The sequence below is a fragment of the Pleurodeles waltl genome, chromosome 11, assembly GCF_031143425.1.
Source record: "Pleurodeles waltl isolate 20211129_DDA chromosome 11, aPleWal1.hap1.20221129, whole genome shotgun sequence".
NCBI classification, from domain to species: Eukaryota; Metazoa; Chordata; class Amphibia; order Caudata; family Salamandridae; genus Pleurodeles; species Pleurodeles waltl.
Window position 1 is genome coordinate 967,810,855 of NC_090450.1, and position 243,793 is coordinate 968,054,647.

At 47.4% G+C, this 243,793-nt stretch overlaps 1 protein-coding gene across 2 annotated transcripts; it reads left to right on the forward strand.

The window, feature by feature from the left end:
- Window positions 1-71,681: 71,681 nt before the first annotated feature.
- Window positions 71,682-237,721, forward strand: LOC138266435 (tRNA (32-2'-O)-methyltransferase regulator THADA-like). 2 transcript variants are annotated; one of them, XM_069215199.1, is made up of 31 exons: window positions 71,682-73,486; window positions 76,465-76,642; window positions 77,713-77,799; window positions 83,256-83,283; window positions 84,247-84,395; window positions 90,116-90,238; window positions 92,571-92,691; window positions 93,117-93,265; window positions 93,474-93,558; window positions 94,192-94,328; window positions 95,730-95,927; window positions 102,515-103,220; window positions 115,488-115,640; window positions 120,274-120,383; window positions 124,210-124,370; window positions 127,456-127,622; window positions 133,117-133,302; window positions 137,444-137,607; window positions 143,311-143,454; window positions 144,119-144,223; window positions 152,204-152,404; window positions 158,387-158,537; window positions 160,357-160,603; window positions 165,490-165,726; window positions 180,248-180,452; window positions 188,974-189,183; window positions 204,914-205,152; window positions 207,764-207,946; window positions 209,588-209,848; window positions 231,864-232,069; window positions 234,146-237,721. In XM_069215199.1, exons 1-31 carry the CDS (start codon window positions 73,314-73,316, stop codon window positions 234,421-234,423), a joined length of 5,742 nt encoding a protein of 1,913 aa, XP_069071300.1. In that variant the 5' UTR covers window positions 71,682-73,313; the 3' UTR covers window positions 234,424-237,721. The 2 variants fall into 2 exon arrangements, with proteins under 2 accessions (XP_069071300.1, XP_069071301.1); XM_069215200.1 differs by having other exon boundaries at window positions 137,447-137,607.
- The last annotated feature ends 6,072 nt before the right edge of the window (window positions 237,722-243,793 follow it).

A 243,793-nucleotide genomic window follows, 5' to 3' on the forward strand; every position in this document is an offset into this window, starting at 1 on the left:
AGGACGAGGCGGCCAAAAAGCGAGTGGGAAAAACAGTCGAGGGAGAAAAAACGGCGAGTGGGGGCAGGTAGACACGGCGGACACAGTCACTCGGGGTACAAAAAGAAGAGGGGAGCGCGATCACACAGGGCAGCAGACACTCGGGGTACAGAAAGAAGAGGGGAGCGCGATCACACAGGGCAGCAGACACTCGGGTAACAATCAGGCAATCAGAACACAGTCAACGGGCAAACAGGCAGAAGGCACACAGGAGCTGGTGGCGCTGCGGGGGCAGGGGAGCGACCTACCCTGGGGTCAAAGGTCGGTACCTCTGCCTCGCAGCGGCCGCCATTTAAGGGGGTAGCCTGGGAGGAGGGGTCAGCTGGGAGACGGGAGGCGGGAGGGTAGGCGGAGCGGCGAAAGGCGGGAAAAAGCGGGAGAGGCGAGGAGCAGAAGGCGGGAAAAAACGGCGAGAAAAAGGCCTGAAAAAGGACGAGGCGGCCAAAAAGCGAGTGGGAAAAACAGTCGAGGGGGAAAAAACGGCGAGTGGGGGCAGGTAGACACGGCGGACACAGTCACTCGGGGTACAAAAAGAAGAGGGGAGCGCGATCACACAGGGCAGCAGACACTCGGGGTACAGAAAGAAGAGGGGAGCGCGATCACACAGGGCAGCAGACACTCGGGGAACAATCAGGCAATCAGAAAACAGTCAACGGGCAAACAGGCAGAAGGCACACAGGAGCTGGTGGCGCTGCGGGGGCAGGGGAGCGACCTACCCTGGGGTCAAAGGTCGATACCTCTGCCTCGCAGCGGCCGCCATTTAAGGGGGTAGCCTGGGAGGAGGGGTCAGCTGGGAGGCGGGAGGCGGGAGGGTAGGCGGAGCGGCGACAGGCGGGAAAAAGCGGGAGAGGCGAGGAGCAGAAGGCGGGAAAAAACGGCGAGAAAAAGGCCTGAAAAAGGACGAGGCGGCCAAAAAGCGAGTGGGAAAAACAGTCGAGGGGGAAAAAACGGCGAGTGGGGGCAGGTAGACACGGCGGACACAGTCACTCGGGGTACAAAAAGAAGAGGGGAGCGCGATCACACAGGGCAGCAGACACTCGGGGTACAGAAAGAAGAGGGGAGCGCGATCACACAGGGCAGCAGACACTCGGGGAACAATCAGGCAATCAGAAAACAGTCAACGGGCAAACAGGCAGAAGGCACACAGGAGCTGGTGGCGCTGCGGGGGCAGGGGAGCGACCTACCCTGGGGTCAAAGGTCGCTACCTGTGCCTCGCAGCGGCCGCCATTTAAGGGGGTAGCCTGGGAGGAGGGGTCAGCTGGGAGGCGGGAGGCGGGAGGGTAGGCAGAGCGGCGAAAGGCGGGAAAAAGCGGGAGAGGCGAGGAGCAGAAGGCGGGAAAAAACGGCGAGAAAAAGGCCTGAAAAAGGACTAGGCGGCCAAAAAGCGAGTGGGAAAAACAGTCGAGGGGGAAAAAACGGCGAGTGGGGGCAGGTAGACACGGCGGACACAGTCACTCGGGGTACAAAAAGAAGAGGGGAGCGCGATCACACAGTGCAGCAGACACTCGGGGTACAGAAAGAAGAGGGGAGCGCGATCACACAGGGCAGCAGACACTCGGGGAACAATCAGGCAATCAGAAAACAGTCAACGGGCAAACAGGCAGAAGGCACACAGGAGCTGGTGGCGCTGCGGGGGCAGGGGAGCGACCTACCCTGGGGTCAAAGGTCGCTACAACTGCCTCACAGCGGCCGCCATTTAAGGGGGTAGCCTGGGAGGAGGGGTCAGCTGGGAGGCGGGAGGGTAGGCGGAGCGGCGAAAGGCGGGAAAAAGCGGGAGAGGCGAGGAGCAGAAGGCGGGAAAAAACGGCGAGAAAAAGGCCTGAAAAAGGACGAGGCGGCCAAAAAGCGAGTGGGAAAAACAGTCGAGGGGGAAAAAACGGCGAGTGGGGGCAGGTAGACACGGCGGACACAGTCACTCGGAGTACAAAAAGAAGAGGGGAGCGCGATCACACAGGGCAGCAGACACTCGGGGTACAGAAAGAAGAGGGGAGCGCGATCACACAGGGCAGCAGACACTCGGGGAACAATCAGGCAATCAGAAAACAGTCAACGGGCAAACAGGCAGAAGGCACACAGGAGCTGGTGGCGCTGCGGGGGCAGGGGAGCGACCTACCCTGGGGTCAAAGGTCGCTACCTCTGCCTCGCAGCGGCCGCCATTTAAGGGGGTAGCCTGGGAGGAGGGGTCAGCTGGGAGGCGGGAGGGTAGGCGGAGCGGCGAAAGGCGGGAAAAAGCGGGAGAGGCGAGGAGCAGAAGGCGGGAAAAAACGGCGAGAAAAAGGCCTGAAAAAGGACGAGGCGGCCAAAAAGCGAGTGGGAAAAACAGTTGAGGGGGAAAAAACGGCGAGTGGGGGCAGGTAGACACGGCGGACACAGTCACTCGGGGTACAAAAAGAAGAGGGGAGCGCGATCACACAGGGCAGCAGACACTCGGGGAACAATCAGGCAATCAGAAAACAGTCAACGGGCAAACAGGCAGAAGGCACACAGGAGCTGGTGGCGCTGCGGGGGCAGGGGAGCAACCTACCCTGGGGTCAAAGGTCGCTACCTCTGCCTCGCAGCGGCCGCCATTTAAGGGGGTAGCCTGGGAGGAGGGGTCAGCTGGGAGGCGGGAGGCGGGAGGGTAGGCGGAGCGGCGAAAGGCGGGAAAAAGCGGGAGAGGCGAGGAGCAGAAGGTGGGAAAAAACGGCGAGAAAAAGGCCTGAAAAAGGACGAGGCGGCCAAAAAGCGAGTGGGAAAAACAGTCGAGGGGGAAAAAACGGCGAGTGGGGGCAGGTAGACACGGCAGACACAGTCACTCGGGGTACAAAAAGAAGAGGGGAGCGCGATCACACAGGGCAGCAGACACTCGGGGTACAGAAAGAAGAGGGGAGCGCGATCACACAGCGCAGCAGACACTCGGGGAACAATCAGGCAATCAGAAAACAGTCAACGGGCAAACAGGCAGAAGGCACACAGGAGCTGGTGGCGCTGCGGGGGCAGGGGAGCGACCTACCCTGGGGTCAAAGGTCGCTACCTCTGCCTCGCAGCGGCCGCCATTTAAGGGGGTAGCCTGGGAGGAGGGGTCAGCTGGGAGGCGGGAGGGTAGGCGGAGCGGCGAAAGGCGGGAAAAAGCGGGAGAGGCGAGGAGCAGAAGGAGGGAAAAAACGGTGAGAAAAAGGCCTGAAAAAGGACGAGGCGGCCAAAAAGCGAGTGGGAAAAACAGTCGAGGGGGAAAAAAACGGCGAGTGGGGGCAGGTAGACACGGCGGACCCAGTCACTCGGGGTACAAAAAGAAGAGGGGAGCGCGATCACACAGGGCAGCAGACACTCGGGGTACAGAAAGAAGAGGGGAGCGCGATCACACAGGGCAGCAGACACTCGGGGAACAATCAGGCAATCAGAAAACAGTCAACGGGCAAACAGGCAGAAGGCACACAGGAGCTGGTGGCGCTGCGGGGGCAGGGGAGCGACCTACCCTGGGGTCAAAGGTCGCTACCTCTGCCTCGCAGCGGCCGCCATTTAAGGGGGTAGCCTGGGAGGAGGGGTCAGCTGGGAGGCGGGAGGGTAGGCGGAGCGGCGAAAGGCGGGAAAAAGCGGGAGAGGCGAGGAGCAGAAGGCGGGAAAAAACGGCGAGAAAAAGGCCTGAAAAAGGACGAGGCGGCCAAAAAGCGAGTGGGAAAAACAGTCGAGGGGGAAAAAACGGCGAGTGGGGGCAGGTAGACACGGCGGACCCAGTCACTCGGGGTACAAAAAGAAGAGGGGAGCGCGATCACACAGGGCAGCAGACACTCGGGGTACAGAAAGAAGAGGGGAGCGCGATCACACAGGGCAGCAGACACTCGGGGAACAATCAGGCAATCAGAAAACAGTCAACGGGCAAACAGGCAGAAGGCACACAGGAGCTGGTGGTGCTGCGGGGGCAGGGGAGCGACCTACCCTGGGGTCAAAGGTCGCTACCTGTGCCTCGCAGCGGCCGCCATTTAAGGGGGTAGCCTGGGAGGAGGGGTCAGCTGGGAGGCGGGAGGCGGGAGGGTAGGCGGAGTGGCGAAAGGCGGGAAAAAGCGGGAGAGGCGAGGAGCAGAAGGCGGGAAAAAACGGCGAGAAAAAGGCCTGAAAAAGGACGAGGCGGCCAAAAAGCGAGTGGGAAAAACAGTCGAGGGGGAAAAAACGGCGAGTGGGGGCAGGTAGACACGGCGGACACAGTCACTTGGGGTACAAAAAGAAGAGGGGAGCGCGATCACACAGGGCAGCAGACACTCGGGGTACAGAAAGAAGAGGGGAGCGCGATCACACAGGGCAGCAGACACTCGGGGAACAATCAGGCAATCAGAAAACAGTCAACGGGCAAACAGGCAGAAGGCACACAGGAGCTGGTGGCGCTGCGGGGGCAGGGGAGCGACCTACCCTGGGGTCAAAGGTCGCTACCTCTGCCTCGCAGCGGCCGCCATTTAAGGGGGTAGCCTGGGAGGAGGGGTCAGCTGGGAGGCGGGAGGGTAGGCGGAGCGGCGAAAGGCGGGAAAAAGCGGGAGAGGCGAGGAGCAGAAGGCGGGAAAAAACGGTGAGAAAAAGGCCTGAAAAAGGACGAGGCGGCCAAAAAGCGAGTGGGAAAAACAGTTGAGGGGGAAAAAACGGCGAGTGGGGGCAGGTAGACACGGCGGACACAGTCACTCGGGGTACAAAAAGAAGAGGGGAGCGCGATCACACAGGGCAGCAGACACTCGGGGTACAGAAAGAAGAGGGGAGCGCGATCACACAGGGCAGCAGACACTCGGGGAACAATCAGGCAATCAGAAAACAGTCAACGGGCAAACAGGCAGAAGGCACACAGGAGCTGGTGGCGCTGCGGGGGCAGGGGAGCAACCTACCCTTGGGTCAAAGGTCGCTACCTCTGCCTCGCAGCGGCCGCCATTTAAGGGGGTAGCCTGGGAGGAGGGGTCAGCTGGGAGGCGGGAGGCGGGAGGGTAGGCGAAAGGCGAAAGGCAGGAAAAAGCGGGAGAGGCGAGGAGCAGAAGGCGGGAAAAAACGGCGAGAAAAAGGCCTGAAAAAGGACGAGGCGGCCAAAAAGCGGGTGGGAAAAACAGTCGAGGGGGAAAAAACGGCGAGTGGGGGCAGGTAGACACGGCGGACACAGTCACTCGGAGTACAAAAAGAAGAGGGGAGCGCAATCACACAGGGCAGCAGACACTCGGGGTACAGAAAGAAGAGGGGAGCGCGATCACACAGGGCAGCAGACACTCGGGGAACAATCAGGCAATCAGAAAACAGTCAACGGGCAAACAGGCAGAAGGCACACAGGAGCTGGTGGCGCTGCGGGGGCAGGGGAGCGACCTACCCTGGGGTCAAAGGTCGCTACCTCTGCCTCGCAGCGGCCGCCATTTAAGGGGGTAGCCTGGGAGGAGGGGTCAGCTGGGAGGCGGGAGGCGGGAGGGTAGGCGGAGCGGCGAAAGGCGGGAAAAAGCGGGAGAGGCGAGGAGCAGAAGGCGGGAAAAAACGGCGAGAAAAAGGCCTGAAAAAGGACGAGGCGGCCAAAAAGTGAGTGGGAAAAACAGTTGAGGGGGAAAAAACGGCGAGTGAGGGCAGGTAGATACGGCGGACACAGTCACTCGGGGTACAAAAAGAAGAGGGGAGCGCGATCACACAGGGCAGCAGACACTCGGGGTACAGAAAGAAGAGGGGAGCGCGATCATACAGGGCAGCAGACACTCGGGGAACAATCAGGCAATCAGAAAACAGTCAACGGGCAAACAGGCAGAAGGCACACAGGAGCTGGTGGCGCTGCGGGGGCAGGGGAGCGACCTACCCTGGGGTCAAAGGTCGCTACCTCTGCCTCGCAGCGGCCGCCATTTAAGGGGGTAGCCTGGGAGGAGGGGTCAGCTGGGAGGCGGGAGGCGGGAGGGTAGGCGGAGCGGCGAAAGGCGGGAAAAAGCGGGAGAGGCGAGGAGCAGAAGGCGGGAAAAAAATGGCGAGAAAAAGGCCTGAAAAAGGACGAGGCGGCCAAAAAGCGAGTGGGAAAAACAGTCGAGGGAGAAAAAACGGCGAGTGGGGGCAGGTAGACACGGCGGACACAGTCACTCGGGGTACAAAAAGAAGAGGGGAGCGCGATCACACAGGGCAGCAGACACTCGGGGTACAGAAAGAAGAGGGGAGCGCGATCACACAGGGCAGCAGACACTCGGGTAACAATCAGGCAATCAGAACACAGTCAACGGGCAAACAGGCAGAAGGCACACAGGAGCTGGTGGCGCTGCGGGGGCAGGGGAGCGACCTACCCTGGGGTCAAAGGTCGGTACCTCTGCCTCGCAGCGGCCGCCATTTAAGGGGGTAGCCTGGGAGGAGGGGTCAGCTGGGAGACGGGAGGCGGGAGGGTAGGCGGAGCGGCGAAAGGCGGGAAAAAGCGGGAGAGGCGAGGAGCAGAAGGCGGGAAAAAACGGCGAGAAAAAGGCCTGAAAAAGGACGAGGCGGCCAAAAAGCGAGTGGGAAAAACAGTCGAGGGGGAAAAAACGGCGAGTGGGGGCAGGTAGACACGGCGGACACAGTCACTCGGGGTACAAAAAGAAGAGGGGAGCGCGATCACACAGGGCAGCAGACACTCGGGGTACAGAAAGAAGAGGGGAGCGCGATCACACAGGGCAGCAGACACTCGGGGAACAATCAGGCAATCAGAAAACAGTCAACGGGCAAACAGGCAGAAGGCACACAGGAGCTGGTGGCGCTGCGGGGGCAGGGGAGCGACCTACCCTGGGGTCAAAGGTCGATACCTCTGCCTCGCAGCGGCCGCCATTTAAGGGGGTAGCCTGGGAGGAGGGGTCAGCTGGGAGGCGGGAGGCGGGAGGGTAGGCGGAGCGGCGACAGGCGGGAAAAAGCGGGAGAGGCGAGGAGCAGAAGGCGGGAAAAAACGGCGAGAAAAAGGCCTGAAAAAGGACGAGGCGGCCAAAAAGCGAGTGGGAAAAACAGTCGAGGGGGAAAAAACGGCGAGTGGGGGCAGGTAGACACGGCGGACACAGTCACTCGGGGTACAAAAAGAAGAGGGGAGCGCGATCACACAGGGCAGCAGACACTCGGGGTACAGAAAGAAGAGGGGAGCGCGATCACACAGGGCAGCAGACACTCGGGGAACAATCAGGCAATCAGAAAACAGTCAACGGGCAAACAGGCAGAAGGCACACAGGAGCTGGTGGCGCTGCGGGGGCAGGGGAGCGACCTACCCTGGGGTCAAAGGTCGCTACCTGTGCCTCGCAGCGGCCGCCATTTAAGGGGGTAGCCTGGGAGGAGGGGTCAGCTGGGAGGCGGGAGGCGGGAGGGTAGGCAGAGCGGCGAAAGGCGGGAAAAAGCGGGAGAGGCGAGGAGCAGAAGGCGGGAAAAAACGGCGAGAAAAAGGCCTGAAAAAGGACTAGGCGGCCAAAAAGCGAGTGGGAAAAACAGTCGAGGGGGAAAAAACGGCGAGTGGGGGCAGGTAGACACGGCGGACACAGTCACTCGGGGTACAAAAAGAAGAGGGGAGCGCGATCACACAGTGCAGCAGACACTCGGGGTACAGAAAGAAGAGGGGAGCGCGATCACACAGGGCAGCAGACACTCGGGGAACAATCAGGCAATCAGAAAACAGTCAACGGGCAAACAGGCAGAAGGCACACAGGAGCTGGTGGCGCTGCGGGGGCAGGGGAGCGACCTACCCTGGGGTCAAAGGTCGCTACAACTGCCTCACAGCGGCCGCCATTTAAGGGGGTAGCCTGGGAGGAGGGGTCAGCTGGGAGGCGGGAGGGTAGGCGGAGCGGCGAAAGGCGGGAAAAAGCGGGAGAGGCGAGGAGCAGAAGGCGGGAAAAAACGGCGAGAAAAAGGCCTGAAAAAGGACGAGGCGGCCAAAAAGCGAGTGGGAAAAACAGTCGAGGGGGAAAAAACGGCGAGTGGGGGCAGGTAGACACGGCGGACACAGTCACTCGGAGTACAAAAAGAAGAGGGGAGCGCGATCACACAGGGCAGCAGACACTCGGGGTACAGAAAGAAGAGGGGAGCGCGATCACACAGGGCAGCAGACACTCGGGGAACAATCAGGCAATCAGAAAACAGTCAACGGGCAAACAGGCAGAAGGCACACAGGAGCTGGTGGCGCTGCGGGGGCAGGGGAGCGACCTACCCTGGGGTCAAAGGTCGCTACCTCTGCCTCGCAGCGGCCGCCATTTAAGGGGGTAGCCTGGGAGGAGGGGTCAGCTGGGAGGCGGGAGGGTAGGCGGAGCGGCGAAAGGCGGGAAAAAGCGGGAGAGGCGAGGAGCAGAAGGCGGGAAAAAACGGCGAGAAAAAGGCCTGAAAAAGGACGAGGCGGCCAAAAAGCGAGTGGGAAAAACAGTTGAGGGGGAAAAAACGGCGAGTGGGGGCAGGTAGACACGGCGGACACAGTCACTCGGGGTACAAAAAGAAGAGGGGAGCGCGATCACACAGGGCAGCAGACACTCGGGGAACAATCAGGCAATCAGAAAACAGTCAACGGGCAAACAGGCAGAAGGCACACAGGAGCTGGTGGCGCTGCGGGGGCAGGGGAGCAACCTACCCTGGGGTCAAAGGTCGCTACCTCTGCCTCGCAGCGGCCGCCATTTAAGGGGGTAGCCTGGGAGGAGGGGTCAGCTGGGAGGCGGGAGGCGGGAGGGTAGGCGGAGCGGCGAAAGGCGGGAAAAAGCGGGAGAGGCGAGGAGCAGAAGGTGGGAAAAAACGGCGAGAAAAAGGCCTGAAAAAGGACGAGGCGGCCAAAAAGCGAGTGGGAAAAACAGTCGAGGGGGAAAAAACGGCGAGTGGGGGCAGGTAGACACGGCAGACACAGTCACTCGGGGTACAAAAAGAAGAGGGGAGCGCGATCACACAGGGCAGCAGACACTCGGGGTACAGAAAGAAGAGGGGAGCGCGATCACACAGCGCAGCAGACACTCGGGGAACAATCAGGCAATCAGAAAACAGTCAACGGGCAAACAGGCAGAAGGCACACAGGAGCTGGTGGCGCTGCGGGGGCAGGGGAGCGACCTACCCTGGGGTCAAAGGTCGCTACCTCTGCCTCGCAGCGGCCGCCATTTAAGGGGGTAGCCTGGGAGGAGGGGTCAGCTGGGAGGCGGGAGGGTAGGCGGAGCGGCGAAAGGCGGGAAAAAGCGGGAGAGGCGAGGAGCAGAAGGAGGGAAAAAACGGTGAGAAAAAGGCCTGAAAAAGGACGAGGCGGCCAAAAAGCGAGTGGGAAAAACAGTCGAGGGGGAAAAAAACGGCGAGTGGGGGCAGGTAGACACGGCGGACCCAGTCACTCGGGGTACAAAAAGAAGAGGGGAGCGCGATCACACAGGGCAGCAGACACTCGGGGTACAGAAAGAAGAGGGGAGCGCGATCACACAGGGCAGCAGACACTCGGGGAACAATCAGGCAATCAGAAAACAGTCAACGGGCAAACAGGCAGAAGGCACACAGGAGCTGGTGGCGCTGCGGGGGCAGGGGAGCGACCTACCCTGGGGTCAAAGGTCGCTACCTCTGCCTCGCAGCGGCCGCCATTTAAGGGGGTAGCCTGGGAGGAGGGGTCAGCTGGGAGGCGGGAGGGTAGGCGGAGCGGCGAAAGGCGGGAAAAAGCGGGAGAGGCGAGGAGCAGAAGGCGGGAAAAAACGGCGAGAAAAAGGCCTGAAAAAGGACGAGGCGGCCAAAAAGCGAGTGGGAAAAACAGTCGAGGGGGAAAAAACGGCGAGTGGGGGCAGGTAGACACGGCGGACCCAGTCACTCGGGGTACAAAAAGAAGAGGGGAGCGCGATCACACAGGGCAGCAGACACTCGGGGTACAGAAAGAAGAGGGGAGCGCGATCACACAGGGCAGCAGACACTCGGGGAACAATCAGGCAATCAGAAAACAGTCAACGGGCAAACAGGCAGAAGGCACACAGGAGCTGGTGGTGCTGCGGGGGCAGGGGAGCGACCTACCCTGGGGTCAAAGGTCGCTACCTGTGCCTCGCAGCGGCCGCCATTTAAGGGGGTAGCCTGGGAGGAGGGGTCAGCTGGGAGGCGGGAGGCGGGAGGGTAGGCGGAGTGGCGAAAGGCGGGAAAAAGCGGGAGAGGCGAGGAGCAGAAGGCGGGAAAAAACGGCGAGAAAAAGGCCTGAAAAAGGACGAGGCGGCCAAAAAGCGAGTGGGAAAAACAGTCGAGGGGGAAAAAACGGCGAGTGGGGGCAGGTAGACACGGCGGACACAGTCACTTGGGGTACAAAAAGAAGAGGGGAGCGCGATCACACAGGGCAGCAGACACTCGGGGTACAGAAAGAAGAGGGGAGCGCGATCACACAGGGCAGCAGACACTCGGGGAACAATCAGGCAATCAGAAAACAGTCAACGGGCAAACAGGCAGAAGGCACACAGGAGCTGGTGGCGCTGCGGGGGCAGGGGAGCGACCTACCCTGGGGTCAAAGGTCGCTACCTCTGCCTCGCAGCGGCCGCCATTTAAGGGGGTAGCCTGGGAGGAGGGGTCAGCTGGGAGGCGGGAGGGTAGGCGGAGCGGCGAAAGGCGGGAAAAAGCGGGAGAGGCGAGGAGCAGAAGGCGGGAAAAAACGGTGAGAAAAAGGCCTGAAAAAGGACGAGGCGGCCAAAAAGCGAGTGGGAAAAACAGTTGAGGGGGAAAAAACGGCGAGTGGGGGCAGGTAGACACGGCGGACACAGTCACTCGGGGTACAAAAAGAAGAGGGGAGCGCGATCACACAGGGCAGCAGACACTCGGGGTACAGAAAGAAGAGGGGAGCGCGATCACACAGGGCAGCAGACACTCGGGGAACAATCAGGCAATCAGAAAACAGTCAACGGGCAAACAGGCAGAAGGCACACAGGAGCTGGTGGCGCTGCGGGGGCAGGGGAGCAACCTACCCTTGGGTCAAAGGTCGCTACCTCTGCCTCGCAGCGGCCGCCATTTAAGGGGGTAGCCTGGGAGGAGGGGTCAGCTGGGAGGCGGGAGGCGGGAGGGTAGGCGAAAGGCGAAAGGCAGGAAAAAGCGGGAGAGGCGAGGAGCAGAAGGCGGGAAAAAACGGCGAGAAAAAGGCCTGAAAAAGGACGAGGCGGCCAAAAAGCGGGTGGGAAAAACAGTCGAGGGGGAAAAAACGGCGAGTGGGGGCAGGTAGACACGGCGGACACAGTCACTCGGAGTACAAAAAGAAGAGGGGAGCGCGATCACACAGGGCAGCAGACACTCGGGGTACAGAAAGAAGAGGGGAGCGCGATCACACAGGGCAGCAGACACTCGGGGAACAATCAGGCAATCAGAAAACAGTCAACGGGCAAACAGGCAGAAGGCACACAGGAGCTGGTGGCGCTGCGGGGGCAGGGGAGCGACCTACCCTGGGGTCAAAGGTCGCTACCTCTGCCTCGCAGCGGCCACAATTTAAGGGGGTAGCCTGGGAGGAGGGGTCAGCTGGGAGGGGGGAGGCGGGAGGGTAGGCGGAGCGGTGAAAGGCGGGAAAAAGCGGGAGAGGCGAGGAGCAGAAGGCGGGAAAAAACAACGAGAAAAAGGCCTGAAAAAGGACGAGGCAGCCAAAAAGCGAGTGGGAAAAACAGTCGAGGGGGAAAAAATGGCGAGTGGGGGCAGGTAGACACGGCGGACACAGTCACTCAGGGTACAAAAAGAAGAGGGGAGCGCGATCACACAGGGCAGCAGACACTCGGGGAACAATCAGGCAATCAGAAAACAGTCAACAGGCAAACAGCCAGAAGGCACACAGAAGCTGGTGGCACTGCGGGGGCAGGGGAGCGACCTACCCTGGGGTCAAAGGTCGCTACCTCTGCCTCGCAGCGGCTGCCATTTAAGGGGGTAGCCTGGGAGGAGGGGTCAGCTGGGAGGCGGGAGGGTAGGCGGAGCGGCGAAAGGCGGGAAAAAGCGGGAGAGGCGAGGAGCAGAAGGCGGGAAAAAACGGCGAGAAAAAGGCCTGAAAAAGGACGAGGCGGCCAAAAAGCGAGTGGGAAAAACAGTCGAGGGGGAAAAAACGGCGAGTGGGGGCAGGTAGACACGGCGGACACAGTCACTCGGGGTACAAAAAGAAGAGGGGAGCGCGATCACACAGGGCAGCAGACACTCGGGGTACAGAAAGAAGAGGGGAGCGCGATCACACAGGGCAGCAGACACTCGGGGAACAATCAGGCAATCAGAAAACAGTCAACGGGCAAACAGGCAGAAGGCACACAGGAGCTGGTGGCGCTGCGGGGGCAGGGGAGCGACCTACCCTGGGGTCAAAGGTCGATACCTCTGCCTCGCAGCGGCCGCCATTTAAGGGGGTAGCCTGGGAGGAGGGGTCAGCTGGGAGGCGGGAGGCGGGAGGGTAGGCGGAGCGGCGACAGGCGGGAAAAAGCGGGAGAGGCGAGGAGCAGAAGGCGGGAAAAAACGGCGAGAAAAAGGCCTGAAAAAGGACGAGGCGGCCAAAAAGCGAGTGGGAAAAACAGTCGAGGGGGAAAAAACGGCGAGTGGGGGCAGGTAGACACGGCGGACACAGTCACTCGGGGTACAAAAAGAAGAGGGGAGCGCGATCACACAGGGCAGCAGACACTCGGGGTACAGAAAGAAGAGGGGAGCGCGATCACACAGGGCAGCAGACACTCGGGGAACAATCAGGCAATCAGAAAACAGTCAACGGGCAAACAGGCAGAAGGCACACAGGAGCTGGTGGCGCTGCGGGGGCAGGGGAGCGACCTACCCTGGGGTCAAAGGTCGCTACCTGTGCCTCGCAGCGGCCGCCATTTAAGGGGGTAGCCTGGGAGGAGGGGTCAGCTGGGAGGCGGGAGGCGGGAGGGTAGGCAGAGCGGCGAAAGGCGGGAAAAAGCGGGAGAGGCGAGGAGCAGAAGGCGGGAAAAAACGGCGAGAAAAAGGCCTGAAAAAGGACTAGGCGGCCAAAAAGCGAGTGGGAAAAACAGTCGAGGGGGAAAAAACGGCGAGTGGGGGCAGGTAGACACGGCGGACACAGTCACTCGGGGTACAAAAAGAAGAGGGGAGCGCGATCACACAGTGCAGCAGACACTCGGGGTACAGAAAGAAGAGGGGAGCGCGATCACACAGGGCAGCAGACACTCGGGGAACAATCAGGCAATCAGAAAACAGTCAACGGGCAAACAGGCAGAAGGCACACAGGAGCTGGTGGCGCTGCGGGGGCAGGGGAGCGACCTACCCTGGGGTCAAAGGTCGCTACAACTGCCTCACAGCGGCCGCCATTTAAGGGGGTAGCCTGGGAGGAGGGGTCAGCTGGGAGGCGGGAGGGTAGGCGGAGCGGCGAAAGGCGGGAAAAAGCGGGAGAGGCGAGGAGCAGAAGGCGGGAAAAAACGGCGAGAAAAAGGCCTGAAAAAGGACGAGGCGGCCAAAAAGCGAGTGGGAAAAACAGTCGAGGGGGAAAAAACGGCGAGTGGGGGCAGGTAGACACGGCGGACACAGTCACTCGGAGTACAAAAAGAAGAGGGGAGCGCGATCACACAGGGCAGCAGACACTCGGGGTACAGAAAGAAGAGGGGAGCGCGATCACACAGGGCAGCAGACACTCGGGGAACAATCAGGCAATCAGAAAACAGTCAACGGGCAAACAGGCAGAAGGCACACAGGAGCTGGTGGCGCTGCGGGGGCAGGGGAGCGACCTACCCTGGGGTCAAAGGTCGCTACCTCTGCCTCGCAGCGGCCGCCATTTAAGGGGGTAGCCTGGGAGGAGGGGTCAGCTGGGAGGCGGGAGGGTAGGCGGAGCGGCGAAAGGCGGGAAAAAGCGGGAGAGGCGAGGAGCAGAAGGCGGGAAAAAACGGCGAGAAAAAGGCCTGAAAAAGGACGAGGCGGCCAAAAAGCGAGTGGGAAAAACAGTTGAGGGGGAAAAAACGGCGAGTGGGGGCAGGTAGACACGGCGGACACAGTCACTCGGGGTACAAAAAGAAGAGGGGAGCGCGATCACACAGGGCAGCAGACACTCGGGGAACAATCAGGCAATCAGAAAACAGTCAACGGGCAAACAGGCAGAAGGCACACAGGAGCTGGTGGCGCTGCGGGGGCAGGGGAGCAACCTACCCTGGGGTCAAAGGTCGCTACCTCTGCCTCGCAGCGGCCGCCATTTAAGGGGGTAGCCTGGGAGGAGGGGTCAGCTGGGAGGCGGGAGGCGGGAGGGTAGGCGGAGCGGCGAAAGGCGGGAAAAAGCGGGAGAGGCGAGGAGCAGAAGGTGGGAAAAAACGGCGAGAAAAAGGCCTGAAAAAGGACGAGGCGGCCAAAAAGCGAGTGGGAAAAACAGTCGAGGGGGAAAAAACGGCGAGTGGGGGCAGGTAGACACGGCAGACACAGTCACTCGGGGTACAAAAAGAAGAGGGGAGCGCGATCACACAGGGCAGCAGACACTCGGGGTACAGAAAGAAGAGGGGAGCGCGATCACACAGCGCAGCAGACACTCGGGGAACAATCAGGCAATCAGAAAACAGTCAACGGGCAAACAGGCAGAAGGCACACAGGAGCTGGTGGCGCTGCGGGGGCAGGGGAGCGACCTACCCTGGGGTCAAAGGTCGCTACCTCTGCCTCGCAGCGGCCGCCATTTAAGGGGGTAGCCTGGGAGGAGGGGTCAGCTGGGAGGCGGGAGGGTAGGCGGAGCGGCGAAAGGCGGGAAAAAGCGGGAGAGGCGAGGAGCAGAAGGAGGGAAAAAACGGTGAGAAAAAGGCCTGAAAAAGGACGAGGCGGCCAAAAAGCGAGTGGGAAAAACAGTCGAGGGGGAAAAAAACGGCGAGTGGGGGCAGGTAGACACGGCGGACCCAGTCACTCGGGGTACAAAAAGAAGAGGGGAGCGCGATCACACAGGGCAGCAGACACTCGGGGTACAGAAAGAAGAGGGGAGCGCGATCACACAGGGCAGCAGACACTCGGGGAACAATCAGGCAATCAGAAAACAGTCAACGGGCAAACAGGCAGAAGGCACACAGGAGCTGGTGGCGCTGCGGGGGCAGGGGAGCGACCTACCCTGGGGTCAAAGGTCGCTACCTCTGCCTCGCAGCGGCCGCCATTTAAGGGGGTAGCCTGGGAGGAGGGGTCAGCTGGGAGGCGGGAGGGTAGGCGGAGCGGCGAAAGGCGGGAAAAAGCGGGAGAGGCGAGGAGCAGAAGGCGGGAAAAAACGGCGAGAAAAAGGCCTGAAAAAGGACGAGGCGGCCAAAAAGCGAGTGGGAAAAACAGTCGAGGGGGAAAAAACGGCGAGTGGGGGCAGGTAGACACGGCGGACCCAGTCACTCGGGGTACAAAAAGAAGAGGGGAGCGCGATCACACAGGGCAGCAGACACTCGGGGTACAGAAAGAAGAGGGGAGCGCGATCACACAGGGCAGCAGACACTCGGGGAACAATCAGGCAATCAGAAAACAGTCAACGGGCAAACAGGCAGAAGGCACACAGGAGCTGGTGGTGCTGCGGGGGCAGGGGAGCGACCTACCCTGGGGTCAAAGGTCGCTACCTGTGCCTCGCAGCGGCCGCCATTTAAGGGGGTAGCCTGGGAGGAGGGGTCAGCTGGGAGGCGGGAGGCGGGAGGGTAGGCGGAGTGGCGAAAGGCGGGAAAAAGCGGGAGAGGCGAGGAGCAGAAGGCGGGAAAAAACGGCGAGAAAAAGGCCTGAAAAAGGACGAGGCGGCCAAAAAGCGAGTGGGAAAAACAGTCGAGGGGGAAAAAACGGCGAGTGGGGGCAGGTAGACACGGCGGACACAGTCACTTGGGGTACAAAAAGAAGAGGGGAGCGCGATCACACAGGGCAGCAGACACTCGGGGTACAGAAAGAAGAGGGGAGCGCGATCACACAGGGCAGCAGACACTCGGGGAACAATCAGGCAATCAGAAAACAGTCAACGGGCAAACAGGCAGAAGGCACACAGGAGCTGGTGGCGCTGCGGGGGCAGGGGAGCGACCTACCCTGGGGTCAAAGGTCGCTACCTCTGCCTCGCAGCGGCCGCCATTTAAGGGGGTAGCCTGGGAGGAGGGGTCAGCTGGGAGGCGGGAGGGTAGGCGGAGCGGCGAAAGGCGGGAAAAAGCGGGAGAGGCGAGGAGCAGAAGGCGGGAAAAAACGGTGAGAAAAAGGCCTGAAAAAGGACGAGGCGGCCAAAAAGTGAGTGGGAAAAACAGTTGAGGGGGAAAAAACGGCGAGTGGGGGCAGGTAGACACGGCGGACACAGTCACTCGGGGTACAAAAAGAAGAGGGGAGTGCGATCACACAGGGCAGCAGACACTCGGGGTACAGAAAGAATAGGGGAGCGCGATCACACAGGCTAGCAGACACTCGGGGAACAATCAGGCAATCAGAAAACAGTCAACGGGCAAACAGGCAGAAGGCACACAGGAGCTGGTGGCGCTGCGGGGGCAGGGGAGCAACCTACCCTTGGGTCAAAGGTCGCTACCTCTGCCTCGCAGCGGCCGCCATTTAAGGGGGTAGCCTGGGAGGAGGGGTCAGCTGGGAGGCGGGAGGCGGGAGGGTAGGCGAAAGGCGAAAGGCAGGAAAAAGCGGGAGAGGCGAGGAGCAGAAGGCGGGAAAAAACGGCGAGAAAAAGGCCTGAAAAAGGACGAGGCGGCCAAAAAGCGAGTGGGAAAAACAGTAGAGGGGGAAAAAACGGCGAGTGGGGGCAGGTAGACACGGCGGACACGGTCACTCGGGGTACAAAAAGAAGAGGGGAGCGCGATCACACAGGGCAGCAGACACTCGGGGTACAGAAAGAAGAGGGGAGCGCGATCACACAGGGCAGCAGACACTCGGGGAACAATCAGGCAATCAGAAAACAGTCAACGGGCAAACAGGCAGAAGGCACACAGGAGCTGGTGGCGCTGCGGGGGCAGGGGAGCGACCTACCCTGGGGTCAAAGGTCGCTACCTCTGCCTCGCAGCGGCCACAATTTAAGGGGGTAGCCTGGGAGGAGGGGTCAGCTGGGAGGGGGGAGGCGGGAGGGTAGGCGGAGCGGTGAAAGGCGGGAAAAAGCGGGAGAGGCGAGGAGCAGAAGGCGGGAAAAAACAACGAGAAAAAGGCCTGAAAAAGGACGAGGCAGCCAAAAAGCGAGTGGGAAAAACAGTCGAGGGGGAAAAAATGGCGAGTGGGGGCAGGTAGACACGGCGGACACAGTCACTCAGGGTACAAAAAGAAGAGGGGAGCGCGATCACACAGGGCAGCAGACACTCGGGGAACAATCAGGCAATCAGAAAACAGTCAACAGGCAAACAGCCAGAAGGCACACAGAAGCTGGTGGCACTGCGGGGGCAGGGGAGCGACCTACCCTGGGGTCAAAGGTCGCTACCTCTGCCTCGCAGCGGCTGCCATTTAAGGGGGTAGCCTGGGAGGAGGGGTCAGCTGGGAGGCGGGAGGGTAGGCGGAGCGGCGAAAGGCGGGAAAAAGCGGGAGAGGCGAGGAGCAGAAGGCGGGAAAAAACGGCGAGAAAAAGGCCTGAAAAAGGACGAGGCGGCCAAAAAGCGAGTGGGAAAAACAGTTGAGGGGGAAAAAACGGCGAGTGGGGGCAGGTAGACACGGCGGACACAGTCACTCGGGGTACAAAAAGAAGAGGGGAGCGCGATCACACAGGGCAGCAGACACTCGGGGTACAGAAAGAAGAGGGGAGCGCGATCACACAGGGCAGCAGACACTCGGGGAACAATCAGGCAATCAGAAAACAGTCAACGGGCAAACAGGCAGAAGGCACACAGGAGCTGGTGGCGCTGCGGGGGCAGGGGAGCGACCTACCCTGGGGTCAAAGGTCGCTACCTCTGCCTCGCAGCGGCCGCCATTTAAGGGGGTAGCCTGGGAGGAGGGGTCAGCTGGGAGGCGGGAGGGTAGGCGGAGCGGCGAAAGGCGGGAAAAAGCGGGAGAGGCGAGGAGCAGAAGGCGGGAAAAAACGGCGAGAAAAAGGCCTGAAAAAGGACGAGGCGGCCAAAAAGCGAGTGGGAAAAACAGTCGAGGGGGAAAAAACGGCGAGTGGGGGCAGGTAGACACGGCGGACACAGTCACTCGGGGTACAAAAAGAAGAGGGGAGCGCAATCACACAGGGCAGCAGACACTCGGGGTACAGAAAGAAGAGGGGAGCGCGATCACACAGGGCAGCAGACACTCGGGGAACAATCAGGCAATCAGAAAACAGTCAACGGGCAAACAGGCAGAAGGCACACAGGAGCTGGTGGTGCTGCGGGGGCAGGGGAGCGACCTACCCTGGGGTCAATCCGTCCCAAATGTAACGGATATACCACCTACCGTATTACGAGTCCATTATATCCTATGGAACTCGTAATACGGTAGGTGGTATATCCGTCACATTTGGGACGGATTAACACCGTCTTCCAAAGTTGTAATCAGGCCCTAAGTTTTTCTTGAAAAGTGCAGGTACTCTCCCTCTCAAAATAAAAAAGTGCTTGTACTCCGTACCGGACAGTACCAGCCCATTTAAAGCACTGTGATAGTGTGTATGGGTGAGAACACCCCCTCCCAAAACTCAGCCATCCTCGGACATTCCCATGGCAGGTGTACGAAGGAGGCCCGTGGCGAAGCGCACCTTCCGGCGGTGTGTATCCGCAGTGAGCCCCATTCTAAAAAACTGTTTTGGGGTGCGGTATAGTCGGTGTAAAAACTTGAAGTGGATCAATCGCAGTCTGTAATTGGGTGGGAGTCTCCGTCTGACCGCAGCAGTAAGACCACTGGGTGTCCGCGATAGGGGGGTCTGTGTCCGTCTCCCATGCTGTGCCTTGCACCGGGGTTGTGATCGGCGCGGAGGTCTGCATGATATAGAACCCGGAGGCCACCAGACGGCCCTATGTGCTCCAGAGCGGACACGCAAGAGTTTCGTCTCACTGAAGCGTGTGAGGCGATGTAGGAGTGAGACGCCATTGAAGTACGCGAGGCATGTGAGTGAGACTCCATTCAAGTGAATGAGGTGTGTGATGTGGGACATTCTTGGATTACTTACCGGTAATCTTCACTACTCCAAGTCATTGTTTGTAACTCGGGGCACCATTGAAAGGAGTGTCTCATAAAGACATCTGCAATGCTGCCTCCTAAACACCTGCACATATCTTTGTTTCTCACTATATATTGGTGTCGGGTGTCTTTTTATTGTCGTTTGAATTTTGAGTTTTGTCAACAATGCAACCTTAACATAATTCAGTGTGTCTGGTTGTTCTGTAATACTAAGGTCTGATTGCAATCACTGAAAAACACACTGGGTCTGCATTATTAGCCGACCATCATGAATATTATGTTTTATATTATATGCATGCAATAATAAATGTGTGTTATTTAGAGGAGCGTGGGTAAATCCTATATTATGATGACTCTGGCGACAGAAGGTGAGTTAATGCTCAGATACATATTGTAAGGAAATGGCTCTTTTTTCATGATCACCCCAAAGCTTTGGCCTGATGCTGCTAGTTTATCGACTCAGAGAGTTCCAGTGTTCTAACCCTTTACAAAGTGTATGTTGAATTGGATATCCCCAATTGGCATGAGTTAATGTGCTTATAAGTCCCTGGTGTATGGTGCACAGGGTCTGCAAATTAAGGTATCCACCCAGGGCCGCGGCAAAGATTGGGCCACCCGGAGTGTGACAAAGTACACCATGGCTTCCGGCCTGCAACTTCGGATTGGAAGATCACTCCTAAACTGCTAGTTCGTCTTTGCCACTTAAAGTTATGGCAAAGTCCAAACACCCCATAATGATATATATAAGTCACCCCTAGGGAAGACCTTGGAAGTTCTAAGGCAGGGTGCTGTATGTTATTAAGACTACTGCTTTCTTATGTCCTAATAGTAAAACACCCACATTTTTGTTTTTACTATGGAAAGGCTAGTAGCCCCATTGGCAAGTACAGAGTTACAGGCTTACATATCAGCCCTGCTAACTTCTGAATGGGACTACTAAAGTTGGAACTTCAGGGTATCAAATTAATCATGGCATTAAACCCGACGTGATGCCCAAGTTGGATTTAACATCACTTTTAGAGAAAAGCAACGTTTAGAAGTTGCCACTCTGTTGTCCAGTTTTTCCTGTGGCCATTGGCTGATGCTGGCCACCAGACAGCCCTCTTCCCTCTTTGTGAGGAGTGTGAACAGCTCTCAAGTACAGGAACAATAGAGGCCTGTCACAGAGAGAGATGTTACCTCTCCATCACAGGAAGCCACACAGAGAGTTTGCCGAAAAGGCTAGCTTCAAAGGGGAAGCTGCAGTTGATGGGCAAATAGCAACTATACTTGAGAGGGGCTGCATATTTTTTTCAGGTAGACAGGCTGGTGGGGGAACAGAGAGGGGAAACCAGTTGCTAAACCAGTGTTTCTATTGCTGTGTGGCCCTCAAGTAGCCAAAACTCTACGGCGGACCATCAAGCTCCCCACACCAAGAGAAGTGTTCAGACATATTGGGGGTGGGCAGAATAGTGTACTCTGAGGTAGATAGATGCCACATGACGATGCCAGTCCTAGTAGCCCTTTGGCTAGTGATCGCTTCATTCCCTCTGGGCACTTCCTGGACATAAATATGTCACTCTGCACTCCTGGCACTCAGAACCTCAGATCACATCTGGACTGGAGAAAGGCCCAAAGAAGGACTGCCCTGCTGACCCCTGGACAAGGCAAGAGAGGCTGCACAAACCACTGTACTGCACGTCCTGCTCCTTGGACTAGCAAAGTCAGGACTGTGCCTGTGGCTCCCGGTTCATGGAAAAGTGGCTTCAGAGACCCAGACAAAAAAGGTGAACTCCAAGAGCCAGTCACCAGACTCCCTGTTCCAGCACCAGGGCCATAAATGCTGAAGATGCCTGTTCTGGCCAGTCAGTAGCCACATTCATTAAATTGTTGCAGACATACAGCCAAGAAAACCACTCCTTGAACCTCAAAAGCTGCACCCGAGTCTGTCAGACCCGCAAGAGTCAACAGAGGTCAGATTGGTCGCCAAAGATAGACACTAGCCCAGGGTTCTTCAAACTGGGGGGCAGGCCCCCCTTGGGTCCTCAAGTGAACCCAAGGGGGGCCCCAGGCCCTGGCCAAAACAAGCATTATACTGATATTGTTTTAGTGAGCTGCAGTAAGACGCTCTGTGATGGGCTGTCACTAACGTCTTTTGTCATTGATGTCCTGGCTGGGAGAAGGTGTCATAAGGGAAGGGACTTGAAATATTGTTCAAACCCCTCACACCGATTTTTAATAATCACACTGTGGATACTTTTACACTTTAGTAAAGTCTGCCTGACCAGAATAGTATGTTTAGCAATCATGTATTTGATTGCAATTTAAAATCGCTAACAGAACTTAACTGCATTGTTTAAATAAATCTAGACATATTTAAACATTGCCAGTTTAATAAAGTTATTCTGTAAAATTTTAAGGGTGGCTCGATGATTTTTTTTTCTCCACAGGAGGGGTGTGTCATTAAATAGTTTCAAGACCACTGCTCTAGCCCTTGCCAAAGGAAACCGCTGGACCTGCTGTAACTGGAGACCAGTAGCCACGTTGTAACTGGACTTCTGCTAAACCAAAAAGGACTTCGAGGGACATCGATCCCTGTAGTCAAAGTCGCCTCACCTGGACCATGGACCAAGGAACAACCCCAGGGAGACCCTCTTCTAGCACAGCACCCAGAGCATCTTTCAGCATCCTCATCATCCTGTATCCCCAGCATCAGGACCACTGTGGTTCATTGAAGTCTGTGGTGCCCCTTGCAGAAAGTGTGGAACTGGACTTGAGACTACTTTGGTGACCAGGTAAGTGTCCAAATGCTCCTTATTGGCTTATTGATATTTACGTTTTACTTGAAAACCCATATCTCCGGAACCCTCTGGGGGATTTTGCTCATATTAGTGTCTAATAATTCATAAAATATATCCTATTTTAATAAATCGGTGTCAGATTCCTTTTGTGTTGTGTAACCTTCTTATTCTGTTGTTTGTGGGCGTCTAAACGCTTTACACTAGTTCAATTTTCTGTTGTTGCTCGAAGCCAGAGCTACCCTGTGTTGAGCTACAGGGTTTGCAAACGAGTCTGATTGGTCTCAGGACAGTTTTGTAAGTGCATGACACGGTGAGGTCGCTCAACCACAATATATAATACACTGCAATCCATACATATATACACACACATATATAGAGGTACCTGTTTAGCTTAAGTAATACAGGAAGTTACGTAATTAGGGACTATGGTTTATAGAACGTATGAGTGAGATGGAGTTTCGTAAGGGACTCTGGGTAAACTTATATGGAAATATAAAAAAATGGAAAGCGAACAGAGTCTCTTTGACAAGACAAATCCTTGAAAAAGAAACAAAAGGGTAGTAAGGGTGAAGAGTGCCGCACTTCTAGGCAGTAAAACAATAATTTTAAACAGGTATATAAGTTAAAGCAAAGACTGGTGCAACCTGGCCCAGTGCCCTACTACCCAGTAGGCACCAACGTCGGGTATCAAAGTACCCAAGGACAAAAATGGAACAAATTGGCCACAGCACACAGAATGTATTGTCCAATAATATGACAAGGATGAATATCCCTGATGGTGTGTTGTAGGTTGGAGGAAGTATGAGGTTGAAGAAGAGTCTCAAGTCTTGTTAGTAGATGATGCCTTTATTCGTGGGAATTAGAGATCAATGTGCCATCATAGATATACAGCCAACACGTGTTTCGTCACACAGGTGACTTCATCAAGGCTGCAAAATAGTAATGAAAGCAAAAATTGGCATATATATATGTTTGCAATCGATTGTTAACTCATCAGTGACCATATAGAAAAGATTCCAAAACCAGAAACCAGTGACCGGTGATTAGTGTAAGAGCTTAAGTAAGTGAGCATTGAGTGCACATGGCAAGCAAAAATAGGTGATAGGGACCCAAACTAAAGAGCATGCAAGACAAATGGAGTCAACTACCCTATGCGAATCATGGTGAGAACAAAAATCCCGGACAGTGTATATTTGAAATTGTAAATGGCGTGTACAGAGACTGTAGAGTGAAGTACGACAAGTAGAAGACTAAAGCGGGACTGAGAAAGACCAGGCATATGGGTGAGTAAGAACAAAAAAGGGGAGATACAGAGCCATAATAATAAAAAAGTGACCGAGAAGCAGTAGGTTGAGGGGGCCCTAGAGGGCCAAAGTCAGTAATTCCTACCTGGGCCGTCCGGCCAGAATGGTAGGTAATAATCATCTAAGTGGGTTAGGTGAAATGATCTAGGAAGGGAGAAGAAAGATTATATATGATATAGTTGGCTGTGAGTAGCCAATAGTGAAACAAGATCAGAGAATAGTCATAGGAATAATCAAAAAGAAAGTAGTCTGGAGGAGAAGTTAAAAGAATAAGTAGTGTGACTGAAGAGCAAAGTAAGTCACTGTGTACATACCTTATTAGATTAGTAGACCTGAGAGGAGTATGGCTGCCCAAGCAGCAGCAGGTGAACAGGGTATTGATCACGTAGGTTAAGACAGGTATAGAAAGCCCTGATAAGCTTTGAGTCACAACCTACAGAGGTGTCAGATAAAAAAATGGGAAAAGGAAAAATAGTGAATAGGTAAACCTGGATAAAGGGAACAAGGGGATGTATTAATGGATGGACAAGACCCAAGCTATGGGAAGTGTATCTGTAGTTACGTGATTAGAGACCAGTATGGGTTTAGTCCTATATGACGGCAAGGTGATCCTGACGTGGTGAGAAGTGTATTATAAACTAAATGGTAAAAATTCGCCAGAAAAGTTCAGGTAAAGTGTCACTGAATAGTGTGATTGGTAACACTGGTCTAAGTAAAACAAAACGCTAACGTGAAGGCCAATTAAAACTCAGTTGTTAACATGAATTAGTCTGCCAATTGCTATCGCGGTCGTAGTTCCAGTAAAGATAAAACCATGCGGCAAAAAGATTGTGTAGTCAGAACTAGCTGCGAGGCGAGAGGACTAAAAAGTGCTTCAGATGCAAGTCCGGAGAGACACTGCGGCCGCATGCGGCAAGTCAAAGAAGCAGCACGTAACTCTAATGGTAGTGTAAACTAAGAGTGGACGGGAGGCGAACGCGAGCGAAGGGTATAACTGTGAGCGCGAACGAAGATTCAGCAATAAGGATTAGTGGCACTATATATTGGCACCGACGGAATAGCCGTGAGGATTAGTGGTAAAAGAAGGGCAGAGGCGTGTGTCAAGTTTAAAAAGCAGCATGTAAATCTAATGGTAGTGTTAACCAAAAGTACACACCAGGCGAACGCGAGCGTGAGCGAAGACTCGGCAGTTAGAACTAGTAATACTAAGTACTAATCATGGACGGAATACCCGTGAGGGTAAACGGCAGACGTGTGGACTGGATGTAAGAAAACTATGACATACCTGAAAATCCGAGTAGAGGAGCGCGGCACGCAGTCTAGGAGCGTCTAATGGTCGATGAGGACCAGCGCTCATGTATTGATATAGAGAGTGGGAGTGTGATGGAAATAAAAGAGGGACTAGAAAGATTAGGTATAATGGGCAATGTGGCGGCCATCTTGAGTGTATAGAGGAGAACAAGAAACTGATTAGCTCACCAAGCAGGTGAGGAGCTTGAAAGGAAGCGGCCATCTTGTATTGGTGTAAGTCACAGGGTAAATGCCTAGACCATAGGCAAACGGCAAAAAGGCGTAAGTAGAGAAAAAGAGGAAAAAAGAGAGAAAAACAAAGGACACGGCCAGGATGGTAGACAGTTGAGAATGTAAAGTGAGATGAAGGCGCGTCCTAGTTAAAAGTAGGCTAGCGATTGTAACAGTGATACGGTGACCAGTGGTGTCATATACTCTAGACAGCAGTACAGTGAATCAAAATACTGGAAGAAACGGATAGAAGTGAAGTGAGAAGAACGGTTGGTACCGTGACAGATGTGACGAAGGAAAGTCATTGTATAGTTTGTCTAAGGAATGCGATGATACACCGTTTACTGAATACAACAGTAGAAACGTTACGTCCAGCATGTCAAAAGTAATGGTGCATATCAAAGCCGAGACCACGGAATACAGTAGGCCGAGACCACGGAGTACAGTAACCAAATGCAACTAAAACGTCTTTACATAAATGCATAAATACATTAGATGAATACAGAGATAAACACAACATTGTAAAAACAAAATGATGATATTGTGTACACTGTTGGGCTTAAACATAAAGTTGTCCATGAGTAAATAGGATGCAATGTGAGATTAACAGAACAGGACAGAAGAACAGAGCAGTCATGTCAGAAAAAAGTGTAACTCACGATCCGTGTTGAGGCCTAGCTCAACTGCGCGGAGTTTTGTGATCCATTTGGCCTCGCAACTACGCAAGTCCCTGGTTCTGTCTCCCCATCTTGGTGAGTTGGAGACTTGAGTGATGCCATGGAATCTAATGTTCAAAAGATCTTTTTCCCTGTGTACAGTATTGAAATGAACAGCAAGGGTATAGTTAATGTTGACATTTCTGATGGCTCTGACATGCTCCTGAATGCGTTCTTTCAGTGGGCGTATAGAGCTTCCAATGTAAATCAGACCACATACACAAATCAGGCAGTAAACAGTGTATTTCGTGTTGCAATTCATGAAAGTCCTGATGTGGTACGTATTCCCGGTGTTGTAGGAAAAGGATAAGGTTTTGTTAAGGGCTAACTGGCAGGATATACAGCAGCCACATTTATAAAAACCAATCGGTTTTTCTGGAATCCACCCCGGAGGGCGTGTAAGAGGGGAGGGGCAGAGAAAGCTAGGGCACCAAATGTTTCTAAGAGTCCGACCCCTGCTGTGAACGATGGTGGGTGACCTGCCTACTGAGTCTTTGAGACACGTGTCCAGCATTAGCAAGTGCCAGTGTTTCTTGAGAATGCGAAGTACTGCCTTGCTCGCAGGGCTGAATTGGGTAATAAAGGAGACCGGTCTCCTGCTGGAGGAACTCTTGGTACCAGGCTCTTTAGGACTTTTGATTAGTAAATCGTGTTGGTCCTTGTTAGAGATACGTTTACTTGCTCCCGAGATAAGTTTATTGGAGTAACCCCTAGCTCGGAAGCGCTGGGTCAGGTTCTTGAGTTCCTGCTTGAAAACAAGAGTATCAGTGCAGTTGCGTCGAATCCTGACCATTTCTCAATAGAATAGAATAGAATTGCAGGCAGTGGGTTTCCTGTAAAGTCTAGACGTGATCTTATTGTTGGTGATGTACAGCAGTAAGTCCAAGAACTCAATTCGATTAGTGTCCACCTTGTGAGTGAACGCTAAGTTGAATTCATTTGTGTTGAGGTGTTCTATAAGTAAACTGAGGTCAGGGATGTTGCCAGTCCAAATAGCAAGAATATCATCAATATACCTCCCCCAGTAAAGGATGTGTTGGGTGAGATGTGTCGGACAGTTGGACCATAGGTGTATTTTCTCGAATTGGCCCATGTATAGATTGGCATATGATGGAGAGAACTTAGCTCCCATGGCTACACCCTGACACTGCCGAAACCACTTGCCATCATGTAGAAAAACATTGTTCTCTAGCACTGTACATCACCAACAATAAGATCACGTCTAGACTTTACAGGAAACCCTCTGCCTGCAATTCTATTCTGCAATTCTATTCTGCATGCGCAGAGCGCTCATCCCCTCACACAGATCAGGGCCATCCCATACGGAGAAATGGTCAGGATTCGACGCAACTGCACTGATACTCTTGTTTTCAAGCAGGAACTCAAGAACCTGACCCAGCGCTTCCGAGCTAGGGGTTACTCCAACAAACTTATCTCGGGAGCAAGTAAACGTATCTCTAACAAGGACCAACACGATTTACTAATCAAAAGTCCTAAAGAGCCTGGTACCAAGAGTTCCTCCAGCAGGAGACCGGTCTCCTTTATTACCCAATACAGCCCTGCGAGCAAGGCAGTACTTCGCATTCTCAAGAAACACTGGCACTTGCTAATGCTGGACACGTGTCTCAAAGACTCAGTAGGCAGGTCACCCACCATCGTTCACAGCAGGGGTCGGACTCTTAGAAACATTTTGTTCCCCCATCTTTCTCTGCCCCTCCCCTCTTACACGCCCTCCGGGGTGGATTCCAGAAAAAACGATTGGTTTTTATAAATGTGGCTGCTGTATATCCTGCCAGTTAGCCCTTAACAAAACCTTATCCTTTTCCTACAACACCGGGAATACGTACCACATCAGGACTTTCATGAATTACAACACGAAATACACTGTTTACTGCCTGATTTGTGTATGTGGTCTGATTTACATTGGAAGCTCTATACGCCCACTGAAAGAACGCATTCAGGAGCATGTCAGAGCCATCAGAAATGTCAACATTAACTATCCCCTTGCTGTTCATTTCAATACTGTACACAGGGAAAAATATCTTTTGAACATTAGATTCCATGGCATCACTCAAGTCTCCAACCCACCAAGATGGGGAGACAGAACCAGGGACTTGCGTAGATGCGAGGCCAAATGGATCATAAAACTCCGCGCAGTTGAGCTAGGCCTCAACACGGATCGTGAGTTACACTTTTTTCTGACATGACTGCTCTGTTCTTCTGTCCTGTTCTGTTAATCTCACATTGCATCCTATTTACTCATGGACAACTTTATGTTTAAGCCCAACAGTGTACACAATATCATCATTTTGTATTTACAATGTTGTGTTTATCTCTGTATTCATCTAATGTATTTATGCATTTATGTAAAGATGTTTTAGTTGCATTTGGTTACTGTACTCCGTGGTCTCGGCCTACTGTATTCTGTGGTCTCGGCTTTGATATGCACCATTACTTTTGACATGCTGGACGTAACGTTTCTACTGTTGTATTCAGTAAACGGTGTATCATCGCATTCCTTAGACAAACTATACAATGACTTTCCTTCGTCACATCTGTCACGGTACCAACCGTTCTTCTCACTTCACTTCTATCCGTTTCTTCCAGTATTTTGATTCACTGTACTGCTGTCTAGAGTATATGACACCACTGGTCACCGTATCACCGTTACAATCGCTAGCCTACTTTTAACTAGGACGCGCCTTCATCTCACTTTACATTCTCAACTGTCTACCATCCTGGCCGCGGTCCCCTTGCGTTTCCTTTGTTTTTCTCTCTTTTTTCCTCTTTTTCTCTACTTACGGCTTTTTGCCGTTTGCCTATGGTCTAGGCATTTACCCTGTGACTTACACCAATACAAGATGGCCGCTTACTTTCCAGCTCCTCACCTGCTTGGTGAGCTAATCAGTTTCTTGTTCTCCTCTATACACTCAAGATGGCCGCCACATTGCCCATTATACCTAATCTTTCTAGTCCCTCTATTATTTCCATCACACTCCCACTCTCTATATCAATACATGAGCGCTGGTCCTCATCGACCATCAGACGCTCCTAGACTGCGTGCCGCGCTCCTCTACTCGGATTTTCAGGTATGTCTTAGTTTTCTTACATCCAGTCCACACGTCTGCCGTTTACCCTCACGGGTATTCCGTCCATGATTAGTACTTAGTATTACTAGTTCTAACTGCAGAGTCTTCGCTCACGCTCGCGTTCGCCTGGTGTGTATTTTTGGCTAACACTACCATTAGATTTACATGCTGCTTTTTAAACTTGACACACGCCTCTGCCCTTCTTTTACCACTAATCCTCATGGCTATTCCGTCAATGCCAATATATAGTGCCACTAATCCTTATTGCTGAATCTTCGCTCGCGCTGACAGTTGCACCCTTCGCTCGCGTTCGCCTCCCGTCCACTCTTAGTTTACACTACCATTAGAGTTACGTGCTGCTTCTTTGACTTGCCGCATGCGGCCGCATTGTCTCTCCGGACTTGCATCTGAAGCACTTTTTAGTCCTCTCGCCTCGCAGCTAGTTCTGACTACACGATCTTTTTGCCGCATGGTTTTATCTTTACTGGAACTACGACCGCGATAGCAATTGGCAGACTAATTCATGTTAACAACTGAGTTTTAATTGGCCTTCACGTTAGCGTTTTGTTTTACTTAGACCACTGTTACCAATCACACTATTCAGTGACGCTTTACTTGAACTTTTCTGGCGAATTTTTACCATTTAGTTTATAATACACTTCTCACCACGTCAGGATCACCTTGCCGTCATATAGGACTAAACCCATACTGGTCTCTAATCACGTAACTACAGATACACTTCCCATAGCTTGGGTCTTGTCCATCCATGAATACATCCCCTTGTTCCCTTTATCTAGGTTTACCTATTCACTATTTTTCCTTTTCCCATTTTGTTATCTGACACCTCTGTAGGTTGTGACTCAAAGCTTATCAGGGCTTTCTATACCTGTCTTAACCTACGTGCTCAATACCCTGTTCACCTGCTGCTGCTTGGGCAGCCATACTACTCTCAGGTCTACTAATCTAATAAGGAATGTACACAGTGACTTACTTTGCTCTTCAGTCACACTACTTATTCTTTGAACTTCTCCTCCAGACTACTTTCTTTTTGATTATTCCTATGACTATTCTCTGATCTTGTTTCACTATTGGCTACTCACAGCCAACTATATCATATATAATCTTTCTTCTCCCTTCCCAGATCATTTCACCTAACCCACTTAGATGATTATTACCTACCATTCTGGCCAGACGGCCCAGGTAGGAATTACTGACTTTGGCCCCCTAGGGCCCCCTCAACCTACTGCTTCTCGGTCATTTTTTTATTATTATGGCTCTGTATCTCCCCTTTTTTGTTCTTACTCACCCATATGCCTGGTCTTTCTCAGTCCCGCTTTAGTCTTCTACTTGTCGTACTTCACTCTACAGTCTCTGTACACGCCATTTACAATTTCAAATATACACTGTCCGGGATTTTTATTCTCACCATGATTCGCATGGGGTCGTTGACTCAATTTGTCTTGCATGCTCTTTAGTTTGGGTCCCTATCACCTATTTTTGCTTGCCATGTGCACTCAATGCTGACTTACTTAAGCTCTTACACTGATCACCGGTCACTGGTTTCTGGTTTTGGAATTTTTTCTATATGGTCACCGATGAGTTAACAATCGATTCCAAACATATATATATGTCAATTTTTGCTTTCATTACTATTTTGCAGCCTTGATGAAGTCACCTGTGTGACGAAACATGTGTTGGCTGTATATCTATGATGGCACATTGATCTCTAATACCCACGAATAAAGGCATCATCTACTAACAAGACTTGAGACTCTTCTTCAACCTCATACTTCCTCCAACCTACAACACACCATCAGGGATATTCATCCTTGTCATATTATTGGACAATACATTCTCTGTGCTGTGGCCAATTTGTTCCAAGACAAATCCTCAGTTATGAAGACTAACGGGGAAAAGGAGGAGGTAATGAATGATACTCCCCTGAAGTATATTAAAGCTGTAACCCAGAGAATGAGGTGTGATGTGGGACATGAGTCAGAATCCACTGAAGTGCATGAAGCGTGTGCTGTGGGACATGCATGAGCAGTCACTGAAGTGATGAGTGCTGTGATGTGGTACAGGAGTGACCTGGAATTGAAGTGATGAGCGGTGTGATGTGGGACATGAGTGAACCTCCATTGAAGTGAAGAGCGGTGTGATGTGGGACATGAATGAGCCTCCACTGAAGTGAAGAGCGGTGTGATGTGGGACATGAGTGAGCCTCCATAGAAGTGATGAGCGGTGTGATGTGGGACATGAGTGAGCCTCCACTGAAGTGATGAGTGGTGTGATGTGGGGCATGAGTGACCTGGAATTGAAGTGATGAGCAGTGTGATGTGGGGCATGAGTGAGCCTCCACTGAAGTGATGAGCGGTGTGATGTGGGGCATGAGTGAGCCTCCACTGAAGTGATGAGCGGTGTGATGTGGGACATGAGTGAGCCTCCATTGAAGTGATTCGTGATTTGATGTGGGACATGAGTGAGCCTCCATTCAAGTGATGAGTGATTTAATGTGGGACATGAGTGAGCCTCCATAGAAGTGAAGAGCGGTGTGATGTGGGATATGAGTGAGCCTCCATAGAAGTGATGAGCGGTGTGATGTGGGACATGAGTGAGCCTCCATTGAAGTCATGAGTGCTGTGATGTGGGACATGAGTGAGCCTCCATAGAAGTGATGAGTGGTGTGATGTGGGGCATGAGTGACCTGGAATTAAAGTGATGAGCAGTGTGATGTCGGGCATGAGTGAGCCTCCATTGAAGTGAAGAGCGGTGTGATGTGGGACATGAGTGAGCCTCCACTGAAGTGAAGAGCAGTGTGATGTGGGACATGAGTGAGCCTCCATTGAAGTGAAGAGCGGTGTGATGTGGGGCATAAGTGAGTCTCCATTGAAGTGATGAGGATTTGGTGTGGCACATGAGTGAGCCTCCACTGAAGTGATGAGCGGTGTGATGTGGGGCATGAGTGAGCCTCCATTGAAGTGATGCGTGATTTGATGTGGTACATGAGTGAGCCTCCATTCAAGTGATGAGTGATTTAATGTGGGACATGAGTGAGCCTCCATAGAAGTGAAGAGCGGTGTGATGTGAGATATGAGTGAGCCTCCATAGAAGTGATGAGCGGTGTGATGTGGGGCATGAGTGAGCCTCCATTGAAGTCATGAGTGCTGTGATGTGGGACATGAGTGAGCCTCCATAGAAGTGATGAGTGGTGTGATGTGGGGCATGAGTGACTTGGAATTGAAGTGATGAGCGGTGTGATGTGGGACATGAGTGAGCCTCCACTGAAGTGAAAAGCAGTGTGATGTGGGACATGAGTGAGCCTCCATTGAAGTGATGAGCATGTGATGTGGGGCATGAGTGAGCCTCCACTGAAGTGATGAGCGGTGTGATGTGGTACATGAGTGAGCCTCCATTGAGGTGATGCGTGATTTGATGTGGGACATGAGTGAGCCTCCATTCAAGTGATGAGTGATTTAATGTGGGACATGAGTGAGCCTCCATAGAAGTGAAGAGCGGTGTGTTGTGGGATATGAGTGAGCCTCCATAGAAGTGATGAACGGTGTGATGTGGGGCATGAGTGAGCCTCCATTGAAGTCATGAGTGCTGTGATGTGGGACATGAGTGAGCCTCCATTAAAGTGATTTGATGTGGGACATGAGTGAGCCTCCATAGAAGTGGAGAGCGGTGTGATGTGGGACATGAGTGAGCCTCCATAGAAGTGAAGAGCTGTGTGATGTGGGGCATGAGTGAGCCTCCACTGAAGTGAAGAGCAGTGTATTGTGGGACATGAGTGAGCCTCCATAGAAGTGAAGAGCGGTGTGATGTGGGATATGAGTGAGCCTCCATAGAAGTGATGAACGGTGTGATGTGGGGCATGAGTGAGCCTCCATTGAAGTCATGATTGCTGTGATGTGGGACATGAGTGAGCCTCCATTAAAGTGATGAGTGATTTGATGTGGGACATGAGTGAGCCTCCATAGAAGTGAAGAGTGCTGTGATGTGGGACATGAGTGAGCCTCCATTGAAGATATGAGCGCTGTAATGTGGGACATTAGTGAGCCTCCATTGAAGTGATGAGCGGTGTGATGTGGGGCATGAGTGAGTCTCCATTGAAGTGACAAGCGGTGTGATGTGGGGAATGAGTGAGCCTCCATTGAAGTGATGAGTGATTTGATGTGGGACATGAGTGAGCCTCCATAGAAGTGAAGAGCGTTGTGATGTGGGGCATGAGTGAGCCTCCATAGAAGTGAAGAGCGGTGTGATGTGGGATATGAGTGAGCCTCCATTGAAGTGAAGAGCGGTGTGATGTGGGGCATGAGTGAGCCTCCATTGAAGTGATGAGTGGTGTGATGTGGGACATGAGTGAGCCTCCATTGAAGATATGAGCGCTGTAATGTGGGACATTAGTGAGCCTCCATTGAAGTGATGAGCGGTGTGATGTGGGGCATGAGTGAGTCTCCATTGAAGTGACAAGCGGTGTGATGTGGGGAATGAGTGAGCCTCCATTGAAGTGATGAGTGATTTGATGTGGGACATGAGTGAGCCTCCATAGAAGTGAAGAGCGTTGTGATGTGGGGCATGAGTGAGCCTCCATAGAAGTGAAGAGCGGTGTGATGTGGGATATGAGTGTGCCTCCATTGAAGTGAAGAGCGGTGTGATGTGGGGCATGAGTGAGCCACAATAGAAGTGAAGAGCGGTGTGGAGTTGTCTGGGTGGGGGAGGTGGGCTGTGGGTTTCCCTAGGCCAGGGCGAGTTTAGTAGGCAAGGTCCCTCCGTAAGGCAGGCCATGTGGCACCCCACCCCACCTCTGTAGAGTGCCAAGCTCACCTAGTCATGCCCCTGTGTCATCCATGTGTGCAGATGTCATCCATAGCCTAGTAGGCCATTTCCCTGGCATTGAACAGTGGAGCCCAAGAGCGCGGCGTAGTGCAGGGGGCTTCTGTGTCTGTCGTGTCCGCCAACTGTAGCGGTAATGCATGCACTCAACATGTCTTTCTTCTGTCGTCCCCCCCCTTTTTGTGGTCTCCCTGTTCTTGTGTGCATTAGCATCATCAGGCGGCGGAGCAGTGGCATCAGATCAGGAGGGAGCACCTACCTACCCTACCAGCACCGCCCTCCCAGCAGCCCCTCAGCCTTCGCCCGGTGCCCGCTCACCCAGGAGGGTGGGCATCACCTTTGCCCCAGGTACCTCAGGCCCTGCCCCAGTCACCCCTGCTGCCCTCAGTGAGGAGGCCATTGACCTCCTCAGGTCCCTCACTGTTGGGCAATCTACCATTTTGAATGCCATCCAGGGTGTAGAAAGGCAGTTGCAACAAACAAATGCATTCCTGGAGGGCATTCATTCTGGTCAGACGGCCCTTCAGCGAGCTTTTCAGACTCTGGCCTCAGCACTGATGGCAGCCATTGTCCCTGTCTCTAGCCTCCCCCCTCCAACTTCCTCCACCCAGACCCAATCCCCTGTACCCCAGCCTATCCAAAGCACACCTTCAGACCAGCATGCACACACGTCAACACACAAGGGAAGCTCAGGCAGACATAAGCACCACACATCCCACAGGCACTCACGCAAGCATCAGACACATGCAGACACACCAACATCCACTGCCTCCACTGTGTCCCCTCCTCCTCGTCTCCCTCCTCCCTCCCAGTCTCGTCTACTCTCACACCTGCATGCACTACATCAACAGCCACTACTGCCATCACCAGCACACACACCACCACACCCCGCTCACGTGCAGTCACCACCCCCTCTACCATTCACACGTCCCCTGTGTCCTCTCCCAGTGTGTCTGTGACGCCCCTTCCCAAGATACACAAATGCAGGCACACACCCACCCAACAGCCATCCACCTCACGACAGCCTCCAGCGCATGCACCTTCACCCAAAGTCAGCAAACGAACACCTCCTACAACCACAACCTCTTCCTCCACTCCCAAACCCCCTCCAGCTACCCGTCCCAGTGTCTCCAAAAAACTTTTCCTGTCCAACCTTGACCTCTTTCCCACACCTCCCCCACCCCATCCGTCTCCTAGGTCCCGAACTAGCACCTCAGCCACAACATCTCTGGGACCAGTGGTGCCTGTAGTCACCGGAATCTGGAGTACACTGGCCACCAGGGCAGCCAGTGTGGCACGGAGCCACAGCACAGACAGTCCCCCACCTGTGAAGCATCAAAGGTTGGCCATTGGCCGGCGGGAGAGGGGGAAGACTCCAGCCACCAAAGCCACTCCCAGGGGTCCCGGTGGGAGTGTGGAGTCAGCTGCGACACCTTCCAAGGTGGGGAAGGGACACAAGAAACCAGGAAAGTCTGGGAAGAGCAGCACGGCGGAGGAGACCGCCATCATCCCCGCTGCCCAGGAGGCCACAGACGTCATCCCCGCTGCCCAGGAGGCCACCGCCATCATTCCCACTGCCCAGGAGGCCACAGCCGTCATCCCCGCTGCCCAGGAGGCCACCGCCATCATCCCCGCTGCCCAGGAGGCTACCACCATCATCCCCGCTGCCCAGGAGGCCACCGCCATCATCCCCGCTGGGCCAGAGAGGACCGCCAGCACAAGCCCCGCTGGGCTAGAGAGGGCTGCCAGCACAAGCCCCGCTGGGCTAGAGAGGACCACCAGCACAAGCCCCGCTGGGCCAGCACAAGCCCCGCTGGGCTAGAGAGGACCGCCAGCACAAGCCCCGCTGGGCTAGAGAAGACCACCAGCACAAGCCCCGCTGGGCCAGAGAGGACCGCCAGCACAAGCCCCGCTGGGCTAGAGAGGACCACCAGCACAAGCCCCGCTGGGCCAGAAAGGACCGCCAGCACAAGCCCCGCTGGGCTAGAGAGGACCGCCAGCACAAGCCCCGCTGGGCTAGAGAGGACTGCCAGAACAAGCCCCGCTGGGACAGAGAGGACCGGCAGCAGCTGAGTCACTGCAAAGGAGACCGCCGCTCCAAGCACCGCTGAACAGGGCACAGCTGCCTCAAGCACCGCTGAACAGGGCACCGCCGCCTCAAGCACCGCTGAACAGGGCACCGCCGCTCCAAGCACCGCTGAACAGGGCACCACCGCCTCAAGCACCGCTGAACAGGGCACCGCCGCTCCAAGTACCGCTGAACAGGGCACCGCCGCACCAAGCACTGCTGAACAGGGCACCGCCGCCTCAAGCACCGCTGAACAGGGCACCGCCGCTCCAAGCACCGCTGAACAGGGCACCGCCGCCTCAAGCACCGCTGAACAGGGCACCGCCGCCTCAAGCACCGCTGGCCCATGAGCGCCAAGGGCACTGACGCTACTGAGTCCGTCACGGGCAGGATGAAGCACTCTGAGCACAAAGCCCCCTTCAGAACCAGTGGAGAGATACATCCACTACCTCTGTCCTTAGCAGGATGAAGCACTCTGGGCACAAAGCCCCCTCCAGAACCAGTGGAGAGATACATCCACTACCTCTGTCCTTAGCAGGATGAAGCACTCTGGGCACAAAGCCCCCTCCAGAACCAGTGGAGACTGTTATCCACTTGAGAGACTGTGGCTTTGCACTCCCCAGGATGGAACAGTGGGCAACCCACCCACTGTAGAGACTTGAGAGACTGTGGCTTTGCACTCCCCAGAATTGAACAGTGGGCAACCCACCCACTGTAGAGACTTGAGAGACTGTGGCTTTGCACTCCCCAGGATGGAACAGTGGGCAACCCACCCACTGTAGAGACTTGAGAGACTGTGGCTTTGCACTCCCCAGGATTGAACAGTGGGCAACCCACCCACTGTAGAGACTTGAGAGACTGTGGTTTTGCACTCCCCAGGATTGAACAGTGGGCAACCCACCCACTGTAGAGACTTGAGAGACTGTTGCTTTGCACTCCCCAGGATTGAACAGTGGGCATGTGGCCCTCTTGTGGATTTGGCTTTGTGCACTCAACCGGCTGAGGTGCCCCCCCTTTCCCTTCCCCTGAGGTGCCTGTTTTTTTGCTCTCTGATGCTCCTGCAGTGTTCTCTCCGTCATGGTCGGGAATCTTGTGTGGGCCTCGCCCATACCGTGTGGGCCCAGTGTTCCACAGACTTAATTGGAGCACTACCTGGACTACTATGCTTGGTGTATATTTTGTTTATGGTGTATATATATATATTTTTGCCTACTTAATTTTAATATATTACAATGGTTCCACTAATTTCCTTTTGTCTTTGCATTCTTCCGGGGGGGTTAGGGGGTGTGACTATCATGTATTAATATGTATTAGTGTGTGTGTGTTGTAGTGGGTGAGGGTGGGGGTGTTGCGTGTGTGTGTCCCTGTTTTTTCCCTCCCCCCTCCCCTATGTCGTAGGTGCAGTACTCACCATGGTCTTCGCCGCCGGCGTTCGTGCTCCTGGTAGAGGAGCAGGAAGACTATCGCAAGGAGAATTTGGAGTTCCGGCTCCATGGTGTCCTAGTTCCTTGTGGGGTGTGTAGAGGTGAGCGTTTTCCCTTTGGAATCCTGTTTCCGCCGTGTTTTTATCCGCAGTGAATCCGTCCCGGAAAAGGTGGCGGATTGGCCTGTTGTGATACTGTGGGCGGTAATTTGTCTTCCGCCTGTCTGTTGGCGGTGACCGCCAAGTTGTTTGTTTGTACCGTCGTGGCGGTCGGAGTGTTAAATTGGCTGTCGTTGTTGGCGGTTTCCGCCACAGTCGTAATTGCTAATTTTTTACCGCCGGCCTGTTGGTGGTCTTACCGCCGCTTTAACACCGACCGCGAGGGTTGTAATGACCACCTATGTAATTTCCTGTAATGTCATTGTCAGGTTAAAGATGAAACACAAGGTTCACTAATAGGAATGAATAACAACCTCATGGAGTGAGTATAGTGTGGCTTATTTATTGCTACTAGTCAGGGAAAACTCCTGTTTCGAATGATCATTCATCCCTCCATTTATAAAATAGTATAAAACATGGTCACGCCTAGGTGTTGCAAAATTGAATTTGACTTTATTCGAGATTGCAAAGTCCTTATGTCTAAAAGTACTCCAAAATGATCAGTGCATTATACAAAAAGTTCTTCAGTATATGATTCATGTATCCATAATTAATTGTGATCCTATTGTCAGGATGAGGTCAATAGGATAAACAACACAGTCATATAAATATTGTCCTATAAATGTATGTGAATTGATTAAGTAGCTTTATATACAGGAGCTATCCCTGGTAGTGCCCTGATTACTTACCTGTAATCTTCATCACCCCTACATCCCTCTTCCTGGTCCCAGTCATTAGTAATGAGGCATACAAACGCTGAACCAAACCAAATATATACATCACAAAGAATTAAATATGCAAAGACCAATTTTAATAGTGAATATCAGAGGAAAAAGTTACAACTCTAGCTATTTTGCAGAATTCCAAGCCCCTGTTTCCAGATTCGATTAAAAGTCTGAAACAGAATTTAACTGATTATGCCTAACAAAAATAGGTTCTGATGACCACCTGGCCGGTCTACAAATTTCCTGGCTAGATACTCCCTGAAGTTCTGCCCAGGAAGTAGTGGATCTTCCCTGAATTAGAAAGGAACCTACGTTGTCTTCTCCTGAGAGCAGAATGGTTTATGTAATCCACCTGCTCAGTGATCGATGCTGCTTTCTCCCGCCTTCCACATTTCCAACAACAAATTATGAGTTTTTCTGTACTCTTGATACTGTCAACATAAATCACAAGAGCCCTTTTAACTTACAGAGCACTCAACAAAACCTCTTCATCAGTGGAGGTAGAAGGACAGAAAAAAGGAAGACTTACCTCCTGAAACCTGTAAAAGACAGAATTAACCTTTGAAATAAAGGTAGGGTAAGGTCTAAGAACTAACCCATCTTCCATAAATCTGATAAAAGTAGGAGTACATTTTAAAGCTCCTAATTTACCTATTCTGTGGGGTGAAGTGATAGCAACCATGAGAAAACATTGAAAGAAAGAAACTTCAAATCTACAGTTTCCAATGGTCCAAAAGAGTGGTGTAGGGAGATCCTAAGCAGGAGATGGGGAAGTAGAAGGAGGTCTAGATATTGAAAAACACTCATTACCCTCATTAAGACCCTGGCGGAGGGTGATAAAGTGGTAGTAATACCGCCAACAGGCCGGCGGTAACTACCGCCAAATTATGACCATGGCGGTGATATTGCCAAAAGACAGCCAATGTACGACACCGACCGCCAGGGCGGAAACAACAGTTACCACAGCGGTAGCCGCCTACAACCAGATGGAAGACAAAGTTCCGCCCACCATATTATGACAACCCAATCTGCCACCTTTTCCGGGGCGGTACCAACGCCATCAAAAGCCTGGCGGAAACAGATCACAGAAGTCAAAGGACTCACTATTGGAGACACAGGGAAGAGCCATGTCGGCATGGAACCAGAACTGCAAGTATTCCCTATGATCTTCAACGTCATACTCCACCACGTACACCAACGCTGGCGAAGACGACGACGGTGAGTACAGCCGCCTAGCACACAAGGGACAGGGGGAGGAAAAAGAGAGTGGCACATACACGCACAACACACACCCCACACACACACCATACACACAACCAGCTGCACAAGAAAACAATTTGTCCCCGATAATCGGCTGAATAATGCAAGGACAACAGGAATTGGCTAAAGTGATTGTAATTTTTTTTTTTTTTAATCTGTTTATTAATCTTTATGCATACACATCAGTACATTTTGCTATTAATAATTTTGCAATCTGTTTACACACAATTATGAGCTTGTACAGCGCGATTGCGCAATGAAGTGCTAAAAATACAACTTGAAACTGTGCAACAAATAATTAAAGTCACAACTAAACACCGCTAATATCACATCTGGTGCTGGCTACACCAATTGGAGAGTGTGTGGGAGAAGAGAAGGATACATCTGTTGTGTATGGGGGCTGGGGAGACATAGTTGAGGTATGAATTGTGGGGCAGGAAGGGGCGCAGAGCCAATCTAGTAATAAGCAAGGCTAGGCATGGGTTGCATAAGAGCACAGCCGTAGGAGGAGCATCTTGAAGTGTTACGTTGTTGCATTAAAGGGGGATAATAAAAATATTACATGTACGGTTACTAGTTTAGGGGGGTATGTGTCATCCCTAGCTTCTATTGCTACCACAAAAGTGTCCCAGACTTCGGGGCCATCTTGTAGTAGGCCTTTATGTTGTAATGAGCGTAGTGTCTGAGCTTCGGCTTGTGCCCGACTATGTAAGTCGTGGAGACAAGCAGAATGGGATGGAACGTGTGGGGCCTTCCAGTGCTTGAAGACAACAAATGCTAGATCGATAAATCTGTGTAGATGTTTATCGCTTTTGGTTCGGTGACGTATGCCAAGTAAACAAGAGTCTGGGGTTGGCAACAAAGTGTGGGACGAAATGTCTGCTGTGACGTCCGTCACGCGGTGCCAAGCCGAGTTTATTGAGTGGCAGCTTCAGACCATGTGGTAAAAGTCTGCTGCCGGAGTAGCGCATCTGGGGCATGTCGGGTTTGTGTTCGGGTATATTCTTTGGATGCGGGCCGGGGATAGGTATGAGTGGTGAATATAATTGAATTGGGTGTATCGCAATCGGGGATTGCGAGATATTGACTTGATCATTGTGAGAGCCGCAACCCAAGTTTTTTGTGGTAATCCCAGCGTGCTTTAGCAAGCGGCAGGGTAGAGCAGACTTCAGCTGGCATTTCTTTATATATTTTAGTTATGATGCCTTTTGTGCTACCTATGGTAAGGATAGTGGTAAGTAATTGGGATTCGGGTGGTTCGTTGTTACCAGAACCCCAGAGGTTATTGAGTAGCCGTTTAATGGTGCTATACATCAAAAAGGCTCCAGAATGCATAACCCCAGCGGCCACTAGTTCCGCGAAGGTGCGCATTGTGGAGCTAGAGTAGTAATCACCCACATTCAGTGTAGTTATGTCCCGTGTATCATGGTGTGATGAGAGTATTTGGGTGCCCGGCAGCTGACACAGCGGTAACAGAGGGGAATAAGGAGGTGAGGGGGTCTTGCTTTGAACGTACCTACGCCAGCAGAAACGAGCCACCTCCAACAATATGGGTTTTGAGGGTAGGCGGTTAGGGCCGGATAAAAGTGAGGACAGTATCGTTTGTGTGGCTATATATGCCAGCAGCATTATGCATTCGGGAGGAGGAGTTTCCCTGAGCCATGTGGATAACCACAACAGCTGAGCAGCTGCATAATATCTTTCAAAGTTAGGCATGCCCAGACCGCCCGCTTCTTGCGGATATTGTGTTATAGCTAACGCTACTCTGCGTCTGTCTCTGCCCCAGAGCAGGTCGGTTAATAATGAGTGCAGTTTACTAAAAAACGAGCGTGGCAAACATAGTGGAAGGGCAGTAAAATAATATAAGAACCTGGGGAGGATGAGCATTTTGGCTATTGCTACCCGACCCATGGGGGATAGGGGAAGTGAGCTCCAAAACTACAATGAGCTGCGGGTAGAACTGAGTGCCCTGTCAATATTGCACTCTTTCAGATCGGCAATGGAGTGATAAATTTGTATCCCGAGATATTTAAAGGTAGTGTGTGACCATGGCAGTTGATATTGCGGTAATACCGTGTGAAGGTCGATTGGTATGGGGGGTAAAGGAGAAAATACTTGACTTGGACCAGTTGACTCGTAGACCAGAGGCGAGAGCGAAGGAGTCAAGCACTAACAACACCCTTGCCATGGAGGTGGAGTGGTTACGCAGGTATATCAGGGCATCATCTGCGCATTAGGATATAATATGATGTGTGTTAGATTCAGTGATGCCCCATATGTGTGCGTAGCCACGTAGCTTAATTGCTAATGGTTCCATGGCTATAGCGAATAATAAAGGGGATAATGGACAGCCTTGTCTGGTACCTCTGCCTATGGGGAATGCTTCAGAAATAGCCTGTCCATTTTTGACACGAGCTGTGGGTTTGGAGTAGAGCGTTTTGATCCAACTAATGAAACCGGAGCCAAATCCAAACGCTTTAAGTGTGCGTAGAAGATAATCCCAGCTCAACGTATCGAACGCTTTTTCAATGTCTAGAGAGAGGGCCACCGCTTCTAATTCTGTATTACTGTGCATTATGTGGAGTAGTCTTCTAATATTTAAAAAGGTGCTTCTCCCTGGAATAAAGCCAGACTGATCAGAGTATATTAAGCTTGATAAGTAAGGGAGTAGCCTGTTTGCCAATATTTTCCCCAATAGTTTGCAGTCTGTGTTGAGGAGAGAGAGAGGCCTGTATGATTTAACGTCGAGAGGATCGCGACCCGCCTTCGGAAGGATGACTATTAGAGCTCCGCGCATGGAGTCTGGCAATTGTAATTTATTACGCGCTTCGTTGAATACCTCTATGAGTGGTTGTAGGAGGTGAGTAGCATGGGAGTTATAATACTCTACCGGCAGGCCATCTGAGCCAGGCGTTTTGCTACAAGCCATTTGTGCCAGAGCTGAGCGCAGTTCTTCTATAGTAATGGGACCGTCTAAAGTGGCGGCATTGTCAGTGATATGTTGGTTTTGGGAGACGAGTGATAATATGTCAGCTAATTGCTGCTCCGCTGGGTGGGAAGGAGGCGTATATAGGGTGCGATAATATGTGGAGAAGGCTTCGTTGATTCCTGCTTGGGTGTTGATAATGACGTCGGAGTTCAGGCGTATCGCACCAATGGGTGATGATTGCGAAGGTTGGCGGGTCAGCCACGCTAACAGTCTACCTGATCTATCCCCCGAGCGTGTTGTTGTGTCATGTAGTGTCTGTAGTCATGCTTACGTAGTCTGGTGTCTACTTCTCTATGGGCAGCTCTAAGCAAATTCAGTGCTGCAAGTGTGGACTTGTTACTGGAGACCTCAACATCCGCTTTGCGGAGTTTATCCTCCAGAACTTGTAGTTCTTTGGTGAGTGTCCTTCTTACCCCCACTGTGGCCGCGAGGCAGTGTCCGCGTATTACCGCCTTGTGGGCATCCCACTCTATAGCGCGAGATAATGTTGTATTTTTATTCAGTGAGAAGTAATCAGCCAGACGCTTGGACATTTCTGCGTGGAAGGGGGGGTCTAAGAGAGCTTCTGTCTGCAGTCGCCATGTTGGTATGCGAGTGTGCATGTGGCCCCAGGCCATTATTGCGCAGAGCGGGTTATGATCTGATATGGTGCGTGCCAGGTATTCGGTCGTGCACACTTTCTGGATTACGGCTGCGGATACAAAAATCATGTCTATTCTGGTATGTAACTTATGTACAGAGTAGTAATAAGAATATTAGCAGTGGGTGGGGTGGCCTACCCTCCAGATGTCTCTCAAACCGTTGTTGGAGGCCCAGCTTGCCAGTGCCTGCGAGGCACGATTGGATGGAGCCGAGGCGAGTGGGGGAAATGAGCGGTCTATTTGAGTATCTAGGACGCTGTTAAAGTCGCCCCCCCATATACACTCTAGTGTGGGGTCACTAAGATTACCAGTGGTGAGCGTGCTCAGGAAGTCGCGTTGATTTGAATTTGTGGAGTATATCGCTACTAGCGCTAAGGGGGACCCGTCAAGGACGCCTTCTAGTATCACATGTCTGCCGTTTGGGTCACATTGTGTGCGAGATGTGATAAATGGGACCCCAGGTGCAATCCAGATCGCCACCCCACGAGCGAAAGACGAGGAGGTGGTGCCGTGCAATTGTCCTTTCCATTTTGAGCGTGTGCTTTCCAGCGTGGATTTAGAGAGGTGTGTCTCTCGTAGTAGGGCTATGTGTACCTGATGTCTCTTAAGAAATGCATGAAACCTTTGCCGCTTACGCGGTGTTGCCATACCTTTGATATTCCATGTGAGTATCTTATATTTCAAGATACCTTGCTGAGTTGGGGTAGCCATGCGGCGATTATAGATTTAATAAAACCGGAAAGGTGTATGTCCTCCGTCCCCATTGTGGAAATATTGTGTAGATTACCCTCTAAGGCTAGCCAGTTAATATCCTTAGTGTTGTTAAATGTAAACCTATTGATATGGTAAATGTGACATGCGCATCTATTACTGTGTTTACGATTAATTAGCGTGTGACAAAACCAACAACCAAAAAAAATGCACTCAAAAACAATATATAACATCCACTGAAATAATGGAGAATCTAAAAAAATTCCAGCGATTGCCGGCTTGGGAAAACAGGACATATGGAGCAGGGGGGGTACCAAAGGGCATTAATTCAAAGTCATGGAATTACCCTGCCCGAGTTGCTCACGGTGCAGAATACGCCGCCCGAGACCACAAGCAGGCAGCGCGCTGTAATGAAGGATCAGTGGTGCCGCCAGGCCATTTCTGGACAGCTGGGGGTGGGAGGCCATATTATTGTATATAAGGAGCGAAAATAGGTGGTGCTTAACCCCTTCGCTGCCAGGCCTTTTCCCCCTCCTGTGCCAGGCCTTTTTTTGCCTATTCGGGGCAGTTCGCGCTTAGGCCCTCATAACTTTTTGTCCACATAAGCTAACCAAGCCAAATTTGCGTCCTTTTTTTCCAACATCCTAGGGATTCTAAAGGTACCCAGACTTTGTGGGTTCCCCTGAAGGAGGCCAAGAAATTGGCCAAAATACAGTGAAAATTTCGTTTTTTTCAAAAAAATTGGAAAAAGTGGCTGCAGAAGGAGGCTTGTGGTTTTTCCCCTGAAAATGGCATCAACAAAGGGTTTGCGGTGCTAAACTCAGCAGCTTCCCAGCTTTCAGGAACAGGCAGACTTGAATCAGAAAACCCAATTTTTCAACACAATTTTGGCATTTTACTGGGGCATACCCCATTTGTGCAATTTTTTGTGCTTTCAGCCTCCTTCCAGTCAGTGACAGGAATGGTCATGAAACCAATGCTGGATCCCAGAAACCTAAACATTTCTGAAAAGTAGACAAAATTCTGAATTCAGCAAGGGGTCATTTGTGTAGATCCTACAAGGGTTTCCTACAGAAAATAACAGCTGAAAAAGAAAAATATTGAAATTGAGGTGAAAAAACCATCAATTTTTCTCTACGTTTTACTCTGTAACTTTTCCCTGCAATGTCAGATTATCGAAAGCAATATACCGTTACGTCTGCTGGACTCCTCTGGTTGCGGGGATATATAGGGTTTGTAGGTTCATCAAGAACCCGAGGAACCCAGAGCCAATAAATGAGCTGCACCCTGCAGTGCGTTTTCATTCTATACCGGGTATACAGCAATTCATTTGCTGAAATATAAGGAGTAAAAAATTGCTATCAAGAAAACCTTTGCATTTCCAAAAAGGGCACAAGATAAGGTGTTGAGGAGCAGTGGTTATTTGCACATCTCTGAATTCCGGGGTGACCATAGTAGCACGTGAATTACAGGGAATTTCTCAAATAGATGTCTTTTTTACACACACTCCTATATTTGGAAGGAAAAAATGTAGAGAAAGACAAGGGGCAATAGTACTTGTTTTGCTAATCTATGTTCCCCCAAGTCTCCCGATAAAAATGGTACCTCACTTGTGTGGGTAGGCCTAGCGCCCGCGACAGGATATGCCCCAAAACACAACGTGGACATATCACAGAAAACAGAGCTGTTTTTAGCAAAGTGACTACCTGTAGATTTTGGCCTCTAGCTCAGCCGCCACCTAGGGAAACCTACCAAACCTGTACATTTCTGAAAACTAGAGACCTAGGGGAATCCAAGGAGGGGTGACTGGCGGGGCTCGGACCTGGTTCTGTTACCCAGAATCCTTTGCAAACCTCAAAATTTGGCTAAAAAAACACATGTTCCTCACATTTCTGTGGCAGAAAGTTCTGGAATCTGAGAGGAGCCACAAATTTCCTTCCACCCAGCGTTCCCCCACGTCTCCCGATAAAAATGATACCTCACTTGCGTGGGTAGGCCTAGCGCCCGCGACAGGATATGCCCCAAAACACAACGTGGACATATCACAGAAAACAGAGCTGTTTTTAGCAAAGTGACTACCTGTAGATTTTGGCCTGTAGCTCAGCCGCCACCTAGGGAAACCTACCAAACCTGTACATTTCTGAAAACTAGAGACCTAGGGGAATCCAAGGAGGGGTGACTGACGGGGCTCGGACCTGGTTCTGTTACCCAGAATCCTTTGCAAACCTCAAAAATTGGCTAAAAAAACACATGTTCCTCACATTTCTGTGGCAGAAAGTTCTGGAATCTGAGAGGAGCCACAAATTTCCTTCCACCCAGCGTTCCCCCACGTCTCCCGATAAAAATGATACCTCACTTGCGTGGGTAGGCCTAGCGCCCGCGACAGGATATGCCCCAAAACACAACGTGGACATATCACAGAAAACAGAGCTGTTTTTAGCAAAGTGACTACCTGTAGATTTTGGCCTGTAGCTCAGCCGCCACCTAGGGAAACCTACCAAACCTGTACATTTCTGAAAACTAGAGACCTAGGGGAATCCAAGGAGGGGTGACTGGCGGGGCTCGGACCTGGTTCTGTTACCCAGAATCCTTTGCAAACCTCAAAAATTGGCTAAAAAAACACATGTTCCTCACATTTCTGTGGCAGAAAGTTCTGGAATCTGAGAGGAGCCACAAATTTCCTTCCACCCAGCGTTCCCCCACGTCTCCCGATAAAAATGATACCTCACTTGCGTGGGTAGGCCTAGCGCCCGCGACAGGATATGCCCCAAAACACAACGTGGACATATCACAGAAAACAGAGCTGTTTTTAGCAAAGTGACTACCTGTAGATTTTGGCCTGTAGCTCAGCCGCCACCTAGGGAAACCTACCAAACCTGTACATTTCTGAAAACTAGAGACCTAGGGGAATCCAAGGAGGGGTGACTGGCGGGGCTCGGACCTGGTTCTGTTACCCAGAATCCTTTGCAAACCTCAAAAATTGGCTAAAAAAACACATGTTCCTCATATTTCTGTGGCAGAAAGTTCTGGAATCTGAGAGGAGCCACAAATTTCCTTCCACCCAGCGTTCCCCCAAGTCTCCCGATAAAAATGATACCTCACTTGTGTGGGTGGGCCAGGTGCCTCCAACAGAATAAGGCCCAAAACTTGTAGAGATACAGGGGATAGCACTGCGAGTTTATAAGGACATATTATTTTATACATCTTTAGACTGACTCTGCTTTGGGGACCCACATACGTGAGGTGTCATTTTATTTGGGAGACTGAGGGGAACACTGGGGAGTAGGAATTTTGTGCTGGAGTGGTGATCGTACGAAGAAAAGTCAGGAAAATATGCTTTTTTTAAGCACATTTTGAGGTTAACAGAGGAGTCTGGGTAAGAAAATGTTGGGGGATCCACGCAAGCCACACCTCCCTGGACTCCTTGGGGTGTCTAGTTTTAAAAAATGTCTGGGTTTGGTAGGTTTCCCTAGATGAAGGCCGCACACAGGACCAAAAACATAGGTGCCCTCTCCCCCCCCAAACACAGGTAGTTTTGTAATATATCGTTTTGATGTGCCCACATACGTCCGTGATGTGCCAAACACTAAAATTTTGAAAAGAAACACACTTAGGTTATGTGAAAAAGACCCCTCACCCACCAACCAAGTTGGTGGCATGCTTCATCATCGGGGTCCCACCTGAGGCACCAAGCGTGTCATAAGTGTGCTGCGACGCCTGATTACAGCGGAGCAGGTTTGGTCATTTTTACCACACATACTGGTTGGATTTGGCACGAGGGTGAGTGATGGTTCAGTGGATCAAATTTTACTAACAAGAGCTTTCACAAAAATGAAAAGCACTGTTAGTAACTGAAAGGCAAAAAACTGAACCAATGACTCACAGCTCGTGAGCTGTAAAGCCGCGACAAGGCACCAACCGCTTTACAGTCCATTCACACAACTTTCATACATGACACACACAAGGCCATTCACACCGCCAGCCACGGGCCCAGCACATTACAACACTCACATCGACAGACAGCGCCACTCAAGGGCCCATCACTTACATACGCCCACATGCCTGATACAACAATCACACCAGCTGATGGGAGTGTGTGGACTGGTGTTTGGCTGGCAGTGTGTTGCAGTAGCCAACATCAAGTCAATATGTACAGTCTCAGCCAAGCCCCACTCCACACACAATGGCATCATATATATATATTTTTTTTAAACAGAGGAACCCCTAACTAAGTAGAAAGAATTACAAAACAACAAACACAAAAGCTCTAACTAAGAACATGACAGAAATGCTAACCATGAAACTAAACACATGAAAATACAAACCAGACATGAGTTTACACTCATGGTTGTTCCCAGAAATTCTTCTGGGTGTGGTAATTCTTAAAACAAGCACCGACACACAGCCCAGGCTTTGAAGGACAATCTGGGCAGTACATTCGAGACTCCCTCCGGATACCTCTTCGAAAACACACTCTACATTTCTTAGCTGGAAAGTCTTTTTTGGGTGTGGGAGGAATGTGCTCAGCAAAGTGGCGATCTTTCAATCTAGCCACATCCTCCACCACTGCTTCTCTAGGAACTCTGGCCTGTTCCACCACAATAAGGCTCTCTATCACTGACTCCTGAAATTTCACAAATGTCATCTTTGAGTCTGGAGACCTATCCCTAAACACAATAAAAGCATTGAAGGTTGCTAAGTGGAAGAGGTGAAGTGCTAACTTCTTATACCAAACATAAGACTTACGAATAGCAGTATAAGGTTCCAACCTCTGGTCAACTCTATCTACACCTCCCATGTGCTTATTATAATCTAAAATGCACACAGGTTTGCGCACTTCAGCAACCTGGCCCCCAAACAGTCACAGGGGAAGTACTCTCATCATGGATGGTACTTAGCATGTAGACATCCCTCTTGTCTGAAAATTTCAAAGCTAGCAGCTCCTCGTTCCGCAAGGCACAGCACTGTCCCCTCTCAAGTTTTTTACAGACAAGCTCCCTTGGATAGCCTTTCCGGTTAGAACGGATTGTGCCACAAGCAACTGTGTCCACTCTAAACAATTCCTTGAACAACTGCACACCAGTGTAGAAGTTGTCTACATACAAATGGTGACCTTTGTTGAACAGTCGTCTACCAAGATCCCACACAATTTTCTCAGTAACTCCAAAAGTGGGAGGACAACCAGGGGGGTCAATATTGGAATCCCTACCAGTGTACACACGGAAACTATACACATATCCTGTCCTACTTTCAGACAGCATATACAATTTAATTCCATATCGTGCCCTTTTGCTAGGAATGTACTGCCTAAAAACCAAACGGCCCTTGAAGAGGACCAAAGACTCGTCCACACTTAACTCTTTGCCTGGAACATAGACCTCCGAAAACCGATCTACAAAATGATCAAGGACAGGCCTAATCTTAAAAAGACGGTCAGAATCTGGGTGATCTCGTGGCAAGGCTAATGCATTGTCAACAAAATGCAGCATCCTAAGAAGAAGCAAATACCGATTACGACTCATGGTAGCTGGAAATATAGCTGTTGCCATCAAGGGACTAGTAGACCAATAAGAAGCCAGTGACGGCTTCCTTATCAACCCCATCAAAAAAGTCAAACCCAAAAACTTTTTTATCTCCTCCAAATTTGTGGGAATCCACTGGGCAGCTCTAGAGTGTGGCCTAAGTCTAGCAGCGTTGTCCCTCAAATGCTGCTCCGCATACAAATTAGTCTGCTCAACAATCTCTTCCAAAAACACATCATCCATGAATAACTCAAAGAAATTGATAGGCATAAAGTTCTTTGTATTGGCGTTACACCCCGGGAGACCAGTAAAGGCAGGCAATCCTGGCTGCTCCATGTTTGGGGCAACCCAGACATCAGGTCTTATAACGGGAAACCTTTCAGCCCCAGGTTGCTGCACTATTGGCACATCAATGTCCTCCTCTAAAACAGAACCTTCATCTGCACTGAGAGTGGCTTCATCATCAGAAGATTCCCCTCCAACAGAAACATCACTGCCAGAATCTCTGACTTCCTCCTCTGCCTCAGATGCAGAGTCCGTCTCATAGTCATGATCAGACTGTGACTCAAAAAGCATACCAACCACCTGCTGAGCGGTCATCCTGCGGCTAGCCATGATCTCTCCTGCTAAAATTAACTGGACAAATTCACCACCAACAACCAGCACTGTGTAAGACAAGTAACAAAGTGTAGCTTTGTTAGTAAGAGTTACAAACTCAAAAACTATACCGCTCACTTGCCTGAAAAAGCTTGATTCACCAGCAACTACACAGCAATCACCAATGATATCCCACTAAAAAGAAAGAAAGAAAGGCAAATTAGAAATAAGACAAAACAAATATCATTGTGCACAAACCTAAGGACAATTTCACACACAATCCTGCATTTAGTACACCCCCTACAAACATGTCATTCATGCATGGCAACAATACTCCTTTGGAGTAAATTGTTTTTACTTACCTAAAACATGCAACTATGCAAACTGCAGGTCAACCACCGCCAAAACCGCAAGGAGCCACAGCAAATAAAGCAAAAGCTTTGAACTAGAACAAAAAGGAGGAATTTTTTTTTTATCACAAATGCAAAGACTTCTTCAGTTGACAAACACCCCACCATCAAACATTTTAGAAATTGGTGCCTAAGTGGATTCTGTCATAGGGGCAGATGGGCCTACTAAAAAAATAGGCCTGTCTGCCCCAAGGAAGCCAGAAAATACCTTCAGTACTGTGTCCCCATGGAGAGCGACCCTTGCCAAAGGGGACAGCCCTCAAACAAAAAAAAACAAAAAAAACACACACAACACTATCCCTGGTGCCTAAGTGGCTTCTGCCCCCTTGGGGGCAGGTGGGCCTAAGAAAATAGGCCCATCTGCCCCCAGGGGGTGTAGAAATGGCCAACAGGTCAATGCCCCCCTTGGGGGGGCGCCCCGTGACCAAGGGGACGCCCCCCCACAAAAATAAACAAATAAAAAAAAATCCCTGGCGTTCTAGTGGTTTCTGCCCCCCTTGGGGGCAGATCAGCCTAAAAATAATAGGCTGATCTGTCTCCAAGGGGTGCAGAAATGGCCTGGGTACATGTGCCCCCAAAGTGGGGGGCGACCCTTGCCCAAGCCCCCCCCCATCCACTAACACACACACACACACACACTATCCCTGGTGTCTACGTGGCTTCTGCCCCCCTTGGGGGCAGGTGGGTCTAGAAAAATAGGCCCATCTGCCCCCAGGGGGGGCAGAAATGGCCAACAGGTCAATGCCCCCCTTGGGGGGGCGCCCCGTGCCCAAGGGGACACCCCCCCACAAAAATAAACACATAAAAAAAAATCCCTGGCGTTCTAGTGGTTTCTGCCCCCCTTGGGGGCAGATCAGCCTAAAAATAATAGGCTGATCTGTCTCCAAGGGGTGCAGAAATGGCCTGGGTACATGTGCTCCCAAAGTGGGGGGCGACCCTTGCCCAAGCCCCCCCCCATCCACTAACACACACACACACACACACTATCCCTGGTGTCTACGTGGCTTCTGCCCCCCTTGGGGGCAGGTGGGTCTAGAAAAATAGGCCCATCTGCCCCCAGGGGGGGCAGAAATGGCCAACAGGTCAATGCCCCCCTTGGGGGGCGCCCCGTGCCCAAGGGGACGCCCCCCCACAAAAATAAACACATAAAAAAAAAACCCTGGCGTTCTAGTGGTTTCTGCCCCCCTTGGGGGCAGATCAGCCTAAAAATAATAGGCTGATCTGTCTCCAAGGGGTGCAGAAATGGCCTGGGTACATGTGCCCCCAAAGTGGGGGGCGACCCTTGCCCAAGCCCCCCCCCCATCCACTAACACACACACACACACACACACTATCCCTGGTGTCTACGTGGCTTCTGCCCCCCTTGGGGGCAGGTGGGTCTAGAAAAATAGGCCCATCTGCCCCCAGGGGGGGCAGAAATGGCCAACAGGTCAATGCCCCCCTTGGGGGGGCGCCCCGTGCCCAAGGGGACACCCCCCCACAAAAATAAACACATAAAAAAAAATCCCTGGCGTTCTAGTGGTTTCTGCCCCCCTTGGGGGCAGATCAGCCTAAAAATAATAGGCTGATCTGTCTCCAAGGGGTGCAGAAATGGCCTGGGTACATGTGCCCCCAAAGTGGGGGGCGACCCTTGCCCAAGCCCCCCCCCCATCCACTAACACACACACACACTATCCCTGGTGTCTACGTGGCTTCTGCCCCCCTTGGGGGCAGGTGGGTCTAGAAAAATAGGCCCATCTGCCCCCAGGGGGGGCAGAAATGGCCAACAGGTCAATGCCCCCCTTGGGGGGGGCGCCCCGTGCCCAAGGGGACGCCCCCCCACAAAAATAAACACATAAAAAAACATCCCTGGCGTTCTAGTGGTTTCTGCCCCCCTTGGGGCAGATCAGCCTAAAAATAATAGGCTGATCTGTCTCCAAGGGGTGCAGAAATGGCCTGGGTACATGTGCCCCCAAAGTGGGGGGCGACCCTTGCCCAAGCCCCCCCCCATCCACTAACACACACACACACACACACTATCCCTGGTGTCTACGTGGCTTCTGCCCCCCTTGGGGGCAGGTGGGTCTAGAAAAATAGGCCCATCTGCCCCCAGGGGGGGCAGAAATGGCCAACAGGTCAATGCCCCCCTTAGGGGGGCGCCCCGTGCCCGAGGGGACGCCCCCCCACAAAAATAAACACATTAAAAAAAATCCCTGGCGTTCTAGTGGTTTCTGCCCCCCTTGGGGGCAGATCAGCCTAAAAATAATAGGCTGATCTGTCTCCAAGGGGTGCAGAAATGGCCTGGGTACATGTGCCCCCAAAGTGGGGGGCGACCCTTGCCCAAGCCCCCCCCCATCCACTAACACACACACACACACACACTATCCCTGGTGTCTACGTGGCTTCTGCCCCCCTTGGGGGCAGGTGGGTCTAGAAAAATAGGCCCATCTGCCCCCAGGGGGGGCAGAAATGGCCAACAGGTCAATGCCCCCCTTGGGGGGGCGCCCCGTGCCCAAGGGGACGCCCCCCCACAAAAATAAACACATAAAAAAACATCCCTGGCGTTCTAGTGGTTTCTGCCCCCCTTGGGGCAGATCAACCTAAAAATAATAGGCTGATCTGCCCTCAAGGGGGGCAGAAATGGCCCTAAAAGACATGCCCCCCAAAGGGGAGCGACCCTTGCCCAAGGGGGCGCCCCCCCATCCACTACACACACAATCCCTGGTGCCTAAGTGGCTTCTGCCCCCCTTGGGGGCAGATGGACCTAAAAAAAATAGGCCGATCTGCCCCCAAGGGGGGCAGAAATGGCCAACAGTTCTCTGCCCCCTTGGGGGGGGCGCCCTTTGCCCAAGGGGGCACCCCCTCCCAACATACCTGCACAGAAAAGATAAATCCCTGGTGATCCAGTGGTTTCTGCCCCCCTTGGGGGCAGATCCGCCTAAAAAGTAGGCCAATCTGCCCCCAAGGGGGGCAGAAATGGCCGTAACTAATTGCCCCCACAAGGGGAGCGACCCTTGCCCAAGGGGCCGCTCCCCGCCAGCAAGAAACACGAGCAAACAACAAAAAAAACAAATCCCTGGTGTCTAGTGGGCATTCCTGCTGCCCGATCGCAATGCGATCGGGCAGCAGGAATGCTCAAAGAGACACCGGGGGAAAGGAAAAGCCTTTCCTTTCCCCCGGTGCCTCTTTAGCCCAAACCCCCCACCCACCGGGAAGAGGAACTCACCTCTTTCCTCGTCGCCGCACAGGAAGCAAATGGCTTCCTGTGCGGCGAAATCCCCATAATGAAGTCAGCGCGCGATCGCGCGCTGACGTCATTATGGGGGGGTGGGGGGGTCGGGGGTGGAAGGGGAAGGGCTTCCCCTTCCATCCCTGACTTTGGGGGGGTGGGGGGAAGCACACAGAGGGAGCGAGAGCGCTCCCTCTGGGCTGTGTGCCGAGGACGTAGTGGTTACGTCCTCGGCACAGCAGCACTGTGCCGCAGGACGTAACCACTACGTCTGCGGCACAGAAGGGGTTAATTGGCTTAGCAAATATCATCTGCTGTGCGTGGCGTGAGAGTAGGTCCCCGTGTAGATTCCGGTGAGTCAGAATTTACGTCGTGATCTGGTTCCCCATCAGTTTCAGTGGACAGGACTGTTGGTGACGTGTTAACAAATCTAGATGTGGCCTGCAGGAGAAGGGAACGTTCAGTTTGTGACTGTTCAGGTGAGGGTTTAATGCTTTGTTTTTTGCATTGCCTACACCTTGACTTGGGAGAAGACCAATTTTCACCCGGAATGCTTGTATCTATCAGGTCAGCAAGGCCCTTGGCATGCAACCAGGTCCAGGCGTCTTCCGGTGTAGTGAAGAAAAGTACCCGAGTGTCATCTTGTACCCGGAGTCTGGCTGGGAACATCAGCGCGTACTTGATGTTATGCTTGCGAAGGCATTCTTTAACACGATAGAAAGAGCTCCGCTTCCTCTGAACTTCTGCTGTGAAGTCAGGGTAAGCTGTAATCTCTGCGTTTTCAAAGCGTACCGGGCCAGATTTGCGAAATAGCTGCAGGATGAGGTCTCTATCACGGTAGTTGAGGAGTCTTGCTATCAACGGACAAGGCTGTGCACCAGTTGGAGGGGGTCTGCCGGGGACTCTGTGGGCACGTTCGACGGAGAAGAACTTCGGGATATTGTCTTTAAGAATTGTGTCCGTGAGCCATTGTTCTATGAATAATTCTGTGCTGGGGCCTTCGACACGCTCAGGGAACCCTACCAAGCGAATGTTGTTGCGCCAGGACCTGCCCTCTGCATCTTCAGCTCTGCGTTTTAAGAAGTCCACCTCTGTTGTTAAATGAGCCAATTGTGATTTGAGATCTTTTACAGTCCGGGGGAGGGTTGCAGAGTCTTTTTCTAGTTCGGCCACCCTGTCAGCCAATGCGTGTTGATCAGTTCGGAGTATGTTGAGGTCTTCTGTCACCGAGCCTATTTTGGCTTCTAGGGTGGATTTGGTGTCTAGAATGGCTTGCAATATCTTTTCAAACTGTGACGTATGTGATTGTAAGGTAAGTTCCAACTTCTGCAAAGCCAGTTGCATGGTGACGTGGGCCTCAGAGGAGGGGGGGGTGCCGGGGTCCATTCTACCCGGAGGTGCACGTGGGTTTTTTTGTTTGACCATTTGACAAGTGCGATTCCAAGTGTACACTAACGAAGTAGGACCGGTTAGAGGCAATGCGGGCAGAGCGAACAAGCTGCGGCATAGTAAAGTCTCAGTTCCACAGGGCTATAGATAACTATTGAAGGCCAGGAGTGATATACTAGCGTCAGTAAAGTGGTACGCAAGGTTTGGGAGACGACTCCCCCACCTCCGGGCCAAATGTACAAGTTTGTGATAGAGAAGCGAACGGACTAGGTCCTGGTGATTAGCTGAATACTTTAGCGCTTTGTCGTATGCCTGCCACGCCACTCGATTCCAGTCAACAGAGGGGACAAGCGTGTTATACTTCTACCACCACATAAAACGGCGAAGCCCAATAGCCACACAGGAGCGACGGAGCAGTAGATGACCGAGAAATGTCATATGCGGCCGGGTCAGGAGACGCACTTCAGCTCAGCTCAGCATGGGCTCTGAGGTCAGACAATGCGATGGTAGGGCAATGTAGGATAATAGATAATGGCCTAGTATATTGGCGGTTACTTGCGCGGTATGGGGTAGTGACGCTGATGGGGAGTTATATATAGGGCCTGGACGGGTGGGGGCGGTACCTTGTGTGCCTTGTTGGGGCTATCAGCTGCTCTGTGTGAATTGGTCCAGGGGGAGGTGGTCAACACATTTGCGCACTGCGACTCGATAAAGGTCCCCGAAAGGCTCACCTCACTTTTCCCTTCGCTTCACCTTCCTTCTGCGCGCTTGGCTTTCGACTTTATTTCTTTTACTACACCACTCCTGTGGTGAAGCTTAAAAGAGTGCTAGGCGAGGTCTCAGGCATGTGGAATCTTTGGTGGTAATTGAGGCCCAGGAGCTGATCTGCATGTTTGCTGCTTGTCTTCTGCTAGGCCACTACGCTGATAGGCCTCCTCCAGGCAGGTCACAGCTACCCCGAGCCTCGGGGCACAGCAGGGCGTTAGGCGCGCCCCCTCCTAGCAAGTGGGGGTGCGGGGGCGCGGCCACCAGCGACGAGAACCTCACACGGAGGCCGATAAAAATATGAGCCCGCTCCGGCAGGCATCAACGGGTGGGGCGCAGCGCCGAGGCGGACCAGCCCCGCCCGGCGCCGCTGCCCGGAGATGCGGCCAAGGACGAGCGCCCGCCTCTGGCGCTGTTCGCGGGGCCGGAGCTCCTGCGACACGGCCTCCGGGCTGGTCGCGGATCCGCCTTCTGGCACCTAACCCAGGAGGCGGTCAGCGGCTTCAAACGGTGAGTGTGTAGGCCGCAGCCGCGGCCGCGGATACGGCAACCCAGCGGACCGCTCGTTGCCTACGGAGCGGCCGTGACCTCCGATATGCAGCTACGGCTGCCAGCGCGGGTCCCGGGCAGCTGGATGGGCGATGCCTGTCACCCTTAAAAGGAGGTGCAGGTGCCGCTACAGGATGTTTAGGTGGGCCGGGGATCGGAGCTGCAGTTTATGCTGCCGCTCCGGTCGCCATGTTGGCCACGCCCCCGACTAAAGTGATTGTAATAAGATCAATATCAAAATAATAAGTCGATGTGGCAATGCAACAGATCTGTACAAATGTACAATAAAGGGACACTGCCCAGTCCATAATTCACAGGGGCCACATGGCCACAGGGCAAAGTCCAAGGCCTCACTTGATTCCTGCACCAATCTGGAGAGAACACTACAGGGGCATCAGTTAGCAAATAGGCAGGCACCTCAGGGGAAAAGGGAGGCACCTCAGCCGGATGCGGAAACAAGGCCACTGGTTCTGGAGGGGGCAACATGCCCTGTGCTTTGTCCTGGGGAGTGCAAAGCCACACTCTCTCAGGTGGGTATCTTTCCCACTGGTTCTGGAGGGGGCAACATGCCCATTGCCTGGTCCTGGGGAGTGCAAGGCCACAGTCTCTGGAGTGGGTGTCTTCCCCACTGGTTCTGGAGGGGGCAACATGCCCTGTGCTTTGTCCTGGGGAGTGTAAGGCCACAGTCTCTCAGGTGGGTGTCTTTCCCACTGGTTCTGGAGGGGGCAACATGCCCATTCCTTGGTCATGCCCATTGCTTGGTCCTGGAGACTGCAAGGCCACAGTCTCTGGAGAGGGTGTCTTCCCCAATGGTTCTGGAGGGGGCAACCTGCCCTGTTCTTTGTCCTAGGGAGTAAAGGGCACAGTCTCTCGGGTGGGTGTCTTCCCCACTGGTTCTGGAGGGGGCAACATGCCCATTGCTTGGTCCTGGGGAGTGCAAGGCCACAGTCTCTGGAATGGGTGTCTTCCCCACTGGTTCTGGAGGGGGCAACATGCCCACTGCTTGGTCCTGGGGAGTGGAAGGCCACAGTCTCTCAGGTGGGTGACTTGCCCACTGGTTCTGGTGGGGGCCGGCCGCACAGCAGCCCATGGAGACTGGACTATATGGCGTCCGCCTGTGGTGACAGCTGCACTGTGGTGGTGGTTGTGAGAGGCTCTTGCACTCTCCAATGGCTGCACTGTGGTGGTGGTTGTGGGAGGCTCCTGCTCAGCTCCTGCACCCTCCGATGGCTGCAGTGAGCTGGTGCTTGTGGGACGCTCCTGCTCAGACCCTGCATTCTCTGATGGCTACACAACCATGGCTGGCGGTAGGGGCTCTGTGATAGCTGCTGGTGCAGGCTCCTTCCCCTTCTTGGTGGCTGGTGCAGGCTCCTTCCCCTTCAGTATTTGTGGCCTGGAATCCCTTCCACCACAAGTAGGTGCTGCTGAAACTGGGCCCGTGGACTTTTTGGCTGAGGTGTTTGGGTGGGTCCTTGACACCCTGGTCATATGTGCAGGACGGGGGGAGGGGTGGGGAAGAGGTCAATGGTGGAAAGGAAGAGCTTTTTAGGGACATTGGGGCAGGAAGAGTGATGAGTAATGGGAGTGGAGGATGGGGCACTGGTTGTTGGAGGTGTTTGTCTGCTGGATTTGGGTGCAGGTGCATGGGCTGTATGCTGTTGTGAGGTGCATGGCTGTTGGGTGTCTGAGTGCTTGCGTTTGTGTACTTTAGGGGGGACAGACACTGTGGGAGAGGACACAGGGGATGTGTGCATGGATGTTGTGGAGGTGTCTACCAGTGAGGTGTGTGTTCTGCTTGGTGTGGTGATGATGCAGGTAGTGGATGATGATGTAGTGCATGCAGGTGTGAGTGTGGATGTAACTGGGTGGGAGGTGGAGGAGGAGGGGGGAAGACAGTGGAAATAGTGGATGTTGTTGTGTCTGCAAATGAATGTTGTTTGTGTGAGTGCCTGTGGGATGAAGTGTGGTGCTTGTGTTTCCCTCTTAGGTGTTGTCTTGTGTGCATGCTCGTCTGCCTGTGTGTTTGGGATGGGTTGGTTTGCGGAGTTTGGGACTGGGAAGTGGTAGTTGGAGGGGGGACAGTAGAAACAGGGACAATGGCTGCCATCAAAGAGGAGGCCAGAGCCTGGATCAATCTCTGTTGGGCCGCCAATCCACTGTGAATGCCCTCCAGTAATTCATTAGATTGCTGCATCTGGGCTGCCAGCCCCTGGATGGCATTCACAATGGTTGTTTGCCCTACAGAGATGGATCTCAGTAGGTCAATAGCCTCCTCACTCAGGGCAGCAGGGCTAACTGGGGCGCAGCCTGAGGTGCCTGGGGCGAAGGAGATGTCCACCCTCCTGGGTGAGCGGGCACGGGCAACTCAATGAGGGGCTGCTGGGAGGGCGGTGCTGGTCCGGGGGGTGGCAGCTGTACCTGTAGATGGGGTGGTCACAGAAGTGCCCAGCACCACTAGGGAGCTCCCATCGGAGGAGGTATCAGAGTCTGTGTTGTCCCCTCCAGTCTCGGCCGTGGTGCTCCCCTCGCCCTACATCCCACTGGTGCCCTCAGCGTCGGTGGACTCTGCCTCCAGAGTCCTGTGGGATGCAGCTCCCTCTGTCACTGGTGCCTCTGCTCCTCCGCCAGATGATGCTAATGCACAGAAGGACAGGATGACAAAACAAGAAAGGGAGAAGAGAGACAAAGGATACACTGGGTCAATGACTGCACCAACACTACCGTTGGCGTACACAGCACTCTCACACACAGGGTACAGACCTACGCACTATGCATTACACTACCAGTGATATTGCTAGCCACCAAGGCATGAGGAGGAGCATACACCGTTAACTGCAGCACACCTGGGACCCACGCAGCCCTGACCAGTAGTGGATGCTAACAAGCTAGGTAGGCAGTATTTCCCCTTCAGACCCTTAGCCACCAGAGGACGTACACTGCTATGTCTGGCCAGGCCTAGGGGCACCCCCTGACACACAACCACCACCCGATACCACCCCTCCAGCCGTGAGCTTCACTGATGGCCACTGTACTCACCCCCTTGTGGCTGCTGTGATGCCCTCAAGCACCCATCCAGCTCAGGATAGGCCCCCGCCAGTATGCGGACCATCATGGGGGTCAGGGTCGATGGGCACCCTGTCCTCATTGGGAGGCCATCCCCAGCTGGGTCTCCACGGTCTTCCGTGTCCAGAGTCTCAGGTCCTCCCACCGTTTCCGACAGTTGGTGCTCTGCCTGCCATAGACCCCCAGGGTCCGCACCTCCTAGGTGATGGCACTCCATATACCCTTCTTTTGATGGGCGCTGACCTGCAGAGGCAATACAGACAGGAGAACACCATTAGACAAACAGTCCAGCTTGTCACACAAATGGCCCACCATACCCGTTTCCATCACCATGGGCACACACGTAGCCCAGCACACAACGTGTACACTGCCAAAAGGACATCCCCCCGTACACGATGCCTCACACACCACACCATGCATTCATACCACATGCATCGTGCCCACAGTGTACTCACCTGTTGGTCTGGAGGCCCATACAGAAGTCCGTACTGGGGTAGGACCCCATCCACCAGTCTCTCCAATTCCTCAGAAGTGAAGCTGCGGCCCTTTCCCCGGTCACACGGGCCATGGTAGGTTCCAGACACAGGTCACAGCAGCACGTGCAGTGTAGGTCCTCTCCTATGGAAGTTCAGGAAACAAGTGAGGAATCAGATACAAAATGGCGGTCACGTCTGCGGCGGGGCATACCGTCACCGCCAGCGTAGATCACCATTGGCTACTGTACCCAATAGGGCCCAATAATAACCAAGAGGATTTGCACGGAGGTTCCCGACCGCCTACTGCCACGGCACACAACGTCAGCGGCATTACCTCACTTCCACCTGTCCCTACACACAGGACAGGCGGGTGCCATTCCAGAGGGGGGAACAGGCCTATGGAATAATGCTGAGTCACAGGATAAATAGGCACATACTTCACCAATTACACTGTCCCAAAACATGTTTACAGATTGCGGATGTTGTGGCTCCATTGTTCGGTTTGTGACAGCCTCCTCACTCTTTTGTCCCTTAGATACCTACCTCTGCGGATGAATAGGAGATGGAGACATACCCCCGTGTACAGATCTCTGGTGGACTTGGCTACACTGGAGGGAAGGCACATTATCCTCACCTATAGACTGGACAGGGCCACAATCACAGAGCTGTGTGCCCAATTGGAGCCTGACCTGATATCTGCTATCCGTCAGCCCACTGGGATCCCCCGTCTTGTGCAAGTGCTATCAGTTCTCCCTTTCCTGGCAACTGGTTCTTTCCAAGTGGCAGTGGGCTTGGCAGCAGCAATGTCACAGCCAATGTTCTCAATCGTACTGACAAGAGTTTTGTCTACCCTGATAAAACACATGTGCATCTACATTGCGTTCCCCCAGGTTGAGGATTTGGCCACTGTGAAGGTCAGGTTTTATGCAATGGGACATATCCCCAATATAATTGGGGCGATTGATGGAACACGTATTGCATTTGTTCCCCCCCCTGCCAGAATGAACAGGTGTTCAGGAATCTTAAGAATTTCCACTCAATGAATGTGCAGATGGTGTGTTTGGCGGACCAGTACATCTCTCACGTCAATGCTAAGTATCCTGGGTCGGTGCGTGATGCCTTTGTCCTGAGGAATAGCAGCATCCCAAATGTGGCAGCAGTGGACCCTGTGGACAGTGAGGATGAGGAGGCAGAGGATGAGGATGTGGACTACAGAACATCTGAGATCTGTCAGTACTTCCAATGACACACAGGTGAGACAGTGCAACTTCCTATATATATGACTTTGGTTGTATTCTGTGTGGCATTGGCATGCTGGTATTGATTCTATGGTCATTCTATGTACAGTTAATTTGCAATGGTAGTACCTGTTTCAATCAATACATGTTTGAAATACATGACATACTCAAAATCGATTTATATCAAAGAGTGTTTATTGTAGTACTAATATATAGAGGGGGAAGTGCAATGGGATGGGGTGATGATGGAGGAAAGTCCAGGGTATTGTTCCAGTCTGTTTATAGCACAGGTGCATTGTCCAAGGGGACATGAGAAGGGGAGCAATGGCAGTTCAAGATGGACAGGGTGACTGAGTGGGACACAAGGGGGACAATCAGGAGAGTCTAATTTTTGGTGGGGGTCTTGGCAAGTGTCTCTGGCTTCTGTATGGATCGCAGGGAATGTTTGCGGGTGGTTTTTCTTCTATAGGGGGAAGGGTGCTGGTGGCCTGTTGGTCCTGTGACGGGGCCTCCTGGCCACTAGCGGCAGCGGAAGTGGAAGGCTGTTTAGATGTTTGGCTAGTGGCAGGGCCCGCTGGTGTGAGTCTGGCTCCCTCATTATGTTTGGCATGTCTGCCAGCACCCCTGCTATGGATATCAGGGTGTTGTTGATGACCTGCAAGTCCTCCATGATCGCCTGGTACTTTCCCTCTTGCAGCCACCTGTTCTCCTGCACGTTGTCCAGGATCTGGCCCATCATGTCCTGGGAATGTTGATATGCTCCCAGGATCTCAGAGAGCTCCTCCTGGAGAGTTGGTTCCCCCTGGCGCACAGCAGTCCTCCCAATGTCCCTGTTGACCTGTGCCTCTGTCCCATGAACTGTGTGCCCACTGCCACAGACCCCAGGTCCCTGATTGTCTTGGGTATCAGATGTGGCCTGGGGTCCCTGTATAGGTGGGCACACTGCTGATTGACATGTCCTGGGGACAGAGGTTAGGGGACGCTGGGTGGGTGCTGTGGTGTTGTTTCCTGATGGGGGAGGCTCTGTGGTGGCCTGTGACTAGACTTTGGTAACCGGCTGTCCAGTGGTCCCTGATGGGTCAGGTAGATCATCCAAATCCTGAAGACCAGAGTTACTGCTATCACTGTGGGCCTCTTCTGTTGGGGACTGGATAATGCTGGCACCTCCTCTCCAGTGACATTGGCTGGGGTACCTGTGGGGATGTAAATAATGTATTATGGTTTATGTGTATGATATATTGTACATTCCTGGCTTCCCCTCTATGGTTGGTGTTGCCATGGCAGCTTTTACTTGTGTTCGTTGGTGTATGGTGGGATAGTTAGTTCTCTGTGCTGTGCATGCTTTAGTGATGAGTGTCCATGCAGGGCTGTGAAAGGTGTCCATGCATTGGTACAGCATGCAGGGCTTGGCATTGGGATCAGAGAGATGTGATGGTGGAGTGTGTGGGATGGAGTGGAGTGATGGGAGTGAGGGTGACAGTATGTGATGGCATGCAGGTATAGGGGGTAATAATTGTTGAAAGTTGACTTACCAGAGTCCAGTCCTCCTCCGACTCCGGCCAGGCCATCAGGATGCAGTATTGCCAAGACTTGCTCCTCCCATGCTGTGAGTTGTGGGGGAGGAGGTGAGGGTCCACTGCCAGTCCTCTGTATAGTGAGCTGGTGTCTTGCTTCTATGGAACGTACCTTCCCCCGTAGGTCGTTCCACCTCTTCCTGATGTTGTCCCTTGTTCTTGGATGCTGTCCCACGGCTTTGACCCTGTCCATGATTCTCCACCATAGCTCCATCTTCCTGGCTATTGATATCTGCTGAACCTGTGCTCCAAATAGCTGTGGCTCTACCCTGACAATTTCCTCCGCCATGACCCTTAACTCCTTCTCAGTGAAACAGGAGTGCCTTTGTGGTGCCATAGGTGTTATGTGATGTGTGTTGGTGAGGGTGTGTTGGGTAATGTGTTGGGGTGTGTGAAGTGGGGTGCGTGAGGGATGTATGGGTGTATGTAGTGTGTGTATGCAGTTGTGGCAGTGGTCTTGGTGTCAGTCTTGTGCCAATAATTTGTAATCGTAAAGGGTTGTGGGAAATGTGGGTGGGTGTTTTATAGTGGTGTGAGTGTGTGGGTGTGTATGGGTGTGAGGTGTGTGTTGTTTGAATTGGCCAATGTAGTGTTGTTTTGTTTGCGGGTGTCCATTGTGAGCGTGGCGGTATGTACCGCCAATGGTTTACCGCCTTTGAATGTCCGCCGAGGTGATTCATGGGTCATAATGTGATGGGCGTTGTTCTGTTGGCGTAACGGTGTGGGTTTTGATACCGCCAGTTTATCACTGACCTCTGGTCTGGCGGATTAGTGTATGTGGCTGTATTCTGTCGGATTGGTGTGTGTCATAATATGGTGGACTGGTTTCCGCCACTGCGGCGGTAAGTTGGTGGCTGTCAGCATGGCAGTAAGCGGGATTTACCGCCAGGGTCATAATGAGGGCCTTAGTCTAGAAACCATAAATTCTAGCTCCAGTCATGGTTCTGAAAATTCTTTGATGGGTTTCATTGCGAACCACTGAGGCCTTAAGGTAGAAAGTGACAGAAAGTGGTAGAAAGTGATAGATTAAGGTGAAAGCCATCCAAAAGAAAATGCAAGACTGTTGAGAATTCACAAGAAGGAGCAGAAAACGTATGAGAAGAACATGACATCATAAGGTGTTCCAGTGTTTAAAGTAGGATTTCAGGCATACTTGAATTTTGAATATCCTCCACCAAAGAAGAAGAAAGGCATCTTGCTAAAAGACTGGACTTTCCAACTTCTTGTTTGTGGACTCTTCGCCTGGATGAGTCTATACCCGTGCCAGCCAAAGGTAGTCCAGCCTGGATAGTAATGAAAAAATATGGTGCGGGCCTGACTGTCTGGGGCCCAATTTGGCACAAGTATACAAAGAAAGGGGGAGACAGACAGTGGCCATTAAATGGATCCTTTGACGATGACAAATTACATTTTTTACAACAGACATTATTTAAGGAAAATGTTAGACAGACAATGTGGGACAGTTATTAGACCTGAGAAAAAGAGGCTAGAAAAAGGGCCTTGAGAGAGGCCAGGAATATGAAAAATAAAAAAAACAGTCAGCCTTGAAACTGAAAGAATATAGCGACGTTAAAGAGGGAGACAGGGAATTTAGAACGACTAGAAATAAAACGTATCGGTCAGAAAATGACATACGACAAGGGACTACATAGTACAAAATGTTGGAGAATATTTTGGACAGTATTCCGCCTTATGTTCCCGTCCCGTCTAATGCTCCAGTGCAAAAAGTTAATGTTAATATCCCTAATCCCTTTCCTCATGTTACAATTCCTTCTCCCCCTGGATCTGCCCCTAATGTCCCCAATGTTGGTCATCAGGTTCTTGGCCCTCAAATATTTAATCCGGCCCAGACTATAAATATTCCTCCAAACCCAGTCCCCATACAAGCGACACAAAATGCTGCTATACTAAACACTACAATGGGAGGAATGCCTCAATTGAATAGTACTCAAAGTATAATGGTGACTCCACAGATTTATTCTAACATGCAACAAGGAACTATTTCTTATACTTCTCAACAGTCGCCATACATTAGTGACAATGTTAAATATAAGAAATACAAGAAGGGACACAGGCCCTCTTCTGTGGGACACACTTCAGACACCACTCCATGTAGTGCTCGGAACAACTCTACGGTGACGTTTTCTCACTTTAGTTTGCAAGATGGTCTCCTGTCTGAAGGAGAAAGAATAAGTAGATCCCAAACAAATGGAATGGCCTTACTGGACAACAGACAGAATATAGATTGGTTATTGACCTGCGAGTTATTAACCAGATAGTAGTACCACAATACCCAGTTGTTCACCAGATGTCATTGCACTGTTCACATGATTTCACCCACTGCCAAATTTGTCTCTGTAAAAGATTTGAAGAATGTTTTCTTTAGTATATCCATTGCGCTCTAAAAAGCCAATTGGACAGTTTAAAATCACCAGAGGGCAATGTTCTTTTACAATACATTGATGATCTTCTCATTGTAGCTGACACACTTGAACAATGTGAACAGGCCACATCAGAATTGCTGTCACATTTAGCCACACATGAGAAAACTAGACTCATAAAGAATATCAATAATGTGCAATTTACAGTGCCCACAAACACAGAAAGATGTTTGAGGTTTTATAGGTATTACCTCATATTGCAGTCAACGGATACCTAATTATTCCCTCATAGCGAAACCTTTGGTTGCCCTCACTCTCAAAGATGTACCTGTACCAACCACTTGGAATGATGATTGTGAAAGAGCCTTCAGTGAATTGAAAAATGCTTTGTGTAATGCACCTGTGTTAGCGACCCCAGATTATCAGAAACCATTTACCCTATTTGTACATGAAAAAGAAGGTTGCAGTCTTGCATTATTGACACAATCACACAGAGACAAAAACAGACCATGTGCTTATTTTTCATCCAGTTTAGACCCAGTAGCACGACCATTGCCACGTTGTCTCAGGATTGTAGCAGTAGTGGCAACAACAGTAAAACAGAGTGAAGTATATGTACTTGGACATCCATTAACAGTGATGGGGCCCCATGCTGTAGATGTCCTACTGAATAAAACTCAGACACAACATTTGACAAATGCTAGGTTGACAGGCTACAAACTCACTTTGTTTTCTCCACATATCTCAATATGGAGATGTAATGTTATGAACCCGGCAACTATGTTACTTTTACTTAATGAAGTGTTACCAGAAGAAATACATGACTGTGTTATCAGAACAGAACAAGAGACCAAAGGTAGAGTGGACCTCACTGACAGGCCACTGGAAGAGTGGGATGGCGAATTGTATGTTGATTGTTCCTGCCCAACATTATCTGATGGGACCACAATTGCAGCCTATGCTGTTACTACATGAAGATACTTTACAACTCTGCACAGGCCGCAGAATTGCTAGCCTTGAAGCAAGCAGGTGAATTGAGTGATGGTTTAAAGGTTAATGTGTACACTGACAGATAGTATGATTTTGGCATAGTACATTCTTTTGGCAGATTGTGAAAGAGGAGGGGGTTTATGACTTCTCATGGAACACAAATACGTGATGGTGAACTCAGTGTAAGGTTGCTAAATGCTTTAACGTTACCTGAGAAACTGGCTGGGGTAAAATGTTCAGTTCACAAGAAAATTGAGGATGATGTAGGAAAAGGAAATGCATTTGTAGATAGAACAGCGAAAACTACTGCACAAACTGAGTACAGTATCATGTATGTGACAGGGACAGTTAGATGGTTACCAGAAGTTGGCATGATGAACCAGACAATAGATTGTGTAAAGGATAATTCAGAACGCACCTACTCCGGAGGAAATATAGTGAAGGATGTTGGATAGACAAGACAAAGAAAAGGAGATGGATGTTACCTAATGTTTATGTGAATGCCATAGTTTCCTCAGCACATGTACCTGCACAGATTAGCGCTCAAGGAATAGTGGATGCATTGGATCATGTATGGCATAACACGAACATACCAAAATATGCACATTCTCATGTACAAAGGTACATCATGTGCCAGACATACAATGTAGGACAAGGCACTCTTGTCCTTAAAGAAAATTTTGCACCACCGGACTTGCCATTCGAAGTCCTGTGAATGGATTTTGTAGAAATGGAACCAGTGAACAAGAAAAAGTATATGCTGGCGGTAATATGTACCTTGTGTATTTAACTGAACAATTGGGTTCTATCCACGAACAGGTCAAAAAAGGCACTGCCTAGGAGACTTGAGGGCTCTGGACACTCCATCAAGCCAGGAGATTGGATCTTTGTAAAGAATTTCCAAAAGAAAAGGAGCCTTGAACCCAGATGGAAGGGGCCCCTGCAAGTTCTCCTGGCCACCCAGACTGCTGTAAAATGTGATGGAAAGAAAAATTTGATTCATGCATCACATATTAAAAAGTGCCCTTTGCCTTTACCTTATGACCAGTGGGTATCAGACAATTGCCCGGTTACCGAGACTGAGCACATTCTGTACCAAGTTCCTTTTGGGAATGGTGAAATGATTTTAAATAGTGAAATGGTGAATCAGAAGAACACACTGACAAATCTTCTTCTCCTGAACTTTTTGTTTCTGAGATATATGGACATAGATACGATTTGAGGAATAGGGTACGGTTGAACTATAAAGAGACTTAAAGGAAGAAACGGTCCCAGGAGGGAGTGCACCCCATGCCGGTGGTCAAGACTGCCAACGTGCGGACCAGTACATAAGCTTTCCAGTGAGGCTCGGAAGTAAAGGACAGTGGGGAATTATTATATCTTTTGTCTGTTAGAGTAGATAGGGAAAATGGCTAGGTATGACAATATCTCTGAGGAGAAAAAGGTAATGAACAAAGAAAAGATGGGGTATCGTAATATTTGCTGCACTGATTTTCATGTGTTTAATCATATTGGTGACGTTTCTATTACTTGAATGGTACAAAATGTTCACCTCATGGCAAAAAGGGCGGTTTGTGGAAAATGGATTTCTTAACTTAGAGTGAGGGCTCCATTTTGTCTAACATTTCAGTTCCATTTGTTCTGTGCTACGAGCAAAATGTATGCCTTCATTAGTCCTGTTTAAAATTCATTTGTTGCAAATGTGCTGGTTTCTTAGAGTTGCTTTTGAAACTTGTAGATGGGCTAAACACCCTATGTTCTAGAAATGTTATCTCTGTGTTTGAACATCCTGTTCTTGTGGTTTAAAGGCACTATAGGAAATGTTTGCTTGAAGTCGTCTGGAAATTGTGACGCATGTATAGTATGGTAAAGTGTTTTTTTTTTTGTAATAAAAGACATCAAAGGCTGAGGGAAAGGCCAGTTGCTTTGGCCAAAGAGTTTTTGTATACCCTTTGAAGGTGACCCGCTGCAGCGAATAAAATGCTATCTTGAAACATAATCTGAATTCTTGTATTCTATTTTGTACAAATTTAGCCTCTTACAAGAAGAGACTCATACATTTATTTCACAGCCTCCACCTTTGCGGTGTGCTCTCTCGGGGAGACTAGCACGAGTACACTGCAAGGAATGCCCATGGACATAGAAATAGGACTACAGCAGTGAGACATTTGCGCTGTGTCAGCCCAGGTCACACTTGGTAAACAAAGCGGTGGGGCTCTCACAGATGTGGACAGCAGTTTGACAGCAAGTGAGGCAATTTGTAACACTGAAGGGCAAACGAGGAATGCTGGTACAAGCTATTTGCACAAGATGAGCTGGAATGGTGGAGGAAATGGGGGTTTGATCCTAGGCTGCAAGTGCCAAAGGTAGACATAGGAGCTAGGCCTGGGGGAGTGGATAATGGGGTCGATACAAAGAATGAGGTAGGTGACAGTGAAAAGAGAGAAGATGAGTCAATATTGCCCCATAAAATACAATCAGAATCAGATAATGCAAAAGGTAAGGATGTGTTAACAGAAGTGAAAGGTAAGTTGGACTCAAGAGAAGATGAGGAAGCCAAGAAAGAGGGCAATGTACAGGAGGTAAAGCAGGACAAAGAGGCAGCTTCAGTATACCTCAGGCTACCATATATGGGAGTGTCAATGCCTCTGGGGGTTCACATCTCCACTAAAACAAAAGAAAAAATTTGGAAAGGAGAATTTGTAGACGTGTACCATCAACTACACAAGGAAGTGCAGGAGAAAGAAGGGTCTAGAGAAGAGGCATGTGAGCTAGCGAGGAAACCACAGGTACCTACTAATATTGACACTTGGACTGCAGCGTTTTTTATATTAATGAGCGTTTATTGCGACAAGAACCCTGATAGGGCGGTGGCCATGTTTAAGTACATGGATACAATTAGGAAAGCCGAGATGTAATACGGGGGGTATGCATGGCTTCATTATAATGAAGAATTTAGAGCGTGGATAGTTCTGACACCTGAGAAAACATGGTGAGAATAAGATAACGAGTTATGGGTTCAGTAGATGTACCCACAGAGGTCACAACCATCTATGCATACAGCGAGTGGCCGTGCAGTACCTTATCGGCCCTTTCAGGGTAGGCCCTCCTATGGGGGGGCAATGGAACAGAGGACAGACTAGCACAACTGGAGCATGCTGGAATTTCAAGAGAGGCGTTTGCAACAATAGAGCTGTGTGTAAGTAAGTATAAACACAAATGTTTGAAGTGCAGAGGAAAGCATGCGGCCCTCCAATGTTTTGGGGAACAATTTCATGGAGTTTCAGCAGGCCACGAGAGAGGCAGGGGTTTTGGAGGTCCTAGTAACAAGGGATTTTACTCCAATTAAGATTGAAAAATTGAAGCATTGGCTATCTTTTTATCTAGAAAGGGAAGCAGCTGGGATTTGAAACAGGTTTTAGACTATGCCCTAGAAGTAGACATTTTGCTCAAAATTTGCTATCTGGGTGGCAGGTTCCTCAAGTGGTCAAAGCAAAATTGGACAAAGCAGTATCAGAGGGTAGGATGGCAGGTCCGTTTAATAGTTAGCCTTTGCAAGATCTCATGGTGTCTCCCTTGGGGGTAGTACCCAAGAAGACACTAGGGGAGTTTTGGCTAATTCACCATCTATCGTGGCCGGAAGGCAATTCTGTCAATGATTTCATTGCAAAAGAAGATACTGCCGTTCAGTTTGCCTCCCTGGATGTGGCCATAGCTTTGATTTGCAAGGTGGGTGCAGGCGCGAAATTGGCAAATTGTGACATAAAGTATGCTTCCAGGTTATTACCGGTTCACCGGGTAGATTTTCCATTGTTGGGCATTTCATTCCAAGATCAGTTCTATGTTGGAGAAGTCTTACCAATGGGTCGTGTGGTTTCATGCAGGTTATTTGATGTGGTCAGTTCCTTTTTACAATGCTGCTTCACTTTTCGGTCAGGACATGAAGGTAGTACCTATTATTTGGTTGACTTCCTCTTTATATGGAAAGCAGGTACACAGGAATGCACACAGGCACTGCAGAATTTTCAGGTCGTAGCAGAGGACTTGGGCGTTCCCTTGGCACCTGAGAAGACTGAAGGTCCAGGTACACAACTGACTTTTCTTGGAATACATTTGAATAGAGTAAACATGGAAGCACGTCTCCCTCTCACTAAAGTTCAAGATTTGGTTATATTAGTGAGAACAGCTCTTGCGGCAACCAAAATGCAGCTTACGCATTTGCAACAATTGTTGGGACTCTTGAATGTTGTATGTTGTGTAGTGAGGGCAGGTAGAGGTTTTGCCTTAGATGGGGCTTTGCGATCGCAAGCGCTTCTCTTCCACATCAAAGGATTAGGCTCACTTTGACCTTTAATCTCACCATAGTAGGGAAAGCCCTTGTAACCCCACTAAGTCTGGCCTTATAGACCACATTTAATCCAAAATGGCATATAATGGGGAAGAATATGTAGATTATTAACACATCAGTGAAGACCTAAATTAGTCACTGGAAAATAATTATTTCTTCTGTCTAGAACTCTTTTTGCAATTTATTCTTGTCTCACACAATCCCACCCTTCATCATAAAAACATAAATAACATTTTTCATACAAGACAGGGTACAAAATGTATAACAACACGTAAAGACATACATGTATACCAACAAATTACAATAGAATAAAGTGGTGGGGTAACCACTGTACTCTAATCTTCCTTTGTTGTTTAAACTCAAAGTGGCTGTAAAGCAGTCTTATCAAGCGCAATCCACATAACTGAGGTAGTTGGAAACGCAGATGGAAAAATATCGTTCATCCATGTTTATTCAATGTGGTTCTTTCCCTTTTAATGCGCCATTCATTTATTCCACCAAAACTCCTCAATGTGTGTCCACGCGTTTCGGCTGTTCAGATTTATTGACCTCAGTAGTCCAACGGGAAAAAGTGCATACAAAACTTTCTAATGTATTAGGGAACATTGGCACTGTGATCTTCAAAAAAGCCCATCTCACAACAAATTATATTAACGTGAACAACCAAGCCGCATATAAGTGGCAGAAGCATGCACCCTCTAGCACCCTCAACCTGTGTCAATAGAGACATTATAAGATTTTATAAAGCTGGGGGTTTGGATTTCATTGAACATGAAGCAATACGGCAAGATGATTTTGAATTTTTTAGTCAAGATGGGGTTCATCTGTCATTTCTGGGGAATGAGTTTCACCTATTGGAGATTAGAAACAAGCTGGCGCAATTACTGAGGATGGCTTTAAGGCTGTTAAGCGACAGCCAGGTTGATCCGGCACTGGCAGAATATCGAATCAGGCTATACTATTTACAATGTAGAGGCTGTTGGTGTGACAGTCAACCCCCACCCCCTGGTTACAAAGCCTCTCTTTCTGCATTCTTCAGGTGGGCTCAAGGGGACTGTTATAACGACAGTCCAGGAGGGGGTGGGTGACGGGGGGGACATAATTTTCCTCGCTCTCACCAAGTGCACAAGTAAGGAGGGTGGAGGGGGGCGCAAGAAAAATGCCTGGCCGGATTTTTTCTTGGTGGCAGAAAAAGAATGGCTGGACAGAAAGGTTAGGGCCTGGCTGGGTAGGTGGGGTTCAGGGAATGCAGGGTTCAGGGGACTTCTGGTGTGCAGAGTAGGATGGAAGTGTTGTATCCTAGCCACCTATTGGAGTGTCAGTTTAGAATGTATCTTTGAAAGAGGACCTGCAGACCACGGACGGCTTGGTTGCCCTCTGCGATCTGGCAGGGGTTGTGCGTGTTTACTTGAATAAAGGAGTTTCTCATCCACGTCTCAAGTGCTTCCAGTTATCTTAACAGGAAGGTCATTAGGAGGAATGAATGGTTGAATGGCTTTGGGGCATTGCTTGTTATTGTGGGGGGAAATGTCTTAAGGGTGGGGGATGTCAGGTTGTTACATTGTATTAGTGAGGCCTGGGTTGTTTAAGAATGTTTTGTTACGTTAATGAGTCTGCAAACCTCTCCAAAAAAAGTGGCCTTTTGCTCTCATTACTTGCCAGGTTATTGTACCTTCCCGCCCGATTATTATTTTAAACTCTACAAAGGCTATATGCATGAATTCTGAGTGCTGTATTTCACAAGGTTGGGAAGGCTATTCGGCTAAGAAGTAATGAAACGTTATTTTAGGGCAGAGCACGATGCAAGGCACTGCACCACCGTGAAGGCGGGAGCATGTTTCTCTGCAGCCACCAGGTGGCAGTCACGCCCCATCTTCCAAGCTTCACCTGCTTCTTGCAGGTCCGCACTACGAGCTCCTCCAGCACCACCGAGGACGGCTCGGGCGGAGAGAGCGCCGCCACTTCCGGCACTAGATCCCCTGGACTCTATGGCTACCGGAAGACCCGCCTTACCCTCTGACCCCGAGTGATGGATTAGTATACACATGGCTGCTGCATGGGTTGGGCTCCATAGAACCTGCTCAATTCTTTCTCTCGCAGTTTTCTGTTTTAGTGGCGCCGCGTTCACGATTTCACAGAGTGTTAAAGGGGTTTATTTGAATTTGTGGCGGCTTCTGCCCGGTTGGCAGGCGAGGACTCCCGTGAATTTAACTCCGAGCTGCCTTGGTCCCTCTGACAGCTCTGCAGAGGGTGACACGCCCTGTCCCTTGATAGATGTCTGTGGAGCGTGACCCTTCTTGCTCCCCCACCTTCTCCTTGGCAGGGTGCTGCAAAGAGGGGCTCTGGTTTGCCCTGGAAGAGTGTTGTCCCATCCTTGGTAGAGTGGCTTTGATTTGCCTTGAGGTGTGCTGTCCTATCCTTGGTAGACTGCTGCAGAGTGGCTTTGATTTGCCTTGAGGTGTGCTGTCCTGTCCTTGGTAGACTGCTGCAGAGTGACTTTGATTTGCCTTGAGGTGTGCTGTCCTGTCCTTGGTAGACTGCTGCAGAGTGACTTTGATTTGCCTTGAGGTGTGCTGTCCTATCCTTGGTAGACTGCTGCAGAGTGGCTTTGATTTGCCATGGGAGTGTTGTCCTGTCCTTGGTAGACTGCTGCAGAGTGGCTTTGATTTGCCCTGGAAGAGTGTTGTCCCATCCTTGGAAGAGTGCTGCGGAGTGGTTGTAATTTGTCCTGGTGGCATGAATGCTTCTAAGAGTGGCTTTAATTTGCCCTGGGGCATGCTGCCATATGTTTAGCTGATTGCTGCAAAGAGTGGCTTTAATTTGCACTGGGGGCATGCATCCATATCCTTAGCAGAGTGCTGCTAAGAGTGGCTTTAATTTGTACTGGGGGCATGCAGTCATATCCTTAGCAGAGAGCTGCTAAGAGTGGCTTTAATTTGCCCTGGGGGCATGCTGCATATGCTTAGCTGAGTGCTGCAAAGATTGGCTTTAATTTTCCCTGGGGGCATTCTGTCGTATCCTTAGCAGAGTGCTGCAAGTGGCTTTGGCAGAACTCTGCCATCTTCTCTCTCTTTCTTCCCCTGGCAGAGAGTGCATCAACGAGTGGTCTTTGCCTTATGCTGGCCTGTAAATCTTTGCAGGTTGTGACCCCTGGCCTTTGAGTTCCATTAGTTTCAAGCTGTGCATGGAGTGAACTTTGCCCCTCTACCTTCCTTTGTCTCACTTAACCTCTGCAATGGGTGCCTTGAATCTCTAACCTGTTCTAGTTTCCTGGCACAGCTCTGTAGGCGATGGCCTTTGCTCTCTGACCTGACTTGGATCCATTGTGGCAGATCCCCGTAGATAGTGACATGTTTCCTCCGAACTTCCTTGGAATCCTCTTATGACGTTTGCCTTCGAACCAGCATTGTCTTCCTGGGCAGAGGTCTGTAGGGCGAGACATTTACCCTCTTACCTACTTTGATCCTCTTGGTACAGCCCTGCTGCCCTTGTGCCCTTTGCAAGAGGCCCGCCGCGGTGATATTTGGCTGATGCTGTTGTCCCTGGCAGAAAACCTGGCATTGTTCCCTCCTGACTGCCTTGGCCTCACTGCTGGTGTCCCCCCCCTCCTCCCCAACACACACACACACTTTGAGGGAGCGTTGCAGGGTCCCCATGAAGCCCCCCTCTACTGAATCCAGACCTACGCTGGCAGCCGGGGTTATGGAAGGTACCCACGCACAGTACCGGTCATGCCTACTTTTCTACCAGGATTCATGCCAGGGGCACTTAGGGGCCGCTGGGATGTGCCTGGCAGCTTTAGCGCAGAAGCTTTGTCAGTCTGCGGGGTAAGATATTAATGGCTATGTTTTACATTTATTTAGTGTAAACTGAATTATTTGTCGGTGCTTATGAATGTACCTTTTTTATCAGAACGAGGAAAAGCCAAACTGTCCCTGTCCGAGTTCTAATATGTCACTATTTTCAGGTCTCATTTGATGTAGTTCTCTCAGCTTAGGGGGCTTTTGGAGTCGAAATCAGTCAGTAAAAGGTTTTAACAGAACGAGTCGAACGACTTTCGCGGGTGCACTGAGGCTTGGACTGTTTGCCTTCACGTCGACTGGCGCCCATAGAAAGCACTACTCGAACTACGCTGCACTAAAGGGCCAGATTGATGCAGGGACGACTAGATTATAACATAAGGAGAGGCGTATTATATGACACATAGTGTGATCTTCCTAGCTCGATATTGTAACACAAATTGATACAGAAGCGATCGCAACGCGTATTGTCTTTAAGAAACAAAGTTACACACATTCAGCAGATCATATACAGCATGTTATTCACTAGCAGATAATACTTTTGCCTTGGACGAATTCACATGAACAACACTTTAACACAATCTTTCTAACGACCACGTAAAGACGTTGGTGCAAAATATAGATTTTTACATTGAGCACAAAGCAAGCCTCGATGCAACCACACAGGTCTGGTTTTGGGTATGTTCTGTCTCTTCTCTGTGGACCGACGGAAGTACCCCTGTCCATTAAGAAATAGAAAATGATTGGAATTTGTACACATTCTGTAGGCTCCCCTGACATAACCGGTCTATGAGAATAGTGTCTGGTGTAACATTAATAATGAAACAGAACATTTTCATGACCGAGGAGGAGTAATTGTTTGTACTCCGTGTGAATTGCTTTTAAATATTTAGAGGGCGGGGGGAGTTTGTGCTGCAGGCAAAAGCTTTTCTCCATTCCATCAGCTGGAGCCATTAACACTGAGTGAACCACATTTTCACCCTGTTTACCTATTTTAAACCTGAATACCTTAATCAGTAGCTGAAAGGCCATCAACTATTACACATTGTCTGGTACTACCCTGCTTAAATCCACTATTTTCTTAGTAATGTTTGACCCAGAATTCAGCAAATTATGCATTAAATAGTGAGTTATGGGGCAAGTCCGACAAATCGAAATAATTATATCTAAAATGTTGCAGCCACAGATGTGCATAATTCCAGTGGTCCTGCCTGAGAGTGTTCTGTTCTTTCATTGTCATTGAACCTTAGAAATGAGCGAAGGGTGAAGGGGTGTTGTTGAGATAACAGGATAGAACAGCCACAGTGAAGACGTTGCAGCGCCACCATGGAAGGTTTTGTAGAGCGGAAGAAAAAGCACAGGACAATTTGCATGACTGTAGAGGAGCAGAGCTTCTAGTACTTTAGCTGAACACTCGCATCTCTTTTGGAAACAAACCTTCTGAGTTATGGATTAGTAAAGAAGCACATATCGTCTTACAGGAGAACCTGCAGGCCTCAGAGGGAGAAGAGGCAATTGCAGGGCTCTAGTGTAACGCATAATGTAGCAGAACCAGACGGGAGCGTAGGGAGTAGCATAAAGGATTTGCAGAGATACAGGACAACCCTGATGGTTCTAGGCCAGTGGTTCTTATCCTTTTGACTTCTGTTGACACCTGCTTAATTTTTACTGGGATCTGGGGACCCCCCCACTGAACCATTGAAATTCCGGGACCCCCACTGTCTATTGAAAGCCGGGGGACTCAAACCTGTGCAATATTGATGCTTTGAATTACAAAACAATACACAACAATACAACCATAAGCATTAATCAGATGCACAAATGATGACATATTTCCGTTAATTGAAACAAGTTTAAAGAAGATCAAAATTTTAATGGGACGTTGCAGCTTTTCTACAGTGAATTGGGGCCACCATCGCCCATATTATATTCTGTTTGATGCACCCTCACTGACCCCACAAATCAGTCTGAGCATATCAACTTCATTTTCAGCTTCCAATTTCAAATTCCTTCTCGTTTACAGAAAGTTTTAAAATTTTCAATTTTATATTTCGCTTCTTTATTTATATATATTTTGTTAATCTATTGATCTTATTTAATTTTCTAAGCAGCCCCGGACCCCCTGAGTAGCCTTGCGGACACCTAGGGGCCCCCAGACCACAGGTTAAGAAGAACTGCTCTAAGTAGCTTGTAGTATTACAGGCACAACGCCATTGCTAACATAGTAGAGCACTTGTGGAGTTACAGGAGAACTTCATGGTTTGATTGAGCAGAGATAACTTTCAAGGCTATGAAGGAACACGGGGCAATCATGACCGTAGAGAAGCACAGGGAGCTAGCAGAAGAACATGCAGGCAATGGGATAAATTGCAGGGTATGAGGAGCACGGAGTACCTAGCTGGACTTCAGTGGAACATTGGGCGTAAAAGGATTAAGAAGAGCATGGGGGCCACACAAGTCTGCAGGGCTATGTTTTAGGGCCGCAAATGAAGGGACCATTTCTGAGCGGCAGGAGAGCTATAGTAGGAGAGCGGTGCAATCTTGGGCTATAGATGAACACTGGAAAACGTTTTGTGCTGCTAAGGGTTGGAGATAAAGATGCTAGACTATGTATCCCTGTGATCCCCGGTCGACTTACTGCATTTTAGAAAGACCTTAAAAACACGGCTCTTCCCGAAATAAGCCTTATCTTATTCTAGCACCTTTCTAGTTCGATTATCAATTTTTTTATTGACACCACGTGGCACCAGGGAAGCACTGGAGGGAGCACACGAGGTCACAGGATGTAATTAAAGCATGAGAGGGTTTTAGGAGTGATAGTGAAAGATTTCCGGAATGTAGGGAGCTCACAAAATTGAGGTCTGTTGGAAAGTGAGATCATACCTACAGAGCAGCACTGTAGAAATAACTGTGTTCTAGATAAGATCTGATGAAAGTTGGAGCACAGGACAGATTGTGGGGATGTAGGTAGATGCAATGCTTAAACAGATGCCTTTCCTTTTAAGGGAGTCAGTGAAGCGCTGTAAGGACAGGCATCTGGACGAGGCGCTGGAGCTCTTACAAGGGAAGATCCCCTCACTGCAAGCGGTGGATGACGGTGATCTTCTGCCCATAGTCCGCTGCCTGCTCCTGATGCAGCTGGAGTCTGCCAGCAGCTCTGGCACCTTCAGTAAGCTAGAAAAGGTGAGCGAGTCCATCTGAGGTCATGCGTGTTCTGATATGCCATCGTGTTTTACTTGTTGAGTTCAGCCTGACTGGTTAGTGTATTGTAACTTGTAGCAACAAATCTGCCTTCTTGCTCTTGTCCTGACATGTCAGTGTTGTAGCATGTTCCTATATTCTTGAGAGTGTCACATCATATTGTATAAGGTTTACCATATTGTATTCTAGACACAGTGTCTTCTAGTGACTCACATTTGCTCGTCCCCTCTTCTCACTGAATTTAAGGAGGAAATTCTCATCTTCGTAATACTTAAAACTGCTATCAGTACTCGAAGGATAAATATTTTTAATAGGCCTGGTGTCCAACTTGATTGTCTATGTTCATTTGCCTGAGCTGTTGCCTTTACTGAAATTACTGTTTTTGACCCTCACATCTCAAATTTTATGTTGTTTTGCTGAATGTTTTTGAAAATGTGCACAAAATGGTGGGTGAGAGACTTTGCAATTCCAGTTACGCTTGATAGTTGCATGAAATGTTGGTAGCCGGGGCTGTAAAGACATCACAAACGTGAAAAAGCGAAAATAGTCCACTGTTTTTTGTTCCTTTTTGTAAATCCATCCAGGTGGTCAAATGTAGTGTTTACTACTACTTTTTTTCTCATAAAATATTAACATGTGATATTCTGGAGAGTCGGCATGTTCAAGTAACCTACAGCATGCCATACTAATCATAAGCTTTGCAGTAAACCGAAGGAAATACTTAGGGGTCATGAATGCAGTGATCACATCTCTAGGGCGTGTGATGTGCCCCCTTGTCAACCTTCCCTCTAATATTTTGAACTTTATTCAGCTGGACTGGAAACCCATGTTTTTCCTACTTGATTGATTGAACCATGTATGCAAGACTCTGTTTCCCATCTCTCTTGGACTTTACTATCTAGATTGTGTTTTGTCTCATTGTTTTATTTCAATGTATGTACACTGGCTCCTGCGATTTAAAGGAATACTGTGGTGAGCATTAGGGTTATCTACCCCTGTATATAAACTCTCCTCATCACTCACTCTCTCTCCCCACCCCTGTCTTTTTCTAGATACTGTCACACTTCTACAAAGCCAAAGAGTCTCTGGTTTCAGCAGAAGTGGAGAGACTGATGGGCAGCCTGGTGGCCAACAGGGAGGTGAGAGGGCAGCCTGACAGTGCACAGATTGTGAAAGTCATGTCAGTGAAGGTTAGGGTGGAGGTTATTGTGCGCCATAGTTATAGCTAGTTTCGAGGCTTTATAATCAGTGTCCTATTAAATGAAGTCTGCAGTATACTTGAATTTGTGCTGTCAGTGGAGTAACATGCAAGAGGAGTATGCAGTTTGCCAGAGTGTCATAGAAACCAGAGTGTGCAGTGTATCTCAGTGTGTGATAATAGAGGAGTGTGCAATATAACAAGTGTCATGTAAACCAGAGTGTGCGATGTATCTAAGTGTGTGGTATCAGAGTAGTTCAATATAACCAGAGTCATATAAACTAGAGCTTGCGTTATATCTAAATGTGTGATGTAAAAGGAGTGTACAATATACCTGCTCACGTGTGGTAAGCAGGCTTTCCAGGTTAAGGATTAAACCAAGACAGCCCGATTTCAATCCACCTCAACAAACAAGCATTTGCAATGCATTGGGTCTGACGTTTGCTCGAGTTAGAGCTATTAGCGTTGTAAACTCCTAACCAGGCTGTTCTTGCCCCTTAAACTGAAAATGAAAAGTAAAACAGTTTCACATAAGCGAGCCGACGGCCACCATGAGCGCGACACGGACACACAAAGGGAAACAGAAGTTCGCTCGCAGTGAAATATATTGGAAAAAGTGCAATTTTCCATGTAACAGAGTCGATGTCATGCAAAGCGCTCAACTACTGCCCAGCGAGATCGTGCTGCCTACGAAATAAAGAGGAAAAAGTAGTCCAGAAACAATACTGAAAACATGGAGCCTCGTATGTTTTCAGTAGTTGGCCGGTGCGCTTGAGGCGAGCTAAACACCGGAAAAGGCATGACCATATTGTCACTAATGAAATCAAGCAAATTTTAAAAGGCAAGCCCACGAGCCAGCCAAACTGATGGTTGTGACATGGAGGTGGTTAAAAGCCCACAGAGAGATTACACCAGGGACAGAGCGCTTTGCGCGCTCGACCCTAAAAAGCACTTCTGGTTTAAATCTGAGTCCACCATTTTTTGTGTGGATTGTTAGGATTGTTCATCCTTTTGCCTGACTCTTAAGCTAGTACCAGCACATACTAACTTGCTTATTGTGATGGGACCCTGAATCACGGACAGGCATAGGGTGCAGTTAAGCGAGTACCTCGCGAGAAAGTAGATGGTGCTCAGGAAGGTACATGGCAAGCCTGACCAGTGTGTGGTAGATGTCCCCATTGATGGGCAGGGGCACAGTAGTCGTACCACCCCTTCTCTGGCTGCATAGACCCTGGAGCAGCCGTGTGTGCTGTCAGAAAACAGAATGAATGAAAAGGATGCTCTGAGGCGCAGAGTACCCTGCAACAAGGTGGCCTTGACTGATCGCATTACGTTACTATTGCTGGTAAATGCGTGTTGGTTGTATCTGAGCATTTTATATATTCCAGTTAGTTGACACATCAGTCAGTGTCTGTTGTCCTCCTACCTTTGCTTCCCATTCCCTTCCCGCTGTTTCCTCCCTCGCTGTCCTTCAATTCCACTCATTTACTCTTGCTCCTTCAGCCTCGAACCCCATCTCTTTCCATCTGCTCTGAGCAGATGGCTCAGGAGGGTGCCATTGCACAAGGAGTGCCACAAAGGTGGTATTGAGCAGATGGAACCACTTCTAAACTATTAAAAAAAAAAGCTCACCAGATTGTAGTAGCAGCTCCTTCCTTCTAGGAGATGTACAGGTGACCAATATCCGCAAGCACCAGTGGCACCAAGCTATGCAAGAAGGTAACACATATGCACATATGTGTGCATCTGTATTATTGTGGAGGAAAAAAACGTGTAGCAAACAAACAACCCTACAATTAAGGTATTAATATAACTGTGCAGTCTGTAAAACTTTAATTCCAGCTGCACAAAAAGGCTTTTAATTAACGCATATTCCTTGACTATAGGCCTAATTGTGTTATCGAACAGTGGGAGCATGGCTGAAGAACTTCAGAGCCCTTGTATATAGTTTGATCATAAACTACATGATGTGGCATTCATTCTTAGTAAAGTGGGGACAAGTCACAGTCTGTGACATTAGAGGGTGCCTGGGGAGATACTGTGCATAGACATTCACTCCTCTGAGCCCGGCGTTGAGTTAATTCATGACTTAATAACTGAAAGATTTATAAGGAGTTGCATTGGCCAAAAACTGTGATGGAAGAGTAACCAGTGGGTTGAGTTTGTAGGAAGGTGGCTGCTGCCTCAGTTACATGATTGGGAGAGTGCTGGAGTTAACACTGACTATTTGCAGAGCAGGGACGTTTGTGTCCTTCAATACATCTCGTTCGAGGTCAGATTTTGCCACTGGTCATTCACGAGAACAAAACCAAAGTTTGACAACTGTAGGAAGCCTCCTTGTCCAGCCCCATCACCCCTTTGCAGCTCTTTAGCTTCTTCCATGCAGTACCTCTGGGTACAAGAGGTTTCCTATTGTTATTCAGCCACAGCAACAGTTCTAGTTCCTAGTTCTCTGCCATTTCCCTGTGCCATGTGGAAGTACCACTTCAAGATTCACTTAGAACATAGCTATTTTTTCTGAAGCCATTGTTGGTAAATGTAACTAAAATTACTAGCCAAGTGATTTCTGATTACTGGTGTTTGTGGCTCAAGGTTTTAGGATGGCATTGGGGTTAAAGAAGCGAGCTTGGGCATATGTAGCACACCTCAGGACAGAGACTCCTCTTATATCACACAAGAGGGTATGTTGTAAGAGGAGCCGGACATATACCTGAGGGTGGATATGTGAGGACTGGTGCTGTACATCTGGGCGTGTGCTGTGAGAGGTGTGTGCTGTTAGAGGAGCTGACAGTATACCTGATGGCACCTGGGTGTGTGATGTGAGAGGTGTGTGCTGTTAGAGTAGCTGACAGTATACCTGATGGCCCCTGGGTGCGTGCTCTGAGAGGTGTGTGCTGTTAGAGGAGCTGACAGTATACCTGATGGCACCTGGGCGTGTGCTGTGAGAGGTGTGTGCTGTTAGAGGAGCTGACAGTATACCTGATGGCACCTGGGTGTGTGCTGTCAGAGGAGCTGACAGTATACCTGATGGCACCTGGGCGTGTGATGTGAGAGGTGTGTGCTGTTAGAGGAGCTGACAGTATACCTGATGGCACCTGGGCGTGTGATGTGAGAGGTGTGTGCTGTTAGAGGAGCTGACAGTATACCTGATGGCACCTGGGCGTGTGATGTGAGAGGTGTGTGCTCTTAGAGGAGCTGACAGTATACCCGATGGCACCTAGGTGTGTGCTGTTAGAGGAGCTGACAGTGTACCCGATGGCTCCTGGGCGTGTGATGTGAGAGGTGTGTGCTGTTAGAGGAGCTGACAGTATACCCGATGGCACCTGGGTGTCTGCTGTGAGAGGTGTGTGCTTTTAGAGGAGCTGACAGTATACCTGATGGCACCTGGGCGTGTGATGTGAGAGGTGTGTGCTGTTAGAGGAGCTGACAGTATACCCGATGGCACCTGGGAGTGTGATGTGAGAGGTGTGTGCTGTTAGAGGAGCTGACAGTATACCCGATGGCACCTGGGCGTGTGCTGTGAGAGGTGTGTGCTGTTAGAGGAGCTGACAGTGTACCTGATGGCACCTGGGTGTATGCTGTGAGAGGTGTGTGCTTTTAGAGGAGCTGACAGTATACCTGATGGCACCTGGGCGTGTGCTGTGAGAGGTGTGTGCTGTTAGAGGAGCTGACAGTATACCCGATGGCACCTGGGCGTGTGATGTGAGAGGTGTGTGCTGTTAGAGGAGCTGACAGTATACCCGATGGCACCTGGGCGTTTGATGTGAGAGGTGTGTGCTGTTAGAGGAGCTGACAGTATACCCGATGGCACCTGGGCGTGTGCTGTGAGAGGTGTGTGCTGTTAGAGGAGCTGACAGTGTACCCGATGGCACCTGGGTGTATGCTGTGAGAGGTGTGTGCTTTTAGAGGAGCTGACAGTATACCTGATGGCACCTGGGCGTGTGCTGTGAGAGGTGTGTGCTGTTAGAGGAGCTGACAGTATACCCGATGGCACCTGGGCGTGTGATGTGAGAGGTGTGTGCTGTTAGAGGAGCTGACAGTATACCCAATGGCCCCTGGGTGTGTGCTCTGAGAGGCGTGTGCTGTTAGAGGAGCTGACAGTATACCCGATGGCACCTCGGTGTGTGATGTGAGAGGAGTGTGCTGTTAGAGGAGCTGACAGTATACCCAATGGCACCTGGGCGTGTGATGTGAGAGGTGTGTGCTGTTAGAGGAGCTGACAGTATACCCAATGGCCCCTGGGTGTGTGCTCTGAGAGGCGTGTGCTGTTAGAGGAGCTGACAGTATACCCAATGGCACCTGGGTGTGTGCTCGGAGAGGCGTGTGCTGTTAGAGGAGCTGGCAGTATACCCGATGGCACCTCAGTGTGTGATGTGAGAGGAGTGTGCTGTTAGACGAGCTGACAGTATACACGATGGCTTGATATAAGAGGATGAGCCATACTTGGACATGCGTTATTGGAAGAGTGTTTGATAAACCTGAGAGCGCAACATAAGTGGGGCATTCTGTACATGATAGCGCAGTATATCTGACTGCGTTCTTAAAGAAGAGTGCATTGTATCTGAGAGTATGACATGAGGAGAGCGCAATATACCTTAATATGTAATGTAAGAGGGCTTGTGATATACCAGTGGGTGTGATAATAGCACAGTGTACAATGAACCTGAGAGTGTAACATAAGCAGAGTGTTCACTAACCCGACAGTGTGACATGTGGAGGTGTGTGGTGGAGTTGTGTGCAATATTCCTGAGATTGTCACATAAAAGAAGTGTGCAGAGAACCCTGTTAGTGTGCAACAAACCTCAGAGGGAAATAGTAGAAGCGTATCCTATAAGTGCATGATGCAGTACACCAGACTGCTTGTGGTAGCAGGAGTGTGAAATATATCTGAGTGTGTTATAGTAGTGTACAGTATACCGGACTCTGTTTAAGAGGAAAGTATTGTGTGCCTCACAGTGTGATGTAAGAGAAGTGTGCACTGTTCCTGAATGCATGATGCAGGTGGACTTGCAATATTCTGAAGGTGTTGTAGAAGTATGTGCAATGTATATTAATGTGTGATATAGACCTGTTTGATATATCTGAACATGTGCTAAAATAAGTGTGTGACATGCCCAAGCTTGTGATATGAGTTGTTTGTGTATGATGTCCTTGAGTATGTGCTGTCATTAGTCTGCAATATATTTGAGAGTGTGATCTAAGAGGTGTACTTTATTCCTAAGAGTATTACTCAGGAGAAGTGTGCAGTATATAGGACTATGTGATAGGAGGGCTTGCACTATACCGGAGTGCATGATTGAAGAGAAGTGTGTGATATATACATGTGTGTGAGAGGTTTACAGGAGTGTGTGATACAAACAAAAGTGCACTATATCTCTCTCGGACTTATCATTTCAGGTTCTGCCACTTGGAGACCTACAAGCAGGTTAGCATCGCATTCTCATCATCCACCCTACTTCCTTGCATGTTCTCGCTCACGGTAATGTGCTCTCATAATGATCTTCTTTCTTGATGCCCCTTACCTGCTGTGTTCCTAGTCCACCAATACACATCTGCAGAAAACCAAGGCCAATGAAAGGTTTACTGTGTTCAAAGTCTCTAGCTTGGGCAAGTCTAGGTAGGCCTAGGACATGTCCACAATAAGGATTATGCGGTGGACACCAAATGCTCAAAAGGAATGTGCTTTGTGGGAGATGTAGGCAAGACTTCCTAAATGGGATCTTTTACTGCAAACTGTCCTCAGTGCAGCACAGATGGATCCAGGATAGTGTACTGGTGATCTACAGGGTGGACATCCCAGGCCTGGTTAGCTTGTTGCGGAACAGATCTGCAGGCACAACCACTATTGTCTGGGCAGCCAGTTACGTCAAGAAAGGAACAAAAAAATAGAAATGGGACTACTTAGTGGGTGAATGCTGAGTGTACTTATGTGTACCCTGTTGTTCATGCTTGTAATGTTGCTTCGGCGCACCCTTCCTCCATGCTGCTTGCACCATTACATGTGTTGCTGCTGTGGGTTCTTGCATGCCTTGTCACTATATTGCTTGTGCATATTTTCATGCTTTGTTGCTTGTGCGTGTTCAGTCTGATGTCTTGTCGATTCCTAAATAAGATGCTGTCCCTTTTCTCTTGTGAGTGCGTAAACAATGTATTGTATCATTGACTCTTATCCCAGGCCCAGTAGTATCAGTGTAGTGAGCATGAAGTGTGGAGTGAGCAGAGTTGAGCCCATGATTGAGTCATGCCTAGCACGTGTACCCATCCATTGCCCACCACTGCTGCCAGCAGAAATGACTTCCAAGGGAAGTAGGTGGGTTCCTCTGGACCCCCCATGTGTCTGCTCAGCCGTGCATCAGCAATTCTTTGTTTTTCTTTCCTATATTCACAGTGTGCATGTTCATGGCAGACAGCTGTGCCGGACGCAAGTATTGGAGACAGAACCTGCCCATGCTGCTACGCTGTGTTGCTGCTACTCTTGAACACTTGCTGCTAGATGAGATGGCCAGCAGTGGGGAGTGGGGATACTTCTCTGTTAAGGTAAGGACAGCAGGGTTCCTTGCAGTCTGCACCTCTGTCATGGAAAATAACAGATGCACTGGCATCCTTTGATTCAGGCTAGGGTATTGTAACTCCTTTGATTCAGACTAGAGTAGTATTGTAACACCTTTGATACAGACTGGAGTATTGTACCTCCTTTGATACGTAGTGGAGTATTGTACCTCCTTTGATACGTAGTGGAGTATTGTAACTCCTTTGATACGTAGTGGAGTATTGTAACTCCTTTGATACGTAGTGGAGTATTGTAACTCCTTTGATACGTAGTGGAGTATTGTAACTCCTTTGATACGTAGTGGAGTATTGTAACTCCTTTGATACGTAGTGGAGTATTGTAACTCCTTTGATACGTAGTGGAGTATTGTAACGCCTTTGATACGTAGTGGAGTATTGTAACGCCTTTGATACGTAGTGGAGTATTGTAACGTCTTTGATACGTAGAGGAGTATTGTAACGTCTTTGATACGTAGAGGAGTATTGTAACGCCTTTGATACGTAGTGGAGTATTGTAACGCCTTTGATACGTAGTGGAGTATTGTAACGCCTTTGATACGTAGTGGAGTATTGTAACGCCTTTGATACATAGTGGAGTATTGTAACTCCTTTGATATATAGTGGATTATTGTAACACCTTTGATACAGACTGGAGTATTGTAACTCCTTTGATTCAGACTAGAGTATTGTAACTCCTTTGATTCAGACTAGAGTAGTATTGTAACGCCTTTGGTACAGACTGGATTATTGTAACTCCTTTGATACATAGTGGATTATTGTAACTCCTTTGATACATAGTGGATTATTGTAACTCCTTTGATACATAGTGGATTATTGTACTCCTTTGATACATAGTGGATTATTGTACTCCTTTGATATATAGTGGAGTTCTGTAACTCCTTCGATACAGACTAGAATATTGTAACTCCTTTGATGCAGACTAGAGTACTGTAACTCATTTGATTCAAACTAGAGTTGTATTGTAACTCCTTTGATTCAGACTGGAGTATTGTAACTCCTTTGATTCAGACTGGAGTATTGTAACTCCTTTGATTCAGTCTAGAGTATTGTAAATCTTTTGATTCAGATTGGAGTATTGTAACTCACTGAAACTAGAACATAAGCAGGGTGGTCCATGCCCAGGTGATTGGAGGATACTGAACCTCTGAGACTGAAGGTAGATATGCAGGAGACCTACAGGGCACCCCTGAGTGTGAAGGGAGATGAGCAGGAGATCCACTTGGAGATAGTGTAAGTGTGAAGAGAAATATGTAGAACATCCAAAGCGAGCTCCTTAGTCTGAAAGGAGATGTGCAGGAGAGCCACAGAGTGTGCCTGAGTGTGAAGGGCTGTGAGCTATGCAGGAGATCCACTTGGACTTGGTAAATGTGAAGGGAGATTTGCAGAACATCCAACGTGAGCTCCTGACTCTGAAAGGAGATGTACAGGAGAGTCACAGGGTGTGCCCGAGTGTGAAGGGAGGTGTGCAGGAGATATGCTTGCAGTTGGTAAATGTGAATGGAGATGTGCAGAACATCCAAAGTGAGCTCCTGAGTCTGAAGGAAGATGTGCAGGAGAGCTACTGAGTGTGAAGGGAGGTGTGCAGGAGATCCACTTGTAGTTGGTAAATGTGAAGGAAGATGTGCAGAACTTCTGAGAGCTCCCGAGTTTGAAAGATGTGCAGGAGATTCACAGGGAGTTAAACAACACACAAATCCCCTGTTAAAGATGAGCTGCCACCACTGGTCTGATGATCTTCAACCACAACTTAAGGGAACACTTATGCAACTCGCTTATTACAGCCGAAAAAGAACCCCACTGAGTTCCCTTTCAGCTTTCAAACTTCTATCTTTGGCACCCTTTGGTCAAGCATTTATTAACCTGTAAATCTAGAAATGGGTAAAGCACGTGTGGTATAAAATTGCACCTATGAATTTTCACCCATTTACTCTTACGCTTCAGTCATGGAAAATTGCACGACAGTTACTCCTTGCTGCTCGGTTAGCCAGAGAATATATAGAGAACCAGGGGTTGTCGTTCAAAGACTTCAATCTCAGCGAAATTCATCCTGGTTGTCCTGGGGTTTAGCATCCCATCCTCGTCGCCACTTTTGAAATGCCAGGACACAGAAGAACGATGTAAACACGTTTTATAAGTTTCCTGCGACAGCCCCTGGCACGTCCTCTCTCCTCAGCAGCGGTCTGCATTCTGCCTCTTGAATCCACATTCTAGAGTCCAGTAGAGAATGCACTCAGTTGCTAAGATACAACACATTTCAGAGAGCAGAGAGCAGAAACCAGAACAAGACTCCACAGCAGGACACGTTGCCTCCATTTTATCAATGCATAGTACCTTCGTGCATTTATCTGTGCTCATCCCTCAAAGAAAATCTAGGGATACCCTAGGCTGACATGCTTTCAGTTACCTTGGGAAGAAATGTCTTACTCCAATATGTTCAGGCTAAGTAGGGATTTTTGGTTTTCATGATGCGTTGTGGTAGCACAGCACGACTCGCGGTGCATTATGACCGCACTATTCCTGATGTGTTGTGGCAGGACGGCCTGAATTATGGTGTGTTGTGGCACAACAATAAGATTAAAAGCCTGTTGTGGCAGCACAGCACAATTAGTGGCAAGCCATGGCAGTACATTACAATGCATGGCATGTTGCAGCAGCACAACACTATTCCTGGTGTGTTGTGGCATCCCAGCACAGTTTATGGTGCGTAGTGATCAGCACAGCACGAGTCATGATGTATAGTGGTAGCATAACATGATTCATGGTTCGTTGTGGCAGCACAACACGATTCATGGTGTGTTCTGGCAGCAAAGCACAGTTCATGGCACATGGTGGCAGCATGGTATGATTCATGCGCATTGTGGTAGCACATGATAAACTATCACTTCCTGAGCATAGCATAGATTTTCCATCTCTATGTCTATGACTTGCCCAACGGTTTGTGTGGACTGATTGCTTTCAGATGCCTTTACTTCCCATCTACAAGCATTTAGGCTGACATATAGACATCTTAGTATTCAGACTTGTTTATGTAAACCAGATTTATTTGGTTATCACTGCCCGCAGCTAAAGTTTACACTTTTCATCAACTTCTTCTTTTTCATCTGCTCATACCCAGGTTGCATCTTTTTGAAACTCTTTATTGGCTTTGATAGGACAGAAAACTGTCAAAAACATAAGAATACAATATTAATTGTTCTGGTGTTGCAGTCTGAGAAGTCAGGAGCATCAGTTATTGAACACCCATAGGTTTCTGTCAGTTGCCTGCTTATTACGTAGGTTATTTAAGATCACCAGGCATGTGTTCATGTTTGAATGTTAAGTGATGATCAGTCCTGTAATTTTTTAGTGCAAAGTATATGCTGTGTTAGAGGTTAAAAAACCACAAATGAATTGAATCCTGGTGCATGTCATTAGATGGGTAAACTAAAAAGCTGTCTTACACTCTTTCTGCTCACTCCTAAATACTGTAGTTGTTCGAAGTCTACTCAGTTATGATTTAACTGACCTATGTGCAGCCAGGCATGATGCAGTGTCCCAAATTTGCATAATTAGTCAACAAATCCAAATGCTGGACTCTCCTCGCCTGACGCACTGTTATCATGACCCATAGGTTCATATTCCACTTGGACAAAATTTAACGACTGAAACAAAAGTATTTTGCCATTATTCAAGAAGCGTTGTTCTTCATGAATTTATTAATTATTTGAGTCTTTTCCAATATTCCAAACTCCAATAGTGCATAATACACTGTTTCTGATGACCAGTATATTCACTTCAACACATTGTAAGCTTAATGAGAAGCTTGACGATGCATATCAAACAGACCCAATGCGTTTCGGGTCAGCAGACCCTTCTTCAGGGTTATCTATAAGTCAAAACACAAATCATAACATCACCTTCTGGAACTGCCAATGTTAAACTGTTAGCATCCAACCCCAGTGCTAAGCATGCTATAGTAGCCAATGGTGGAAAGAAATGTGTGTCCTGCCGGATGAGTGTCAAACTTATTTTATTACAAAGAGAATCCAAATTACGCAAATTACGCCAACATGATAACAGTGCATCAGGCGGTTGGCGAGGAGAGTCCAGCATTCGGATCGGTAAACTAAAAAGCTGAGCATAATGTCATAGATATTAATGCTGGTTCTCCATCAGAGTGCAATACGCTTTTGTTCTAACACCATCCCCATTGATGTAAGTGGTGATTAACTTGCATTGTTTCTTGGTTGTGGTTATGCTTAGCAATTACAGATTGGTGGTAAAAGTATGTGCACAACCTGCTACATCACTGACCATTTCTCAAAACCACCAGATGTGAAAAATGGACCCACCTCACGAGAACATCCAGGGAAATGTTTTTCAGTACTTCAGACTGCTTAGAAAAATATGTCCATGCTTTGAGTAACACTGTGGTATGTCAGAAAATGGGGTTCCTATATTCCATTTAGTTTTAGTACAAAACTCTGAAAAGCCTTCCCACTTAGTACATATGTGTAATGAGAGTGAGGCATTGGGACGCCCTGTGAAAGCAAAATAAAATTAACATGAGAAATTGAACCATAGTCCAAGCATTCAGCAATTGCATTTAAAATACTGTTTAAAGGTTACTTTCTTTAAACACGCATACGATTCCTCTGTTTGACCTCTTGAGCGAAAACGTGAGGTTTTCTCGTCTTCTGTTTTCTAATTATAAATGCAGGTTTGGTGTAGGGACAGTGTTATTTCAGCTTTGTGCAGTCGCAAATCACTAAACCTTTGAAGCTTAGAGAGAGAATCGGTTATTTTGTAAATGGAACTTCTTTGGGATGTTTCAGAAAATAAGTGACTAATAAGTGACTTGTTACAGAATTATAGCTTCTTACACTATGAAGCTGGAATGTGACTTTTAGAGGGGTTAGGATGCTACACATGAGGTACAATGTGCCCTAGACAGGGGCTTTGAAATTGAGAAAAGGATGCCCTCTTGGAGGTGCCGTATCCTAAATTACTATTACAGATAAGCTTGTTTTCCCTTAAAGAATAATTACTTTTGTTGTCAATTTTATGTTTTTGTAGCTTTTCGTAGCTTGTGAAATAGTGCTTATAATGTAAACTAATGAGCGTTGAACCTTATAAAAAGCCTTTGATGACTCGATGTTTTTGAAGAGCTCCACAGTGTGTTACTGTGAGTAGAGTGTTCCGCCTATAGGCTCTAGCAAATAAACTTTGGTATGATTTTCATACCATGACTGTGCATTGACTGTTATTTCTCTTCCAGACAAAATTTAATTGTAGAATAGAGTGGTACATGAATCTAGTTGTAATCATGGGTCCTTGTCACAACCGTGCGTACACTCTGAATGTGCATGGGTAGGGACTGCATTTATCCTTTCGCAAGCAAAGGCACTGCAAAAGGAACTACTTTCATAACCAGCATAAGTGTTAAATTAGTAACCACATTCCTGTTGGCCAAGGGATCACATATTGTAGTCTATTCACCATTAAGTACCTTTGAAAATCCCTAAGTCGCATCTTGAGATAAACCTGTATGTTGAGTCTGTTCCCTTAAGGGGAGGTGCAAACTTTGACATCTGTAATAGGTTTTTATTTTTGATTTTGCATTAATTTGTCGGTTGATGAGCCTACATGCAGATTATGGTGTTATGATGCAGAATTACTCAAACAAAGCATGTATTCTTACCTTGCAGCTGTGCCTCCAAATGTTCCAAGGGATGCAGGAGGAGATCTCAACATTGGCGTGGACGAGGGCAGGAAACAGTGCCTCTCTGCAATGGATTCTGGGGTCGCTGGTACAGGTTATCACAATGGAGGTAATAGCAGTTACACAGTACCAGGGGAACTCTGGGTTACCGTTTTTAATGAATAGATTAAATCCTGTCCATTAAAGATGTGGTTATCTTGACAATGTCAATCTGAATCAGGGGCCATTTACTGCTTGAAGAAAGACCATCCCTGCCATCAAGTAGTACCAGAGCCCAAAATCATACATGTTTTATTCAAACATAATTTCCAAGTTTAAAAAAAAACAACCTTTTTTTAAAGCCCTTAGATACAGTAACATCTTGCTCAAATTACATTATATAATTCATAGTTTTAGCAAAATGGCTCAAAAGAAAGCATTTATGCACAGCTTCCTCCTATCCCCCTACCCTTAGTGTATTTTCCATGTGTACTCCCTTCTTAAAACGTATTGTGCAGACAAAAAAAATCTCTACACGTTTTCTTTGACAGATTTTACCTGGAGTGACAACTAGTGTCTTTTTACGTAAAATTTCCTACACCTACTTTATAATGACGTGCAACTTGATTAAATCAAGTCTGACTTAGAACATCATTGCAAAAGGCATTTGGGGGTATGGTTTAGGGCCATTATCACAAGTTTGCTATGGCATCATCACAAATTTTGTAATCATTGTTTTTTTTTTTAAACAGTGAGTGCAGTAAATGTATGACTTGTTGCCTGTGCATTACTTCACTAGCCAAAAGCCACATTTGCAATTTATTTTTGTGAAAGAAATGTGATATAAGAAGAAAAAAATGGGCATTGTATGTAGGGTGGTTTAGTGGTTTCTGAGCTAACTGCCTCACCATGTAAATATCTCTAGTAAGCTCACATAAATGTAATTAAATTATACAGAAACTATCAAGGTGCTTGCTCCCTAAAACTCCTTTCACTGAGGGGTGAAGGTGTGTAATGTTCACCTTACAATCCTCCAGTATTGTGGCCCCCAGATATGACTGTACAGACAGTCATTTAGAAAAGAAAGCAGATCGCAGGGCCAGTCAGCAGAAAAAGTAGAATGATCCATTGACTATTCCAGAAGGTGGTGGTAAAACAGAAACTGGGCCTGATGTTTCGATAAGGTCATAAATGATCAGATCAGACTGGGAAAAATGCCGCAAAACTAGGAAAGAGCTACTGTGAAGGGCTTCTTGAAGTGAAAGCTGTAAAGTAGCCAATCGGAAACTTAGAACAGTGGTTCCCAACCTTTTGACATCTGTGGACCCCCACTTTATCATTACTAGAACCCGGGAACCCCCAATGAATCATTATTGGAATCCGGGGATCCACCCACTGAGTCATTACCAAAGCTGAGAACCTAATCTGTTAATATTATTTAATTTTCTAAGCAGTTGCAGAGCCCCTCAGGAGCCTTTGCGGACCCCTTGGGGTCCCCGGACCACAGGTTGAGAACCACTGGCTTAGATTATCTCCATGAAGTGCCGTCTAACGACACCTGGAGGGCACATGCAAGCACACATAAAGTAATTACGTGTTTGGAAAATGTGTTTAGATGACAATGCTCCTTTCTGCGCTAATACACAATGTATGCCAATCCACCTCCTGTCTTTGGTACATGTATTGTTGCAGATGCTAATATTTTAAATTTAGTGAATAGATGAGTTAGCTTCAAAGAAACAATTTGCTTCTCCTCTGTAGGAATGATGATATATAAGTGATTTTCTTTGGTTACATGAATCTTCTAGAAGGAAGGCTCTTTTTGTTCATTACAACAGCTCCAGGTTGCATTTTATTCATTCTATGTCAGGTTGTTTGTTGCCAACTTGTTCTAGAAAGAATTCTAAATATTGCAGTAAGGGATATCTTTTTAGGACCAACAAAAGGCATAAACGGATTGCATCACATGTTGGCTTTTAAATCCAAACTGTTCTTTTATTACATATCTAGAGATAACATTTGTGATTTCAGTTTCTAATGTGCTGTACACCCCTTAGTGATAAATTGGATCTTCTAGTATACAGGTATATTCTGTCTCTATGAACAATGTCGTAAGGAGTGAATGGTGATGCTAAGAGAATAACTAATAGTTTGTGTCAAGATGAAAAACAAAATGGCATCATATGATTCCTACAAACCTGGCAATATGAGATATATAAAACTGAAAACACAGGAGCTAAGTCTGGTGTTGAGCAAGTGTCAAGGATCCCGTGGTGGTATTGAGTAGATTTGAGGCCCTACCTCTCTCCCAGATTTCTTATGTTGGTGAGAAAGGTGATGTGTTTGTGCACTTCCTTCAGTTGTAAATTCATCTATATGTATACAAGTGTGTAAACCTGTTTCAAGCTTTTGTGCTAGCCCATGAATCCCATTTTTTTGTCTGTCCCTTGTTCACTTGTTAGACTGTGAGCAGAGACACCAGACTCTTGGCAGGAACTGCTCTAAGCATGTTGGCCAACGCAGCTCCAGAGCCTGAACAAGGAGCCACAGCCATGCAGAATCTCTTCCAGTACATGGGATCAGGTGAGAGCCACTAGGAAAGGCTTCATATGATGGCGTGTTCCAGCACTGTCTAGCCCTGATGAAAAGGCCAGAGTTTTAAGATCTCAGAAAGGGGGGTTAAGAGATTCAGGAGATAATTAAAATGTCTACTGCGTTCAATATGCAGAACAGAAAAGTGTCACAAATCCAATATTCTTGCCATTGTGGTTTGAATTTCAGGTTGGGTGGAGCCTATTTGTGTGGCACGTAGTGCTGGGTGAGCTATAAGTTGTGTTCTGGTCTTGTTTAATGAGCTGGTGTCAAACACAGACCGTATTTTTCTTCAGCTGGACTGTTGTTTATAGATCAAGTAACCACCAGATCCACCTGCCCGATGATACTTCCTATAAAGTTCGGTCTGAGAGACCAATCTCTGCCCTTTAGCCTAACTTGTAGCTTTGGATCAGATGCAGGGGAGCTGGAGTTCGGAGCGCTGAATGCTGCGGTGTCTATGAAGTGCTCAGATGGCCTAGACAAGCTGGCGCTTACCTGGGGCCTGGTGTCCTGTGGCCGGAATGAAATACTGATCTGCGAGCTGGGAGGAGCTGGAAGCCAGGTAGGTCTCAGGACAATGTTGTAGAGATTAAGAAAGCAGTAAAGAGCTTGCTTTCCAGCAACTCCCATGGGCCAACTGACAGCATGCTGGGAGGAGGGATATTACATTGCACAGTCAAGGTGATTTGTAGGAACGAGGAATTTCGCTGGCCGGAGGACCTCCAAGCTCTAATGATGCTGCTCTGAGAGTATTGTATTTTACCTACCAGGTCTGTCTTCTGGTTGACGTGCTCCTCCCTGTGGTGATTGCCCTGTCTAGTGAGACCACAAAGTATCATTATCACTGTTTTCAAGGTGAGTGGACTAATCCATCTCCGCAGTACGGATTTAAGATGCAGTTAATATTTAGGACGAAAGGTTTTTAGTGATTCTGAGTGGGAATAAATTCTTGTTGATCCCGGAGCTACGATTGGACGTCTGAGTGATTCTGAATGATACTGCTGTGCGATTGCTGAAATGAAGGCCATTCCTAAGTTTTGAAAGGGGAGTTTGGTCCATTTTGGACACATTTATAAAGATCTCTGGTTGACTTAATTAGAAAAGGTTTCAAAATCCCTCATTAGAGACAGCTTTTTAAAGGGGGTAGACTGGCACAGCTAGAGACCACAGATTTGCAATTTATACATCACTTTCGAAGCCTGATTGCAATTACCAGGGCTATGACTGATTGATCTGAAACAAGATACAAATTTCCTAAACAAAGATTAACTATTCGGGCGTAAAACTGACCCCACTTTTTAGGGAATTTCTCTTTGTCAGAGGGACTCTCTGAAAACCTAAAATGATTGAACTCCCTGCGTAATCATATTGGTCCCTGTACTGTGATTTGTGAAGCTTTGAACAGCTTTTAAGCGTTAGAGCATGCTGTGGGTTGGGGGATGTCCTGTTTGTAAAGTGTCTGGATGGTAATTCTCTGAAAACCCTCAGTGTTCTCCCTGTGGCTGCAGCGGGTTCAGGAGAACGCACCAGAGATCTGGCACGTCAGGAAGACTCGTCTCTTTCACCAGAACTCTGAGGTGATGCAGAATGTGACTCGCCTTCTTTGGAGCAACTCTGAGAAACCGGTAAGTCGCCTCCTTCAGTCGGACACCGTCCGTACACAACAGGGCATTTGGCTATCTGTCCCAGCATTGTAAACCATGACTTGGAAGATGTTTCCATCCCCCAGTTGATGTGTAAGGGGCTTGGACATTTTTGGCTACAGTTGTCTTCTTTTATATAAAACATTTTATTGACTTTATGCCAACAAAGTAAAATAAAAAGCAACAAAACATTCAAGGCGGTATACTATTGCAGCACTTGTAGCAGTGATCAGTATACATTTCAAAATCCCTGTTTGATAATTATCTTAATTCGAATTACATATCTGACTCGTCCGCACACAAAAAACAGGTTTCCAATCCCAATTGCATATGTAGATTCAATTGTCCATAGACCTGCGGTCACAACACACTCATGCCTTTTACTTATAATTTGAACTCATTCCTAAAGTGTTTTCCTTTTACTTAGTGCTTGCTACCACGGGGTTTGCTCTTTCATATCAAAATAAGTAGCAGGTGTCTCTATTATCCAACTCATTGGTACTCATTTTATCTTCGATAGTTGCGTGAGCACCTAGATTAGCCTTGCCAGAGGTCCGACACATAACCAGCTCATCACCTGACCTACACTACCTACTCAGCACCTGGGTACCCTCACAGGTGATGTTGCGCTCTTCAAATTGATTTAAAGGATGCTGTGTTATTAATATACTCAGGCATGGATGGGTCATGGAAGGGGGCAGGAGGACCAGAAGAGTGGAAAAATTATAGCCTCATAGGCCGCTGCAGAGGGCAATACCGGTTATTAAAGGCCCTGCAACAGAGTTATAGGCCAGAGATGAGGGCCTATAAAGAGGAGATGGCTTTATAGCCCAAGGCAAAAGAGCTATTAGAGCATTCCACCCAGGGTAGAACGTTCTAAATTAAAAAGGGAGAAACATGAAAAAAACAGTGGAATGTTGGAGCTCCGGGTTTATACCAGCCATTATAAACCCGTAGGTACTCGATTGTCTTAATTTGAGCTCTCAACATTCCAATGTTGTATTATAGCCTTAGAACCCACCATAGCGGGCTCTACCGGCCATTAAAGGCCTGCTCCCGCGTCGGCTCGGGCCTTTAACAAGGGAAAGGGCTTTAATGGCCGGTAGAGCCCGCTACAGTGGATTCTAAGGCTATTAGAACATTCTGCCACTAGAGGGCAGAATGTTCTATCAAATAAAACAAATTCCTCACTAAGCCCGAGGGGATTAAAATCCCCTCAGGCTCCGTTCACAGCTTATGCTGTGAACAAAGAACATTGGAATGTTGACCCTTCGCGCTTTTACCAGCCAGTAAAAGCCCAGAGCACTGCATCATCTCCAATGGTAGTCCTACCATTCCAATGTTCTAAATATCTTTTACGTTCTTTGCTTTGTCTCCATTCAGGCTGAAGGAACTTCTGAGTTCGTCCTTCGCTCCTTTCAGCTTTACTTGAAGACCTACTGTTTGGAGTGTGATCACTTCGGGGACACTGAGAAACCGCTTTACAAAGAGTTTCTGCTGAGGATAGCTGCTATTCCTTGGCAAGTGAAAGCCAGATATGCTCCGCTTTGTGCCCTGCTGCCCTTTGCAGGGCCTGACATGGTGAGTAGCTTGGATGTGAGAAAAACAAACATGTCAGGAAGTGATGAAGATATAAAGTGCAGGCTCTTTCTGAACATCAGAACATCACTGGTACTCAGATGCCAAATGTTCAGCCAGTGTGCCCCGGCCTTGAACTGCAGCAGCTCCTGCTAGACTAGGACTCCCGTAGCTCTGACAGCTCTTGACCTCCAGCTCTCCCATTGCATGAGACCCCAGCTCCTCTGCCAGTGGATCTCCATCCTGACCTGCATCACTATCTGGTATCTTGATGGTTCTAGCCAGACCCGCAGCCACCGTTGGACTGGCCTGTAGGACAATCGGGCAGTGTCAAACTTGTTAGCTGTTTGTGGGCCTGTTTGATTTTCTTCTGGGATGATTTTTACCTTTGATTTCCCAGATATTAAAACAAACATTGCCTGCAACAAGGTCAAATCCATGCAATCTTCCATACTGTACAAAAAACATACACAGCGTGTCTTTACAAGGTCATACCATTCCGAATTTGCAAACAAAGGCCCCCTTTTTAGTTTTCTAAATCACTAATGGGGAAGGGGCACTTTTATTTTCCTTTATTTTGGTGCACAGTCCTACTTTCTGTCCCTGCTTGACCCTTCCCGCAGTACCTCCTTTCATATCTTGACTTCTCTGCCAGTGCACCTCCTTCAGACCTCTTCCCATACCACTGCCAAGACCTTGAGCTCTTGACGATTCACCTGTGCCCAAACCTGCAGGGAACCAGCTGTAGAATGCTCAACTTTGCACCAGTATACCTTCCCATGAACTGCTGCTCCCGCACCAGTACTAAGGCCCAGGCAACTGAAGGCTCTCTGGTTCTAGTGGTCCAGACACACAGTCCTGGAGAACCCTGATCCTCTCCCACACTGGCCAAGGGACAGAACTCATGCTCCAATCCCCCCAGGTAGCCACAAACCCATATGCCTAGTAACATCACAGCAAGACGTCAACACCATCCACTCCTGCATACTTAAAACTTCCTCTCGTTCTCCCTTAGTATGCACCTCAGACCACAGTAATCCCTCACACCATAGATAGACAAAAACTACTGCATGCAGTTAGCAATGGGTTAGCTAATGTACAGTTTGCACAATCTTCAACCAAAATACACTCTGTCTTGGAAACATCTTCAGGATCAAAATTGAAGAGCGTTGCTTGCTAATTCGCTCCTAGTATTTCCACCCTGCGCCTTGAAGCTGTCCTTTGTGGTTACCAAGCACTACCATCAGCATATGCAATAATGGTCTCATAGCAGCTCCAGCTGATGTGTCTAGCTGCTTTAGTTTCACTGAAGTGAAAAATGCTTTTCCCAAGACTGACACAGAGATTTAAAATACCTTTCAATTGTTTGTTTGCACTGTAATGCTTTTGTTGGGGGAAAAACACACCAGTAAAAGAATAGTTGTCTAATTTATCCAACAGGTTTGGTTTAAATAAGAAAAAGTTGAAAAGATTAGCTGTCTTCTTTAATCACTGACTGGTATTTTGGTAAAATACCCGGGAAATATTTTTACATTTTGAATCCTGTATGTTTACTTAGAACTGTCCCCGGAGCACAAAACATCACCACAGCACAAAGTAAAATGCATTTAAAAGCAGCAAAAAGAGCACAAACAGCACAGCTCTGTGATAGGTGCAGTGTACTTCAGACACATGAAGTAAAGTTAATTATTTTGTTGGACCACTGGACCTTGATTTAGTCTCCCATTCAGGTTAGATTTTGAGAATCATCAATGCCGTAAAATAGTCAGGTATTCAAGTTAATGGGAATGCATGTTACTTTCGAAACAGCAAATTCATATACCCGTACAGAAATTGCAAGATATTTCTTTAGTTCTACCGCTGTAGTTTTCCTAGAGTGACTGTGTTTAATAATCAGTTCAAGAGTGAGGAGCAGAGATGTCTATCATTTGTAGAAGGTCTCAGGGTCTGGGGCGGAGCAGTCTTTTCTTATTTGTTTTAATGAGGAGTCGAGCGTGATACAGTAGTAGGCTGAGACAGGCATTTGCTATGAGATGCTTAATGGGTTAAGAAAAACAGAACAGCTGTGCAGGATATAATAAAACCAGCTAACTGACCTAGCAGCATAATTTTAGGTACTATGAAACATCCCTGTCTCTAGCATTTACGGATGCTCAGTAAGGAGGACTTGCTGCAGACCGCAATGAAGTGAATTCCATGCCCTTGCTGCTGCTACTTGAAAACCTTTGTCGCCAATTGTGGCCTTTCCTATTTTGGAACAGAGAGGAGAGCAAGGAGGGCAGAACAAATATGTTGTTGCGTGCCATTAAAACTTGGCTACAAGAATGTAGGAGTAGACTGCTCAATAGCTCTTTGGGTATGACCATGGTGTTTAAGAACACTCAGTGGCACACACGAAGCAGTGGTGTCTCTGAATGATGGTACTTCTGCAGATCCATGGCACGTGTTGCTGACTGGATGAAGAACAACTGTCTGAAGCTGAACACAGACAAGACGGAAGTACTGATGTTTGGCAGTAGCAGCAACACATGGAAAGACTCCTGATGGCCATCAGACCTAGGACCCATAACTAGCACTCAGCATGAAATCAAATATCAATGCCATCTCATCCGCCTGCTTCCTCACTTTGCGCATGCTACGTGAGATCTTCAAGTGACTACCCTTACACACAAGACGCCCCGTGACACAGGGTCTCATCATGAGCTGACTGGACTACGACAACACCCTCTGCGTAGGAATCGCCGCACACCTCCTACAAAGACTTCAGTCCATTCAGAAGGCCGCAGCCAGTCTCCGCTTTGGCCATCCTTGACGAACCCACATCACACTCCAACCCACCTCAGGCAACTCTAATGGCTCCTCGAACAGAGGAGATGCCGATTCAAGCTGCTGATCCACACACACAAGGCTCTACACAACCAAAGACCCGTACATGAACCACCACCTGAACTTCCACCACTCGCCGGGAAAACTGTGCTCTGCCTCCGGTTCACTTGCCCATACTCGCCGCATCTACTGAAACAGAAGTGGAGTACACTTCTCTTACATTGCTGCAAAAACCTGGAACAGCCTCCCCCATGCACCTCCGGACCATCACCTCACTTCTGGAATTCTGAATGGCGCTCAAGACCTGGCTGTTGGAATAAGCCTCCAGGACCTGCAAGCACCTGGATACCCTATTGGGTGATTAGGTAAGTTTTATAAATCCTGATTGATTGACATGGTCACATCTGGACAGCCTTTTCAGCTATTCTGTCTGCTGCATTTTGGACCAGTTGATGTCTGTCCAATTGAATGACTGTTGGTCTGTCTAAGTGGCTTGTGATAGCAGCAAAAGTGCTGGCACTTTATGGCTATTTTTAGTGCTTGAGACCCAAATCATTACATGCTTGATATTCTCCCCCACCATGGAACACAACATACAAAGTAGGTGGTTATCTAATAGTTGTTCACATTTTGGCATGAACTAATATCTTCCAAGAAGCCCCCTCAGTCAGCTCCTTTGAACTCCTGTCGTGCAGCTGCTCCCTTACCTCCTCAGACACTCATCTTCCATCATAATTATCAGCCGCCAGGAGAAAACGAAGCCTTCATAGATTAATTATTCCCAAAACATATATTTATAAAGCATGCAATACTTTCTAACTGTGATGCATAAATCTCACAGAAACACCATGCACCGATGAAAGAAAGCATCGACATCCTCAGCACAACAGAACTTGCTCATGACACGATTGAACCCCTATTTTTGCTAGGTCTGCGCCTTCACAGTGGACAATCAGTTTAACATAGTCACTCTCCGTTCGCCAGATTCTTCATGGTCATTCATCCCCAGGAAGTAATTATCTCTCTTCTGAAAGAACTTCCTTCAGGAAACCCTTGGCTAGTAGTTCACCGCCTTAAAAAGCGGTTACCGAAGACTCATCAAAATGCAAAAACTTGAGATTATTGAATCAAGATCACCACCTTAAGATACTTGCACAAATTTCACATAAGCAAATGCGCCATCCGAGCTACTCCGGAGGAAATCAGAAATATGTTTCAACACTGCACTGCCAGCAGAAAACTGTCAATGTCAACCAAAGCCACCTACTGTCTGTACATTCTTTTAGAAAGAAGCACGAGGGGCGCCCAATTTAAGATTGTAAAAACATGTGCGAGCCACTTCCTTGAATTACAAATGCCACGTGCCAGTGATAAATATATCCGTCTGAACAAACATTGAATCCAACAAACACTACAACCTTTGTTCTTTAACAGTGCACGCAACACCCAAATATGCCTCCTGCTAGCCCTTCCTGCTAACCGGTCTTATTTCCATATTGAATGTATTAAAAGCCACCTCCTAAGGCAACCATCCTTGCTGAGCTCCAGCATGGAATTTGTCACAGGAATTACGGACACTCTCATTCACAAAATTAGCAACTTCTTCCTTTGCACCAGGAACATTTCCTGCTGTTCTCAAGACATGCCGCATTCCCAGTCCCTGCCATGACCCTCCGCCCCCGCAAAAACCAAGTCTGGATCCATATTAGCAACTACTGGCCTATCACCGTCCCCTCTTCATGGTTAGAATGCTCAAAAAGGTGTTGTGCTTTATTTCTAGACCCACACTGCACCCAGAAAGGTTTGCAGCACTATCAGTCAGGTGACCATCCCTCTGGAGTATAGAAAACGCCATCCTCCTCTTCATGGATGATGCCCTTCCCATGATGGACAGCAGTCGCTCCTGCTAACCTGGTGATGCTGGTGGATCTCTGCTTACATAAGAATGCTGGTGATACACAACTATGTGAACTTTGATGGTCAGTGGCCTCCACAGCTTCATCTCATTCCCATACCTGGATCTCTAAAACTGATCTATCTGAAACGCATTCAACACAAGAGAGAAATGGGTTTCATCTATGACATTGAACACTCTTTCGTCTAGTCGTGGCTTGTAGACATGCACTTGAAGGATCAATGCACCATCTCACAACCTGCACATAATCTCTCTCTGTTCATTTAAACAGCATTATGCCCTTACCTCAGCACAACGAAGTCCCAGGCAGCATGGTGCTGGCGTTTTCTGCTATGCGAAGTAAATTGTCCAAATCACTCTCCATGCTTTCTTCCTTTCACATGAAGACCTGACCAGGCCCTCTTGATTGGCATCTTGGCAAACAGTCTGGCATCCCTGTAAAATGTGGTCTATACAACCACCCACCTCATGAAGTTATAGGAAACGTGTTCTTATGAGATCTACCTCGGTCAGCCTTTTCTGGCTTACTGTGTAAGCATTCATCATCTCCAAGGACTGCAGAGTTATTTACAAAACTGTGGAATAAAACTCACCAGGACACCCAGCAGCAAAAGTGCCACTCTCTAGAGCTAAAAAAAGAACATAAAACACAAGGGAAAATGGACTTTATCTGTAGAGTATTTATGAAGCACACACACCATAAAGAGTCTTTTCAGGACAGCATGTTTCTCATATCTGTCTCAGCACATCTTGTATGTCAGGTGAGAGCTCAAACCCCATCTTCAAGGAGCCTTACCATCCTCACTCCCAGGATCCTGGAGCCTCCTACACTAAGTAGTAACCCTCCTATCGAGGCCCTAGCTTTGGATTTGATCTTGTAGTGGGGAATGTCACTGTTTCACCAATTCCTCCTCCCCACCAAACTGTGGTAGAATTTGCATGGCTTAACCAATGCACCTTTACTATGACTCCAGCATTCCTGCCCTACATCAGGCTCTGACAGCTCTGCCATTGCACATCAGTGCTCACTGGCTGAACTCCTGCTCTTTAAGCATTGGTTTTGTCTCGCTCTGCCAGAGCCCTCCTTTGTGACCTGCAGTATATGCAATATATATTTAACAGCCATGATCATCAACCCCTGCCTTTGAAATATTAAGACTGTGATCTTTACCCCTATGTCAGTCTACCTCGTTATGTTTGGTCCAACCTTCAGTAACCTGGCCCCACACGTATGTGCCAGTGTGTGAGACTGCTGTTCTGCAACACCTTCTGCATATAGTTCAGATGCAATGTGAATTAGTGTGAAGTTGACTAAGACCGGACCCACACCACTTTCTGCTATCCAATCGCTGGCACATAGCATAACTCAACCCTGAGGAGCCCCTGCCTTTGTAGTACTCAAAACTAGTCTTAGTTGTTGTGCATTTCTCTGCTTCCCTCCTCTTCAACCGTTTTTCTAGCATATTTGTCCAAACGCCTCGTTTCTTATGAGTGACTCCCTTACGGTTCCAGTGCTTGGATGACATATCACTCTGTCACTGCCACTCTGTCCTGCTCTTCCTTATTAACCTGTAGTTATAGTATTGAATAGCGGATCGTGCACGCTGCTTGACCTGCAAGAACATCCTCCCTTACACACCTGCTCTTTAAGTGAATTTCTGTAGTACTCGTCCTCCATCTCCCACTGCTGCTTGGGACACCACATACATCTTGGCCAGTGCATTTTTGACTGCAGTAGTGTGTTGAAATCCGCCTTTTAGCTAGGTTTGTTCTATACGAGTACCACCTACATATATGAGTCCATGGGACATTATTCTTTGGCAGTTAAATGTGTTTCTTTTTTTTCTAGGTTCTTGAGATCTATTCAGAGCTCCCTGAGCACATCTTGAGCTGCCTTACAACAAACTACCTAGGACCATTGGCCTCTGATGTCTACAAGACCACACTTCAGCTTCAGCGGAAAGCATGGTCAGTGGATGCCAACAGACCTTCTGAGTTACAGCTGGCACACAGATGGGCCCACTGCTGGCTGCCTGTTCTTTCTCAGGCTTTAACCTCCCTTTCCCTGCTGTTACAAAGGAACGCCTCCAATTACCTTCTTGGACAGACGCTAAAACTATTCCCGAGCTCCTACGATCTGCTTGGGCAAGGATTCCAAGGCACAGACTCTGCTTCACTTCGCGCATGGATCACACTGTTGAACTCTGTAAAGATGACCACTGGGGCCATGCCATCGGATGAGCAGGCCCTGGAGCGCCTGAGTCTATGCATCCACTCTGCAGATGAGGCTGTACGCTTGTCAGCCATTGGCCTTCTGTGCTGCAGCCCCAGAACCAATCAGGCATTGTCAGAAACAGAGATCCGGCTGCTTCAGGAGTGCCTACCTTTAAGTCTAAACTGTGATTCATCCGGTTTCCGACAGCTGCTCCAGGCCTCTGTGAAGAAGGCCCTGGTACGTTTGAGGGATAGCTGCCTGGCCAGTCTGCGCTCTTACAAGGGTAAAACCTCCAAGGAACAAACAAAATGTCCAGATGGTGGGCTTTCCCTAGGAATAGGTGAGTTATACCGCTAATAGATACTACCTCTAATGACTGCATAACAGGCATTTAGTATCAGTACTGTTATCATTGACTCATTTAGTGGCACTAACACAACTAAAATTCTGTTTGAAGATTGCTAGTCATGTCCTCTCTACTTCTGATGGATTTCATGGCATGAATAGTTTTTTTTTTTAAAGTTGTTCAGAAATTGTTTTGTTTATTTCTAAGTAACTTGCCCTGCCTATAGTAGCGGTCAAAGTAATGCACAGATGAATAGTTGGATGAAAACATTATTTCACTGGTTTCTTAGACAATTCTGGTTTTGTGATAACTATATAAAGTCCTTATGAAAACTCAAAACTTTTAAAGGTTTGTACTCGGTGACCAAAGACCGTCTATTATCAGAATTGTGTGCTGTAGACATAGAAATAAGAGAGAGTGACCTGACCACCAGCTTTTCAACACACACACACACACCCACCCACCCCGCTCCCAGATTGGGCTCAGGAAGCAAATAGCAACACAGTTCCAGACTACAGATTACTTGTTTAAACCTTATCTTCAGAATTGATCTTGAAACGTATTAATCAATGATGATCTATAAGGCAGCCACTGGCAGATCTGGACTATAATTCCACACCAGACACTTGTGATATCTTTTTTTTTTTTCCTGGGCTTCATGAGGCAAGATCAAAGCTCCAGAGGTTCTCTTTGCTATTTTTTCATTTTTTCCTAGGTGATTTTAACTAGTTTTTTTAAATTTATTTATTTATAAAAAAGACACCTTCAAATATGTTGGGATTTAAACCCACACCCCCTCTTGTGGACTATTAGCTGCCAAATACAAGTCACTGGTACTCACAGTGGAGTGCCCCTGGTGTTTATATCTTATACATAATACAGTCAAACATAAAATATGCTCCTTCATGTCATATCAAAGGCACCCGGGAAAATGAGGTAAACTTTGTCTGCCTCCCAAAGTACTAAGGCTTTTAGTGTAAATCAAAGTATAGTTTGCTGTCAGGTAGGGTCTTCCCAGTTCAGAGAAATCTCATTTAATTAAGAAGCTCCACCCAAAACAAAAATAGTTCTCTCTACCTTTATATGAGAAGATGCTCCCACAAATTAGCCTTTTCTTAAATTTCTGTACTGCAGCTACGGATGTTTCACAGTGATTTAAAGTGCCAGTGGTCAGTACCATCTATCATGGCTGCTCCAACCACCGGACCACCTGCCTCCTTGCTTCCTCTTCCTCCGACATTAACCGTGAGAGCCGAAACAACAACACCCAATAAAGTTTAGAAGCTGACCTCTTCGAATTCTGCACTTGGTGCATCAAACTCTATTCCAGTGCTTGAGGAAACGTCAGATTTGCCACCTTAACCCTATGACTGCTTGTATCTGAAGGGAGAGATAAAAGAGAACTCAGGCTATGGGCCTGATTTAGAGTTTGGCGGAGGGGTTACTCTGTCACAAACGTGACGGATATTCCGTCTGCTGTATTACAAGTTCCGTAGACTACAATGGAATTTTAATATGGACGGGCTATATGTCACGTTTGTGACAGAGTAACCCCATCCGCCAAACTCTGAATCAGGCCCTATCTCTTAAAAACACTAACTGCCAAGATAAAAATGGATTTGCCCTTAAGCTGTTTTCCTGATTTCAGGATCACTTATGGTCACTGGGGTTTCCTGAATGCAGTCAGTCGGGGGTGAAGATGACAGAAGTGATATGCAGAATGCCTTCCGTTCTAAATCCCTGGATGCAAAGTTCTAGCTGGGTAGATACCTCCACTGAAGGGGATTTGTGCTTTGCAGAAGAGCACCCCACCTCCACAGTTCCTTTGCTGCTGTGATTTGGAAAACAGCTACTAGAGTTCTAGAGTTACTGTTGCAGTTAAAATACGTAAAAGCAACTAGATATTTAAAGTTGCAGAGAAACAGTAGAGTTGGCTGTAGGAAGTTGGCTCTGTATATACTATTTCAAAGTAAGAAATAGCATGCACAGAGTCCAAGGGTCCCTTAGAGGTAAGATAGTGGCAACAAGAGATAATTCTAATGCTCTATTTTGTGGTAGTGTGGTCGAGCAGTAGGCTTGTCAGAGGGTAATGTTAAGCATTTGTTGTACACACACAGGCAATAAATGAGGAACACACACTCAAAGACTTACTCCAGGCCAATAGGTTTTTATATAGAAAAATATATTTTCTTAGTTTATTTTAAGAACCACAGGTTCAAGATTTACAAACAATACTTTAAATGAAAGGTATTTCACTTAGGAACTTTAGGAACTTTGAATGAGCAAAATTGCATATACAGTTTTCACACAAATGGCAATAAGCTATTTTAAAACTGGACACTGCAATTTTCAACAGTTCCTGGGGGAGGTAAGTATTTGTTAGTTTTGCAGGTAAGTAAGCCACCTACAGGGTTCAAAGTTGGGTCCAAGGTAGCCCACCGTTGGGGGTTCAGGGCAACCCCAAAGTTACCACACCAGCAGCTCAGGGCCGGTCAGGTGTAGAGGTCAAAGTGGTGCCCAAAACACATAGGCTTCAATGGAGAAGGGGGTGCCCCGGTTCCAGTCTGCCAGCAGGTAAGTACCCGCGTCTTCGGAGGGCAGACCAGGAGGGTTTTGTAGGGCACCGGGGGGGACACAAGTCAGCACAAAAAGTACACCCTCAGCGGAGCGGGGGCGGCCGGGTGCAGAGTGGAAACAGGCGTCGGGTTTGCAATGTAGTTCAGTGGGAGACCCAGGGGTCTCTTCAGCGAAGCAGGCAGGCAAGGGGGGGGGGCTCCTCGGGGTAGCCACCACCTGGGCAAGGGAGAGGGCCACCTGGGGGTCGCTCCTGCACTGGAGGTCAGATCCTTCAGGTCCTGGGGGCTGCGGGCGCAGTGTCCTTATCAGGCGTCGGGTTCTTAGAAGCAGGCAGTCGCGGTCAGGGGGAGCCTCTGAATTCCCTCTGCAGGCGTCGCTGTGGGAGCTCAGGGGGATCAACTGTGGCTACTCACGGGCTCGCAGTCGCCGGGGAGTCCTCCCTGTAGTGTTGGTTCTCCACAAGTCGAGCCGGGGGCGTCGGGTGCAGAGTGCAAAGTCTCACGCTTCCGGCGGGAAACGTGTATTCTTTCAAAGTTGCTTCTTTGTTGCAAAGATGTTTCTTCTTTGGAGCAGAGCCGCTGTCCTCGGGAGTTCTTGGTCCTTTTAGATGCAGGGTAGTCCTCTGAGGCTTCAGAGGTTGCTGGACCCTGTGGAACGTGTCGCTGTTGCAGTTTTTCTTGAAGTGGGGGTACAGGCCGGTAGAGCTAGGGCCAAAGCAGTTGGTGTCTCCGTCTTCTCTGCAGGGCTTTCAGGTCAGCAGTCCTTCTTCGTCTTAGGTTGCAGGAATCTAGTTACCTAGGTTCTGGGAGCCCCTAAATACTCTATTTAGGGGTGTGTTTAGGTCTGGGGGGTTAGTAGCCAATGGCCTCTAGCCCTGAGGGTGGCTACACCCTCTTTGTGCCTCTTCCCTGAGGGGAGGGGGGCACATCCCTAATCCTATTGGGGGAATCCTCCATCTGCAAGATGGAGGATTTCTAAAAGTCAGAGTCACCTCAGCTCAGGACACCTTAGGGGCTGCCCTGATTGGCCAGTGACTCCTCCTTGTTTTTCTCATTATCTCCTCCGGCCTTGCCGCTAAAAGTGGGGCCGTGGCCGGAGGGGTCGGGCAACTCCACTAGCTGGAGTGCCCTGGGGTGCTGTAACAAAGGGGGTGAGCCTTCGAGGCTCACCGCCAGGTGTTACAGTGCCTGCAGGGGGAGGTGAGAGGCACCTCCACCCAGTACAGGCTTTGTTACTAGCCACAGAGTGACAAAGGCACTCTCCCCATGTGGCCAGCAACATGTCTGGTGTGTGGCAGGCTGCTGAATCTAGTCAGCCCACACTGGAAGTCGGGTATGGTTTCAGGGGGCATCTTTAAGATGCCCTCTGGGGTGTATGTTACAATAAAATGTACACTGGCATCAGTCTGCATTTATTGTGCTGAGAAGTTTGATACCAAACTTCCCAGTTTTCAGTGTAGCCATTATGGTGCTGTGGAGTTCGTGCATGACAGACTCCCAGACCATTCTCTTATGGCTACCCTGCACTTACAATGTCTAAGGTTTTGCTTAGACACTGCAGGGGCATACAGTAGTGCTCATTCACCTATGCCCTCACCTATGGTATAGTGCACCCTGCCTTAGGGCAGTAAGGCCTACTAGAGGGGTGACTTATCTATGCCATAGGCAGTGTGAGGATGGCATGGCACCCTGAGGGGTGTGCCATGTCGACTTAGTCATTTTATCCTCACCAGCGCACACAAGCTGGCAAGCAGTGTGTCTGTGCTGAGTGAGGGGTCCCCAGGGTGGCATAAGAAATGCTGCAACCCTTAGAGACCTTCCCTGCATCAGGGCCCTTGGTACCAGGGGTACCAGTTACAAGGGACTTAACTGGATGCCAGGGTGTGCCAATTGTGAAAACAAAAGTACAGGTTAGGGAAAGAACACTGGTGCTGAGGCCTGGTTAGCAGGCCTCAGCACACTTTCAAATCATAACTTGGCATCAGGAAAGGCAAAAAGTCAGGGGGTAACCATGCCAAGGAGGTATTTCCTTGCATTGACCAATCCTTCCTTTCAACGAGTCCTGATTGGAGTCATTGAGGTAACATGGGGAAAACCTAATTTCATTCAATCTGTTGCCAGATAATCAGCAAGGAAGTTCAGATTGTTGTTTCTGGCTCTGCATTCCTCTCTAATCATCACACCTAAAAGCACTGTATTCCGCTTGACCCGAAGCCTTCCCCAAGGCACACTTGGATAGGTTATTAAAATGGTTAGATGGCCCAAGTGTAACTGTATGCATGCCTCTGTTTGTTAGGTTTTTGGGACTTGCTGACCAGTTCATATGGTCAGATACCCCCGTCTCCCTACAAGATGGCCAACCAGCTGTTTCAAGACCCTTAGACCATCTGTGAGGACCCTTTTCAGGATTACTAATGTCACCCAGGGCTTTAAGTGGGATGAAAAAAGTGGGGGTCCTTGAAAGGGGCAGGCCCTATATAATAGGCGTGGCTTGAACATATACACTAAAATTTGCGTAGAGTGCCACCCTACCCACACATTTGCATAGAATCACAACCAAGAATTAGATGACCACATATTCAGAACACCTTTTTTGTCCCTGACGGGCACTGAGAGAAACTCGCACTGCCTTCAGCCACAATTCAATTGTGCCCCGTTATAAACATCTGGATGTGACTCAATTCAAATTATGCCCTACATAAGTGTACAAAACAAGAATAATATGCTGCCCCCAAAAAAAAGTAACACAATATCCTGGAAAAATCAAACAATCACATGGAATACAAGATTAAGTAAAGCATGTGAAACATAAGCAGGATCGCCACAGATAACCCTAAAAAATGTTACATCCATTGTTCAGAAATCAATCAGTGTTTTTGCATAAAAAGTTAAGGGCATGAATACAGGGCCTGAAAGTGACCAGTTTCAATATCTGTTTTCAAATCATTACAGTGTCTTAGACCTGAAGCGATCTGACCCACTTAAAGCCCTGATGTCACCTACCAAATCTGATAAAGAATGGGTGAATGGGGTCTCGCAATCCATTGGATCTTTAAGGGGCTATGGGATGGTGGGGTACAAATCACAGGAGATGTTTAAATAGAGCGCGGCTACTACTACTCTGGAGTTGGCGTCTGTGAGAAGGTAGCCTCTTTCTAGCCTTGTTACCCCCACTTTTGGCCTGTTTGTGAGTGTATGTCAGGGTGTTTGTCACTGTTTTCACTGTCTCACTGGGATCCTGATAGCCAGGCCTCAGTGCTCATAGTGAAAACACCATGTTTTCAGTATGGTTGTTATGTGTCACTGGGATCCTGCTGGTCAGGACCCCAGTGCTCATAGGTTTGTGGCCTATATGTATGTGTCACTGGGACCCTGTCACACAGGGCCCCAGTGCTCATAGGTGTGCATGTATATGTTCCCTGTGTGGTGCCTAACTGTCTCACTGAGGCTCTGCTAACCAGAACCTCAGTGGTTATGCTCTCTCATTACTTTCAAATTGTCACTGACAGGCTAGTGACCATTTTTACCAATTTACATTGGCTTACTGGAACACCCTTATAATTCCCTAGTATATGGTACTGAGGTACCCAGGGTATTGGGGTTCCAGGAGATCCCTATGGGCTGCAGCATTTCTTTTGCCACCCATAGGGAGCTCTGACAATTCTTATACAGGCCTGCCACTGCAGCCTGAGTGAAATAACGTCCACGTTATTTCACAGCCATTTTACACTGCACTTAAGTAACTTATAAGTCACCTATATGTCTAACCTTTACCTGGTAAAGGTTAGGTGCAAAGTTACTTAGTGTGAGGGCACCCTGGCACTAGCCAAGGTGCCCCCACATTGTTCAGAGCCAATTCACTGAACTTTGTGAGTGCGGGGACACCATTACACGCGTGCACTACATATAGGTCACTACCTATATGTAGCTTCACCATGGTAACTCCGAATATGGCCATGTAACATGTCTATGATCATGGAATTGCCCCCTCTATGCCATCCTGGCATTGTTGGTACAATTCCATGATCCCAGTGGTCTGTAGCACAGACCCTGGTACTGCCAGACTGCCCTTCCTGGGGTTTCTCTGCAGCTGCTGCTGCTGCCAACCCCTCAGACAGGCAGCTGCCCTCCTGGGGTCCAGCCAGGCCTGGCCCAGGATGGCAGAACAAAGAACTTCCTCTGAGAGAGGGTGTGACACCCTCTCCCTTTGGAAAATGGTGTGAAGGCAGGGGAGGAGTAGCCTCCCCCAGCCTCTGGAAATGCTTTGTTGGGCACAGATGTGCCCAATTCTGCATAAGCCAGTCTACACCGGTTCAGGGACCCCTTAGCCCCTGCTCTGGCGCGAAACTGGACAAAGGAAAGGGGAGTGACCACTCCCCTGACCTGCACCTCCCCTGGGAGGTGTCCAGAGCTCCTCCAGTGTGCTCCAGACCTCTGCCATCTTGGAAACAGAGGTGCTGCTGGCACACTGGACTGCTCTGAGTGGCCAGTGCCACCAGGTGACGTCAGAGACTCCTTGTGATAGGCTCCTTCAGGTGTTAGTAGCCTTTCCTCTCTCCTAAGTAGCCAAACCCTCTTTTCTGGCTATTTAGGGTCTCTGTCTCTGGGGAAACTTCAGATAACGAATGCATGAGCTCAGCCGAGTTCCTCTGCATCTCCCTCTTCACCTTCTGATAAGGAATCGACCGCTGACCGCGCTGGAAGCCTGCAAACCTGCAACATAGTAGCAAAGACGACTACTGCAACTCTGTAACGCTGATCCTGCCGCCTTCTCGACTGTTTTCCTGCTTGTGCATGCTGTGGGGGTAGTCTGCCTCCTCTCTGCACCAGAAGCTCCGAAGAAATCTCCCGTGGGTCGACGGAATCTTCCCCCTGCAACCGCAGGCACCAAAAAGCTGCATTTCCGGTCCCTTGGGTCTCCTCTCAGCACGACGAGCGAGGTCCCTCGAATCCAGCGACACCGTCCAAGTGACCCCCACAGTCCAGTGACTCTTCAGCCCAAGTTTGGTGGAGGTAAGTCCTTGCCTCACCTCGCTGGGCTGCATTGCTGGGAACCGCGACTTTGCAAGCTTCTCCGGCCCCTGTGCACTTCCGGCGGAAATCCTTCGTGCACAGCCAAGCCTGGGTCCACGGCACTCTAACCTGCATTGCACGACTTTCTAAGTTGGTCTCCGGCGACTCCTTTGTGCAACTTCGGCGAGCACCGTTTCACGCATCCTCGTAGTGCCTGTTTCTGGCACTTCTCCGGGTGCTACCTGCTTCAGTGAGGGCTCCTTGTCTTGCTCGACGTCCCCTCTCTCTGCAGGTCCAATTTGCGACCTCCTGGTCCCTCCTGGGCCCCAGCAGCGTCCAAAAACGCCAAACGCACGATTTGCGTGTAGCAAGGCTTGTTGGCGTCCATCCGGCGGGAAAACACTTCTGCACGACTCTCCAAGGCGTGGGGGATCCATCCTCCAAAGGGGAAGTCTCTAGCCCTTGTCGTTCCTGCAGTATTCACAGTTCTTCAGCCTAGTAAGAGCTTCTTTGCACCAACCGCTGGCATTTCTTGGGCATCTGCCCATCTCCGAGCTGCTTGTGACTTTTGGACTTGGTCCCCTTGTTCCACAGGTACCTTCAGACAGGAATCCATCGTTGTTGCATTGCTGATTTGTGTTTTCCTTGCATTCTCCCTCTAACACGACTATTTTGTCCTTAGGGGAACTTTGGTGCACTTTGCACTCACTTTTCAGGGTCTTGGGGAGGGTTATTTTTCTAACTCTCACTATTTTCTAATAGTCCCAGCGACCCTCTACAAGGTCACATAGGTTTGGGGTCCATTCGTGGTTCACATTCCACTTTTGGAGTATATGGTTTGTGTTGCCCCTATCCCTATGTTTCCCTATTGCATCCTATTGTAACTATACATTGTTTGCACTGTTTTCTAAGACTATACTGCATATTTTTGCTATTGTGTATATATATCTTGTGTATATTTCCTATCCTCTCACTGAGGGTACACTCTAAGATACTTTGGCATATTGTCATAAAAATAAAGTACCTTTATTTTTAGTATAACTGTGTATTGTGTTTTCTTATGATATTGTGCATATGACACTAAGTGGTACTGTAGTAGCTTCACACGTCTCCTAGTTCAGCCTGAGCTGCTTTGCTAAGCTACCATTATCTATCAGCCTAAGCTGCTAGACACCCTATACACTAATAAGGGATAACTGGGCCTGGTGCAAGGTGCAAGTACCCCTTGGTACTCACTACAAGCCAGTCCAGCCTCCTACAGCGTCTCCCTCCCTAAAATTCCATCTGCAGTATTGAAATATTGGAAAAGTATATAGCCGTACTTGTAACAGGCCCAGACAGAAAGCACATCCTACACTGCAACAATATGTTCACCACTACAGAGGCAAAGGAGCAATCGGTGATTTCAGAAATGACTTCCTCGCATCACCAAAATCCCCTCAAAAGTGAAATGTCAATCATGATTCAGCTGTACGGGAACAGATGTCTGCCTTCTTCCAGGCATTTGAATTTACAATGCCTGAAATTCACAGTATGGGAGGGGTATTGTAGTTCACGGTGCCACCTTTCAGGCTTTTGTCCTCCACTGGCTCTGCTGTTAGTTCAGCTGCACTGGCAAGTAAGTATTTATATTTGGGTGACTGTGGCTGATCAAGTTTAAGTTCCTCCAGCTTGCGTCAGCTCACCTACTCAGTATAATCATCCTTCTGCATGATTTTGAGAGGGGTGTGAAGGGCTTGATCAACTACAGCAAGTCCATTTTGATCCCATTATATAGGATTTAGTTTATGGGTGCAGTGCTGTACACTATGAAATGATTGGCTTTTCCATCCAAGGAAAGAGGATTCAGCACATTCTCCAAATGGTTGTCAGCCAGATCAGTTTGTGGGGCTATTAATTCAAATGACCTCTTGCTTGTCTAAAAAGTACAAGTGTTGGCTTTGCCATTGTGTTTAGCCATGTTGTACACCACGGTGGCTGCTCTTCAGCATGGACAAAAGTTAGTGGCGTAGAGGAGAGTGGAGTGTCGTAGAGTAGAATGGCAAAGAGTGGAGTAGGCTGTTGTGGAGTAGAGTGACATGTATTGAAGTGGCATAGCGTGGAGTCGCGAGGAATGGAATACACTGGAGTGGCATAGAGTAGAATGGACTGGTGTAGAGTGCATTGGAGTAGTGTTTGCAGAGTATAGTGGTGTAGAGTGCAGTGGCATTGAATTCAGCAGTGTACAATGCAGCGGCTTACAATGCAGTGGCATAGATTAAAGTTGTGCATAGAGTGGAGTAGTGCAGAGGGCAATGGCATAGAGTTGAGTGCCATAGGGTGCAGTGACTTGGGGTGCAGAGTAGAGTTGAGTGACAGAGTGCAGCGGCATAGAGTGGTGCAGAGTAGAGTATAGTGCCGTAGAATTTGGTGGCATAGAGTGGAGTGGCATAAAGTGGAGTAACGTAGGATAGTGCAGAGTAGATTGGCATAGAGTTCAGTGGCAAAGAGTGCAGTGTTGCAGAGTAAAGTATCTGAGTGCAGTGGTTTAGATAGCAGTGGCATAGAGTAGATTGATGCAGAGTATAGTGCAGTGGTGTAGATTACAGTGGTTAAGAGTAGAACAGCGTAGAGTGCAATGGGATATAGCGGAGTGGCATAGAGTGCAGTGGCTTAGAGTAGATTAAAGTGGCATAGAGTGGAGTGGTGCAAGGTAGGGTGCCGTTGCATAGAGTGTAATGGCATAGTGTAAAGTGGTGTAGATTAGAGTGGCGTACAGTGGATTGGCATAGAGTTGCGTGTTAGAGTAAAGTGCATTGGCATAGAGTGTATTGGCATAGAGCAGTGGTTTGGTGTGACCTAGACTGGAGTGGCGAAGAGTGCAGTGGCAAAGAGTGCATTCACATAGGGTAGAGTAAAGAGGCGTAGCGTGAAGTGGCATAGAGTGGAGTGGTGCAGAATGCAGTGGAGTGGTGCAAGGTAGAGTGCAGTTGCATAGAGTGTAATGGCCTAGAGTAAAGTGGTGTAGATTAGAGTGGCTTTCAGTGTATTGGCATAGAGTTGCATGTTACAGAGTAAAGTGCACTGGCATAGAGTGTATTGGCATAGAGCTGTGGTTTGGTGTCGCCTAGAGGAGTGGCGAATAATGTAGTGGCAAAGAGTGTATATACATAGGGTAGAGTAAAGAGGCGTAGCGTGAAGTGGCATAGAGTGGAGTGGTGCAGAATGCAGTGGAGTGGTGTAAAATGGAGTGGTGCAGGGTAGAGTGCAGTAGGTGGAGTGGCATAGAGTGGAGTATTCATGGTGTGGTAGCTCACTGCCATTACAGACAACACGTTTTCAATTGAAATGACCATTACATTTGCACAAACATACAGTTTTACTAATAAAACTATACACTGCACAGACAAAAATGTGTGAACATTGCATCACCTTGTGTAATGATTTGTTTGGATCATATTAAGGTATGTTTTCAACACACTTGAGAAATAACAAAAAATTTGCTTCTTTTGTGTTCATAAGTCTGATATTTTCTGAAATACTTACACAGTTCATTTAAATGTTGTCGTGTGCTAGTAAAAGACTCTTTCCTACCCAAAGTATTCAGCAAGATTGTCACATAAATCCTCTCAATTTGAAGTCAGAGTAAGAAAATGTAAAAAAGCACTCTCGGGTGACAGCGCCTGACATTTGACCCCAGTCTTTGAATGCACAGTAAATGTGTCGATATAAGAACAAGATTTACATGCCTGTTTATAGTAAGGGAGCACTCGGAAGGATACTGTAAATAAGGTTTGGACAAGAGAAGGTACAAACTCAAACTGGACAGCCTAAAACAAATAAAGTCAGCAAATGGAAGGCAAGCTGTGGGCAGAATGCAATCCTTGGTTCGCTTTCGGAATATCCCCAAGATTTCTTTAGCAAACCAGACAGCTAGGCTGTCTGGTAGGCTGTGACCTTACAACCATACTGTCAAGTCTACATCACCAATTTGACCACTAGAATCCAAATACCTTCTAATTTGGCTGGCAAGCTAAACTGATGGGGCTATGCAACCAATCCTGTAACGTGGAATCATTCAGAGTGGCCTGAAAACGAGTTTTAGCATTCTGGATCCAACCCTGAGGAGCAGAAAAAGAACAGAAGAAGTTGCATCTGATAGTACAGGTATGTAATATTTCCTTGCAGGCACATCAGTTCTCGAATGGGGAGATCACCTAGCTATTGATGAATCAGTGGCCTCCCCTAGATAAAAACAACAACTCATGAAAACAACCTAGAACCTAGAGTGGAATTCTTGCCCTTAAAATCCTTCACGATCATGAGTACTTTCATGCTGCAGAAGAAATATGTTACTTACCTGTAGTAATAGGTTTGTTTCTTGAGCTAAGTCTAGATTAACACACATGCCTCCCAAATTCCCTAAAAAGAGCAACAGTAAAAAATTAAGTAACCCTTTTAATCTTTGAAGCAAAAAACAAAACAGAAGAAATGCAAAAATGGTTGACATAAACTCGAGCATTGCGTGATGATGGCTGACGACACCGGAAGCACATACATTTTTTAAAAAGTTATTTTGTCAGACACATTTTTCTGGACCCAGGCAGTACATTGCATGTGAATTATAAAAGCCTCAAGCTCAAAATGATTTCTTCTGGTAATTACTGTGTTTCTTTTCTCTCTTCTTGTATAGATTTTGTTGAGTGGCTGATGGAGCTCATTATCTTCTCATTGAGGCCGGCTTCGAATTTCCAGCGGCGGAAGACAGCTCTGCTTCTCATGTGTGCGGTGTTGGAGACCTGCACAGATAGCTGGTGTCCTGAAAGGAAGAAGGGGCAGCCTCCACGTGAGTGACTGGCTAACCTAATATCTATCTATCTATCCATCCCTCTCTCGCAGGGGCAGCCTCACAGTGACAAATGGGCACAACTAATTTACAATAACTGATAAACACTGATACAAAACTTCTGCTGATGCATGGTACACATACTCCAGTGGAAAAGAGTATATCCCACCATATGAGAGATGGACAAACAGATTGTAAAATAAAAACAGAAATGTACAGATGACTGTCTCTTAGAGCACCCCCAATAAAAGAACAAATGACAGTCAGATGCTTCAGCTTAATGGCAGACACTGAAATGTCTGCCAGAAGGCTTGTCCTGTTCAGCTATCTTTGGAAAAGATTATTCTTTCCAGTACAAACATAACCTGTTTCCAAGCATGTCCGAAAGCAAATAATCCCACATTTTCTTATTTGCAGCCGTTCCGCTTCTCACCCAAGTTTAGTTTATTTATCACACTGAAATATATGAGTAGATTGAATACATTTGCATATTAAATGAAGTATTTTCAATGTTTTCAATTACCTGGCAATGAATTAATAAGTTTCAGCATTCAGTTGTGAGCTGGACTATTATATTTGGTAATGTTCATAGTCACCAGGTATTTTAATGAGATTAGTAATGCCAGCTGTTTTATCGCAAATACCACCAACAGTAACAAGCTACGAGGTCTTCTTGGAGTAGATGCCCTCTTGCCCATGGCCTCTTGCATCCTATGTTCCCATGCTTCACTTTCAAATGTTTGCCAACCTTTGGCTCAGTTGGCTGGTGCCGGGTGAAGGTGTCGTGAGGCTACCACCAAAAGGCAGTACTTTGGTTGCACAAACCTCATCTAGCAAGAGTATTCTCTGTTCCATACTTTGGAACAACCAGTAACTGTGACTATAAACGCCTCTCTGCCTGGATCAGGTGCTCGTGTGGGCCAGGCGATGAAGTGTCTGTAGTGAGAGAAAGAAAGCAACAAAGAGCATTCAGGTTGCCCCCTCCTGCAGTCTAGGAGAAATCAGCCATGGGGCAATAACAAGGAGACAACTGATCCCTTGGCCTCGACAAGAAAGGATGGTTGGGGACAAGTCTCCAGGATTACTGAATGATCTGGCCATTGCCCTCATCCACAATGCCACGAGCCGCCACCTGGTAAAGCTGCACCTCCTACAGTTTTGCAGTCTTCTATCTTTGACCTGGCTGGGTTTCTCTGAAGCACAACTCAAAATGCTATCACTCATCCTCAAGGATTTACCTGAACAGAATTTGGGAACAGTTTTTTTCAGATCCTACATTTCCTTTGAAGGAGTGAGTACAGGGATTACTCAACCAGGCACACTCTGGAATAATTCTTTTGGCTCCATGTGGGCCAGACCTGTCTAGTATACAAACTTAAAATCAATGCTCATTGGCCATGCACCTGTGCATCTTAGGCTGTTCATCCTAGCTATAAGGGGATCTTTTATCACAAATCGCCAAAGCATCCTTGGTAGGCCACCAAAGTTGGTTTTGTGTTGTGTGTGTTGCGTGAGTGTTAATAATAGATGGATGCGGATGGTGTGGAACAGAGATGGTGAAAGTTGTTTCCCTGTTTTTCATTAAATAGAGTAAAAAGATGTTTGAGGACCTATGTGCCAGCAAGAGGTACTGGTGGGCACAGGGGAGTCCACCTGTAGTATACAGAATTTATTTTCGAGCCTTTTAAAAGAAGGAAAATGAGCATTTGTAGGTCAGATTTGACCGAGGTTAGAGGCAAGTGCAAGGAGCTTTAGAAATTTGTACATAATGGTAAAGTGTTAAAAAAGATTGTCCAGTTGTTGGCTGTATCAATTTAATTTTCGAATTGTGACCATCTATTAGTTGTTTTCACATTTTCAGTTCCCAAAGCAAAAGATATGTATTTGGAAATGTTTTCATTCAAAAGTATTGCCTCCCTCACTTTTGCATGGAATGCCTTTAAAGACTTCCCTGTTAATTACCCCCACAATCAGGGACTTCACTGTTAATTACCCCCACAATCGTGGGCTAATCAGGCTGTTCACTTAAGTTTGCAGACAAGCTGACATATGAGAGATGTACACAGTTCTCACTAGACTGATGTTTGTTTGAGCTCAGACGCTTGTGTGTGAAATTAGGCATAAGACGTGGAAGCTGGTATTTCTGCTAGTCCTGACAAACTTGATGGAACGTTATGACCCAGGGCTCCTAAAGGAAAATGTACTTAATTGTACCTGCATTTCACCAGTGTTGGTGTCTTTATAGGCCATTGCACACGTGACGTGGCATGAGAATAAAAAAAAAAGGCCACCAGAAGCAAGAGCTTAATTCAGGCGAGGACCTTTAACAAGGGAGGGGGGGTTTTAATGCCACTATAACCCAGCTACAGAGGGCTAATAGGAAACTAGAACATTCTGTCACTAAAGGGCAGAATGTTCTACTAAATAAAACAAAGGCCTCACAGAGCCCGAGGGGACTGAAATCCCCTCGGGCTCCGTGAGGCCTTTGTTCACAGCAAAAGCTCTGAAGGACAAGATTGGAATGTTGGAGCTCTGGGCTTCTACCAGCCACTAGAAGCCCTGAGCACTCCATTGTTTTCAATGGAGCTCCCAACATTCCAGTGTTCTAATGTAGCCCACTGTAGCGGGCTATACTGGCAATTAAAGGCCCATTCCAGTGCTGAAGGCCCAAGGCGAGGGCCTTTAACAAGGGATGGGGTCTTTAATCCCGGTATAGCCCATGTACGGAGGGCTGTAAGGCTGTTAGAACATTCTGCCACTAGAGGGCAGAATGTTCTAATATAACACACAAATGCCTCATGGAGCCCGAGGGGGTTGAAATCCCTTCCGGCTCCTGAGGCCTTTGTTCACAGCGACAGATGTGAACAAAGGACATTGGAATGTTGGAGCTCTGTGCTTCTGCACCTCTACCAGCCATTAGAGGCCCGGAGCACTCCATTGTTTTCAGTGAAACTCCCAATGTTCAAATAATGTATTCTTAATCTAATACTACATGAATTATTTAATGATGTCCCATCCTGATCAGTTGAAATGTTTCAAAGCATGTGAAACTGTTTAAGATAACAAATCAATGTTTGAGAACTGTAGTTGTCCATAATTAAGTTTTCCATATCCATCCCTTCTTACAGTACTCCACAAATGTTTCTGTGTGTTCAGAATATGTATCCTGAAAGCCAGAGGCATCCATTTATGTACACATCCTTCAGAAGTGTACCCAAAGAATAAACGTGTCATAGGATGCAAATTTCGATTCTTGGTTTGCTTCTCATCTTGTGTATATTTGCTTGTGATTGTGCACATCAAACTTGTAAACTATGATACAATCTCATCCAGGCAAATGTGCACTTGCACAGAAAACAAGGATATATATTTGAACTGTGTGAAGATATTCCATTAGTGATATCTTGACGTTGTAAAATACAAATCTCTAAAGACTGCATACATCCCTACGCTTAGCTTCAAAACTTAGAGGCCCATAGGGGCCATGTGCACATATAGGTACATAGATGCATGAATTTGATTGAACATGAACATTGAATACGTGCCAGGGATGTCCCCCTTTGGTTAGCTTGGAGATTTTCAGAATATCACACGAGATATATATTTAAAGTCAATTAATCTATATGAGAATAATTTACATAGACCATGGATATATCACCCTGGTCACACTGCAGTTTCTGAAATAAAACAGCTGCACACCGTGCTGATTATTTAAAACGTAATCCATTGTTAATATTTTTCTCCATCTTAAAAGCATGAAAGAGCCTAAACCGGCTTCTTAAGTGGAGAAACCCTAGTGTTGTTCCAGAAACCCACCTAGCCAGTGTGTTTCAAGCACTAAGAATGGTCTTCGTCTGGACTTCCATAGGGCCTGCTTAGATGTCCTAAAAATCTGGTCTGGTGCCTCCATCTTGGATCTTTTCTGGAGACCACTGAAGTATGCAGATCTACAGTCAGCATGTTACACAGAATGGAAGAGCTCTTTGTCGAACTTTACTGACTCCAGAAACTTTTACTGCATAAAAAGCCATGTGTTGGGGTTGGCCAGAAGTTTTAGAAAGTGTCTGGTATTTCTTAACATAGAAGGCATCTTTCATGGCTATGTGACGTACAGTTTATTCACTGACTTCATGGGAGTGACTGAGCATGGACACAGAAGGCAATTGTAGCTTCATGATGGGCAGCTTTTGGGTTATTCATGAATAAAGCCTTGGGTGACTCTCTTCCCTATCAGGATGGCCATGGAAGGTCTGTACATTTGTTCATGAGAGCAGTACCCAGGAGTCTGTGAACAGAATACCTAGCCTGACCCTTTGGTAAAACAATGCTGGGAGCTACCTACATCAAAAACCTTCAGTCCTTGGAGGCTTCCCACAATTATGTTTGTTTTAAGAAACTCCTGCATGTTACCTTGGAGCTCCTCAGTGAACTGAGAAGTAAATATTAGGTCTGCAGGTATAGTTACATAAATTCAAGATACAATGTTCTCAAGTATGATTGTCGCACCGGCTTAGGGTTACTAGCTTTAATTGCAGCATATTCAGTATTGCTCTTATCTTCCTGGTTTAGTAGAGTTGTAAACAACAAAACCTGCTTTCCTGTTTCAGTGTTCTTTCTCTTTGTTTCAACACAGAAAACATGGCCGACTTGCTGAGCTTTGCTAGACAGAGAGGACGCTGGGACTTCTTCTGTAGAACCAACTTATTGGCACTGATGAGCTGCCTCCCTGACAGCACTAACGAGGTAAATAATTTGTTATCTGCCCCCAACAAGTCCACACCACATACTCTTGGCTCAAGGTACAAGATGATTTCTTGGTCACAGAACTTGTGATTCGAAAATCACAATTTATAAAAAGCCATTTTGCGAGTAGGAAAGATCTCATCAACTTGCAAAATGACTTTTTGCAAGCCATTCCGATTTGTAAATCAGGGGGGTGCATGTAGGAGGCTGGCCTGGCTTGTAGTGGGTACCAATGGGTACTTACACTCTGTACCAGGTCCAGTTATCCCTTATTAGTGTAGAAGAGGTGTTTCTAGCAGCTTAGGCTGATAGAAGGTAGCTATAGCAGAGCAGCTTAGGCTGAACTAGGAGACATGCAAAGCGCCTACTATACCACTGGTGTCATATGCACAATATCATAAGAAAACACAACACACAGATATACTAAAAATAAAGGTACTTTATTTTTATGACAGTATGCCAAAAGTATCTCAGTGAGTACCCTCAGTATGAGGATGCCAAATATACACAAGATATATGTACACAATACCAAAAATATGCAGTAATAGCAAAAGGAAGTAATGCAAGCAATGTAAAATTACAATAGATTGCAATAGGAGCACATAGGTATAGGGGCAACACAAACCATATACTCCAAAAGTGGAATGCGAACCACGAATGGACCCCAAACCCATGTGAGCTTGTAGAGGGTCGCTGGGACTGTAAGAAAACAGTGAGGGTTAGAAAAATAGCCCACCCCAAGACCCTGTAAGGTAGGTGTAAAGTGCACCTACAACCCCCAGAGGGCACAGAAGTCGTGATAGGGGGATTCTGCAGGGAAAACCAACACCAGCAAAGCAACAACAGTGGATTTCCGGACCTGAGTACCTGTAAGACAAGGGGACCAAGTCCAAGAGTCGCGACAGTGTCGAGAGTGGGCAGACCCAGGAAATGCCAGCTGAGGGTTGCAAGGAAGCTGCCACCGGATGGTAGAAGCTTGGTGTTTTGCAAGAACGAAGAGGACTAGGAACTTCCCCTTTGGAGGATGGATGTCCCACGTTGTGAAGAAGCTTGCAGAGGTGTTCCCACGCAGAAAGACCACAAACAAGCCTTGCTAGCTGCAAGGGTCGCGGTTAAGGTTTTTGGATGCTGCTGTGGCCCAGGAGGGACCAGGATGTCGCCACTTGGATGAGGAGACAGAGGGGGCGCCCAGCAAGTCAGGGAGCCCTCACAGAAGCAGGCAGCACCTGCAGAAGTTCCGGAACCGGCACTTAGAAGAGGAGTGAACCGGAGTCCACCCGAAGTCACAAAAGGGAGTCCCACGACGCCGGAGGACAACTCAGAAGGTTGTGCACTGCAGGTTAGAGTGTCGGGGACCCAGGCTTGGCTGTGCAGGAAGGAAATCCTGGAAGAGTGCACAGGAGCCGGAGCAGCTGCAAATCACGCGGTACCCAGCAATGCAGTCTAGCGTGGGGAGGCAAGGACTTACCTCCACCAAACTTGGACTGAAGAGTCACTGGACTGTGGAAGTCACTTGGACAGAGTTGCTGAGTTCCAGGGACCACGCTCGTCGTGCTGAGAGCGGACCCAGAGGACCGGTGATACAGTCTTTTGTTGCCTGCGGTTGCAGGGGGAAGATTCCGTCGACCCATGGGAGATTTCTTCGGAGCTCCTGGTGCAAGAAGGAGGCAGGCTACCCCCAGAGCATACACCACCAGGAAACAGTCGAGAAAGCCGGCAGGATGAAGCGATACAAGGTTGCAGTAGTCGTCTTTGCTACTTTTGTTGCGGTTTTGCAGGCGTCCTGAGCAGTCAGCGGTCGATCCTTTGGCAGAAGGTGAAGAGGGAGATGCAGAGGAACTCTTGCATTCGGTATATGAAGAATTCCCCAAAGGAGAGACCCTAAATAGCCAGAAAAGGAGGTTTGGCTACCTAGGAAGGAGGATAGGCTAGTAAGAAAGGTAAGAACCTTTCAGAAGGAGTCTCTGAAGTCACCTGATGGCACTGGCCACTCAGAGCAGTCCAGTGTGCCAGCTACACCTCTGTTTCCAAGATGGCAGAGGTCTGGAGCACACTGGAGGAGCTCTGGGCACCTCCCCTGGGAGGTGCAGGTCAGGGGAGTGGTCACTCCCCTTTCCTTTGTCCAGTTTCGTGCCAGAGCAGGGCTGGGGGATCCCTGAACCGGTGTAGACTGGCTTATGCAGAGATGGGCACCATCTGTGCCCATCAAAGCATTTCCAGAGGCTGGGGAAGGCTACTCCTCCCTAGCCCTGACACCTTTTTCCAAAGGGAGAGGGTGTAACACCCTCTCTCTGAGGAAGTCCTTTGTTCTGCCTTCCTGGGCCAGGCCTGGCTGGATCCCAGGAGGGAAGAAACCTGTCTGAGGGGTTGGCAGCAGCAGCAGCTGCAGTGAAACCCTGGAAAGGCAGTTTGTCAGTACCCGGGTTCTGTGCTAGAGACCCGGGGGATCATGGAATTGTCCCCCCAATGCCAGAATGGCATTGGGGGGACAATTCCATGATCTTAGACATGTTACATGGCCAGGTTCGGAGTTACCATTGTGACGCTATACATAGGTAGTGACCTATGTATAGTGCACGCGTGAAATAGTGTCCCCGCACTCACAAAGTCCAGGGAATTTGCCCTGAATGATGTGCGGGCCCCTTGGCTAGTGCCAGGGTGCCCACGCACTAAGTAACTTTGCACCCAACCTTCAGCAGGTGAAGGTTAGACATATAGGTGACTTATAAGTTACTTAAGTGCAATGGTAAATGGCTGTGAAATAACGTGGACGTTATTTCACTCAGGCTGCAGTGGCAGGCCTGTGTAAGAATTGTCAGATCTCCCTATGGATGGCAAAAGAAATGCTGCAGCCCATAGGTATCTCCTGGAACCCCAATACCCTGGGTACCTCAGTACCATGTACTAGGGAATTATAAGGGTGTTCCAGAAAGCCAATGTGAATTGGTGAAATTGGTCACTAGCCTGTTAGTGACAATTTGTACAGAGAGAGCATAACCACTGAGGTTCTGGATAGCAGAGCCTCAGTGAGACAGTTAGTCATAACACAGGTAACACATACAGGGCACACTTATGAGCACTGGGGCCCTGGCTGGCAGGGTCCCAGTGACACATAGACTAAAACAACATATACACAGTGAAATATGGGGGTAACATGCCAGGCAAGATGGTACTTTCCTAAGGGCATTAATGGGGCTTCCTCATTGTGAGTTGCAGTTGCTTTGAATCAATGGTCTTTAACCCCCTTTGAAGTAGCAAATCACTGAAAGGTGTGTAACCAGTTTAAATACTACAAGCTTTGTGAAGGTGTTCAGCCGCCTCTGGAGGAAATGGACAGTGGCCCAAGGGGTCCACATTGTAATGCTTGATTTTTTTTCTTCTGATAAACAGCACTTGTCCCTTCCAGGGACATGCACAGCATTTACATGTTAATAAATATGGAAGGCGTCTCTGCACAACCCCCTCACAGGCACACATCACAGACCTTCACAGATAGTCACAAAGGGTTGCAAAATACCTCCTGCCTCCTTAGTAATAACGAGGCAGGAGGCATTTGGTCTCCTGCTAGTGTACTAATCAGTTCCATCACAAAATGTAAATCTGTCACACTGCAAATGGCGCTCATGTTGCAAACCAGTCAGTGTGCAAAAAACACTGACTTGTTCGCAATCTAGGCTCAATAAAATACAATCTAGGCTTTTGTTCGCAATTCTGCATCATGTCTACCCTAAGGGTAGTGGTAGTGTAAGCACTCTGGCAGCCCTCTTCTGATCATGGATAACCAATGAGTTGAAGGCTCTTAAATCTGTTTTTATCACCATTCTAGATACGAGACTTGGCTGCTGAGCTGCTCCTTGGGTATTTCTCTCTGAACTTCCCTGAGTCGCTGACTGTGTCCGTGTTTGAGCATGCCCAGGAGGCGATGTGCAACCCCAGGGTGCAGGAGGCGGAGGCTGGGGCCGGGATGATGAAAACCGCAATGCAGTGGTATGTAGGGACTTTAAAGATCATCAGAGATGGGCGAATGAAGAAACCTAAAAAACATAGTGCCGCTTACCACCAGTACAAAAAGGGAACATATGCACTTCCACCTACTTGAATAGTCTATTTAGCTTCCATTATTGAGAAGGGATGGTTGCGCGGTAGGGCACATTGTGGTGTGCACTGTTAAAAACCCATTGCTGATGGCTTTGTCTGTAGCGGGGGCTTTCAGATATTATGTTGTGTCCTATGTCTGACCACACTGATTACCTGACCGAGAAGCACTTCATACCCAGTTCTGCTAAAGTCACATCAGTGCTAAAAAAAAACTCTCTCAAAACGCATGTCCATTCTTCGCAAGGCTGCAGTCCGTGATAAAGCGCTATAGAATGTGTGCCCACTGCCAAGATTTGTTTTTGTACCCGGCTGCACGTTTAAGGTTTTCATCCTGGCACAGATGACCTGGATTGGAAGTTGATAAAGCAAGTACCAGTGACTGGGCTCATATTACATCAACTACTACACATCAAGGCAAATTGAGTTTCTGATGTGAGCTACATACACCAGAGTGAGGTTTCTGACCACTGCAGAGGTGCAGGGCAGAAGATTGCTGACCATGTATCAGGAGGTGGGCAGTTTCCCCAAAGATTATCAAACTAGCAAAAGTGGCTACTGCCTTGGAGGGCAGGAGTCACTGGTTAACCCCGGTAGTACATGCTCGTAAACCAATGGGTTGTAGTGGTCCCGCAGAGGTTACTGACCCAGACTGTCTGTACACTCCGTACACTTCATAAACAGTGTGGTTTCTGCTATACAGTCTTGGTCAATATGTCCTTAGACCAGTGGTCGCCAAACCTTTTAATGCAGGACACCCCCTTCAGAATTTTTCACAAATATTTTATAAAGATGGCAATGTTTAAATATATCTAGATGTATTTAAACATTCCAGTTAAGTACTGTTGCCATTTTAAAAATGTAATAACATGTTTCTGCTTAAAACAAAACACTGTTACCTGTGAAATGCTTCTTTTGGCCAGAGCCTGGCGCCCCCCCCCCCCCCCCCCCCCCCGGGATCACTTGAGCCCTCCCCCAGTTTGAAGACCCCTGCCTTAGACTGAGGCTAGCCACGTGGGGCAAATTATGAGATTCAAGGAAGTAAAGACCTCATTTATATGTTGCTGAGTTCTTTAGTGCCACATACTGCAGATAAACCTCTTTGAGCCAGCAATCTTAACGTGTGAAGATGCACACGCATTTGTAATAATAACAATAACTTGGTTTTATATAGCACTTGATACTGTATATCATAGCACAATAAATAAGATGTTAACACCACCCTTTTAATGGTGGTCAATATATTGACCTTGGAAGGACGAAAACGTGAGTTGGTCGTGCGGGGGTAATAGTCTTTGTCTGCACATATAATGCAAAACAGCAGCATTTATATAATAAGCATTTTTTTTTTTTACTAATGTATCACAAATGAATAGCAACTTGGTCTGACCAAAACATAACCCACGCCCTTTCTTTTTGGCAGATTTGGAGTGGGTTGGCTGAGTTGTTTGAACTTTACACCCTTTCAACTTTAATCATTTTGTTTGCTACTATTAATGCAATTCTGCCTTTGGGAATTTAGAGGATGTAAGAATTACACAATTTCTATGAGATAATCTTAAAGACCCTATTTTCACATAATGCATATTCCTTTTGGTTCCTTTGTCTACAATTTCAAAATGTAAATGCTAATTTGCACACACATTGGAGCACAAAGCGCTTCCCCAATGGGCATATGTAAACTTGACTAATGACGTTTAGAGTAATTTTGAAATAAAAAGTAAATTTGAGTAGTGAAATGAAACTATGGTTTTACATATCTCTATCCTGATCTTTGTCTATCCTCCTAGAAGCAGAATACTGAGCACCAAGAAACCTTCACGAGTGAACATGTCTAATCAGATAGCCTATTAAAATAACACAGTCAAAACAGTAGCTTTCACATAGTTCGGAACTAGCAACGCCAGTTATTGAGTACAGAAAAAAACAGACAGATTGATAGAAAATTACAAAAGAATTAAAACAATATAGCAGAACCTTTATTAAATGGTTTTGAAAATTGTTTTTGTCTAATTCACCTATCCAAATTTGTCTTTTTTATGGAAGATCATAGTTGACAACTATTAATATAAGGAATGGTATCTTGCATGACTACATTTCTTCCTAAGGCAAATGTGTGGTTCGTAGGGACTGTGCTGTCGGTCACTAAGTAAAATGAACTTGAACGTATTTAAGGTGTCTACACCATTGGCTAAAGACTGGTTTGTGGGCTTAGTATAGTGACTTTTAAGAAGCCTGTCTAGAAAGTGCACAACATGCCCCAAGCCCCAGGATATTTGGGCGCCACTGAGGACCAGGTAGTCAAATAATCAACTCATAACATGAAGACATGTTGATATACGTAGTATCGTGGAAGAGTGGGGATGTCTGGCATATGACCGTATGAACTGCTTTAAAAAAAAAGTTGGAGCAGTGCTGTTACATTATGGTATAAAGCATGCTAGGTGGCATGCAGAAGTCTCTTGCATAAGAAAGACTTACTCAGGTGAAGTAAAAAAAAAAAAAAAGTCATTTGTGATACAATGTTACTGAATCATGTTTTAGAATAAATGCAGGAAAGGCAGTACGTAGATTGCAGAGACAATTGAAATTGAAACTAAGACTCTGTCATTATCATACTGTTTAGGAGCGCTGATTATCTACAATGAAATAAAGTTTAGGGCAGTGATAAGGAACAAAACAAATACTGTGAAAACAGAGAAAAAATATTATACCTTCAAGATTTCACTGAGGGAAGTTACTCTGGGAGATGTCATACAAGTAACTAAATACAGTTGCATATGAAGCTCACCATTGCACCTTTATTTACATGTATATATGCATACGCAGTCACAAACACATTTGTAATTGGTGATGTTCACTATCACTTGAGATGGGAAGGTCCTTTAGCACTGAGTAGTTAGTTCAAGACACTGACTCCTTTAATGGGGTTGCTGAATTGTACTGTAGGAGTGAATATGTGTTTCTTGGGCTCCAGGTCAGACAGCTCCACCTTAAGAAAACTCTTTCCAGCAGAAAAGGATCCGATGGTGCTGCAGTGTACAGAGCTGTGCTATGCCCGGCATCTTCTCGGCATGCTGAAGGACCACTTCACTATAGCTCAACAAGACCTTCTGCAGGCTGCAGCCACCAGACCAATGCAAGGTAAGACCTACATCTTTTTTGAGAATGGTACAGTCCATTGCAATCAATATTTTAACCATGGGCAAACCTCACCCTGGCAGCATCAAATGGGCATTGCTGCTACTCACAAATAATATACGTGGCAGACAAGCAGATGAACCATCTGGCCTTTCCTTGGTCCTGAGCCCAGATACTTACAGAAATCAGGAAACGCCTCATATCTACCTTGACTCAATTAGCGACAGCCCTCATGTCTTCCAGAAAGAGCTGGAACAGATCCCTCACATATCAAAGAAGAACTTGGATTAGACCGATTCCGAAGGGGCAGCCTGAGATAGACTTCAACCCAAAAATGTATCTAGGACAAACAGCACTCCAAAAGAAAATAGTGGGAGAGCCATTCAGTCTCCTAAAACAAAAACTCTCAATAAACTTCCCAAAGACAAACCTGATCTGGGCTTTGGTCCTAAAGAGAAACTTTAAATCATCAGCGTGCTTCTCACTTCTAACCCCCCTCCCCCAAAAGTAAGTGTAGGGCATACTTCACCTTTCGAAAATCAACAAACCTCACCCCTCAAAGAGAAATCTGGAATTTGACCACCTGTCCCGAAACACAAACCCGGGCAGACATACTTTCCCAAGGAGAAACCAGAGACTGAACTTGTCTCTAAAGAGAAACTTGGGTCAGACTTCACCTCCAAAGATAAGCCTTCGGCCTCGCAGCTCCACCTCCGTCTTTAGATATCCGATGGCAAACTCACCCCCGAAGACACACCATCAACATATTTCTGAGGGACTCTTCTTCCTGCAGATTCTTCGCCTCCTGAATCTCTCCAAGTGCCAGACTAGAAACAGTGTTGGAACAAAGCGGCAGTGGAGCCAGGTGACAGTGCCTGGCTCCATTCCGGCTCTGTATTATGTGCTGCTGGGTCCATTCCTGACTTTTCAAGACCATGGTGCTGACTCCACTCAGTTGGTGGCTTGCCCACAGGCTTCGCTTGTTTTTTTTCAACCTCTTCTGGCTCTCTCCGTTATAGGACCTTTGACCACACTTTTTCTGGTGGCCTTCCTGCCAGCATCAGTCATCCCTGCTGATACCATTTACATCATCCTGATTTTGACAGCCATTTTTTGCTGCTGAAGGTTTTGCTGCTTTTTGCATATTGATGCAGATACTGACACAGTTTACGTTGGCTGTCACAGCTCAATTTTCAGAGTTGTCTGGGAGAGAGCACTAGTTTGGACACAGTGGAATGCACAAGGAAGGGCACTGTTAGGTCTCCTATAGTCCTTGTTCAGCCTTCAGTTAATGGCTTTCGTTCAAGGAACGTCCTTGGTGAGGCAAATTTCTTTCATTCTTGGGCACTGTTTGGGTCTCCAGACACCTCCATTACCTCATTGCTTCTTCTAATGTGTCCCTCAGTTCTCTTTAGCGTTTGGACACATTTCTTTCCTCCAAGCAGTCTTAGACAAAGTGGCAGAGGCCCTAGAATTATAGTTACCAGCTGCAGTTTTTAAGGCAAACATTTTGATGGAAATCCTCCAGTCTGGCTCTGCCAAGTGGGTGCCCTGTTACTTATTAATTAGGCATGCCTAAACCCTGTTATAGCTGCCTGGGTAAAGCTGACTTTTGCACTGGCCAACCACTAACAAGTTGCTTGTCATCATTGTCTGGCTCCAGATGATAACTCACTCTGTCCTCTCATTCTTCGCCTGAGAGTTTGAGGTTATAGACTCCTATGTTTGGAGCAATTAAAGCAGGCCCCTCTCTACTTTCCCACATGGCACCTTCTTGCAACACTTTCTCTTGTTCCAATATTCCAATGCTGTTTAATAAATGGCACGGATTGTGGGCCTCTTTAAATAGGTGCTTTGCAGAAGTGGTTAGCAATGGATTTGGGACTGCCAAACAACTTGTGTGTACTTGGTGGCTAAGTCTTTGACCTCTTCTGTGGTCCTTCATACACATGTTTGGTTGAGCTCCAATGATCTTCCTGGAGATGTTCTATTACATGTGTATCATGCAGCCTTTGATGCTTCCCACCACTTTGGTGAATAGGCATCACTAGTGTTCTATGGCATTGTGCGGGGATGTGCCACCACCCGAACTTGGGACTCTACTCCTATGTCCCTTCGGCGGTATGGGATATTCAGAGGTTTTATGGAGGTAGGACCTTACAGACCTCACCTGCACTCCTAACAACTGCAGCTACATATGCTTTTGTGTGGAATGAGGAGGCTTGGTGCTTTTAGGGGTTACATAGACTAAATACAATAGATTTTCTCTTCATCCTCCCTGGGTTCCCTTTACCATTTCAATGTTGGTTATTGTCTTGACGCTGCTCACCTGCAGAACTTTGTATTGTGGCGATGGGTTATGTGTTTTTAAGCACATAGGTGGGAGCGTTTTTCCCAAGAGACCCTTAAACATCCTGATATACTATAGGTCAGTGTGGCCAAAAAGCTTCCTTTGCCACCTTTTCACCTGATTTTGTTTTTTGAGGTTTTTCTTCGTTGCTATGAACCCTCGCTGGATTATGGTTTGGTTTATAGTTGATTGGTGCGAGGGTCGTGCCTTATGCTTGCTTTATTTCTGGCTGTGTGTTTCAGGGCTACAAGTTTGGTAGATGCTCCACATTACTGCCTCCTGTAATATTACTGCTGTCTACTTCTACCCATTTAGTGGACATTCTTGAGGTTGACACAGTCTTGACTGGCCTTTCCTTGTTGGTTATGGTTTTTACCTGAAGCGATGGGTGGCCTGACGTAAACTGTTGTCAAGCTGCATCATTTTTCAATATAAAAGTAAATAGATGATAAAATAACATCAAAGAGAAGAACTTTAAGGTGTGCTGTGATAGGCTTATTCACATTAGGTATCATTCGTGGCTGCTGGGCTCACTTGTTGGGGCATTGCTGTCTCTATATCGCTATTGAGTGACGTTCCTAGCCAGGGCGTGCATTTGTCCGTTGCGCGGGTCTGGTTCTGATCTTTGTTTCCATCCTGGGCTTGAAGAGTGGGTTACCTGCTGAGGTTGTTATGGCATTTCCCTTGTGTGTGTTTTCTGTTCAGCCCCTTTTCCAGGGGGTGTACTGTAGTGCAACATTTCCCAAACTGTGGTTCGGGACCCACTGATGGGTCCAGAGGAGAATTTTGGTGGGTCGCAAAAGTTTTGGTCTATAGAAGTCATATTTAAACCGATTAGCCTGGTTTGTGCACCAGTGCAAAGGTGCTGAACTATGTCCCAAAGTCCGGTTTTAATACAAACCCTTTCAAGTACATAAACTGCGAAATTGCATGTGACCCCAAGAGCCGGAGATACCGACTTTGGATCTGGGGAACCAAGTTCAAGCCCTGCCATTGGCTCAACATCCTTTGATTCTGGGCAAATCACTAAATCTTCTGTGCTTAAAAGAAAGTAAATCTGACTTTATGTAATTGATTCTGATGCTCATGTACAGTGCTCCAATGTTCTTGGGCTGTGTTTGTGCTATGTAGAAATTATATTTATAGAGGCCTTACCCCATGTTCTTCTGTAGAATGGTTTTTCGAATTTGCTAAAATCACTGGTGCCAGGACCACGATTTTTCCTAAGCCTTGGAATTTAAGTGAGTGGATGCCACAGTGTACTTCACCATCTGCCACTTTTACCGGCAGATCAGTATCTTGACCACAGTGTGATACAGGGGGTGGTCAAGTTTGTGATGCTTCCAAACAGTTGCAGTTTATTACATTAAAAAATCACCCTGCCTCATATCCATGGAAGCTAAGCGGGTCACAAAAATGTGTTGTTCCAAAAATGAGGTTGTGGTTCTAAAACATTTAGGAAGTACTTTTGTAGTGATATTAATTAATGAGGTGTGGAATCTGGAGGTAGAAGTGGACACCAGAAGAATGAATTATTTACCATAAGTGACTGCAGGTAGATAAATTATCCACCAGAAACAGATTCTCAAAACCCATCCACCTCCCCATTCTGAGAAGTAATCTGGCATGTATTAATATAGTTTCTGCACTGCAATCCTTCCAACGTCATCACTCTTATTTCCACAGCTAAGTGTGTGAAAAAAGGGATGGGAACTGTCAGGGTGCCGTAATAATGCCATATATGGCTCCTTTATGTCACATTCAGGGATGCACCATATTCGAGTTGTAACAGTGGCACCACCTGCCAACGCAGGATGGCTGTTTTAATTATTTTGGGTCCAGTCTAGCATCTGGGGAGATTCATGAGGTGTGGAATCTGCATGTAGAAAGAGTAGCCACCTAAAGCACCGTTCCAAAAGTAACATATTCTGTTCTTCCCCAACAAGTACATAGGATACACTTCCCTTCCTAAAGAAAAACCTGCTACAAACATCACACCAAAAGAAAATCCTGGAACAGACCTTATCACCGAAAAGAAACCTTAGAAAAGTTTCTCACCCCTCAAAGAGATTACTAAAGAATTTCTCCTCTGTACAGAGACAAATGTGACCGTCAGTCTCCGCAGCCCTGCCTCCACGCACAGAAAGTTGAGATAGTTGTCTCACTGGAGGGTAAAAGGGAGAGGACTGTGGCTTAACTTTCACTTTCCAAAGAGAAACCAGTGAAAGACCTTTCACCTCCCAAAGGGGAACCTGTGGCACACCTTCCAATCCCGAAAATGAAACTTGTGGCAGACCTTTCACTTCTCAAAGAGAAACTAAGGGCAGACCTTTCCCCTCAAAAGAAAATCCAGGGGCAGACCTCAACTTTAAACAGTAACTTGTCAAAAAAGAAATATCCTTGCGAAACCGAATTGGTACAGACACCCCGTTAGGAGAAGCCTCTGGCAAAAATCTCCTCAAAAAGAAATCTGGTAAAATCTTGCTCTGCACTTCCCAAAGAAATACCTGGGTCAGACCTACCACCTTCCTAAGGGAGTTCTGGGACAGACCTCTCATTTCAAAGGGAAAACTGAATCAGTCGTGACGTCCAAGAGTAACTTGGTACATTAATCCTTTACCTTTCGAAGAGATGTTTGATGCAGACATCTCCCATGTTAAAGAGGAACCTGGGCATACTGTGTCCTTCCCACTGAGAATGCAGGGGTGTGGCTTTGAGAGGTGAGGGTGTTTGGGGGTGTTATACCCCCCTAAAAAGTATTATGTAGTAAATGGTTGGGCACAAGTGCATTCAAAGTGGGTATGGGGAGGGATCTGTTGAATTTCACCTGGGAATTTTAAATACTCAGACACAAAAATACACACATACACACACTCACTCACGTCTCTGTTTTGAAGGTCCTAAAAAATTGAGGTAATGTGGGAAGAGTTGAATCAGATTTGCATGTCACCAGTGAGAAGAGTAAACATCTTCCCAAACAGAGGTGGGATAACTGTGACACAAACCCTTGCTCCTCAAAGAATACAGGAGTAGTAGTAAGCCAATTTTCAAAGGCTGGTGGAATACTATCCTGCCATTGACAGAAGTTGTGAATTCATGATTTCTTCCAAAGTGTGTGTGTTTGTAAACAATAATTATCTCTTTTAGGGGTAATCTTAGCTTTGCGCCAGTGTCTGTTGGAAGCTCCTCGGGTGATGGACTGTTTGCAGAACTTGGAATTAAGACACCACTGGAAGGAGGTGATCGAGAATTTGGTGACCACAGTGAGCGATATTGGCATCTTCCTCCTACGGGTACTCTATGGCAAGCAAGAGACAACCATTGAACAACCAGGTGAGGCCAGAGGCATGGGTTCAGTGTATGTAAAGGGGAGAGATGACTATCGAGGTGGCGATCCACCAACAGGCAAGCTTGCAAGTAGAGAGCCTTGGGACTCTAGCATCTATAATAGTACAACCCACTCAACCCACAAAGAGGGAGACTCAGTGATGGAGAAGCATAGTGGGCAAGGTAGTGTCAAAATAATAAGAGAACAAACATTAGTAAAGTATGTTCAATGCACCGGGAGAGACTAGGCCACAGAGACACAGAGGTACATGGTCTCTGGACGATGAAAGAACCAACAACACATTCACCCCACAGAGAGGGAGACACCACAACAAAGAAACAGAACTGTAAGAAACCCAACATTCAGGTAGAATATTCTGGGCTTTGAGATTGAGACTCTTCAAAGGGAGGCAAAGAGAAAGACAGCCCAAGGACCGAGATAGAACCAACCATTTTACAAAACATTTAAACCAACGAGAGGGAAACTCAACAACAGGGAAACAGAGTGCAGAATGTGTCAAGAGTGCAAGAGTCCCAGCATTAGTAAAGTATGTTATATGAACCAGAGAAGACCGGGGACAGGGACACAACACAGAAGGTAGTGTCAAGAGTGTAAAATAACCAACATTAGCTTGCTTAGCGCTCAGGCCAGACTCGGGACTGAGGCACCAGAATGTGGGCGAGCCTCAGGATTGTAATGGAACATTGGTGCAGCATATTGAACATATGGAGAAACTTGTGTGTAGCAAAGTACTCTGGGGACGATAACACAACTAATTTCAAGTGCAGGATGTTTAGCACATGGAGAGCAAGACTGGTGCAATGAATGAGAAAGGAAATCTGCTATAGAAATGTACCAGAGAGTTTTCGTGTGTCCAGATCTACATTTTGCAAAGAGGAGCCAAGAAGCAGGTTTAATATAAGCAACCAAATAGTTGGATAACCCACCATAAACTATACAGTGTGCAGTATTTGTATGAGAAGATGTTCCCTTAATGGAAGCAACACCGCTATGCGTGAGTAATCTGTCAGTACAATTTTGCAGCTGACTTCAAATACTTCAGGTGTGGTGCTGCAATCTAAAGAAAACAATGAGATTTAGGATATCAAGCCTCCTCATTAAAAAAGTTACGTAGTTGTGAACTGTTGCAGAGCTCAGTGTGCTCCTCTGTTTGGCAAAATCATTAATTTAAAAAGACCCAAATGTAGGTAGCTGACAGTGCGCTAAAGCAGTCTGTATGCACACAGTATGGGTGGAGGGTCCTACCCCCCAAATCTCTGTCTCCAGGTACTTATTTGTTATGTTATCAACAATTTTTCAAGTGCTCGATCACCTGTTCGGTTTCTTGGTGCTGCAGTGAGTGATGTTTTTAAAACAACTTTGTAATAGAAGTGCCCATTGTAGCATCATTTGTGATTTCCAAACGGAGGCACCAAACAAAACTATTGGAAAGATCTTCCCTTTGAATACTTTGAAATGCTTTGATTGAAGGAGATACCTGGTTGGAACCATAAGATGTATAAAATCTTAATGTTTTACCCTGCATCTTTACTGTGCCCACATTTTCTTCTGGCTGTACTTCTCACCTCATTCTGTAATTGAATCAAATCCTCAGATATGTGTAACTCTAGGAATGTTGTAGTTTTGTCTCCTCAGCAGCCACGTATTCCTGTACTCTGAGACGACAAGCACCTAATAGTTTTGATATTCTCCAAGTTGCAGAATATCTCAACAATACTGTCAATGCTTGCCATAGACCAGCGAGGGTATTGCCACACATTAAAATTTCATTAAAATAGTCATATGCAGAGAGAGAGAGCTGTGCTCCATTTTGGAAGGAAAATATGGTTTCCCTAGTTCTCTAATAAGACATGACAGCTTTAAGTTAAGAATAAGTATAAATTAAAGAGGAGATGTGCAAGGACGACACCTGCCACGAATTTCCAACATAGTCGAACTAGCAAGTGGCCGGAATCTCTTTGCTGGCCTGCACTTTGGATACAGATCAGTAAGTATCATGAAAAGTTTGAGGCGCACCCGGCATCAGTAGCTTCCGCTATAACAACGTAGAATCAAGTTTCAGTGGCGATGCTGACGTCTGCAAATGACCAACATAGTGGTATTACCACCTCCTTTAATGACTGAATAATTATTAGCATAAGGGCCATTGAGAGTACTGGATGTTGTGTTCCTAAACCCCATCTGCATCACAGGACTAACAGAAATAGTTTAGAACATTCATTGGACTGAGCAGCAGAAGGGTTCCTTCTCATGTTCGTAATAGAGCGCACACCTTACTATCAGTATGGTTGATGCACAGAGGTGAGAGCAATACAGAGAGAAAGCTGTATGAGGACCGAAACAGGGATAAATGTAGGACAGGACTCAACACTTCAGTGGAGACATGCACAGAGTGCGAAGAGGGCAGTTTTAGACCTGTGACACAATTAACATTAGTATAGTACATAGAGTGAGTATGAGATCACATTCTCCTAAGCATGATTCACTGTTAAATCACTTGTAATGCTGTAAATCTGACAGCGTCGTTGATGGCATCTGGTATGAATAGCAGTAACCCATGCGTAGGACACAGGATCTCATTGTTGCCAAATCAAATTAATTACTGCAGATTGGCTAGAATAAAGCTACTATACATCTTGGAATAATGCACAACAGAATAACAGCTGAGCTATTAGGATTTACTTAGACATGACTGCTTCTGTTAATCCATCTCAAGACATATGTAACTCTATAGCCACCTAGAACAACCATTGCATCTGTGTTAAACTATCAGAGAAACAAAAACCTTAATATCATTCCCTCATCACTGTAATCTTCAACCATTGAGGACAAATATCATTATTTTTTATTTATTTTTTTATTTTTCTTGGATTGCATGCAGGGTAGGTCTGGTTCTAGCCGCTCAGAAGGGTCCCAGAAAGCCTCAGTGTAGTTTTCCTGGTTGCTAGGCTCTGTCGAAGATAGCAGTGGAATCAGAGAATGCTGGAGCCCAGGGGCAGAGGAGAAAAACAGGTTCAGCATAAAACGGATGTAGATTCTCCCCCGCCTCTCCAAACAGCTACATCTTTGGGCTGAGGGAACCACGGCATGCGATGCAGATTACCACAGAGACATCTTGGAGAGAAACCACCATATTGTGATTGCTCCCATATGATGTTTTCCAGGCAACACCATTAACACTGTTTACATATCATTCTCAATCTTTATCTTTCTCTTTCAAACATTCTTTCTCTCTCTTTCTTTATCTATCCAACAAAAACAGGCATTCTGGTGTATTGGAGCATACTCCCTCTAGGGATGGCATAAATATTGTACGAGGGGGTGGTTAACAATCTGTTCTCCAGAGAGTGCAGATATGAAAGTCCAGTACCGGTGTGATATCAGTTAGCTGAAGGCAGCCACCAGGTAGCATGTTATGAGAAGGTATAACCCATTACAGCTCCCTGAATACTTAGAGCTTGGGTGGGTAGATAAACAATAAGTACAAGGTATCTGCACCATGGTGGTGCAGAGCAAGGGATATTCAGTGTCTGCCTGGGAGGGCTGGATTTATGCATATTTACGTGAGAACTACAGACTTTGAAAGTAATTTCCATTTGAATTAGTGAATGGTAATTTATCTTATCTAAAAATCCTGAAAATATGCCACGATCTGGCCCTCTTTAACCTATGTTGGAGAAACCTGGTGTGGGCCTTCAGATCTACTGTCAAAGCTTCACATTGTGGCCTCAGTTTAATTGCTAGTGCTGTTTCTGAGTTAAAAACTTATCAAGCGACTTTTCCATAGACCCCTTTAATTGCCATTACAGCAATCAAGCTAGGCTGTTTAAAAAAAAAAAAAAAAAAAAGTGAAGACAAAAGCAGTTTTTGAGGATGAAGAGGGTGTCCAATAGCAATCATTGATGATAGAACACTTTCTTAGTGGATATCTCAATATCCCAAATAGACGTGCAAATTGAGAGACGAAAACTCCAGAGAGGACAGAAATCAAAGGATTGGTAGAACACAGTTAATGATTGGGAAAGGCTGCTTGGTGGCATCCTGCAGTGTTGGGAATAACAGAGCCACTAGAATACGGTACAGAATATACCTCTGCTAAATTGCACCCACTTTCTTCTGTTCCAGCAGCGGCGCCTTCATTCGCTGATATGGGACAAGCTATCCGCTCCCTCATTCAGCAGGGCAAAGGCCTGGAGCAGCCTCAGGAGGGGAACGAGGATGCAGAGGATTCGGTCCTGCTGTCGGAGGAACACAGCCTCATACTGACCTGCTGCTGGGTATCTATTAAGGTAAAGATCTCATACAGCTTCACCTTGTATTACACGTCTCCTGTGGATCTTCTCATTATGAGCATCCTGTTGTGTCCCACTTATCCCATACACTCAAACTCACCCTCCTATTGCACCTTATGTAGGCAACGCTCATACACAGACCCTTAACATTATACCTTTGGTGTATGACCCTTTTATTCTGCGCCCTTTCTTCGGACCTTCTATTTCAGTATCTTTTTCCCAGGGACAGCCATACACCTCTTACGTTATACACCATGTCGCAGGACCCTGCTACTATGCACTTCCTATCTGGTTCCCATCAATACACACCTACTTCATGATCCCTAGCATATTACATCTTCTATCAAGACCTGGTAACTGTGTAACTCGTTCTAGGATCCTCTCTCTGCACACCCCCTCCAAGCCCCCACCCCGCATGTTACAGGCAACTTCTGAGATTCCCTACCCCCCTCCACTTCATACGCATCCTATCAGAAACTCATCACTGTGTACATTTCTCTTGGTCTTCTGTCTGTACTATGCCCATTGTACTGCATCCCTTCTGCCGGGCCTTCATTGTTGCACAACTCCAATTTAAAAGTACCACTAGTTTATCCAGGCCTTCTGTTTGTTTTGTACTCTGTATTTGCAGTCTGTATTTGTTGTTCTATTTAATAACAAACTAAAAGTACTAGGATCTAAAGGAAAAACAGGAGTGGTTTTAAAATTCATATCCTGTCAGGGCAACTAATTTTAATTTTTTTATGTAAGTCTTTTTATTCAGTTTTCCAACGTTATAACCACCAACAGGACCAGGTTACGGTGTTCTCTGAGCAGCATATACCTTATCTGGTTTATGCATTCAAATATTTGAAGAGTTTTTTCATGTTAAGCTCAACCCTGGTCCCATTCTTTCATCCCTGTACCTAGACAACTATTAAGCTTTCTCAAGGGTGGGGAAAAACAATTTATTGTAAGGAACAGTGTGCCCTCAACTGTACATTAAAAAGGATTGTTAGACCATCTTGTAGATCCTAATGTTATGACCCTCTTCCAAAGTCCAAACATTATACACTTCTGACAGGAACTCATCATTATACACCTTCACTAGGATCCTTTCTACGCACCCGTCCATGACCACCACATTATACACCTCCTGCTGGAAGTGGGACAACAGAAACATTAGTTATGAAAGAAGTAAGTAGAGGCCCATAGATGTGCTCTTCACCATTTTTCAGATAGACACAAGCGAAATCCTGGAACTTGAATGTGGAGAGTGCAGTGGCATAGAGTGTAGTGATGCAGAATGGAGTAGAGTGCAGTGGTGTAGAGTAGATTATTTCAGAGTAGAGTAGAGTGAAGTGATGTAGAGTGGAGTGGTGCAGGCTAGAGTGCAGTTTACATAGAGTGGCATAGAGTGTAATGGCATAGAGTAAAGTAGTGTGCAGTGGCATAGAGTGCAGTGGTGCAGAGCAGATTAGAGTGGCATTCAGTGGATTGGTGTAGAGTGCTGTGCCGTTGAGTGTTACAGAGTAAAGTGCATTGGCACAGTGTGACGTGTTGCAGAGTGGCATAGAATACAGTGGCGTAGAGTGGAGTTGTGCAGAGTAGATTGGTGTGTCTTAGAGTGGTGTAGAATGCAGTGGCAGAGTGCAATGGTGTAGAGTGGCGAAGAGTGCGTTAGCGTAGAGTGTTACAAGGTAGAGTAGAGAGTCATAGCGTGAAGTGGAGTGGTGCAGAGTAGAGTGCAGTGGTGTAGAGTGGAGTATTCACGGTGCGGCAGCGCACTGCCATTACAGCCAACACATTTTCAATTGAAATGACCATTACATTCGCACAGATAGGATTATGGCCGTACATAGGGTTTTACTAGGTTACTAGATTTTTCTAGATTACTAGGATGCGGAAAATCTCTCCCTCCTCATAATTCTGATACTGTCCATTATCATGACTAAAACACTAGTGGCTGAGATACCTCACTAGAAGGGACTCATTTTTTCCTTAAGTGCACACTCAGAAGTGTTTTTGTTAACCACCATGGTTGAAAAAGCAGGGAATGCTTAGAGTTAACTTTGCCTTCGAAGAAGGCAAAATCTAACATTCTGACTGCAGTCTTGCATTCTGCCTTTATGTTTACTCAGCGTTTGCTCCTCTTAAAAACAAAAAAACAAAAACCATTGCCTAAACTCATCCTGGCTGCCCGAGAAAAAACATTTTTGAACGTAGCAATACTTTGGCAAATAGCCAGGTGGCACAGGCCTAATGCATGTGACTCAAAGTTTTTATCATCAAACTTGCTGCAAAGAATCTGGTGGTACAGGCTTACTCCTTGAAGCTGAACCTTAGTGACTTTCTCATATCCCCCCCAGGTAGGGAGTGAACCAGACTAGATACCATGGGAAGGAAAGTCTGTTCTTCAGGCAATCTTTCACACTGCCTAGCAAATACCATGTGCCTTCTGGGCCTTTATGAAACTGTGGGAAGTGGTTAAAGTGGCAGCTATCAGACTCAGAGCACATAAAGAGGCAGTTTTCCACTTGGTCAGTATTGGCTTGAACACTTACAAATTGACCCTGTAGTATGGTCTGGATTCTGTGGACACCGTGGGCTGGTCCATCAGCACGGCTGTCACCTACGTCACCATGTCTGGATGTACCCTTCAGTGGTGAGCAGGTAGTTGGTAAGAAGGTTGGAATGCTTTAAGAACAGCAGTGCTACGGCTGGCTCATTGGCCCTAGCTTCTCCAACAAGGCAGTTCCACCAGAAGCACAGAACATTTAAAGGCTCGTTTAAGGCAGCCTTCTCTCCAGGTCCAGGTGCCCCAAAACATGCACCTCTCCTTTACTGGCCGAGGTGGATCTCGGGGATGCCAGCAGCAGCAGATCAAACATGAAGTGTAATGCCACAGTGATCCAAAGTGTGAACAGGTGATGGTTCTAGTAATGTTAACAATTGTTATCCAAGGACAGGAGTGAAAATAATTCCTGTGAAAGTAAAACGTTTCAAAGACCATTGCTTTCGCTGCAGCAAAGGATCCTGCCATGTGTCACGTTTACCAATATTTCTTGATTTGTTTGATCAGCTTAAAAAAAACTGATCTCAGAACTGAATACGGAGTTCTGGAAGCAGTAGTGTAGTTTTGGGGGGAATTAACCTGGCTTTGATGCTTGGATACCAATTGTGTCTTAAACCCTTTTTCAGATTGCCTGCTAGCCTGATGAAGATCCCACCAGCTTTATTCAAGGATTTGAAACATGGAAGAGTACCTTAGTTACAGATTTTAAGCAAATTAGATTTTATTTTGCAAAATTAACTTTTCAAGACCTCTCAATGGGATGATTTACTCACCCTTTAACTTTATTGCCCTTATCCATTTTGTATCACTGTGCTTTTAAAACGCATTATGCCACCTATTTCTGTTGAAAATAGATAATAATTATACAATTTCCAGGATTTTTCTGGATTATTTTGATATTTTTGCCCTAATTAGAACTCTGATTATTTTTCGGCAGTTTAAATTAAAAGATTCACAAATCTTCTACATTCAGACATTTGACTTTTGTTATGGTCTGTTCTAAGCACCTGGCACAATTGCTGGTTTATGTAGATATCTGCAAAACCTATTTGGCAGCCATTGAAGTCTACATAAATAAGGTTGAGGAATCCATGCCACTATAATTATGTAACAAAATATTTTCTGACTGGCTGCTTACTTCTCATTTTTCCATCAGAAGGTATGCTGGTAGATAAGACTTCAAAATGGGACTGTACTGTCTCATGCACAGTCTCTATGAGCTGATGGTGTTTACTGACCGGAAACCACTGTCATGGAAAGCAACCTTCCTGCACCTGCTTGTGAAGGACAAGAACCTAACATAGTTTGGCAGTGGGACATGGTTTCACTTAAGACATGTCCAAGCTTTGTCACAAAGGTATTGTCAGAATTTCACTGAACGAGGAGATTATTCTCCCAGTGTTCTTTCTTTTCTGATTCAACTTTGCAGAACTATGATATGGAGCAGCCACCATGATTTTATTTGAGCAGAACAAGTGAGGTACTCGTAGAGGCCAGCTCCGTCATAACTATGAGAGCACAGGTGCAGACAAGCTGTCATCAGAGACACCCACTTGCATCTCTCATTGCTGTGTTCTGCAAGAGATACTCAGAGACTCTACAGGCTTTCTGAGATGAGACTAAGGGAGACTGCCAACCAACTAAGGATTCCAGTCCTTGCTTTCCCATTGTTCTTGTCTCCTGGTGCACAGGACCTCCTCTGTCAAATGTTGAGAAAAGTAATGTCTGGGAGGGCCAATACTTATTCTCCCTAGGTGGCCAGGTTTGACCAATCCATTGATGTAGCAAGTTTCAAGCATCAAGTTGCTCTTCCAGTCCCAGAGGAGCATTCTTCCTACTCTGGGATCCCAGTTTCATAGGCTGCCTTTCTTAGTGTTTTTCGTGGATAACAAATGGCTCTGTGTGAGGAGACATTTCACAGAGAGAAAGAGGTGGTTTGGCTTCACTCTGGCAGTAGATGCTCTGCTATACCAAAGAAATTTGGCTGACTCCTTTCCTCCACTTTTGGGATACAACTGGTTTCAGGGAGGAGGACAGGTATGTATGCATGCAGGTTGCAGAGTTTGAGATGGATAATGGCAGCCAAGCACAAAGGAGATCATCACACTGTGCAGCCCGCACCTTTGAAGTCCTTTGGATGTGTCTCTATTTGCTGTACTCTGCAGGAGAAACGTAGTGGCTCCACATGATTTCTTAGACTCGAGGAAAGTGCCAACCAACTACGGATTCCAGTCTTGGCTGTTTCATACTTGATGAAGACCAAGACCTTTAAGCGTCTCACTGGACCTTGTGAACCGGTAGAGGCACAGGTAAAATGGACTTGGCCTTTGATTAGAACAAAGTAGTTTCACATAGTCTAGCAGAGAGGGGAGCTGCTCTCAGAAAAAGGGGTACCTTTGGCGGACCCTGATAACTGAGTCCAGCTACAAAATTGGCAAACAGTTAAAGAGAGACCCCAAGTAGACTTGTAGGATTGTTGAGGCCATTGCTGTTCATAAACGTAGGAGAGCAGGATGGCACAGCTTCATAAACCATGCAGAGGACTTGTGCCCAATAGCTAACTTTATAGTGACTTTGCTACTCTTAGTCCACAGGCTCTCTCCTCTACTCAACCCTCTCCCTCCATTGGCCAGAATCACCACACCAATAGGCTACAAGTAGGTATTGCAAAGGGACAGTGGTAGTGGTCTTATACTACCCAACCATGGTGCAGTGGGCTCATTATTTCTTCATTGCATTTTGACTAATGACACCCTTTCTACACCAGTGCATCCACATACGCATCTCAAGCTAAATATGTGAAATGGGCATCTCTTTTGAAGTGTCATTGTTCCACTTTCATGGTAAGGGCGGGTTGCGAGTCAGTCTGCACTCTGGAAATACACTATAGGTCACCATATGAGCAATATACCATCTGTAGGTTTCTTCGATTTAAACAGTGTTATCTGGGAGAAAGCGTCTTGTGATATGTTGAGTGATGTCCTCTAGCCAGGCTCCGTACTGCTGAACTTTCCCCTTTCCTTGACCACATGTTGAAAGTGTTGAGTACTGTGAGTGCGGCATCATGTTGTTCAGACAAGCATACATTGTGGTCCCCGTCTCTCTTTTTGTAGCACGCTAATGCTGTTTTGTCTATGGTCTCCCAGGAGATAGGGCTGCTGCTGGGATCCCTTGTGCAGAAGACCTTGACTGCAGCGTCCCTTGCTGGTGTTGAGCCGCTGCTTCCAGAGGTGGTCTTGGAGACTGTGGCTGGCCTGTTTCGTAATGTCCTCCTGCAGTGTCGGCATTGGGTAAGAAGAGCTACCATTAAAGCAGAGTCTGAGACCTACCTATCGAAAGGGCTGATGTTATTACAGGTGTGGCCTGCACAGCACGGATTCAGTTTACCACACTGATTGTAGTTTATCATTGAAGGTAGTGGAAGGGCACCGGCCCCTAGTGTGTTTTATTAGGATGCTAGCAGCTTCAAGTACTCTTGCTTGTCCCATGGTGGGAGCAGTGGAATTGTACATCAGCTATGCAGGTTATTTCCTCTGGTCATGTAGAGACCCAGAAAATGATACTTATCTTGAAGTGATTGGCGAAAGGTGTCAGCCCTATTCACTTTGCTCCTGCAGGGAAAGGTGTAAGGCCACAGTTTCCGTACTCTTTGTTTTTACTGCAGTGGAAGGTAACAGTCCTGTAAATTGTATTTTTGTGCTGTAGAGGGGCAGTCAATCGTTATAGTCGCTATACACTTTGATTTAGGCCTGTAGTACGGTGAAGAAGGTTACAGATGTCCTGTGCACTTTGTTCATGTTTTGTAGGGAGTAGTTCAGCGTTACAGCCCCTGTACACTTAATTCTTGTGTCGTAAGGGAGGCAGAATGTTAGCCCCCTTGTATACTATTTTTATTTTCTCACAGGTCCCAGTGGATGGTTACCGCGCTTATCGAATTTGATTGTTCTCTTTCAGGGAGCCGTGGAAGGTTGCAGTCTTGGATTCACGCGGTTCTGCTGCACTTTGCTGAGCCACCATGATCGTGGGATACGGTTGGTTCCTCGGCGCATGCTGGTTGAGGTACTCGAGCGAGATTTAATTTAAGCAGTGAAAATGCACAAGAGCCCATCCTGATAACCACTTGGGGGAAGCATAGAGTTCATGTATGAGAGAAACACGCCCCAGTGATCGAGTGGGGATGCGGCAGTTACCTTATTTTACTGCTTGGCACATATATCCCAGGGTCTCTGACCAGTTAGTTAGACAGTGTTGATGAGCCTTGGTTAGAACATGGGGAGAGAGGACATTAGCTAATAGCACCAAAAGGGAAGTTCCCAAGGCTGGCCTTGGGGCATTTGGATTGGTTCTGGTTGAGGCCGCCAAACCTCTGCTGCCTCAGCATCCTGCCATTCCTCTGCTACAGCCAGATTGCCCCTCTGACTAGGGATAAATCAGCCACCAACCAGAGCGAGAAGTGCCATACTTTAAACCTTGGAGGTGTTGGTACTTTTGCCTTGGTTTAAATGTAGGACTAATCAGTTAAACAGGCATATTGCCCACTCCAAATCTCTTTCAAAGTGCTGGAGGGCAAAGTGCTTGAGGCAGAGGGTCATGTAATTACTGAGAGACACATTGAAATTCGATTGGTTTTGGCTTTTGTAGAAAAAAAAACTTTTGAGAAAGGTGGATGTGTTCAAACCTTGTTACATTAAGTGTGTTTTTATAGTTGTGTTTGTTAAATCCTTGGCCTTCTGCTGTTGTTGAGATTGAGGATGGCAGAAGGTTACATATTCAGCGTCAGCCTCCACTTGGATCTTGTAAATAGAAGCCAGTTAGCCATCTATCAGTGACTACGCCGCCATATGGTACTTCCAAAGAAATAGCTGCGAACTGTGCTTTAAATTGGACCCTGACTACGGATAGCTGTGGTTCAAGCTGCAAGGGGCTGACCTGAAAAGACCAACGACTCACTGGAGATAAGCTCTCAAAGGGCTGTGAATGCCACTTGACGACAGAAAGTAAGCAGGCTGCACTTGAAAACTAATGTGAGGAGGACACTCCAAAGAAAAATGTAAGATTACCAGAATTTATGGAGAAATGGTTTGTTTTTCTACGAGGTCAACAATATAATTATTCTCTGAGAGAAATAAAACGAGATACAGTAAAAAGCTGGCGCAATGACATGAACCTTGATGGTTTCGAACTCCATCTCTTACCGAGCACCAAATTGTTTGTATTCACCCTAAACACCAATATCTCCCTCATGGAACACATTGACGAAAATAACAGCCTTGTAGCAGCTCTCTTCTAAAGAAAGTCAAACCATTTCTTCCAGAACATGACTTCAATGCTGCTGTTCAAGCCCTTTTACTCTTGCATCTGGATGGTGGTAATGCTCTGCTCTATTGCACCGCAGACTCCACTCAGGAGCCCGTTAGGGGCATCTTACAAGCTGCAGCTTGCTTCATCCAGGGCCTGGAAAATTTTGATCACATTACCCCTGCCCTGATGGAACTCTGTTGGCTATTCTTGCCATCCCGCACTATCTTCAAAACTAGCAGCATCATCTACAAAGCCATCACAACCAGCATTCCCACTTATCTTACAGACAAGCTCACCATCTCTAATGGTTCTTAGAATATCCGAAGCCAGGGTGCCATCATACTGCAGTGTAAAAATAAAAAAAAGACAAGCCGACAGGTCTTTTCCATCTATGGACCCAGGATTTGGAACACCATACCCATACACATCAAGACCGCCCCAACACTACTCCAATTTAGGAAGGAGTTAAAGATTCACCTCTAACACTACATTACAATGCATTAACAAGCCACAATTTGTCTTCCCCTCCTATTACTCACTAACTTTGCCTTTGACCATGTACAGTGCTTTGCTGCCTTTTGGCAAGGTTTGTGCTCTAGAAGTGCTATATAAATACATACATACATACATTCCTACATACATACATCTGAGAGACACAAGTCTCAAATATACTGATGTCCTGGTGTAGGAGGCTGGCCTGGCTTGTAGTGGGTACCAAAGGTACTTATACCTTGTGCCAGGTCCAGTTATCCCTTATTAGTAGAATAAAGGTGTTTCTAGCAGCTTAGGCTGATAGAAGGTAGCTACGGCAAAGCAGCTAGGAGAACAGCAAAGCTCCTACTATACCACTTATATAATATGCACAATATCATAAGAAAACACAATATACAGAGTTACTAAAAATAAAGGTACTTTATTTTTATGACAATATGCCACAAGTATCTCAGTGAGTACCCTCAGTAAGAAGGTGTAGGAAGTTGGCTCTGTATGCACTATTTCAAAGTAAGGAATAGTATGCACAGAGTCCAAGGGTTCCCCTTAGAGGTAAGATAGTGGCAAAAAGAGATAATACTAATGCTCTATTTTGTGGTAGTGTGGTCGAGCAGTAGGCTTATCAAACGAGTAGTGTTAAGCATTTGTTGTACATACACAAGCAATAAATGAGGAACACACTCAGAGACAATTCCAGGCCAATAGGTTTTTGTATAGAAAAATATATTTTCTTAGTTTATTTTGAGAACCACAGGTTCAAGATTTACATGTAATACTTCAAATGAAGGGTATTGCAGGTAGGTACTTTAGGAACTTTGAATTAGCAAAATAGCATATACAGTTTCACATAAATCACATATAGCTATTTTAAAACTAGACACAGTGCAATTTTCAACAGTTCCTGGGGGGAGTAAGAGTTAGTTAGTTTTTGCAGGTAAGTAAACCACCTACGGGGTTCAAGTTTGGGTCCAAGGTAGCCCACCGTTGGGGGTTCAGAGCAACCCCAAAGTTACCACACCAGCAGCTCAGGGACGGTCAGGTGCAGAGGTCAAAGTGGTGCCCAAAACGCATAGGCTTCAATGGAGAAGGGGGTGCCCCGGTTCCAGTCTGCCAGCAGGTAAGTACCCGCGTCTTCGGAGGGCAGACCAGGGGGGTTTTGTAGGGCACCGGGGGGGACACAAGTCCACACAGAAAGTACACCCTCAGCGGCACGGGGCGGCCGGGTGCAGTATGCAAACAAGCGTCGGGTTTGTAATTGAAATCAATGGGAGACCAAGGGGTCTCTTCAGCGATGCAGGCAAGGGGGGGGCTCCTCGGGGTAGCCACCACCTGGGCAAGGGAGAGGGCCTCCTGGGGGTCACTCCTGCACTGGAGTTCGGATCCTTCCGGTCCTGGGGGCTGCGGGTGCAGAGTCTTTACCAGGCGTCGGGATCTGAGGAGCAGGCAGTCGCGGTCAGGGGGAGCCTCGGGATTCCCTCTGCAGGCATCGCTGTGGTGGCTCAGGGGGGGGCAACTCTGGCTACTCACGGTCTCGCAGTCGCCGGGGAGTCCTCCCTGAAGTGATTGTTCTCCACAAGTCGAGCCGGGGGCGTCGGGTGCAGAGTGTCAAGTCTCACGCTTCCGGCGGGAAACACAAGTTGTTTCAAAGTTGCTTCTTTGTAGCAAAGTCGCAGCCTTGGGTGAACAGAGCCGCTGCCTTCGGGAGTTCTTGGTCCTTCTAGATGCAGGGCAGTCCTCTGAGGCTTCAGAGGTCGCTGGTCCCTGGGGAGAGCGTCGCTGGAGCAGGGTTTTTAGAAGGGGGGAGACAGGCCGGTAGAGCTAGGGCCAAAGCAGTTGGTGTCTGCGTCTTCTCTGCAGGGTTTTTCAGCTTAGCAGTCCTCTTCTTCTTAGGTTGCAGGAATCTGAGTTCCTAGGTTCTGGGGAGCCCCTAAATACTCGATTTAGGGGTGTGTTTAGGTCTGGGGGGGGATAGTAGCCAATGGCTACTAGCCCGGAGGGTGGGTACACCCTCTTTGTGCCTCCTCCCTGAGGGGAGGGGGGCACATTCCTATCCCTATTGGGGGAATCCTCCATCTGCAAGATGGAGGATTTCTAAAAGTCAGAGTCACTTCAGCTGAGGGCACCTTAGGGGCTGTCCTGACTGGCCAGTGACTCCTCCTTGTTTTTCTCATTATCTCTCCTGGACTTGCCGCCAAAAGTGGGGGCTGTGTCCAGGGGGCAGGCATCTCCACTAGCTGGAGTGCCCTGGGGCATTGTAACAGGAAGCCTGAGCCTTTGAGGCTCACTGCTAGGTGTTACAGTTCCTGCAGGGGGGAGGTGTGAAGCACCTCCACCCAGTGCAGGCTTTGTTTCTGTCCTCAGAGAGCACAAAGGCTCTCACCACATGGGGTCAGAAACTCGTCTCTCAGCAGCAGGCTGGCACAGACCAGTCAGTCCTGCACTGAACAATTGGGTAAAATACAGGGGGCATCTCTAAGTGCCCTCTGTGTGCATTTATTAATAAATCCAACACTGGCATCAGTGTGGGTTTATTATTCTGAGAAGTTTGATACCAAACTTCCCAGTATTCAATGTAGCCATTATGGAGCTGTGGAGTTCGTTTTTGACAGACTCCCAGACCATATAGTCTTATGGCTACCCTGCACTTACAATGTCTAAGGTTTTGCTTAGACACTGTAGGGGCATAGTGATCATGCACCTATGCCCTCACCTGTGGTATAGTGCACCCTGCCTTAGGGCTGTAAGGCCTGCTAGAGGGGTGACTTACCTATGCCACAGGCAGTGTGAGGTTGGCATGGCACCCTGAGGGGAGTGCCATGTCGACTTAGTCATTTTCTCCCCACCAGCACACACAAGCTGGCAAGCAGTGTGTCTGTGCTGAGTGAGGGGTCCCTAGGGTGGCATAAGACATGCTGCAGCCCTTAGAGACCTTCTCTGGCATCAGGGCCCTTGGTACCAGGGGTACCAGTTACAAGGGACTTACCTGGGTGCCAGGGTTGTGCCAATTGTGGAGACAATGGTACATTTTAGGTGAAAGAACACTGGTGCTGGGGCCTGGTTAGCAGGGTCCCAGCACACTTCTCAGTCAAGTCAGCATCAGTATCAGGCAAAAAGTGGGGGGTAACTGCAACAGGGAGCCATTTCCTTACAGAAGGTAAGTAATATACACAAATTATATGTACACAAACCACAATCAGGTAAGTAAGAGTCAGAAAAGTAATGCAAACAGTGTAGAATTACAATAGGTTGCAATAGGCAAGCATAGGTATAGGGGCAACACAAACCATATACTCCAAAAGTGGAATGCGAATCACAAATGGACCCCAGACCTATGTGAGCTTGTAGAGGGTCACTGGGACTGTAAGAAAACAGTCAGGGTGTCCAAGATACCCCACCCCAAGACCCTGAAAAGTAGGAGTAAAGTGCACCTACTACCCCAAAAGAGCACAATAGTCGTGATAGGGGGATTCTGCAAGAACAACAAACACCAGCAGTGCACTGACAACGGATTTCTGGACCTGAGGACCTGCAAGGCAAAGGGACCAAGTCCAATAGCCGCGACAGTGTCCGGGGGGGCAGGAGCCCAGGAAACCCCGGATGAAGGTGCAAGGAAGCTGCCTCCAGATGGAAGAAGCTTGGAATTCTGCAAGAAAGAAGAGGACTAGCAACTTATCCTTTGGAAGACAGATGTCCCACGTCGCGATGAAGCTTGCAGAGGTGTTCCCATGCAAAAATACCGCAAACAAGCCTTGCTAGCTGCAAGGGTCACGGTAGAGGTTTTTGGGTGCTGCTGAGGACCAGGAAGGACCAGGATGTCGCATTTTGGAGGGGGAGACAGAGGGCGTGCTCGGCAACTCATAGAGCCCTCACAGAAGCAGGCAGCACCCGTAGAAATACCCCAACAGGCACTTAGAAGAATAGTGAACCTGAGTCCACGCGAAGTTACAAAAGGGAGTCCCACGACGTCGGAGGCCAACTCAGAGGGTTGTGCACTGCAGGACGAAGTGCTGGGGACCCAAGCTAGGCTGTGCACGAAGGAAATCCTGGAAGAGTGCACAGGAGCCGGAGCAGCTGCAAATCACGCAGTACACAGCATTGCAGTCTAGTGTGGGGAGGCAAGGACTTACCTCCACCAAACTTGGACTGAAGAGTCACTGGGTTGTGGGAGTCACTTGGACAGAGTTGCTGTGTTCCAGGGACCATGCTCGTCAGGATGAGAGGGGACCCAGAGGACCAGAGATGCAGTCTTTTGGTGCCTGCGTTAGCAGGGGGAAGATTCCGTCGACCCACTGGAGATTTCTTTGGAGCTTCTGGTGCAGGGTGAAGGCAGGCTACTCCCAGAGCATGCACCACCTGGAAACAGTCGAGAAAGCCGGCAGGATTAGGCGCTACAATGTTGCTGGTAGTCGTCTTGCTACTTTGTTGCGGTTTTGCAGGCGTCCTGGAGCAGTCAGAGTTTGATCCTTTGGTAGAAGTCGAAGAGAGAGATGCAGAGGAACTCTGGTGAGCTCTTGCATTCGTTATCTGAAGAATTCCCCAAAGCAGAGACCCTAAATAGCCAGAAAAGGAGGTTTGGCTACCAAGATAGGAGGTTTGGCTACCAAGAGAGGTAAGAGCCTATCAGAAGGAGCCTCTGACGTCACCTGCTGGCACTGGCCACTCAGAGCAGTCCAGTGTGCCCCCAACACCTCTGTTTCCAAGATGACAGAGGTCTGGGACACACTGGTGGAGCTCTGGGCACCTCCCGTGGGAGGTACTGGTCAGGGAAGTGGTCACTCCCCTTTCCTTTGTCCAGTTTCACTCCAGAGCAGGTCTGGGGGATCCCTGAACCGGTGTAGACTGGCTTATGCAGAGATGGGCACCATCTGTGCCCATCAAAGCATTTCCAGAGGCTGGGGGAGGCTACTTCTCCCCAGCCCTTCACACCTATTTCCAAAGGGAGAGGGTGTAACACCCTCTCTCAGAGGAAATCCTTTGTTCTGCCTTCCTGGGCCAGGGCTGCCTGGCCCCCAGGAGGGCAGAAACCTGTCTGAGGGGTTGGCAGCAGCTGCAGTGGAGACCCCGGAAAGGCAGTTTGGCAGTACCCGGGTTCTGTGCTAGAGACCCGGGGGATCATGGAATTGTCACCCCAATACCAGAGTGGTATTGGGGTGACAATTCCATGATCTTAGACATGTTACATGGCCATGTTCGGAGTTACCATTGTGACGCTATACATAGGTAGTGACCTATGTATAGTGCACACGTGTAATGATGTCCCCGCACTCACAAAGTCCGGGGAATTCGCCCTGAACGATGTGGGGGCACCTTGGCTAGTGCCAGGGTTCCCACACAATAAGTAACTTTGCACCCAACCTTCACCAGGAGGAGGTGAGACATATAGGTGACTTATAAGTTACTTATGTGCAGTGGTAAATGGCTGTGAAATAACGTGGACGTTATTTCACACAGGCTGCAGTGGCAGGCCTGTGTAAGAATTGTCAGAGCTCCCTATGGGTGGCAAAAGAAATGCTGCAGCGCATAGGGATCTCCTGGAACCCCAATACCCTGGGTACCTCAGTGCCATATACTAGGGAATTATATGGGTGTACCAGTATGCCAATGTGAATTGGTAAATTTAGTCACTAGCCTGTAGTGACAAATTTGGAAAGAAGAGAGAGCATAAACACTGAGGTTCTGGTTAGCAGAGTCTCAGTGATACAGTTGGGCACCACACAGGGAACACATACAGGGCACATACTATGAGCACTGGGGTCCTGGCTAGCAGGATCCCAGTGACACATAACAAACATACTGACAACATAGGGTTTTCACTATGAGCACTGGGCCCTGGCTAGCAGGATCCCAGTGAGACAGTGAAAACACCCTGACATATACTCACAAACAGGCCAAAAGTGGGGGTAACAAGGCTAGAAAGAGGCTACCTTCCTACACCTGGCTAACCCAGAACTAATGAGCCCAAAGTTAGCTGAAACAAAAATATGAAAAGTAAATATGCCATAATGTAAAACTAATGATTACATTTAAAATAAATATTGACAGTTAATATGACTTTTAATGAGTTAGGCATGCATGTGCACGCCTTTTCCCCTATACTACTCTTTACGACACAGAGGTATTATATTTGACGAGGTAAATCATGCCTTGTTTGCCCATGTCCTTTCCAGCTGACGGTTTCACTTCTGTCCAAGTCTGCATCCTTAAGATCCGCGCTCCAAGTTTAAGTTCTTCACTGCTGTCTTCTAGGCCCTGGACCTGCTGCAGGAGCACCGTCCGAGCTCCATCACTCGCCGGGCGGCTGGCTTTCCCATGCTCATCTTGGGGATCGTGTCTGCGGAGGATGTTGCTGCATCTCGTCCTCTTTTGGCGCAATGCATTCAGACATCACTGGCGCTGGCCAGCAGACCCCTACCTACAGACTGGGATGAAACCGTGGACCTCCCTCAGGTGAGGCGGCTGTGTATGTGTCTGTCATTCATTCATTCATGGCAATGTTCAGTGACATTAGATGTTACTTCTCTCTACACGAGTATAAATCATGAGCTGGGATTGATGGCTTTGCGTTATTTCCTTCATAAGAGACCAGCGAGCTTGTATGATCATACTGAAATGTTACTGAAAATGGTGGAACTGATTCTAAATAACAATGTATTTTTATTTAAGAAAGACTGGTACCGCCAAAAACAAGGCATGGTCTTGGGATCCAGATTCTCACCAGCCTATACTAATCTCTTCATGGGATTCTTTGAACAAAATGTTATTTGGAACAAGGAGGGAAATACATGGAACACTGATATACTTTTTTGGGGCAGATACATAGATGATTGTTTGATGATTTGGACGGGTGACACACAGAAACTTAATGGTTTTATAACCTACCTGAACACTAATGACTTTAATATCCGATTTACCTCTGCACACAGCACGACCAGTATTGCTTTCCTAGATGTAGAACCTTTTATCCATGACAATAAAGTTGAGAGTCGTCTCTATAGAAAGAGCACGGCATGTAATTCCATTCTACATGCGTGAAGTGCGAATCCAACACACCAAATTAACTCGATACCATATGGAGAAATGGTATGGGCGAGAAGGAACTGTAGTGTAGAGAGAGATTTTGTACAATGTATAGAGGACATGGGAACTAGATTCAAATCACGGGGTTATCCTCCTCATATCATTGATAAAGCACAAGATAGAGTCATGCACTTAAAAAGGACTGACACACTCAATCATAAATCTAGACCAAGAGACAGTAATATCCGATGAATAGTGAATTACACGAAAACAGCTACACTATTACGCAAGTGCATGAATAGACATTGGCATGTACTGACAGCAGATCCTAGTTTCAAGGGAATGATCCCGGATACTCCAGTATTTACATTTAGAAGAGGGAGGACCCTGAAGAATATGCTATGCCCCAGTTATCGCATCAAATACCAACAGGACAATTGGCTTACGAGCCGTAATAAAGGATTTTATAAATGTGGTCACTGCGGTATGTGCAGATGGGCCAAATCAGGCATTTCGACATTTAAGAGCTCTACCGGTGCTCATTTTGACATCAGACACAACCTCACATGTGATAGTACTTTTGTCATTTATATGATTACTTGCAGATGTGGTCGTTACTATGTAGGCAGCACCATTAGGTCACTTAGGATCAGAGCGAGTGAACACTTTAGGGCCCTAAGACAGGAGGATGTTCGTTACCCCATAGTGAATCATATGAGACACTGCTCTAAACAAAGTCAGACACAAGGGTTCGAATTTTGGGGATTTGACCATATATCTAAGGATCCCAGAGGAGGTAATAGAGAACTGGCCCTCAGAAAACGTGAGTGCTATTGGATCTTGAAGCTCAGAGCCGTAGAAGAGGGTCTCAACACAAACTTTGAAATGGAATACTACCTAGGGGATTAAAGCGATAGTTAGACTAACTCCTCAACAGAATCCAAGATAGATTTATGGATGGATTTATAATGACTATCATTAGGTTCACTGACCTGACGGTGGTTTGATATTTAGAAATAAGGATGTCAACTATACCATTGTCTTTATTATGGCTATGTTATAATTAAGCACACTTACAATTGTTGACTAGCACTGTTTGTTAATTACAATTATGATTGTCACACATAATAATAATCCCTCTCTCCATGTGGGGTGTTAGATGATAATGAGACAATTGTGAATTACCCAAATGTATCTTCTTCATAACTCTTTCTATCTCTTTCTTCCCCCTGTCCTTTCTAATATGACCCGAGTACTGATTTTGGTACTGCCTCTGTTATGGTCCTCAGGCCTTACTGTGTTTTTCACTTTTAACATGGCACCCGCTTTTGCTAGATACGCATTGTTATGATATGACTTGGTCAGTTTTGATACGTGTTATATATCTCCTTAGAAGTTTTGCTTGATTGCGGATCGGTATACTTAGATGTCCTGTCAATTGCGTGTTATTTTATTATCCTTTTGATGATATATGGCTCTGGATTAGGAGATAGCCCGCTATGGGCACAATAGTGGGTAATTATTAATCACGATGCAGTTTTCCTACTTAAGATGGCGCCCGCGCCGGGGATGTTAGTCCTTTTTTTATTTTTATTTTCACTGTACATGCGTCGCGAAGGACGCTACAAATCAGGGATTCTCCCTGTTTGCCGGTTGCTTCTCGTGGCAAGGCGAACGCCACGGGAGGACGGTGATATATTTTAGAGTGGATGTGACTCAAAGGTGAGCGAGTCAATGGGAATTTTGACGTCTTTATGGCTGGTAATTCTGTCTTGGGTTTAAATTAACTTGAATACCCTATTTACTTATCTTTAGCGGATTGTCTACTCAATATAATAAGGGGCATGTCGGAAAATTTGGAAGATGCTATTTGGGGTATGTAAGAATCCTGCTACATATTTTGGAGCTCTTCTGTAACAGAGCAGTTATTTGTTTGTTTATTAATGTTTTGCCATCAAAGTTGGGGCTTATTCTGAGTTAATGCTATATTGTAGACACTGGACTACACTTTGCTTGCGATGGGGATCCCAGAAACATTCTTTAAGTATACCGTTCGGAAGTCCCTCTAATTAGTATGGAAGGTATGCCTCATTCTCTTACAGCATATTTTTATTTTTGATATTAGGAAAACGGTAGGCATTTGTCTTTCCCTTTCCTTTCTTCTCTTTCTCTCCTTTTTCTTGGATTTATATTTGCGTGACCCCTGTTGAAATTTGGGACACTATTTTCTATACTTATCGTGCACGCGGGTGTCATGATCATTGTGATAGTACTGACCGCTCTAAGTTTGCCTCTTCCTGTGCTCATTCTCTGTCTCTTATTAATGGATAGATGTTACTCTCCATGTTAACTTAGGTTGCATGATACAATCAACTTATATTATGGTGGCCTTTTTTGTAACTTAATGCTCCTGTTATTACTATATTATTATTACTGTGTTTCACACAAATTCACATAATTATTTTTTGATAGGCTCTTTCACAAAAGTCACGGGGACAATGATACTGTATGCTTAGTGGGTTGAGCTTGACTGTAATCTTGGTTACTATTTATATTTCTTACAGCCCTGATGAAGTCTTTGAGATTACTTATCTCATAGGACGAAACACGTGTTGGCTGTTGTTGCAATATGGAGAATTGTTTCAAGGACGTTTTTGTGGCTTTAATGGTCTTTAATTTCCAAAATTAAATTGAACTATTGCCTATTTTCGTGGTCCGATTCATATTTGATGACCTACCAAATCATGATACCCATGGAGGAATGAACTTTTTATTCATGAGTGCCCTGACATTTGTTTGTCATAGTTTGGTTTCCTTGGAAACATTGGAGGAGTGAGGAAGATCCTCCTGCCAGGAGCACCGTGCATTTAAGAATATGTCAAGTCTGATTAAGTAACTGACTGTGAGCGCTGTTTCCTATGTTTTCTTCCTTTTCATTAGTCCTATGGCAATGTTCAGAGGTGATGGCACACCTGCTTGTGGGAATTCAGAAAACTTCTTTATAAGGCCATGTTGATTGTTCACTTTGGGGTTTGCACCTTAGTTTTAACAATATGTACTGTGCCCCCTAGAAATTTCAGATGCCCAGTTAAAATGGGCAAACTACAATTACAGTAGCTGGTGTTGTTAAAAAGTCTTTGACAAACACAAGATCGTCATAAATATTTATATACACTGAATATCTTCATCATCAATAAATAATCTTTAAACCAAATATTGTGTCTATAGAAAGGCAACAACATACCTTCCCTGTTTTAATACAAATACGTGTAATAGCAGAAACCCACTAGAAAATGAAAAATAGGTTCAAATCTTGTGTATTAGTGGATTTGTATACTCCTTGGAATCTGCAACAGTCGCATGTCCAAGAATTACTCATGGTTTCTTTGTGGACCATAAAAAGTCAGAAATGTACCTGAAACATAGATTTAGGCGTATGTCATTTTATTTATTATTTTTTTCCTTGCCCTTTTGTGATTCAGGGCCCTGAGGAAGATGGAGGGAGGGTGCCTTGAGTGGGGTGGTTAAGAGGAATAGCAGCAGATTGCTGTTGGAGTGGACCCGTCTCCTTGGGTTCACCCAGGCAGTGGTAGTGTGAAGGGCTCTTGCTGAGTTTCTGTGTTTCCCATCTGGTCTCTTCTGTCAGTGTTACCGCAGCATACTTCAGAACCTGTCTGAGTGACTTCTTCATAGGTTAGCACTACACCAGTGGGTGGTGTTGAACCTTACTGAGTCCCTTCCCCTGGGGTCTGTGCTGTCCTTGTGATACATGGGCGCCTCTGAACCTCACTGGGCTTGTTCCCCGGGGTCTGTGCTGTCCTTGTGATACAAGGGCACCTCTGAACCTCACCAGGTCCATTCCCTGGGTTCTGTGCTGTCCTTGTGATACATGGGCGCCTCTGAACCTCACTGGGCTTGTTCCCCGGGGTCTGTGCTGTCCTTGTGATACAAGGGCACCTCTGAACCTCACCAGGTCCATTCCCTGGGTTCTGTGCTGTCCTTGTGATACAAGGGCGCCTCTGAACCTCACTGGGCTTGTTCCCCGGGGTCTGTGCTGTCCTTGTGATACAAAAGCACCTCTGAACCTCACTGGGTCCGTTCCCTGGGGTCTGTGCTGTCCTTGTCATTCAGACGCACCTCTGAACCTCACCTGGTGTGATCCTTCGGGCTCTATGCTGTCCTTGTGATCCAAGGGTGCCTCTGAAGCTCACTGGCTCTGTTCCCCTGGGGTCTGTGCAATCCTTGTGATTCAAGGGGGCCTCTGAACCACACTCTGTCAGTTCCCCGAGGTCTGTGCTGTATTTGGTATTCAGGGGCACCTGTGAGCCTCACTGGGCCTTTTCTTGCCTCTGAACCTCACCTGGTGCGATCCTTCAGGCTCTATGCTGTCTTTGTGATCCAAGGGCGCCTCTGAAGCTCAATGGGTCTGTTCCCCTGGGGTCTGTGCTGTCCTTGTGATTCAAGGGCTTCTCAGAACCTCATTGGGCGCGTTCTGTGGGGGTCTGTGCTGTCCTTGTGGTTCAAGGGCTTCTCAGAACCTCATTGGGCGCGTTCTGTTGGGGTCTGTGCTGTCCTTGTGATTCAAGGGCTTCTCAGAACCTCATTGGGCGCGTTCCGCTGGGGTCTGTGCTGTACTTGTGATTCAAGGGTTTCTCAGAACCTCATTGGGCGCGTTCTGTTGGGGTCTGTGCTGTACTTGTGATTCAGGGGTGCCTCTAAACCTCACCGTGTCTGTTGTTCTGGGGTCTGTCCTGACTGGTGATTGAGAGGCTCTTCTAAAGCTTACTGGGCCTGTTCCCTGAGGTCTGTGCTGAATTTGTGATTTACTGAGTCTGTTCTGTTCCTGTGATTCAAGGGCACCTCTGAGCCTCACCGGGTCCATTCAGAATGTCTGTGCTGCCCTTGTGATTCAAGGGCACCTCTGAGCCTCACTGGGTCCATTCAGCAGATCTGTGTTATCCTTGTGATTCAAGGACACCTCTGAACCTTATTTGGCCCGTTCCCCGAGGTGTGTGCTGTATTTGTGATTCAGGGGCACCTCTGAACCTCACCGGGTCTGTTCTGTCCTTGTGACTAAGGGCATCGTTGAACCTCACTGGGCACGTTCCCTGGGGCTGTGTTGACCTTGTGATTCAAGGGCACCTCTGAGCCTCACTGGGTCCTTTCAGCAGGTCTGTGCTGTACTTGTGCTTCATGGATGTCTTTGAACCTCACTGGGCATGTTCCCTGGGGCTGTGTTGTCATTGTGATTGAAGGGCACCTCTGAGTTTTACTGGGTCCTTTAAGCAGGTCTGAGCTGTCCTTGTGATTCACAGGAGCTTCTGTGACAGAGCAGGGCCCTCCCTCTCTGTTGTCCTGCTTTGCACGTCACGCGGTGGTCTGTCTGATCTTTATCCCATTCTGTACCCACAGGTCTCCGCCGTGCACGTCCTCCAGACACTGGTTCGCAGTTCCAATTTGGCAGTGGCGCTGCTGCCTTTCGTGGCGCCCATGGTGGTCCTGTCCCTGAAAGCCCTGGTGTCTCCCTGCTGGGCCATGCGCAATGCGGCTGTGCAGCTTTTCAGTGAGTAGTACACCTTTCAGCATGGAGGTGGTTTCTAGCTCAAGTTTTCGTTTCTTTTTTCTTCCAAAGATTTTTATTGAATTTTATTAATCAAATGGAAGATACACTTTGATTGGTTTTATCAAAGTTGATGATAACCTAATAGTATACAGCCCCACTGACCACCCTTCTATCCTACACAGAGGTCAACATTGCCATAATACGTGAGCACATTTGTATCAAAGGATAGGGGAAACATCCCCAACCACGACTCCCGAACAGCGAAGTTGTGAACAGTGAAAGCAGAACAACTCTTTAGTTAACCACAACTTAGTTGTTCTGTGCCTTGACCACGCATGTGCTGAACAACGCACATGTGTGGTTAAGGCACAGAAGAAGGGAGTCAGCTTCGTCGGAGGACGCAATCAGGTAAGTGGGGCTGGGTGGGGCATTTTTAGCTGCTGTTAGTAAGAGCTGATGCACATTGGCCGAACCCGGCACAGTTCCTAGTGCTGGTATAGAGATACTTCTGGTAAGAGCTAATGTACACTGTCATTGGCTGAACTCTGCACAGTTCCCAGTACTAGATTAGAGAGCTCCTGCTAGTAGGAGCTGTTGCACACTGGCCGCACCCTTCACAGTTCCCAGTACTGGAATAGAGAGCTACTTATAGTAAGAGCTGATGCACACTGGCCGCACTCTGCACAGTTTCCAGTACTGGAATAAAGAGCTACTTTTAGTAACAGCTGATGCACACTGGCTGAATACTGCACAGTTCCCAGTACTGGAATACAGAGCTACTTTTAGTAACCACTGATGTACACTGGCTGAATACTGCACAGCTCCCGGTGCTGGTATAGAGAGCTACTGCTAGTAAGAGCTGATGTACACTGGCTGACCTCTAGAGAATAGAGAGCTCCTGCTAGTAGTAGCTGGTGCACACTGGCTGAACCCTGCACAGTTCCCAGTACAGGACTAGAGAGCTGCTGTTAGTAAGAGCTAATGTACACTGCTGAACTTTGCACAGTTCCCAGTACTGGAATGAAGAGCTTCTGTCAGCCAGAGCTAAGGGAGACTGGTCGAGCTCTGTACAGGTCCCACTACTGAGTCAAAGGGAATGCTGACCCCCTTGGATAATGCACATTGGTCAACTCAGTGTGATTCCCAGTACTGAAATAGAGAAAGCGGTGTGCGGGTATTCATGTGTTTTGGAAAATAGTGAAGTAATGTCTGTGAGCCAATACTAGAATAGAGTCGACGGTGCTGCATGTGAGTGTCTGTCTTGGAAAGTAGTGATAACATTTCAGTGGTAGAAGTAAAGTTTGGTTCATCTTCAGTACTGGAACTGCAAAGCTTGCTCAGTATTGGCCCGTGGGGCATCCTTTCAGTTCCAGTATTGAGACGCCAGCAGAGGGCTCTGGCACTGCATTCCATCATGGATCAGGCCCTGCTCTCATTAGCAAGACCCCAAAACAGCGCAGCTATTGCCCCGCTCCCTTGGCATCTGTTGCCTCTTGGTTTCCAGTACTGACACCCAGCTCTGTCATAGCTCCTCAGTCCAGATCTCCAGAACTGCTTCTTCCAGTATTTTCTCCCAACACTGCTCTACCATTGCACTTTAGTACTGCTTTCCATCGCCTCTTGTCTTCCACCCCTGACACTCACACTGTCCCGACCAGCAGCAGAGCGGTGTCTGGGCCCAAACAATGTACTCAAAGAATCCTGCATGGTGGGGTTTAAGCAAGGTGTCCGGGCTAGACCAAAAGTCCACTTCAACTCCCACTTTTAAATCCTTCCTGTCTGATGAGCCCCCCTTACCCTGTTTTTTTCTGTGTTGTAGGTGCCCTGACTGCCCGGACCCTGGGGCAGAAGCGCAGCTGGGGTGAGAGCTGCTCTCAGAATGCGGTCACTCCGCAGGCCTTCTTCTCCCAGCACCCTGAGCTGCGGGCGGTCCTCCTGAAGGAGCTACTCGGGGCCCTAGACTCGTCCATGTCATCATCTAGAGGAAGAGTCCGGCTCTGCCACAGTCTGCACCCCACCCTGACCCTGCTGAGCCACCTGCAGCCTGGCAATGAGGACCTCGATAGGTACGGCAGGATGAGGCCACAACGTCTTTGTCCATTGAGGGAAGCTTGCTGCTGCTAGTACACTTTCTTGCGCAGCTTCGATGTGTACCATGTTTATGCACCTGAGGGAAGCTTGTGCCATGTTGCTTATACTATTTCATTTTCTGTGTGAGGGAAGCTTGCACTGCTGCTGCTTGAGCTGCATCTGGTCTGTGTGTGTGAGGGATGCTTGTGCCTAATGATGTTTCACTTTCTATATGTTGGGAGCTTGACCTGCTGCTGCTTCAGCTACACCTGTTCTGTGTATGCGAGATGAGCTTGCACTACATATAGACTGTTTCAGTTCTTTCTGTGAGAGAAGCTTGCACAGCTGCTGCTTGAGCAGCACGTGTTCTATCTATGTGAGTGATGTTTGTGCCTAGTGACTTGTGATATTTCATTTTCTATGTGTGGGGAGCTTGCACTGCTGTTGCTTGAGCTGTATTTGTTCTGCATATGTTAGATGAGCTTGCTCTACATGTAGACTGTTTGCTTTTTATGTGAGAGAAGCTTGCACTGTTCATCGGCTGAGAAATTTGTGTAAGCTCAGACTGTCAATGAGATGAAACATGATGGACAGTCTCTGCTGTTCATGATTGAGTGTGCGCATTGGACTACTGGGCAGCCTGCGAAAACTTGCAGCAAGACCAAAGGTGATAATAGCATGCATTGGACGTTATCCTCCAGTCAGCCACAGAGAAGGGGCCACTAACGTATGCAAATCGGCATATTCTCCTATTTCCAGACTACATCCTGGCTAAACTAGGAGTCATTGAAAGGGGAAATCGTGGTATTTCTCCGGTATAGGGGATAGTTTGGAATGGCTGGAAGGCAGACACAAGTGAAATTCATTAAAGCCGAAGTCTGGAATTGTACTACTAGATGAACCGTAGATGATCAAGAGCAAATAGGACAGTGTCAAAGTGTAGTTAGTGGTAGCGTAATGGATACAAGGAGCAGAAACCTGAAAGAAAGGATGAATATAAAGCAATGCAGTGGTAAAGTACTGTAACTACAACTGCACAGAAGATGGGACAACACCCATAACAGTGGGTTGCAAGATGCAATGGGCAGTTCCGTAACAAGACAACAGAGAAGAGGCCATGAACAAGCTCTTAAAGACTTGATTGAAGCATTGGACTTGGTAAATATGTAAGGCTGACTCGCCCGGCAGATCGGCAGTAGCCCTGCCACCCGACGCTAGGGGCTTATATTCCAGACTGGAATCCCAGGGATACATAGCGGGATGTATACAGAGGCAACGCAAGAGGAATTTCAGATCACTCCAACTTGACCATTAAGATTACTCAGAAGACTTATAGAAGACTGTAAGATTGTAAACTAGATGTCTAGGAACAAAGAAATAAAGACTATGAAGCCATGATCTTTTGAAATTAGACTTGACACGTTAAAAGATTTAAAATTCATAATTAGAAGCCAATCCATCAAGAAGTTAGCAGGAAGTAAAAAATAAGGGAAAACTGTAAGACATAGAGACTTAACTTATAGAACTTCTTCATAACCCATTGGTAGGTTTGACACAATAGCCCTCTGCAAAGAAGACTTACTTCAAAATGTTAGCTGAGAGAGAGGTGAGAAAAAGGTATCTTAGCACTCAACACAGACTCCACAATGTGGACAGCAATACCAGAAAGCATTTGGCCTTTCTATCAAAGAAAAAGGAGGATCAAAGATGGAACAGACAAGTTAGAAACTGCAAAGGGGTCATGGGTAACACCACAGAAGAAATAGCGGATTCCGTCACCTACTACCTCAGATCATTCTAAGAGTCTAAATAGACTTATTGAGAAGATGAGTTAGCGCTGCTTGTGGGGAACGTATAGGCCAAAACATTTGTTACAAAAAGACAGGCAAACCTTAGATGTTGAGATCAGGATAGAAGAAATTGAAGATGAATAAGGTAGCTAAAAAGTGGGGAGCCCCAGGCCTTGATGGCTAGCCCATAGAACTGTATAAATGAATGTCGAGTAGAATGTCGGGCACATCCTCTGCATGTTCAACAATTCCAGAGAAGAGTGGATGCTTCTCACCAGACCTACCATCAGCTGCAATCACCCTCCTTTAGAAGCCTGGAAAAACCCCAGCGGAATACACCTCTTACTGGTCCATCCCTATTTTAAGTATAGAAGTAAAAAAACTGACTAAGCTCATGACCAACCAACTCTGTACAGTAGTGGACAAATGAATACACCGGATCAGTACAAGTTTATACCCCATAGATTCACCCGACATAACCTTTAAGGCTGTTTAAACTGGAACAAATGCCTGCAAGAACATGCAGTGATAGAGGCTGAGAAGGATCTGACTCTATTGAATGGCCCTTTCTTTTGTCCATACTTAAAAGGATGAGATTTGGTCCAAGATTCATCTCTTGGATCTCACTGTTCTACAAAGAGCCAATGGCCAGAGTAGTGATAAATCGTACCCTGTCATAGCCATTGCCTTTGAGCAGAGATGCAAGGCAATGATGCCTTTCACTGCTTCTGTCTGCTGTAGCACTTGAGCTACTGGATTTTCTGGATCAAGAAATGTGCTTCACTACTAAGGCTGAGATGGGGACAGTGGTTGTGAAGACATGCTTTCCCTGTATGTGGATAACATGTTGTCATACCTGGTGAAGCCCTAAAATGCCATGCCCATATTATTGGAAATAACATTTAGATACAGAAAGTATTCTTTCCTGCATATGCACTCGTGTGAATCGTTACTACTCCCCCAGCTAAATCGGCCTCCATTGAAGAAAATTAGATGACCCTTATAAAATGCTTGAGATGGCTTTCGATATCTGGACATACAGCTAACAAGAGAAATGTACCTTCCTGCAACTCATCTGAATGACCCTTCTAGAAAAATATAATTCTGACCTATCACATTGGAGGAAGCTTCTGTTCACTTTGATTGGTTGGGCCATCCCTATGTCCCTTCACTCCATACATGATCCATGAAACATTCTTTTAAAAGGTGGACAACGTAACTAAAATCCTGCTGTGCAACGGGGGAAGGATCCAAATTGCACCGTCCACATTTCAAAGGGGGTATATTTTTGAAGGGCTGTTACACTTCCAGACCTCCAAAAATATTATGGGGCATCACAACTAATTGTAATTGGGTGTTCGCTAAGCAGCAGGAACCATCAGTAACGGCAGACCGTTAGGGTATGGAGCCCAGGGGACACTTAAGAGCTTTATATGGTGGGGGAGCCGTGAAGGATGAGCCAGATTACACCAAAACAGTAATTTAAATATGGAAGGGACAAATTGTCAAATGGGGTGGGGGAACACCCTGATATTGGCATCACCGCTGGTATACCACCATATACCGGACACTACGGGGGCAAACTACTTAGGACACTGTTAGGATCTCGCAAACAAGGGATGTCTAGGGACTGGGTGGTCTAGAAGCATTTCAAGACCCCCAGACGGAGTATGACCTTCCAAGCACACGGTGTTCTAGAAACCTCCAGATTAAACTTGCAACACTGCCAGGAGATGTTACAGAAGAACCTCCATTAGAGTTCAGATGGTTGGGAATGCATTACTAAAGCACCCTATATGTCTAACATATCAAGCACTCCTAAAAGCGAAATGGTAACAGGGACATTGGGGAGATAGATGAAGGAGAATGGGATGAGGCTTGAACGTACCTGTGGGAATTCGCAATGCGGGTAGGATTTGGGATGGCGTAATTAAAACTCTCACATTGTACATACTACATTCTGGTTAATTAGCAAAGTTTGGCAGGACTATAGGTAGCAAGTTCCTCCAGGGATGCCAGCAGAGTGGCACATTCCTGCACACTTTCTGCTGCTGCCCTCAGGTACAAATATTCTGGAAAGGAGTGAGGGAGGGAAGCCGCGCCACAGGCATAGAACTATACATGCCAGCCTAGTAGCTAATAGTGGAATATGGAGCAGTGCCGCACAGAGGTACACGCGGACCTCTTGTAACTTCGCTATGATGGTGAGCAAGGCAAGACATTGCTTGTAGATGATGAAGTCACACGGTAACTACTGCCATGATGTGGGGTCATAACAGCAGAGAAAGCAGTACACGGAGCCACAGGGTGCCCTGAAATATTTGAGAAGGTTTGGGAGCTACAAAGGGAGCGAAGAGGCTAGGAGGCGTTCACTCTGTACCATGCTCTAGAAGGTTAAGTGCAGGGATCCAGGGACCCAAATTTGAGACCCACAAATACTCTGGGAATTGCCTTTCTGACTGTTTGAATGAAGCCGCCCAGCATAACTCTTGTGACATATAAGTTGCAGTGAACATAGCTGGCAAGATGGCTTAGTAAGGTAAACACTCGCCACTGATATTTCATTTGAGCTGTAGGTGGCGAGTTCAAGTCCTGGAAAGATCACCAAACTCTCCGAATCCGGTAAACTAAGAAATGAAAACCATATTGCCTTGCTCTCTGGACCTGATCCTCTCGTTTTCTTTCGAAGCAGTCTGCTTTCTCAGATATACACCCAGTGAGTGGCTGTGCAGGTTACGCTTGCACTCAGGATGCTCATGTTGAACCTTTTGCATGCAAGCGATTAGTGCCTGCATTGCCTTTTATCGGTTCACTTGCTTGAGTAGCATGGATTTATTTGTATGATATTGCGTGGACTACACGTGACAGATTGCCTTAATTCAGGTTTTTTGAGACCATGTAATCCATAAAAAGAGATGAAAAATTATCACAGATTACAATGGGATTTATTTGATTTGACTGCTTCTGATATGTTTACAGCTATAATGACAACTGTGCTGTATATCTCATATGGAGATGTTTTTTTCACAGTTGGTGTACATCAGCATTACAGTAGTTCTCAGCAACCTCTTTGTTGTTTTTTTTTCTTGCAGCTCCTCTTCCTGTTTTGTGGAGCCCCTGGTTCAGCTGGCGGGAAACCCAATCTTTGCTGTGCGTGTGATGGCAGCTCAAGCCTTGGTGCCCGCAGTACCTGTGGCTGGATATAGCACCCTCTTGCTGCGTTTAGTTAGAGAATTACCTTCTGAGGCAGGTGATACCGCCCACAATGCTTTGCACGGACGCTTGCTGCAGATACAAGCACTGCTGACACAGGCCCTGGCTCAGAACAGGTACTGGGAGTAGGAATTTGTACTTTTTGTGCAGGAGGAAAGTTTCTGGTGTGTGGGAAGTGATCTGGGTATTCAAGACTGTTCTTGAGGGGGGGTACTTCCTCTGTGTCATACCCTGTGCCTTTGCCCCATTACCGCCAATTCTGCAATTGCCAGCACTACCGAGTCTACTTAGTTTTCATTCAATGCAAACTCCACTGTTGTGGCCACTAATGAAAATTATCTCAACAACTACAAAAATCCCCTGCCTTTACAAAGCCTGTTTGAGTGGGCCGCTGAGTGCACTTGAAGAGCAGACCATGAAGTGTTAGTGGAGAGGTTGCCATGCGCTAACAAGCCTCTGCACAACAGCGCATTGCCAAACGTGTGGTATCTGACCATTAGAATCACCCTTTAGCACTGCTTTACCTTCAGGCCCTGTGCTCCCTCTCTATGACAACTCCTGCTGCACCTCTTTGTGATGTTCTGGACTCTGTTTACTACTTACCACTATGGCTTGTCCTTTCTGCTCATGATGACAGTGCTGTTCAGAGTCGAGCCTTGTAAGGTGAGGTCCGCACCCTACTATGTTGGCAATACCTGGATCTTCCTCCCTCCTATTTTGTGCTACGGTCAGGAAATACCTGTGTCTGTAGCCCTGCTTCTTGTCTGCACATGCCTTCAGCTTCTGTGTGTCTTGGCTTCTCTCTCCATTCCTTCGTCATGAGGTCTTAATTCAGTCTCTGGTTCTCACTTAATGTTGATTTTGCACTGGAGCGCCTCCTATATTCTCTTGTTGTTTTAAAGGGGAGCTTCTTATGATGTGAGTAATCCCCATACCCATATCATGATCAGTTGGACATACTATGTAATGTATGTTTCTTTAGTGCTCCGATATTGCCAGAAGTTGCTTCAGGCCAGCTAGTTGGTAGGGAGATTGCAAAGGGAAAGGAAGGAAGGAAGGAAGATTTGCATCCTTGAAGGTCCCACATGCCAAGTGCAGTAATGTAATTCAGAGGGCAGTCCACTTTGATGTATTCCTACAGGAATAGGTGCTATTTAAATGCTCGAGAAGTCTGATTTGTGTCGGAGAGGAACAGATGGTGAGTTCCATAGGTTCCATGTGCATGGTCCATCCTGTCTCTGTGTTTGTGCCTATAATGATGGGCTACAGTCTGTGCTTGGAAGCCCACTTTTGGTGTCTGGTCAGCCTACATAGCTTTATCAGGGCAGAAATTGAAGGTGGTGCGGTCCATGGAGAGCCTTATGTACAGAGTATGCGCTTTTGAATCCAGCCCCGTGTTTGGTTGGAAGCCAAGAGAGAGTCCACAGCAGGACATGCGTGATCTGTGTACATCAGGTCAAGGATGGGAGTGCTGCATGGTTCTGCACTTTTTGTAGCTTGGTAAGAAGCTGCCATAAACTTCTGTTGCAGTACTTCTGGAGTTGATCTAGTTATTGAACTGGAGAAAGCAGTACTGGGTGTACCAGTAAGAACATGTTCCCCAGCTTTGGATATTTTATATACTGACACGCCTTCTCCATGCCAGACTGGGACTCCTCAGTAAAATGCTAATTAAAAGATAAACATTTTGCTCATCCTTACAAATATCACTTTGCAAATGCTTGTTTTAATATTGCCCCCACTATTCTTATGAACCCACAATTTTGGAATAAATGCAAATTAAAATATTACGTTTTATTTTTTGAATGTTTTTTTCCACGGTGTGAGAGCTTGTTACCACCACCACCAAAACTTCAGAGTGCCTGCAGACACTCACCCTTGCTCTCCTTCCTGCTTCACCTGGATACTTCTACTATGAAGTCCATTATGATGCAAATGTACATCTGTATTTGTAGATGTAGGAAATCCTGGGCAGCATATTGTCTTGATGAGTTGAAGCCATCCCTGAATGTCCTCCTGACTGCCCAAAATGCCCTTCCGACAGCCTGAAATTCCTTGCTGACTGCCCTGAATGCCCTCCTGACAGCCTGAAATTCCATGTTGACTACCCGGAATGTCCTCCAGACAGCTTGAAATGCCCTACTGACTTCCCTGAATGTCCTGCTGGTAGTCTTCAGAACATAGCTAAATGATCCTACTTCTGGGACTTAATCTCTGGCTTTCAGTGCTTCTCTCAAGGTTTGCCAACTCCATCCAAAGAGAAAACAGGGGCACCAGGAACAAGTACCCTCTGTACTCGAAATCTCAATGTTGACAAAACATTCTGAATCTGTCAATGTCTGGAGCAGCACCCAAGGCCCTAAATGGGCTCATTTTTGCACTACATGCAAGAGAAGAATGAAAAAACTCCTCTGTGATTGCTGAAATATCCTTGTTCCTCCAGGCGCTCCCTGAAAATACCTCTCTTGATCAGAGTGCTTATTGCTCAGCACTTCATTCTCAGTTTCATTTAGTCACCTGTTTCAGCACCTGGCATCCACTTTTGAACATGTTTGTAGATGGTTTTTGCATCACTACCATTTACTATTTGTGTGGGATAAGTAATATTTGGACATTTATTTTCAAAACCCACACTACATGTGACTTTGTTTATACAAATTTGTATTATATTTTACATTGCCTTTCTACCAATACATACATCACTGTAAAGTGCTCTGACATTGATGCAGATCGAAGAGTTCCATGAGACCATGCTCCAACTCTTCCGTTCCTTGCTTACTCCCTCTGGTGCGCCTGTGGGCCCCACTAAGTTAAGAGGTTCTCTTCCTGGGTTTCCTCCTTCGGGTTCACTCTCCGCCCCAGCAGGACCTTCCGAGCCCACACTGGGGCTGCCTCCGGCTACCCTCTTGAGTCTACTTCCAGCGCCATAGTCCACAACGGTCCCTGGCGCATTGACACGGATGCGGACTCTATCACACCGGAAGACAGGGCCCCAGTTGTCCTCTCTGATATCTAGTTGGCGCCATTTAGACCTCGATCAAAGTCTCTTCTTGTCATCGGTGAGTCTCCCATTCCTCCATTTGCTCTGCTTCCAGAGTCACAAATGTGCACCCTGCATTCCCTGTTCAGCATGGATTCCGATAACAATTACAATGCGGGTGATGAGATTGGCCAACCTTATCAGGAGTAAAATTGGTATGATGTCCTGTAGGAGGCTAGTGGTCTAAATTCTGACCCTGAATCCGGTATCCTCTTGCCCCCCTGGCCCTGCCACTGAGAAAAGTGCTTCCTACACAATGGTTATGCATATGGCATTTGAAGTCCTTGACCGCCAGCTCCCCACCTTAAAGGTCGAGACCAGTGTACTTACAGTGGTCCTTTAACCGGGACAGAAATCTACTGAGCCTCTTTTACCATTTAATGGGGCCCTTATGAACACGTTGTTGGGATCATGGGCTAAACCTTGCTATGGCATCCCAGTTAACTGCCAAATTGCGCGACTCCACTGCCTTGCCTGGCTGCCCTGCATTTTTATCTCAGCACCCCTCACCTGAAAGCTTTGTGGTGCAGATGTCTGCAAGCAAGACTAATCACAACACATTCCCAACAACTGGTCGCGTAAGGAGTCAAAACAAATGCAGATGTTCGGGGAGAGGCTTTTCTCATCCACCAGTTTGGTGCTCAGGTCCATGAATGCCAGCTGCCTGCTGGGGTGCTATTCTTAACACTTTTGGGACTTAAGACCTCCCAGATGTCCGTGACAATCTCCATCCGGTCCTCACCCAGGCCAAACAGGACAGTTGCAATGCAGCTAATTTCACAGTTCGTTGTGGCGTGAGCCCCACCGATTCCATCTGATAGGTCATTGGCATCAGTCGCCATTCGCTGCCATGCTTGGCTGAGGTCCACCATTTTTTTTTCAGGTGATGTCCAGTTGTCTCTGATGGACATACTGTTTGACAGGACGCATCTATTTAGGGACAAGGCAGACTCTGCTCTCGAGCAGTAAAGGAGATTAGGGTCACAGCATGCTCCCTGCTCTTATCTACCCCACCTTATCAGCCCTACCGTTCCTTTCATGGCTTTGGCAAGAGTACCCCATACCATCAGCCAATCCAACCCCCAGCAAGGTGCCCAGCAGTTTCGCAGTCGCAGCCATGGTGCTCTCGCAGTCAAGGTTATCGGACCTCTCTGCAGCCCCTCCTGCCCAACGCCTTTAGCCTGCCACTAGTGGAGCACAGCCACCCTGTAATAGACAGGATCTGATGATCTTGTCAGGTTGGCAGGCCATTGCATCAGACGGATTGGTCCTGCCAAAGGTCTACACTCTCCCTTTTCATATAGGACTGTCATGATGCAGCCCCGTTCACAATTCAGTTTGGCACATACTACACAAATCATCCCAACAACAGGTGTATGCGATTTTTGTGAGGCAAGCCTAACTGCCAAGATAACATGAACCACCTTTGATTCCATTGTATGGGCCATTGGCATCAATGTCGCAATTTGCAGCCATGCTTGACAGAGATTCACAGTTTTTTCAGGTGATGTCCACCCATCCCTCAAGGACATAGAGTTCAATTGATGTGCCTTTTTGGAGACAAGGCAGACTCTGCTCTCGAGCTCTTAAAGGAGAATATGGCCATGGTGCGCTCCCTGAGCGTATCTGTCCTCCCCTTGCCAGCTGCATCAGCCCTACTGTTTCTTTTATGGCTACGACAAGGGAACCCTGTACCATTAGCCAATCCAATCCCAGAATGGGGCCCCACAGCAATGTTGCGGTTGCAGCCGTGGTGCCCTCGCGGCCAAGGTCAACAGGCCACCCAGCCTACTGACCATGCCTCTGCCTCCCCCACAACCCCAACTACCAAGCCTCTTTAGCATGCGCTTAGTGGAGTACAGCCACCCGGTAATGGGCAGGACTTGATGATTAATTTCACATTGGCAGGCCATTACAGGTTGGGCCTGCAAATTGTGCTTGCACACCACAGATTCCGGGTGGGCCGTTGGCATCAGTGTTGCCGTTTGCTGCCACGCTTGGCTGAGGTCCACCATTTTTTCAGGCGATGTCCAGCTGTTTTTCATGGACATGCGTCCACCAATGCGTCCACTTCTGGGCTGGCCACCTGGGAGAAGTGGAGATCAGAGGTCTCTGGTCTCTGCTGGAGTCCTGGCTTCAAATCAACCTTCTGAAGCTGAGGGCCATTCACTTGGCATTGAAAGCCTTCCTTCAACGCATTCTGGTAATTCTGGTACAGGTGTTCACTGACAACACCATGTGGTATTGCAACTAGCAGGGCGGTGTGGGGTTCTGGGCCCTGTGCCAAGATGCAATATGCCTCTGGAAATCGCTGGACTGTCAAGGAATTTTCCTGGTGATGAACCACCTGGCAGGATCTTTGAATGCCAGGATGGAGGATCTCAGCTGTCGACATCTGACAGATCACGAGTGGCAGTTGCACCAAGGGGTGGTGCAAGATCTCTTCCGCACATGGGGAGGACATTGGCTTGATCTATTTGCCACCGCTGAGAATGCACAATGTCTGCTGTTCTACGCATTTGAGTTTCCAAGGCACCTCTCATTTGGAGACGTGTTTCACACAGGGCTTAACTCTGGACTCCTGTACTCCTTTCTGCCAATACCTCTTCTGCCCCAAGTTCTGAAGAAGATCATGACCGACCGGAGCCAAGAGATCAGACTGGGCACAGAAAATATGGTATCTGGAGCTCCTGGGCTTGAGCATCTGTCCTCCGATCAAGGTGGCCCTCTGGAGGACCTTCTCTTAAAGCAGCGGGCAGGACTGGGTTCTACACCTGGGCCTTTGCACACTCCACTGGCGTGCTTGCTTGTATACCCCCTACTGGCTAAGTTATCTGACGTTTTGTTGTTTATTTTGTCCCTTGCCCAGCAAGACTTTGTCATGGACACAGTTAAAGGGTACCTTTTGGCTCTTTCCGCATTTCTATAGTTGCTGGACCAGCCCTCATCATTTAAATCACCAGTTGTGATGCTTTTTTAAAGGTTTGCAATACCAGTTTCCTCACGCTTCTTTTGTCATGCCAGAGTGAAACCTTAATTTGGTCGTCACATATTTGATGTGCACCCTGTAGGAAACAGGGTTTTTGTTGCAGTAGCCCCCCCCACTTTTTGCCTGGTATTTGAAGCAACTTTGACTGGAGTGCACTGGGTTCCTGCTAACCAGGTCCCCAGTGCCAGTGTTCTTTCCCCCACATCAAGGTAACTGGTCCATTGATCCCCAATTGGCAAGGCCTTTAGCACCCCTATAAGTCCCTAGTATGTGATACCCCTGGTACCTATGGCATAGGTACTAAAGAGGGTCCCTAAGAGCTGCAGCATATCCTGTGCCACTCTAAGGGACCCAGCCCCAAACCCAGTCAGACTGCCACTGGAGTCTGCTTGACAAGGTGCTGTAAAAAGTGAAAACTCAACATGGCACACACCCAGTGTGCCATGTCCTCTAACACTGCATGGAATATTTGTAAGTCACCCCTACAGCAGCCCCTACAGCCCAAAGGCAGGGTGCATTATATTACATGTGAGGACATATCTGCATGAGCAGATATGCCCCGGAGCTGGCCAGTTCAATTACTGACAGTACAAGTGACCAGGGAAACCATTTTAAGGTATGTACTGGGCACTGGGCCAAACGAGTTTCCCAACTACATACTGGTTTCACTGAAACCTATGGTGTTTGGTATCAAACACCTCATATTAATAAACCCACACTGATTCCAGTGATGGATTTATTAATACATGCACCCACATGGTACCTTAGAGGTACCTGCTGAAAACCTGCCAACTACTAGTTTGGCGGCTGACTGGCCCTGAACAGCCTGCCACCACAGACGAGTTTGAGCCCCTGGAGGTGAGAGCCTACGCTCTCTGAGGTTGGAAAAAATGCCTGCTCTGGCAGGAGGTGCTGTCACCTCCAAGCGGGATGACTGGTAATCAGCATATCAAGGCCTCCATTACCTTGGATATGGGCCCCCGGCTTCCCCCCGACATGGAAAATACCACCCCTGCCCAAGGCCTATTTGGCACCAGGACAGGCAGGAAAATTAGCTAATCGGTAGGTGTGCTCACCCACAGGCTATCTGAATTGCACACCACTAGGAAAATTCCACTATCTTGGCTTTTGATGGAATTAGTTTCTCTGGATCAGGTTTATGCCCCCTTCCCATAGGAAGTGGTCATATAGATGGTGTAGTTACCCTAAAGGTAGGTAGCCCATTAGCTATTACCTGACACTCCCTGTAATGCCTCTAAATACAGTATTTATGTGGCACCCCTGTTGCCAGAAACCCATAATAGACTGACTCCAAAAGGAAAAGGACAAAGAAGAGCCAAAGAAGCAAGAACTGAGGACCTGTGACTGAATTGGTGCCAACCCTACTGGCCTGTCTGCTGCTCCCGATACTTGCAATGACTTGTCCTGCTGCTGGGTGACCACCAAAAGCCTGGGAGGACTGCCAGCACTTCGCCAAACAGCCAGCATCTCCCGTAGAGTAGCAGAGCTACTTCTTTGCATCCTGCAGGCACCAATAACTGAGTGCCTCTGACCACCACAGCACACAGCACACTGGACCAAAGACTTCTGTACCCGAGCCCCACAGCCCAAGTCTGGAAGAGCCAACAGTGTCCCTAGCACCCAAAGACCCTCAAGAGCTGAGCCCCCCTTTGGGTTTAGATGGATCACCCCCACCCCCCTTGGCCCTTCCTGCAGCCTCTGTCTGCAGGAAAAGCAGGAATGGCAAGATCCTCTTCACCACCATGACACAACGCCTAAAAGCATCACTGCCTCCGAGCCCCACAGCCCGAAGAGAAGTGGACCATTGGTAGCCCACGGGGTCCTGAGACCCTCCAGAGCTGAGCCCCCTCTTTGGGTTTGGCCGGACTAGTCCCCCACTTCACGCCTGCAGCCTGTTTTCACAGGCAACTACAAAACCGAGAGTCTTCAGCAGCGTAACCCCCGCCAGACAAATCACCACTGCACACGAGCCCCCCAGCCCACCCTTCAGCCCCAGTTCCAGTAGAATGACTGTGTCCCTGCGGGCCCAAGACCCTCAAGACCTGAGCCCTCTCCCCCTCCCCCGTGGGATCACCCGGGCTGGCCCCCCAGTCCCTGCTTGCAGCATCTTTCTCACCAGACCGTTCCCCATAGACTAACATTAGGGCACCCGACACTGAAAAGCACCTCTGCACCTGGATGCTACACTGTCTCCCGAAGTGACCTGTTGCTGCTGGTTTGGACCTTGCCCCATGCTTACCTTAACTCCAGATCATAGTCCTGTAAGTCGTTGCCAAGTACCCAAATGCAGTATAAGTTTTTCCCACATAGGCTAACATTACCACTCCAGAAATCTATAAAAATTCATATATTGAAAAGTACTTACCTGATTCCGATTATCTTGGTATCTAAATTCATATAAAAGTCTGTTTAATTTGTATAAATTGGTGTTGGATTTCTTTGTTTTGTGTGTGTCACTCACGGCCTTTGTGTGTGCAATAAATGCTTAGCATTACCCTCTGATAATCTTGCCTGCTCGCCCACATTGCCACAAAAGAGAGCATTTAGGTTATCATTTTTGTGTCTGTCAGCCAATTGGGGTTTGCCTGGACTCTAAACAGTATACCTCGTTTTGGTCCACTATATAAAGAGCCAACCTCCTACACACCCCCTTTGAGCTGCTTCAAACCTATCCTTTGTGGCTTCACACCCTCATGATGGTGTTTCTCATCGCCATCACATTGGCACAGCGAGTGAGTGAGCGTCAGGCTTTCTCTGTTAATCCACCATACACCACCTTCTTCCCAGACAAACTGGTTCGACAGACACCACTTTCCTTCTTGCTGAATGTTGTGACGTCGTTCCACATCAGCCAAGCTATCACCCTGCCAGCGTTCCATGCTCTACGAAGGAGTAAAGACTTCATCGCTTGCCCCACAAAAGAACACTGAAATGTTACATTGATCATACCAGAGAACACCGGGTGGGGTCCAGCTCTTTGTGGGGTTCGCTAGAGGGTAAAAAAGGCAAAGTTGTGCAGAAATGGACCATATCCTGCTGGATCGTGCTCTGCATCAAAATCTACAACGCATTGGCCAAAAAGCAGCCTGCAGAAGCACTGCATTATCATTCCCCCCGGAGCCAAAACTGCTATCACAGTGTTGGCATGCGGAGTTCCTGTCCCAGACATCTGCCAGGCACCCATCAGGGCATCACCCCATACTTTAACAAAGCACTACTGTCTGGACAGGCAGGTTTGCCTAGAAGGGCATTTCACTCACTTGATCTTACAGGACTTTTCAGTTTGAACCAATTCACAGACCCATCTCCTAATAGGTACTTGTAGGAAGTTGGCTCTGTATGTGCTATTTCAAAGTAAGGAATAGCATGCACAGAGTCCAAGGGTTCCCCTTAGAGGTAAAATAGTGGTAAAAAGAGATAATACTAATGCTCTATTTTGTGGTAGTGTGGTCGAGCAGTAGGCTTATCCAAGGAGTAGTGTTAAGCATTTGTTGTACATACACATAGACAATAAATGAGGTACACACACTCAGAGACAAATCCAGCCAATAGGTTTTGTTATAGAAAAATATATTTTCTTAGTTTATTTTAAGAACCACAGGTTCAAATTTTACATGTGATATCTCATTTGAAAGGTATTGCAGGTAAGTACTCTAGGAACTTTGAATCATTACTTTAGCATGTATACTTTTTACATAAAACACTATAAGCTGTTTTAAAAGTGGACACTTAGTGCAATTTTCACAGTTCCTGGGGGAGGTAAGTTATTGTTAGTTTTAACAGGTAAGTAAGTCACTTACAGGTTTCAGTTTTTGGTCCAAGGTAGCCCACCGTTGGGGGTTCAGAGCAACCCCAAAGTTATCACACCAGCAGCTCAGGGCCGGTCAGGTGCAAAGGTCAAAGAGGTGCCCAAAACACATAGGCTTCAATGGAGAGAAGGGGGGTGCCCCGGTTCCAGTCTGCCAACAGGTAAGTACCCGCGTCTTCGGAGGGCAGACCAGGGGGGTTTTGTAGGGCACCGGGGGGGACACAAGTCAGCAGAAAAAGTACACCCTCAGCAGCGCGGGGGCGGCCGGGTGCAGTGTGCAAACACGCGTCGGGTTTTCAATGGTTTCCTATGAGAGATCAAGGGATCTCTTCAGCGTTGCAGGCAGGCAAGGGGGGGGCTCCTCGGGGTAGCCACCACCTGGGCAAGGGAGAGGGCCTCCTGGGGGTCACTCCTGCACAGGAGTTCCGTTCCTTTAGGTGCTGCGGGTGCAGGGTCTTTTCCAGCCGTCGGGAAATGGAGTTCAGGCAGTCGCGGTCAGGGGGAGCCTCGGGATTCCCTCTGAAGGCGTCGCTGTGGGGGCTCAGGGGGGACAACTTTGGTTACTCACAGTCGTAGAGTCGCCGGAGGGTCCTCCCTGAGTTGGTTGTTCTCCACCAGTCGAGTCGGGGTCGCCGGGTGCAGTGTTGCAAGTCTCACGCTTCTTGCGGGGAGTTGCAGGGGTCTTTAAATCTGCTCCTTGTAACAAAGTTGCAGTTCTTTTGGAGCAGTGCCGCTGTCCTCGGGAGTTTCTTGTCTTTTTCGAAGCAGGGCAGTCCTCAGAGGATTCAGAGGTCGCTGGTCCCTTGGAAAGCTTCGCTGGAGCAGGTTTCTTTGGAAGGCAGGAGACCGGCCGGTAAGTCTGGGGCCAAGGCAGTTGGTGTCTTCTGTTCTTCCTCTGCAGGGGTTTGTCAGCTCAGCAGTCCTTCTTCTTGTTAGTTGCAGGAATCTGTTTTTCTAGGTTCAGGGGAGCCCTTAAATACTAAATTTAAGGGCGTGTTTAGGTCTGGGGGGTTAGTAGCCAATGGCTACTAGCCCTGAGGGTGAGTACACCCTCTTTGTGCCTCCTCCCAAGGGGAGGGGGTCACATCCCTAATCCTATTGGGGGAATCCTCCATCTGCAAGATGGAGGATTTCTAAAAGTGAGTCACTTCAGCTCAGGACACCTTAGGGGCTGTCCTGACTGGCCAGTGACTCCTCCTTGTTGTTTTCTTTGTTTCCTCCAGCCATGCCGCCAAAAGTGGGGGCCGTGGCCGGAGGGGGCGGGCAACTCCACTAAGCTGGAGTGTCCTGCGGTGCTGTGACAAAGGGGTGAGCCTTTGAGGCTCACCGCCAGGTGTTACAGCTCCTGCCTGGGGGAGGTGTTAGCATCTCCACCCAGTGCAGGCTTTGTTACTGGCCTCAGAGTGACAAAGGCACTCTCCCCATGGGGCCAGCAACATGTCTCTAGTGTGGCAGGCTGCTGGAACCAGTCAGCCTACACAGATAGTCGGTTAGGTTTCAGGGGGCACCTCTAAGGTGCCCTCTGTGGTGTATTTTACAATAAAATGTACACTGGCGTCAGTGTGCATTTATTGTGCTGAGAAGTTTGATACCAAACTTCCCAGTTTTCAGTGTAGCCATTATGGTGCTGTGGAGTTCGTGTAAAACAGACTCCCAGACCATATACTCTTATGGCTACCCTGCACTTACAATGTCTAAGGTTTTGCTTAGACACTGTAGGGGCACAGTGCTCATGCACTGGTGCCCTCACCTATGGTATTGTGCACCCTGCCTTAGGGCTGTAAGGCCTGCTAGAGGGGTGTCTTACCTATACTGCATAGGCAGTGAGAGGCTGGCATGGCACCCTGAGGGGAGTGCCATGTCGACTTACTCATTTTGTTCTCACTAGCACACACAAGCTGGTAAGCAGGGTGTCTGTGCTGAGTGAGGGGTCTCTAGGGTGGCATAATGCATGCTGCAGCCCTTAGAGACCTTCCCTGGCATCAGGGCCCTTGGTACCAGAGGTACCAGTTACAAGGGACTTATCTGGATGCCAGGGTGTGCCAATTGTGGAATCAAAAGTACAGGTTAGGGAAAGAACACTGGTGCTGGGGCCTGGTTAGCAGGCCTCAGCACACTTTCAATTCAAAACATAGCATCAGCAAAGGCAAAAATTCAGGGGGTAACCATGCCAAGGAGGCATTTCCTTACACCCCTTCTTTTTTTTTTCCACTTCTCTTTCTCTTCCTTCCTTTCACATCCCTTCTTTTCCTTTCCATCTTTCACCTTTCCTTCTCCTTCCTTCCTTTTCTACTTTGCCTCCTCTTTCCTTTCCTTCTCTCCTTTCTTTCCTCCTTCTTCCCTCGCTTTTTCTTCCTTCCTTATTCTTTCCGGTAACTTTTCTTGGGGACCGTTCACATGGGTGGAGGGAAGTGCCGAGGGGATCTCCTCTCGTCTCCCCGCTTCGGCGCTTTGTCCGCAGCTCGAGGAATCAGCCACCACTCCTTGCGCGTGAGGGTCACCACCAGCACCCCGCGAGTCCCAGGGGGGGGGACCGTGCCTGTTTTTGAATTGCCGCCCCGCCTCACCTCCTCGCCGCGGTCCTGTGCGGCCGCCCCAGGGCCTGTCGTCGCCCTCACCGGTGAGCTCCGCCAGAGGGGGAAGGCCTCACCCCTCCCGTCTGGCCGCAAGCGGAGCGCGGCGCTGCCCGCCCAGGTCGTCCCGAGCCTCGAGCAGGATGTTGGTTGACGCCGGAGACTCTCGGTGTCTCCACGCAGCCAACTCTGGTGTCCGGATGGCTGCAGGGACAACAATATTCCGCTAATCAATGGTGGGCCGCGAGCGGAGCTCGGATCACACATCCGCTCCGGCCGCCATGTTGACCACGCCCCTCAGAAGAACAAGTTACTTAGTTTGGGTAATGCTCTTTCTAATAGGGACTCTATCTAACAACAGATTTGTCACTGGCCCTTCCATCATCCCCATTCTGTAAATTGGACCCTTTCACTAGTAAGATCCCAAGTGTAGGAATCTGCATACTGCTCTAAGTCATTTTGTTGTTGGGGCGCTGCGTCTGGGACCATGGACAGATTCAAAAGCAGTTGATGTCCACGGGCAGAAGTGGTGCTAGCATGGGCCCAGCATGTTATTTCTGGAGCAGAATAGCATCAGTGCATGGCATCACCATCTGGCAACCAGACTTACTACTGCTCGAAAACTTCTGGATCCAGCTAACTAATTAGTTAGAAGCAAAAAAATCAGACTGAGGTTATAACTCCCATCAAATGCATTTCACATATATAATTTAAAAAAATATATATAGAACTCATTCAACTCTCTGCTATTGGTCATGACTTTGTTCTCTGTCACACCAAAGTAGGTTAGCAGATGCCTTGACAGAACGCACTCACTCCACATGCCTGTGTAGCTTTTAAGTGTGCACTTGTTAGTCAGTGATTTAAACAATAAAGGCAATCTGTTGGAGGAATACTGGGCCCAGGAGAATCCCAGGAGAACAGGCCGCTGACATCTCCTCCAACCCAGCCAGTGTTTCCACTTGGATCACAGGCAGCAGCCTCTCCATGAGCGATAACTAATCTCTGGGTCCCACAAGCTTATGAGGGAAATAGGAGGGGGCCATACTTCATTGTCATAGGTGTTCTGATTTCTGGGAGTGTAGAGGCGTCCTGGTATAAGGAGAAGTGCTTCTCAGAATGCTGAAGGTGATGTCCTGGCACTCACCTAGCTTACAATGGCATAAGTTAGGTTACCACAGTGTAGGCCCTCACCCTAGAGTTTCTCCTGTGGTGGAAGCCCCTAGGCTTTTGGCTTCATGAGGACTGTGCCAGATGAAGTCATTGATTTGCATTTAAGGGTATGTTCAGAAAACCTAGAAGTATGCAGGGTGCTGACGCCTACCTGTTTTGCTCTAGGATTTCAGGCGTTCATATTGCCGTAGGAGTATGAATGAGTATTGTGTGCCTGAAACTGTAACAAGGATCCCTATCATAGGTAGCATAGGAGCACCTTCAGAAGTGATTGGATGGTTGTGCCGTGGAGTGAATGAGTAGATGATAGAGTGCAGTGCGTTTGTGGCTTGAGAAGGGGGGGACTGGAGTAGGCAAGGGTGCCTTCATGAGGAGTAAATTAGCATTTCAAGGTAAAAAGTACCGTCCCTGCAACGTCCCCCCACCCCCAACTCACTGAATCTGAGTGCCTGTTTGAAGCCTGAGGACTTCAAAGTGGCACACACTGCCTAAATCAGTAGAGTTGGCAAGTAGGCAGTGGTGGAAAGATTCTCATTACAAGATGGCCACCGCAGGCTTGCATACAGATTCTCATTACAAGATGCCCACCGCAGGCTTGCATACAGATTCTCATTACAAGATGGCCACTGCAGGCTTGCATACAGGATCCACTTTATCCTTATTTTCTTTGTGTGGCTTAAAGTATTTCACACAGTTTTATTGCCACCCTTTCATAGAGCTATGCATTACAATGACTATACTCGTAAATGTTACCACGTAACATTTTCTTTTTCCAGCTGCACACCCTCAAACGAACGTTACTTCTGTTCATAAAACATTTTCTGGTGGTGCCGCGTGAGAATTCCTGCAACAAATTAGATGCTTAAGTGGAACGTTTCAGTGTGAACAAAATATTGCTTAAGTGTAAATGCCATTGCAGCTTTGTGTGGATAAGCACAGACTGTTATTTCTCACTAACTCTCTTGTTTCTGATGAATAATTTAAGGGTGGTGACTATTTCAGCTCTGACCTTTTTGCCATGCTTTGTTTTCAGCCTGCTAGCTGATGCCTTGCTCTCTTTGGCTCACGGACTGGAAAGTTGTTTCTGGCTGCTCACACCGGCACAGCGATGCCCGCTAATTCGCACAGCCTACCTCTGTGTTATTTCACTGCTCAATAGCGTATTATCCTCAGCTTTTAGACAGAGGGTCGAAGAGTCTCTAAGTGCCGAGCTGAGCCACTCTCCCTTGGAACTCCAGGTAAGATGTGTCAATGCATTGCCGGTCTGTGAAGTTTTGTTATGTTTTATGTCATTTATAGACTGCACAAATTATATTCAAATACATTTTGCTGCTAGTTGTAGCAGACAGCTCTGCACAATAGGTTTTGGATTTAGAGACTTAACTTTCACTTGAGAAGTACCCAGTGAACACCATCTGACAGTGTAGTATTCATGTTTTGAGGGCTCCCCTGAAGAAACGATTGCCATACGTGAGGTATGTTCAATATTCTTGAATGCAAGTTAGTGTGTGATGAAGAGGGAGCTGCCAGTCTGCTTGTGACCGTTTCCTCCTCCACCGTCTCTCCCACACTCCCCTCCATTCTTAAATCTGAACCTTGCTCTCGTATCTCTTGTCACATTCTGTGACTCAGGATACGAGCACGGGAACAATACAACACATCTCCTTTCCCAAGGAAATACAAAATTGAAATCCCCCCCATACCCTTACAAATTAAGGAACTTCTAATAATAGAAATGCATACATGAATATATTGAAATAAAACCCTAAGAACATAACACCATTCTAATGCAGCTAACTTATAACATGTTCTTCAGTGATCCATGATAGTCATTAAACCATTCTGGAGCACCGCAAATTTTCTTCCGTCTTGTCAACACCATTCCCTCATTTTGAGTTCCTTGGTCATCATTGGTTGCACTTCCCTTCAACAAGCACTCTGGTATCTTCACTACTTTTTTGTAGTTCTGCACATTCCCATCGCTCCACAACATAGAGTAACAATTTACCCTCTTAACCTGCAAATGTTCTGAAAGCTTTGACAGACCCTTACACTCCTTCCAAACTTTCCTCTCTCTTACCCAATCGTCTTCCATAAATTGTTCACGGTTGTTACTCTCAGGTGCTTCAACTCTTATGTTGTTACTTCTGCCACTCCCTTTCTTACTTCCGTCACTCCATTACTTGTTTGGAACTCCTTACATTAATATTTCTCTGGATTTCCTTCCACTCATGACATCAAAAGGTATTTTCCCAGTAACACTATTTGGAGATGTACAATAGGCCCACACCAGTTTTCTCACAGCTTCTCTCCACTGTCCACCTTGACACAAGGCTAACTGTATACCTTCTTTCAAAGTTCTGTTCCACCTTTCCACAAGACCTTTACTTTGTGGGTAATACACCGAAGATCGAATGTGTTCTACTCCATACACCTTCAAGAAGTCATTCATAATGTGAGACGCAAACTGCACTCCATTATCTGTCAGTGATTTCTGGAACACCCTCTCTTTCCCACAATTCTTCTAAAAATTTAATTGCATCCTGTGTCATCACTTGATCTACGAATTCAACTTCTGGCCACCTTGAAAAGTAACCCACAATTACCATGGCAGATTTAGGTTTGGAACTTAACACTTGATATGGCCCTGTAATATCCAGACCATTTTTTTCCAAGGAGCATCCATTTTTATTGCCTTAACGGGAGGATATCCCTCTATTCTTTGTGATTTATCACTCCATGGCATGACAAACATCCTCTCTTACCACTCTTTCCACCTCTCTGTCTAAGCCTGGCCACCAGTATTCCGCCCTCACTCTCCGCTTAGTTGCACTCATACCACCATGGCCTTCATGATAAAATGTGTCCATAATGCTTCTGGCACTACCAATAATTCTCTTCTTAACAAAACTCCTCCTTCCATCGACAACTGTGTGCACACTTTGCGGAATGATTCTACTTTCTCAGAAGTCTTCCCTCTTTTTGCCCATCCCTCAGTCATATTCTTCATTACCTCTTGTAATGTTTCATCTTCCCTGACCACTTGTAGCCATTCTTCATGACTTATATGACCCTTGGTTGTGTCCTGTACACTGGCCACTAATTCCACTTCATCCTTACAGTCACCGTCCCCTGGGTCACCTGTAGATAGTATTGATAAACAATCAGCTACGACATTCTTCTTACCAGGCATATATTCCATGGTATATGAAAATTACAACATTCTCAAGATCCAACGCAAAATTCTGCATGATGCTTGATTGGTTCCTTTGTTGGTAAACACATCTACTAAGGGGCGGTGATCAGTGCGAATTAAGAATTCCGTTCCCCACACAAACTTTTTGAAATGATTCACTCCGCACTAACATGCAAGGGCTTTTCTTTCTATTGTGGAATACAACCGCTCTGCATTTCTTAGTGGTCTTGATGCATACGCTATGGTCACTTCTTTACCCTGCCTTTGTTCCAAGAGCACAGCGCCCAAACCTACGGTACTTGTGTCAGTACAAAGTATGCTTTTATCATGCGTATCATATGGCTTGAGTGCAGGAGCAGATGTAATTTCTTTCTTAAGCTGTTTGAACTGCTGCTCACATTCCACACACCAATTAAACTTGAAATTTTTTGACAATAACTTCTACATGTATTCAGGTTTATCAGCAAATTTGTGAATGAAATGTGAATAATATTCTGCTAGCCCCAAAAAAGACCATAACTGTTCTTTGTTCTGTGGTGATGGGGCATCTTCAATGGTCTTTACCAATTTCAGCTTTGGCGACACACCTCTTTCATCCAACCAATGCCCAAGATATTCTACACCTTTGACTCCTATTTTGCATTTCTCTATCTCTATGGTTAACCCTTTTTGCTGTAATATTCCTAATACTTTGGACAAAATATAATCGTGTTTTTCCTCATTCTCTGCAAAAATCAAAATATCATCCTGGAAGTAGGTTACATTACTCAGCCCCTTAATTGATGCATTGCCTCTGAAATACTGCAGAGGCTGACCCAAGCCCAAAGGTCATGCGCTTGAACCTGAATGCATCCTCCGGTGTGATAAACGAAGTGAGATGTCTTGACTCCGAATGCAACGCAATTTGGTGATATGCAGACAACAAGTCTAAAGTGGAAAAACTAATTCCCCTTTGTCATCAACATCTCCCCAATATTGGGTAAGGGATGCCTAGCCACCCAAATAGCCTTGTTAAGGTTGCGCCGATCCATGCACATTCTTAGCTCACCATTAGGTTTCTTTGCTAAAACCACTGGGGCAAACCACTCTGAAGCCTCAATTTTCTCAATTATGTCAGGTTCACATAATTTGATCACCTCCTTCTTCAAGGGCTCCCTCATCATCAAAGACACAGTACGAGGCTTGTGCACCACTGGACAAACCCTGTCCCATAAAACTATCTTGTGGGTAAAACCTCTGAGTAATCCCAATTTATTTCTAAACACTCCTGGGAATTTCTTTCGCCGTACCTTTTCACATACTGTATCCTCATCAGACATTGCCCCCAACACCTGATCAGGATGATTAAGATCCAATCTGATCAAGAATTCCCCTTGTTGAGGCCACCCAAACAAACATGACCCATCCTTGGCAATGTATACTTTGGAAAATGTATTCTTGCCCTGGAATTCCAATGTGCCTTCAATATACCCCAACAACTCTATGGGTTTGTTTCCATATGCCGCAAGTTTGATATTGGTTTTGTGATTAGGAAATTTGTCAATATAGTCTTTGCCAATTAAGGTGTAACAGGCACCTGAATCAGCCATCACACACACATCCACGCCATCTACCTTGACAGTACAATATGGGTGCACTACCTCTGAAGAAACTCCTGCTTCACTAATTTGTAGAATAAACTCTTCTCGTTCTCCCAAATCTTCCTGGCTGACCATGCAAATAGATCCTTTTCGTTTCAAAGGATTTCACCCTTCCTTCCCTTTGCAAACTCTTGCAAAGTGTCCTTTTGCCTTGCATTTCCTGCATATTTTCCCAACCGCCGGGCAATTGGGATCAGTGGCCATATGCCCTTTAAGACCGTATTTAAAACATGACTACCCTTTTTGTGCCGTCCAGCTGTTTTGTGAAGATACTATCACCTTTCTACTCTTTACTTATGGGTTGGTCTGCACCACTTTGACTTTCCCTGCACTGTTCGTTACTAGTTCTTTGAGTCCTTCTTCTGTGTTCTGTTAGCAGTGTCTATGGCCTTCACCAGCGTTAGATTTTCTGTGTTCAACAGTTTTTTTTTTTTTTTGTACGTTTGTCATTAATTTACTGCACCAATTGATCTCACAGCATCTCATCCACAAAACCTTTATAGTTGCATGTTGACGCCAGTTTCCGTAATGCTGCCATGAAATTATCAAATTATTTTCCTGGCATTTGTGCTCTTTGCAAAAATTGGAATCTCTCTACTACCTCATTTTTTTAAATTTCCATAGTTCAGATCTAATCTTTTTAAAGCTATTTCAAAATCATCTGTCTGAATCTTCTTCTTCGTCCGGTGCCAGCGCCAGATGTTTTAACATGTGATGGCCCTATACAATGTTTCAGTATGGCTAGTTTGCGAGACGCAGTATATATGGTCAACACCAACAGCTTCCACTTATGCCTGAAAACCTTGCTTCCAGTCTTCCCATGTGATCACTGGCTCACCAGGCATGTTTAAACATTGGGTGGGTGCAGTCATGCCTTGTATTTGGTTGCAGATGTTAAAATCGGTACGTTTTCTGGATAGTGATGATCACCAAATGGTTAATTATTTTGTTTTTCTTAAATACTAGTGTGCACAACACCACACAAGATTATGATTAACTTACTGGAATATGTAGGAAAGCCAATCTTTTTGGCATGGTTGCCCCCACTTTTTGCCTGTTGTCAGTGTGCTTAGACTGTTTCCACTGGTATCCTGCTGACCAGGACCCCAGTGATTGTGCTCTCTCCTCTGAATTTAGTTGCCTTGGTACCCTTTTACACCCCACAATTGGCATACTGGTGTACCACTGTAAGTCCCTATTATATGGTACTTAGGTATCCAGGGCATTGGTTCACCAGGGGTCCCCCATGGGCTGCAGCATGTATTATGCCACCCATGAGAGCCCATGCAAACTGTCTGCAGGCCTCCCATTTGCAGCATGCGTGAAAAGGTGCATGCACCCTTTCACTGCTCGTCACTACACCAGGTCACTAAGTCACCCCTATGGTAGGCCCTTCCAGCCGTAAGGACAGGGTGCAGGTCTCCTATGTGTGGCCACCCCTGCAAGAGCAGAGGTGCTCCTATGAACTCCACTTCTAATTCTCTGGACTTCATAAGTGCGGGGAAGCCATTTTAGCTATGTACTGGCGATAGGTCACTACCTATGGTCCAGCTCCATAATGAACCTAAGCATGTTTGGTATCAAACATTTCAGAATCATACACCAATACAGATGCCAATATTGGTGGCATGATTGCATGCACTCTGAGGGCACCTTAGAGGACCCCTCCCCCCAGCATTGCTCCTATCAGTATTCCAGGGTCTGCGAGTAGCCCATGCTGCTGCAGTCCCTCAGAAAGGATTCTGCCCTACTACTGCTTCACCAGCTCAAGCAGGCAAAAGCAAAACAAAAGATTTCCTGTGTGATAGGGGTGCAACCTCCTCTCCCTTGGAAATATTGTTACAAGGCTGGGAAGTGGTAGCATCCCTTCACCACCGGCTTGCTTTGAAGGACACATTTGGTGCCCTTCTTGCATAATCCGGTTTGCACCAGTCCAGGGATCCCCGGTCCCTGCTCTGGGGCGAAACTACGCAAAGGAAAGGGGAGTGACCACTCCCCTGTCCATCACCACCCCATGGGTGGTGCCCAGAGCTCCTCTAGGTGGCCACTTGATTCTGCCTTCTTGAAACCAAGTTTGGCAGAGGCCCCTGGGAGCATCTGAGTGGTCAGGTCAAGCAGGTGACGTTAGTGACCCCCTCTGATATGTATTCACCTTGCAAAGAGGCCAAGCCCCTTTTTGGGCTATTTAGAGACTCCCTCGTGGGTGGGGTCCCTAGATTCGACATGCAAGACTCCACCAGGACTCCTCTGCAACGACGACTTCTGCTCCTGGCCACCGTAGCCGCTGCTGGACTTCACAGGAACAGAACATGACTGCAACCCCGATACGAACTCGCCCTGCAACATTGTTTCAGCGGCTCTTGTCAGCCCTTTGCAACATTTCCACAGCTGTGCATCCCATGGGGTCGGTAAGACTTCAGCTGCACCAAAGAAACAAGAAGGAATCTCCCTTGGAGTGAAGGAGTCACTCCCCTACATCAGCAGGCACCTAAGGCAACGACGTCTGGCTGCTGAGATCTGCTGTCTTCTGGCCCTGCGAAGATTCTCCAACACAGGTGGTGGTTCTGAGGGGTCCTCTTTGCCTTCTGTCCAACTTGGGAGACAGTGAGCCTTTTCCTCTTCCTCCAGGACGGAATCCCTGTGCACTGCGACTGTTGCAACAAACAAGGCATGTTGACTCCTGCTCCGAGGGATCATCAGGCTCCAAGTAGCCCCGACCCCCAGCACTCTACTCCTGCAAGGACAGTCTCCTCTCTGCTGCTCCAGCGACGTGGGACTAATCATCAGGTGTGTTGACTGGGCCTTACTGCAATTTACTGTGCCTGCTGCCAGTGGGTTGCTCGTGAGGGCTCCAACTGCTTCTGCTGGCTCTCCTGTCTTCCTAGGGTCAGCCCGGGCTCCCCTCGAAAGGTTGATTCCTGCAAATCTTCTTCAGCTCCAACTTGCATTTGCTTGTGCTTGTTGGTGGTCCTCCTGACCACTTACCCATCTGCAATCGAGTGACCGTCGAGGGACAGCTCCTAGATGACTTCAGGGACTCCTCTGCAGCTCCTGGACTCCGCAGCTGGCCTTTAATCATCAACGTCCTCCCAGATCTTCACCCACAGAAGGGTGGGCATTGCCTCCTGCCCCACCTGGACACTCCCGCGTGGACTGGACTTTGTCCACCGTTGGGTTCCACCAGTTTGGTCCTGTTCTTGCATTGTTCCTATCATAAGTCCCCATGTTAGCCTATGGGACGACCTGGTAAATTACCTCTGCTCTCCTGGTCGCTTGGGGCATTCTAGGTACTCACCTCTAGGGATTCCATATTCTCCCAGCTCTTGGCCAACTATTCCATATCCTCTGGTGGGGGACCCATTCTCGCATTCCACTCTTTTAGTATATGGTTTGGCCCCCAATAGGGCCCTTGCTATTTTTAGGTTCCTTTCATGTGAGATAAGTTCCTGTGTGACTGTGGTATTGCAAGTGCTTCACACTCCTCCTAGATAAGTCTTGACTACACACCACAGCTACCACTAGAGAGCCCTGAATTCCTAGACACTGTAACACTTACTAATAAAGGTTTCCAGGACCTGGTATAAGGTGCCAACACCATAGGTGTCCACCACAAACCAGGCCAGCCTCCTACAGAATATAAAAGGTGTGCTTAAAAGGTCTTTTCCTTTTCTTTCATTTTTTGTGCTGAAATGACAGGTGTGCGCGTCACAGCGCGCAGGAAAGATGTTCACTTTAGCTGTGTTCCAAAACAACTAGAACATGCTATCAATCCTGGGCCAGTTGCTTAGCAACTACTGTAATTCAAAATGGTGGTGTGCGTGTCACAGCGCTGGTATCACCTGAGGCTGTAGGATGTTGTTAGGCAACATCATGACTGTGTGCTCCTCATGAGTTACGCCGCACCATAAACCACGCGTGCTAGTGTTCACCAACTGTTAATGGCCTGGTACTGGACCTATTATGCACTAACCTGCTTCATCTTGGTTGCTGCCTCAATCGTTGGGTGGTAACGGCCATAGCCTCTGCACTGCTTTGTGCCAATGCGTCCTGCAGAGCGTGGGCTGGGCCACAAATGCTGTCTGCTTCCTTCATTGAACGCTCTCCACTTCTCTGGCCATCCTCGTCGCCAGTGAAGAAACAATGGCCACACTTGAGGTATGTTCAATAATCTTTAATGCTAGTTAATGTGTGATGAAGAGGGAGCTGCCGGTCTGATCATTACCGTTTCCTCCCTCAGTCTCTCACACCCCCCCACCCCATGCTCGAATCCGAACCCTGCTCTCGTATCTCTTGTCACGTTATGTGACTCGAGATACGAGCATGGGAACAATACAACTCCCCTTTATTGCCTAGATTAAGATTTAAACAGGAACACAGTTGCAGTGTAGCCTGGACTAGTTCTGCTGAATCTAGACAGTCGGTCAAAGTAATGGTGCCATGCCACATTGCCAGAAACGCTAAGAAAAAGCAAGTGTCTCTCCTCCTTCAATTCACACATAGACAGAGAGCAGCATGCAAACTCCTCGGGAGGTGGTTTGGTACACGCCTCCCTCTTTTGAACACTTCCTCCACCTTCCTAGTTATGATGTTGAAATCTGGCAGTATATAGGCATAACTGGCTTGGGACCAGAGCACCGAATCCTGCTATTGTCAATTAGATGGATCACATAAAACTTTGTGGTCAAGGGTTCTGGCCCAGCCTGACCTTTCATTTACTTTTTTCCCACAGTCCTACTTGTACTTACGAATCATTTGCTTGCCTGCAAATGCCATCATTTATTGACGACCAGTCTGGTTCTGTCTCCTCATAGCCCATATGATGCTTGACTTTGTAGCCTTCAGTCATTTACAAAATGAACACAGTTTACACTGCATATATTTCACCACTGCCTTTTTCTTTCCTGTTGCTGTTCTACTGCCCAGGTGGGACTGACCGCATTCCGCCAGGTGTGTGCTCGCTACCTCTGCACTGCTGCAGCAGCCTCTGGTGACACAGCAAGACATGAACTGGTGTGCAGACTAATACGAGAGACTGAGCCAGATGTGCAGGTGTCTGTCCTGACCTGGATGACCAAGCAACAGGATGCGAGCATGGATACAGCTCTGGTGGGGGCTCTGAGCAGGACACTGCAGGTGAGGCCTGCTTTTATCGCTTGAGGGGGGGCAAAAATGACACAGTATTACTAACCTCTGCATGGATTCTGCCTTCCCTAAATAGATGTAAGCCCCTTTTGAGGCAATGTGCAGCTGCAATGCCTTTTAACACACTGATGTGCAGGTCTAGACGAACTCCACAAAGTGGCAGGAGTGTGGTGGTAACTGCAGTAAGCGTGCAATGGTGATGTGGAAATGAATCCCTCACAAAGGAGAGAACAATACCAGACTTTCAGTTATGGGGTATTTGAGGTACAGGGTGCACCACACTGTGGTTTCACAAGGAAATAGCTATGGACTACTACTCTGAATAAGGAGCATAGCGTCCCCCATTCTTAGCCAGGCCTCAGAGGGCCTACTACTGCATCCACTTTGAGATGGCAAAATATAAATAGTGAAACAAAAAAAATAGATGTTAAAAAGGAAAGAAGGGTATATACATAATGTTGCACAAAGAGGCACAGCGTTGGCAATCCTGGTGGGTCTGGCTTAGAAATAGGTGTTTCTTCAGTAATTGATGAGTTTAGGCACTCAGTAAGAGATCATACATGCACTCTGTCACTCATCATGCACTCATGCATCCATTCATAAGCCCACTGACTCGTTATTGCATACACCTATTTATAACTACACATATAAACGTAAAAATATATGCAAGGTAAACAAAAGCATTTAAGTAGAAGAAAGAAAATATGCTGCTACCTAAACAAATGATTGCTATAGCAAATACGTACAGACTTGAATGAAATTAAACATAGCAGTGGATAGCAAGCTTGCAATGGTGTTGCACGTAGTATATAGTTGTTTTAAAATTCCATCGGTGTTGTCATATTTAGAACCAACTTGTTGGCCATCTTGGAATAATGAAAGATGATACAATATGGGCAATATGTTTCAGTGATGGTCGCCTGGTTTAGAGCTGCACGGAATGAGACGAGCTGTACATGAATAAAGGGCCTTCAAGCGGCCTGTTGACACTATCTGGTGAACTGTAGTATATTCTCAAAAAATTAAACTAAAAAAAGAGGATAAGCAAAGAAATTAAGGGGACTTATAAAAGGAGAAAATGTAAAACGAAATAACCAGTCCACTAGGACAGGCACTTAAGTGCACTCATTTTCAGGCAGCTGTGCACGTGTGATGAGAAAAAATGTGTCAGTCACAGAGCTGGTGGCTGAAATGGACTAACTCATTTCCCCTTGCTGTATTACACACTCACACCCCCCCCCTCCCTGAACCCCCACAATCACCCCTCCCTGCCGATCGGAGGGGGGGAGGGGGCGGGGGGTCAGGGGATGGGGTGGAGCAAGACCCTGATTGGCTGGCCACAACCAGACTGAAAATTATCAGCTGCCATTTTGTTTCTCGCAACAGCTGGGGTAAACAAGAGTGTAAAAACATATAAGAGGTCAGGAGACAGGTATCCTAACCCCGTAGGACACATGGAGGGGTTGGGCAAAAAAAATACCAATTTTTTTTTTTTTCGGACAGCCTGGGGGATCCACTGCAGGTCAGCAAAAACTTTTTTTTTTTTTTTTAAATACACCCACTACATCCATCCCCACGTTGCGCACGACCAACGGCTGTGCGCAGCCTGGTTTTGGGTGCATGTAGAAGGATTGTCCAGGCTATTCGGCCAACCCCTGCTGCACACGTCCTAACATGAGGTAAGTAGATATTACTTTACATTAAAAATCGAAATTCACTGAAAAAAACAAAGGTTACAGGGACGTTAGGTTGATGTTTTACCCGTACCATAGAAATTCAACAGTTATAGTTATCAACCTAACAATAACGTCTTGTAACCATTGGTGCTTTCATTATTTTTTATATATATATATATATATATATATATATATATATATATATATATATATATATGTTCGATGGCATGTGTAGCTGCAGATACACATGCTGTGCAGATCCCGCCATTTGGTGTTGGGCTCGGAGTGTTACAAGTTGTTTTTCTTCGAAGAAGTCTTTTTCGAGTCACGAGACCGAGGGACTCCTCCCATTTCGACTCCATTGCGCATGGGCGTCGACTCCATCTTAGATTGTTTTTTTTCCGCCATCGGGTTCGGACGTGTTCCTTTTCGCTCCGTGTTTCGGGTCGGAAAGTTAGTTAGAATCTCGGAAAAAACGTCGGTATTTGCGTTCGGTATCGGGTTAGTTACAACAGATCGACACCGAATTTTGAATTGCTCCGGTGGCCCTTCGGGGTTTTTTCGATCCCCCGTCGGGGCCTGGTCGGCCCGCCCATGTGCGACTTCAAGGCTGATGGAACGGACCCCGTTCCGCTTCTGTCCAAAATGCCATAACAAGTATCCGTATACGGATCAGCATCTGGTCTGTAACTTGTGCTTATCCCCAGAGCACAAGGAAGATACTTGTGAGGCCTGTCAAGCGTTTCGGTCCAGAAAGACGTTAAGAGACCGAAGAGCCAGAAGATTGCAGATGGCGTCGACGCCGACAGGACAAGAGCTTTTCGAGGAAGAAGAGGAAGCTTTCTCTATCCAAGAGTCGGACTCGGAAGAGCTCGAGGCCGAAGAAATGCCGAAAACCGTGAGTAAGACGTCGAAACATAAGACTCACGAGAAGTCAACAAAAGCCCAGGGGACGCCACCGCCAACAGGCCATGGCTTAACCCAAAAAATAGGTGACCGAGCCAAGGCACCGAAAAAGGGCATGCTGGTGTCGAAGTCATCCGACTCCGGTCGAGATACCACCACACAGCAATCTCGGACCCGAGACATCGGCTCCGAGAAATTTCGGCACCGTGACAGCGGCACCGAACAAATTCGGCACCGAGAAACCTCCACGCCGAAAATTACAAAGGTTTCTTCGGAGCCTAAAAAGACATCCGAAAAAGTTTCGGTTCCGAAACATCCAGCCTCGGAGCCGAAAACAGGTTCCTATACAGAGGAACAAGGATTGTCCTCCCAAATGCAAAAACATAGATTTGGAGAGGAACTTCAAGCTGTAGAGCCAGACTATACTCAAAGAAGAAGGCTCGACATTCATCAAGACACAGGGAGAATAACCACTCTTCCCCCAATTAAAATTAAAAGAAAACTTGCCTTTCAAAAAAAGGACAAGGAGCCACAGGCAAAGGTGGCAAAGAAAACAACTCCACCACCGTCTCCACCACCATCAGTGCACACATCACCAGTAGCAACTCCTCCACTGATGCACTCCCCGACTCATACTGCCATGAGTCAAGATGATCCCGATGCATGGGACCTTTACGATGCTCCAGTATCGGACAACAGCCCAGACTCGTACCTTGCCAGGCCGTCCCCTCCTGAGGACAGTACATCTTACACACAGGTGATCGCAAGGGCAGCTGCTTTCCATAACGTCACCTTGCATTCCGAACCAATTGAGGATGACTTTTTGTTTAACACGCTATCCTCCACTCATAGCCAATACCAAAGACTACCTATGCTCCCAGGAATGATAAAACATTCAAAATAAGTCTTTCAGGATCCTGTTAAAGGCCGAGCCATAACTCCAAGGGTGGAGAAAAAGTACAAGCCACCGCCAACAGATCCTGTTTATATTACAACCCAGTTAACACCAGACTCAGTAGTTGTCGGGGCAGCTCGTAAGAGAGCAAACTCTCATACCTCGGGGGACGCACCACCTCCAGACAAAGAGAGTCGCAAATTTGATGCTGCGGGCAAAAGGGTTGCAGCACAAGCAGCAAACCAATGGCGCATTGCCAATTCACAAGCGCTTTTGGCAAGATATGATAGAGCTCACTGGGATGAGATGCAACATTTGATAGAACACTTACCCAAGGAGTTCCAAAAAAGAGCACAACAAGTGGTGGAAGAAGGACAAAGTATCTCTAATAATCAGATACGGTCTTCAATGGATGCAGCAGATACGGCTGCAAGGACAGTAAATACTGCAATAACAATAAGAAGGCACGCATGGCTGCGCACGTCAGGTTTCAAGCCGGAAATTCAACAAGCTGTGCTAAATATGCCATTTAATGAACAGCAGTTGTTTGGGCCGGAAGTCGACACTGCTATTGATAAACTCAAAAAAGACACTGATACAGCAAAAGCCATGGGCGCACTCTACTCCCCGCAGAGCAGAGGCACATTTCGCAAAACACCTTTTAGGGGAGGGTTTCGAGGACAACCTACAGAAACCACAACATCACAAACAAGGCCCACTTACCAAAGCCAATATCAGCGGGGAAGTTTTCGGGGGCAATATAGAGGGGGACAATTCCAAAAAAATAGAGGAAAATTCCAAAGCCCCAAAAGTCCTCAAAATAAGCAGTGACTTACAAGTCACACATCCCCATCACATAACACCTGTGGGGGGAAGACTAAGCCAATTTTACAAACATTGGGAGGAGATAACAACAGATACTTGGGTACTAGCAATTATCCAGCATGGTTATTGCATAGAATTTCGCGAATTCCCTCCAACAGTCCCACCGAAAACACACAGTATGTCAAAACAACATATAAATCTTCTAGGATTAGAAGTTCAAGCATTGCTCCAAAAAGAGGCAATAGAATTAGTACCAAAACAGGAACTAAACACAGGAGTTTACTCACTGTACTTTCTGATACCCAAGAAAGACAAAACTCTATGACCTATACTAGACCTCACAATATTAAATACATACATCAAGTCAGACCACTTTCACATGGTTACATTACAAGAAGTAATCCCACTGCTCAAACAACAAGACTACATGACAACACTGGATCTAAAGGATGCATATTTCCATATACCAATACATCCTTCACACAGAAAGTATCTAAGGTTTGTATTCCAAGGGATACATTACCAATTCAAAGTGTTGCCATTCGGAATAACGACTGTGCCAAGAGTTTTTACAAAATGTCTAGCAGTAGTAGCTGCACATATCAGAAGGCAGCAAATACATGTGTTCCCGTACCTAGACGATTGGTTAATCAAAACCAACACGCAAATACAGTGTTCACAACACACAAATTATGTCATAGAAACCCTACACAAACTAGGTTTCTCAATCAATTACTCAAAGTCACACTTTCTGCCGTGTCAAACACAGCAATACCTAGGAGCAACAATCAACACAATAAAAGGAATTGCCACTCCAAGTCCACAAAGAGTCCAAACATTCCACAATGTAATACAAGCCATGTATCCAAACCAAAAGATACAGGTCAAATTAGTAATGAAACTCCTAGGCATGATGTCCTCATGCATAGCCATTGTCCCAAACGCAAGGTTGCACATGCGGCCCTTACAACAGTGCCTAGCATCACAGTGGTCACAGGCACAGGGTCAACTTCTAGATCTGGTGTTGATAGACCGCCAAACATACATCTCGCTTCAATGGTGGAACAGTATAAATTTAAACCAAGGGTGGCCTTTTCAAGACCCAGTGCCACAATACGTAATAACGACAGATGCATCCATGACAGGGTGGGGAGCACACCTCAATCAGCACAGCATCCAAGGACAATGGGACATTCAGCAAAGACAGTTTCATATAAACCACTTAGAACTGTTAGCTGTGTTTCTAGCGCTCAAAGCATTTCAACCCATAATAACTCACAAATACAGTCTTGTCAAAACAGACAACATGACAACAATGTATTACCTAAACAAACAGGGAGGAACACACTCGACACAGTTGTGTCTCCTAACACAAAAAATATGGCATTGGGCGATTCACAACCACATTCGCCTAATAGCACAATTTATTCCAGGGATTCAGAATCAGTTAGCAGACAATCTCTCTCGGGATCACCAACAGATCCACGAATGGGAAATTCACCCCCAAATACTGAACACTTACTTCAGAATGTGGGGAACGCCACAAATAGATCTATTTGCAACAAAAGAAAACTCAAAATGCCAAAACTTTGCATCCAGGTACCCACAACATCAGTCTCAGGGCAATGCACTATGGATGAACTGGTCAGGGATATTTGCGTACGCTTTTCCCCCTCTCCCACTTCTTCCATATCTAGTAAACAAGTTGAGTCAAAACAAACTCATACTAATAGCACCGACATGGGCAAGGCAACCTTGGTACACAACACTACTAGACCTATCAGTAGTACCTCATGTCAAACTGCCAAACAGACCAGATCTGTTAACACAACACAAACAACAGATCAGACATCCAAATCCAGCATCGCTGAATCTAGCAATTTGGCTCCTGAAATCCTAGAATTCGGGCACTTAGACCTCACACAGGAATGTATGGAGGTCATAAAACAAGCTAGAAAACCTACCACTAGACACTGCTATGCAAATAAGTGGAAAAGATTTGTTTATTACTGCCATAATAATCAAATTCAACCTTTACACGCATCTGCAAAAGAAATAGTAGGATACTTACTACATTTGCAAAAATCTAAACTAGCTTTCTCTTCCATTAAAATACATCTTATGGCAATTTCAGCTTACCTGCAAATTACGCACTCAACTTCATTGTTTAGGATACCAGTCATAAAAGCGTTTATGGAAGGCCTAAAGAGAATTATACCACCAAGAACACCACCAGTTCCTTCATGGAACCTCAACATTGTCTTAACACGACTCATGGGTCCACCTTTTGAGCCCATGCACTCTTGTGAAATGCAATACTTAACGTGGAAAGTAGCATTTTTAATTGCCATCACATCTCTAAGAAGAGTGAGTGAAATTCAAGCATTTACCATTCAAGAACCATTTATTCAAATACACAAGAATAAAGTTGTTCTACGGACCAATCCTAAATTTTTACCAAAAGTAATCTCACCGTTCCACTTGAATCAAACGGTAGAGTTACCAGTGTTCTTCCCACAGCCAGATTCTGTAGCTGAAAGAGCACTACATACATTAGACATCAAAAGAGCACTAATGTACTACATTGACCGAACAAAACTAATTCGAAAGACAAAACAACTATTTATCGCCTTTCAAAAACCTCATACAGGAAATCCAATTTCAAAACAAGGCATTGCTAGATGGATAGTTAAGTGCATTCAAACCTGCTATCTTAAAGCTAAAAGAGAACTGCCTATTACACCAAAGGCACACTCAACCAGAAAAAAGGGTGCTACCATGGCCTTTCTAGGAAATATTCCAATGAACGAAATATGTAAGGCAGCAACATGGTCTACGCCTCATACATTTACCAAGCACTACTGTGTAGATGTGTTAACTGCACAACAAGCAACAGTAGGTCAAGCTGTACTAAGAACATTATTTCAAACTACTTCAACTCCTACAGGCTGAACCACCGCTTTTGGGGAGAAAACTGCTTACTAGTCTATGCACAGCATGTGTATCTGCAGCTACACATGCCATCGAACGGAAAATGTCACTTACCCAGTGTACATCTGTCCGTGGCATTAGTCGCTGCAGATTCACATGCGCCCACCCGCCTCCCCGGGAGCCTGTAGCCGTTTAGAAGTAGATCTTAAACATTTGTACATTTGTAAATATATTACTTGAAACTTCATTATGTACATACGCATTCACTCCATTGCATGGGCACTATTACTAGCATACACAACTCCTACCTCACCCTCTGCGGGGAAAACAATCTAAGATGGAGTCGACGCCCATGCGCAATGGAGTCGAAATGGGAGGAGTCCCTCGTCTCGTGACTCGAAAAAGACTTCTTCGAAGAAAAACAACTTGTAACACTCCGAGCCCAACACCAGATGGCGGGATGTGCACAGCATGTGAATCTGTAGCGACTAATGCCACGAACAGATGTACACTGGGTAAGTGACATTTTATATATATATATATATATATATATATATATATATATTTATTTGTTGGCATGTGTAGCTGCAAATACGCATGCTATGCATATCTCTTCCGACATTAAGTGTTGGGCTCGGAGTGTTACAAGTTGTTTTTCTTTGAAGAAGTCTTTTCGGAGTCACAGGATCGAGTGACTCCTCTCGGTTACAGTGCGCATGGGCATCGACTCCATTGTTAGATTGTTTTCTTTCCGCTGTCAGGTTCGGACATGTTTCCTTTCGCTCTGAGATTTCGAATTAGAAACCTTAGAAAACTAATTCAATCATCGGTATTGTTTTGATCGTGTTCCATCTAGTCTCATACTGATAGTACCGTTTGAATATAGGTTTCGCCCTTTTGGTCGCATGCACCTGACTGGCCTTTTCGGGCCTACCGCATGGAAGCCTGATAGCTCGGACTCCATTTTGATTCTGTCCTTGGTGCCACACGAAGTTTCCCTATACAGACCAACCCCTGGTTTGTAACTTGTGTCTTTGTCTGGACCACCGATAAGAGGATTGTGAGGCCTGTCGATCATTTTGATCCAAGAAGACCTTGAGAGATCGAAGGTTAGAGATGACGTCGAAGAGTACAGAGCATCTCGGCATCATGGAAGAAGAACAGGTGCAGTCAGCAGTCTCCATCCGAGCAAGAATCAGAAGAGGATACTCCTATCACTGCTGGCCAGCATGCGAGTACGTCTGCCCCTACTCCCACAAATAAAAACGTACCGAAGGCCTTGGGTACACCACTGCCGGAAGGCCATGGTTAGGCCCGAAAAAAGACTATCGTCGACCGGCCTTCGGGTTCGGCGCCGAAAAAGGCCACTCCACCGTCCACTTTGGAGTCGAGTAAGTCGGTTAAATGTTCTGCCTGAGACTCCAGTAAGCGTCCTCACTCCTCTGAGTCGAAGCTTCAACGCCCTGCTTCGGAGCCGAAACAGCCGTCTTCATTTTCGGGACCGAAAAAGATCCAAACTTGGGAACCGAAGAAAGCCTCTTATACAGAGGAACAAAGACTTGCGAGCTGACTCAAGCAAGCCTCGAAGCCAATGCAAGAATCTTACAGACCTTCTGATGAGAACACAGAGATTCAGCCTATATTGGAGGTTATGGATGAGACAATCCAGAATCCATATACACAAGGAGACTGGCAGAATTATTACAAAACTTCCTTTAAAAACTAAAAGAAAGCTAGCTTTTCAAGAGGAATTAGACTCTGCTCAGCCACCAGCAAAAACCCCAAAACAAAAAGAGAATCCAGTACCTGTCCCTACTTCTCCTTCTCATTCTCCACGGGTTTCTTTTTCACCTCCACACAATAGCCCACCACTGTTGCCTTCTCCAATGCACTTACAATATTCTCATGGAGATACAGTGGATCCCTGGGATCTCTATGACCTGGATCCTATTCCAGATAATGATCCTGACTTGTACCACTCAAAGCCTTCTCCACCAGAGGACACTTCTGCATACACGCAGGTTGTTTCCAGGGCAGCTGCTTATCATGGGGTACTTATGTATATTGAGCCCCAAGAGGAAGATTTCTTGTTCAACACTGTCTTCTACTCACTCTAGAGACCAGTGCATTCCCATGTTGCCTGGAATAGTCAAACATGCAGACCAAATTTTTAGTGAGCCAGTCAAAGCGAGAATAATCACTCCAAGAATTGACAAAAAATACAAACCTGCTCCTACAGCCCCGGACTACATCACACACCAAGTTCCTCCAGATTCAGTGGTGGTGAGTGCGGTTAGAAAAACGGCTAATAGCCAGTCTTCAGGGAATGCTCCTCCACCTGATAAAGAGAGCAGAAAGTTTGATGCCGCTGGCAAAAGAGTGGCCACACAAGCCGCCAACCAATGGCAAATTGCGAATTCGCAAGCACTTCTTGCCAGATATGATAGAGCCCACTGGGATGAGATGCAAGAACTCATACAGCCCCTCCCAAAAGAGCATCAAAAGAGAGCATAACAGACAGTAGAAGAGGGCAAGGCCATAAGTAACAACCAGATAAGGTCTGCCCTAGATGCTGCTGATACAGCAGCAAGAAGTATAAATACTGCCATTACAATAAGAAGACATGCATGGTTACGCTCTTCTGGTTTTAAACCAGAAATCCAACAGGCAGTACTTCACATGCCTTTTGATGATAAACACTTATTTGGACCTGAAGTCGATACCATAGAGAAGCTGAGGAAAGACTCATACTGCCAAAGCTATGGGAGCATAATACACCATACCATATAGAGGCTCCTTTCGAAGGCCACAGTTTAGGGGGGGGATTTAAACCACAATCCTCTGAAGCTTCTACCTCCCAAACAAAGCAGGGACAGCAGCAGCAACAATATCAGAGAGGGGGGTTTAGAGGATCCTATAGAGGACAGTATTTTAGAAGCAGAGGAAAGTTCCACGCCTCAAAACAAGCCACTACACTGTCCAAACAGTGACTTCTTTCCCACCCCTCTACCCCACACATCTCGGGGGGGAAGACTCCAACAATTCCACTCTCATTGGCAAAATATCACCACAGACAACTGGGTGTTATCAATTATCCGCAATGGCTATTGCCTAGAATTAATCTCCATCCCTCCAAACATTCAACCAAGTTACCACAAACCGTCTCCAGAACACAACGTTCTGTTGCAACAGAAGGTACAATCTCTACTACTAAAAGAAGCAATAGAATTAGTCCCACACTCTCAGCAAGGAACAGGAGTATACTCACTGTACTTCCTCATTCCCAAAAAAGATGGCTCTCTAATGCCTGTCCTAAATCTCAGGCCACTCAATCTATAAATCCTGTCAGAACATTTTCACATGGTAACTCTGCAGGATGTCATTCCACTACTACAACAATAAGATTACTGACTGCTTTAGACCTCAAAGATGCGTACTTCCATTTACCCATCCATCCAGCTGACAGAAAATACCTCAGGTTTGTCATAGCAGGAAAACATTACCAGTTCAAAGTTCTGCCATTCGGCATAACAACAGCTCTAAGAGTGTTCACAAAATGTCTAGCAGTAGTAGCAGCCTACTTAAGAAGGCAACACATTCACGTCTTTCCATATCTAGACGATTGGCTAATAAAATCAAGCAATTTTACACAATGTCAACAACACACTCAGTATGTAATAGAAACCCTACATACACTAGGGTTCACTCTAAATTACCAGAAATCTCACCTTCAACCAGCACAAGTACAACCTTACCTAGGTGCTATTCTCAATACTCAAAAAGCCCCAGCATATCCATATACACAAAGGGTACAAGCTTTCCAAAATCTCATACCACACATACAGCCAAATCAACAGTACACTGTAAGATTTATCATGGAAATTCTAGGAATGATGGCATCTTGCATAGCGATAGTACCACGCGCAAGACTCAACAGGAGGCCTTTACAACAATGCCTCTCGCAACAATGGTCTCAGGCACAAGGTCAGTTGCAAGATCTAGTGTTGATAGACCGCCAAACGCACATGTCCCTTCAATGGTGGAATCTCGGCAATCTAATGAAGGGGCGGTCATTTCAAGACCCTGTACCTCAGACAATAATAGCAGACGCATCAATGATAGGTTGGGGAGCCCATCCCAAAAAACATACTATTCAAAGGGAATAGGATTCCAATCAGAAGAAATTTCACATAAACCATTTAGAATTATTGGCTGTTTCTTGCCCTAAAAGCATTTCAACCCCTTCTCAAACACAAGATTGTTCTGATAAAAACAGACAACATGACAACCATGTATTACCTCAGAAAACAAGGCGGGGCACATTCATCTCAACTGTCCCTGCTAGCCCAAACAATATGGAAATGGGCAATTCACAATCACTGTTAGCAGAATACATTCCAGGAATACACAATCAGCTGGCAGATTGCTTAAGCAGAAATCACCATCAAACACATGAATGGGAGATTCACTTCCAAGTACTTCAAAAGTACTTTCAAAAGTGGGGAACACCCGAGATAGACGTATTCGCAACAAGCGAAAACGCAAAATGCCAAAATTTCGCATCCAGACACCCGCATCCCCTATCCAAGGGTAACGCTCTATGGATGACTTGGTCAGGGATATTTGCTTATGCTTTTCCCCCCTCTCCCACTCCTTCCATTTCTAGTCAGCAAACTACGCCAGACATCTCTCACCACGATACTTAGAGCCCCAACATGGGCACATCAACATTGGTACACAACACTACTAGACCTGTCTGTATTACCCCATTCCAAACTCCCAAACAGACCAGATTTGTTAACACAAAACAAAGGTCAAATCAGGCATCCAAACCCCAGTGCCCTCAATTTAGCGATTTGGCTCCTGAAGTCATATAATTTGGATACCTAAACCTTCCATCAGAATGTATGGAAGTACTCAAGCAAGCATGTAAACCTACGACTAGACAATGTTATGCTAACAAATGGAAAAGATTTGTCTACTGCTGTCACTCTAAAAACACTGATCCACTTACAGCATCAGTACAGGATATTGTATGTTACCTACTTCATTTGCAAAAAACAAATTTAGCTTTCTCATCCATTTAAATTCACCTTACTGCAATATCTGCATATTTACAAACTATTCAACACACTTCTCTGTTCAGAGTTCCTGTTATTAAAGCCTTCATGGAAGGATTAAAATGTATTATTCCACCTAGAACACCACCTGTTCCTTCTTGGAATCTAAATAGTGTACTTACCAAACTCATGGGCCCACTGTTTGAACCCATGCACTCTTGTGAAATTCAATTTTTGACCTGGAAGGTTGCCATCCTTGTAGCTATTACCTCATTACGAAGAGTTAGTGAAATACAAGCATTCACTCTTGAGGAACCTTTTTTCCAAGTACACAGACATAAAGTTGTACTTAGAACAAATCCTACATTTCTCCCAAAGTAGTATCTCCTTTTCACATCAACCAAACAGTGGAATTGCCAGTCGTCTTCCCACAGTCTGACAGTTGCAGAAGGAGCCCTTCATACTCTGGACCTCAAAAGAGCTCTAATGTACTATATAGATAGAACTAGAGATTTTAGGAAAACAAAACAACTTTTCGTTGCTTTTCAGCAACCACATAAAGGCAATCCTATCTCTAGACAAGATTTAGCAAGATGGATTGTTAGATGTTTACAAACCTGTTACATTAAGGCAAAAAGACAACTTTTGATCACCCCTAGGGCACATTCTTCATGAAAGAAAGGTGCGTCTATGGCATTCTTAGGAAACATACCAATGGCTGATATGTGTAAAGCTGACACATGGTCTCCCCATACATTTACAAAACATTATTGTGTAGATGTATTTTCAAAGCAACAGGCCAATTTTGGCAAGCTGTCTTACGGACATTATTTCAAACAACTTCAACTCCTACAGGCTAGCCACCGCTTATTTTTGGGAGGATTAACTGCTTTGTAGTCTATGCATATCATGTGTATCTGCAGCTACACAGGCCATTGAACGGAAAATGTTACTTACCCAGTGTACATCTGTTCGTGGCATGTAATGCTGCAGATTCACATGCACCCTCCCTCCTCCCCGGATGCTTGTAGTCGTTTAAGTTTATAATTTGTACATATGTAGATACATTTACATTTGCATGGGCATCTCCTTATATTCTTATAGTCTATCACTCCTTCCTTCACCCTTTGCGGGAAAACAATTTAACAATGGAGTCGATGCCCTTGCGCACTGTAATTGAGAGGAGGAGTCACTCGATCCCGTGACTCCAAAAAGACTTCTTCAAAGAAAAACAACTTGTAACATTCTGAGCCCAACACTAGATGTTGGAAGAGATATGCATAGCATGTGACTCTGCAGCACTACATGCCACAAACAGATGTACACTGGGTAAGTGACATTTTACATATATCAATCAACATAATTATAACGTCCTTGTAACCATTGGTGCTTTTATTTTTTATATATACATATATATATATGTGCTGGTTTCCGGCAGGACGACCGTGTTTTATGAAAAGAAATTATTTCTGTTTAGAAAGAAAAAACCGCACTCCGTCGTTGTGCCTATTTAGTTAACTTTAATAACTTTTCATACTAACAAGTCAAACCTATGAAATTCTAACTAACTTTTTCCAGTGAACAAATATGATCCATAGCCTTTACCATTGTCTTCTCACCGTAACCCACACATGCCTACTGAACTATGCATGAATTTGCAACCATCCGGCACCCTTGTAAAATTACAAATATGTACAAAATTACATTTGTCAAAACAGTCTACAACTGCACCTAAAAGGGGCCAACAAATATTATGACAGTGAAATTGTCTGCCTCCAAGGTTTGACCATGGGAGTGACCAACACCAAAACTCTTGCCTACTACGGTATTCTGTGAGATTTCATGTAACAAAATACCTATCTACAGCCTGTTGCATAGTGTAATAATAGTAGACGGTGAAAGGGCTTTGACAATAAGTAGTCAGTCCTACTGTTTTAGTAATAACATTTCATAATAAACAGTTCAGACCTATGACAACTAGCAAAACTTTTCAGAGTGTACCACCCAAGCCTGTAGCCATTATCGTTGGCATGTTACCATACCCAACTCAGGCCTACTGTGTTGAGTGTAAGCTTTCCCACGAGGTAACCATCAGATATACAATTATAACATTACAAATATACACAGTATACAGTTACAACGTTACAATTATACACAGTATTGCAGTTGGCAAAACAAAATATTCTCTCTAAAAGGAGGGCCTAACAAGGATTACTGCAGTGTAAATCTATCTCCACAGTTCAGAGTGGGTAAGTAACACCACACCCGTTGCCTGCTACCTGAATCTGTGAGATTCCATGTGAAAAATACCATTATGCAGGCAATAATATTCTGCCCTTAAAGGTGAATTGATTTTAACAGATGCTTCTCATAAGTCAGGCCCAGTCCCTTTATTGTAACTTTTCATAATAAGCAGATTAGACCTGAAGCCATTATCATTGGCATAACCAGCATAGGACAGTTTAATTGTTCATAAGCTGTCCCAAAGGCAGTACAAGAACTATGTTTCAGTGGAAGCACTCCGCTTCTGCCTAATCAATGCTTTACTCGAGGTAATAGATGTGTGCGGTGTCAAAGCCCCTCTATCGGCACTAATTCTGAAACTCGTTTTCTGTTGATCATATAAGGTCTGGATACAACTGCACTGTCAAGCCAGCCCAAAAACAAAATTTGCAGATTGCACTTTTAAAAGCTGGAGGTATAGCATATTGAGAGGAAAGAGGGTCAGAGACGCGCTGGCTGTAATCAGCAAATTAAGTTAGAGGATTGGACAGCTCTGGGGTGGCATTTTAAACCCCATCAGTTGCTCATCTATTCCTCCTTTGCCCACTCCTTTAATTCAGTACTTTGAGCCTCTGATAAAATGAAGGGCGAGTTCCCAATGAACGGGCTTCTTCAGTGAGTCATTTACTTAAGTACAGGGGAAGAGATGTTGGAGTGGAGGGGATGTAGAGGAAAGAGGTAAAGGGCACCGTGGTATGACAAGGAGTTTTCTTGATTTAAGGAATGTCTACTTTTATGTTCATGATAAACCGACAAGGTCAGACATACAGAGAAACACTTGTGAATAGTTTTATTTACATTTGTTTATTCAGATACATGTTTTACTACTTACTGTACAACAATTTTTTTAATGTTTTTTAGTTTTGTGTTTTTTGTCATTTTTATTTTTTTTACATACATCTGCTTTCCCCCGCTACCCGATAGAGGAAGCTTTCAGAATAAAACGTAGAGTGCTCCTGATGCAGGTGTTTTTAGGTGTTTGACTGTCTCAGTCCTTGAATGAAAACAAGAAGTGAAATCAACTCCAAATAAACAAATCTGGCTAAGGTTGACAATGATGAGTGTCGATGATGCACATGTGAACACTACTGCCTTCCTGCCAGTCCCCAACTCAGCCTCCTTTTTTTCCTTCATCTTTGGCACAGACAGATCTAGTGCATGTTTTGCACCAAGAAAGAGACTCAGAATTCTTGAAGCGCTTTCTCCAGGCCTACGTATACCTGCATCAGCAACCATGTCTCCGGGAGAGGGGCAACAGCCTTGAATCCCACCAGGAAGCCCTTGAGTGTGCTAACCTCCTTCTGTCCATGGTGGAAGCGGGGGCAGCTGGGCCGGATCTCTTGGGTCAGGAGCTGTGCGTAGCCAGCCTGCTGCTTCTTCCGGGGTAGGTATGGGGAATACCACCATTTATAGATACACCCTATATTATCTGGCTGTTTTCTTCCATCTCACCTGCACTAACTCTTGTTGATTCGGTCTCTTGATCTCTCACTCTTCCGCTCACTTTCATGTTCTTCATTTCACTCTTGCCCTCTTCCGCTCTTTCATGTTTCTCTCCTTCTCTAGCCTCTCCTGCTTTCTCTTTTTTTCTTTTGTTTCTTCTTCTTTCATTACTCTTTCTCTCTGAGGTCCCTGGATAGCTCTCAGCATTTAGGCAGATGGTCTGTGATCATGCATATACTACAAAACCAAATCAGGACTTTGCACCAGTTTTCCATTCTTCACATAGTTATTCTCCTTTTGGTGTGAAAGTATTGGAGCAGAAGAAATCCATGTGGACTTGTGGCTTCTACTGTACATGTAAAGTAAAATGACTTAGAGGGTTTGCACTTATAATTCCAGTAATTTTATTTCCATCTTCAGAAACACCAATCACGTGATTTATTTTGTGACACAGTAAAGTATCCATACTTGCATTGGTACAAACCGTTTCCAGGGCATGTTATGTGCAGTGAGGACCATGGCTACTGAAACCTACCTGCGCCCCAAAGGCTTTGTTTGCGGGCTACCACGTCCCTACCACCCCTTCCCCACATCATCCATGAAGCTGTGAGTGGGCAGTTGTTTTCTTAACTAGGCTTGATTAACCCTACTCAAAGGTTCACAGAACTCTGGGTGAAATAACCCAAGCTGCCATTACAAGTGTGTCCAGGGACTGAATTTTCGGGTTTAAAAACTTCGGACCCAAAAACTCTGGGGCCAGTTATACGGGGTCTGAGGGGAATGTTGCAGCAGCATTGGCTGGCCTCGGGCCGCCTTCTGAAGCAGCCCGGGGGAGAGTAGACGATGCTTGCCCTCTACAGACAGAAGCATGCACTGGGCATCTCACCCCCTTTGCCCCACCATAACTCCCTCTGACACTTTCCGCCTGCAGAGAGAAGACAGAAAATGACATTTTTTTTGGCAAAATGCTGAAAAACTGCTGTTAATCTCTGGGTCTGAGCAGTTATTCCTGATTCGGGGTTGGAGGGGTCAACTCATAATGGCTGAACTTTGATGCAGCGATACTGGCTGTAATTTTAATTTGAGAACCCTGACATGTCTGCACCAAAATCTGGCTTACTCATAATAATGGCCAAAGAGAGGACCAACGACTCTAAAGTTTCCTTTGTTAATAGGAAGTGGGCAAGTTGGCATGTTTAAATAGGTTAAATTGTTAGTCACAATATGGAAAAGAAAAAGCAGTACCTCAGCAACTTGGTTTATCCGTAAGAATAATGACAACATTAGTTTAAATATAGAAATTGAAGAAAATCCTAGTCAAAGCCTTCTAAGCTGAAGTAAGATTGTTATTGAAATAAGTAGCATTCAGAAGAAGCTACACAGGAGAGGACTGTAGCAATAATGCGTGGACAACTGCGGAGAAAGGCAGACTTGTAGAGAGGGGGACAGAAACCTACCATTATGTTGAGACTGAGAGGTTCAAGGTATCGAGTCACCTCTTCCAGAATCCTGTGTTTTGACCTAGTCTCGCCACAAGACCTCTCGGAAGCCTAATGGGCTGGGATGTCGTACTAAAGAAGCCCATGGTCCAAAGCACCAGAACCAGTCTGACTTCTTTACATCACACATGGCTTGCCACTAAGACTGTAAAAAAAGGGTCCAGCCGCACGCTGCACCAGCCTCCGTGGGGTATTGCCCCCATTAAGAAGTTACTTTGACTATTCTTGCATAGGAACTTGCGAGATGGCAGGTTGGAGTTTACCCTTCCACAGACTGGTTTGGCCATATGAAAGTTTTAACTGTACTTCCAAAGCCAGCACATGGTTTTCGTGGCAAGCTTTGGCCCCTGGGCATGTCAACCTGTGGGAGACGAGTACCAGTATATGCGCTATCGTTGGTGTTTATCCATTCCCAAGCCTTTCTCCCAGTTGATTGTATCAGCCTTGGGGCTTGGCCTCCTTATGTCAGATTCAGGATCTTCAGGAAAACATTTCCCCCTCTAGGAGTCTTTGTGGCAAGCCTGTTCAGCTTCCAACTTCTGCTCCCAGAGCCTCTGAAGGGTCTGCCTCTGTGGTGCAAATCTCTCTTGTCACATGCCTTTTATCTTGTTTGAGCAACTTCTTTGTCTGGCTTTGGGTTGTGCTTCACCAGATTCCCCCTGAGTAGTGGTCTATGGCCCTGTCGAGAAAGATTATGTCTTGCAGACCAACCAGAGCTGGTGCAGGTCTGACTGCCAGTTGCCAAGAAATGTTCTGTGTCCACTAAATTCAGCTTTTGCTCATATGTACTAGCTGCTGTTCCTTTAAACCCATCTGTCGCCTCTCAAGTCTCCCAAGAATGATCTTTCAGTTTCACACACTCCCAAAGTTCATCCTAGTGCTTGGCATCCTTCGGTCATCGTACAGCCGGCAGGTTTCTTACACATCTCTGGGTTATCTCACTGGCAGGGGTACAGACTCCTCAAACTGCAAGGACTGTGGGAGATGGTGCGTGTGGCCTTTGGGGGTGTATCAGGGTGCCACTTAATCTCTCCTTCCTTTTCCCTGTTGCAGGTCGAACCTCCGAGATCCCACGCTTCTGGAACGCTGGTGCCGGGCACTTACTACATGTTCTGACCCAATGTCCTCTGAGGTGCTGCGACTTGCTGCAGCGAAGGCTCTGGGGCTGGCTGGTGCGAATGTGGTTCAGAGAGCGCTGACCACAGCACATGCTCCCCTCCAGTCGCTGGCTGTAAAGTAAGTGCTGCACTGCAATATAATGCAGGCCTAAATGCTACACTCCTGTGTTTGTAGATATTGAACTCATGCAGTGGTGTGTGTTAATTGCTGTATTTTAATACAGTGGTTAGTGCTGCACTGTAATAAGTGTGAGTGCCTTGCTGTGAAGTAATGGGGGGTTTGGGTTCTGCTTTGATAAGTAGTGTGCATATCACACTCTGCAGTGATATAATGCATTGGTTAGTGCTTTGGTGTAAAAAGTGTACGTTGCTGTCAAGTAATGTGGGTTTGGGTTCTGCTTTGATAGGTAGTGTTCATGTCACACCTTGCAGTGATATAATGCAGGTGCATGGTCTACACTGTGAAGTCACAGTCTCGGCCAGTACTTTGGGACTGCGTTTCTGCCTTTAACTGGGTTTACAGCACCATGGGTCACGGGGTTGTTGTGTTTGGTGTGGACTGTGTTATTATCTGCTGATAGTCAGAGCTATAGTCTCTCTCATTGTCAGGTCTCAGTCTGTGCCAGTAGTTGGGTCGCCACTCACAGTAGAGGGGCACTATTTCTGCCCATGGTCATGGTCAGGGTTATAGTCTTTGCAAGTATTAGGGTCCTGGTCCCTGCAGTTGGTGGGGTTGTGGTCTCTGCCCGTGACTGGAGTTGTGGTCTCTGCCTGTGGCAGGGTCCATGATCTCTGTCTTTGGCAGGGGTCATAGTCTGTCCTCTTCATCTGAGTCATAGTTGATGCCACTGGTCCAAGGTGAGATTTTCTTCACTTTGTCAGGAGCTGTGGCCCAGGGTTCCTGTCTGGAGTCGTGGGCCCCAGGTTCCTGTCTGGAGTCGTGGGCCCCGGGTTCCTGTCTGGAGTCGTGGGCCCCGGGTTCCTGTCTGGAGTCGTGGGCCCCGGGTCCCTGCCTGGGGTCGTGGGCCCCGGGTCCCTGCCTGGGGTCGTGGGCCCCGGGTCCCTGCCTGGAGTCGTGGGCCCCGGGTCCCTGCCTGGAGTCGTGGGCCCCGGGTCCCTGCCTGGAGTCGTGGGCCCCGGGTCCCTGCCTGGAGTCGTGGGCCCCGGGTCCCTGCCTGGAGTCGTGGGCCCCGGGTCCCTGCCTGGAGTCACGGGCCCCGGGTCCCTGCCTGGAGTCGTGGGCCCCGGGTCCCTGCCTGGAGTCACAGTCCCCGGTGCCTGCCTGCAGTAGAAATTCTGGTCCCCTTCCTGAGACTGGGGTCCTCGTCCCTGCTTACTGTCCGAATTCCAGTCCCTCGCCTTGTTCAGGGGACGTCTGCCTGTGGTGGGGGGTCATGGTGCCAGTCCCTGTCCATGTTTATGGTCCTGGCTCCTGCCTAACATCAGGCTCAAGGCCTTTGCAGTTGATGGGGTCTTGAGACATCACTTTGACCTTTGATGCAGTCTCTTTCGTGAGGTCAGAATGTCTGTTACTTGGCTTTCATTGTGCTGGGATGCCTGCCAATACAGTCTTCAAAGTGCAAATGGCAGTTTAGTGTAGACACCATCTCTCTGCAGCTGCTAGCTCTGAAAAAGGACACAAAAGCATCTGGTTAGGTCATTGCAAGTGTGCATCTGATTCCTGGACTAAAAGCAACAGCTAAATTTCTGTATTTTGACTTGCCACTCTCCACTGTGATCCTTTCTCTTTTCTTGTCAGAGTGATTGGCTTGGGTCTCCAGCTCTTGCAGGATGAGGACCAGGCGGTGCGGCAGGAGGCGGAGGGCTTTGCCAGCCTTGTATGGAGCTCTGTGCAAGTTCAGACCGTGGTGATCAAGGTGCAGAGTAACAAGGGGCTGGTGTGTCTGTTGGAGCTGCTCCTGCACCACTTCTGGAGCTGTAACGAGACCTTCCACACTTTACTGCAGCACCTCCACTCAGCAGAGCTGGAAGAGACCTTCCATGAGCTGCAGGCCAACAGGTGAGTCATGGAGGGGTCCAGAATGAGATCAGGGCTCTTGTTTGACACTGAAGTACAGATCAGGGGGCAGCCTTGTCCATACAGGTAAGAATCATTGAAATTGTATGCAGACGCCAGTCTTGAAACAGAAGGGTTCATCCACGTGTGCAGTGCTCAACTCCATTGCTCACTCCATAGTGGGGGCCTAATTCTTCTTACCCTAACTGACTTAAGAGACAGTAGAAATGGTGTCCCCAGTTGTGGGGCAAAGTGGGTGGTAGTAACCTATAAGAGCAGCTACCACTTCCTGATCCAGTACTGCAGGCAAGTAACTTTTAGACCCTCATCATCCATCTCCACGGTGTAGCACTCGAACTGTTCCTCAGCCCACTTACCTACCTATAGCCCTCGCCTTTAGGCCATGGGGCGATCATTCCTCATCTGTTAAAGGCTGTAATAAGGTGCACAGGACCTTACTCACTGGAAGACCTACTGTAGTCTCAATACTTCATCACACAATATCCTGCTTTAAACAGGGCCTTTTTAAAGGAGACCTGGATGTCTCTTGGGATCTGACTGCAGACCTTCCCTTTGTAAGCTCTGAAATGGTAGGGGGGTCTTTTGAAAAACTTTAAACTTATCTGGTTCCAACTGCCATGTGGCAGGAGTTGGTAAAGCACTCAAGTCTGTCACAGACATAAAATGATACAGGCAACTAGCATATTGTTTTCTGAGAAGATAACGTGATCCAACGCCCGTACTGAAATCAGCCCTAATACTCTGGATAAAGTCTTCTTTCAGATGTCTTAGATTTACCTTGTTGAAATAATATTTAAGGAATGCAGTGATGTCATACAATAATAGTGCTTTACCTTTGATGCCTAGAAGTACTGCAGGAAAACAGTCATCGCCGCAGCACCTGCTTTTTCTTTCCTAGGTAGATTTTGCGGTTGTAAAACAAATTTACTACTATGTTTTCATGACTCCACAAAACTAAGGTGTAAAGTTGCCTATGTTCAACATAAAATGCTTGCAGTGAAGGTACCTCTGTGTCCTTTTCGTTGCAGTACTCTTTCTATATCTGGGATAATTGTACTATCCATTGGTCCACTGAAGGCGATACCTGTACATGTCAACTTTTCTCTGTTCCTGGCTGATATGCCTTAGGCATCACAGAGGCAGTTGTAGGCCACGGGGGTCTTGTAAATCCTGCAGAGGTGCCACATTCATATGTTGCGTACACACACAATACCCCATCGGCACATCACTTATGTGACTTTGTCTGTTGTCACGTTTCCTGGTCTGGAGTACAAATCTGTCGGAAGTTCAAACACTGATTTCTAGGCAGCTTATAGTCCTGATACTTAAGACCTATTTCTGTTTTTTGTACAGCAGGAGCACATCATCAAGAAACACTATATGGTAAGCCAACAGTGCACGGGTCACAATTGGCTTAGAAATTTGCTACAGAGGTATGGTTGACACCTAGACAAATTGCAAGGCAATACATACTTCAGTAACATACATCTTATACCTACAACTCTTAAAGTGAGAGACTCAAATATATAGAGTATATACATGGAGCTGTGTAGTTTAATATGCTATTCTGATGGATACTTCTACCTGCAAATTGGTAACCTGTTGAATATCCCCAGGCACCAGACTGGATCTGGACATTTTCCATAGCTCCTCAGCATCGATAGTGGGTGCTCGCTCCAGCTTGATGTTGGAAGCGGTATCATAACATCGCCACTAGAGCCATAAATAGCTCAGCCAATCCAATCCAATCCAATCCAAATTGATTTATAGACTGTGACCTATCACCCCGGGGGTATCCAGGCGCTGGGCTGCCGGTTAGGTCATTCTTAAAAAGGACCATGTCTTGAGCTTCTTCCTAAATTCAGCATGGTGGGTGTGGTTTGTAGATAGGTGGGTAGTTTGTTCCACTTTTTGGCTGCGACATAGAGGAAGGCGTGTCCTTTGCTTTGGGTACGTCGGATTCTCTGGATTTGGCCGAGGTTGGTTGATCGGAGCTCTCTGGCGGACTGGTGGAAGGAGAGTCTGTGGTTCATGAGGTTGGGCCTGATGTTGTGGAAGGCTTTGAAGGCAATGGTGAGGACCTTGAATTTGCGTCTGTTGTGTACAGGCACCCAGTGTCGTTTCCTGAGGTGGGAGGAGATGTAAGTTATTTTGGGTAATTCCAGGACGAGTCTTGCTGTAGAGTTGTGTGGTCTGGAGTCTGCGGAGGAGTTGTGCGGGGAGTCCCAAGTATAGGGCATTACCGTAGTCCAGTCTGCTGGTGATGGTGGCCTAAGTTACTGCCTTTCTAGATTCGGCAGGGATCCATTTGAATATTTTGCGAAGAGTGTAGAGTTGGTGGAAGCAGGAAGATGCAACGGTGTTTACTTGTTTTCTGAAGGTGAGCTTGTTATCTAAGATGAAGCCTAGATTTCGTGCTTGTTCTGTCGGGTTTGGGGGTTGTCTGAGAGCGGCAGGTCACCATGAGTCGTCCCAGGGGGAGGGGTTGTTCCAAAAGATGATTACTTCTGTTTTCTTTGTGTTCAGCTGGAAGCAGTTGTCTCCCATCCAGTCGGCTACATGGCACATGGCTTTGCTGAAGTTTTCTCCAGGTGTGGTCTCCAGGTAGGGCATGTCCTTCAGCGTGGTAGAGGACAAGCTGTGTGTCGTCTGCGTATGAGATGATGATGAGGAGTATGTAGCAGCGCATTATCTATGCCAATGGTGTCACGTAGGTGTTACAAAGTGGGGCTAAGGGAGAAGCACTGGCGACTCCGCATATGATGTCCTTGGGTTCTGAGGAAAAAGGAGTGAGGCAGATCCTCTGGGTGCATCCTGTGATGAAGGTGTGGATCCATTTGAGGGTGTTGCTTCTGATCCCGATGTGGTGTTTTCTTGCGGTGAAGGTGTAGTAGCTGATGGTGTCGAAGGTGGTAAAGAGGTCCAGTAGTATAGTCAGTCTAGGAGGGTCCTGATGTTGTCTGTTGCTGCGATGCGTACGGTTGCGGTGCCGCATTAGGAGGTGTCCAGAAAGTTGCATTTTTCCAGGTGTTCTGAGAGTTATTTGTTGATGGCCTTTTCCAGGATTATAGCTGGAAATGGGAGTTGCAAGGTGGGTGTTCTGATGAAGGTATTGATGATGGGACAGAGGACTTGGCTGATTTACTTCTAACCCAGGTTTAAGATGTGGTGGAGGCAGGTGTTGTTGGGTGAGCTGAAAGGAGTGAATCCCATGATGTCTGCTGTTTTCTGGGTGGATGGTGTGTCCAGTCCATGATCAGGTGGTTGTGAGATACTTTTTCAGAAGTGAGTAGGTGTTTGACGTTGGTGGGTTGGTGAGAAAAGTTACTGTAGATTGCTGTAATCTTGTTGTGGAAGTATTCAGCTCGTGACTTGCAGAGGGACTGAGACAGTTGGATGGCGCTTTCGAAGGCCGCCGGGCAGAAGAACTCTATGATGATCTTGAAATGTTCCTTTGGGCGGCTGGAGCTTTCCTCAATGCGGTTGAGGAGGGCAATTCTTTTGGTGTCCTTGATTCGAAGGTGGTATTTTTTTCAGGGTGTCTTTGTAGATCGTGCGGTCTGCTTGGTCTTTGCTGGTGCGCCACAGTCTTTCCAGTCATTTTCATTCTCTTTGAGTGTGCGGAGTTCTGGCGTGAACCATTTTGCAGGCTTACTGCACCTTCTAGAGGTGGAGCTAATGATGGGGGCACATTTGAGGAGCCATTGGGTTAGTTTGTTGCCATCTAGTTCAGGGTTGTTTGAGAGAGTGGGTCTGTTGCATGGACGGTGCTGTTCCATTGTGTTTTGACTTTCTTCCATGTGCGGATGGGGGGTGGTCGCATGCTCGAGTTCGTAGTCTATGGAGAAATATATCAGGTGGTGGTCGGTCCATGTGAGATCCGAGGTGTGGGAGAAAACGACTTTGTTACTGGCTGTGAAGATGGGGTTGAGGATGTGGCCTCCAGTGTGGGTGGGGGTGGTGACCAGTTGTCTAAGTCCTATGTTGCTGAGGTTGTCTAAGAGGATGGTGGCATTGTGTTCAAGGAGATTGTCCAGATGAAAATTGAGATCTTCTTGAAATATGTAGTCTGAGTCAATAGCCAACAGGACAATGAAATCGGCAGTGTCTTTGCAGAAATCAGGGCGGGGGCATGGGTTCTGTATGCGAGGGTCCCTCTGATGGTGGTTGTGACGTGGATTGTGTTGAGAAAGTTGAGGTGTTCCATGAGGTGGGATGTCTCGTCTTCGAAGGTGGCGCATGTGATATTTTCCTTGTGCATGAATCGGACTCTGAGCTGACTAATGCTCCCTGGCAGCACTTAGGGGTACTGCTTGAGAAAAATCTCTGGTTCCAGAATGACACCTGAGGGAAATTTTAAAGTAAGGAATCTGCAACTAGAATATGTCTCTACCAGATAAGGGGTTACCGAAGGTAAGTAACTTGTTCAACATGTGAGGAATCTATATGAAGAAGTAACAATCAGAAGAAAAAGTTACTTACTTTCAATAGCCACCTTTCTGGTGGACACCGTACCTGCAGATTCCTCACCTACCCTACCTTCCACCCCATTCTGAAAGATGGTCAAATATAGTCAATAATAATAATATTAATTATAATAGGTTGTCAAGTTAGATATCTGCGCGGTGTTCAGTTCATGTACCTCTCATCTCATTCTCAAAGGCACAGAAAAAAGTAGGCAAGAACTTACAATAGTTTGCCAAAATTGGCACTATATGGCTTCAGTGACATCACTGTGATGCTGCTTCTGGCGTCGAGATGGAGCCAGTGTCGCCTACCCGCACCAAGGAGCTATGCAAAACGTCGAGATCCAGTCAGGTTCCTGGTGATATTTAACAGGTGAGGTATTAACAGGCAGATAAAGTATGCACCAGAAAGATCGTTTCTGACGGTATTCTTTTCCTTTATCATCATCAGGTGGGGGAGGAGTGATGACTCAACAAAAGGTGGAACCTCGAGTGAGTCTTGATTCACATCCCACACTCAAAAGTGATGAAAAGAAAATAGCGTATCACCCACTTCATCGACATGCATGACTTATGCCATGCTGTTTCTGCAGATACAGGAGTTATAAACAAAGCGGTGTGCTATTATTAAATTTTGCAGCTCTGTAGCCTGAAAGGCATTGTTTTTAAGGAGACTTTCTAAAATTTGAAAAATGAACTTCCTTGTAAGGTGTTAATGTGATTCAGCATCTGTCTATTTTTCTGAAGGCACAAAGAGCTGACAAAGATAATTAACTGCTTTGGTGGGAGTTTTAACCCTCTGAAGCTCCTTTCTGAAATGAAGCCTTTCTTTGGCTCTGAACTGAACTATATACACATTTCTTTCTCATTTAGTTAATTATCTTGAGTCATCAAATATGTCTGCCACAGACATAAATCAAGCAAGGCGTGTATTTCTGCGACACATTAATTCATTTTGTTTTCTGTCAGAATTAGTTGATTAAAAGCTGCAGTTAGCGAGACCTGGTAATGTTAGCTGACCGGTAAGATTCATGACTTGTTGACGGCTTGCTATTAGAGGATTACCTTTCATTAATGACTTTGTTACAAGGTGTTAAGCTTAGTGGGATAGGGTGAGCTTTCAAGTTACTTAGACCGGAATATAGACCTAATATGCCAAAAGACCTCTGCACTCTAGTAATAAATATTTGAAGGTGGTATCCTCTTGGTCACTTACAGCCTGATTTAGATCTTGGTGGAGGGGTTACTCTGTCACAAACATGATGGGTATCCCTTCTGCCGTATTGCAAGTTCCATCGTGTAGGAAGTTGGCTCTGTATGTGCTATTTCAAAGTAAGGAATAGCATGCACAGAGTCCAAGGGTTCCCCTTAGAGGTAAAATAGTGGTAAAAAGAGATAATACTAATGCTCTATTTTGTGGTAGTGTGGTCGAGCAGTAGGCTTATCCAAGGAGTAGTGTTAAGCATTTGTTGTACATACACATAGACAATAAATGAGGTACACACACTCAGAGACAAATCCAGCCAATAGGTTTTTATATAGAAAAATATCTTTTCTTAGTTTATTTTAAGAACCACAGGTTCAAATTCTACATGTAATATCTCATTCGAAAGGTATTGCAGGTAAGTACTTTAGGAACTTCAAATCATCAAAATTGCATGTATACTTTTCAAGTTATTCACAAATAGCTGTTTTAAAAGTGGACACTTAGTGCAATTTTCACAGTTCCTAGGGGAGGTAAGTATTTGTTAGGTTAACCAGGTAAGTAAGACACTTACAGGGCTTAGTTCTTGGTCCAAGGTAGCCCACCGTTGGGGGTTCAGAGCCACCCCAAAGTCACCACACCAGCAGCTCAGGGCCGGTCAGGTGCAGAGTTCAAAGTGGTGCCCAAAACGCATAGGCTAGAATGGAGAGAAGGGGGTGCCCCGGTTCCGGTCTGCTTGCAGGTAAGTACCCGCGTCTTCGGAGGGCAGACCAGGGGGGTTTTGTAGGGCACCGGGGGGGACACAAGTCCACACAGAAATTTCACCCTCAGCGGCGCGGGGGCGGCCGGGTGCAGTGTAGAAACAAGCGTCGGGTTCGCAATGTTAGTCTATGAGGGATCTCGGGATCTCTTCAGCGCTGCAGGCAGGCAAGGGGGGGATTCCTCGGGGAAACCTCCACTTGGGCAAGGGAGAGGGACTCCTGGGGATCACTTCTCCAGTGAAAGTCCGGTCCTTCAGGTCCTGGGGGCTGCGGGTGCAGGGTCTCACCCGGGCGTCGGGACTTTAGGTTCAAAGAGTCGCGGTCAGGGGAAGCCTCGGGTTTCCCTCTGCAGGCGGCGCTGTGGGGGCTCAGGGGGGACAGGTTTTGGTACTCACAGTATCAGAGTAGTCCTGGGGTCCCTCCTGAGGTGTTGGATCGCCACCAGCCGAGTCGGGGTCGCCGGGTGCAGTGTTGCAAGTCTCACGCTTCTTGCGGGGAGCTTGCAGGGTTCTTTAAAGCTGCTGGAAACAAAGTCGCAGCTTTTCTTGGAGCAGGTCCGCTGTCCTCGGGAGTTTCTTGTCTTTTCGAAGCAGGGGCAGTCCTCAGAGGATGTCGAGGTCGCTGGTCCCTTTGGAAGGCGTCGCTGGAGCAGGATCTTTGGAAGGCAGGAGACAGGCCGGTGAGTTTCTGGAGCCAAGGCAGTTGTCGTCTTCTGGTCTTCCGCTGCAGGGGTTTTCAGCTGGGCAGTCCTTCTTCTTGTAGTTGCAGGAATCTAATTTTCTAGGGTTCAGGGTAGCCCTTAAATACTAAATTTAAGGGCGTGTTTAGGTCTGGGGGGTTAGTAGCCAATGGCTACTAGCCCTGAGGGTGGGTACACCCTCTTTGTGCCTCCTCCCAAGGGGAGGGGGTCACACTCCTAACCCTATTGGGGGAATCCTCCATCTGCAAGATGGAGGATTTCTAAAAGTTAGAGTCACCTCAGCTCAGGACACCTTAGGGGCTGTCCTGACTGGCCAGTGACTCCTCCTTGTTATTCTCATTATTTTCTCCGGCCTTGCCGCCAAAAGTGGGGGCCGGGCCGGAGGGGGCGGGCAACTCCACTAGCTGGAGTGTCCTGCTGGGTTGGCACAAAGGAGGTGAGCCTTTGAGGCTCACCGCCAGGTGTGACAATTCCTGCCTGGGGGAGGTGTTAGCATCTCCACCCAGTGCAGGCTTTGTTACTGGCCTCAGAGTGACAAAGGCACTCTCCCCATGGGGCCAGCAACATGTCTCGGTTTGTGGCAGGCTGCTAAAACTAGTCAGCCTACACAGATAGTCGGTTAAGTTTCAGGGGGCACCTCTAAGGTGCCCTCTGGGGTGTATTTTACAATAAAATGTACACTGGCATCAGTGGGCATTTATTGTGCTGAGAAGTTTGATACCAAACTTCCCAGTTTTCAGTGTAGCCATTATGGAGCTGTGGAGTTCGTGTTTGACAGACTCCCAGACCATATACTCTTATGGCTACCCTGCACTTACAATGTCTAAGGTTTTGTTTAGACACTGTAGGGGTACCATGCTCATGCACTGGTACCCTCACCTATGGTATAGTGCACCCTGCCTTAGGGCTGTAAGGCCTGCTAGAGGGGTGTCTTACCTATACTGCATAGGCAGTGAGAGGCTGGCATGGCACCCTGAGGGGAGTGCCATGTCGACTTACTCGTTTTGTCCTCACTAGCACACACAAGCTGGCAAGCAGTGTGTCTGTGCTGAGTGAGAGGTCTCCAGGGTGGCATAAGACATGCTGCAGCCCTTAGAGACCTTCCTTGGCATCAGGGCCCTTGGTACTAGAAGTACCATTTACAAGGGACTTATCTGGATGCCAGGGTCTGCCAATTGTGGATACAAAAGTACAGGTTAGGGAAAGAACACTGGTGCTGGGGCCTGGTTAGCAGGCCTCAGCACACTTTCAATTGTAAACATAGCATCAGCAAAGGCAAAAAGTCAGGGGGCAACCATGCCAAGGAGGCATTTCCTTACACAACCCCCCCCCAAACGAAAGAGGATGAGACTAACCTTTCCCAAGAGAGTCTTCATTTTCTAAGTGGAAGAACCTGGAAAGGCCATCTGCATTGGCATGGGCAGTCCCAGGTCTGTGTTCCACTATAAAGTCCATTCCCTGTAGGGAGATGGACCACCTCAACAGTTTAGGATTTTCACCTTTCATTTGCATCAGCCATTTGAGAGGTCTGTGGTCAGTTTGAACTAGGAAGTGAGTCCCAAAGAGGTATGGTCTCAGCTTCTTCAGGGACCAAACCACAGCAAAGGCCTCCCTCTCAATGGCACTCCAACGCTGCTCCCTGGGGAGTAACCTCCTGCTAATGAAAGCAACAGGCTGGTCAAGGCCATCATCATTTGTTTGGGACAAAACTGCCCCTATCCCATGTTCAGAGGCATCAGTCTGCACAATGAACTGCTTAGAATAATCTGGAGCTTTGAGAACTGGTGCTGAGCACATTGCCTGTTTCAGGGTGTCAAAGGCCTGTTGGCATTCCACAGTCCAGTTTACTTTCTTGGGCATTTTCTTGGAGGTGAGTTCAGTGAGGGCTGTCACAATGGATCCATATCCCTTCACAAACCTCCTGTAATACCCAGTCAAGCCAAGGAATGCCCTGACTTGAGTCTGGGTTTTTGGAGCTACCCAGTCCAGAATAGTCTGGATCTTGGGTTGGAGTGGCTGAACTTGGCCTCCACCTACAAGGTGTCCCAAGTAAACCACAGTTCCCTGCCCTATCTGGCATTTGGATGCCTTGATAGAGAGGCCTGCAGATTGCAGAGCCTTCAAAACCTTCCTCAGGTGGACCAGGTGATCCTGCCAGGTGGAGCTAAAGACAGCAATATCATCCAGATAAGCTGTGCTAAAGGACTCCAAGCCAGCAAGGACTTGATTCACCAACCTTTGGAAGGTGGCAGGGGCATTCTTTAAACCAAAGGGCATAACAGTAAACTGATAATGCCCATCAGGTGTGGAGAATGCTGTCTTTTCTTTTGCTCCAGGTGCCATTTTTATTTGCCAGTACCCTGCTGTCAAGTCAAAGGTACTTAGAAATTTGGCAGCACCTAATTTATCAATGAGCTCATCAGCTTTTGGAATTGGATGAGCATCTGTCTTGGTGACAGAATTGAGCCCTCTGTAGTCCACACAAAACCTCATCTCTTTCTTTCCATCTTTGGTGTGAGGTTTGGGGACTAAGACCACTGGGCTAGCCCAGGGACTGTCAGAGCGCTCAATAACTCCCAATTCCAGCATCTTGTGGACTTCCACCTTGATGCTTTCCTTAACATGGTCAGACTGTCTAAAGATTTTGTTCTTGACAGGCATGCTGTCTCCTGTGTCCACATCATGGGTACACAGGTGTGTCTGACCAGGGGTTAAGGAGAAGAGTTCAGGAAACTGTTGTAGGACTCTCCTACAATCAGCTTGCTGTTGGCCAGAGAGGGTGTCTGAGTAGATCACTCCATCTACTGTGCCATCTTTTGGGTCTGATGACAGAAGATCAGGGAGAGGTTCACTCTCTGCCTCCTGATCCTCATCTGTTACCATCAACAGATTGACATCAGCCCGGTCATGGAAGAGCTTAAGGCGGTTCACATGGATCACCCTCTTGGGGCTCCTGCTTGTGCCCAGGTCCACCAGGTAGGTGACCTGACTCTTCCTCTCTAGTACTGGGTAAGGGCCACTCCATTTGTCCTGGAGTGCCCTGGGAGCCACAGGCTCCAGAACCCAGACTTTCTGCCCTGGTTGGAACTCAACCAGTGCAGCCTTTTGGTCATACCAAAACTTCTGGAGCTGTTGGCTGGCCTCAAGGTTTTTGGTTGCCTTTTCCATGTACTCTGCCATTCTAGAGCGAAGGCCAAGTACATAGTCCACTATGTCCTGTTTAGGCTCATGGAGAGGTCTCTCCCAGCCTTCTTTAACAAGGGCAAGTGGTCCCCTTACAGGATGACCAAACAGAAGTTCAAAGGGTGAGAATCCTACTCCCTTCTGTGGCACCTCTCTGTAAGCGAAAAGCAGACATGGCAAGAGGACATCCCATCTCCTTTTGAGTTTTTCTGGGAGCCCCATGATCATGCCCTTTAATGTCTTGTTGAATCTCTCAACTAAGCCATTAGTTTGTGGATGGTATGGTGTAGTGAATTTATAAGTCACCCCACACTCATTCCACATGTGCTTTAGGTATGCTGACATGAAGTTGGTACCTCTGTCAGACACCACCTCCTTAGGGAAACCCACTCTGGTAAAGATACCAATGAGTGCCTTGGCTACTGCAGGGGCAGTAGTCGGCCTAAGGGGAATAGCTTCAGGATACCTGGTAGCATGATCCACTACTACCAGGATATACATATTTCCTGAGGCTGTGGGAGGTTCTAGTGGACCAACTATGTCCACACCCACTCTTTCAAAGGGCACCCCCACCACTGGAAGTGGAATGAGGGGGGCCTTTGGATGCCCACCTGTCTTACCACTGGCTTGACAGGTGGGGCAGGAGAGGCAAAACTCCTTAACCATGTTGGACATATTGGGCCAGTAGAAGTGGTTGACTAACCTCTCCCACGTCTTGGTTTGTCCCAAATGTCCAGCAAGGGGAATGTCATGGGCCAATGTTAGGATGAACTTCCTGAACAGCTGAGGCACTACCACTCTCCTAGTGGTACCAGGTTTGGGGTCTCTGGCCTCAGTGTACAGGAGTCCATCTTCCCAATAGACCCTATGCGTTCCATTTTTCTTGCCTTTGGACTCTTCAGCAGCTTGCTGCCTAAGGCCTTCAAGAGAGGGACAGGTTTCTTGTCCCTTACACAGCTCCTCCCTTGAGGGTCCCCCTGGGCCTAAGAGCTCAACCTGATAAGGTTCAAGCTCCAAAGGCTCAGTTCCCTCAGAGGGCAGAACTTCTTCCTGAGAAGAGAGGTTCCCTTTCTTTTGCTGTGTTGCAGTTGGTTTCCCAACTGACTTTCCTGTTCTCTTGGTAGGCTGGGCCATTCTTCCAGACTCCAGCTCTACTTGTTCACCCTGTGCCTTGCATTGCGCTCTGGTTTTCACACACACCAGTTCAGGGATACCCAGCATTGCTGCATGGGTTTTTAGCTCTACCTCAGCCCATGCTGAGGACTCCAGGTCATTTCCAAGCAGACAGTCCACTGGGATATTTGAGGAGACCACCACCTGTTTCAGGCCATTGACCCCTCCCCATTCTAAAGTAACCATTGCCATGGGATGTACTTTTCTCTGATTGTCAGCGTTGGTGACTGTGTAAGTTTTTCCAGTCAGGTATTGGCCAGGGGAAACCAGTTTCTCTGTCACCATGGTGACACTGGCACCTGTATCCCTCAGGCCCTCTATTCTAGTCCCATTAATTAAGAGTTGCTGTCTGTATTTTTGCATGTTAGGCGGCCAGACAGCTAGTGTGGCTAAATCCACCCCACCCTCAGAAACTAGAGTAGCTTCAGTGTGGACCCTGATTTGCTCTGGGCACACTGTTGATCCCACTTGGAGACTAGCCATACCAGTGTTACCTGGATGGGAGTTTGGAGTGTAACCTTTCTTGGGACAGGCCTTGTCTCCAGTTTGGTGTCCATGCTGTTTACAGCTATGACACCAGGCCTTTTTGGGATCAAAGTTTTTACCCTTGTACCCATTGTTTTGTGAAGAGGCTCTGGGCCCACCCTCCTGTGCAGGTTTTTGGGGGCCTGTAGAAGACTCTTTACTATTTTTAGTTTTGGTTGTCTCATCACCCTTCCCCTGGGGAGTCTTTGTGACCCCTTTCTTTTGGTCACCCCCTGTTGAAGTCTTGGACACCCTTGTCTTGACCCAATGGTCCGCCTTCTTTCCCAATTCTTGGGGAGAAATTGGTCCTAGGTCTACCAGATGCTGATGCAGTTTATCATTGAAACAATTACTTAACAGGTGTTCTTTCACAAATAAATTGTACAGCCCATCATAATTACTTACACCACTGCCTTGAATCCAACCATCTAGTGTTTTTACTGAGTAGTCTACAAAGTCAACCCAGGTCTGGCTCGAGGATTTTTGAGCCCCCCTGAATCTAATCCTATACTCCTCAGTGGAGAATCCAAAGCCCTCAATCAGGGTACCCTTCATGAGGTCATAAGATTCTGCATCTTGTCCAGAGAGTGTGAGGAGTCTATCCCTACACTTTCCTGTGAACATTTCCCAAAGGAGAGCACCCCAGTGAGATCTGTTCACTTTTCTGGTTACACAAGCCCTCTCAAAAGCTGTGAACCATTTGGTGATGTCATCACCATCTTCATATTTAGTTACAATCCCTTTAGGGATTTTCAACATGTCAGGAGAATCTCTGACCCTATTTATGTTGCTGCCACCATTGATGGGTCCTAGGCCCATCTCTTGTCTTTCCCTCTCTATGGCTAGGATCTGTCTTTCCAAAGCCAATCTTTTGGCCATCCTGGCTAACTGGATGTCCTCTTCACTGGGGCTATCCTCAGTGATTTCAGAGGTGTTGGTCTCTCCTGTGAGGGAACCAGCATCTCTGACTATTATTTTTGGAGTCAGGGTTTGAGGGACCCTGTTCTCCCTAGATAGGACTGGTAGGGGGGAATTTTCCTCCAAGTCACTATCCTCTTCCTCTGAGTTGCCACCCTCAGAGGGGTTGGCCTTTTCAAACTCTGCCAAAAGCTCCTGGAGCTGTATTTTGGTAGGTTTGGGGCCCATTGTTATTTTCTTTATTTTACAGAGTGACCTTAGCTCCCTCATCTTAAGATGGAGGTAAGGTGTGGTGTCGAGTTCCACCACAGTCACATCTGTGCTAGACATTTTGCTTCTAAAAGTTGGAATACTTTTTAAGAATCTACAACTGGTTCTAGAATCTAATTCAAACTTTTACAAACTTTTAAACTCTAAAAGAAATGCTAAACAGGATCTAACACAAGGCCCTAGCAGGTCTTTTAAGAATTTAGAAAACTTTTCAAATTGCAACAATCAATTTCTAATGACAATTTTGGAATTTGTCGTGTGATCAGGTATTGGCTGAGTAGTCCAGCAAATGCAAAGTCTTGTACCCCACCGCTGATCCACCAATGTAGGAAGTTGGCTCTGTATGTGCTATTTCAAAGTAAGGAATAGCATGCACAGAGTCCAAGGGTTCCCCTTAGAGGTAAAATAGTGGTAAAAAGAGATAATACTAATGCTCTATTTTGTGGTAGTGTGGTCGAGCAGTAGGCTTATCCAAGGAGTAGTGTTAAGCATTTGTTGTACATACACATAGACAATAAATGAGGTACACACACTCAGAGACAAATCCAGCCAATAGGTTTTTATATAGAAAAATATCTTTTCTTAGTTTATTTTAAGAACCACAGGTTCAAATTCTACATGTAATATCTCATTCGAAAGGTATTGCAGGTAAGTACTTTAGGAACTTCAAATCATCAAAATTGCATGTATACTTTTCAAGTTATTCACAAATAGCTGTTTTAAAAGTGGACACTTAGTGCAATTTTCACAGTTCCTAGGGGAGGTAAGTATTTGTTAGGTTAACCAGGTAAGTAAGACACTTACAGGGCTTAGTTCTTGGTCCAAGGTAGCCCACCGTTGGGGGTTCAGAGCCACCCCAAAGTCACCACACCAGCAGCTCAGGGCCGGTCAGGTGCAGAGTTCAAAGTGGTGCCCAAAACGCATAGGCTAGAATGGAGAGAAGGGGGTGCCCCGGTTCCGGTCTGCTTGCAGGTAAGTACCCGCGTCTTCGGAGGGCAGACCAGGGGGGTTTTGTAGGGCACCGGGGGGGACACAAGTCCACACAGAAATTTCACCCTCAGCGGCGCGGGGGCGGCCGGGTGCAGTGTAGAAACAAGCGTCGGGTTCGCAATGTTAGTCTATGAGGGATCTCGGGATCTCTTCAGCGCTGCAGGCAGGCAAGGGGGGGATTCCTCGGGGAAACCTCCACTTGGGCAAGGGAGAGGGACTCCTGGGGATCACTTCTCCAGTGAAAGTCCGGTCCTTCAGGTCCTGGGGGCTGCGGGTGCAGGGTCTCACCCGGGCGTCGGGACTTTAGGTTCAAAGAGTCGCGGTCAGGGGAAGCCTCGGGTTTCCCTCTGCAGGCGGCGCTGTGGGGGCTCAGGGGGGACAGGTTTTGGTACTCACAGTATCAGAGTAGTCCTGGGGTCCCTCCTGAGGTGTTGGATCGCCACCAGCCGAGTCGGGGTCGCCGGGTGCAGTGTTGCAAGTCTCACGCTTCTTGCGGGGAGCTTGCAGGGTTCTTTAAAGCTGCTGGAAACAAAGTCGCAGCTTTTCTTGGAGCAGGTCCGCTGTCCTCGGGAGTTTCTTGTCTTTTCGAAGCAGGGGCAGTCCTCAGAGGATGTCGAGGTCGCTGGTCCCTTTGGAAGGCGTCGCTGGAGCAGGATCTTTGGAAGGCAGGAGACAGGCCGGTGAGTTTCTGGAGCCAAGGCAGTTGTCGTCTTCTGGTCTTCCGCTGCAGGGGTTTTCAGCTGGGCAGTCCTTCTTCTTGTAGTTGCAGGAATCTAATTTTCTAGGGTTCAGGGTAGCCCTTAAATACTAAATTTAAGGGCGTGTTTAGGTCTGGGGGGTTAGTAGCCAATGGCTACTAGCCCTGAGGGTGGGTACACCCTCTTTGTGCCTCCTCCCAAGGGGAGGGGGTCACACTCCTAACCCTATTGGGGGAATCCTCCATCTGCAAGATGGAGGATTTCTAAAAGTTAGAGTCACCTCAGCTCAGGACACCTTAGGGGCTGTCCTGACTGGCCAGTGACTCCTCCTTGTTATTCTCATTATTTTCTCCGGCCTTGCCGCCAAAAGTGGGGGCCGGGCCGGAGGGGGCGGGCAACTCCACTAGCTGGAGTGTCCTGCTGGGTTGGCACAAAGGAGGTGAGCCTTTGAGGCTCACCGCCAGGTGTGACAATTCCTGCCTGGGGGAGGTGTTAGCATCTCCACCCAGTGCAGGCTTTGTTACTGGCCTCAGAGTGACAAAGGCACTCTCCCCATGGGGCCAGCAACATGTCTCGGTTTGTGGCAGGCTGCTAAAACTAGTCAGCCTACACAGATAGTCGGTTAAGTTTCAGGGGGCACCTCTAAGGTGCCCTCTGGGGTGTATTTTACAATAAAATGTACACTGGCATCAGTGGGCATTTATTGTGCTGAGAAGTTTGATACCAAACTTCCCAGTTTTCAGTGTAGCCATTATGGAGCTGTGGAGTTCGTGTTTGACAGACTCCCAGACCATATACTCTTATGGCTACCCTGCACTTACAATGTCTAAGGTTTTGTTTAGACACTGTAGGGGTACCATGCTCATGCACTGGTACCCTCACCTATGGTATAGTGCACCCTGCCTTAGGGCTGTAAGGCCTGCTAGAGGGGTGTCTTACCTATACTGCATAGGCAGTGAGAGGCTGGCATGGCACCCTGAGGGGAGTGCCATGTCGACTTACTCGTTTTGTCCTCACTAGCACACACAAGCTGGCAAGCAGTGTGTCTGTGCTGAGTGAGAGGTCTCCAGGGTGGCATAAGACATGCTGCAGCCCTTAGAGACCTTCCTTGGCATCAGGGCCCTTGGTACTAGAAGTACCATTTACAAGGGACTTATCTGGATGCCAGGGTCTGCCAATTGTGGATACAAAAGTACAGGTTAGGGAAAGAACACTGGTGCTGGGGCCTGGTTAGCAGGCCTCAGCACACTTTCAATTGTAAACATAGCATCAGCAAAGGCAAAAAGTCAGGGGGCAACCATGCCAAGGAGGCATTTCCTTACACATCGGCTATAATGGAATTGTAATACGACGGACAGGATATCATCACATTTGGAACGGAATAACCCCCTCCACCAAGATATAAATCACATCCTTAATGTTTATTGGGCCACATTTATCATCACTGGTATGGCATAAATATATATGTGCAATGAGGGAGTTATATTGAAGTGTAACTAGTTGGGACGACTTCGAGTTTTCCGAACCTAGTATTAGAAGGCAGAATTATTAAGAGATTGTGGGTCTACTAGGGACAACAAACTGGTAACCAAAGGTTACTTGCATGTAGCTTTTTCCATCTTAGTTTGATGGACGATCTTCCTTATGAAAGAAGGCAGAGGAAGCCATATGATTATCTCATTACAAAAACATTTTTAAGGACATTGTGTGAATAAACAAGACATTTTGATGAAGTCTAAATATAATCGAATTGTGAGGTGGAATGAGATAAATGAAAGCTTTGGTGGGACCTTTTAAGAAACAGGCCTCAGCTACCACTGCATGGGTTGCAAAAAGAACAAGCATTTACAATGCAACGGGTCTCGCGTTTGCTCATGTTAGAGCTGATCGCGTTGTAAACTCCTAACCCGACTTTTCACCTATCGGGCAAAAGTGCATTTGGTGTACACAACCCGAAAAAGTTAAATTAACTATGTAAAGCGCTCGACTTCTGCCAAGCGAGATCGCGCTTGTAAATTAGAGAAAAAGAAGTCACCGAGCCCGATGGAAAACAGCGAGCCTCGCATGTTTTCTGTACTTGGTCGCTGCGCTCGAGGAGGGCTAGCCACCGGAAAAGGCATGACTTATGCTTGCCTTCGACTAATGAAAGCAAGCAGATTTTATTAGGCAAGCCCACAAACCAATAAAAAACACTGACGTGAAGTTGACAGGGCTCCGAGCCCTTTTCTAAATACAAAAGGGTCTCGCGGCGATACGCATGCGCGAGCGCATGCAACGCAGGCTCGACCCTAAAAAGGGAAAATGAAGATAAAGGAACTTGTAAAATGTTATCAGATTGCCAGAGGGAGCCTGGGTGTGAAGCAAAAATAGAGTTCAGCCTTGATGAATGTCCACATTTTCTCTTTGACTCCGAAAACAGTACTAGTGAGTTGGAGCAGGACTGAGGAGAGCCAGGATCCGATGGCGTAAAGCAAGGGTGTAGTGTCTGTGAGTTATGAATGATGGAACCCTTTTGGCTCCTGATGAACTCCGTAGAACTGTGACATTAGTGTTGAAGCATGGTGAAGTGAAGGCGGGTTTAGAATGATGAGTTTGCGGTTAAACAAATGGGTAAAGATGGGTAATACGTAGCTCTTTGTGTGGCATAGTCATTGGTGGGTACACTGGCTGGGGAAGACACCAAAGAGGAGAGCACATCGGAATTAGGAGTTGACAAAGTTTTCATCTCGCGAGTGAGGTTTCACGCGGTTGCCGGTTGTTGGCCTTCCCATACAGTTTCAAGCTTTTTCTCTGTCTGCACAAGGGGGTTGTTTCTCTAGAGGATGTTGTCTGGTGTTGAAAATCGATATTGTTTTCTTGTTGAGTGCTGTGGAACAGTGTTGTGCTGGTAATTTGTGAGCATCATCTATGCATGTGCCCATCTTGCGTAGTTTTTCTTTAAGTGACTTAACATTTGTAATTCAAGAAGGACCTCAAGACCTGGCTCTGCAACTGAACTGCAGCATCCACCTCCCCTAGCACCATCAGACCCTAGCAGGTGATTAGCTGCGCTTTACAAGTACACTGATTGATTGACTTGAACGCGAAGTCAAATATTCATGCAAAGCATCATAGGTGCTGTGAAACTGCATTGCTTTGGTAGCTCACAAGCATTCTGTATGAGAGTATCTACCTTGCACAGGTTTGAGTTCTTTGACCTTCATGAGGTACAGGTGTGTTAAATTTGACTCTTTGGCAGAAGCAGGTTCCGCTGCCTTCGAGCTGGATTTGCACTATAGAAGTCTCATGTACTTACATATATACATACATGAAACCTTGTTGCACCAGTAACCTGTGAGTGCTTTGTATGCAATCACGTACCTAGCATACCTTTTCTTAATGAGTCACTCAACCTTCATGAGGAAGAGGTACGTTAAAATAAACTTGTGTACTGAAGTGTTGCAAGATCCGGGGTATTCCCACAGAGGGCCAACTTGTGACCTCAACATATTTTTTTTGCAAACAACTCCGAAAAAATATGCAAAGTCCACGAGAGGAAAACTTTGTGAGTGCTGGAAACTGATCCCTGAGCTTTTCAGCCATGCAGAAAGGGTAGTTACCTCTTTAGAATGAGATCCACGTAAAGACATCTGCCTAGGGTGACCAAATTTTGAGAACCAAAAACCAGGACAAGACAGAAATAAAAGTAGGACTAAAGGTTTTTGCGTACCCTTGTGAATATGTATGGCTTGTAAACGTATGTGCACATATCTTCACCTCTGCTGGGAGCATGCAGCCAAACTCCTCCTGTGCTGCCTGACAAAATAAATGGATTAATTTTTTTCTGTCTTCTGAGGAGCCCATGTAAGGAGAGCATACCTTACAATCAGTTGCGGCTCGCAACGGTCAAAAGGGGCAGGGAGGGGGTAACAACAAACAATAAATATTTATTTTTTTAAACGTACCTGATGCGCCACCACCTCCTCCATGCCACTCCTCGATCCTTGTCACAGCAGGCACAGGCTCCCAGCCTGCCAATCCTAAACCTGCCTTCATGCTGCTGGCCGCTCGAAAGCAGCGTTAGGACTGGCTGGAGCGTCCTGGCTTGGTGATCCGTGGCAGAGTGGGAGCCTCTACCTGCTGTCTCCAACCCGGCAACACAGGGCCAGGTTGGAGAGAGCACAGTGCGCACATGTTTGGCCGGCCAAACACACATGCGCACTGAGGGGAGTGCTGTGCACTTCCCCTCCGTCCCTGTCATTGCCTGTGGCCCTGCCCCTGAAAAATAAAACCATAATAAACATAGTTTATTATGTTTTTATTTTTCGGTTTGCAGCTGCTGCTGCTGGCTTGGGGGACGGTCAGTACGAGGCTCCTCCGCCATAGTGAAGAAGCCGCTTCTGCTTACAATTACCTGACCTTTGTCGTCAAAACCGGGACATTTATTTAAAATGAAGGTATGACACCGGGATTGTCCGGAGAAAATCGGGACGACTGCCCACCCGACATCTGCCACGCTCACACTGTTCCCAAAATCAGTGATTGTCGTGAAAGGTTTCCACTGCTCTCCTGCCAAGTAACATGCAGTTTCAGCATCTTATCACTAGATGGCAGTGCATTCCACGCAATAATGTCCACGTGTTCACACTGGTACCCAAATACCAGGTTTGTGAGTTTGGCTGGCTATGCACACCTAGATGTGGCTTGAGAAATGATTTAGGAGTTTCAAATGTTTCCCTCTTCACCTTTTCCAACTTAAAGAAAAAAAAACTTTTCAATATTTACGAACCTCAATTCAGTTTGCATATTTCTGCTAAAAGGTGGTTTGCAGAAGAAAACATCAGCCAAAAATATTTTAGCGAGAGAATAGTCTGGGAAAAGGGTTTTAATAATACATTCTCTTGCTTATTGTGGGGGGTAGTAAAGGGTGAATCTTATGCAAGTGAAGCTGAGTTACTGTGTAAAGTGCATTTTCTTTCACAGCTGTGTCCAGATTTGAGTGAGAAACTTGAACCTAGTTTCATTATTCTCTAAGGGGATTAAGCCTTCTTACCCAACCGATCACTGGCGTTATTGTCAGAGCGGACGAATCTCTTATGGAGGGTGAAGCACAAAGACTTTCCTGACTCGCACTAGTCCATTGGCACTGGAGCATTGGTTCCAGGCTTGCCCTAGTCCATTGGCACTGGTGCATTGGTTCCAGGCTCGCTCTGGTCCATTGGTCTGGAGCATTGGTTCCTGGCTCGCCCTAGTCCATTGGCACTGGTGCATTGGTTCCAGGCTCGCTCTGGTCCATTGGTCTGGAGCATTGGTTCCAGGCTCGCTCTGGTCCATTGGCACTGGAGCATTGGTTCCTGGCTCGCCCTAGTCCATTGGCACTGGCGCATTGGTTCCTGGCTCGCTCTGGTCCATTGGCACTGGAGCATTGGTTCCTGGTTCGCCCTGGTCCATTGGCACTGGAGCATTGGTTCCAGGCTTGCCCTAGTCCATTGGCACTGGAGCATTGGTTCCTGGCTCGCCCTAGTCCATTGGTCTGGAGCATTGGTTTCAGGCTTGCCCTAGTCCATTGGCACTGGAGCGTTGGTTCCAGGCTCGCCCTAGTCCATTGGCACTGGAGCATTGGTTCCAGGCTCGGCCTGGTCCATTGGCACTGGAGCGTTGGTTCCTGGCTCGCCGTGGTCCATTGGCACTGGAGCATTGGTTCCAGGCTTGCCCTAGTCCATTGGCACTGGAGCATTGGTTCCAGGCTTGCCCTGGTCCATTGGCACTGGAGCATTGGTTCCAGGCTTGCCCTAGTCCATTGGCACTGGAGCATTGGTTCCTGGCTCGCCCTAGTCCATTGGTCTGGAGCATTGGTTTCAGGCTTGCCCTAGTCCATTGGCACTGGAGCGTTGGTTCCAGGCTCGCCCTAGTCCATTGGCACTGGAGCATTGGTTCCAGGCTCGGCCTGGTCCATTGGCACTGGAGCGTTGGTTCCTGGCTCGCCGTGGTCCATTGGCACTGGAGCATTGGTTCCAGGCTTGCCCTAGTCCATTGGCACTGGAGCATTGGTTCCAGGCTTGCCCTGGTCTATTGGCACTGGAGCATTGGTTCCAGGCTTGCCCTAGTCCATTGGCACTGGAGCATTGGTTCCTGGCTCACTCTAGTCCATTGGCACTGGAGCATTGGTTCCTGGGTCGCCCTAGACCATTGGCACTGGAGCAATTAGTGCCAGTTGTAAAATTGGTCCTTGGTAGTGACCCTAATGCCCAGGGGGTGCAACGGACATGTGGTCCCAGTTTTTACGCCCCTGGGCACTTGGGTATTGCAGAAGGGGCCACAGACGCTTGTCCGGCCCCTTCTGTAATACAAATAGCACTGGCGGGCATGCAGTGCCAGCGCAATCTCAACAGGGCATTGCCTCATTTGCATGGGGACATGATCCCATGCAAACGAAGGAATCTCTTTACCTCTGCGCCCGCATCTATGTAAAGGTAGGTAAAGAGAACATGTTTTATGGCAGGACAGGAGGACAGGGTCTCAGTAGTGTTCGAGTCTTCTCCTTCTGACAGGAAACAGAGAGTCCTTTCCATTATATCATAGACTTGGGCGCAGAGGCAAAGAAGCTGGTAGCGTGGGCACTGAAAGTGCGTCGCAAAAAAGGTGGCGACTGTGAGTGCACCCCCTGATGGCACCCTCAGGAGGCGGTAAGGGGGCCAGACAGCCACTCGCTGCTCCCGCCTGCATGGGGATCTCTGATCCCTCCTAAAAGTGCCGGCGGGTTGCCACATGCGCAGTGAAACATGGAGCGGCTCCAGCAGCCAGTCTGTATTTCTTTTTAATGCGCTGCCCTGAGGGCAGTTCATTCTTTATAATAGGACACACTTTCCCTGTTTGCGCACGGCGCACCTACTTAATGTTACGCTGTGGCGCAAACGGGAAAAGTGCGCCCTATCTGTAATAGCCCCCTGGTGGTCTCAACGCCAGTCGCAGGAGTAGGGTTTGCTCTTGCACACATTTCATGCACTGAATGGGTGCATCTCCTGTGCCCCAGACATGCAGTGGCCACTCACAGGGCTTTGTTCATGTGCTTCCCCGGCCTGCACCACCGCCCCGGCCTCTCGTTCATCCTATGCTCTTCTTCCTTCCAGGACGGCCAGCCTCTACGAGCAGGACGAGCCCAACGTGTACTCGGAGCCAGCAGCCTTCTCCCATCTTCTGCTCCCCTACCTCCTCCGGCTGATGGGGAAGATGGTATCGTCTGCCCCGCACTGCTGCCGCATAGCATGCTGGGTAAGAGAGTCTGAGAGCCAGATTCTTAGTGGCCTGGAGTTTTGCCAACAGTGGTGGAGCCAAGGTAAGGAGCCTGTAGGATTGTTCGCTGGCTGTGCTGCTTCATGATTGATTGTTGCTTAAAGAAAGGGGCAGGTTCAGCAGTTTTGCTTCTTTCCTAAGAGACAGAGGAAGGGAATTCTAAAGTGTGGCTGCCACAACAGAGAAGGCTCTGTCTCAGAGTGGAGAGTGTTTGAACAAGGAACTCACAGCGCCCTAGATGTCCTTGCCTTACAGAATGAGAAATGCCCACATTGGAGACACGTTTAGTCTCCTTAGTCTGTTTTGTAAACAGGACATAGCGATTAAACTTTACTCTCTGAGTCTCAGGTAACCAAGTGTTGCTGCTCCTGTTAAGAATCTGCTTGACTGCAGCATCCTGAACCAATTGCAGCCTTTACTACCTTTTAACGTTGGACCTAAATAGACCGCGCTGCAGTAGTCCAGCCTGGCAGATCTAAAACCATTCAGTGTTTGCATTTTTCTTAGACTAAATAGATAAGAATTCTCTCCAGGCCCCTCGAGGGAGAAACATATTTTTACCCCTGTCTTAAGTTGATGCTCCATGTGGAGTTTTGAATCTGACAACACCTGACTTGCCGCAGACTACTTCAGGAGTGGATGTGTTCAGTGCTTTAAATGGAAAAATAGAAGTGCAGGTACTCTCTATCAGAGTACCTGCTTGTTTCTGAGAAGTGCCGGTACTCTCCAATTAAAAGTATTACGTTTTTCTTGACATATGCCGGTACTCTCCCTCTCAAAATAAAAAAGTGCCGGTACTCAGTACCGGAGAGTACCGGCCCATTTAAAGCACTGGATGTGTTTGAATTGGAGGGAATTAAAAATCTATGTGGGATGAGAAGAGCTGGTGCCGATTTGAAGGATAAAGGTGAGGCGGTTAGATTTGTTGGTGGCTAGAGGACATATGTCTACATCGAGAGGGACCAGTGTGGCCCCTGGTACATGCCTGGGCAGGCTGGGCATCGAAGTGTGAGTGACCAGTGAGCAGTGTTGGTCTCTGAAGTACACAAGGATGAGAGGGAGCAGTGTAGCTGAGGGTTTGGAACCAAGAAGGGCGGGATGAGAAGAGGTGGTGGTGGAGGTCAGGGAATGAAATGTGGGATGAGTGCAGGTCAGGGAATAAAATGTGGGATGAGGGAGCAGGTTGGGGGCTGGCAGATAGACAGGTGGCACAAGTGTTCTATTTGGAAGTTCAAAGACAACAGTGCAGAAAAAGGGGTCAGTTTCAGGGAATTTTTACAGCATAGGAGTGGGGGATGACCAGGTTTGTGGAGGTGTTGTTGTTGGTGGTGGAGGTGTTGTTGTTGGTGGTGGAGGTGGTGGTGGAGGTGGAGGTGGTGGTGGTGGTGGTGGAGGTGGAGGTGGAGGTGGTGGTAGTGTTGGTGGTGTTGGTGGTGGAGTTGGCAGACAGAATTGTAGAACGAGAATGTTACCTTTTGAGGGATATAAATGTGGGAGAATAGAGTACGCGTCGCATGACTAGAGGGGCCAGTGTTGGGTATTTGGAGATGGAAATGTAAAAAGTCAGGCTCTTTGGACCAGTGGGTTGAGTGATTAGACGATAGCAGTCAGCATTTGCAGTGCTGAAGAGAGACAGATTTATGGTGCGAGGAAGCAGATGGCTAGATGGGAATGCAGGTGGGTAAGATGAGTTGCATACTAGGATGAGAGGCGTCGGATGTGCACTGGGTGATGTCAGGGTGAGAGGAAGGGTGGCTGTTTGCTTTGGAAATATGTGGCAACAGAGGTCAGTAACTATGGAGCTCAGTAGTGCGGGCAACAAGGATTGATGGATGTCCTTGGGAGATAATAGTTTGGAAAGAATGGCCCATTACATCTCACACCCATCACAGCACAGAGAGCCAGATATTGGCAGTGTGGCGGGGATCACAGGTTAGGAGTAGAGCTCCATGGAGTGGGCCCTGCCAGGATGGGGCAAGAGGTTGGTGGTCTCGTGCATGCGATGAAGGGTATTTTAGTACAGCTCGAAGCTGATAGCCCAAACTGTTGTACCTCTTTACAGCATATTAGTCACAGTGAGCATTTGGTCCTAACACCATCTTGTATTTTCTTTTGGCAGATGCTGCTGTTGGTCCATGCTTTATTAAGGTGCTGGGCTCCCCAAAGGTACACACTGCCCTGGCAGCGCTGCTGGCAAAGGCTGAGCTCCTGGTACATGCCTTGGTAGCACTTAATGATGCCAAGGCCATGAGCGGCGCCTACACCTCTCAGGAGATCGCACGGAAGCTGGACACGGTGCAGGGGCTCCTGGCGCAGAACGGAATGACCTCACGTTACAAGGTTAATGTAATGGACAGACCTGCTCATCTGCTGGGCAGGGCTCCCACTGATAAATGATTCCCACCCAAGAGATGTTCAAATAGTCATCAAGCTTCAAGTTAAAGTTTCTTCAACGTGTGGTGAAACAGATGGTAAGGAAATGTTGGGGTCTCAGCTACGTGACATTGAAGGGAGCTTCAAGACCACAGGAAGGGAGTAACCAGGGGAATGTTGGACCTATCAAGCTCCAAAATAGGAAGAAAGCACCAACAATGGGAACTTCGGAGTTAAGTCCAAGTGCCATGGAAAGGAACATTAAGATCATAGAAAAGTGCAGACAGAACATCTGAGCCACGGCTAAGTGCCAGTGAAGAGAACGTTAGGGCTATAGAAAATATGAGCAAAGGGAACACTGGACCATGGCCAGCAGCCATCAGATGGACCGTGGAGAGAAAGACCACTGCCAACAAATAATACATTTCTGACGTAGCTGTTATGCAACTTATAGATTATGTCCTAGGGCCGTAGAGATGAACCTTTGGTCCTCGACTTGGCACTATTGAAAAGAAGATAGACCAGCACCATGAGAACCTAGAGCAGCTCCAGTGAAAAGTACATTTGGAGCCACAGGCATTGAATGAACTTGAAGATCATTAAATAGACTCAAGGAATGGCACATTAGAGCCTTGTCCAAGCACCATTGAATAGAGCAGGGACTCAGAAAAACTGAGGATGTACGGACCATGGGCTATTAGTGCAATGAATTTATAGATTTGTTATAGAGCAGTATTTTCATATGGGCAGCATCACTGCATCTAATCCGTATGCAGAAGGGATTCACATTTAAGTTTTAACTCTAAAATGTCTATTTTTGCACCATTGAAGTTGGGCAGTGTGAACCGTAGCGACATCCGGTAGAGGATGCCGATGGGACTGGAGAACAAGTTTTTGGATTGCTTTCAACTGGTGCAGTTGGTTTGGGGCAGGGCGGTCCAATCCCAGGATGCACTCGCTCTGAACATGAGGCTTAGGGGGTGTATGGGTGTTGTCGGTAGTACTGGGGATGTGGCTGCGCTGTGTCGGTTACAGCAGAGCTGGGTTACATCATTGCTTAGATATAAGGCTGTGTTTATGTGGCTGTCTTTGTGAATCCCGTCTGTGCTGAGACCAGATGCCATTGAGTCCTAGAACTGAGTCACGCACCATTGAAGAGAGTGTGCTGGAGTCAAGTGTCATTGAATAGAATGAAAGGGCAAGATGCCCAATGACTATTGTAATGTGTCTCAGCCATGTGTGCAATGTGGTACAATCGTGTTCTACAGATCGAACTCGTTTTTCTCAGGTTTTACTATGTAATGGACATTCAGCACCACTGTAAGTTCCACCAAAATGCACCGACATAAGGTCCATGGCCAAGTATCGTCGAAGTGGACATCAAAACCTAGATCAGACATTAGTAAAGTGAATAGAAGGGCCATTATCAAAGAGAACACCAGCAATGGACCATGCATTAACAAAAATAATAGCATGCCCATGATCAAGCATTATCTAGTGGGATGTTGGGCTTTTACAAAGTGTCGTTGAAGGGACCAACTTAGCGTTGTCGGAGGAAGGCGCCATTGCCAGGCATCATCGTATGGGAACAGCAGGGCCATGTCAGAGCATCCTTGCAGGGAATATTGAGGGCCATAACCAAGCATCATAACATTAATACCGCTGCAATGTTGTCATTAAGGAGATTTGACAATGCAATCGTAGCGGTAAATGTTCGCACCCCTCAGTTTATATTGATCTGTCAGCAGCATAGCATTGAGATAAATAACCCGATGCAGAGATTTGTGGGCTCCCAGGTTTAGATCCTGACTATGGTGACCCAGAATGTCATCCTCCAGGGGTCGATAAAAGGAGCAGCAGTGAGTTGATAACAATATTACCTTTTTAGCACAGCGCTGCACGATTCGGTCCAAGCACGTTATTAAAAAAGTTATCAGCACACTACTAAGGAATCCAATTGTGTTTACCAGAAGAGAAATCAGTCTTAAACAGCAATCAGTCTTGAAACAAGTCTGTGTTTAGTAGGTTAGCATAGATGTTTGTCACCAGCCTACCGGTCGCAACAGTCTCTTTCATTAAATGAGGGAAGGATCGACAAGACAATCAAATACTGCAGCGAAAAATCTCCATCAAACTTTAAAAAAAAAAAAACATTATTTCAAAATGACATACATTTTTTAAAACTTATGTTTCTCTGAAAAATGAGTCTGTTTTAGTTGTGTCTGCCAGTCTGTAAAATTGTCATCCTCTGCAGACAGGTTCCTCTTGTAACCAGTTCATTTATCCGTGGTGAGCTGGCGCCAGTGGGTGAAGCTGGGTCAAGTGCCAGTGTGTTGGTGATGGGTAGTGGTCTGGGTGCCCCTGTTGGCCACCCTCCCTCAAGCGGGTTAATCCCAGGAATCGCTGCTGTCAGACCAGATCAGGCCCCCAGCCAACTAGTAGGGCTTCCCTTTGTGATCCTGCGCCAAGGCTAAGCCGGGTTCAAGGGGGGCGGCTGACACAATCCTTTTTTTCCCATGCGGCTTTTCACGGTCAACAAAGTTTTGCGCTGACCCAGAGGAATACCAAAGAGGTTGGCGCGATGAGGGACGAATGGTGCCCCTTTGGAGTACAGTTCCTCGATGACGCCGTGTCGCAGGGAAACCACTTTTCCAGTCCGTGACTTTCCTTTCACAAAGAGCTTTCAGATCTGTTAGTCACACACATTCACATGCACTGAATGAAGACAGCAGCTCCCAGAATGCACTGATTTGGTAGATGAACTTTGGATGGGGAGGCGAGGTTTCCGGGGTGATATGGGTCCATCTGCTCATCCTTCTCCAGAGGTATAGGGCTGAATGTAGGCCTGAGGCTGAACTCCTCGCGCTACTGTGGGGCATCTGATGATGTAGTGAAGAACTATGGGTGATGGAAAGACCTCCCAACCCCCCACACATTTAACTGCGAGTTAGAAGTATAGAACACTTTCTTCGATCCAGCCTAGAGCTTCTTTTAAACCAAACATCGACGTTACGTTTGCATTTACTTGCGTATTTCAATTTTAGTTTGTGATTTGATTGGCTTGCCCTTTTACGTCATGTGATGTGTATTTATCAATTTTTGGTAGAGGATAATTTGTACCAGTGTATGACCTGGCGGGTCAGTACCATGCCATACTTTAAGGTTATCCATATAAGATACATTTGTATACAATGTATATATAATGGCGCTCGTTTACAAGGTTAATGGTTATCTTGAAAATCTGCTATGGATCCATCCCTACCTGAACAAGGTTTGACACCCATGCTTTACAAAGAATAGTAAACATCTGGATATGTCATAATGTGCTTATCAATATAAGATATATACTGTGGATAACAGGGGGAAAACATCAATACATTGTAGTACACAGATCAGTGAAACCTTCAATTATCACTGAATCACAATTAATCCTCATGGTTCAGTGTATTCCGCAATCCTGGATTCATCCTACTGCAACACGATCATCTATAAAGAACTCTGACCCCAACGAATCATAAATTGTTCAAAACTTTGTTTATATATTAGCAATTACAACAATTCATAACCCCCATAATCGCATGTGGTCCTTTGTGTCATACTTCCTGAATGTATTTCCAGTGCAGGGGGATATGTCCACAGTCTAGTCCTTAATCCTTCCTCATGTTTCTTTGATTGATCAGCTGGTGATCCACCCTCTTCCAGCCAGTGATCCACCAGAAGGTAGTCCCATCAGTAGAGGAGCAAGGGGTAAAATGTCCTCTGAAATCTCCTACGAGCTAGTTTAATCTAAAGCCATTTTTACTTATTCGGACTACTGAAGAAGATTGATGCATTTCGGCTAATATCCTTTAAAGGCCTCCTCAGGACTGAGGAAGTTAAGGAACCACATTTCTGCAAAAGTAATTAGCAACCCCTTGGCATAAGACCAAATCTTTTCATTACATGAGCTACAGTCAATATGTGCTCAGAGCCCAAACCTTAGGTAGGCACCTCTCAGTGTGAAGACATCTGTGCTGTATAAAATGTTTCAGGTTTGAAGATGAACACATAATGTAAGCCATTCGTGGAGCAAAACCTGGGGTACCCAAAGAAGGACTCCCCAAGAGTGCCTCGTCTGTCTCAGGAGGGTAAGGCGGGGCTAGTGCAAAGGCCCAGTCACCATCAAACCGGAAGGAACAGGAACCGAACCACCGGTGGTTACGTGATAATAGACCGTCCCCTTGATAAGTGCAGTAACCTGCTCTGTTTAAAACCTCTCACGCACAATACTACTTCCGTAGTCCACATCTGGCCCTTCTGTGGGCCTTCCAATATGTTGCAATCCACACAGATGTGCACCGGGAGAGCCTCGCAGGCCGAACCCGGCCGCAGGTAGGCGGTGCCGAGTAGCCCACAACAAACCCAAGTACATACAATTGCAGCCACTCGTCTGAATCAAAGATCACCCGTGGCACTACACAAGGGAAGACGTCTGCTTTACCTCAGGTCAGGCTCCAGAAACCCCCCAAAGTTCCGAACGAATGCACAGAGGGGCGGACAGAGCCAAGCAGATCAAAACTGCTAATAAATGACCTGATCAAACACCCTTGCCGATAAAAGGCTCCAAATCTGCAACGAGCCAAAAACTACATGCGAGAGATACATTGCACCCCCTCATCCACATCGAGTGCCCGCGCTTTACCTGGAGTCTAGCTTCAGACCCCTCCCGCAGAACTCTGCAGAGGAGGAAAGGACCCTGGGACCCAGACACTACCGCTAGAGAGGCGCGCACCTCGCCGGCTCTTGTCAAAGCATCCAAGACGCCATTGCATGGCCGCCCGATAGATGCGGCACAGGTTTACCGCACTGCGAGTGGTGGATGTGTGGAAACAGACTAGAATTTATTAAAGATCCACCTCTACCCTCGGCCGGCTAACATAATATATTTGCAATAACAATACCTTACAATATACTCGGGGCCACTGGAATTTTGCGTTTGTGCTGCCGCAGCGATTTTCGCGTAATTACAGATTTGACGCAGTTGCCACATAATACGCAATCTGCTGCATAATCTGCAGATTTTACTAAAAAAAATAGTTTCTAGCGTTAACGGTTCAAAAGTTACTAAAAATGCGGCGACATTTCTTGCTGCGTCGTGGGAGGCCCTTTGCATAGCTGGACTGGTCACCTTCCTGTTGCTTACTGTTAGATTTTGGTGTTAAACTGGTACAAATGAAGTTCAACCAATGGCTAGACGGTCTTACAAAGCCTAAAAATGATGAAATAATGAACGAATACTATTACAAATTGTGCTGCATTATGCCGCATAATTTGCCTTTGCTTGCCACATAATTTACAGAACCCTACCGCATAATTCCAGTGGCCCTGAATATACTCAGTGAGCACTACCCATTCATCAATTATTCAAGGAGAACACACTGTAATCATTCTATTTCATCAAGAACAGATGCGCGGCTTGCCACAGCGAGGTAAGTCACGTGGTTTTGCTTTGCCAATGGCAGCCATCTTAACAAGCATTTGCAATGCACTAGGGTCTTGCATTTGTCCGAGTTACAGCCATTACCAGTTGTAAACTCCCAACTGGATTTTTCCTGCGTTATAAGAAAAAACAGCACGATCGCGCTGCTACAGTTCACTCGTAATAATACCTATAACTGGCAAAAGTGCAATTAACTGTGTAACATGGTCGATAGTATGCAAAGCGCTCGACTTCTGCCAAGTGAGATCGAGCTGCGAAAATAGAGAAAAAGTAGTCCACAAACCTGACGGGAAACAGCGAGTCTCGCATGTTTTCTGTACATGGTCGCTGCGCTCGAGGGTGGCTAACCACCGGAAAAGGCATGACATATGCGTGCCTTCCACTAATCAAAGCAAGCAGATTCTAACAGGCAAGCCAACGTGCCAATGAAAGACACTGACGTGACGTCGACGGGGCTCCGAGCCTTTTTCTAATACTTAAAGCGTCTCGCTAGCGATACGCATGCGCAAGCGCATGCGACGCAGGCTCGACCCTAAAAAGGGGAGTAAGAAAACATGCAAGGTGCGCATCTTCAAGCTAACAACATCCTGTTGCCCATTGATAGCCAAACAAAGGTGTCAGCAAGAGCCCCAGTTGCTCAAATGCTCGTGGAATATGAATCCTTCTTGTAATCACATAAAGTGAAATACTCTAATATCACGCACATCCTTTTCCTATCTTATAAATAGACATTTCATTGCATATTTCGCTCTCATAGATAATAAATTGATGAACCCAGCAAGGTCAAAGTACACATTTGTAAATCATATTAGAACAAAGAAACAAAACATGCAAAATTAGAATCATGTTATGGAACAATCACAGGACCTATATACAATTCTAAGAGACTCACCTCAGTACCCAAATATGTAGGAGATTTATACATCATATACACAGTACCTTCATGCCACGGTAACTTCCAGATACCTTGGTAGATACCAGTATTATATAAGCAATTACACTTCATCCAAATTGTTGAGCCCATTGGTGGCAGTTTTCAATTTCTCAATCATCCTTGCCTCCATTTTATTTAAAAATGATGTCACCGAACCACTCCTGGGGTTTTGTAGCCCTACATAGAGCACAGACCAGATGAGGTCTCCAACTGAATGATGCTTATTTTGATAATGATCCACTAATGGAGCGTCTTGTGTTTGGCAGCTGACATGAGATCCATGTTGCATAATACATGCCTTCACAGGTGGTGGTATGGTCAATATACACCTTGTCACATGGACATTTCACATAGCAAACCAAATTCTTTGTGTTGCAATTAGAGAACTTAATTTGTTTATGTAATATACCATTCAGTGTAACACATCTAGTGTCCTGTGTGAATTTGCATACAGAACAATTTTAACCCCTAAAATGTCCCGTGATGGAAGGAAAACCCAACATCTGGGGCAGATCTTTGGCTTTTTCCTTAGGTCTAATTGCTTGAACCAACTGTTGACGAAGATTGTTTCCTTTTCTAAAGGCAAACAATGGTTTGGGAATGTTAATTGTGAGAGAAGTTTCCAATGTTTTAGAATAATGTGTTTAATTTTGCTAGCTTTTCGATTATATGGTAACGCATGTGAGGGGATTGGTGTTTTTTTTTTTTCGGTACAAGGAGAGTTTCACAAGGGGCGTACCAAGCTCTTTTTAATTACGTTCTCACTAAATTCTTAGGATAGCCCCTGTCTGTAAGTTTCTTGAGCAGCTTGTTTGCGTTTTCAAAATAATCTTAGTGGTACAATGCCTTCGGATACGGAGAAATTGACCATAAGGAAGATTCTCCTGAAGTGTCCTAGTGTTGGTCCGTAGGTTTCCTATATAGACTCACACTTAGTTGTTTGTTGTCAGTTTTTATGACTAAGTCAAGAAAATGAATAGACCTAGAGTCATATGTAACAGAGAATCGCAAGTCTTCTGATGTCTGGTTGAGTCAATCATGGAACTCCAATAACATATCTTGGGGCCCTGTCCAAATCGTGAAAATGTTATCTGTGTATCGGTACCACTGTTTGATATGAACATATGTACCAAAGATCCATTTTATTTAATAATAAATAAAAAAAAAGACATGTAGAGGTTCGCTATCTCAGGGACAAAGCTACTTCCCTTTGCTAAACCTTTGACTTGTAGAAGGTCTTCTTTAAATGCAAAATCAATATTTTTTGCCAAGTCAGCTAACACCTCGGTTAAAACTGATATAGCCTCATCTTGGGGAATGTTAGTGTATAATGCATCTATATCCGATGTCACAAGTGTGTTTAAACACACTTATCGAAAGAGACTCCTTCCACCTTCTGAATGAGGTCCATAAAGTCTCTCCCAAATGCCTTTGTCTTACTTATAAATGGTTTAAAAAACATACCAAGATATTGTGCTAAAGGTTCCAGGATAGATACACATGCTGCAATAATGGGTTTCCTGGTGGGCTAGCGGGATTTTTGTGTCCTTTAGTCACGACGTACATTACTGGTATATGGGGGTCATTTTTAGGTAAGAATTCACTCTTTTTGACATATCCAGCCTTGATCCATCCCTGATTGTGTAATTTATTTGACTCTCCTTGCTAGGTCTCTTGTGGCATCTTCTGTGATATGCCTCTAGTGGGCTGGGTTATTTAGTTGTTGAAGAACCTCCTGATCAAAAATGTGTTCTCAAAGACCAAAAGTTGTGTTAGCCTACTTGAAGTGGCTGGGCAAAAACTAGATTTGTTTTTCAGCCCTCTAATGTTCTTTTCGGTGTTAGATTCATTATCAGTAAAAAAAAAAAAGACTCAGCCGTATTTTGTGGAAGAACTGCAACACCTCAGTCTTAGTAGAGATAGGATCTTGTATGGTTAAAGGCACAAAAGACAAACCTTTACTTAACCCAACAATCTCATTATCTGTTCGAGGATATCTAGACAAATTGTAAGTTGGCGAAGTGTGTTGTTCTTCGATCTTATTCTCTAGCGTCCATACATTTGTCTCTTTGCCCAGAATTTACCAGACTCCAGAACCTTTCCTCAGACTTTCCTGCCTCCTCTGTTGAAAAAAGGTGGGGGAAGCAGTTGAGGAAAGGCTGAGCCTTGTGTATCAGTTGCCTCTTGGCTGGAGTCAGACGAGGTTTCAGAGAATGTAATATATCTCCCACACCGTCCTTGGTATTGGTTGCTCTGTGAATTATTCTTATAGTAATACTCCTTCAGGTAAGGGTACGTATTTTCAATGTTTTTAATGTCCCTTGCTACTTTTGTAGATTTCTTATTGACCGTAAAGATTTTGAATTTTGAAATGGTTTTCTTCTATGAACTTCTTTGCATTTTGTATGTTTGAGTCTTCAAAAATTTATTTTTCCAGTGCCTTGATTTCCTTCACTTCCTGTTTGCAGATTCTTAATGCTGTCTCTGTTGAGAGTGTCAGCCAGTTGCGAGAACATTTAGTGTTAACGCCGCTGAGTTGTACTAAATAATTCTTGTCTGTGATAAAAATTACTGTAATGTGTTTGACTTGTAACCCTGAGGGAATAGTGTTATTTCTTAAGTGCTCTATAAGTGGTTGGACATGTAGTAATGTGTTTCTTTTTCAGTTGCTTTAATCTCTTGATTTTATCCAAGTGTGGCGTAAAAGATATGATCGGTGGCATGTGTGGCTGTAGATACACATGCTCTGCAAACTCCTGCCATCTAGTGTTCGGTCTGGATGTGTGCAAGTTGTTTTTCTTCAAAGAAGTCTTTTGAGTCAGGAGGTAAAGTGACTCTTCCTTTCGGTGATATTACGCATGGGCATCAACTCCATTGTTAGATTGTTTTCTTTCTGCCATCTGTTTCGGACGTGTTCTTCAACGCTCCGGTTCAAGACTGTTTTCGGGCTCACTTTGGTCCGTTGTTCACCTTTATACCCA

Excerpts from the sequence above, each read along its gene's own strand:
- LOC138266435 (XM_069215199.1), top strand. The coding sequence starts at position 73,314 with ATGAAGCCCCCCTCTACTGAATCCAGACCTACGCTGGCAGCCGGGGTT. Across the intron at positions 152,405-158,386 it reads AAACCGTGGACCTCCCTCAG|GTCTCCGCCGTGCACGTCCT; the intron begins GTGAGGCGGCTG and ends CTGTACCCACAG. Across the intron at positions 189,184-204,913 it reads CTCTGAGCAGGACACTGCAG|ACAGATCTAGTGCATGTTTT; the intron begins GTGAGGCCTGCT and ends TCTTTGGCACAG.